This window comes from Cydia pomonella, chromosome 17 (genome assembly GCF_033807575.1).
Source record: "Cydia pomonella isolate Wapato2018A chromosome 17, ilCydPomo1, whole genome shotgun sequence".
NCBI classification, from domain to species: domain Eukaryota; kingdom Metazoa; phylum Arthropoda; class Insecta; order Lepidoptera; family Tortricidae; genus Cydia; species Cydia pomonella.
The window spans coordinates 18803369-19091726 of NC_084719.1; the positions used below are offsets into that span (position 1 = coordinate 18803369).

Genomic DNA, 288358 nt, shown 5'->3' on the forward strand with positions numbered 1-288358 from the left:
AAAAAACAATAAATTTTGGGGGTTCCCCATACTTAGCACTGAAACTCAAAAAATCTTTTTTCATCAAACTCATACGTGTGGGGTATCTATGGATAGGTCTTTAAAAATGATATTGAGGTTTCTAATATCATTTTTTTCTAAACTGAAAAGTTTGCGCGAGAGACACTTCCAAAGTGGTAAAAAGTGTGTCCCCCCCCCCCCGTAACTTCTAAAATAACAGAATGAAAAATCTAAAAAAAATATATGATATACATTGCCATGCAAACTTCCACCGAAAATTGGTTCGAACGAGATCTAGTAAGTAGTTTTTTTTTAATACGTCATAAAAATTTAAAAAAAAAATTTTTTTCATCAAACCCATACGTGTGGGGTATCTATGGATAGGTCTTCAAAAATGATATTTAGGTTTCTAATATCATTTTTTTCTAAACTGAATAGTTTGCGCGAGAGACACTTCCAAAGTGAAAAAATGTGTGTCCCCCCCCCTGTAACTTCTAAAATAACAGAATGAAAAATCTAAAAAAAATATATGATATACATTGCCATGCAAACTTCCACCGAAAATTGGTTCGAACGAGATCTAGTAAGTAGTTTTTTTTTTATACGTCATAAAAATTAAAAAAAAAAATTTTTTTCATCAAACCCATACGTGTGGGGTATCTATGGATAGGTCTTCAAAAATGATATTTAGGTTTCTAATATCATTTTTTTCTAAACTGAATAGTTTGCGCGAGAGACACTTCCAAAGTGAAAAAATGTGTGTCCCCCCCCCTGTAACTTCTAAAATAACAGAATGAAAAATCTAAAAAAAATATATGATATACATTACCATGCAAACTTCCACCGAAAATTGGTTTGAACGAGATCTAGTGAATAGTTTTTTTTAATACGTCAATAAATTAAAAAAAAATTTTTTTCATCAAACCCATACGTGTGGGGTATCTATGGATAGGTCTTCAAAAATGATATTTAGGTTCCTAACATCATTTTTTTCTAAACTGAATAGTTTGCGCGAGAGACAGTTCCAAAGTGGTAAAATGTGTGTCCAAAGTGGTAAAATGTTGAACAAGATCTAGCAAGTAGATTTTTTTTTAATACGTCTTAAATGGTACGGAACCCTTCATGCGCGAGTCCGACTCGCACTTGGCCGCTTTTTTTAACATTTGATTTACAATAACAATATATATATTATAATTAAATAAATTGGAGGTCGACGGTGCCAATGTGTCTACCCAGGTAGCATCCCACACTAACACCCGTCCCAAGCTTCAAGGAACTAAGAACACCCCATCAGGCCTCTTGCCTTCATCTCTGATGGCAATATCAACTTTTTAATTACTTTCTGGTTATTAAACATCTAGTTGCTTTTTACTTTGTCTATAAATTACTAAAATACGAAAACGCACAATACGAAGAGAAATGATATAAATAAACATGCTGGAGACGCGGTGTTATTTACTGCTCTGCTGCGGTATAATTAAGTGCTCCGATTGCAAATCTGCCTGTTAGGATAGTTAAAGAAACCTTGGCATAACAAAGTCGTTCAATTAAACTAAAAGAAATTAAACTAAGACTCTTATTGAACTTTTTCCCGAAGGTATTTTGTTACACATTCTTTTGTTAAATTATATGAAAAAACTTCAATTACACAATTATTTGGCCCTAATTTTCTGCTGGACACACAAAAACCTTTAGTGTAAGGGATATATGATTATTTTTACATATTCATTAAAATTGAGAAAGGTATGTTGAGACGGTTTAGACACGTAGAAAGAATGAGTGAAAGAAGGTTAACAAAGAGATTGTATAAGGGAGAAGTAGAAGAGGGAGCTGGAAGGGGTAGACCTCGGCGGACTTTCTCTGATCAAATCGGGGAAATCCTGAAGAAAGACCAGGTCAAGAGCACTTTAAACCGACGAGCGTGTATGAGGGATGTTATGAAAGTGAAGGAAGCGAAAGAGGTATGTCAGATTCGTAGCAAGTGGAAATCGGTGGTCTCTGCCTACCTCTCCGGAAATAGGCGTGATTATAATGTATGTATGTAATTAAAAGAACAGAAATCCGGAACAAAACTGTAATTATACTTACCTAACTTACCTATTTAGACCATTCGTACTTTACTCGTATTTTTTTTGTTTTAGTACGTGGCGTCAAATTGATATAACGTACCATGAAATAACTTAATATATTTATTTAGACAAAAGAAAAAGATCTTCATTAAAACTAAGAGAGAAATTCGAATGTACACTTAAAATCAAAATGATTGCGCGAATGATAACCAACTGATACCATTTAGATATTGTTTTGATGTCAAGTGTGCGTTTGATTGCATTCTCCTTTAAGTATTTGTGTGAAATCCATCCCCAAAAAAGGTTACTTACAAAAGTTTACACTGATCAAGTCTGTATAGAAAAAACTTAGTCGAAGTGTTCTGAAACGGTTTTATTTTATCCATTGCCATAATTTTACCTGCGGTCAAAAAAAAAGTATACTTACTTACGACCAACAAATTGACTACCTGTATTCTTAAAAAAAGTCTATATTACTTATTAATATTACTGTATACCTACCGCTATATATAGTCTGCCTATTGTACGTTATACTTGTACTTGTGCAATAAAGTTTCAAATACTCGTAAATTTTTCGTTAAATATTAGGTCTTACCTTATTTAAACCTGCATAGTTCAATATTAAATAGAATCAAATTACTTTCTATATTACTGGCAGTCAACAGGAAACAAGGAAACTTTACTGTGAACGCTCTGACAAACATTCTTGTCCCTATGGGAAATCAAAGATGGCCGTGCTAAGTTGTAAGGTTATTTTCTGAATTCCATTATTTGCGCTGCAGTGGAGCTTGAATTAGTATGTGATGACCTAGATTGTACAATAGTGTTTTCTATATGTATGTAATACCCATTTATATTTCTGTTAAAGCAATCATCCTTCCAAAATACCAGGTTATAATATAGCTTAACATTTTATTGTTGATAATTTTAACAAACGTTTTCATTTGTGTATCAAAGCTAAATGAGTATGTTTTGATAATAATAGATTTTGTTTGAAGTAAATAACAATAGACTCAATTTTTAATCATATTTTGTATTTTAGAAAATTATTCTTAAAATTCTTTGGCAAAGTTTTTTTGGGCGGTACCGTTTTAGGCTTAGAATGCACTGCGATTAATTTCCTGCGGTTTCAGTTTCGCAAAGCTTATGAAACATTCGGTACGTTACACTCTTTGCGGTTCTGAAACCGCAAAAAATTAATCGCAGTGCGTTCTAAACCTTTTGTCAAATCAAACCGAGATATGCATGGTACAACCCACAATAATAATCGTTACATTAGGATGCGAATGAAGCAAGATTGCTTTTGCATCGCTAAGGATTCAGGCTGCACCGGCGTTATTGATGCAGTATCACAGATAGCGGAAAAGGCATCAATATTGATGCCTGAAACATTATATATATTTCAAATTGTGACTTCAAGATTGTTACGGAATGTATTATTATTCCTCCTTTTTGCTTCTTATCCAAAATATATTATGTTTTTCATCACTTGTATTTCGTTGTGCCAAATAAAAATAAGTTAAAAGAATATAATCCCGGAGTCCCTGACGGATGATTGTTGCAACGCTGTATCAAGAGCGGTTAAGACGGCCAATGCATTTCCGCTTATGGCTATACAACGCTGCACGGCAGCAGCACTTCTTGTCGCATAAGCCATATAGGTAATCCCAATGAAGCTAATATTAATTCCCAATAAAAGTTCTTCTAGTACTTAACTAAGTATACTTACAATTAAGAGTTATTTTATGGTCGCTGTTTTTGTCGCGGCCGGGTTTCAGAGTTCTTTCGTATCCCAGAGCATTTTTCTCCTTACGAATTTAAGGCTTAAGGCCCGGCCGTAGTTCCGTTTTATATCTCGTGAAATCACCAACATGCTCCATAAACACAACGTGAATTTCCACGCCAGCCTTTGTCTCGGCCTTCATGTTTCAATTTACTTAACTTATTGAGCATTAAGGCCTTACGGATCGTAAATTACACATTCTGCGTATATAAAATGCCAATTTCTTTTTTCTTAGCTATATTGAAATTCTCTAGGACGTTTATTCCTGACACTGACATGGTTAACAGCACATTTGATTAAAAATTCTCTATCACAAGAATTCAGAATCCATAATACATTCAAATAAGACTCGTCTTTTATTTTTCTCACAGTAACTATTTAGATACCCTAGTTCACACTCGTACTAATTATGCGAAACCTTTTGTTATAATGTAATCCTTTTTTATTTGTGCATTGTGGTACTTATTGCAACACAATTTTTAGCGTAATTAGCACGAATGGGAACTAGGGTATCAATTTATGAGGCGCAATAGGTAAATAAACCTCGATCATGTGGAATACTGACTGTTCTGCTTATACCAAGGAAAGAAAGCCGATGAAGCTATTAAAACTGGATAGTTTCGCTAAACCACAGCGTTGAGAATATGATCTTGAATGACATCACACTCATTTTGCATCCTTTTCTGCGGAGTAAATTGCTTGAAAGTATCTCAAAAATCTGCTTTCATCCCAACGTTACAGCCACTTTCAAGAGAACGGCAATTCCATTTCGATGTCATTCAAGGCCGCATGTCATGCCTCAACAAAACGGGAAGGAATATCCAGCTCAAAGAAAAGGTGTCCTTGGTTTTCAATAAATTCCAAATAATTTTTTTTTTCATTTTTTAAATAATGTGCTTCAATCATTCTGGAAGACTTCTGTATGATTTTCGTTTGAATTAATTAGAAAGACCTTTATTACAGAAACTGTTATAGGACATAATTCCTATAACAGTTTCTGTACTACACATCTAATTCTTTATCCACATAAATTATTAAATTCTAAGTAGCAAAAGAAAAAAAACACAATTAAACGCCATATAAAATATAAAAGGACCGCAAAGACTCAGTACGGCCGTGACAGTATTACCACTGCATACTTGGTATTAATTTTATTAGGTAAACCCTTCACATTGACAGATGGACCCCTAGGGTGCCTCTGTCTAGTCAGCAGCAATAAGCAGAAAAAAACTCTTCTGTGACTTCTCACGAAAATATAATTCCAAATAAAGATAAGAATTGACAATGTTATAGAGTAACTTACTTTTGTCTATGAATTTGTCTGATGAATGATAATTTTCGTAATAAAAACTATGCTATATCCTTTTCGTAGGACGAAAACTATCTCCACACAAAATATCTTAATCTTTTTAGCAGTTTTGGTCTAAGATGCGTTATAAGAAATATATCCCCTCATCTGTAATTTATTCGTGATTAGAAATAAATTATAGATAATATTTGTATTATCTATAATTAAGCGGTGGTGGCCGAGTGGATATGCTGTCCGACTTGCAATCCGGAAGTCGCGGGTTCAAATCCTGACCCGTACCAATGAGTTTTTCGGAATTTATGTACGAAGTATCATTTGATATTTATCACTAGCTTTTCGGTGAAGGAAAACATCGTGAGGAAACCTGCATACATCTGCGAAGAAATTAAAAGGTATACGTGAAGTCCCCAATCCACATTGGGCCAGCGTGGGGACTATAGCTCAAACCCTGTCGCGCATGAGAGGTCTGTGCCCAGCTGTGGGACGTTATATAGGCTGAATTATTATTATTTTTATTATATTCATATTGACACATTGCAAATAGGTTGCCTAGTTAAATTGCGTACGTAGAGTATTGTTTTTAACTTTTTTTGTTATTTGAGTTAAATGAAAGCTTATATTATGTATAATCTTACTTTAAAAGGTTGCCTTATTATTAACCGTCTTTTATACATTAAATGTCGGCAACCATGGCCTGGACCAACTTTCTAATAAGGCAACCAGTTAGATTATAATTATATAAAATAAGCTTACATTTGATATAATAAGCGGTAGGCTTAAACAGATACCTAAACAACAGACGCACAGTGTTTTTCTTTTAATTTGTAATATAATTATAGGTACGGACTAACTAAATTACTACAAGCAAATTTGAAAGAAAATTGAGTTATTCCAATTAGTGACATATATCACTCATTCAAAGCGCTGAAAATGACGCGGTAATACCTCTGTGGCAGATTATTTTTGTTAATAATGATAGCGACTTAAAAAATGTACATATTTTAGCATTCTGAAAATTGTGACTTTCGTGGTACATAAACAAATAATAAGTGCATTAAAATAACCAGGCATTTGCAGTACCTAAATCTTTCGGAATCTTAAACGCTTTACACAAAATATTTATGGATACATTATGGATTTTCTAGCATAAAAGCATCGGCTAATGAAACGCCTTATCACAAGCATCTTTTTAATGTTAAATTGAGGGGAATTTTGCTAAAGGCCGTTCGTCTTACGCGCTGAACATAAACACACAGAGCAAAGCGGAGACGCGGAACGCGGCGTTGGCTGATTGTGCGTTAACAGGAGCAGAGTTCAGAATATTTTCACAAAGTACATATTGAATGTCTTTCCAGACGTTGATAATAGATACATAGATAAAACGGTTATGTAGTCATAGTATGTGGTGGCGCCGGCTTTTATGGATACCTTGGAAAGCTATGCGTACTAACAAGTCCATATTGGTAGAGCTACGCATGAAACGCCGGTTGGCAACAATATGCCAGGACCTAACTCTCATATACTTCGGACATCTCTCACGCCGCTCCCTGGATAGCCGACTTATTATGACGGGCAAAGTTGAAGGCACCAGACCTCAGGGCCCTCCCCTACTAGATGGTGTGCTCAAATCACTGCACCTATGCAATTAAAACTGCACGAGGCCATGCGCTTGGCGAGGAATAGAAGCCTATGGAGGAATCGATATAGGTATCGAAAGCAAATAAACTACTTGAATACTTGAATCTGGTCTTCAACAGAAGGACATGATGTCACGATCCTCAGCATTGAGGGACCGACTGAAGAAGAAGTCATTGCAATATTACACAATAGAAAATAACAATTAGATACTTAATGTTAATTTCACTTTTAATAGACATCTGAAGATAATGTCCACACTATGGTAAGGAGGAGACCAGCTTGCACTTACTAGCAGAACGTATTATATTATGCGGCACGCGATATAATACATTTGGTACTGATACATTAAAGGAGGGAGAATTGAACATGTCTAACTTAAAGATGTCCTTCTATTCTGCAGAAAAACGAGAAGATTTGAGGAGAATAGAATGGGAATGCCGCCGGGACAGTAACCTGCAGCTCCAACTCCAAGAAATTGGGCTGAACGATCGCAATGTGCGATCAACAGCCCGCCTGCTTCCGGCCGGGCATTCCTGCACTACATCTACATCTAATTTAATAATGATAAGTACCTACCTATATGGAAAAACAAAAGTATGGGAATATTATTTATTAGCTAGAGTAAAGCTGTAAGTCTAGTGCGTTACATTAAGGGGCTCCATGGCGCCAATGATCTTCGATCTGAATCCCTTGGTTTTCTAATGTTTTGTGTAGCTTATCATATTAACATAAACGGCTTTAAGTAATTCACTTAAAAATTCATTATCTACGAGATAAAACTGGTTTTCTATATAAATTCACGGAATAATTTGTTTTTAGGGCACACTACTCCCGTGCCCTGTCCGGAATCTGTTTTTGAATATAATGAAAATTCCTACAAAAGAACTGTACATTAGTATCGCTTATTCAATGTTAAATACTTAAGCTAGATGATATTTAATATCACTGAGCATATAAAACAATTCTGTGGTAAATAACTCGTGATCTATGTTTAAATTTTGTCAGAGAACGAGAATAAGTTTTTATCAAAAATTTCAAAACCAATCACCGTCACACGTGAAGCCTTGACTCGTACTGCACTTCCCTTTTCATTCTGTGATATGTCTTCTAAAAGATAATATACTAAAGGTTAGACTTTGACAAGTCACTGAAGTTTCTAGAAATTTACGACAGTTCCTCATTTCCTAGGCACAGGAATTTGAAATCATCATTTATTTTATTAATTACACGCTATTACTATAGATGTTATGTCTTTCAAGGTTATTTAGATCATATAATTATTATATCATGGAACAATTACAACTGGACCATATATTATACGAATTTTAATTAATACATAGTAAATATCACTTTTTATTAGTTCGCTGCAAATCCATGAATGCTAACAAGTTATATCGTTAAAGCTTACGATTCTAATACTAAGACTCATTACAATTGCAAAACAATATAAATCATTCATAAGTATCAGTAATAGACTACTTATAAACAAACCACCATAAAGGCTGTCCAAATATTCATACGATATGCTATTATATAAAATGAAAATCAACTACGTCGATGTTTTTTTTTTAAATTCATAATGGCTTTTAATGATTAATAATAATCAAACAAATAAATTATTTTTTTTCTTATTTCATTCATAAAGATCCTTAATTTCATTTGGTAAGTTTTTGAATCACCAATTTTATTTGTATGATAGTTTAAAAACATGCAATTAGATCTCAAATGTGAAATAGGTCCTTAATAATCCTTTAAGTTTATTATTTTACTATCGATTAATGATGAAACACAGTTTAAATAAGAATAATTCTTAGAAAACCAATCCCCGTGCCTACAAAATCCAATTCCCAGGGACAAAAACTTCCCGTGCACGGATCGAATTTACAAACTGAAATATATTCCAAAATTTATGTGTACCCTGAAAGTTATATTGGGTTTATTTTATTTTTCTTCATATTATAACATTACATTTTATTATATTAAATCAATATTTCAATATTCCGGTTCGGTAAAATTGACACAGAAGCTAAATTCCGGTAAATATATCCGTGTATTCTGCACTCACCAACGGTAAATTATTAGGAGGGCAACCATCTTGGCTCGCCACCCGTGTAATTGCGTAAAGTGACTTATTCATTTACTTATAACGTAATACTTCACAAAAAGCGGATTTCCATCGTTCCGTTTGATCGCTCAGGATTCTTATTAGAGGCTATAAAATGGGTTTGTAGTCCTTAAAAGATAAGTCATTTTAATCCGGAGAATTCATTTTGTCCAGATTATATTACCTAAAATTTTCAAGATAGAAATGAGATAGATATTAAAATAACAAGAAAGAGTGGACTAAAAGAAGCCATTAGCTTAAATATATGCTTTTCCTCTCTCAAAATCATGTTATTATCTTTACAGTACATATGGGGCTACTTTATAGCACTAGTGCGAGAAGTAGCATATTATGTTACTGTGTCGAACATTTAAAGGGCCATATGTACTGTAAAACGTTGTACGATACATGTGCGAATAGGTAATTCGCAACTCGTGTCGATTTAAAACACTCCCTTCGGTCGTGTTTTAATTTATCGCCACTCGTTTCGAATTTCCTATTTTTCGCACTTGTATCGTAATGTACTATTATGTGGCTGTAGTGCAGAGCAACGAATGATTGTACGAGTATCAATCTCTATAACTCTACAATAACCTAAATCATTTAAGTTGACCTAAGAAAGATAATAATAATTTATGATTTTACCTACTTATTATTTAAATCTTTTTTTTTTGTTATTATCTCACTATTACTGCTAGAAAAATCATCTTAAGTAAAGAATAAAATTGGATGATTTATTTATATTTTAAGGTTTGCAAAATTACACTTTAGTAGTGTTAACTTTCAGTACGTAGGTACCTATTGTGAAAGTGAACTCCCTCGAACCTGTATTCACAAAGGTTTCATTACAAAGCTCGAACACTAGGCCTAAGCAAAATACACATACTTCAATATATGTATCTTACTCAGCAAAAGACTAAAAACATCTCGCGCCTTTGTGAAGATGAGTTTTTCCATTCTCTTTGATATTTTAATATAATTATTAGTGTTTGTTACAGTAAGAAAGAATTCCTGAATACATACCCACATTTTTAAGAAGTTTATTGCTATGGTTACTTACTGATAACTGATAACAAGGAGTGCTTTTTCTACTCTCAATATGAGTATCCTGGGGTTAATGTCACCAAGGGTGGGATCGAAAGCTCCTCGCATCAAGTAATAAAAACCTGAGCTACTTGGAGAATAATATATAACATAGAGAGATTAAGACATATGGAATTAGAGAAATAGCACGTTTATATCGTTATTTCCAACCATGGGGTTGTGACATTTAAACATTTATCCTGGTTAACTGGTCACGAATAACTTGTCATGTAATTATTCATCTATACTTTTTATCCGATTTCGTTTAGCAAGGTACGCTCAATGCTGATGGCACGTACAGGGAAACGACATATAGAACACTGGCTAAACCAGACTGGATGCAGAATAGCCAAACAAGCCACGCCTGGCATTAACGGAAAGCTTACAAGGGCGCTCCTTCAACTAGGGAAGGTCCGACTGACTATGGTAATCAGGTCATGGACTATTTAACAAACATTTTTTTATAACAGGTGTCACAGCCCCGAGGAGGGATGGAGACAGAAGAAACAGCCTCTCACGTGATGCTGGAATGCAGCGGAGTGGCTCCATGCAGGGCCAAGCATCTCGGATTCCCGAGAGAACTCAACATCAAAGGTTTGATAGGATTCCTCGAAGAGTTGGGCACGCAAGACAAGCCCCCTTCCCCCCACCCTATCACGCAAAATAGGCGCCAGTCGTAGAGTTGCGGAAAATCCCCCGAATTACAATATAATACAACACACTTTTCACTAAAGTGCTACTTGATAGTCTATAAATGACTTATAGATATCACCGGTTGAAAACCGGACATCATGATTGTTGCGTGTCGACCAAGTGATAACTGGCCGAGTTCAAATAATCAATGCGCAAAACGTTCAACTGATATAAATAAGACCAAGTGCGGGTAGTTCCCTAAAACTCGCGCAACTAGAAGATGTTGATGTCAACTTTAGCCTTTCTTCGGGAACATAAAACAATGTCTTCAAAACCCGCGATTATGTCCTGTTACGAAAAGCTGTATGTACAGCCATACACAACGGGACATAATCTATCCTCATAAGTATAAGGCATTAAAATGCATAATAATGTGTATGAATCGTGAAAGTTTATATATCAGCTCATTCTTTACATGCAGCTCATGTTCGCGCACATAGCGCCTTAAACTTGCAAATTAATATTAATTTGTACGCAATGAGGATGGTTATTAAGACTTACTTCTACTTAATTAACCCCGCGTTACGCAAATTACTCATTACATGTCGTTAATAAGTTAATGTAGTTAATATATACATTTAGTAAAAGTAAGATTTTCCGACGAGTTTTGAGATAGGCATAATTTGTTTACATATAGTTGATGAATTTAATTTTCAGTGAACAATTGAATTAGACTTATTTTGTATTAGACTTAAGTATGTTGCGTAATTTCATAGAAAGTACAAATAAAAGTTAATTATTTAATATTTTGGTACTTATAGTACCAAACAAGTTTAGCTTTGGGAATACATTACCTATTTGGAAAGTGATGGTTTGGCTGTGGAATTGTCACTTAGTAAAGTAGGTATTAGTAGTTCATGTGACTGCTATATAAGTAATGCATGTCATTAATATACCTACGAGTGTGGGTTTATAAACCGTGCGAAGCGAGTTTCATTATAAGATCATACGAGTGTTTTAATGCCTAATTATGTACAATTATATACACTGCTTTATCTACTTACATTATTATTATAAGTTTTCTACTATTATGTGTTCAGGAACCAGTTACAATCGCACATTTTGGTAGGTATTGATTGCAAGTGATATCTATTTCATATGGAATAAAACATCATCTCGACTGATATTAGAATTGAGGTCAAATCAAATTCCTTTGTTTTCCAGAGTTGTTCAAATGTTGAGGAGAAATTATACTATTTATATTTTATTTTATACAGAAATTAATTTAAAAATAAGCCATTTACAAAATACAGATGAAAAATAATTAATATCACAATATAATATCACGTTTCATAATCAATTAAAATAATGTATAAAATTAATTCAAGCGTATCTCACAAGCTTCCTTAAAATTACACAAAAGTACACAAAAGGACAAAGGAAAAGCAAGGAAGGATGTATTTACATAAAAGGAGCGAAATAAGTTCTTAGCACTCATAAAACCCCTACCAATACCACGGTAGCAAAAACGCTGCAACATAAAATAAAGAGTCTCGGGCCAATCTGATAATTTAAAATCGGGAACACGTTTTTCCTTCCACGGCTCCCGACGTGTTAGTCCCTAGACGTTTTAATTAAAGCTTCAGAATCTCGAGAACAAATAGCTCTTGATTCCACTCCTCGAAAATTAAGTGTTTCATAATGATAACGATAAGATAACAGCTGTTTGCTTAGGTTGTAAAATTGTGTATTAATCAGTTCGGGATTAAGTAAAAGTTTGAATGAAAAACATGTGAAAACACAATGTATAGGCTTCTTTCCGTGACTTTGTCTGAGTTTAATTGGATATTGTTTAATATTCAAAAACATTGTAACTACAGCGTTCGCCAATACATTACAATTTTAATAAACCCCATTATTACTTAACCTAATTCAATCCAATGATGTTTTTCGGGACAAAATTTTTAAATTCTTCCCCTAGACTAAAATTGTGTTCATACTAAATTAGTTCAGCGGTTAAAGCGTGAAGAGGCAACAGACTGCTGTCTGTCTGTATAGACAAAATTACCTTTGCATTTTTAGATGAATGAGTAGTGGAATACCTCATATTAGTAGGATAGTATCACATCAAATAATTTCCTTTTAAGATACCTATTATAAATCATGTGCTTTAAGCTATGCTGTTGGAACATTCACGGTGTAAAATAAACGTCACTTTTTGATACCGTTCGATGAAAAGAGTCCAAAGCGTAATTATCACTTCAATAACTATGCCCATGTCAAGTCAAGAGTATTCGTTAACTAGGTAAAGTAAACGTCACTTTTTGACACAGTTCGATAGAAAGAGGCGGAAAGCGTAATTATCACTTCAATAACTATGCCCATATCAAGTCAAGAGTATTAGTTAACTAGGTAAAGTAAACGTCACTTTTTGACACAGTTCGATAGAAAGAGACGGAAAGCGTGATTATCACTTCGATAACCATGCCCATCCTACGCTCGCAGGAGTAATAACTCTTGACTCTTGACTCTCGTCATAGCCCTCACTTTAACCGCCTTTTCTGTCAATTGTTTCCGCGTAAAGACAAAGACTAATCCTCTAGAGACTATGTTTCTCGTTGTTGTGATTATTGGAAAATTGCGTAGGTATTGGCTGATGTAATTTACTCATATTCGCTCCACAACACCGCTAGGGCTTTCGTGCAAATTGCCACATAAGTTCCTAGCTTAGCTTTGATCTCGCTAAACATTTAATCTCATTTCATATGCAAAAGCTTATTAGATTAAATAGGTATGCCTGTATTTAATAAGTTTACGCTAAACTTTGTACAACATTTTCAATATAATGAAGTAATTTAACAAAGTGTTCATAATTTAACAAAGTATTATTTACCTTTAAAAATATATTTAAAACCGGATCTATTGTGAGCATATTTTGTTACCTTTATTTCCGACGTTTCTACGCAGGTTTTACTGTTCGTGGTCCTGTCCGGTTTTAAATATGTTTTAAAATGTGAAAGTTTTAAATGTTAAAGTTACCTATCATTAACTATTTGAAGTGATTCTATTTGTTTGTGTCTAGATATTATTATATTGTAGAATACAGCTTCTGAAAATTGTACTATGTCATTAAGGTACGATATGTATATACTTACATATCGATAACCCTAAAAATATTTTAGTTACTTAACTCTAGTCTTCCGAAATTTATCCGGACTCACGTCCTGACCTATCACTTTCGTTAAGTCACCTATTATTTTCTTCTTCCTCCTCGCGCTGTCCCGCTATTTTCCCACGGCTCATGGGAGCCTGGGGTCCGCTTGGCAACTAATCCCCAGAATTGGCGTAGGCACTAGTTTTTACGAAAACGACTGCCATCTGACCTTACTAATAATTCCCTATTATAATGGTAGCTAACATTTACAAATGCCAAACACTGATTTAAACTTTCACGATTTTTACACATTATTAACTAACACAAACTTTACGGGGCTTAATCGCGTAGTAAGTTTTAAATTTCCCTCCGACGTTTCGAGGACGACGTTGTCCCCGTGGTCTCGGAGAAGACTGGCTAAAGTTGACATCAACATTTTCTTTTTTGTCAATAAACAAGATCAAGTGCGGGTAGTTCGAAAAACTCGCGCGGCTAGAAGATGTTGATGTCAACTTTAGCCAGTCTTCTCCGAGACCACGGGGACAACGCCGTCCTCGAAACGTCGGAGGGAAATTTAAAACTTACTACGCGATTAAGTCCCGTTTGTGTTAGTTAATAATTTACAAATGCCGTTCGTTAAATCGATAGACATTTCGAAGATTGCTGAACACTCAGGTCCTACAGGTGTTGTTAGCTCAGAACACGGACCAGTGGCGTCGGTACCTAAAGAAAGCCCTATGCTCAGCAAGTGACCAGGAAAATATTGAAATTATAATGATTATGACTACTTATAAGTACTCATCGGTTTCTTTTTCTACAAATGCCCAACAATTGCAATTCGTATTGCCATTTTTTTAATTTGAAAACAGTAGGAGAATTCAAAAAGAAAAGAAAACAAGTACTTTTTGTTTTCTTTGTTTAACGTTGATTATTTTCTTGAGGCCGTCGACTCGAAGATAACGAGCCCTCTTTCAAGACGCTGCCTCATTTGCCAATAGGTTTCTTTATTTTTAATTTTTGGCGCCGACTCCATTTTAAACGCATCTAATGACGTTACCAACTGGGGATTAATACTCGTATTGTGGCAAAAATGTTTCGGGTAATATTATCAATATTATACTGGTGGTTGATATATACTCGTACCAATTCTGCGATATCGCGGAATGGTTACGAAATAAGGTTTATTTTTGATAAAGATGTATGTATTTGCTTCTGTGCGCGAATTTCTCTGCATACAATTAGTATTTCCATGGTAAATTTCCCCTTAAGATATAATTTTCACGATAAAAACAATTCTGTCCTTTCTTGTGACTCAAACTAATCTCCCTGAAAAAATCATTCAAATCAAGCGTGAAAATGTCAAAGACCAACAGAGTGACTGTTGAGAATGCGAAAGTATTTGTAATATTAGTAGAGACTAGATTATGACTAACTTTACACCAACTTTACCGAACAAGAGTAGTGTCACTATATATTAAAAGTGGACGTTTACGGTAGCACTCTACACTTTATCAGTGCAAGAACATAGTATATTTTGTATCCCGGAATTAGGACTAAGTAAATAAAGTCAAAGTCATTATATCCTTTATTCAAATAAGCCCAGCAACAAGCACTTTTAACTCGTCAAGTTTAACAAATATCATCTTAATCTAAATATCAGAGCAATTTATTAATGCAGTTATTATTGTTCTTAAAAAACATTGAATTATTACAGATATGTCAAACTTAATGATAAGAAATTCTCAAAAGGATCGTCAAACACCAAAATTGTATAAAAATGCAAGTCTAGAAACTTTCTAGAATAAAATCTTAATGTCAAAAGATACGGATTACCATTAGGTATATTAATATACATTGAGTTTTCAATTTCATCATATGGTATTTCATCATTCATGTAGTTTTGTGTGCTATAATTATAAGGCTTTTGAGATAAGCATACGTTTTACATAATTTATATATTTACTAACAGAAAATTTACGTTAAACTAACGTGGAAGAAGTCGCGGGCAGTAGCCAGTTTCTAAATAAATGTGCAAGATATAAGAAAAATGTATATCTTAAACGGATTTTTTTAACCCGCAGCCTACACAATCCCCAGAGAATAAGAAAACAGAGATAGCTTCTAACAACAATGTAGGTTCTAGCTCTGAGCTCAACACAACATCCTGGAATGTTAATGGTCTGACACATTCAAGCCATTTTGCGGCCATAGCCTGAATTAAACAATAGGACACTATTAATCATTTTTTGAGGTCACCGTTATAAGCAACAGAATGGTGATACTGGAATCGTTTTGGCCATATTTTACTATGAGAACCATTATTTAAAAAAAGTAATAATTCCCATAGGTCAGGACTTGTTACACAGGCGTACTTTTTACTTTGCCATTTAATTACTTATTTAAAAATCAGCGAGATATTGTTACCGCATATAAAAAATACAGATAAATAAATATGAATTTTCCATAACAGAATATAAAGAACAGATTTTATTCTGTGTAACGGTTAAAATATATACGTACAACTGTGGAGCTAAAATACAAAGAATTTTTTAGCGTATTTTTTTTTTTTTATCATAAAAAAACTCTTATTGGAATTTTACTCACAGATTATAACATAATTTTGCAGAATGTAAAATGATCATTCGAAGCAATGTCGGATTAGTTAACCATTTATAACTTGCTGAGTTGCAAAAAAGCGAATAAAATATCAGAAAAAAACTAAATGAATAATGTTGAAGAAAACAATTTTTAAATAAACAAATAAATGGTCATTGAAATCACCCTTATTGACTCCGCCACTTGAGCTATTGCATTAATTGCTTCATGGCGGAATACCAAAATTACGGCATAATTTTATTGTTAAGTACAAAATGTATCATTGTTGTTACTGTTCGTTATGTATAGTATTCAGTAGCATTCTCAAAATTAAGTGCTATAAACCTAAACATATTTAGCGTATTACTAACGTAACTATGATCGAGCAAAATTCGAATAAAATACGTGACCGATTCGTTCTCATAAATAACCACGCGGGAGTCACCAACATATTTGCTATATGTTTTATCGCTTTCCCACCAACGTATGAGTCAAAATAATAGATTAAGACAAACGATTAAGTAATAAGTAATTGAGGCTTGCAGCGCGTTTATGTATAACGCTATGATACGAGTATTATTTTGCCCAACATTCGTCTCAAGCTCTCAAGTTATCTCATTTCACGGTAACCTTTTTAATGACTGTAAGTGCAGCCGTCGGGGTCAATCCAGACTGGAAATTTGTAATTCGTAAACTTAAATCTGCACCATACATTATAACTGGAAGAGCTATTGCAGGTAAAGGCCAGGCGATCTTATCGCTAAAAAGCGATCTCTTACAGAAAAGTTTTTCCACCTTTTTAAATGATTACTTCATAGAGCGTCTAGTGGTCCCTGTATTACTTTACCTACCCTGGCAGAGCACGGCACAAAACCGCGTAAAAGGGCGCGCGTGATGCGATGGACTGAGCAGATCAAATCTACCATTGAAGGGGTTCTTTAACCAAGTTGCCAGAATGACCTCCGACCGCGGAAAATGGCGAGAAATTGTACGGCAAGCAATATCTGTGCCTGATGTTAATAGTTGGCCACGGCACTTTGCAAAGAGTATGTTTCAGATGGAATGAAATCAATATGACTACTTTTTGGTTAAATTATATTCCACACAATAATGCAGAAAATAAATAAATAAATAAAATAAATAAATATTATACGACATTATTACACAAATTGACTAAGTCCCACAGTAAGCTCAATAAGGCTTCTGTTGAGGGTACTTAGACAACGATATATATAATATATAAATATTTATAAATACTTAAATACATAGAAAACACCCATGACTCAGGAACAAATATCCATGCTCATCACACGAATAAATGCCCTGACCAGGATTTGAACCCGGGACCATCAGCTTCGTAGGCAGGGTCACTACCCACTAGGCCAAACCGGTCGTCAAAACAAAAAAAGCTTCATATAATACTGAAAGTAAAGACTCACATATTATCAGCGAAGCGTTTATTCGTAAAACTCTAAAATTTTAGGAGAGCGTATTCCAAAGCTCTTTGCTGCAAAATTTTATAATATTAGACGTAATTTTCATGAAAAGGTCCAACCATTCAGTGAAGGTACTAGTGAAATTTCAATGGATATGATAGTTTATAATAATAAACGAAGAAAATTTCCATAGTACCTTACAGATCGTGTCATTCACGACGACGCGCGCCTTGATTCGTAATGTCTAGTTATTAAAGGTTAGATTTGATAAATCTGCGCGTCATCGTGGATGACACGAATTATACTATAATATTTTTCTCATAGATTGGTTACGGTGACAGCTGGCATCTCAATACAATTTTGCAGTTAAAGGGTATAAATTATGGGGATAGTTGTCAATTGTCACCATACTTGAGCAAGCTTAAATTAATAATAATATTTACCCTGAGGAAACCGAGGTGCAAAAAAAATAAACCAGTAAACCAATAGTAAGGTTGCCAGAGCTCAACAAGGGTGGGAGGGGGTTAGGGTCGGCAACGCGTATGTAACTCCTTTGGAGTTGCAGGCGTACATAGGCTACGGATACTGCTTACCATCAGGCAGGCCGTATGCTTGTTTGCCACCGACGTAGTATAAAAAAAAATGTTTTTTTTTTAGTTAAATGGACCAATTTATGAATTTGGTTTAGTGTTTGAGTGCAGCGATCAGGATGCGGGTTTTATTTTAAGTAATGCCGGTAAAACAAACAAAACAAAAAATATGTCATCACGCGTCGATCACGAATAACCTTGTTTACCTTTGATTATGACGTCTTGACATGGGTTTTACCGGCCATGCTGATAAATAACCGCTGCGAAATTAAAAGTAAATAAAGTCATTCGTATTCAAACCCGGATATTATTTGAAGCGAAAGTATAAAGACCAGCCCAGCCCATATAGCCCAGCCCATTATAGCCATTATAGCCCAGTTTTTCGGGGGCAAAAATGTACCAGTGCTAGTTATAAATTAATATCGACCCAAGTGTTATCGATATCGATAGCAAGCGATTTTTAAATCATTACACCAAATGTGACTAATTCTTAACTAGCTAAACATTATTAAATGAGTCCATCATTTTGGATGTAAGCGTGTAAGTATGAGTATGATCTAAATTAGAGATACACATATATATACAGTACAGCTACAGTAGCTCTTCGTTATAATATAAATAAATAAAATATTTGGGGACAATCTTACACAGATCGACCTAGCCCCAAACTAAGCAAATCTTGTACTATGGGCACGTACAAACTTACCTATATAGATAAATACATACTTATATAAATAGAAAACACCCATGACTCAGGAAAAAATATCTGTGTTCATCACACAAATAAATGCCCTTACCGGTATTCTAACTCGGGAGGATCCAATATATGAGTGAGTTACATTACAAACTAGCAAATCTAATCGCTCACCACAATGTACCGAATTGCTGGCAGCGATCGATTCCGCCCGAACTCAATAAGGAGGATAGTGTTATCAGCAATATATCATTTTGACATGTGATTTTTGTTACGTTATAAGGGAAATGATAACACGCACACGATACAATATATCATAAAAACCGTCAAGAACACGCCGGGCAGGTTCAGTGAAAAATTCCGTAGATACTTCTAAACAACTGTATTTTGTATTTTTGTGGGGTACCTACTTAGGTATGCAGAATTTTTCAAAGTAAAATGCAGAATTTTCAAAAAAAAAACACACATTATACCTTAACTGCATTAACGCGAGGCACTGGGTACAATTTATGAAAGGATTTTATGTAGGTAAAACCATAAGCAAGTTAATACTAGTGACTCTAATATACTTAATATTACGAATGCTTGTTGTCCCGGGCCCCGTAAAATCCCCCCCCCCCCTCCCTCCCGGTAAATTAACTCCATTACGTTCTAAATAAACCCAAAAATATTGGTTAAATTGTTAAATATAATATTGAAAATAAGAATAATAATAGAAATTAATAGTAATCATAATTATAAAAAACCCTAAACCTACACTAAAATAAAAATTCACCCGTTGCGATTGCCGAGGCAAGGTGCCATAAATGCTGGCAGCATTACCCCGCTGGATATTAATTTCCATTATTGTAATTAGATTAGTTTATAAATTATGATACTATATTTATATTTATTTGTTTCTTAATATTTCAGTTCAATAAATTTATACATAAAAACATGTTTGAAATGTAGGTAAAGTTATATTCTGCTCTGTAAGTATATTATTTTTAGATTCAAGTGAGTTCAATGTTTTTTTTTTGCATGGAGAAGAAAATCTTAAATAATTTATGCTTTACGTGACACGGTTTCGCATAACGTGGTACCGAGCAACATGAGAATCCCATTCCAACTTTAGCCGCGGAGAGCAGCACTCTGACTTCATACCTACTTTTCAGATTTAAAATTATGTATAAACAATTTTTGTAATTTGAGTATACATTGAAACCAGGCCACTTGAGGCTGATTCTAATTTTAACAGTTTTTACTGTTTTGATATTTTCTTAATACGACCTTAAATATTCACCCTGACTAGTTCATACGAAATGCAATGAAAGTCGTGCGTCACCTGCGAATAGTACCGTCAAAGTTGTCTCAAAACCAAAACACGTCTCACAATCCTCTCTCAATATTTTCTTTAAACCCAAATCTTTTCGCATTTTACTAGTTAAAAGATTCCGTTCGCTAAAGGATACCAATAAAGAAAACAAGCTCGTTGGCTCAAGCCGCTAAAACTGATACATAATAAGCAACCTCAATCTCGGCGAGCCGAGAATAATACGGCAAACCAATATATCAAGGGATCTTCAAAGGTTTTCACAAAATATAACGTTATCCTAAATTGCGCTCGTAACTTTTAAGGTTTCTTTAAAACGGTGCTCGTTTGGTCGAAATGTATTCATGACGTTGTACTTTCAGAGCAATGTATAATCATTATAGGATTAAGTAGTGACATGGTAATTGTATTTACGGTTTTTAGGTTAAATACGGTTTTTAGGTTAAATGTGTTTTTCTAAAGCTGGTGCAAGTGGGACGGAACAAACTTAAGACTTCAAATATTTCACAACACTAACCATTTGAATCACATGCCGATGTTAGTATGATGGCTACTTTTCATCATTTATTACATGAAGCAAGTTAGGGAGATAAACAGATAAGGTGACATTTTGATGTCAACTACAGTAACATTACTGTTGCGACATTACTGCTGCGCCATCAACGCCACCTTTGTATCATCTTTAGAGTAACGACATGTTTTACAAATTACACCGAGATCAGTCGCTAGCCTAGGACGCGTCTTTGTTTTTACGAGTATTCAATGAATTTAGCAAACACAATATTTGGATATAAAGAATATGATAAGTTAACTAATACCTTATTTTTGAATCCCCATGATAACTCCGATCTTGAGTAATGATTTTTTATTTCAAACAATCTGGGTGCGGAACACTCCCATCGAACATGATTTTTTGCATTTGATATTTTTTCTAATATAAATTAATAGTTTGATAGTTTCCCAGACCGAATATAGGCTGAAGATTAATTCAGATTTATAAAAAAAGTAAATAGAAAGTAAACCAAAGTAAGTAGTTGGTAGTTAAGTAACAGTAAAGTAAGTAGTTAAGTAACAGTAAATTCAACCAATCTTTGCCTTGGACATGTAAAAATGCCCTTCCGGAGAAATTCCCTTAAGCAAGATCTGTCGAAAATGAAAATGGTAGCGACCCGTAAAGATTAAACCAGGCGAAGCGGCTATTATTATACAAATGTGTGTGATCCCGGGGAAACGAAGGGGATCAGAAAGCCATACCGATATTGCACAGAGCCCGCACTGCTACGTGAGTAAGCGGCCCTATGATGAAAATAAATGACGTCATTTGAACACGTATAAAATTGCAAACAAAATTCGTCTTAATTTTTTTGAAAAATAATTTAGCAAACTGTTAAGTAACGTTTGGATATCAACTGCAGCTGGATTACTGTTGCGGCGTCATTACTGCCGCCGTTGTATCTATTTCCTTGATGGAATGAGTCACGTTGACTTTCGCATTACTGCCACTCTCTCTGTCAATTTCGGATTGTATGACGGATTGACAGTAGTTTTTTTTTTTTGGGAATTGACAGATACAGCGGCAGTAATGTCACAACAGTAATGCAGCTGCAGTTGACATCCTTACGTCACCGTTAACAGTTTGCAAAAATATTTTTCAAAATGTTTCCTCATTATTTCACTTCAAGGCTGCCGGGAAAGTTTTAACTGCAAATCGTATACGCCGCAGTAATGTCACAACAGTAATGCAGCTGCAGTCGACATCCTTACGTCACCGTTAACAGTTTGCAAAAATATTTTTCAAAATGTTTCCTCATTATTTCACTTCAAGGCTGCCGGGAAAGTTTTAACTGCAAATCGTATACGTTACAGAAAGTGTTCCTGATAGAATTATTTGTGAAAGTTTTGAAACCGACATCGATCATTTGTACGCACACGTGTCCAACTTTATTAAGAAATCCACTTGGGTACCTACTGTGTTCCTTCACTGAAAGCAAAAACTTGTAACTGAATTTGTACTTTAATATTGTGTTGCGTGTAGTTGATTTCGTTGAGATTAATTTCCATTGCTGTTGAAGGCGCTCAATGTCGTTTAAAAACCTCTTATATTAAAAAAAATCTACTTAGGTGATGTTACGAGTATATAAATAAGTATTTCGGGACAATTTTACACAGCCACAAATTAAGCAACGCTTGTACTATGGGTCCTAAGCGATGACATACATACGAATATAGATAAATACATACTTATGTGTTAGATAGAACACACCCATGACTCGGGATCAAATATCTGTGTTCATCACACAAAAAAATGCCTTTACCGTGATTCGTGGGCGTATCATACTAGAGGCAGCACTTTAGAACCTTCGATCGTAGTTCTTCTTCTTCTTCCTCGCGTTGTCCCGGCATTTGCCACGGCTCATGGGAGCCTGGGGTCCGCTTGACAACTAATCCCAAGATTTGGCGTAGGCACTAGTTTTTACGAAAGCGACTGCCATCAGACCTTCCAACCCAGAGGATAAACTAGGCCTTGTTGGGATTAGTCCGGTTTCCTCACGATGTTTTTCTTCACCGAAAAGCGACTGTTAAATATCAAATGATATTTCGTACATAAGTTCCGAAAAACTCATTGGTACGAGCCGGGGTTTGAACCCGCGACCTCTGGATTGCAAGTCGCACGCTCTTACCGCTAGGCCACCAGCGCTTACCTTACCTTCGATCGTAGTTGAGGAGGGCTTTCAACAAAATACGATATTAAACTCACAGCCTTTATTGGACAAGACTGATTACAAATCACAGCACATGTTACATTTCTTATTTCATCATTTTGAGCAAATTAGTGGGTTCTTTCCAGGGACCGCCACCAACGTCATCTTGTCCTGTTCATTTAAATGTGGCATATTTTACCCCTTGTCTTACATATAAATATTTAGATTTGTTTCATCCACCCTTTTTATATTCTATTGCACGAATATAGTTTTTCTTCAATAAATACCACAGCACATTGGTCATATTTGTTATTGCTCATATTGACGAGCTAAAGTAAAACACGAACGCCATTAAAAAGCCAAGCTTTTATCATAACCGGTAGCTGTATAGGTACTATATAGATAATGCCGCCGGAAAGGTATATCATAGCTACTGTATGTAAAACAACCTATTACCTGTACTAAACGTATTTACACCTGTCATGACGAAATAACAAATGACTGATTGCCATATAGCTGATAATCCCAAAATAGCTAATTGGTCGCCATTTTTTTTAGCTAAACCCAAAGCTTTCATACTTAGTGAAGGGCATGCTTCAAAGCAAAACATTTCAATCTAGTAAAACCTGTCTCCGCTATGGTTCAAAAGCTATTGCTAAGTTATAACTAGACGTGCTTACCAACTTTGATGAATTTACTTTAAGCAACTTGGTACACCCGCATCGCATGCAACTTCAAACTCCCCACTTTACCGACCTTCTGTCGTGTATTGATCACAGTTGTTAATCAGCATAGTTGACCGTGACATGAATGATAAAGCGAAACGCCCAATCTGTATTTCAAGCGAGTCAAATGCTTATGCTTAGGGCAACTAGTGTAACCTTAACTATTAAGTGACTGTGACTATCAAGATGGCGCTCGAACCGGAAATCCCCGAGTTTTAGTTAGTCAATCTCTTTCCGATATGATACTGACCTGTTAGTGTCAAAAATGACGTTTGTAGTTGAAGAAATGTCACTTTTGACACTGACAGATCGATATCATATCGGAAACAAATCGAATAACTAAACTAAAACCCGAACTGGCCTGTGACTTTGCAGAGTGGTAACTCTGTCGTAAGTATACGACATTGATATCCTTGCTATAACGCTGAACGTAACAAAATAAAATTAGGAGCACATTTCATTTGTCTCTGAAAAATTTAGGAGCTTCACTGACCGTTAGAAGTCCGCGTTATTGATATTTTTTTCATATTTTTTAATTCATTACGTTAATCAAAGGTGTTTTTGCGCAGCGCACCTACGTTAATGGTTGGTCCTTCAGGCATAACACGAAAAACCTGTTTCCTAAATTATTAGTCAGCAGCGGGTTAAATATTTATATTTTTGTTGGTACAAGCATTTATTAATCGAGCTTACCAGTACACAATTTAATGTAAAATGTTCATAATAATTAACTTATAAAATGTGATGATTTGTATTTTTTATTGTTTATTAAAGACGTATTACTGTAAAAAAATATATATTGGCCCGGAAATTACTGCCGGTAACTATGGGAAAATTCCCAGGAAGAATGGGAATTTTCTCGGTAGTGTAGGTAGGTAATTTCCTTTGGCAGATAGGATACGGTTTTTAATGTTTTTGAAAGAGTTCAAGTTCAAGAATTTTTGTTAATAAAATAGTATGTATGTCACTTAATTGTCATGTCACGTTAACATAAAGCAGACAAAAAAACTAAAAAAAAACGATATGTACAAAGGCGAACTTATCCCTAATAGTATTTCTATGAACAGTTCCAAAATTCCCGATAATATTCCCGGGAACGGCACATCACCTCCCCCCTCCTAACTTTTGAACTAGGGGTCCAAAAATAAGAAAAAAATCAAAAAACAAAAGCATAATAAATACTTTCAATGAAAACTATAGCGATCATGATTGGTCCAGCCGTTCCCGAGTTGCAAAAAGTCTTCTCTTCTTAGTAAAAAGACGTATGTACAAAGCGCTGCGAAGATACTCCTTTATGCTTGTAATATTTCGGAAACAAGTTGCGCTGGCCTTAGCTTACTAATAATTACAAAATGTTTTGTGTATATCTGAACAGACGGAGTGTTTACCATTTACCATCCATGCACCACTAATCACCTTGTTTTGTTAAAGTGTATCAGCAGATTTTATTTTACTGTATGTCTAAATACCCTCTATGCTTTTAGTTTTTTCGCTAATTTCATGCAAAATAAATGTATTTGTTTAGCTTTAAATTCTCATGTAAGTGAATTGTCAAATTTTTAGTGAGAATAAAGAATCTCAAACCTAATATACTTACCAGTGTTGGCCAAACTTTAATTGCAATTGACCAATAACTATTACAAATTGAACCATAAACCGGAACGGACGGTTCCAATTTACGGCTCAATTAGTAATGGGTTAATGTCAATTGCATTTAGCCTATTCTGACAGAATGGTAACACAAAACCCTACACTGAGCATGGCCCGACATGCTCTTGGCCGATTTTAATATGTGAGTCAGCTTGAAATGTGGTGAGTAATACCATATCATATATATTTTTGTAGTTGATACCTAATCTGGAAGATAACAGATAGGTAGGTACGCGCGTCTTCTTCTGCCTGTGAAGACGCAGTTAACACTTAAACATTCGCCTATCGCAGATCGGTCGATAAGGATTAGATAGACAGAAAAAACACTGCATATTTATTTTGAAATAGTAATAACGTGACAATAATAACGTTATGGGTATTTTTTGTGCTATAAACTTGTGTACACCAGCCGACGGAAGGTACATATATAAACCAGGAAGCATCATATCCGGAGCCATAAGATATTGTCTGGATGAAGAATACGAGTTTACTTCGATATCCATATCTTTGAAAGGTCTTGGACACCTCTACTTAGAAGATATAGAAAAGAAGAAAAGTGAGGAAAAGTACCATACTAACGACGAAATATACGTTGACTTAAAAAAAGTTATATACTCGAACGAAAAGGGAGAAGCACATTCAATAGGACAGTACGAGACTCGGTTCAGTTTCCAACTGCCTTATAATATTCCAGGTTCTATAGATTACAAAAAGAATACGGACAGTTATAACGTTGTTGCCTACGTTAAATATTTCATTCGTATAAAATTTAAGAGACCAATGTTTTTCAGACTAAACAAACAGTATAAAAAGGATATTATCGTGATGTCAGTACAAACGCCACGGCTGACAACGAAGCCTTTAGTATACGGGGATAAGAAAACCTTGCTTCAATTAAAGTCATTATTTGCAAGCAATAAAGGTTTTGTCAACATAAAGGCTGTTATTGCCAACTCGGTCCGTTCACCCGGAGAGTTCGTCAAAGTTGATTATGAAATCACTAACAATACAAATAAAGCAATCAAAGATATTGAACTAAAAATCTCCGAAGTTGATCAGTACACTTCTGTGCAAGATCTTGTGATAAAAGTTCATACAGACGTAGAAGGTGCAAAATGTTTATATTATGAAGGCATAGCCGGCGGCGATACAGGTAAATTTACTGTTGAAATCATGATTCCCCAACATTGTGCTTCTATTGATCACTGTAAATTTTTGTCTCGAGATTATTCATTAATAACTCTTGTTAGATTACCTGATCCACATCTAAATCTGCCTCTAGAAATTCCATTCCAAGTTATTGAAACTTTATCTGGCAGCTTCGAAGAGAATGCTTTCTTTTCAAACGATACCTTACCCGTCGATGATCCGCCCACTTATTGGGAAGCGATGGCCGAAGATACAAAGGATATACCAGAAAATAAAGAAGTTGAAAACGATACTTTAGAAAGTACAGAAGTTGAGGAGTATGAAAAACAAAAATAAAATAAATACAAGAGTCGAGTTAGTTTTATACACTCACTTCGTTACTTATTGTATAAGTGCATTAGTCCAGTTCAGTTCAAATATACTTTATTCATGTAGGCCTACCAACAAGCACTTATGAATAGTAAGACAGTATTACATATAATTCTCAGAGCAGAATCTTAAGCTAATTATCAGAGCAATTAATTGATTTTAATATTATTCTATAATACTATTGAATTATTATTAGAGATCAAATTTAATACTAATAATAAATTCTAAATGTCAAACAAATAAAAACACAACAAGGGAAGGACATATATTGGAATATCCATTTGATCATCATTATTCAAATTAAATAATTAATAATTTCGAATCACAATTAATCCCACGTTGTTTTATCATTCATGTAGTCTTGTATGGTATAATAATCTTTAGAAATAAGTTTACGCTTTACATAATTCTTAAATTTATTAATTGATAGTTCAGTAATATCGTTTGGAAGTTTATAATTAAATCTTACACCAATACCCATAAATGATTTTTTTAATTTTATGGAGCCGAGTGGCGGGCACTGCGGGCTTATGTTTATTGCTACTATTAAAATATGAATGTCACATTTTTTTTCTAAAATTGAAAGTATTATAATGTACATACAGAATGTTTTCATAAATTAATTAATATTCATAAATCAGAACGGTTTAAATAAATAAATAATAAGCCCGCAGGGTAGCTTGTGGCGAGCTGCTGGGGAGTAACTCCTGAGAGTCAGCCAGGATCTCCATCTCGACTCATCGGAGTAGGACCCCAAGGGAACCCGCAGGACTCTGAGTTCTGGCTAGCCTTCATTGGCCGTCCAGAGAGGAGTCGTTAGAGCTATAATTATGCTACAGGGGTAGAAGTGAAAGATGCATATAAGACGCAAGTTGGCACAGTGGCTGTTAACAGCCACTGAGTAAAAAGCAACGCACACCAGACCTCTCTACACCCTTGAGCCACTCACATCGGTGTTGCTCCTGGTCATTAGGTTTTAACTGTTTAGTTGAAATTAGGTAAATTATTTTTACACAAAACTCTGCCCTATCCACATGTTGCTGTCAGCCAGAATTCTGATACCTATTCTGAAAGATAACAAATACTTGAATCTTTATCTGCCTGTGATGATGTAGTTATATACCTAAACATCCGACTATCGCCCATTACCTTTAATCGATAAGGATTGCTTAGTAAAACACCCCATGTTTGTTGTGAAATAGTGTTGCAAGCAAAGTACTTTTGAATTCTATTAAAAAAATATGGGTATTTTTTGTTTTTGTGTTTTGTGCACACCAGCCGACGGAAGATATATATAAAACCAGGAAGCATCATATCCGGAGTAATTACATATTGTCTTTTTATTTTATTTTTTATTTCATTCATTCAAATTACAATTTGCACCTTACAGCTATTGCCATAGTGGCACAAACTGGAACATATTAAACAATTTTAAGACACAATTATGATACAGTACTTTCAGGCATCTCTCTTTCTAATACTCTCTTGCACTCCATCATCAATCGCCCTATCGCACTTACAAACAGATCACACGCCGGCTGTGCCTCTAGCACGGAGTTGAGCAGCGCCAACAGCGGGTGCCGCCGCGTGCGGGTGTACTGGTTTGGTACGAACAGACGTACACAAGATTCTACGAGTTTTACGTTGTCGATTCTATTTCTCATCTTCTGTCTGTCTGAAATGTTCTGTCTTGATGAAGAATACGAGTTAACCTCGATGATTGCCTCTAATTAGAAGATTTATATAAGAAGAGCGGGAACAGAATGTACACAAACACACTAACGGCGAAATAAACATTTATTTGAAAAACGTTATATCCGCCAACGAAAAATAAAAACCTCATTCGAAAGAACTATATGACACTCAGTTTAGTTTCTAGCTGCCATATAATATGCCAGCTTCTATAGTTTACAAAAAGCCTACAGCTAGTTACTACGTGTTTCCTTTCGTTAAATATTTCATACGTATAAAATTCGAGAAACCCGGGCTTTTCATAACTGAGCAAACTATACAAAAAGGAGATTACCGTGATTCCGGGACAAATGCCACGTCTGACAAAGGAGCCTTTAGTATACGGTAATAAAAAAAAATGTTCCAATTGAAGCATTGTTTTCAAGCAATAAACGTTTTGTCAACTTAAAGGCTGTTATCGCGAACTCAGTCCATTGACCCGGAGAATTGGTCAAAGTTGATTATGTAATTACGAACAACATAAATAAAACAATCAAAGATGTTGAAGTGTTGTCGATACGACCTTCAAACCTTCAAGAAAAGGGCGTACTCCCATCTTAAAGTCCGGCAACGCACTGGGTAGGTAATAATTATTGGAACCTGTACGAAATTGTTTTTTAACAAAGCAGGGCTTAGTAAGTACCTAAAGTTTAAATCAGTGTTCCGTAAAAAAATGTCAATAACCTTAAATAAAACATAGAAGATACTCAGTTAAGAAGATAGGAAAAGTTAATCCAACTAAAATATTTGATCTGTGCGAAGCAAACACGCGGCCCGGCCCTCTTGTATTGTATTTATTGAGAGAAATTGCATCAGTTCAGTTGCCGTTGCTATCTCAATCAAGGATGGAGGTCAAATTACGATTAAGATTTTTCCCATCTAGATTTTTACTTTTTTATTTGTTCGTATAAAAATTATATCCCGTTAATTTGTTTGAATGACATTAAAGCAGGTTAGAAGAATTTGGGACGAGTACCGCTGTGGTCGGGTGGTCTAGTGGTCCGTGCGTAAGCCACGTAAGCTGAAGATGCCGGCTTGTTTCCTGCCTTAGCCACCGGAGGACTAGCACTTTTTTCTTCAGTATATATATGACATCCATTTCAGTTTGTAGGTTACCTTCAACTACTCATGGGCGCAACAAAATCTCATCAACTAATGGGCGCTTTACATTATTTTCCATCACACCATGAGATGTAATGAGCTATATTATGGCCACGGGCGTAATACATTTTTATTTAATTAAATTATGCCTATGGACATATTACACATAATGTATTTTTCAAGTGGTATACATATGACTATTACTTTTAAAATACTGAAGTTTATAATTTTTTTTTGTGTTTGTTTATAAATATTTAATTCGATGAATTTAATAGCCGTTTAAAATATTTTTATAGTATTTTTCAATCGTGGCTGAATGCCGGATGAGTCTGTGCGTTGGATGGCTAACATGTAAAAAAATTACAATATGGCGGATGAATGTTTGAAATGTCAGCGTATTTAAGAATTATTTTGCTTAAAATTTAGTTTTTTCTTCGCAAGTGTAATGAAAAATGATGTAACTCCGGGGGTAAGAATATTGCAAACTTGGGCCTTTAATTCCATATTATCACCCTCGTTTCCAATATCTCACTTACCCACCTCGTTGCATAATGTAATATTACCATGGATTTATGAAACATCCTCGCAAAATACGTTTTATCGTCACGATAAAACACGTATGCAGTTGCTTTTAAATGACTATCTACGCTTACTTCCATGATATTCCATTACACGTAGCAAAAAAACTAATGTATCCAATCTCATAAATTTGTATTTGCGAACTGACACGTTTCATCTAAAGCGTGCCCTTGCCGTACACGAACACGGTAAAGTATTAAGAGGGAAGTATATCACGTGATCGACAATACAAAAAAAGATAAGTTTTTGGCAAAAAAATCATTTTTGGTACAAGCTTTTATCGCTGACTGTACTTTTTTTCCACAGGCAACTAATACTCACTGACACAATTCTAAAAACCCCAAACACAATAAGGTTGAGTTATTTTATCACAGAGTTCCTATGGCTACCTCCGGTCTCCATTATCAGATTAGCTTGATGGTATGGTAGGTCAAATTTAACTTGCAAGATTTGTTCCATATATACTAACAGGGCAAGTTAAATAAAATTGTAAAAACGTTTTTCCACTTCTAATGACAATGTTATTGACACAATGTAAACGTAGGGTTAAACGTTTTTTTTTTTTTTGATAATCGAAACCTATCAACCTAGAATATATTATATTATGCTGAAACGATCGACATCAAAATCAAAGTGATTTGTCTAGATTTAGTTAGTGGAAAAGTTTTCTCCCGAAATGGAATTTCATAGAAAAAGTACCGTTATTTCGCTAGGATCGCAAAAGCTATTCTTCCCTCTTAAAACGCTCATTGCTTAGTCGTAAGTACTAAGTACCAATTTATAAAGTTAAAACATGTTTCAATAATTAAAATCATTGTATTAGACTCTTTGGTGTTTTCCAAGACTCATAAACGAAATATTTAAAGAGTGATTTGTTAGCGAAGCGCGGATTGAAAAACCAACTGATTTGTAGTCAAAGACAAAAATCTTTAGAACTAAGTATACTATTTGCAGCTGCGCTATGTCATACTTATTTTGATATTATAGAAAAACAATATGACGACCTAACATTGTATAAATTGTCGGAACGTATTTATTTTAGATCAAACGAAATAATGCTTTTATAACACCGGTAACACTGATAACAATAATAGGTACTCTTGCAGTACAATGAATCTACTTATAACCTATTGAATTTTATTCTAATTAAAATCGTGTTTTATCAGTACTATCTGAAGCCTCGTAACGCGGTACAAGAAGCCAAATAAACCTGCGAGCATCGTCATTTACGCCCCAATAACCTTCGGCAATCGCTTCGGGACCTTTCGATCTATCCTAAAAGCTAAGCTCATTATTAACTAATCTGTAGAAACTGTTGGACAGGTAGTTTGTTTAGAACTTTTAAACATAAATATATGGGGGAACTGTGTATAATCAAACTACATAAAGGAAATACTTATAGTTTTCTTCGTTACTTGAAACTTCTTGACAATTTGTTAACTTTTCTGAGTTTCAGATTGGTTTAGATTCGCTTTTTTATTGTATGTTTTTTTTAATACTACGTCGGTGGTGGTAAACAAGCATACGGCCCGCCTGATGGTAAGCAGTCTCCGTAGCTATGTACGCCTGCAACTCCAGAGGAGTTACATGCGCGTTGCCGACCTAACACCCCTCCCTCCACTCGTTGAGCTCTGGCTACCTTACTCACCGGCAGGAACACAACACTATGAGTAGGGTCTAGTGTTATTTGGCTGCGGTTTTCTGTAAGGTGGAGGTACTTCCCCAGTTGGGCTCTGCTCTAGATCTGGAGTGACATCCGCTGTGCTGTGCCCTACCACACAAAGCGAGATGACATTCACAATACCCATACCTCTCTTGTGGACGTAGTTTAAGGACATACGCGGGTCCTAAAATAAATAAATGGGTCCTAAATGTTTTTGAGTTGTTGTATGGGATTTGCTGATATGAATTAAAAAAACGTAATTACAATTGTGTTGAGTAATATTTTCATGTATTATATTCCTTTTATCATATTCTACGTTGGGCTCAATAATTAAAAAATATTTTTTTTTTAAATATTACTATTAAGATCACAAAAACCTATCAAAGAAAAATTACAATAATTTTATTTTGTCATCTTCGCCCTCGGACATTAAGTAAACAATATCAAAAGAGCCACTTATGCGCTGCCAAACATTAAGAAGTTTGAATATTCGCTTCTTGAAGAACTCCATTAACGCAAAGGAATCACCTTAGAAGCAGAGAGTATATTAATATTTCATATAAAATGGCCACAGTCCACTCCACCCCGAAAGGGATTACCTCACTTTGCGAGCGCACATTGAGTGAGAACTGATAGAATCTTAGTTAAGTACGAACATAAGTATACAGATATCGTACATACATATACAATAAAAAGATTTCGGTATGTACGAGTACCTACTACCGTACCGTAGTTTATTCCCTAATGCCCGTTGAAAATGAATTTTTAATCGGTCTCCTGGGGAAAACAAGCGAGCTGCCAGATTATTTTTGGGGTACAATGCCTATCTAAGAAGTGAGGAAGAGTTTTGTCCGTTTCGATGAAACTTATATAACGATTAATATAAAAGTACTCATTAGCGAACACAGAAAATAGAAACAGCACATGATAAATGCGTGAAGTGATAATTATAATATATCAACTTCAACATAATAACGGAGAAAACAGAGGAAGCTGAAATTTTGAATATGACAACATCGTACGCTAATTATTCATCAAGTAAATTTAACGATGAAAGATGTTTCTTAAAAGACACATTTGTTTAGATTGTTAGAATATTGTACCTTATACATACATATAAATTACGAAATGAAAGATTAAATTCAAATAAAAAAATCGTTTAAAATATCACCATAAAAAATATTACTGGTGAAAGAGCTGACAAGAATAAGTTGGGAAAATGTCCATTACGGAGGTTTCCGTTGCCGCTATTTAAGGTTCTGTCTTGAGAGAGAAAGAGTAAAAAACAACTGAACCAAAACACAAATATAATGTAGCTTAAGTTTCAAAAATCAAATTGAGTCGCAACTTCAGCTAAGCGAGTGCTCACTTGATAAGACAATACATAAATTTAGACATAAACTCCAAAGTGCCACATCCAACCAAATGGTTTGATTTAACCGTAAGGAAAATAAACTCGAGATTTCTCATTTGGCACTCCAAAATATTCGACACTTAGCAAAAAGTTACCAGCCTGCGTAATGAACGAACTTGAGTCACTGAAAGGGTTAAAACTGTTAAACTCTCAACTTTCTTATGGGGAAAATTGGTAATTCATTACATAAATTGAGCTTACTTTACTGGGTTAATGTTCTGAGTGGAAATTAGAAGTTAAAAGCTAATAAATATATTATTTAATTTGTTCGCGACCCGAATTGTTACTAAAACCATGAATTTTGAGAGTAGGCAAATCTTTAGTAATCTGACAAAGAGCTTGCTATAATGAAGTTACCAAGAGTTATTGGAGCAGACTGTGACTCATTTTAAATCATATTGTTCAGTACTTGAATATAGATGTAAGTAGGGATTTTTTAGGAGTTCAATCGAATTTCGATTGTCAAAATAATATTTTAAATTCAGCTACGTAATTGTTGTTAGCATAAAACTCTGTATCCAGGGGAACGATTATGAGAGTTTATTTTTTATTTTGTTTCTATGGTTATTATTTAAATATTCTTATCCTCAATTCAAGCCTCATTGCCAATCTAATTATGTACAAGATCATAGCCCTAAAAATTATGTACAAAGCCTAAAATACAAAAAGATGATCTTATATGGTGTTGTTTTTTGAGATCGTTGCCATATAAAAGGTTAAATCAAGCTAGTTAATATTTAGTTCCTAGAAATGGTTTTGTCATAAAACAACAAGTGGGTAAAAGTCTGATTCAAGTTTTAGTTTGCATCATCACTCACAAATATGCAAGCAAGCCAAGAAAGTTTGCAAAAATTGATTAAAAAGTAGTTCACAAGACCAGTTTTTAATGTCATAGCTACTCGGAAGTTTCTAAGCAGTTTCAAAGTATCAAATATACACATATTAGTTCTAAAATTCTAGGAAGTAAGTTTTTTCTACGTTGAAGTTGATTTATTAGTAAAATACAGTCAGCATCAGAAGTAGCGAATCAGACGACGCGTGGAAAGTATCGACTATTATGTAAGACTTACCTTATAGAGATATAGTAGAATCTGCATATAGTAACATCGAAGGGAAGTGACAAACACGTCATTACTAAGCGGATGTCATATAAAGCATAGTTGAATAACTTATAATTTTTGTTAAGTTTTTCAAATTAATCTCACATTCCTTTGTGAGAGATGAGTTTTATAGCGACCGTGCGCGTTGGAGGGTCTGCCATTTTGCGGCCGAAGCGGAATCATAAACATGTACTTTTAGACGTCACGTGTTATCTTATGCATAGTATGTTCCGCCATCTTGTGGGCTACGTCCAAAAATCTGACGGCTCCCGTGCCTCTTACTACAAGTTCATGCACGCTCCCTATTCACCTTGTATCAATTATAAACTTTTTTCATGACACTGATAGTCAAAATTAAATGAACTTACACGCCATGCATGCACCTAACATGGGGACGGCAAAAAAAACCAGCGAATGTGTCAGTATAACCGATCATAATTTCGTGAAATTTAAGATTTATAGGTCATAATAAGTGATTTGTCACTATAACCGTGTCAGTATAACCGATCGTAATTTCGTGAAATTTAGGATTTATAGTAGTATTATCATAACGAACGCAAACGCTATACTCCGCCCTGATTGGAATTACCTCAATCCACGGCACTGCCTAGGCTGGCTGTCTATTAACGAATCTCAATTCGGTTAGCGACGCGATGTCAGAAAGTTCAAAATGCCGCTGTATTATGCCAAGTGCCTAAGAGTTGTTTTTCAATATTAATAAAAAAAAACATATCTACCGTCTGGGGTTCTTCAAAAGAGGAATGTTCAGGTTATCAAAGGGACGGCAACGCGCAGGCGTCCATATGCTACGGTGACTGATTACCATCAGGGAGACCGTTAGCTTGGTTGCCACCACGTGGTATAAAAAATATACTACACAATATATTTTCAACTGACTGCCCTAAGGAGCTGACACACACATTGATGATGCGTTTACAGACATGACGTCCTCGCACAGATACTCCAACAATTTCCATAGTATGGTATATCCATCCAGTGTTTAAGTCTCCTTGACAATCAATTCAATCATGCTGATTAAAAAAAAAACTTTCGTGACAGACAGACAGAGATATTTAATATATTAAAATGCGTGACTCACGTATTTTAAGTCGCAGATTGCTCGGTATATTTTGCTCCATAACGAGGAATTTCACCGGGAGCAGTTGGTGGACCGTCGCATACTGCGGGCTGCAGCTCTCCGCGACCGACTGCTCCGCACGGGCGGTGGCGGCGGTAGGGGCGCTGAGAAATCTTTGTTTTCGTCACTATGGTCAAATGATGGGTTTCACACAACGCATGGAACGCATTTGCTGAAATATATATTTAAACATCAAAAAATAACCCGATTACCGCGTAGAGTTAGGGGTGTCTAGAACAATAATTGTTTGATTCAGGCTACTGGCCTCGCAGCGTCACACGAACCATTAAACCGTTCGCATCAGTGCGCATTGGCTTATCCAAACCCACGAGTACGTAGTTATTGCCGGCCCGGGACATGTTATAAAATAAGGAATATGACAAAAGTTAATGTAAATGCCTAGTATTCGATTTGCAGATTCATTAATGTTAAACATTATAAGCACAAACATTACTAAAAACTTGTTAATTCTTAATGTGATAAGTATGATATTAATTTTATTAAATCTTTGATTAAGTATATTAAAGTTTTGTTAAATATACTGTCATAGTACTAGTATCAAAAAAACTTTGTTGTTTAAGTCAAATGGCGTTCTAAAAGTTTTAATCATGTCTCGAAAGATGGCAGTAAATTTACTGTGACTACCAAGTTTTTTTGACAATCCACCTCTCTCTCAAATTTTTTGTTCAAACGTACACGATTATGTCACATGGACCGTTTACATTCACAAGTTATGGGCTTACTTACATGTCAAGTCAAAGCCTAGATTCTTCTCAGAGACAAAATAACATCGCTCTAATCCATTTAAACATGATAAAGTGAAGGCCTTAGATTAACATATGGATAAACTTAAAAGGGACTGAGAAATAAGTTACATGGGGACTTGCAAATTAAGGATCGAAAGAGATTTTCTCTTTTTTGGCAAACGAGGCTTAAATATTGTGTTTGGACAACGCATACAATTAAATTAAAATACATTTTGATCGTTGGTCACTTTGTTTAATAAAAGCAGTATTAGGTTCATTAAATAATGTATGTTTTACGTGAGTAAGCCCTTGATTTTGCTTGACAATAAACCAGTGTTGGTTGTATTGAAATTTTTGAAGGTCACGAAGTTGGAATCTCGACATAATGCGAATTTTTCACCAAGGAGAAGTTTTGGCCGAAGGGTGTCAAGTTCCGGCGGTTTCGCAACCGGCTGTGCACTGCGGGGTTAACGAAATGCATCGCAGATGCATGTGCCTTAAAAATAATCTTCAAACATTATAGTTTTAACTATTTTCCATAGTACGTATGCTAGTTTGAAATGCTAGTTACCTGAAAAAAAATTGTTCATATTTTATATCAAACGTAATCATTGGTAAACATCTTTCCCAGTATTCAAAATTCAAGTTCAAAGTTTTTATACTATTTAAGCATCAGGTTATAATTTAATAATATTGTACCTACCTTCTAATTTGTTACTTTAAATAGTACTTAGTAAGTATCTAGAAGTTTCACATTTCCGTAATTGCTTTTATGTCTAGCCGCTCCTTATCCGTCTTCATTCGATCGTTAGTTTCTACTGTACTTTTTATACGGTTCGTTCTATTACACAATAATACGATTAGTTGTATATTTAATTAAAAAATGCTTTTTGTAAAAAAACATTACTTTGATACAAGCTTTTATTGCCGACCTTTTATTTTCTGCTCCCAAAGCAAAATCTATGTATACTTGTAAGTTCAGGAAGGCCATAGGCTGCGGTGCACGGTGGCGGCTTAACATCAGGCGCACACTTGTTTGCCATATATTTATATATTGAAAGGGGGCGTAAAGCCAGGAAATTAGAATAAAACAAACGGCATGGCGCGCCACGCGAATCTTGGGACGGAAGATTGGCGCTGGTTTTTACCTTTTATCTCAATATATATAGTTTAATTTTTGTTTGTTTTGTTTTATTTTCAGCATACATAAGCATTACAGTATTGTACCAAAGTGCTTACATACTAGTCATTTAAGTAAACACACATTCAGTAAACTATTTAACACCCGAAATTAATTCAATAGCAATTCCATAATAATTTCTTATAATAAATAAAAATATAAAAATGTAATTAATATAATTAGCAATGTAAGTTCAAAATAATTAATAATATCTATAAATTACGGATAGCATAATTGTTTGTAAGTGACCTCTGTGAACTCAGTAAGAGAACAGCTAAACAAATCTATTTCAGTCGAGATCTTATTTAAAATATTGATTGCGGTGACCAACGGTGCTCTAGCGAGTAAGTTAGTTCGCACGGTGGGGCGCGCCAGCAGGCGCGGCGCGCGGCGGCACGGCCCGCGCGGCACCACCAGCCCCAATTTTTTTTAGTTTGTATAGTTTTATATTAGTTTTTGTATTTGTGTCTTTCTGTTTGTTTAGTTTTACTTCTATTTAGTTTATAGTCCATTTTAATGTTTTTTTAGAGTAATTAAGAATGTAATAATTTTTATTAAATATAATATATTTATTGCATTGTTCTGAGAACAGTTTATTAAATATAACAGAAAGCGCGCGAGGATGAAATATTGCAATATTGCTAGCAATAAAAAGGAACTTAGGGTTTTAGAACTCCCATGAATCTATGTTTCTGGTTGCGCAAGGTGTTGACCATAATAAACATTTTATCTCAATTACTTTGAAAAATATACTTTTGTTTACATTGATTGCTCATGACGTCGCTCGGATGTATCACTAGATGTTTAATAGTAGTAACTGTAGTATTATGTAGGGTAATAATACTAATAATATAAAACTGCAAATAAATGAAAGTCAGACATATTTGTTTTTTTTTTTACTTTAACATGGTAAGGTTTTGGCTTGAATTGGCCCTTGCAAATATATAGCCGCCAGCTATTCGGTCATCAGCTACGCCAACCAGAGGCTACGCAATTTCTGCAAAAAACTTGTGCGCGCTGAGAACCCATGGACCCAGAATTTCAACGCCAAATGGTACAAAATGGTAAAAAACATCTATCGAGTTAAAAGTTCAAATCTCGTATAAATATGCAGTAGTCATATCGTAATACTACAGAAGTGCTCTTGCCATGAACGGAGACCGAATTCTGTTTACAAGACTCTTTGCTGCTCAGAGTTAACTTTGTATAATGTTTATGTTCGAGATTTAGGATTTCGGGGGTTAAAGGCAAACAACTTGTTTGCACTTTTCAGAGCGGCATTAACTTACGGAATATTGCTTGCGAAAAACTTTATCTGAGTTTACTTTTCATTTTTTGGGTTGCAAAATCAACTTGGACAAATTTGACTTAAAGTGAAGATCGGATGTCAACTGTATCTCATTATTCTTACGACTTCGTTGTTGCGGCCGCTGTATCTGCTTATTTTTTTGATAATAATCGCAACAGTAATGCGGGGGCGAATGTCACTCATTTTATCGAGGAAATTGACAGATACAGCCGCAGCAATAACAGAACTTCACCTTTATAGTGGATTATTTGCGAGTGTACCTATCTGTGTACAGAATGCAGAATTAGAATTTACATAACGTGAAGCTAAAAGCCGACACGTTGTTTGGTAATCGCTAATTGCAATCAGATACATGTTAAAACAAGATGAAAACCTTAACAAATTGATGAATCAGAATCAGCCTCCACGTGAGCAATCTTTTTTATGTTGTTATCCTGTCCCGTTGTCTAAGGGACATTATTGGCACAGTTTGTTCGAAGAGATATTGTATAACGATTTGCTAACATGGTCAGTGAAAATGAAATGGCATAAAACTACCACAAAAATGTATGTTTCAGGATTTCGAAAGTGGTTGTCCAAGGGACAAAAAATTCTAACCATACCAACTAGTGACACTAAAAAGTTGATCTACCCCATTGCATTTTGATATGAATATCTAGATTAAGGTGAGTTAAAATAAGGAGCTCGTGGGTGGACACAAAAGAAAGGTGTTTGTATTTGCAAGTGGCCATTAGTTTACAAAAAGTGCAACTATTTATTGAACAAATAATAAATAACCCTAACCAAATCAAAAAGCAAATTGAATTGTTGCTATATTGGATATAAATTGAACATCTATTTTTGTAAAATTTATAAACAATACGATTAATTTTTTTCTATAACAAACTACACCATAAACCAACATTTAATTCAAAAACCTCGCCTCTGAATACTGCTAACAAAAACTATTCATGATTTGTACGACATGCATTGACGTGATATATTACTAGTATACGCCGTATATCAACGCGGGCTATCTATAACATCGTTTTTATTATCGCGATAGTTTCAATATAGTGGGAAAAAATATGATCCATTTGGGAAGAGGACTTATTGAATGTTGGTAAACCAGCCTCAAGCAACGTTTGTATACGGGCGGTGCCTTTCACTTTTTATCCTTGTGATTTTGCGTTATTGGTATTAGGCAAACGATCTGAAAGACCGTTTTATCTATAGTTGAGATCTTTACAAAGAGGCTTTCCCTTGAGACTATTTCTTGGGCAGACTTTGAATTCGTACCGGCATAAATTTTGTATAAGTATAGATTATTATCAAAAAAAATTTGGGGTTGAACGGTATACGTATTTTTTTTTCTTGTATTTGTTAGGTATCATATCGCAACTTCGATTTGACCGAACGTGTTTTGTCTGCAAAAATGGTTAACTTTTCTTAACTTTCAAGAAGGCCTTGAAAGAACATTTCAATTAGGTAACTCTTCTAAATATTTCACGTTTTAAAAAAGGCGTTGAGTCAAATGAAAATTTGGATCGGATAAAGTAATGGCTAGTTATTTGTGCGATGTTTCGTTTGCCAAATATTCATTTGATCGAATGCGAACACGTTAAAATTGCGAAGTAACCTTGTGTACTTAAACTACAATCGTCAAAATAAATACCTATCACCGTGATTTGAACCTATTTTTAAAAGACATAGCTTAAATTTTACTATTTTGGTGGCAGTCTCTTTCTTTATAAGCGGCTAAGTGGAAGATATAGGTATTTCAAAACTGTTATCTTAGCACTTCTGCATACATATTTGTACGCAGGGGTACCTACTAAGCTAATAGTTTTGCGTGTCTTCGTCAACACAGTGTGTTATCAGTTATCACGTAGTATAATTCTGAAGCTGACTTGCGAATAATAAGTAAACCACTCTGGCGGACCTATTTTAATGTAAGAGGAGGCAAACGATCAGATGAATTGCCTGATGGTAAGCGATTACCGTCGCCTATAGACACCCGCAACAACAGAGGAGTTGTATGTGCATTACCGGCGTTTAAAGTGCGCTCTTTTTTTGAAAGTTTGAAGGCTACAGAGACAAATAGGATCTTACATTTTTTTTTCTATTAAATTATTCGGTGTATCCAAATTATGGCATATTCAAATTATGGCATATTCAACTTCATCTGCAAAATACATAAGTTGTCGATAGGTAAAAGTCTAAGCGACACCTAAAAGCAATAAAAGCGAGTTACTTGGTATCAGAACTGAAATACCTAAAGGTTACACAATTTTATATAACTGAAGATCATATTTAAATAGATCCAACCACATTCGTCAACCACATGCTAAAGATAAACCTTTGAAACAGACTGTTAGAGAGATCAAACCCCAGGTGTTTACATGCTGAGATCTGACTCTTAACGTCTAATCCCCTCATATGAAGCCTATCCCCTCCTTGTCTCTGTAACCACTATTAGAAAAGAGATGAGCAAGCCTACCTTCATGAATAATACATTTGCGGATTGCCACTCGTACGTACTCTTGACGAATGGCGCCCGTGAATCAATAAAGGCTCGTAACTAAACCATCAGAGACAGTAAGAATACACTTCTATTTCTACTATAACGTGATTTTACTGAATAAAATACACAGTTTTAAACAAATAACATTTTGAATTTTAATTTTTTTTTTCTACTTTGATAGTTTTTGAATGGAAAACCCATTTTGTATTAAAACCAACGTGGCTTAAGTTAATAATTCTTCTAAACTTGACCAACAACGACCAAAAATGAAAAGATTCCCAAGCTGTAAATATGTACTTTTTACCCTACATATGATTTATATAAAATTACACCAGCATTTTTAAACTGACCAGTTAAAATTAAAGTTAGTATCTATAAATGCAAACCTATAGTGTTCCAATAGTTCTTATTAAATAGAGTATCATGTTTCTATTGACTAGGACAAGGATAGTTTTATAGTTGTATTTTCATGCTCTTTTTATTACCTTAACACATCTCGCGCCTCCTTCTACCGTATTACTGCCCTTTCCTGGTTAGGTGCTCCCAATGCAACGGATTGGAAAATCCTAGAATAATGAAATAACGCTTCAATAAAAAAATAGCTTCAAATAAATTAATATTTGCCATTGCCTTATTTATACTAACCAAGGAAACCCATTGTCCAAACAGTTGTTTAGTACGTCCTAATCCATAATGATATACATTATGTAGATAGCACTAATGATGCGGATGAACGTTTATCTTGTAAATGTAATACATAGAGACTCAAATATTTTATGTATGTATGTATGTATGTCACTTTATTGCACATAAACAGGTTAGCATGAAACAGACAAAACAAACAAAAAAATGTTATGTACAACGGCGAACTTATCCCTAAATGGGATCTCTTCCAGCTAACCTTTTAGAAAATGAGAAAAGATCAAACACTAACAGGTGAAAGACAAATCAATATTAACAGTAGCAATATGAGAATATAAAAGTACACATAAAACTAGGACGAGAGCAATCAATAATAATAAAATAAAATAAAATGTAGAAAACCCATAGTATGAATACGCAAATTATAACATATACGTAAACCTAAATACACCTATAATATTCCTTCAATACCAAAATAAAAAAACTTGCATTTGATTGTTTATTTTAAGGCAAGAAATTTTAATTAACTATTATTATAATATTTTGAAAATCCCCATTCTTTCCGCAGCGCAACTATAACAAATTGTTGTGTTCATTTTTAGTACTCACACATTAATCCTAAAATGCTTTCTACCTACAGGTTATAAAATTACCACACCATAATTAATGTTTATCATATTTGCTCCAAGCCATTTTTGTTGACTAAACTGTTTCTCAATACTTTTACACACTTAGCTTGCACAATTTGCACATGTTGTAAAGGCCTGTTTACACCTTCATTAGTGTTAAGTGCGTGTTCATGCTTTTTCTACTTGCGTTTGGTGGCAAATCTATAAACTCGAACTAAACACAATAATCAATGTGTAAAAAATATCGAATGTTCGACCTTTCCCTTATGCGTTGGTTCTTTCTACTGGCACTACTATATCTAAACATATTTTTATACAAAGCTATACATTTTTTACATTTTTCAGCTCCCATTTACAATCCAACCAAGCGACTGCGCAAGGTAAAAATTAAACTGCAAGATATCGAAAACAAAGTGTCTTTGACTTTTTGCCAGAATTACCAGTAGTTAAATGAGACGATTTCTTCCAATTATGAAGACGATCTCGACAACATTTACTGAAGAGCGCTTAAAACTTTGAGAAGCCCTCCCGTTGTCGCTTCGAGGCATTCCCCCTTGTTTCTCGGATTGCGGACGAGGCGCTAACCACCTTGGAGATTTATGAAAGTGCCTTGTCTTTTTAAGGCACTCTGGGGCAAAGGGGAGTTATTATCTATGTTCAATGTCGCCTTAATTTTGTTTCACCTTTTTTAGACTGTTGCCATTAAATTTAACGGGGGTCAAAAAGTTTTCGCGTTAGCGGTCTTTGGTTTATATTAAGCGTTGTAAATCTAAGGGTGGTGTTGTGAGGATTTGTGAATTTCTGACTGTAAAGTGCGTTAAAGGTTTAGGTGGTTAGGCTCTATGGATATTGCTGACGTGTTTGTATTCATTTAAATCGTGCAGGACGTACAAACATGTATGAGTGATCCATGACTTTATATATATCTAGGGACCTATAGGGACTGTCTATTTGGATGACATCTAGCTATAAATACGTTAAATAGCAGGATGTCTATAATATAAAATACAATTATTGTAATTTCAAGTTCAAAGTTCTACTCTTTTATACGACCTTTCTTTCATCTTTTTTTTTTGACGACCGGTATGGCCTAGTGGGTAGGGCCTACGAAACCGATGGTCCCAGGTTCAAATCCTGGTAAGCGGTAAGTGTTTGGCATTTGCCCCCACAGTTTTTTTTTCTTTTTTTTTTCCTTATTAGAATACGATAGCGAATATGCCACACTTTTTACACCTTGTATTGGCTTGTATATGTAGAGTAATCAGACTTTCAAAATATATGATAACTAACCTAACCTAACAAAACCATGTTACACATCTTAGAATTCAAAATGCTTCTCCAGTGTTTTACCAGCCTAAAGTTTGAGGTGAATAGAGTCACTGAAATAATTCGATCGGCTACGGAAACACCTCGATAGCGCCTATTACCTCGTTCGGCACAAGGCAAAATTATACATCAACCAGAGTTCAGTCTTATCAGACATTAATTCAAACTTCATGCTTCTCATGAATATCAATTAGTTCAATGTAGTCGTCATTTAAATGAGGAGAGTGATGAGCTGGAGTTGACAGAAAGTTTGATGTTTTTGCGTTTGAATTTCGTACTTATGTACATAATTTTATTTAGATAAGCAGTATCAGTTTCGTCAATATTAGTTACTTACTGCCGTGGCGCTACGACCCAAAGTTTATCTTGGCCTCTGACACCAAAGACCATGCCCTTCTCTCCAAAGCCATTTCTGCCCAATCGATAGCTGTACTTAGGACATCCAGAAGATCTTCGGCCATTTGGTACGCCAGAGTATGACCACCAGGATGCACTGTCAATATTGGTCGTATAAAACTACTGGTGTTTTCGTTTTGTGAGTGGTTGAGAATCGAAATCAGATAGTTCTAGATTTCATCTTTAATTTTTATAAACCTCTGTCCTGAATTTTTTTTGGAAAAATTAAGGCCTTTTTGACAAATATGTTTAATATAATTATATCAGTCACCGTAAAATTACAGGCAGTTTACAATCTTGCTAGTTGCTGCCCGATAAAAAAATTAAGATATGTCAAAAATTTGCTAAAAATACAATATGGATCGGATATGTCAGTGTAAAAAGTGGCGTTTCTTCAAACAAAAATCGATCGATATCGTATCTTTAGCAAAATTTTGACTTATCTCAAAATTCGAATCAGGCCGTGATAGTAGGAAGATTACATACAAACCAGGTTAGGTTACCTACGTTAGATAGTAAAGGAACGGTTTCACAATCTTACTACTACTTTAAAATTTTAGGTAAAAAAAATCCATTATTCACGAAAATTTTGCCCCATATCCTCAGAGCAGAGGAAAGAGTTTTGAAATATTGGTTGCGATCAATCCGCGTATGAACTTCACAAGTCAAGCAATGTGAGGTGTTCAGTCATCCGCTCATGCGGGCGAGCCTCTAAGTGCACGAACAAACTTATTCATTACTCACTCCCTTGTGTCTTGTAATATTTCGTCCCTTCGTAAATCAGAGTGAATTTCGGCATTAAGTTTGCGGGAATGGAATATAATTAATTTATTTTTTTACCGCAAACCCGGGTTGCTTTACTTTAGCCACCTGAAAAATATTTATTCTTACTCATAAAATAAATGAATTGAATCCTTATAAAAAATATCGTTAAACAATTTAAATACATATATAATTTACAAAAAAAAGTTTGTTTTGTTGTTGCACGAGATTTGATACGCTTTCATTTTAAATATTTGAATTATTATGTGTTGAACTATAAAAGAAATAGTAGGAAAACTATTGTTTTTCACCGAGAGCTCTACTGCGGCCTTGGACTCAAGCCAATATTTAAACGCGGTCGCAAAAACCTATTGTTTTGGTCAAACTATGTAAATATATAGGGTGTATCGCAAACTTTTAGACTTCATCATAATAATATCCCTTTAACCACTTTACGAGTGATTGTGCGGGAGGAAGTGACTGATACAATTTGTTCCTGGCTCTGGGTCTTCCGCGGTCATCACACTTTTTAAAAACTAGTTTTTACTAATTATAAAAAATAATTTCATTTACAACTAGTTTTGATAAGGAAAAACTGGTTTTCACTTTCAACAGGTAAAAAAAAACACAATAAAAAAATACAAACAACAGACAAATACAAAAAAATCTTTAGAGATGTAAAGGTTCTCCAAGACTTAAATTCCAATAGCAGTATTCCTATTAAGCCAAACAGCGCTATCTCAATAGAAAATTGCCAAAATATAATTTATTTTATATAGCTGATAATTCCATTTTTAAAATCATTTTAATATTGAGATAACCTTATTGGGGTTAATAGGGCAGTATATTGGCATTTAAGTCTTAGAGACCCTTTAAATCTCTAAAGAATTTTGGATGTTTTGATATTTGTCTGTTAGTATAGGTAATCAAAAGACAAGAAATGAAATCAGCTATATGTTTATTTCGCCATTAAGTTATAGGGACTAAATTGATCGTTTGGAGCAGACCTTATACATCGTTCAGAATACTACTGCTTCATTTGTATTCAAGAGGTATATTGATTGTAAATATTCTACTGACTTTCTCAATAATTGCGATGAGGGTGGTCTTGACGTCTGGTTAAGAAAATACTAGAATCTATAGATTTCCTTTGTAATAAATAACTAGACCTAAGCAAATATACTCGAAAGCTACAAAAGCAATATTGATTTTAAGCCGAAGCCATTCTTCAAGTCTTAAGTAGTATCTACTCCCAATTTCGCATCTGTATAATCTGTCAACGACAAGAATTGATGATTGTCTTCGACTGTTGTAAGGCGAAATTATGTTATCTGATACATCGTATTACTACAACAAGTTATATATTAAGAATATTTACATTGATGTGACTGAGTTGCAAAGACGAGATCAAAAAAATACATAATTACTTATACACACAAAATCTGTTCTGACTGTTTTAATTAGGAATCCGGCTTCGATAATATTTTTTACCAGAATTGTAACCAAAAAGCACTTTATAGATAAATTAGTTTAATAATAATAATAATAATTCAGCCTATATACGTCCCACTGCTGGGCACAGGCCTCCTCTCATGCGCGAGAGGGCTCGGGCTATAGTCCCCACGCTAGCCCAATGCGGATTGGGGACTTCACATACACCTTTGAATTTCTTCGCAGATGTATGCAGGTTTCCTCACGATGTTTTCCTTCACCAAAAAGCTAGTGGTAAATATCAAATGATATTTCGTACATAAGTTCCGAAAAACTCATTGGTACGAGCCAGGATTTGAACCCACGACCTCCGGATTGAAAGTCGGACGTCATATCCACTCGGCCACCACCGCTTATGTCATATGTACCGCTTATGTGTATGTGTATGTTAGTCGATTAGTTTACATCCATTTAAACTAATCGACTGTATTTAGTGCATTTCAAAGCTAGCTAATACAAATTTACATCCATACTGTGATGTGAATAAAGCAATTGTCCACATTAGAGCAAATGCACCGGATAATTGTATTATGCACAGCCTGCGACCGCAGGTAAGCGCCTTCCGTGGCAGCCCCCTTGACCCAAAACCCTTTGTTAAACGAGTATTCTCCCGCACTAGTTCAAACTGTAGTCATAATTTGCACGAGCAATTTGTTGGGCCTGTTTTGTTTATGTTTAGTATAACCCTAAACTTATGGATAAAGTGCTTATTGTTTGCTATGCGAATATAGGTGATTTCGGTTTTGAAAATGTATGCATTGTTGCATAATAGTTAAAACATAGGTACAATTCGTTGTGTGTGTGTGCGGGCGTGTGCATGCGTGCGTGCGTGCATGCGAGCGCGCGCGCGTGTGTGTATGTGTGTTCTTAATGCAATAAAAATAAATAAATAAAATCTCTAGGGAGATTTATTTTGATTTCAGTAATAATTTCAAGGTGGCAGATACTTTTAGCGCATTGTTTCATCCGCTACTATTGATGCTGACTGTGCGGCAAGTAAAATGATCAAAGGTATTTTATTGTTTTCAATTCAATTCAAATATACTTTATTCGTGTAGGCCTAGCAACAAGCACTTATGAATAGTAAGACAGTATTACATATAATTATCTTAAGCTAATTATCAGAGCAATTTATTGATGTTGTAAATATTATTCCATATGTAATACTAATGAATATAATCAAATTTAATACTAAAAATTTCACAAAATATAGTCATACAAAAAAAATGTATAAAAAATACTAGTCTAGATTGTTTCTAGAATAAATTCTAAATGTCAAACAAATATAATAAAAACAACAAAGGAAATACATGCATGTGTTTTTTTTTTCAACCAAATTTCTGTCGTGCAATGCCGAGTATTAGCTATAGGTAGGCAAGAGTATATTTCAGTTATAATAAAAAACACATTTTTCTTGGTTCGTATTGTATAATTTATTTGTCTAGCTCCTAGTCATTCGCAGTATGTATGCGGGCGAGCAAAGTAGGTCAAGCCCAAGATGACTTGGATAGGATCGGTTGCGGAGTTTTCCTTCGATTGGAAATATTTTACTAGAACGCCAAGCAAGCCATCTAAGTTTCCTGAATTTTCTGTAATATTAGACGACTTTATTTGACGACCGGCTTGGCCTAGTGGGTAGCAGTGGCGGCGCGTCACAAACATTCGTAGGGAACCCGGAGCATTACTTTCCTTTTCTCCATGAACCGATCGTGAAAGTACTCAACGGGCTGAAGTTTAGACAAGCCGGTGGGAATCGAGTTCTTTGAACGATCCGCCACTGGTGGGTAGTGTCCCTGCCTACGAAGCTGATGGTCCCGGGTTCAAATCCTGGTAAGGGCATTTATTCGTGTGATGAGCATGGATATTTGTTCCCGAGTCATGGGTGTTTTCTATGTATTTAAGTATTTATAAATATTTATATATTATATATATCGTTGTCTAAGTACCCTCAACACAAGCCTCATTGAGCTTACTGTGGGACTTCAATATCAATTTGTGTGATAATGTGCTATAATATTTATTTATTAGTAAGATCGAAGATTAAATTTTTTACATAAGTTTTATTTCAAGACATTTTCGTTTCACATTTTCAGGACAGCATTAAAACTCTAGAGAATATCAGGAACTACTAACTAATTATAATTACTATCGTTCAAACAGAGTATTTAGAAATAAACGTAAAATATGGGTTTAATTTTGATTTAATGATAAAATGAATTAAGCAGAAAGAAAAACTTGACTAAACAAAGGTAAAAAAACTGTCAAGTAATACGTTTAACGCCCTTACAGAAGCAAAGGTCCATCGCCCATCACGCTCTCCGAGTCTCTGCATCAAGAATGACACGGAACGGCATTACCTCCCTCTCTTTAGTTGAGTGGTAATACTTACTGTAATTTACAAAAAAAAAATATTATAAAGATCTTAGACCTTAGATTAACGTACAATTGTTTTAAGTGACTTGCCCTTTTGGTTCTAACGAAAACTTCATGCAGATTTGAAGCATATCTTAGCGGCTTAGAATGTGTAGGCTGAATATTCCGATGCAAACAGATTTTGTGTTACATGTGTTCTTTGACAGGCTTGTCTTTGCTCCTGCGATAACGACGTATCCTAATAAACGATAATTAAGTTTTTTTTTTTAATTTTCTGATTGCAAGCTACGAGTTTTTTGCTTTTAAGGTTAAATTGGTAGATAATAAGGTAAAACAAAAGCTACAAAAGGTATCACAAGCGAAAAGACCGAGTTTGAATGAGATTAAGAGCTTATTATTTCATTTCAAAGTATTGTTATGAATTTCTAAACACTTCCGAAAAGGTTCCAGAGGTTGCGAAGGCTTAGCCATATTAATGAACGCTCATCCCTCCGCATTTAGTATAAAAAATAAAGCAGCCTAGAGGAATCTTTATTATTTTGCCTAATAAAGTAATTTCAGGAAAAATAATGCTCTCACTTTACTTTCTAATCCCGGTAGAGCACAATTTATGGCTAAAGCGGTTACTAAATTTTTCTTAACCAAAAGAAAAATGATATTTCCGTTGATATTTTGACCAGCTTTAGCCACCTTAAGTATAAGGAATAATAAGTATTTTATTGTTGCCAGTAATTGTTTATTTCGTACTGCTTTTTAAGTATAATGTTATGTTTTGAAAATTAAAATATGTTAATGTATTCTTTTGATTTTGTGACTAAGAAAAGACGAACAAAGTATATTTAGAAATTCGTATAAAATTTATTGTTAAGATTCTCAGACGAAAACACTTTAAGTTTGAGGTTAAATAACAATAGGTAATAAATTTAGGTACAGACTTGTTTATGTGGACTTAACGTACAATAACCAAGAAAAACAAATTTGAATCAATTATATAATATGTAATTTACATTATTTAAGTTATACAACTTATTTATAAATATACTAAAAACTAAACTACAAAACTTAAAATCTAGATCTAAAAATAAATAAAAATCAATAGTTTTATAAAATAAACTTTGATTTGAATTAATATTTTACTAAAAATAGATCTGTTTGTTTTAAAATCGAACGGAACAATACAAAAGCAATTCTGATCTATTTAATAATGATTTAAATGTTATTGTAGGTAATTAGTACTATTATATTAAGATCGTGGGATGTTAAAGCATAAATCCGTGTTATTTAGAACACTCAGAGTAATTAATTATATTAAAAGATGAGTATAAAATCAGTGTATATTAAATGGTAATTCCATGTGGTATGCAAATGAACGAGGTAATTTGTGTGTCTTAACCATGTGGTTTGCATATTCATACGGTGCTATTCACCGTAGTGAGGCTTATGCGCTTGCTTGTTTTATTTAATTGCCTTGTGTTCATGATTTACAACGAAATAATTATCACTTGATGAGATTCATTCCACCAAAATATGTGTAGCGTATTTAGGTATACCGCGGTAATATTATGAATAAGAAATTTTGTAGGTATGTTTGAATGATTTTCCTCTTTCACGCAAAGAAGCAAAACAGTGGATCCTTAGGGGATGACATTGGACACCCAGCTTGTAATGTTCAGTAAGTCGAAAGTTACATTTTGATGTCAAAATGTAAATGTACTGAACAAGTACGAGCGAAATGCTCGTACGAATGATAACAAAATAAAACAATTTAAATAATATATAATTTCAACATCGAAATGTAAGTTTTGAATTAGCCTCCTGATCTCTTAAAATTTGGAATTTAATGTTAATTACCTACTTAAACTGGTTATACTTGCTGCCTACCCAATCATAAAATAATTATTGTCTTCCTGAAATAAAGAAACATTTATAATTTAATGAATATAACATTTTACAGAGTCTCGTCAAGTTTGAGTCAGACTCACGTCACAATCAGCCACATAAATCGGTACATATATTCTCAGCTACTACCGTCTTTCATGAATTGAAAATCTTCTTCTTAAAAAATTTGGATGTGAGAAAATAAATATGTCCCTAATTCATTTAACTTTAACGATGCTGAGGGCTAATAAACTCATTGTCAAATAGGTCAATAGGTACTGGGCTTAATGTAACTAACTAGAATAGAATGCTAGGGTTTTTTTTTCAAATTAAATAGCTTATAGCCGTCGAAATTTGACTATCCAACTGTGGTCACGTCTGAGTTTTATTTGAGTTTTGCGAGTAAAATGGTAATTCAGGGTCCACTTTACAGCATTAGTGACCACTAAGCATTACAAATTAGAAAATTTAACGTTTCACTTCATTGTGCTTCTGAGCTTATTAAAAGCCTCCAGTTATTTTGGGTCGTCGTAAAAAATTACGACCCGGTTTATACGACTAACAGCATTTACTGGGGTTAAAGGTCTTGTCACATTTATATTTAAATGAACTTTATTGTGAGTTTGGAATACAAATTTGTGATCTCGACTTCACGCCACGCCAATTCAAACTTAAATTTTGACATCAAAATTATATCTAAACCATGTCAGTCGCCCGTGCGTCTCGTTTTGCTAATACATGTACGGCCAAATATGAGCGAAATGAATGCGCGAATGACATCATTTAGATGTCACGATGTTGAAGTTGGAATCGGCCTCACTGGCTCTGTAGCTTCAAATTTTAGGATTCTGCCCCTTGGTAATTACCGGGTGTACCGCCTGACGCTCAGAACCTCGACCCAAGTTTGATTTCGTGTTTTGTTTTCTTGGCAGCCAAAGTTATGATTAATTTGTTGCAGAATTTACGTTAAATAGTGTTTTAAATGTTAATTAATAAGAACTCAGAAGTTTTTGAATGCTAATGGCATGGTTGGGAAGCGTGGGCGTTGTGTCTTAAAATACTTACATATTTTAAGTTTAATTTGAAGATAATGTTTTTACACATTAATTAGTATCAAAACTAAGTTTCATAGCAAAACTTATGTGGCACTCGTTTCTAGGGATCCGTTCCCGAAGGGTAACAAAAGTGTGGACTAAAGGAACAAACAAGAGATAGAACGGGCCCCTTGATGATGTGTCTAGCGGATACGACTGTAAATGTCTGGTGTGATATCTCCGGGAAACATATTTGGGGGCCTACCGCGAAAACCGAAATTCGAAAATTGCGGGATCTTTCTCTTTTACCCTCACTGAGACGTAAATAGAGTGACAGAGAAAAATGCCCGTAATTGACGAACTTCGATTTTGCCCTGTGCCTAATTCTCGTTATAGACCAAGCCGTAGCGAAAAGTGCTTTCGTATGTACGGATGGTCTCCTCTACAGGTCGCAAATCTCAACCGATTCTCGTGAAATTTTGTGAGCAGGTTCGATTTATGATTTTGAATAAAGCCATGGTAGAAAATTAACGCTTCTGATATCCTTTTTTCTTTTGAGATATGTTTAAAAAGTGATTGGCAAAAAAATTCAAAAAGTTTGGAATCTTGGGTTAGGCAGTATTTACTTATATACGGGCATTATAATGACTAAGATCTTACTCGAGTTTTTTTTTCAGCCTGTTAGAGTTTCCCACTGACCGGCAAAGGCTTCCCCTCTTTCTCGCCATTTGGTCCTATCCAATGCACACTCCCGCCACTCTTTACAAAATGCATCAAGGTCGTCCCGCCATCTCCGGTTTGGTCTTCCACTGCCCCGAAATCCATCCTGTGGGACCCAGGCTGTGGCTAGTTTGGTCCAGCGCTCGGGGTGCATTCGGCATCGAGAATAAGTTTCCGAATTTCACCAACATAGCTAAGTTAGTATCCATCTGCCAGTGCCAAACATAATTATTTGCCTATCTATACGTATATCCCTAGCTAATTAACTTCATGAAGTTAATATTTTCGTTTAGTCATCCCAAAATATCTAAGATGAGGGAAGCTACAAAAAAAAAAAACACTCATTTACCGAAACAGTGCCTAAGAGATAGTACAAAATCGATACAAAGTTAATTAGGTCCGTTTATATTTGCGAGCGTGCTCAGCGCAATCGGGTCGTGTGTTATCATTGCTTGAGCGCAAGTAACGTATAGGGAAACCAATGTTACAATAACCCTGATACGGAATAAGTAAGTCGAAACCGGAGATCATTTATACTGATATGTCACCGAATACGTAATATAGGATTCTAATTATTCTACGTCACTTTCAGCAAATTGTATTCATTCTATTGTTACCGCAGCCAAGGAATACTGATGAAAATATAATTTCATATTGCTGTACAACATATTATCATAGATTGTTAGTGAAAAGTTATGATGTTATAGTGCTCTTGACTGTTTAACTAAGAGAAACTGATTGGTTTTTATATTTTATTAAAAATTATGTCGCCATTTTGGTACGTCAGAAAATTATCATGATTTCGGAATAAATAAATTCGGTTGGTTTTTTCATAAGTTAGATTGTCCTGATTTTAATGCAAATTTAGTCTGCTTAAATCCTAAGTGACTTTGGTAATATTATAACATTTCTTTTCAGTTTCTTGCCGGTTCCATATTGGGATACCCTCCTCCAATTTGGGAGGATTTAAATCTTCTCGTGTCAGAGGAGTAGGGTTAGAGCCGGCGTAGCTTTATTTGACGTTCATAAGCGCATTGTTATATGCCTACTTAGTAAATAAATAATAAATAAATAAATATTATAGGACATTATTACACAAATTGACTAATTCCCAAAGTAAGCTCAATAAGGCTTGTGTTGAGGGTACTAAGACAACGATACATATGATATATAAATATATTTATAAATACTTAAATACATAGAAAACACCCATGACTCAGGAACAAATATCCATGCTCATCACACGAATAAATGCCCTTACCAGGATTTGAACCCGGGGCCATCAGCTTCGTAGGCAGGGTCACTACCCACTAGGCCAAACCGGTCGTCGGTTCTTTTATCTTTAACATTGAGTCTTTAGTAAGGAAATTTGTAAAAATTCAAATAAAATACGATTTTTTTATGGTTTTTGACAATGACCCAGTGGACTTGAAGAGAAGAATTGGCCACCACACCAGATGATTGTTGCAGCGTCGGGTAAAATCAGGTGTTGCGGGGAGGTTGATTGCAACGTCTGCGATGACTGAAGAGTCCAATACCAGAGCGGCATCTTCTGCCACAGCAATCACAAACATGACGAGTCCAAGGGAGGAGGTCTAGCAGCGCGGAGTCTTTTCTGCCTAAGGTTCTCTAACCAGTCCTTGTCATGCTTGTCTACACCCGCTTTGAGATCTCGATGCCACTCTGGCCTCATTTTAGCCTGAGATTCCCAATTGTGAGGATGAATATCGAAGCAAATCACGAGGACAAAAACATGAATTTAACACGAGCATTTTTGTCACTATCACTATTATAAAAAACCAGCCGACCCTTATTTGATGCAATGGTGCCTTGCAGCTGTGTCCTCTTATTTGGAATGCTTTCAAAATGGGGTATACAATTTTTTTTATTGCTGCCAGTTTATTCTTTCTAACTCTGGATTTCAGTATTGATAGTATTTATTTCCTAAGTCAAATAAAAAATATTAAAACATTTTAATATTGATATTTTCAGACATATAAGGACTTAGTATTTGCCTAAGCAATTTAAGGCCTTTTGTATTTGTATTGTATTTTATATTTGTAGATACGTTAACAGACTGGCATAGATCCAACAATATACTAAGAAGATAATCTAAAAAGGAAATGCATGAAGCGTTGTTATAGCGGATGTCTTAATGGTGTTAACGTTGCAAAATTTATGTGCAGTAACAAGACATTGTGACAAAAGCATTAGCAGTAAATTGCACACTGCGTTATAAGACCGCTGTTCACAGGAAATAATCGATGGCGTGAGTTTTACGTAGTTTTATGTGACATTTACCAAATAAATTAGCCGAACTTCCTTGTTTTGAAGTCCATAGGTACTAGAAAACTTTTAATTGATCATGTTTGTTGTTTAACGTAGTGAAAAGTTTTGTTTTCACGTCAGCTGCTCGAACAAGGGTAATTTGCTGCTTAGTGCCTGGGTAGGTACAGCCTAACAGGATATTTTATTGAGCTTATAAACACGTCCCCGTATTTTGAATACTATATGTATAATTAAATGGAAGGGAAAAAGCATTTATTTAAATAACACGTGCTATAAAGTGTAATAATCAAGTCGACGATCTTTTACAGGATACATTTCGGAGAGTGTGCCGAGGAACTGCACAACCTCATTCCTCCGTCCCCATTTCACCATCGGACTACCAGACAATCGGCACTCCGGCATCGCTTCATGGTAGGTGTTCCACAAATACGCACGAAGCCTTTTGCTTCAACATTCCTTATGCGAACTGCCAAGGAGTGGAATGCCCTGCCCGAGTCTGTGTTTCCGCATGAGTACAATCTGGATCTCTTCAAGGCTAGGGTAAATAGGTATCTCATAGGTAAGCGTGCTCCACCGTAGACCGCATCATCACTTACCATCAGGTGAGATCGTGGTCAAACGCCTGCCTATCTTTATATATATAAAAAAAATAAGTTTAGAAACATAAATTTCAAGAAGTGGAAATGGTCAACGTCCCTAAATAAGTTGGAACTATTTTAATTGATACAAACGTCTGAAACTAGGAGTGCATCCACGTGAAGATTGCATAAGCCAATGCAAGTATGCTACCGACTGTAAATTGAAGGAATATCGCTTACCTTTTCGTTTGCAATTGGGCGTGAAATCGAGTTAACTTCTGGGAAATGTCCCAATTCCGGAAACGGAACTTTTACCATTCAAATTCATGTTTCAGTGTCGCTTCTTTGACTCTTCGAGCGGGTAAATTCTGTTTTTATTCCTACAATCCTTTATAAGAATAATTTTACGTGACTTGACTTGATAGGCGATAAAATATTTGACTTAAATGACCATACAAATGAAAAAATATCTACTGATTTAAGTCAATGTCCTGAAAAAACTAGACAAATACTGGAGGTCATGAAAGCTGATAAGTAGGTAAAAGATATACCGGGTATTTCCTGTAATACAAGCAAATAATTAAAGCATATATTGTACTCCTAAAACGATTTACCTTTTGATTAACAACTTTTAAAAATTATGAAATGATTCGATCGAGCATCAATCGTGGAGACCCTTGGACACATGGAATGATATTGTGTATGGTTGTGTTAAAAAAACTGCCTGAGTGTATGAATAAATTATATATGTATGTGCGCGCATAAAAAATAAATTTCCTTGTATCCTGAGCAAATTAAAAAATAATTATTGTAAGTGTAAGGTCGGCCGACCACGTATGTAAAAGCGTTGCGTATCCTTGACCATTGATGTTAGTGAAGCATATAAGATGCCACTATAAATTTATAAATAAATAAAAAACAAAGAAAATATATTTAAATAAGTGATATTTAAAATAATAATGTGAAACGATGAAATGATATTATAAGTTACCAATGACGAGTAACAAAGAAGTTACATATGTAATATTTACCTAATGTAACGCTTGAAAGGACAAAGAAAAGTATTGTATTGACGAATACACTACGACATTGGAAATAATTGGTATACCTACCCATTCTTGTTTCTTTAGAATTTATTTACATATGAAGTTTTATATATTCTTTTTTCGTTTTTGTGTGTAGTTTAAGAAATACCTACTGTACGTAATTGTAATTGTATTGCAATACATTACGAAAAGGTTTTTTTTAGGTTCCGTAGCCAAATAGCATAAAACGGAACCCTTATAGTTTCGCCATGTCCGTCTGTCTGTCTGTCTGTCTGTCTGTCTGTCTGTCTGTCTGTCTATCCGAGGCTTTGCTCCGTGGTCGTTAGTGCTAGAAAGCTGAAATTTGGCATGGATATATAAATCAATAAAGCCGACAAAGTCGTACAATAAAATCTAAAAATTTAATTTTTTTAGTGTTACGATACCCCACACTCTAGGGCTTCAACCCTAGAGTGTGGGGTATCGATGGAAAGGTCTTTCAAAACTAATAGGGGTTTTCAGGAAACATTTTTTGATAAAGTGAATATATTCGGAGATAATCGCTCCGAATATATTCACAAAAAAATGTGTCCCCCCCCCCCTCTAACTTTTGAACCATAGGTCCAAAAAATATGATAAAAATCGTGGAAGAAGAGCTTAAGAAAGACATTAAATGAAAACTATAGCAGACAGTCATGATCAGTTTAGCTGTTTTTGAGTTATCGCAAAAAGTTTTCCCTTCATAGTAAAAAGACTTACTTTAATTAGGTACTGATTATGCAAATTTGCCTATTTGTTTAACTCGGGTGAAAGGTACCGTTTCATCCCTTGGTTAACAATTTACTATACTTTAAGCTCCAGTTTAGCTTATTGTGACGGAAGAGTAACTACGGAACCCTACACTGAGCGTGGCCCGACATGCTCTTGGCCGGTTATTTTCATGTACTTTTTAAGTTAGGAAATATATCTTGTGCTTTTCTATTGGATTTGTATTTTTGTTAACTGTTAGTTTACTTGTGCAAAAGTGTTACACACACCTTCACATAATCTCTCTATATGTATTCTGTAGATTAACGATCATAATTATATAATTATTAAACTATACTTCCAAATCGCAGCCAAATAACACTAGACCCTACTCATAGTGTTGTGTTCCTGCCGGTGAGTAAGGTTGCCAGAGCTCAACGAGGGTGGGAGGGGGTTAGGGTCGGCAACGCGCATGTAACTCCTCTGGAATTGCAGGCGTACATAGGCTACGGATACTGCTTACCATCAGGCAGGCCGTATGCTTGTTTGCCACCGACGTAGTATAAAAAAAAAAAAACCAACAAGTTGTCTCAATTGACGTCACTCCTCACACTACTACGCTACTTTTGATACCGACTCTCGGCCTGATTCGAACTTTAAGATACGTCAAATATTAGGTCTTTATACGATATGGGTCTGATATGTCAATGACGAAATTGATGTTTCTTCAAACAAAAACATCACTTTTGACACTGGCATATCCAACCCGTGTATGTAAGTTATGTGCTAAAATCAATGAAAATTTGCCTTTGGTAGTCATTTGAGCCAAGGCGTTTTAGGCGCTTAAGTCTTAAATATCTCATCAATCTGAAATCTATGATCTTGTACGTTATATATACTTGTACGTCCAATACGTTGAAATGCCAAAGAATCCCAAACACCAACACAGATTTTGGGTAGCGGCACCCTTTCCAACATATGCACAATATTCATTCAAAGCATCTGAAACAGACGTATACAGACGAATAGACTGATGGGATTCCGTAAATGTTTCATTTCATAATAGCACTTGGCCAAGAAGAGACGGTTTCTGTCAGATGATGTTACTATATGGCAATAAACAATTCTTAAAATACAATATTTAACGAAAACATACCGAATCGAAGTATAAAAAAATCAGATAGATACATAGGTTCTCAGTATACTTACAGTATCATATTGGAAACAGATCTGATAACTAAAACTAGAATTGGTCTCCTATTTGGCTACAAATCTTTAAGCGATTTGACCCTTTGAAAGTAAGTAGACAACTCTTGAACAATCTTTTGTTTTGATTTAACTAAGAAATTAAATGTTACTTTAAACAAACCGTGTTTCTTGTTTAGTGTCTGATGGAATTGGGAAGTTGAAGCAGCTTTAAAGTTACTTAATTAGTTAAATTAAACTTTACCATGATGCTAATTGAAAGTCAAGAAAACAAACCGGTATCAAAATTTATGATGGATAATGGATTGATAATAAATAATTTTGGCCGTTAAATAAATAATCCCTATTTAGGTAAGTTATTATTTGGCTGAATCAACTTTTTGTCAGCAAAATTTGACCTACTTTGACTTAAATTGTTAAAAAAATCGGATTTAATATATTTTTTATATCTTCTTCTTCCTCGCGTTGTCTCGGCAATTTGCCACGGCTCACGGGAGCCTGGGGTCTGCTTGACAACTAATCTCCAGAATTGGCGTAGACACTAGTTTTTACGAAAGCGACTGCCACCTGACCTTCCAACCCAGAGGGTAAACAAGGCCTTATTGGGATTAGTCCGGTTTCCTCGTTTGTATGAAAAAAAGTGTTCGTCCACTGTGTCCCCAATTTTTTAATAAAAATTTGACGTACCATTTTTATGTCTGCCGGATCTGGCATATATATATGGAGGATTTTGTTTCATTTTCATCATGTTAAAACTTACACAAGTTGAACTAATAATGATTAAGGGCAATTCTTGCAAAAGGCAAGAAAAAGTTGATTCATCCATTTAGGCCTCGGTGCTAAAAATTAAAATATTTACTATATATTTAATGTGACCAAGATACATTACACAAATTAATCAAGAAGACTTTATTAAACTAGTAGGCCAATTCGAAAGTATCACTGATTTCAGAATGACATTTAATTGATTTTGCCATTGAAATAGCAGCGCTCCACATATTTTGTATCACGTCCAATTTGAGGCACCTAAATTTAAAACCATTTAGGAATGAATTTCTTTATATGGTTGCCAAATGGCTGCCAAAAAAAAGTGTAAGATTTTTCCGTCACGGCCCACTTTTGTTTAATTTCTTTCTCGAGAATAACTAGCCTAATTTATACGTACCTATATTCTATAGTGCAAGTGGCGCACTTGGCAAACAGCGGCTCAGAAACAGGAGGCCTACCGCGAAAATATACTTATTAGTTTGTCAGAAATACGTGGTTAAAAATTTTCGGGTTCCTCGTGATACACCGTGTATAAGTAGGTATATTCGATTCTGTGTTTTATTATTGTAAGTGAAGTATTACTTTGTGTAGATATACTCACAACGAAATTTAGAGATGTATATCCATAAGTTAGGTACCTACTAAAACATAAATACGAGAGTCAACCATATCACCAAATTATTCGCTATGTGTAGGAATGAATAATGATGCTTTCAGACATTGGGCAGCGGGTTGGCGGGAAGCTAGCCTAATGTGTGTATGGTTGATTTGTGGTATAAAGGGTGACTCACGCTACATCGAGCCCAATCTGCTTTTGCAAAATGTAACCTGCCAAGTAAACTCTAAAGCCATAGCCCACAGCTACTCATAAATTTAAATCGTCGTGCCTTCTAACTAATATATAAATAAATACTCGTAATAACTAGCCTGGTCAATCAATAACAGTAGGGCTAATATGGTCGGCTCTTTATTATTTGTCAGCATGCCTGCCACGTTCTAACAAGTTTGTAAGCGTGAAAGTGACGGGCATAGTGACAAGTGATAAAAATGGAACCATGCTGCCACCACTGGGCATGGTAACGATAAATGATTGTGTAAATATTATTATATTTTTCCTATATCGTATGTAAGGATTGTGTCGCTTATATAAAATCCAACATCTTTAATATCTCTGTTATTTTATTAAATTCATACTGGAGTATTCTTTAGTATGGATTTTTTTTATAGATAATCAATCTAGGAAGTAAAAATAAAAGTAAATAAAGTAAATTTGGTACAGATACAGATATGGATGGATATATTTAGAACTCGAATGCATAAAAGAGTTAACATTTAGGTACGTATTTGCAGTAAGTTGATTGATTTGTGCACATAAGCTACATATACTTATTACTAAGTAATTGCGAAAACGGTAGATAATTATTTGCATGATATTGAAGGAACATACGTTGAAAACTTTTTAGTCAATCTGACAGTCGGCTCATGTGCTTGCTATTTACTTATTATTTTCAAAATTCCTAAGTATGCTTGTTATAATTGTTAATCGTGCTCGTGTATTATCTTATTTACTGAATTCAACTTTAAATTAAAAATACCCAATTATTGTACTTTTTTTCGGAGCAAAGGAATTTTGTATTAGCTATAAGTGGAAACTGTTTTAGCTTATGTTAGAACTTTATCTTGTACCTTATTGTATTATTATATGCTGTATGTTTCCCAAATAAATAAAATTAAAATTAATGTCCTTGTTTTTGGTATGACGGACAAAACACTTGAATCAAAATTTTACTAGCATTACATGATTGATATATTGCTGTATGCGTTCCTTATATCTGACGTGTGTCTGCTTATTAGCAGCCTCTATTTTGATATTAACTAAAAACAAGTTTTTTACTATATCCGTAACCATAATTACGATGTTGCAAAAACTATGGTCGAGATCCTGAACAATTTGCACGACCAGGATACCCTCGTCAACGTAGTGCAAACACCTGATAATCTTAATGACGGCTTATAGCAAAGCGAAACGGACTGTTACCGGTTACCTATTATTTATCTTACCAGCCTTATTTTAACGCGTCTGGCGTGAGTTGCTAAAGCCAATGTGGCATTTTATATATTTTTTTAGCAATATTAACATTGCTAATCGTATCTATAGTGTCGATAGGCATAACAATATTACTAAATGGTTTGGTACATAATTTACTTAGGTATAAAGTTTACTTGAAGAAAATCAAGTCGACTACTTACCACAAAAAGGTTTTGGTAGTTTAGCTTTGAAATAAGTTTAATAAGGAACCTTGAAGTAACGATTTATTTGATAAAAAAGATTTAACAATTTTAATAGATACACTACACGTTAGTGACCAAACTAGGCTAAGCCTGTATCTTGGTCATCTGTGAGTACGGTTTACAATTAAGGCGCAGTAGGGTACGAAAATGGAGTTTTTAAGAAGTCGTAGCGCTTTTTTTACAATACGGCTACCATAAATTTAATTAGCAATCTTGAGGCCTTTCTCGAGGCACTGTATTGATTCGAATCCTGAGTTTTTGTCTTTCGCTCGATAGATAAACATTTTGAACACATCGTAATTCTAATATGAACTTTAAAATTTTGTAACAAATTATGCACAAAAGTTTAAAATATGACAATTGCTTCTAGATAAAAATCGGCAGTATCATGTTTGACGGAAGGTATTGATTCCTTTTTTTATTTAAACGTACAACAAAACAAAAATTAAAAACACGATATCTGCGCTCCCGGGCATGCCCTTCCATCTCGCTCACGTTTACGCTCAATGAGAGTGAGATGAGAACATGAAGTTACTGGGCCTTAACAGTACTAAATATTTAACAGAAAAAGAAACAGTCGATAGAAGTATAGTAGAAGTGTAGTAGTAGTAGTAAGTATAAGTTTAGTAACGAGCGTGTAGTAAGTCAATCTGTGTAAAATTGTCCTATTATATTTTTTTATAACAAAACCTCCACGCACTCAAATACACAAGTAACACGAAGGCGCTCTTCATATTAAACTTTTCTTTGAGTCCTAGCCGTAACCTATAATTTTTCAATATTTTCATTCAAAGAGAAATATAAAAACTTAGATCGTAGAATATTTGAGATAATATGGCGAATTATAGTCACTACTTTCTGACAGCGCGCGTTAGTAAGAGATGAATGCTATGTTAGATGTCGCTTATATTATAACTATACTAACTAATATATGTATGTAATATTTAAATTGAATTGAATATCCCCGAATAACCCGATATCGAAAGCCCATTTAAGAACTTTGAAATAAGATGAATTACCGCACTCAAGAGGCGTCCGAGCGAAACAGTTTTCTCTATACCATAAATTTGACCAATTACGGGCAAGGGAAGCGACCATTTGTCACAGAACACAAAAACGACGCCGTCCCACGACCCGTCAGTCCATCTGTCCACGGTGAACCTCCGTCAAAACGGCGCCGACAGACAGATCGTATTTATAACCCCAACCGAAATTGCGTGGAATGTAAGAAAATCTTACACCTCTTTTAATTCAAGAAAAACAGTTCTGGCAGATAGATGTGCCTTTTCAACTCACTGCCACATTTAAGATTCTTTGGATAGAATTTATTTTACTCTTTTTTTATATATTTTTTATGAATGTATGGATTAAGAAAGGTTAGTTACTTAGGTACTCCGTAGGAATATGTCTGATATTGTATTCCTGATGCTGAGAGACGTTGTCTGCTTAGTTAAACCCGTGTCATTACAGTAAATCCTTGTTTAATTATCTATCTTATTATACCTTACACCACATTTTAAAGACGTTTATGGCCCACTTACCGTCATTTGATAGAAGTTGGTCATACCTCTGTTTACCATGGCCGTACGGGCATAAGGAAGCGTATCAAAAGGTTGGCTCACGGGTAGACTGACTATCAGTAATTCGTGTGTCGTTTGTCTTCTTTAATATTGCGCGCAGTTAGCTACAAAGAGGTATGTTGAGGTTCACTGGTGTTGAATTGTTGATATCAGATCGGTATTGTTTCCTGGTTTCGAAAAGTTCCAATGTAAGCATATCACATTAAAAATTAACTGCAACGGATAAGTAATACTGCAATGAATCGGTATTTTCGTGTAATTTTATCTGTCAATGCAAATTTAATGACGACGATAAAATATTGGCTCAGCTCCATACCGGATTAATGAAAGTACACAAATGTTTAATTAACGCGTGTTTTCAGTGAATAATACCGCAACATTCAAAGGAAAAGTAATTTAAAACGTGATATTGACTGCACCTTCATATGGCGTTATAAAATCAGAATCGGTTGTCAACTTGTCACTGTCACTTGACATGGATTTATGGATAAAAAAGATTTATAGATGGATAAAGTGAATTATATTTTTTGTCACGATGAAAAAGCGATCGTTTAGCGGTAACCAGCAGTGTGCTATTAATTTTCAATTTATCAACCTGTATTTATGATAAAACATAAAATTACACATCACCTGCCCCATCACCAATATACCACCATATCCATTGGAAAATCAGCTTGAATGTACTATTTATACCACTAGACACACGTGTGCTGTAGGACTCGATTCATGACGGCCAAAGAATTTGGAATTTCCTGGATTCAACGGGAACAAATGAAAAGCTACGGGGTTAATATAGGTCATACTGCAAATTCTACTACGGGACCAATACCAGAATTGCGAAAAAAAATTTACTCTCCCACACAAAATACCAAGTATACCAAAATGAGACCAGCTAAAATGTATGAAACAGCTACTGTTTTTCGCGATTTCGGGGTTGATCCGATAGTAAAAGTTGCTCAGTATGACCTATATACACACTCCGTAAATTATTACAGGTGACTAAAAAACATGCTGTAGTAGGTTAGTTTCAAAATTATTATTAACCTTAAAAAAACTAAATAATTCTAAAGCTAAATATTAGAGTACAACCCTTAAAAAATAAAAAAAAAGCACAACCACGGATCTAATAAAGCTACCTACAAAGCAGCTAGTAGTAAAACATCCAACAGAAACAGTAATTTATTTCATGATGGCACGTATACGCAAGTTGAGTAGCAAAATAAAGCTCTAGTTTCACAACCTCTTCTTTTGTTGTCCTTGTTTAAACTTTATCTTACAGTGATACGGAAGCTTTTGCAATGATGAAATAAGGTAGAATACGATGTTGGGAAAGTGATTTGTTGATGTTTGAGTTATACCTACGCGAATCTCGTTCAAGAGGGTGATTCAATTTTAATAAGCCCCTTCAAAGAGCCAACTTACATTATCATGTCTCATTCCAACGGCGAGACGACGATTCTGATTGTTTTCATTATGTTGCTGCCGTTCTATTTAAGGACATAACTTTAGAATCTTTGTATTAAATTCTTCCAGTTAAGAAGAGTTTTACGAAAATTCTGCGTTCCTTTGTATTTTATCAAAAGAAATACGAATACGTTTTTAAAATAGCAGCTAGCATATTAAAGATTCATCTGATGATTAAAACAAAAGTAAGCAACAGGATCTAAAATCTACAAAATGTTTTTACACTACGACAGATTGACGTGTATTTGTATGTTGTATTATACACGTAAATTTGAACAATTCGTATTTAATCCCGTCTTCCTTATATAACGTTCTATTGTCTGATACGGACACTTGAGCAAGTTCTTTTATATATACAGGCAGTGAAAATAACTGTATAAACAAAAATTAATTATTTTTCAAAGCCCCGGGCTACTAGAAAAATATTGCTCAATCTATTACCGCAAGTCTCGCTAAACCGACAGCGACAGGTGTAAAAAACTATCTCATTTTTATAAGCTTGACGGAATTGCCGTAAAATTTTATGCGAATTTGAGTGTAATTTGCACGCCTTTACACGTATGAGGGCGTCCTGCCATATGAATATATTTGAATAATTCACGTAGGCATCCAAACGAACCGCTTTGCGGGTTTTTGAATTTTATAATTAACAATGTTTTGTTCAATCCTTTTATCGAACCTCAATGCAAGCTCAAAATGAGAAATTCTGTAAAGGATAGGTAATAGCTTTTTTGATCGTATTTTCTAGCATTTCTTATAAAGCACGCTGCATTGAAAACGTCGGCTATTCCACTCCGTGTTCTAAATGAATCATTCCTTTCCTCTTATTTGCTGCACGATGCAATATCTTATTTCACGTTAACTTGTGTAAATCTTTCTTTTCTTTAATAAACTTTTTCTTACAACAGTTTAACTTCGTTAATTTAAGTAAGTACTAGTTATTTGAATCTAAGTACAGTAATAACATTAGCATTTTATGACAGATCTTTAAAGCGATCAAAAACTACTTATATTAACGGTCTCTGTAATAATCACAGTACAGCATGAAAATAATTCTACGGATTACACTCACGGATTCTTAGTCCCTAATTTCAATCGAGACAGCGGCTGGGCTGTGCCGCCAGCATGGAAGCCTGTGATCCTTAAATAGAAAGCCAGTGAGTGTGGTGACAGTATAGTGGACATAGTGAGTTCGTGTTGTTTGTCGCTACAAGTGTTAGGTGACCCAAACACCACACCACTATCCCGCCTACTACGACAGCGCAAGATCTCCCCCAACCGGTTTTCTCAGCGCGCGCGTAGCGTGCGACGCAGCACGGAGCAGTACGCAATTCACAGCAGTTGTGAACGCTGCTCGCACTGTTAGTTCTTGAGAAAGGAGACCTAAGCTCTCCGAAACATGTCGCGCGAGTGACTAAAAATGTTAGTATGTCTCACGACGGTTTAAATTCGACTAGTACAGATTTTTGGCAGATGAAATATGAGAGTTGACGGAGTAAAAAGGGTCTGCGCGATGCCTAAGCGCTACAATTAACAACAGTTTGCCCTGACGTACCACAAAATTTGAATTTGGTTTGGCTTGACCTCTTAAAGCGACATTTATTTATGAATTATACGAACCCCCACAAATTAGATTGTCGCGTCAATATTGTGTTTCGACCTAAATGGGATGCTACAATGCTTCGCTTGAAATAGTGACCGCAAATTGAATTGCTTTTGGTGATATAATAGCAAACAGACGTAACATAACATTTTCATACATAAACAGTAATGTGAGGAAACCGGACAAATCCCAACAAGGCCTAGTTTACCCTCTGGGTTGGAAGGTCAGATGGCAGTCGCTTTCTTAAAAACTAGTGCCTACTCCAAATCTTGGGATTAGTTGTCAAGCGGACTCCAGGCTTCCATGAGCCGTGGCAAAATGCCGGGACAACGCGAGGAAGAAGAAGAAACAGTAAAATGTAATATTACTCCAATAATTGACTGTAAATAAAGTAAATAAACTTGTATGTACATAAACTTGTATCTAACCAAACAACAAACAAAAAAACAAATATTTTACGTAGGTATAGTACTTTTGGGTTACTTCTCAATCAAAACACGTTTCCTAAAGATAAAGTATTGATTTTATTCTTTATGTAACAAGCGTGCGGTCTACTTGCGAGTAAGCGTACCTGTAACTAGCATTTGAACGCATAAAAACTCCAGCCAGACAGACGTATTGAAACTCCATACGAGTTATGATGATGATGATGCTCTCCCAGAGGTATCCGTCGACGGCGACACCCGGACAAATCAGGTATTTCGTAAATTCTGACATCCATGGGCTCGAACGTGACTTGCGAAACCGGGTTTTGTTTTAAACTTCCGGCCGCAAGTCGTTCAGTGAAGCTCGTATTTGAGTCGTAAGTATTAGGAGGGCTTGGGCCGAGATTTTTGAAGCTGGCGTTTAGATATATAGTTTATACGTATGGAAGGATTATTGTTGACCGATTAAAGGCACAAAGGAGAGACGCTTGCAAATGCTGTTTTATGAACTTTAAATATTACAAATTAAAACGGGTTGGCTAGTGTTACCCAGCTTACGGCATTGATGCATAAATAAATAAAATATTATAGGACAATTATTATTTGACACAGATCGACCGAGTTCCACAGTCAGCTCAATAAGGCGTGCGTTGTGGTGTGTATTAAGTTTAATATATACTTACCTATATACCTCAACATCCATAACTTAGGAACAAATCTTTGTGATAAAGGCATAAATATACGAGTACATCTGCTTCTTTCTCCACGTGTACATGTATCTGTGTAGCCCGGTGGACTGATAGATAATGCCATTAGGCATTATTCATATTCCTTTATTGATAAAATTACAAATTGTATGTCATTAAGTCCGCCTTTTTCATTTCGTTTCATTTCATTTTTTCGTTGCAACTAAGAGGAGTGACATCTCTTATGGTAGAACTGTTGCAAAAGTGTCCAGCTGTCAGCTATAAATAATAGTTCCAAATCTCTCCAGAGTAGCGCTAGAGTAGCTAAGAACCTAGGCGCTATTGACGGAGTGAAGTGCCCTGTCTATAATTTGATTTTTTTGTCCAAGTATTCTAGGTATTGTAGCGCCACCTATTTAAGGTTTTTTGATGACACTTTTTGGTACATGGAGATTTATTTCCTTACCTCCACCTTCCGTAGTTGCAACCATGGTATTACAGATGTTCTTAAAATAAAGTGAGTACAATCATGGACCCTACTAGGGCGTAGCAACATTTTTATGTCTACTTATTTCTAAGGCACTTATATTTTTTATATATGAGGGATGTGGTTATAAATTCGAATGAACATTGAGTAAGGAGCCTTTACTGAACATTTGGAGGTCAGCTTGCACAAGTTTATTCCGATTCTGTAAGTTATGTAGTTGTGGTTTCGGGTTTTGAATTTTAAACAAGTCTTCGTATTTTCACACAAAACAAGTTTCCAAGATGTATAAGGATGTGGGGATGAGTATATTTAATTTCGCGAAATGTGTTCTGCAACTCTCATCAGTTGTTATCTTAGTTAGGACTCGTACACTTTTGTACATTATTTTTGTTTTTTGTACATAAAGTTTAAATAAATAAATAAGGTTAGTCAAAACTGGAAGAAAAGGAAAGTTAAAATTGCCCATCTCTCTTCCGATTTGCAAGATCTAGTTGTTACTTAGAGCGTATACAAATCCGTATATATGCTCTTTAACTTATGCAAGTAGCTTAACAAGCGCTGTGAGCTGGAACAAGTTTTGCGTCGAGCAGAAAACATTATTTATCTTCTAAGACAACAGACTAGGAAAATAAAAGTGTACTGAATTACGAGTACCTATTTGTACGAAGTTAAAGTAGTTAAACTATATGAATATTATAGTTCGTTTCATCCATGATGGCGCGCAGATTTGTCAAATCTAACCTTTAACTACATGGCAATACGAGTCAAGGCACGCGTTGTCGTGAATAACAGTCTATATTATGGTATTTGTGACCAAGGTATAAAAAAGTGTTAATATTACTAGCTATTAAATTATTAATTATTCATAGCATTATTTTCGATCAAAAAGTGGCGCTATCTTATCTAAAGGTTATGGCGCTGTCGCTCGAAACGATGTCGCTATGCAATTGCCCTTTGATCTATTAGATGGCGCCACTTTTTGACATTTAATAAATTGGACATATGTCATTAAATAATAAGGATCAAAGTCAAATGGCGTAATAAAAGTTTTAATCATGTTTCGAAAGATGGCAGTAAATTTGCTCTGGCTACAAAGTTTTCTTTGACATTCCACCTCAATTTAAAATTATATTTGATATTATTTAACAAAACCATTTAAAATACAGTATAATAAATCAGCTGTAACTGCCGCGTCTGCAATACACACTTTAATAGTAAAGTAAAACTTACGGGAGCAAACGACTTTCAAACATTTAAATCGAGAACAAAAACGTTAAAGCGCAAAATCCCAAAGCATTAGATACCATTTCCTTACATTTGTCAGAATTTAAAGCAGATATTTTCTTACAAAAGTCCAGCTTGCGCACGAGAAATGTCACAAGAATGACAGACCACGGCTCTTAGTAGCATGATGGATGGATCTTCACAACATTAATTTTCAAAAGTTACCCAAATATCTAGTTGGAAATTCGATGACTGGAATATTTGTTAGAAAGTTCTTAGTAACGAGATCCAAAAAGCCGTAAGTTATATTAGGTAACTATTAATACAATTATTAGCCTATTGGTAAAGTTTTGTCTTCACTCAGTTACGTGTAACTTTTAGTGATAAATCATTATTATAAGATGAACAAATGATCAACGTTAATACAATTTATTACATGAGAGAGAAAAGTAACTGTACATGACCTAAGTTCGTATTTATTTACCAAACAAGCAAAAATAACACGCAAGGAAGTAGTAGTGGTATTTTTTAAGAAATTAACACTTATTTAGTACAAAATTACTTAATACCCCGTATGTATATTACATTAAATTAGACATATAAGGTAGGTGGCCTAGCGGTATGGGCTCGCCATTTTGAATCCAGAAGTCGCGGTTTTGAATCCCAGCTCATACTTTTGAGTTTTGGACATTATATCACTTGATATTTATCAGTCGTTTATCGGTGAAGGAAAACAAGCGAGGAAGCCGGACTAAGCCAAATAATAGGGTTAGTTATACCAGCTTGAGGCGCTCGAGTCAGTTGAGAGGAGAGCCAAGAGAATCATTAATGATGACGATCTGACGAATGCTCGACTCCAAAGTCTGGAGCATCGTCGCAAGGTTGCCAGCCTAACGATCTTTTACAGGATACATTTCGGAGAGTGTGCCGAGGAATTGCACAACCTTATTCCTCCATCCCCATTTCACCATTGGACTACCAGACAATCGGCACTCCGGCATCGCTTCATGGTAGGTATTCCACAAATACGCACGAAGCGTTTTGCTTCAACATTTCTTATGCGAACTGCCAAGGAGTGGAATGCCCTGCCCGAGTCTGTGTTTCCGCATGAGTGCAATCTGGGTCTCTTCAAGGCTAGGGTAAATAGGTATCTCATAGGTAAGTGTGCTCCACCGTAGACCGCATCATCCTTACCATCAGATGAGATCGTGGTCAAACTCCTGCCTATCGTTATATATTTAAAAAAAAAGTTTTCCCCTCTGGGTTAGAAGGTCAGATAGCAGTTGTTCTTCAAACTAGTGCTGACGCCAATTCTTGGGACTAGTTGGCAAGCGGACCACAGGCCTCCATGATCCGGTAAAATGCCATGAAGATGATATTAACCTACTATACTAATATTAAGATCTTGCCTGACAAAGTTTATGTAAATACGATTATCTTCATCTTAAACTTTGCCACATATTTAGTAGTTATTATATTGGCTTTTCTTTCAAACATCCCCAGAGCGCGTATACTCAAAAAATTCGTGCCAAATCTCGACATCTAAGAATACGACAAATGGTTGCACCCGAAGCCGCTTGAGCCAAAAATGGGATTTGTTAGACCTGTACCCCAAAAGCATAAAATTGTTGTAGTAATTCACCGAATCGCATTTCACCTCGATCTCATATTTAATTTTCGCATTGTGTCTCAATAGTATTTTTTTTCTAGTGGCTATAAGTTTTAGTCGCATTTCACCTCGACCGTACATTTAAACATCGCGTTGTGACTCAATCGTTTATTACTTTAGTCGCATTTCACCTCGATATTGTATTGGCGACGTGATTCAACGCAACGTCAACGTCACATACATAAAATTTTAATGAGTTTGATAGCACTTGAGGCTTAATCCTACAAGTACAAAACGTGTTAAAAAAAAAACACTTAATTTTAGTGCAAGCATCAAATTAACGTATCAAGTTAAATAGAGTCCCAAACAAACGTCGATCGCGGCGAAATGCCTCTTCGGTAACATACTACACGAAAAATTAAATACTACAAATTAATTATACTAATGTCAAAGGCTACGGGAAAAAGTGCGTCAAGTAAAAAAATCCAGTGATATCTTTTTCATTCAAGGTGAAATGCGATTCGGTGAATTACTACAACAATTTTATGCTTTTGGGGTACAGGTCTAACAAATCAAAAATGGAGGCTGTCTACTTTATTCTAGACCTCAATATTGTACGTGTTTTGAAACGTAATATAATAATGCTAAGGAAACGAGAATTTCACCATTAAATATACGATAACACAAAAAGTTCGAGCCTGATTATAATAATATACGCAGTACGAAAATAAATATTTATTTCCAATAGGGAGCGTGCATGAACTGTAGGAGGCAGCACAGGAGCCGTCAGATTTTTGGCGCGAGGCGTAAATGTGATTTTTATTGTTCCGATGTAGCCCAAAAGATGGCAGAACTAACTATACACAAGAAAACACGTGACGTGTAAATGTACATGTTTATGGTTCCGATTCAGGCCACAATATGGCAGACCCTCCAACGCGCACGGTCCCTATCTCGAGGTTCTCATCCAATCACCGAAGTTAAGCAACGTCGAGCGGGGTCAGCATTTGGATGGGTGACCGTTTTTGTAGATAATGGTACGGAACCCTTCCTGTGCGAGTCCGACTCGCACTTGGCCGATGTTTGTTTTTAATTTGTACGGGATGAAATCTTTTAATTTCATGCGCGCAAGTTAATAGTTTTTATATCAAAATAATTGCTAATATCTGTATCCAATTTCATCACAGGTATGTACTTCCACACTAATAACAAATCATCGTATAACAATCGTAATGACACTCAAAAACTCAATCAATTGATAATAGTTCGACGACCGTCCTGGCCTAGTGGGTAGTGACCCTGCCTATGAAGCCGATGGTCCCGGGTTCGAATACGGTAAGGGCATTTATTCGTGTGATGAACACAGATATTTGTTGCTGAGTCATGGGTGTTTTCTATGTATTTATTTCCGTACATATGTATAATTATCGTCGCCTAGTACCCGTAGTACAAACTTTGCTTAGTTTGGGGCTAGGTCGACTTGTAAGATTGTCCCTATATATTTATTTATTATTTATTTATAGTAGGGTAATTGAGGGAGTTATATTATATACGATATATGAATTTTTATAATTAATAAATACAAAATTTTGTGCTTCAAAACTCAAAGACTATATTGAAAAAATATTTTTGCAACTTCAGATAATTATTTAATTTATTATTAATCATTAAAAAGTACCAGGTTGTCATGAGCAAGCAAATTGTATCAATTTGTCGGTTAGCACATGAAAAGAGCAGATCTTGAAAGGTGTTTTTATAATGATTAAATGCTTAAATTTGGATATTTATTATCAGATAACATTATTTTGTTGTTAAAAATGAAAGAAAAATAGAATTTTGATTATTTTTACGCTTAACTCGGAACCTAACTATTACTGCGTCAGTACAGTAATAGTTAGGTACCGATTTTTCTAGAGTGTATGTATTACTGCGGTGTTATCACCGAACCACAGTAATAGAAACATAGGCTTTTTACATGTGTTTGTTCCTATTACTGCGGTTGAAATGTACGGTACTTATAAGCTATAAAACGAGTATACCCAGTGTCATAGTAAATTTAATACTCGTATATAAATCACTTGTTAATGATAAAAAATAAATTAAAACAAAAAATACAATAAAATAACCTATTGTAAATAATTGAAATAAACTATAATAAAATTATTAGTAAAACTGCAACTGAAACTTGATGATAAACAGTCAAAGGAGGAATCAACTTCAAAAAACATTGTTATTTTAAATAAAATAATCCTTGATAAATATCCTTGCATAACAATATCGATTATATCAATTAAAAAAAAAAAACAATTTATTTAAACTTATAAATAATTGTTATTTAATAGTTTGTAGTAATAATTTAATTGAGTATTTTATAAAATAATAAAATCCGCAGTAATAGGCACGCAGTAACTGGATCATTCGCAGTAATTGACACACCGTAATAGGAGCAAACAAAAAAAAAATTCAAAATTTAATCTGTTTATTTCAGTTTTTGTTGAGGTACAGTCTGCACTCAGTTATAATCTCTATATTTGGAAACTATTTTTTACTTGCAGTAATACATGCATGTAGGCTTTTCTTTAAAATGTTTATTAATTAAAGAAGACATTAATTTGTCACGCTGTTTTAAGTTCAAAATAAGTAAAACTTTGATATAAAACAAAAAAAATATCGATATCTTGAAATAGAATAAAAAAAAATATTTCCAAAGTAAGGCCTTACACAAAAACCGCAGTAATACCCACACTTACCCTATTGCCTTGGAAGTGATTCCAAATTCAAACTGTTTTTCTAATCGATTGTTATATTTTTATACGTGGTAGGGCAGAATAGCGGCAGCTTATCTACAAACTTACCTAATACTAAAAGAAGTATTATTACGGGTTATTATCGGAAGACGAGAATATTCCGCAAAGTGGTACAAAAAGACCTTTTTCATGCAAGTAGGATTAATCTGTCGGCAGCCGTGCAACGGATCGCCGATTTAACACGCGATAAAGTCGGAAACTAATTTTTCTTCTTTTTCCTGCCGAATCCTGTTTGCTTCGTATTCGTGCGAACAACGGAAATTTACGGAAATGGTTCTTTGTCAATATGCTATACAAACGCTTAATTTAGTGTTCTGGTGTTTTAGGATTTTCTTAGCAATACTGTATCATTTAATTGTTTGATATTTAACACATTTCGATGAAGGAAAACACCGTGATGAAACCTGCATACAACCACGCCAGGAATTCAAAGATGTATGTGAAGTCTCCAACCCTAGCGTGGGGACTATAGCCCAAACCCTCTCGCGCATGGAAGGAGACCTGTGCCCAGCAGTGGGACGTATATAGGCTGTATTATTATTATATTATTTATTTACTACAGGTTAAATTAAGGCTTTAGCATTGTACATTGTAAATAAGCCATACTATAGGTACAATGTTAATTTTTGTATCTTTTTTTAGAAACAAAGAGTCTTATATTGTTATACAATATTGTTATACAATAAATACAATAGTAGTTACTTATGTTGTAGACTTACAGATTTAATAACGATAATTTTTCTGTTTTTTTTTTCAATGTTTTTTTAACCTTTTAAGATCACCATTAAAAATATATTACCTTGTATAGTAAATTGTACGTTGGGTTTGAATACGTTTTTTGGAGAAACGAATGAAACAATAGAAATGCTACATTATTTGGTTCATGTAAGGTTCTAATTAGATTTAATCAAAATGACAATTTTAATGCACCTTGGGCCTTACCAGGTTATATAAATCTTTTGTAATTCTTGTTTAGACGTGTGTTTTCATGTTATTAAAGAATCTGAAATTTAAATTTCATTAATGGAGATGAGGATTCCAGATAAATTAAAGCTATTTATGAACGTTTTCACATAAGCTTTTAAACAGATCTTTGAAGAAGGCAAATTTGAATGAACATGATGTTATAAGTTCGCCAATTCAAGTTTTAGAGTAGGTACATTTATTCGTCGTCGTACTAAGGCAAACCCTGAAAATAAAGACTCCAGACACTCATTTTTCTGCCAACACAAACACAGTGATTTGAGTAGAATGAGCTCATTAAATTTATAGTGCAATCACACTGGGTCAATCGCAGCATGAATACAACGTCGGTTGCGGCAACCGCATTAGGTGAATGACCTGGTGTAATTGCACCCTCTAAGTTAGGTACCCACTCGATTCTTCTTATAATAACTGTATTTAAGATCAAGTTGTACCTACTTAGAAAGTTTAGAAGTAGTGTACATCAACGAATGTACATTGAAGTACATTTATTTTCTTCGGGTGAGGCTAGTGTTGGAACAAACTCAAGTCTTTTGAGTCTAATTTAAATAACTGGTCTCGTTTTTATGAGAATCTCTTATTACTTTTTTAATGTTTTTAAACTTAAACTTGTGAAATTTGCTAATGGTAACTTTTTTTTTCTCTAATTGAATTCATTAGTGATTCATTTTAAGCTTGAAACAAGAAATATTATTGAATGTCTTTCCCATGATAGAACAATGGTGTTGCAGACCTTTGGGAGACGTGCCCAAAGCCAAAGCCAACACGTAGTGTCCCTTTTGACACTTGAATAAAATGTAAGGGGTACACGGGCACATGGGATGCACGCAGAGGCAGCACCCGCCAGGGTGTAAGGACTATTCAGAGTTGATCGAATCTAAAATGAACTAGGTTTAGGATCAAAGCGACGAACTAAGTACCGGACACCTGTCGTATAAAACGGTATACAATTTTATTTCCGGCAGACTGTGACTCGCCCTCACAAGATGGCTCCCACAAAAAGCGACATCTAAGATGGCTCAAGGGCAACACTAGCGTGAGCGGCTTAGGGGTCTCAAGAGATGTGCGATAAATGTGAATATTATTACATTTAGTGATTAGTTATTAACTATATATATATTATACTTAATGTGTGTGTGAAATTTCAAGCATGTAGCTGTAATACTTTAAAAGTAACAAGCAAGTGAAATTATGTCAAACCCCTCTAATACATGCCCGTATTGGGCAGTTACTGGGTGTTCAAACGAGTTTGATTCCTTTATTGAGTTAAGCGCAACTCAAACAGAACTGTAGCCTCTAAATAAAGACTCCGTCAACAATTTTATCAAAATACTACTAATAGTAAAGAATAAGTTTTTAGCAAAATTTATATTTTTTGGTACAATATTTGATCTCTGACTGTATTTTTCTTTCTACGGACAACTCACCGAGACAACACAAGACAAGATTTGACCTAAATACTCGTACTAATAGGAGAAGTTAAATAAGGCTTGTAAAATGAGCCCGACCCAAGAATGATACATGAAAACAATGTATTTTAATTTTTTTGTAACAAAAATGAGAAATCTCTGAAAATTACCCAAGTCTCTATAACAGACTAGGATATAACAAGTTGAAAAGAACTCGAGTTCCGATTTAATTATTTAAGTCTAAAAATCGCAGTCGAGTCTTACAGCAGATGACTCGAGTCTTAACCAACCAACCAACACTAGGTGAGGCATGTACCTACTGATGCACTACAGATGCCCTCAAGTACACGCCGCACTCCAGCCAAGTTTACGACGTGATCGAACTTCTCCAGTGCCGTAGCTCACTTGAACGCTGTTTAAAGGTTAACATTCACGTGTGAACTCGGCGCCCATTGTCGTCGCGTGAATCCGAACGTTGCGTATTCTTTAAAGTGTAGTTTAGATATATACTTGCGATGCATCCGATTGCACTGGAAAATCGCTATCATCTCGCAGTGTAGTTACATCTAGTGATATTGAGTTTACTGGTTATGATATAAAGTTTTCAAACACAAAAATTATGTACTTACAAAATACCATTTGATATTTACCAGTAGCTCTTGGACTACGAAAACATTGTGAGGAAAGTTAATTACCTATCTAATTTTAACAAGGTATCGTATCCCCTCTAGGGCAAAAAGAAACGATTTCATAAAAAATTGTGCCTGCATAATTCTTGAGATTAATTTTCTAAATGGATTCTAATCTCTTTTAGGATTCTACTGGAAAAGCAATGAGGGCCTATTTCATAATGTCCAAGTATCTAAAGTATTGGATAGCTAATTAACAAATAATTTACTGTCATATAAACTTCCTGCAAAACTTAGCACTTTATCTAACAGTTATGCTTCTTTGAAGAGTGTAAAACGCTAACGATGACTTTATTCGTCAGATAAGTGGCAAGTAGCTTATTTAGGACTTTACTAGTACATTGTGAAACAGGCCCTAAGTATGAAAAGAAATTTTACTCCACTAGGAAGAATTTTAAATTACAATGGATGTCAAATTAAATTAAATTAAATAAACATTTATTTCAGAATTAAATCTCCTTATTATATTATATTATATTATATTAGTAACTTATTACCTAATATACTAAACCTATATTAATAACTATTTTATTTTATAATGTAGTACACTAGATTGATTATTATGGGCATGTAGGCTACTCCAGTACTGCCAGAAAGCGCCATCTACCCTGTCCGCGACTGTGGCAAGGAGACTGTTGGTGTTGACTGTCTATCAGTATCGTCAGATAAGTGGCAAGTAGCTTATTTAGGACTTTACTAGTACATTGTGAAACAGGCCCTAAGTATGAAAAGAAATTTTACTCCACTAGGAAGAATTTTAAATTACAATGGATGTCAAATTAAATTAAATTAAATAAACATTTATTTCAGAATTAAATCTCCTTATTATATTATATTATATTAGTAACTTATTACCTAATATACTAAACCTATATTAATAACTATTTTATTTTATAATGTAGTACACTAGATTGATTATTATGGGCATGTAGGCTACTCCAGTACTGCCAGAAAGCGCCATCTACCCTGTCCGCGACTGTGGCAAGGACACTGTTGGTGTTGACTGTCTATCGTAAGCCATACTTAAATATAACTCGACACAAGTGACTAAAAACACATGAGTCAACCCGTAAAGATTGTTTTATATTAATGATAGTCATTTAATAAAGTCTTTAGCTTATCAACTTCATTTGTACGGTCACAGACTTTACTTGTTGACCCATCTACGGTTCAAGTTAATTTGGTTATGGCTATGACATCTCCAATGTAAAGTAAACCCTAAATGGCTTACCTCCTTATTCATAAACGTCTACTAAAGTTAACAAGCCGCTAATGATCGTTTGTTCCTTTCCATCATACCAATACGTTGGAAAGGGACAAACGATTATTAGCGACTTATTCACTTTAGTAGACGTTTATGAATAAGGGGGTTAATTATTAAAGCCCGTGACTGTACCTGTCACTCGCAGTTTTTTCGGACCGATACGACCTTCAAACCTTCAAGAAAATAATATACAGGCCGAGGATTGAGTTTGAAACTCATCTGGTTTTAAAAATAAAAATCATTTATTTCAGACATTGGTCCATACAGTGTTATATTTACTTAGTCAAAAAAATATATTATTATTAAAATAAATTTAGCTTAAAATTAAATATTTTAAGGTTTAAACTGGAGCCAGGTACATACTCATGTGAGTCATGTGTATGTAGCTACCACTGAGTGTACCCTGGTCCAGAGTGCACAAGAAGCTGACTGTCAAGCCTGTCAGCTATAACTGCCAGGAGACTGTTGCGGCTGTCCCGCAGATTTTGCAGTTGTCCATGAGCGACGGTATTTGCTTACCATCAGGCAATTCGTCAGCTCGTTTGCCATCTTTATCATAAAAAAAATCAAAATAACCCCATTAGCTGACGCATAATAGAAACTTTCATAACAAAACTCTGTTGCAGCTCAATAACGGGAAGCAATTGCTGTAAAACTAGGCAAAGTCATAAAAATAAACAGCAAGTTGCATTTTTATCTCCACGAGAGCAAACTATGCAAACGACTTCACACTGAGAACCAAGTCTTATCAGAGGCAGATGTTTCAGCTGAACCGGGCCTCTATTTGGTTTACAATTTAGTATGCAAATTGTGGACTTCGCATTTGTAAGTGCTCGAAAGCGAATTAAAGGCTTTCCGCTTCATAAAATCTTTGAAGTTGGCGTATATTGCATTAGGAGGCAATATTTAAGTCCCGCTCCGCGCCTACCATGAGTCCAATTCGAATGTACATTTTGATATCTAAACGATGTTATTTAGTTATCATCGCTCGCACTTGTTCTAACAATTGGCGCAAACGAGACACACTGCCGAATGATAACAATCACTGGAATGGAATCACTGGAGAATGATGATGAATGATCGTTCGCATACGTTTCTGCTTGATACAAAATTAAGTTATAGAATTTCCAATAAATAGATTTTGAATTTCTTGGAACTCCGATAGCCGTTTAAGAAGTATAACACTCTTACGGTAGATACGCTAGGGCCTTCCTAAGGCTCAGTATGGTGGAAAAATTTGCTGTATTTGATAAGGTCTTGGTAGCTCAGATTTTTATTTTATTTAATGCAATTATATTTACACGACATTACAGCATAAATATACCAATACGCCGAGAAACTCCTATATTTCATTTCAAGAAAAACATAACACGAAAGTATAGGTAGGTACTAGATACATGGAAGAGCACCAGGCTAGCGAACCGGTGGTCGTGGGTTCAAATCCCACCCAAGACAGTAAATTATCCACATTTAATTTGTTTCTAAGCTGAATGTTAACAAAATGACATCTATTTGATGTCAAAAGGGAAGTTTGAATTGACTTCCATGTCGCCGCGAATTAAATTTCTACGAATATTCAAATGAGTTTTAGGATTAACGCGAGCGGAGTTTAGTGTTGTTAGTAGGTTAGGAGCTTGTGAATTGTTGCTCAAGGTGAAGTTTTATGTACTTGCTTCCGTTTCATGAATCTGAAATTATTTCATTTAGAAATGAAGGTTGGGAGTTTTCCTTGTAGGAGTTTACATTTATGTTAGCTGATTGTGTACTTTTGTACTAGTTTATATTTAAAGTTTAATTTTTTTCATCACACTTGCTCGTAAATGGTGTTACTGTATGCCAGCATATTGTGGTGGAATGAGCCATATCATGCCCACATTCATACGTAACAAATAAATATAAATGAGTTTTATTTTTAAAATATTGACGTTTATAATTTAATATTTTTGTTTTTGTAAAAATATTTTTACGCAAATTTTCAATCGTGGCTGAACGCCGAATTGATCTGTGGCTTCGATGACTAACCTGTCAAAAATGACAATATGGCGGACGAATGTTTGAAATGTCGCCTTTAAGAGTTATTTCTCATAAAATTTAGTTTTTTACTCACAAGTGTAATGAAAAATATTGTGTGTGTCCCGGGCGGTACAATAATTATGAACTCGTGTTAATTCTTGTTTACTGCTCTTAATACACAATATACTATAAGATCACTATTTGATTGATTTCATGTTCTTATTATACTGAAGAATGGACACTAAATCTGGTAATGCATGATTTAGATTTAGATATTTATTCTCAAAATATAAAATTACACTATAAATTATGCTAAAGTAATCTACATGAATTTATATAATGATCGTCATTAATAAAACTTAATATTTATATTATATGGTTAATTTATTAAATAAATGTGCAAAATTAACCCTGGAAGTCGCCGATGAAATTGATGAAGTCGAACATCATGCTGAGATGAGAATCATTTCGTGGCATTTTCATCTTCCAGTTTTTTATTTTTTTCTATAATTTTCTCTTCCTTGTTTTTGTTTACGCAAAAATATTTCAATTTTAATATTTAAGTAAAAAAGTTTACATATTAACCCTGAAATGCATAGTGTAGAATGTAGCCTCCATAAAAAAAAACATCTTATTTTATTTTATACATAATGAGACAAACTCTATTTGTTCCGATATATTATTTCAATAATAAAGCTTATCCATTTTTCGATGCTTAAATTTACGTAGTATTTTTATTTATAAAAATTACATTTGTTTTACAAAAACAAAAATCCAAATACGTTTATTTTATTACTTTTTACAGCAGTTAGGTTTTAGCAGTTTAAGACAAAATGTCAGTAAATTTGTAAAACCCAGAAGTTGTTGATATTTAGTATGTGATTATTGGCGTTTTTTGTTCGGTGTTATTTTATATTTAAAAGCTTTATTATAGGTATATCACAAATAGTGTACCTTTCTGATGGCAGTAAGATAATTCATATATCTCGTACTGAAAATTATATATTTAAATAAATATGATTTAGCCTATGCAACTTCTGATTTCGTAGTAAAAATCGATGTTATAATCTTTTTACTATTTTTCCCATAATTAGCAAACAAATTGACACATATATTACTTCAGGGGTAAAAATAATAAAATCATGCATTTTCTCGTACTTATTTTAACAGTACGTACTTTAGACACTCAAACGGAAAGTAGAATATTTATTTTTGTGAGTATGTTAACGTTAACCCTTTCAATATATATGATGAGATTTGCTACAAGAAGTGGCATAAGAGCTTTCTAAATTGATCTGAATTAGATTTCATGTTGATATGTAGACGTTAAATGCTACCACGCTCGTTACGTCGAATGGTGTACAAACATAAGGGTCTCCCCAAACCAGTCGACGCGGAGTCGGCTTTCGCCGAGTGTTTTACACCACACTATTCGCATTTAGCCGATCGACCGTCTCCGCGGTTGGACACCTGCGTTTAGCAGTCTCATCCTCCTTGCGGCCGTAGAGACGCCCGATCGCCTGCGACTTGCTATCGCAACAGTTGTAAAGCGACGGTCGGCTCTCCCGTGCTCCGTCCTGCCGTCGAGACGTCAGACAGCACACGTACAGCCGTTGAGTCCGACGAACAGATGTAGGACAGCGGGTGATCGGCAATCGTAAATCTCATTTTTGGAGACTGGTTGTTAGTAACAACCTGAGTTTGAAATTGAACAGACCTGTAAGATTATTTTTCTTGGTAATTGTTACATATTATATAATAACCTGTGATGATGGATATTTTACGTAGACGGGCATAGAAAAAAAGGCTTACCAGCATTTTTATCGTAGCCTACTTGTTGGAAGAGCTAGAACAGCAGCAAAAGCGGAGGCGACCGTGAGTTGATTCTTTGTGGCAATATAGATCCTTAGAGTTTTGTGATACTTAGAGTCAGACACGGCATATAAACACTTATATTTACCGACTAATATTATTAAATGTTCCTCCGTCATTATTACTTCCGTGTTGTCAGATCTATTGTAGATTTTAATGTGGGTAATAATTCAAATGAACAAATACAAACGCATCAGTAGCTACTTCGGCCGTCATCGGCTCTGTTCGGCCGTCGTCAGCTATGTTCGGCCGTCGAAGACGCTGAACGGCTTCCGCCAGCTCTGACCGGTCCTTATCGTAGGTACTCGGCCGTAATCGGAGCCGTTCAACTCTTTCCGGCACCGTACGGCGGTATAAGGAGATTTATGAATGCGAACGTGTGCGGTAGGCTGCAAACAGCGTCGTACGAATGCGAACAGCTTTACGGCAAAACGCCGTTTTCCCCGTCGAAAGACGTCGTTTCGCGTGGGCCGAGCCGATTTACGACTTATTCGCTCTTATTGCGTTGACATAAAGCTTTTTCCGTACGCGATTTGCCGAAACGGCGTCGACTAGTTTGGGGAGACCCTAACTCGTAACGGCCCGATTCGAAGAATGAGATACGATAACGATAAGTTCTGGTTTAGATAAGTTCTCATTTAGATATCGTTTGTATGTCGTATAATTGACAAAAGCTGCTCGATTCGGGCAACCAATGTCACTTTGACGTTAGAAATATCGTTGATAGATCTTATTGGGATCACAGCGTAATCGCAATAAACGTCAATTTTGTCATGTTGTTTAGTTATCGATCTTTCCAAGATCTTAAACGTCTCTTAATCATTCTTCGAATCGGGCCGTGACTAAATACGCTACAGGTACGACGTAGCGCTACATAATACAAAAGCGCAGCGACTGTACAGGTCAACTCGAACGTACACTGACATCAGAATGATATCTGAACGATATCATTTAGTTATCGTCTGTCTCGTCCATGCCAGTCCAAGTACCAAGCAAAATCTATGATAAGTGAATTACATCGTTTAGATTTTATTCCGATGTTAGTATATTTTTGAATTGGCTTGATCATCGGTTTTTCATTGAGGTGTTTTCAAATAGTCATTTGCTTTTAATAAGGATATTTTAATCTGTCAGCTGTCAAAAGTGACATTGAAGAATCCCTTGTTATACCTTGTAATAAGCTCATAGGTATATTAGCATAAAAGAGAGGCCTCTGTGACGTATCAAATCAATATCGAACCAAAATCATGTTCTTAAAATCAAAATGATGCTTCTGTCTTTTATAGGTTGCAGAGTAAACTTGCAAGAATACGGTAAAGTTTTACACGTGCTGTAGGCAGAACCCAAGGTTCCGGTACCACTAAGTTTGCCTAGTAAATCTTCCGGTTTGACTAGCGATATTGGTTCAGCCAAAACTCGAAACTAATAATGTGTTTCGGCCTTTGACCAGCCAGTCCTAGGATTCAGCTAGAAACAATTACATGGGAGTATGAAGTCAAATAGTCAGTTAATGTATCTTACTATTACAAATGCCAATTATATAGAGCGTTTGATACTTTCTGCCCGATTCGAAGAATGATTAAGACACGTTTAAGATCATAGAAAGATCTGCAAGCGATCGATAGCTAAACGACATGTCAAAATTGACGTTTATTTCGATCTCAGTAAGATCTATCTACGATATTTCTAACGTCAAAGTGACATTGGTTGCCCGAATCGAGCTACTTCTGTCAATTATTCGACATACAAACGATATCTAAATGAGAACTTATCTAAACCAGCCGTTTGAAGGTGCCATCCGTATACAGATTGCATCAACGTTACTGCTACAGAATTGCCTCGTGAAAACGCCACCTACCGCTTTCCTGTGTGGCTATACATCTCGCTCGTACTCGCATATAAGTGCGAGCGAGATATATAGAAAGTAAATTACGTTCTCGATAGCGTAAATGACAGTTTTGACACTGTCAGTGACTCATGGTAAGGTAAACGTACTAGTGCTCGACGCTGCACTAGTCACCGACATGGGCACTTTATGTCATAGAAATATAGGTTAAATTTGAACAACGAAGAATTTTCTGTATTCGCACTTAATCCTTGTCACTTTGACATAAAGTGCCCATGTCGAGTGCTAGTGCAGCGTCGAGCACTAGTACTTCTACCTTACGGGTACTGTTGCAATTCTCTAAAATCCGGGCGTTAAGGTATGGCATTTGCGGCAGCAATGCCGTCGATAGTAATGTTGTCTTTTTGCCAATATGGTCATTCGTTCGTTCGTTCGTTCATTCATTCATTCATTAATTTATTCCTTCATTCATTTATTTAATTATTTATTTATTTAATATTTTGATTCAGGCAACAGGGCCCACAATAAAGATTCCTTTGAATTATTTATTTATTTAATTGTCTCGATTAAACGACCTTTTTGACGTTTCGTGCAGTCGTAGAGCAGCCGTCGCTGGCGCAGTCTGAATCCGAATATTACCTTAAATCGGCCATCAATCCTCTTGGGGTAAAGTTAAGTGCGTCCGCAGATAAATTCGCACAGCTAAGGGTTATGCCTTACCTTGGCAAAAAAGGTAATAAAACCCTAACCCCAGCATTTCAAATGTAAATCTGTGCCCAGACGCTTAAACATTTATTTACTCGATCTCTGAACGGATGAAGAAAACGGGTAAGTGGCTTAAGGAACAAATATTTTATGCCATTGTTTTTATGACATTTTGAGAATAATTTACTATGGAGATTTGAATGGGCTTTGCCACTTAGGTAGACTGAAACTTTAACAGGCGTATTATGGTTAGCTCCCCGTAATAGAATTGGTGTTACTTTTTTAACACATTACAGTACCTAGGCACTTGAAGGCCGACTATGATTTAAAAATAATGTTATTGATGTTATTTAGGCATCCCACACGCAATACAGGTGTGAGCGAGATGCCTAATGACACGGCTCTTGCTGCCTTTAGCACAAAAATCAGCAGCATTGTCAAGCAATAGCAAGAATAACCTATAAATGTGACCGCAGCCGGCAAAACGTCCCACTTTGTCGCTTGCCATAAGGACGAGATTTGTTTGTATTTTTATACGAATAACCTGACAAGGCATCCTTACGGCAAGCGAAAAAGTGGGAAGTTTTTCCGGCCGCGGTCACAAATGTCTTATCAAAGTTTAAAAATGACCTCACGGAAATTGTATTGCGAGCGACTCAATTGTACAGAACGCATGATGTACAGTCGCCATCAGATATATCGGAGCGGCCGAGGTACTCATATATTTCTGAGCAGCAATAAATTTCAATAAATTCTTTACAGTAAATGAGGTCAATAACATCTGAACATCCAATTCCCCATAAATATATGAGCAGTGGTTTTTCAATTAAATCTGACCACACAACGAGACAATAATATCTGCACAGACAGGGTGATCATAAATATCTGAACATTTAGGGAAAATATACCTTAAATCACTTAGCATACAGTTTAAATGTAATCGTACAGATGTAGTGAATATTCCTTTTACAAAATAAGTAGGCATACAAAATATAAATCTGCGAAAAGCAACTTCACGGTCTTGTTACAAGAGACACATTTGAATAAAATATTTTGGCAATTCACGAAAACGGTAACATACTGTCATTGCATATGTGTGTCTCACGTTTTGATCTGTCACTACGTCATTAATTCCGTGCAAGTATCAAATGTATATATATGTAATATTGAAGCTGCCAAATTAAAATAGGTACGAATGCTTTTCAATATTTCATCTACTATTGCGTCGGTCACCATGGCCTAGCGGTTTAGTTATAAGAAATCATAATTATATACCGTTGCGTCAGGGTTCAAATCCTCAATTGTGCTTATTTTTTGTATTTTGTTAAGAATTCATGTTCTTATTTTTATTTTTATTTTAGTATTTTTATTTATTAAAAACTAAACAATCTTAACATCAAAATTTATAGAAACTCGTTACTTTTCAAAACTACAAAAAAAAACATAGTGAGTTCAAGCCTCCGTACCGCTCAATTTTTATGATGAGAATAGAAAAAAAATACAAAAAGGGTCTTGCATGTTGTATTAACGGCCATACATTGCTACTTTAAAGGGTAAAAACTCAGAGCTTTTATAACAGGAGAAGGCTTATCTGTCATTTCCCGTACAAAAATAGTCTGCCGTTTTTTGCGGGGGAGGGGTATGTCAAATGTATGGTGATTCGTACGTAACGTATCAAGCTACGTCAGATAAACGTTACTTCATACAAAAATCTTGATAAATTTTCAGGATTTTCGGCAGAGGGGTAAGCTATGAAAGGCGGCTCCCGTTATGAATGCTCTAAGGGTAAAAATGTATTGATCATAGATGGCAAGTAATAAACACTTCATTATACACGTGCAAACTCTTTTGAAGAGCTTCACACTTCAACTAATACTAGATAATACTCGTACTTTTTTCGACGTTGACAACTATCTAGCAATTGTTATCGTCTTCATGTATCAATTGGATCGCATTGGATGTAAATTGCTATATCTACCTATTAAGTGTTAAAAAATCTTTTAAGATGATTCCCTATCGCATTGATAGTGAAATAAAAAGAAAAATCATACAACTAAAGAACGATGGTGTGCCCGTTACAGAGATCGCAAATGAAGTCGGTGTAGCGGTGAGTATATTTTATGACATTCGAAGCGGGAAAAGGAGAATGTTGATGAGTTAGTATTTTTGAATTTAACGCAATTAAAATTAAAAATAAGTTTTTTATTTCAGAGAAACACTGTATATTTATGGCTGGAAAGATGGCAGGGAGAAGGAAACGTAAATAACCATGTTTCGTATGGACGTCCGCGCTGTACTGCAAGAGGGCAAGACGTCGCAATTGTGAATCAAGCTCGCGATGACAGATTTATTAACACAACACAATTTGCAAATATACACCAAGTGTCCAGCAGCACAATACGAAGACGTTTAAAAGAAGCTGGCTTGCGAAATAGAGTGCCGGCAAGGAAGCCGGCTCTCACTGCCCGACACAAAGCTGAGCGGTTACAATTCGCTGCGACTTATTTAAACTACAATTTTGACAACGTCATATTTATGGACGAAAAGGTTTTCTGTTCATCTGATAACGGCAGAGTGAGTCTATGGAGACCAGATAATACACGGTATCTCGAGCCAAATGTGGTGCCTAATCGTCAGAGCGGGCGTATCACGATTGGTTTCTGGGGCTGGATGTGTAAGAATGGTCCGGGGAAGTTGGCAGAGATAACAGGACGAATGAATGCAAACGATTACAAAGATATACTGGAAAACTCATTTCTACCAACTGCCAACGTTGTTTATTCGAATGAACACATTACATTCATGCAAGATAATAGCTCCGTGCATAATGCTAGGTTAGTACAAGCATGGATTCATGAAAACAGAGATGTGTTGACTAGAATCAAAATGCCGGCTAAGAGCCCCGACCTCAATCCCATCGAGAACTTGTGGGGAAAAATGGTCCAAGAATGGGACGAAAGCCGCTGTCGCACAAAGGAAAACTTAAGACTTCATGCTTACAACGTGTGGGAGTCGTGTATAGGCCGCACTACCTGCGAGAATCTAGTCGATTCGATGAGAAGAAGGCTGCAAGCGGTACTTAATGCAGAAGGAGGTTACACCTGTAAGGTTCTATTATATTTAGAAAATAAACTAAACCGAAATTAGTAACTGCATTGACTATTCTGGTGGCGTCATGCCCGATGGCGGAAAAAAAAACGGGAGTGAGGTGACTTGGCGCGCAGGGGCATTCTTGACCGGGCGACGGAACCGAACGGACGTCTGTGATTAAAATAGTTGGAAATACAAAAAGTGTTGATTTGTTTTTTGAGGTTGTTTACAAGTGGTAGCTTGAAATATAATTTATCTTCATCACAACAAGTGTTCATTATTTCCGAGGTTGTTTACACACCCAATACTAACTTTTGTTACCCATGTAGTAGTGTTTATGATTTTATTATTATATTTCAAACTAAGGTATATTTTCGTTTTATTAGGTACTCTCTTTTATTTTCACTACTCTTAATATTCCTAATGATATCATTCTATGAAAATAAATAGGATCATGGACTTATTTGCCGTACATTTAGCCCTTAACCATATTTTATTAGTTTACGAACTGAAAATGAGAAGGCACTTGTCCCACCGCACACGGTTAGCGAGAAGCGAGCAGCGAGCAGCGTAAAGCTAATGTGTTCTGATAGCATTTTCGATTTGCCTATAAGAGGGTGTTCGATTGCGGCGGGCGTACATTCGCTTCACGACCAAGGTTGCGGCCCTGCACAAATCCGCACGCAAGACGCATGTGTTCAGCGGTATTAAAAGGAATTAAAATTATCATTGTTATGTAAACTAGATCCCAACAAAAACATAAATGTGTACAAAAAGGCCATATCTGAAAGAGTCACTGAGTCCGGGCGACTCATGCATGCCGCACGTTTCGCACAATAAGAGTAAGATAAGGACGCCATTAGTATCACGATGACGTCACGCTCTACCTCAGGCAGTGTATGTATACACCCTACATCCAGCAATCTCTTTTTAGTTTTGACATTGACAAAACCGAAAGTGGTTGTGTTGAAAATGTATTCGAGCGTAGTAGTACCTACGTTAAAGAATTTTAAATCATATGCCAAGTGACTTAAGGTATATTTTCCCTAAATGTTCAGATATTTATGATCACCCTGTCTGTGCAGATAACTTTGACGAGTTGTGTGTTCAGATATTATTGTCTCGTTGTGTGGTCAGATTTAATTGAAAAACCACTGCTCATATATTTATGGCGAATTGGATGTTCAGATGTTATTGACCTCATTTACTGTAAAGAATTTATTGAAATTTATTGCTGCTCAGAAATATTTGAGTACCTCGGCCGCTCCAATATATCTGATGGCGACTGTACGAGGGTTGCTACGAGTAACGTCATATGTGGCGCAGCAGGTTTGACATCTAGAATTTGATTTCAGCCAATATACTCTTATTAACCAATCACGCCTTTTTTTTAAAGCGGGAATTTGTATTTTGGGTAATATTCATACCGCATCCTGCCGGGTATATTTATGGAGAAGCGACACAGTGATATACATAATTATATTGGATAAGTGTGAGTTAAAAATGTACCGAGAGAGCTTTGTCTATATGTTGTATTCCGTCCTTGTTATTAAGATTGTATAAAAACATCAAAGTATTAACAAATTGGAATAAAATTGTATATTGAGGCCCTTTTCGTTTGAAAAGGTATTTAATAGGGACCGTGTACTTAGTCGAAATTATTCAATTTAAAAGAGTTGTTTCCTTATCCATGCCTTTAAAATTAAAATTTGCGATAAGGTTTTATAATAAGGAAAATGAACGTTACCTTAGTACAAATTTAAAATAATACGAGTATTAGACTTTTTGTTTTTTTTTTAACACAAAAATAAATAAAAAAGTTTGCATTTTATGTAGTTAAATGTATGATTTATGTAGTCAAGTTTAATTTAATAGATATTTGTTGTTATTCTAGTAATTTAAGCATACATTATAAATTATAACTAGGAAAACATGGGTAACACAATTTGAACTTGGATTTAATGCGCACTAGTTCGCGATTAGGTTGCAGGCAAGTTTTTATATTATTCCTAACAACAAGACTACAATTCGGCGATTGAGTGAAATACATTCCATACCTATTAGTTACTTTAATTTCAAAAAAGAATAGGTCGTTAATAATAAAGCCAATAAGATTATTTAGACCCTTCGTTCCCAATAAGCCGAAATGTACTCAAAATTAACTTCTCCCGATCAGCGGGTAAGCAATAAATAAGAAACTTAGGTTTCCTTGGGAGTTTCGTTTTTATTAGCCCATAATTGCATTTAGCAACTTACTACTGAGACGAAAAGAAATGCGAAACAACGTCAAAAACAATTTGCAACTCCCATTAGCGGAGAAGTTTGTCGATATTTTCATATTTAATTTTATACCTTTGATATAATAAGGACGGACTGTGCCTAAGATATCCTGGGCCCATACGACGTTATTCCACTCAAGCTATATTCTGTTAGACAGTGATTCGTTCCCACCTATTATCTCAAAGTGAATAGGTTTATTGTCACAAGAGATCACTGCTTGGTCGACGTGGCATTCAAAAGGCCCGCAACGCAATAATAATATGTTTATTTAACATTATTAAGATTTATTATAATTTGAGTTGTGTTATGTTTGTATTTCTCTTATACGAAATACTGATGTTTCAGGCAAGAGGTATCGGTCGAGAAATATTTTATCCAAACAATTTTTGTTCTAGGTTTTTGGTATATAAAATAATATTTTCAAGTTTCACGAAAATATTTGCTTTAATATAAAAACAGATGAATTTTCATACAACTTTAACTTTATTTTCGCATTGTTTATTTTATTAAAAAAATCTTTAAATATAAAAAAAATTAAATAGTTATTAAGGATGACTCATGTTAGACCGGGCCGGGGCCGAGTCGGAGCTTCCGGCGCTTCGTTTTCTATGGAAAGCACCACGTAATCACCGATCAGTCGTCATAGAAAATGAAGTGTCGGACGCCTCGGCCCGGGCACTAGCGTGATTTATTTTTAAATTGCGGTCGTTATGCATTATTGGACCGAATTCGTGAGTGACACCACTGAGCTAGCGCCATTCTTAGTGACCGTAAGGCTCGTCCTTAGATATATGTCAATGCACCGCACACAGAAATAGCATCCGTTAAGAACACCATAGACTACCTAAGTATTAAAAGTTAACGAAGACTAAAATGTACTAAATTAGGCGAATGAAATAATTATTAGCATTTTCGAGCAGTACCTATTGAGTTTCAAAACTTATTGCAAAACGCTAGTATAACTTTTGTAACGTGAATCTTAATCATAAGTAGGTAACTAAATTAAAAAAAGCGTTATTGCGCACGATATACAAACAACTACAAACTAACTTTGGGTACCTCAAGTACGATTTTTTTCTCGACTCCCCACAGAGTCTGTATATTTTCAACATTCTCAGAGCCTAAGTAAGATATCGCCGTAAGTTAAAGACTTACGGAATTCCCCCAATTCCAAGGGAATAGAGGGGCGGGTATACAGACAAATATTCCAACAGATAATGTTACAATTGAGATGTACGCTAATCTCACAAAAGTTTGAGTAAATGGGACTTGAATAACGCTCTTTATATTTATAGTTAGTTAGTTTTTTATATTCGGATAGTTTTTTTTTACTTTTAGATACATGTGTGAAGTGCCTCCCCTAAAAATATATTTTTATATATGTTAACTTCTTAACTAACTGAAACATTAAGAAACAAATATAAATATTGTATCAAAACAGATAAACTAAACTAAATTTTAATAATACTAAGAAAAAACTCTAAACCTAAACTAAAACAAAAATTCACCCCTAGACAAGGTGCCGTACTCGTAGATCCTGTCAGCATTACCCAGCTGAATTGCAACACTAATGCACCGTGCAAGGAAACTGCCAGCCCTACGGTCCCCAGTCGCATCCACCAGCCTCTTTGACTAAGCCCCAAATAATTTCAAGGCACCGGGAGCCCACGGGCCGTGTGTTTCCACACCAAAGGGGTATATTCTTGTCCGTTTCGGCTAAACTTAGGTGCGGCTTAGCTTTTTAAATTTGACTTGTCACGAAATAGTCTACCGTTGTTCCGCAAACGCGTATTTTCTGTAAATGGACAAAAATATGAAATGTTACTTTTTCGGTAATAAAGGATCAAAAACTTGCTTGTAAAAAACTAATATCACAGAATAAAATACGTTTATACACTTCGTATGGAGGAGGCCGTAGAAAACGTTCTACGACCCGTTCCATACGAAGTGTCCAAACGCATTTTATTAAGTTAATATGGATCGCCATAATGGGTTAGTTTATCTCTTGGCCCAAAAAAGTATTGAATACTTACCTGTTTTTTTTATATGTATATCTTCCGGATAATCGGATCGGATTTTTAAAAATATTGTTTTAAATGTTTTACCGTGATTCGAGGTATGTGTTTCATACGTAGATCGCATGTATTTGCACAATGACTAATCTCAAGATTTCGAAAAAAAAAGTATTACTAACGAAATAATTATTTCTAAAATAAAATCTGCAAAATGGCTTGAGTCATTCAGGACCAGGAAAGGACATTTAAACATTTTAAACTAGGTAAGCCACAATTTGAACTAGTTACTGGATTAAACCAACTAATCTAACGAACCATATCGGATGTTGACATACGTTTATTCCGAGCGTAGATAGTAAGACTGATTCATTGGCAAATATTAAATATTATCTTCAGTTACGGGAGTGCGGTACTTCGTATTGTACTTAGGTATCCATGATACCGACACTGTTAGTGGTTATGTAATGTATGTTCTGTATTTGTGTCGTTAACTAAATCAAATTTGAGTAGGTACCTATACTATTTTATTAATCTAGTAAGAATCAGAATAGTTAATTGCCATTTAAGTATAAGATATACATAAAAGTTACATTTTAAATGGAAGCAGAAATGTTAATTAAAGCGGAAAAATGAATTATGATAAAATAAAGCACTTATGATATTTTACGCAAAGCATAATCTCCACCCCACCCAGAATAGAATTACCTCACTTACTCGTATTGGCGATAGAATATCTAGGTACTCGTATACGATGCAATGTATCTGCATTGACAGAATTTCAGTTGAATAAAAAATATATATAGAAGAAATGTATAAAAGTATTGCCTCATAATAATATATATTATTATATACATGGGATAATATACAAGCGCGTATGTTATTTATAATAAGTTCTAGCATTTAAGAGGAATTCCTAGTTGCGATTTTTCCATACAAACGCTCTCGACTGATTCCTCCCTGGATTTTTAACCTAGAGCAGTGATTTTTTCAAATAAGATCAATATCATCAATATCTGTGCCGCTATGTTTTGCTTTTTTGGATTATTTTATTTTGAAGAAAGATACAGCGCCTCGAAAATCGCAAAAACGGCTAAATTGAATTGGCTGTACAAAAAAGGCACAGTATACAAATATGACAAAAAATATCCAAAAAATCAAAACATAGCGGCATAGATTATTTCTTCCTCTTGCAATTTCCAAAATTTCATAATGATTAGTTGCGTTTTGGAGGAGGAAACAGTCGAGAGCGAAACCTCGATTTTTGAGTTTTTTGCGAGTGAATTTCGGTCCGAGCTGCAGTTGTCCCTATCGCACGAATTGGAGGTGGAGACAGTTTCTAAATATACGTACACAGAAAGAATAGTGATGGGCATAACATCCTTATAGGGATTGCAGAACCGGTACTGTTTTAAAGAACCGGGATTTCCCGGTACTATCGGAACTGGTCTAATTATTTCATTATTTTAAATAAAACGACAGCATTTTGCGATTTGACCACCTTTCGTATTATAATTTAATATTCACATTTTCTTTTATTACGTAGTAGGCATTTTTTTTTTGAAATATAGTATTTTACATTGCTCACACTTGTGCGTCACAAGTAAAAGATAACTACTTTGATGTTTGCCACTAGATAGCAAATTTAATGAAATTACATTGACGAGGGGATTTATATATAAGTATCGCAGTCGTATTGTATAATCCGCCGTATTACATTACGGCTAGCCGATATCAAAATAAGGGCCATTTTGAAATGCGGCGGTTCAACGATTAAGGTATGTTGGGTAAATACCGGATGCGGGTAAAGAACGTAGGATATTCATTTCCCCCTAATTTTGCTTTATTTTTTAATGTTGGCAACATTGTGTAAGACGCCATTTCATTGCGCCTCGACTGTCAGTGTCCCCGCGTCGCTCAGGGAGTCGGGCTTATGCTATGTGCAATCACAGAGAGCAAGGTAAATTTCGCGAATTCTTCCTTCTATCCGATCTTCGCTCTGTAATTTATTTTGCGTATTGTGATGAAACTGTGTTTGTTTTTGTAATTGTGTTAACAGACCTAGCACTGCTGTAGACCGATATCCGATCTTGACCCTTCCAGGTAAAGATCGGACCAGAAACAATCAGATCTTTACCTATTTAAAAAACAGCAGTGATTTCATCAAATTTTCTTCAATTTACCTACTGACCTTAATTATCACATTTATTGTTTTCTTGATCACACTTTCGTACCATTATTTCTTTTATCCAGTACCACTACCAGCGCGACGGTTACTGACAATGTAATTTTTTTAATTTCCGCAACCCAAAGGTTGCCTTTTAGCGATAAGACCGCATGTTGTTTACCTGTGCTTATGTGTATGTTTTCTTTTGTATTGTTTTCTTTTATTGAGGTGTGCAATAAAGAGTATTTATATTGTATAGGGATGATGATACATGTTGAAATTTATAACAAAATCGAGTAAAATAGATAGCAAATGAGCAATTTTTCGCAATAAAGTACCTACACATACGGATGCATACATACATTGCTAGTTTCGGATACAAAATAGAGATAGGGCTTCGAAATTAGTTTCCTTAAAATGCTTCAAGAGGGCTCTCTTTTCCTATATATTTACTTTACTCTTTACATACGATCCTTACATTTTATCAAAAAAAAAAGATTGTATATCAAATATATATATATATAATTGCAAAATTAAACCAACAAAATCGCAATTTTAATTATTTTCGATACTTCAAGATGGGCTCTCAGTGACCTTGACCTTGTTAAAGAAATACTTAGTCTTTTTGATTTCTAAGTTTGATTCTTATTTTTTTTGCGACCTTCATTAAAAATGACTGGGCACGATTATTTTTTATTATGATTTTTGTCCCTCCTACTTAAGTACTTAATATCTTCCAGTACATTCCATTCAATAAACAATACATTTACACTTTCCCTAAACCTGTACAGTTCACGAAATCTTAAATTGTCAAAACTTCGCAACGTATCTATTATTTTAGTGGTTTTTTTTTATTACTTCGGGTAAACCTTACAATAAGAGGTTTCTTAGCACATTGTTTACTTATCAAATTGCCTTATGACATAGGTATCAAAGTTTGAGAGCCACAATTTTACTAATTTTTGTATCAGGGATAAGATCGGATACAAAAGGGTAGACACCGGACCTATTTCTTTGTGATACCTTATTCTCTTTCCATTAGAAGCAACTTTTTTTCACCATCCAATGTTCTCCCTTGATGGCAAAACACTCGTTACCCTAAAAAAAAGTATGTCTCATCTTTACACAGGTACAAAACTAAAACCGTTCTATATTGAAGATTACCAAAATTCAGGCCGAATCTACGGTTATTATTTAACGATTCGCTACATACTTCAAGAATCTGTCACGTGTTGAGATCTCGAAAAAACATTTTTTCACGAGTTCTCTCAATTGGTCCCAAAATTGTCCGGCATTATTTTATTTAATCATTTATTTCGGATAACAAGACCCATACATTACTTATTACACAATATAATAATAAAAACAGAAACATTTAAAAATTAATAATAAAAAAAAAAAACATACTATCCCAACATACTTTACCCAGATTGTCATTGCGATATGTTCTTCAATAAGGCGGCCCAAGTTTAGCCCCATCGTACTACAAGTTAAATAGATTGTAGTTTAACCATAGTACATTAATTATACCTACTTACAAAATTTCAGAACACACCATGATCACTCCCAACTTACTGATACGGATAGGTACAGTCAAGTGTAAAAATATAGGTGTACACATCTTACTCAAAAATATGTCCCATAGCATCTTATTCCAGTGTAATAAGAGCGTAGTACCATATTTATGAGACGATTCTTTCGATACATATTTTTGCACTTGACTGTACGACGACAACCGAAGCTGAGACATCATTCTTTTTTGCAGTTTTTACCTATATGGTAATTAATATCAATCAATCAATCAATCATTTATTATTTCGTCATCATAGGTGTAAAATACATTTAGTACAGGTGATAGGGTGTTTGGTATTAGGGTGTAATAGGTACAGTATAATATAAAAATGAAAAACAATATTACGTGGTAACAACAAAAACAACTTGCGTCGGGCAGCGCAGAATAAATTCCGTCTGGCTCGCGGGCGATGTCGACGGAACGGCGCGCAATGAGCGAGCGCACGAGTCTCGCGTCTGTGTGCGCGCACTCACACTTAGATAGCTCCGGCTCCCGCCCACCGCAACGCGACAGAAACATAGCTTCAAAAATTCGAGATTTGAAAAGTTGCTCAGCTAGGAATTGCTCTTAAGAGTCTCCGGTAAGCTCGGCCGAATTTCACCTTTCCATACAAACTGAGTTTCGTTCTCATTTTAAAACTACGTGTTGGATTGTAATGAAATTGTACATACAATGACATGAGATATATCTAGTCTTGTAATTAGTTTCTATAGCTCCAGTTTGTAAAACAAACGAAATAGAGCGAAAACAAGTTTTGTATAAAAAATAAATTCACTGTATTCTTTTAACTATGTTATCTAAAGCTACATAAACTCATTACAGGACTAGATATACCTTATCCTATTGTAAGCACAATGTTTTAGAGCAATCTAGCTAGTCGTTTTAAAATGAGAGCGTGACTACGTTTGTATGGAGAACCGAGATTGCCTAATTAACGCACATCCTAAAAATATACAACATTACAACAAACATCAATTTTCGATAGTCAGCAAGGGATCTATAGGTAGACCGTTTAAATGAGTCTTCGCCCGCGCGGTACAGAGGCGCGGGGGTAAGGCGACAAAGGGGATCGAGAGAGGAGCGGGTGGCAGGCGCGCCTAGTGTGATACACAAGAGGTGAAATGCGCACTGGACAGGTTTTGAGATATGTGACGTTATAGCGGTTAATAGTTGGTGTTTTTTTAATGGGAAAGAATATGACGTTAATTTTATTGAAAGTTTATAAAACAACAAACTTAATTAACTTTTGTACTTTTATTCAATGCAAATTATGAATATAATAATTTATAATAATATGTAAGTACGATACTGATGATGACGACTCGAAAGTGATTTATAAATTATAAATCAATCACTTATGTCCATATCAATATCACTTGAACTTGATTTTTCACTTTCGGAGTTATCGTCATCATCAGAATCGTCCTGCAGATTTATAATCAATTGTTGATACTCAATAGAATTCGGGTCCAATTTCTTCTTTCTAAAATATGTGTACACATTAAAAGCCATTTGCTTGGTTTGACTATTAAGTTTCTGTCCAAAGATAAGTCGAGGCATCTTGAGAATGTAATCTCATGTGTATATTTCACCAAGCGCCCGGAACTTATAAACACGAGTGACTGCTAACCGCGTGGCTAGCAAACTGAGCTACGGCAAAAATGCGCCTGCCGCCCGCATCTCTCTCGATCCCCTTTGTCGTCTTACCCCCGCGCCCCTGTACCGCGCGGGCGAAGACTCATTTAAGCGGTCTACCTATATTTGTATATCATTCCTCGGAAGGTTTCAATCTTCAAATCCCATTTCAACTACGAAAGCGATACTCAGTCGAAAACACAGACAATATGTTTGAATTCTGAGTACAATCTGGCTAAGCTAGATGGTCTCGGCCACAAAACCTCAGAAATCGAACAGTGCGATACGCTACAGCTATAAGTTCACCAAAGCTTTGTCATCCGAAGCAACATAGCACCCTATAGTTAGTAAGTACCTCTGGGCATTTTCCGCAAATCGACAAATTGTGCCTATTTTGCGTGAGCGCTACTCTAACCACCCCAACTCCTCCACGAAGCCTAGCAACGTTTTCAGGTTGCTAACTGCCTCGATTAGTGTGCACGGAGTCCCTAGGTATTTTCTCTTGTATACTTCCACCTGTTTGCAGTCTAGGAGAATGTGTTTTACTGTTTTCTCTTCTTCCATGTACGCTCTGCACATGGAGCTGTCAGTTTTACCCATATTGTGTAGGTGATTGTTTAGTGTGTTATGTTCTGTAATTAATTATACTGTTTTAAGTAGCTGGTGTCTAGGTGTTTTCAGTAGTATTTTGGTGTTCCGGTAAAATATCTGTGGCCTGCTTGCGTGTGTCCATTTCATTCACAGCACTGTATATTGTGCAAACAATTTTTATTTATTTATTTTAAACTTTATTGCACAAAGTACTTAATGGTTACTGGCATTTTCTACCAATCAACCATCGGCCTAAATAATAGAAACATGTAAAAAAAGTGCAAGAAGATATGTTAGAGAAATTTTATATATACAGACCAATGCGAACGTAGACTGATATCAGAATGCCTAAATGATGTCATTCTGTTATCGTGCATTTCGCTTTTTTTTATACTACGTCGGTAGCAAACAAGCATACGGCCCACCTGATGGTAAACAGTCTCCGTAGTCTATGTACGCCTGCAACTCCAGAGGAGTTACATGCGCGTTGTCGACCCTAACACTCCGCTCCCTCGTTAAGCTCTGGCAACCTTACTTACCGGCAGGAACACAACACTATGAGTAGCGTCTAGTATTATTTGGCTGCGGTTTTCTGTAAGGTGGAGTTACTTCCCCAGTTGGGTTCTGCTCTGGATCTGAAATGACATCCGCTGTGGTGTGCCCTACCACACAAAGAAAGATGACATTCACAATGGCCATACCTCTCTTTTGGGCGTAGTTTAAGGACGTACCCGGGTCCGGGTCGCTCTTACTTATCCTTACATGTATTGACGCGAGCGAGACTCACGATAACTAAATGACATTATTCAGATATCATTCTGAAATTCTGATATTTGGCCTATTAGGATGATGAATACCGGAATTTTTTCATTTGGGAATATTTCCAATAAATTTCAAATATTGCCAAAATATAGTTAGATACTAACTAAATCAATGATTTTTATGAGATTTGATGATTCTTTTTTTATTGCGTTAAGTAAAACATATTCATTAGGGATGTGCCGACTAGCTTATTCGCCGAGCAGTCGGGGAAGCCAAATATCATCTGACGCACTGTGGGCCGAAAGTTTGCTCTCATACTGATACTACATGCCTATGTAGGTATCTTGCTCGTATTAACAATATTGGTGCCAGTGAGATGAGCTGCAAGTAATAATACATCAATAACATATTTTTAAAGTCTGCATACCGCTTCAAGCAGGAACTGTACTAACAAATTTCCGGTAAGTACAGGAAGTTTGAACAACATCTACAAATCGAGGCACCTTCAGGTTCAAACGATAAAGTAAACACTAACATTGTTATTTTAACAACAGAATACTTTGTACGATAACTTCGACAACAATATTTTAGTTTGTTCGTGGCTACCGATAATAATTTATGAACTAGGTTGCCGTTATGATTTTAGTTTACACATTTAGATAAGAAAACCGTCATTAAGGGTTTCACTCATGGTACGATTCATCTTTACAATCGGTCGTTACCATTGACATATATCTAAGGATGGGCCTTACGGGTGTCACGCACACGAATTCGAGCTAATCGTGCAGTCTAATGCCACAACGCGATTGGTTGATGAGTTCGCATCACGTGGGCGATTGTTCGTTAGACTGCACGATTAGCTTGAACCCGTGAGTGACACCACTGAACTAGCACCATTAGGCCCGTCCTGAGATATATATCAATGGTCGTTACAGACCGACCAAAACCACGAATTTATAGTGTATGTTAATATTGTTAACGACACCGCACGCGCTGGATCCCTCGATCGCGTATAGATCGTAGCGACCTATAATTGCACCGTGTATGAGCGCTACATCCTTCGAACGTGCATCGATCGTAACAAACTTTTCTCCGTGTATTGACTGGCATTTTCGAAGCTAATAATAGTCACGATTTTTGTCAGATTGGTCGAAGCGATTAACCGTACCATGAGTGAACCTCTTTAGATCAATCTAAATGTATGGCTGCAAATATTGGACACTGACTCTGAGGGAACAAAACAAGCTACTTCTCGCTGAAAGGAAAGCGTGTCGGAAAATCTTGGGGCCAACAGAGCGAGAACACCGACGGATCTTGAAAAACCAGGAGCTTTTTGGCTACCACCAGTTTTGACATTGATATATTCGCTCAGGTCTACGTAACTACTTTTTATGCATATCGCTCGTACTGGCATATTAGTGCAAACGAGATATAGATATACCAGGTATCGTAACAAAATAGTGGGAAGCCCTTTATGGGCATATTCGGTATCGTGATCTGATTAGGAAAAGGGAGAAGAAAAAAAAAATTTGACGCGAAAATTGATCCCCACTATTTTTTGTTACACCTTGTAGAAAGTAAGTTACGTAGACGTGAGCGAATCATCATCATCATCATTTATTCAATAACCATATTAAATTGTGTTTCAAAAATCTTATATTTAGGCATATGCATACAAAAAATATATCAAAAATAAACATCAAACATAAAAATAAACATTAAAACTAACTCAAATAAATCGCACCGCCGCAAATAGATAGTCTAAAATAAGTAAAAAAACATGAAGAGAATTAAAAAAACTGTCAAAAAAAAAATTACGAGAAAAAAAAAGAAAAATGTTAAGAAGTAAAAAGAAAAAATTATAAAATGATATCATTTAAAATTGAAACAAAATTCGAACAGTGTCAGAATAAGAAAATGAATTATAAATTAAGAGAAAAATGCCAACTAGTAAAAAGAGAAACTAATAAAATAATATAATAGGTACCTATGTCAATTGCAATACTTGTGGTAGCCGTATTTGAAGACCTAGTATCCGAGCCGAACATTATCGAACAGATCAAGTCAAGACTCCGCTGGCTTAGTCATGTCGAGAAGACGCTATCAGGTAGGACAGCAAAATGCGAAAAACAAATCCACAAAATACCTAGGAAACAATTGTTATGGTACTATAATTAAAAAAAGAAGACAACTTTTAAAAAATAAATCGATTCGAATGTTCAAAGAAATGTGTCCCTCGTCACCCCTGTAACTTTTGAACCGGGCGTAATTTTTTTTAAGGTATAAAAATATAGCTTAATAAATACTTTCCACGAAAAAAGTTTTGAACATTGGTTTCAACCATTAATGAGATAAAAAAAACTTATCTTTTAATTAAGAGGACGCAAGTGCCCCTAAGGTATGCATTTTAGCTTATATGACTTTTTCAAATCGTATTAAGGTAAAGCACCCTCTATTACGTGTGATTTGACACGCACTTGGTCGGTTTTTTGGTATCAAAATATTTACCTATCTAAGAATAATGTTGGTCTTTTTCTATTTTTAATTTGATAATAAGACCGTAGAATCGAATGGAATCAAAGCGGGTCATATTCGTATATTTTATGGCATGAAAATCCTCACGTTCCCAAGAAAATATCTAGGTATTCCACCTCAACCCGTGCGGCTTTTGAAAAATAGCAACCCGGCCTGCCATCTGTTTGAACAGGCTCGCTGTAAAAACGTTATATTTTTGGAAAGCGGTGAACCCAAACTAGTTGAAATATTGATAAACGCTGTATGTAGGTAGGTAAGTTAGTGGAGCTTAGGATAAGGCTACTTAACATTAGCCTTGTTAACATAACACGGCGTTGAACATGTTTTAATGTGCATTCCTAACTCTCGTCTCGCAACAATGTGCCGAAAATAGGAGGCCGCTTTTGATTCAACATTTTGTTATAGTTTTCATCATGTTTTGATACGACTTTGAGTCGTGATATTTGGTTTACCCCATTTCATTTACCATAGCAGGATTCCACTCAAAACGGTAACGCGCGCACGCTGGCTTTGAAGCGCAGAGCTACTAAAGCAATTGTTAAACAATACATCAACATTACGGTTCTCTTTGTGCAGTTTCAAGTGGAATCCCGCCATGGTAGATGAAATGGGGTATTCAGCAAAAGAAAATGTACACTTTATATAATTGTGAAAACAGAATGGGTCTCTAGGATGAAATATTACGCAAACAAGCATTACATAAACCAGCTGGTATGTATTTTATAATTTGTAATTAAAAATACACATAAAATATATTAAAACTAACTAATTTAAAACTAAACTTACATTTACTTACAAATCGTAAGTAAATGTATTTCACAAAGTTCACAAACTGTATATTTCTTGCATCCTTGTTACGAAACATTAAATAGGTCGACATTTAATCTCGTTAAGTACTTGAAAACACTGTGTATAAATTGACAGGCCAATTCTAGTTTCACTTACTAGATCTGTTTCCAATATGATATTGATATGATGCTGATTTCCTGATGTCAAAAGTGACATTTTTGGTTGACAAAATGAGTACTGAGGCTGACAGATAAGTATCATATTGGAAACAGATCTCAAAAAATAATAATAATTATTGGGGGCTACCACGCTTTTGTAGCGCATCAGATATGTTCGCAAGGCACACGTGGACAGCTTTATCTCAATAATACGCAAGAGAACCGCCTCCCTGATGCGCCGCGTGCGGGAGAGCACCAACAGTCTCATGAATCTGATGCCACAGTGCCCGGCTAGTGCCGTCTGGAGGCACTGAATTCCATTCACATGGAGTCAAGAGGCATTGTATATAACGTATTTTAAGTAGTCTGTACGTTGCTAACGTATAACATAAAACATATTAATGTTTTGTTTGTTAATATGCAAATAAATTGAATTTAATCGAATAAATAAAAGTAGAATTGGCCTGTTAGTTAAGCTTCGGTAACATACGACTCAAACCAGTATTGTAGTAGTGTGAGTAAGCGACGTTACAAACAAGGTCCGATTTATACGTATCGATTCGGTCTCCAAGGAGCAAGTTTCCTAACTTCGGTGATATATTGCTGCAAATAAATAATTTATCCGTAAATTGGAGCGACATGTTCCGTATGGTTCAGCTTTTAATAATACAAATGAACGCGTAGCATTGGAGCCAAGTTTCAGTTGTGGCCAACTTTGGCTGAGTTCGCTTAGTATGCAGCTCGCTTCGAAGTAAGAGACAACTTACACACAAGAGGTTAGCGCCAGAAGCGAGAAATCATAGCGGAAACGCATTAATATGAAGAGGTAACGTTAAAAACATGAAAATAACATTATTGAAGTGAAAACTTCTTTAGCGGCCCTGTGCACTTTTTGTGATGGGGAAAAATACGGAAGGTGGAGGTAAGGAAATAAATCTCCATGTACCAAAAAGTGTCATCAAAAAACCTTAAATAGGTGGCGCTACAATACCTAGAATACTTGAACAAAAAAATCAAATCATAGACAGCGCAATTCACTCCGTCAATAACGCCTAGGTTCTTAGCTACTCTAGACTCTAGCGCTACTCTGGAGAGATTTGGAACTATTATTTATAGCTGACAGCTGGGCACTTTTGCAACATCTTTTTTCATTCTTTTGGAACATTTATAAATTTCTAATCACTAAGGTCATTTTTGCAAAATGAAGTCGAGCGGACCAGCTTAAATTAAAATCTCATTTTTTAAGTTTTTGTGGGTTGACACATAATTGCTTATCAGCATCCAATGTACTGTAAAATGTTGTACGATACATGTGCGAATAGGCAATTCACAACTCGTTTCGATTTAAAAAAACTCCCTTCGGTTGTGTTTGAATTTCGTTGCGAATTTCCTATTTTTCGCACTTGTGAGGTATTCCTTTCATTACTATTTTACACTGATTTTTTTCTATAAAAAACGCAAAGCAACAGTACATACACAAAACTTACGAAACTTAAGCAAAAAAATAACTAAATATAATGGCTAGGTTACCTAGGTGTGACCTTGGAAAATTGTTTTCACAAGGCTGGCTGGCGATCCGACGGGCGAGGAATGAGCTAGCCCTACGGCCCTTGGAGACCTTAATTAGGTTTTTGTTAGCTTTCTAACTAGCGCGTTTTGTAACATATGTTATAAAAAGTAGTTGGGTGCAAACAATAGCTATTTGTTTTATACGGGAGCAAAGTTGTTGTGTAACCCTTCGTGCTAATATTGATATCACTTTCGCGCGAGCACCCCACTTCACCAATAGTACTTGGAGTGCACAGTATTTTCCCATACAAAATAAACCAACGTTAATATACGTACTGCTTTTAACTTGTGAAACGATCTTTTGAAACGTGACACAAACGTTCAATGACGTCTACGGCTACAAACGTTCAGCCATATGTCACCAATTTCTGCTTATAAACAAGGAAACAACGTCTGATCACGTCAACGTCTATTAACGTTCCGCCTTATGCCATCGATGTATGTTCATATATAAGTACTCAACGTTGTATGACGTTAACGTTTATAAACGTTGCGTCGTATAAGAGCATGTCTACGTTTATATTTGTATGACCAACGTGTAACGTCGTTAACGTTTAAAAACGTTCCGTCACATGTTACTAACGTATTTGTTTGCACAGGGTTACAACGTCTTATGACTTAGACGTTTACGTTCCTGCCCATCATATTCATGTTTCAAAAATATATTCAACAACAACGATACGGTAATTATAACGAAGACATTTGACGACTGTAGCCCTCTGCAGACATCTAAATATTCGTAGGAAAAAAAGGAAATAATCAACATTACTCTTGTGTTATTTTTAATATTTATTGTAGTAAATCAAAGTCCGATAACATTTTTTGCCACATACAAACATCAGTCGCATGACAATTTTTTCAGTCTTTTTCCCTTTTTCTACTTCTTCATCACTTCCTGTATACATGAAAATATTACGTATGAAACCATCAGAAGTAGTCAACTCGTAGAATTTTATCCCATAACGCGCCTTCTTAGACTTGATATACTGCCAAAATGATAAACGCCTGTGAAACAAAAGTAACGATTCATCCAAAAAGAGTTCTTTAGTAGGCTTGTAGTAATCACAGAATTTCTTAGCAATAGCATCTCTGAACCTTACGATTTTTTCTTTTCTTGGTGCGTTTAACTCAGATACACACAGGCATCGCAATATTTGTTCGAATCTGCGCCCAGACGTGATGGTAATTGATATACCCAAAAATCAGATGATAATAACGGGGAACACTGTAGGTGAAAAGTTTTCGTTTTTGAGGGACATCAATATGTCCCATACAAAGACATAAACCCAAAAAAATCTGTATTTCTTTGCAGTCGGTACTACGATCCAGTCGATGAGCAACATAACATTAGCGATAGTTCCGTAAGTGTTTTTGCTGAAACAATACAACCACTGAGACACAATTCAAGCGTAGATATGGATACTGCTGATACGATCTCAATAGTTTCGATCCATAATTACATATTGGACACACTTGAGACATCGCCACTTCCCGACCCCGTGGCTATGGAGGACAATCCTCAAGCCTCGTCGCAACCCGGTCCTGAAATAGAGGCTAACGCCGTCCAGCACGCGACGCTGTCTCCTAATCCTCTGGAAATGGAGGACAACTTACCGCCGCACGCTTCGCCGCCTCCTATAGCGATAAACGCTAATGTCCACCAGCGATGCCACCTCCAGACCCCGTGAAGTTGGAGAGAGACTCATCACCGCACGAATTACAACCTCTTGATTTAGTTGAGATGCATGCTCCGCCCTCTCCGGTCACCCAAACGCCGCACTCCCTCGAGTGCTCGAGCGTATAGAGGGCAATTTGCCGCCGAACGCCTCACCAGCTCCCGATCCCTAGGAAATAGAGGCGTCTATCACCGACCCTCTCACCACCTCCCAGTCCCTCGCAGATAGAGATTAACTCGTCCTCTATCGCAATCTCCACGCGCTCAGGAGTTGGCGGTCCGTAAGATGAAATATAACCATTTATTCCTTCAAGATTAAGAGGAAGCGATGCGATAGAGGACGGGTTAATCTCTATCTCCGAGGGACTGGGAGGTGGTGAGAGGGTCGGTGATAGACGCCTCTCTATTTCCTAGGGATCGGGAGCTGGTGAGGCGTTCGGCGGCAAATTGCCCTCTATATGCTCGAGCACTTGAGGGAGTGCGGCGTTTGGGTGACCGGAGAGGGCGGAGCATGCATCTCAACTAAATCAAGAGGTTGTAATTCGTGCGGTGATGAGTTTCTCTCCAACTTCACGGGGTCTGGAGGTGGCATCGCTGGTGGACATTAGCGTTTATCGCTATAGGAGGCGGCGAAGCGTGCGGCGGTAAGTTGTCCTCCATTTCCAGAGGATTAGGAGACAGCGTCGCGTGCTGGACGGCGTTAGCCTCTATTTCAGGACCGGGTTGCGGCGAGGCTTGAGGATTGTCCTCCATAGCCACGGGGTCGGGAAGTGGCGATGTCTCAAGTGTGTCCAATATGTAATTATGGATCGAAACTATTGAGATCGTATCAGCAGTATCCATATCTACGCTTGAATTGTGTCTCAGTGGTTGTATTGTTTCAGCAAAAACACTTACGGAGCTATCGCTACTGTTATGTTGCTCATCGACTGGATCGTAGTCCTTATCAGACCAAAACTCTCCATCGTCCTCATATGGGTCTGCTGATGACTCCCGTGACGAAGATCATTCAAACATCTGCATAAATTTCTTGTGGTTTGTCTTATCCATCTACGTATAAGACGATTAAATTACTTTGATATACGTAGAAGATAACACTTACTGCCCATAACATAACTATTGATTACAAACTTACACTCAAAATCGATAAAAAATGTACTTACATTGACAATTTGACACAGAACGGCCGTTGCGAATATAAAATCTCGGCCGCTACATAACCGCATGCCCGTTACCCTTTTCGCGTGCGCAGGCAAACCGAATGTACCGCGCATATAGGAACGGACGACGTCCATTGACGTTGTATGTGTGTGTGGAAACACTTGCATATGTGTGAGTAAGCCCTACAGAAAATAAAAAAATTATCGACTTTGCGTGGCGCTAGAGATTTAAAATTGAGCCGTGTTGTGACGCAATGACGTAGCTATAGGAGTAAAGTAAGGCCAGCCGACGTTGACAAACGTTGTACCCTTAAAATGCATTGTTGTAAAGACGTGTTTAGACGTTGTGTCTCGATACATTGGTCAATTTTTGACGTCAAATGACGGTGCTCGCGCGAAAGTGTTCGAGCAAACGAATGATACCTATACAGCAAAGCAGGAGCGTAGCGAGTCGTTAAAAAAATGAAATCTCCAGCGTTGTGTGGGATTCAAGGTAGTTTTTAAAAAACTTTGCCGTCGAGTGAAACACAAAAAATTTCACTACACCAACGCGAGGAAAATTCTAGCTGTAAAATGTTATAAATCGAACACAACTGAATGTTATTTCAAATAATGTTTTCTATAGGTCTACTCTAAAACAGAGGCGTTTGATAATCAGTTATTTTTGTCAACTATTGACTGGTTCAAGGCTTCCTGCATGAAGTAAAACGTAAATACATTTTGATACACCACAAAAAAAAGCAGATTTACAATGTAAATAACGGTAGTAAGAGGCGGTCTTATCGCTGTAAGTAATCTCTTCTAGACAACCTTAAGGTAACAGGATATAAAGAACAAAATACTTTAGAAACAGGTAGTGCACCAATAAATTACAAGAATAAGAAAATTAGGTACACATAACAATTAACTAAATACGTACCTACCAATAGGTACAACCAAATAGTTAGCATATCAGATAAATATATAAAAACATATAAATACATACATACTACAGTATGCTGCTGTGTATATATTATGAATCATACATGCAAGTGCTTGTATAAAAAAAAAAAAATTATTTTCATATTATGTAAAGTAAAAATATAAAAAGCTAGTTTTATTCCCAAAACTTAGCTACTTTCCACTAGAAAACGCATAAGTAGAAGACCTAATAGCTGCTGCAGGTATACATTATGAGACAAAATTCTTCAATTTATTAAACATCAAAAACGCTGAGCGCTTGTACCAAAGACTAACAGATGAGACACTAACTTGCGTACAAGTCTTCAAGTCGAGCAACTTATGCGCGTGTCGGTGAAACAACGCCGCTTATTTTAATTCGCAGTGCAGTTACACTTGACTAACTCTGCATTGTTCCCGAGCGCAACCAACCGCGCTAGCCACTTTGAAATACGCAAGGTACTACTTCTCCAACCTATAGTGTACGAGGTGAATAATACTTCGCATTTCACATACAATTTCAGTTAGCAATAATAACAAGTTTGGAAGCATAGAACGATCTTAATCCATTTGCTCGGAAGTTGGACATCGAGGGACAGAACTTTTTGTGTGAATGTACTTTATCTGTGTTGAGATCTCGGGGGAAATCTACACGTACACTTCACCGCGATATTCATAAGTTGAAATTTGTGTTTATCCAGTGCATTTTTGGAATAAAATCTAGGGTTAACCGAATAGAATGGTTTTCTGAAACTGAGATAGTTTCGTGGAAAGCTTTTGCAAATGATGTCCGGAGTTTACGTAAAATTTTAAATTCAAACAACATGTTCAAAATATAGTGCAGAGATACGTTGAAATGAAATAGAAATAAAAGGAAGAAACCGACAACGAAAAATCACTGAGAAAAAACCATTTAAAACAATTGAGATGGCATTAACGTTTAAGTAATGTTTGAAACAGTTTCATATGATCATATCTAATTAAACAATAAATGTTACTGTTCCGAAAAGACAATAAATATACTGTTTTGAGTAGCTAAAATGTAGTGATTATTCGTTTATTTTTATCGTTTTTTCAATTCTTAAAAATGTTCAAACAGTAAACGTTACTGTTTTATATTTTACTTTTTTTTAAACATTAGTTGATATTGTATAAAGCAGTTAATCCTAATAAAAAACACTTTAATGTGCGCTCGATTGATCATATTTTTTTCAATGTAAATTAAAAAAATTGTTTTCAAGACATTACATTTTAAAAGTCCTATCCAATGGATAGACAGACAAACAGATCGAGTGACATAGCAAAACTATAAGGACTTACAATTAATTGACAATAGAACTAAAAATATTTAAAAAAATAGTCGCTTGAATTTCAAAATTATTCGAATAGATATAAACACCGGTAGAATTTTCTGAACCACTAAATACTACTACTACTACTTACTAAATTTCAAGCAATATAATTATTATGCTTTTAATTTATTGAATATTTTTAATTAATAACGTTACATTGCAAGCGTAAGCACCTAATAGTTCCTGTTTAAACAGAAATTGCTTTGCCTATACGGCGCTGAGTGATTGGATATCAGTAATTATTGTATAAAGATTGAAAGAAGATATAATATATGTTAGTGTTAATATTTTATATGATGTCTCACTGCTGAGCTCCCCCTCGATCCCCATCCGTCTCAGTTTGAGCAATCTCCGGCCAACAGCTGTTGAGTTATACGTCCAGGTCTTCTCGTCATCTCCGCCTGGGCTTGGCAGCTGCTCGCCTACCTGACGGCGTACACACCGTGGCTATTTTGGCCCACTTTTTCATGCTGCAGACATGCCTGGCTTAATTAACATAAGTTTTACCAAATGGAAAGACCAGTCCAAGGAGTTACTGAACACTCTTTGACTAACAATAAAAAAAAACGTAAGTGTTTTAGATTTGCCTGATTGCACTAATGTAGCGATTGCCAATAATTACAGAACCTTATTAATAGCTGCTGCAACCGATGTCTGAATATAATTTCATGTCAGCATTCTTGCAGCAAGCTCGTGTAAATAAGACCGAAATTTCATCTGAAATCGAGTTTATCTCTCTCTGCTACCAGTAGTGTTGGTTAATAAAGTACCTAGGGTATTATTGAATTTGAGCTAATATTAGTACCGTTCGTATTCAGACAACACCAGAATTAATAAAGCTGCCGATTGCATTACTGCCTTAATTGACAAATTTAATATACCTTAATCTCTCGATACAATGTTTGACCGAACACAGAATAGAACAAAACCATCGGTTTTATAGTAACGGTCACTACTCGTACCCGCTAGACCATTTTGGCCTATTGGGTAGTGACCATACCTATGAAGCCGATGGTTCTGTTCGGTTCTGTGCATGGATATTTGTTCCTGAGTCTTCTTTATTTATTTTTATCTATGTATCCACAACAACAAGCCTAAAGCTTATTGTGGGGCTTAGTCAATTTGTGTGATAATATTCTATAAGTCTCAATCCGGCCAACTCAATCAAAGCCAACCTCTCACTTTTAAACAACACAAGAAATTTACTCAGGTTTTCCGGCCATAAGTAGGTATAGGTAAAAAACTTAAGTAAGTCACCTGTTGTATGTAGTTGTGACGTGTTCGAATAGACAATACATGTTTAAAAGACACACATAAACAAAACAAATGTCTATTCGAACACGTCACAACTACATACAACAGGTGACTTACTTAAGTTTTTTACCTATAAGTAATTGAAGTTTCGAATCAGGGCGCCCATTCTGTTTTGATAATTGTATATGGTTTTCGGCTTACAACCTTGAATCAGCGTGACGCTTGCGTGACGCTAATTGGTCCTCGAAAAATGCAATAGTGTCGTCTCAAAAGACATCTCCCTCGCACTTAAATATGTGCGGGTGAGATGCTTGCCTTGTGGGGTGCAGGTCCTAACTCAAATAAATTAATGAAATTAGGAAAAATTCGTTTGGTTTTGTAAATTGTTCCCCTGATTGCCCATATTCGGCTTAATTTGACGTGGCTATCGTATCAAAATAAGATTGCTACATAATGAAAGGCATTAAGATACGAGCATGGGTTTAAGAAACAAATGAAGGGAGTTTCTTAAAAGGACTACACGAGTGTTTTAATGCCCTATTTTATCTACATACACATTATAAATTTTCTATGATTTTTAGTAACTCAAATTACAGCCATTAAAGATACCTATGTGCTGGCGTCTGCGAAATAAGAAGATAAGTCATAAAGACATTTAAACGAAACTTTTGCTATAGTTACTATAAAAACAACAAAACGAATTCATTGTATTCCTACTTAAAACTAATTAAAAGACAAAATGTACATCAAATGGCGTAAATGAAAACTTTGTTCACGCATGTCACGCGTTCGTAGTTTGTTTTATTCAGAGACAAAGTTGAATCGGGGACCTATTTCTGTATCGTTCGATACAAACTAACATGCGAGATTTGTCAAAATTGTATGCAATTGACATTTCATTTCGAACAAAAAGGCATCTCGACTGTTATAAGAATGGAGGTCAAATCGAATTGCTTTTTTTTCAGAGATATTCGAAATTTGAATGTCATTACCAAATCGATTTTGATGAAGCAATTACAACATTTTCACAGATAAAAAAATTATTGTAACAAAATAATTTATCTTAATGCTAGCCATTATGGTACGGACAGTTTATGATACGTGTGTAGATAAAAAATGTTAAAACTGAATCGGCCTTCGGACTCAGACGTCTAGCCCTCTGCCCTGAAATGAGAAGATAAATTTGATTACGGCACAATGGGCATTATATAGGAAGATGTTCATTTTGTAAGTTGGCAGCTTATGTATTTACTTTCCAAGTTACATGCGTCTCTGAGGATCGAAGTTCGGATGTGATGTTTGTCTTAACAAAGTCCTCAAGCTACAGTAGTACGAAATTTCTTTATATATATTTTAGGTAGATACTTCCCGACGTAATTTTTATTAAACAAGGCATTGGAATCTTGTGAATTAATAGAAATATTTGAAGTTGTAACAACTTTATTATAACATGTTTAAAAACGAATAATTGTGCCTACAAATTCGTACCACGTGAGTACTGTACATTTATAGCATATATTATAGTTCGTGTATACCACGACGAAGCGCAGATTTATCAAGTCTAACCTTTAATCGCATGACAATATGAGTCATGGCACGCATTGTCTTGAATGACACGATTAATAGTATAAAAGTGCGACCAGACCGCAGCTTAAAAAACGGTCACGATACGGAATCGCAGTGACGCGTCGTATGCGTACCGTTTTTGACGCATGCTCCCCACACCGCTGCTTAAAATACGCTGACGCACCGTAAATTGATCTGCGTAAAAATCGCAAAAAATATTACACGGAGATCTTATGGCAGACACCACACCGGTGACGTAAAAGACGCAACTGTTTTGCGAACAAAAAAGATTTGCGTGAAGCACGTCACTGCGATTCCGTACCGTCACCGTTTTTTAAGCAGCGGTGTGGGGAGCATGCGTCAAAAACGGTACGCATACGACGCGTCACTGCGATTCCGTATCGTGACCGTTTTTTAAGCTGCGGTCTGGTCGCACCTTCATACTATAAAGAAGTTTCTTTCATTAAAACAATGTTAATAGCAAAAAAAATTTTTGCTAACAATGTTTATGAGAAGGCTGTTTATTTTAAGATAGGTTCTTAGATACATAAATATTCAACCTCGCCAATACCTAAGTAAAAATAAGCTCTTATAACAATGGCCACAAAAAACCTTCTTACATTTTAGTTTCATAATAATCATGAGATTATGTTTCATTTTCCCTAACACTGTATTCAGAAATAACAAAGGAAAAAGTGAATTCTAACAAAGGAGCGACATGGAAATCTGGTACTTTTTAAATGACGGCTCGACAGAAACACGCAATAACATCTGTAACGCGACGCCATATAAAATGATATTTACATGACTACACGCAAGCGAGATACAATCCTATTTCACATTCGTATAAAAAGATTCATTGGGGTGACTGTATGTGGTGCGACTTTATCCCGCCTAACCCAAGATCATATGATCAAACACAGAAACATGCTTAGAACTCATAATTGCCGTGTCACACGCAAGTCCGTTAAGTAAGATAAATAAATAATAAATAAATATTAGGACATTCTTACACAGATTCACTAAGTCTCACGGTAAGCTCAAGAAGGCTTGTGTTGTGGGTACTCAGACAACGATATATGTAATATACAAATACTTAAATACATAGAAAACGCCCATGACTCAGGAACAAATACCTGTGCTCATCACACAAATAAATGCCCTTACCGAGATTTGAAGCCTGGACCATCGGCTTCATAGGCAGGGTCACTACCCACTAGGCCAGACCGGTTGTCAGATGAGTTACGGGTAACCAGTCTAAATAATATTAACAACCGTTAAATATATATGTACTACAAAAAAGTTTTGAAAGTCTTTACTATTTATATGAACTGAGAAAAATCATTATGACTGAGTCATGTATAATTCATTTCCTACCGATGGTATCAAGCACAACTTATTTAACCTGAGTTGCATGATATATGCATGATATGACTGGCACAACCAAAATACCGCCATTGTTTTTTAAGATAACGGAGTTTCTCATGACTGGCGGATGAATCATGTACAATAGTTTTTCAAGTGCATAGAAAATAAGTCACTTGTAACTTTTTGGTAAAGTAACAACGCGCTACGTCTGATCACGCGTATGTCATGTAACTTGCATAACGTCGTGTGACCAATATAGTATCGAAGATTTGGTCTTGCGAAACTACTCTTATTTTAACTTGAATAAAAAGGAAAACTATTAAGTCATGCGAAAAAAATTCAAGGTACGAATTATATGACCGTACTTCCTTCATTGTAAAAATAATTAAGAAACCGTCAAAGATTACAGCATTTGAATAATTAAACTTTTAAACGTAATTATCTCGAAACTCATATCTTAAAGTTACACACAACTGCGCGTGACTCTGTTAAAGTGTATTAGACAACGTAAAACATGACCGAAAATGTACGGAAAATAATATACTGGCAAAATAAGTAAAGAAAAAATTCGCATCCGCGTATCTCATTTGTCTCGAAAAAATCTTCGGGCTTATCTAAGCTGAAAATAAAATGGAGATGAAACGGAAGGATATCCGAGCCCGACTCGCACAGTTTGAAATATATAACAGGATCCGAGGAATCCTTTCAAAGGTTTACTTTCCCGGCGCCTGATACTAAATAGGAACTTGCTTAGTTCTATTAGACTCTCTACGAGTATTCTATGATAATCTTAATGGGAGCAAAGATAATTTAGTATACTCGTAGACGCGTGTTGTCAAAGTAAAATTTTTTGGTCTCCAAAATTTACTGCCATCTTTCGACACAGGGCTAAAACTTTTAGAATGACATGTGGCTATTTGACCCATGTTCTTTCACTTATAATTATGTGTTAAATATCAAATGGTGTCGCCTTTTGCACAAGTATAGGCCAAAGGTATCACCATCTATTTGAGCATAGATTTTTCGAGGCACGTTGTTTTCATAGACTTTATCTTATACGGAGTTATACATATCTTTTAAATGAGGATCAAAAGTTTCTATAAAAAAATTATAAATGGTCTACAACGTTCAGAAAAACGGACTCTTCTGGATAATATAATAGTAACGATTTTACTAAGGCTCTCAGCTCATCGTATAAGCTGTATACATAGATATGAATCAGAAGGTTTGAATATACCAATAATCCAGTGAGAAAAATATGCTTTAACCCTTTTATTTTATGATGTCTACAGGAAAGACGCTTTAAAACTTAACTTTTACTTAAACATTATTTTTATAACAAACAAAAACGTCTGCGAGCGAGGCTATTAAAAATAGAATAAATTTAAAAGTGGAAAACTTACTGCCTTGGGTGAGACTTGAACTCACGGCCACTCGATCGATACTCCAGCGCTCTGCCAACACTTAAACAGTAATTGACCCTAAAGTCTATAAAAAATGCTACGAAATACTTATTTGGCAGCTGGTAACGTAAATGACATTCCCACAAAAAGTTAATTGCTAAAACTGGTACCCAATAGTGCCAATCATTGAGTAGTTTAACCTACTAATGACACTGTTTTTTTTCCTTTTTCTTCGGCTCTCCGTAATTACAACTTTCTGCTATGGTATATAAGTACCTACCTAGAAATCGCGAAGCTTATAATGTATAAGAAAAGGGTTGTTTCCTGTTTTATAAGCAAATTAAATTATTAATTCGCAGTAAAGTTATGAAATCTTTATAATGGAAAAACACAAAAAAGGTCCCCTGTTGGTGGCCCTTTCAATTATTCAAAATCAACAAAATTAAAATGGGGTTTCATTCTTGCAAGACCATCTGCGTTTCACACAGTACGGCGCTTAGAACTCTGGATCCGACTCGAACGCTATTTGCGTATTATAAGCGACATCCCGCTGGATGTGCGAATCCAATCCAGTGTGCTAAGCGCTTAACGCAAGCTTCAGAAGTGCATGGACCCATTATGAAAGGAATTAATTCATAAAGTGGCCACGCACTTTTACAACTGGGTGTACATTTTGACAGCGATCTCAGTAGCGTTCTGGACCCGGGTATGTCCTTAAACTACGTCCAAAAGAGAGGTATGGGCAATGTGAATGTCATCTCGCCTTATGTGTGGTAGGGCACAGCACAGCAGATGTCATTCCAGATCTAGAGCAGAGCCCAACTGGGGAAGTACCTCCACCTCACAGAAAACCGCAGCCAAATAACACTTGACCCTACTCATAGTGTTGTGTTCCTGCCGGTGAGTAAGGTTGCCAGAGCTCAACGAGGGGGGTGGGGTTAGGGTCGGCAACGCGCATGTAACCCCTCTGGAGTTGCAGGTGTACATAGGCTACGGAGACTGCTTACCATCAGGCAGGCCGTATGCTTGTTTGCCACCGACGTAGTATAAATAAATAAAAAAAGCGTTACTGCTGCAACTTTACTGGAGCGTTAACGCATCCAATGCATGTCATTGTCAATTTCTTTGATAAATTACCTTGAAATTATGTTGACGGCTACCAAATAATAGGTCAGCGTACGTTGTAATAGGCGTCAGAAAAATGTGTATGTTGCATATTGTGTATGTTGTATTCTTTCCATTGGAACTTTGTTCGTTCGGCTAGCAAGTCATAGCATAGCCATGGCCCATGAGCGTTTTTTTTACAGCAACACTATTGGTAAAACACAAGCCTTATTGAGCTTATTGTGGGATCAACTAAACCAACTAAGATGGTCGGCTCTTTATCATTTGTCACCATGCCTGTCACGTTCTAACAAGCGAAAGTGACGCATGACAGGTGATAAAAATGCAACAATGAATTACCGCTGCTAACTTAATTGTTTAACACCCTACCATAATTTATTACTTAAAAGGTTTTATTTCTCTTTTGAAATTATGGAACGAGCTCAGGAAATAGGAACCGCGCAATAATGAAATGTGTAACGAAATATTTTAATTATGGAAGCATATAGTGGAAAATGACGACGGAAACGGTAATACAATATTTTAATAATATATTTTGAGCCACTTAATTGAATTAACAGAATGTAACATGTTATGAATGTAAGGCGCATTGCACACTGCATCTGATTTGCACGTCGCTTCGAAGTTTGAGCGAGACAACGCTATGCGCGTATTATAAACTTCCTGCCTCACAGCTAAACGGTGGAATGAACTATCGCCTACGGTATTTCCGGACCGATACGACCTTCAAACCTTCAAGAAAAGAGAGTACTCCCATCTTAAATCCGGCAATGCACTTACAACCACTCTGATGTTGCAGATGTCCATGGGCGGCGGTAATCGCTTACCATCAGGTGATCCGTCTGCTCGTTAGCTTCCTGTATCATAAAAAAATATTAAAGCGACATCCCGCTCGCAAGGACGTTGGAGGGACGTGCGTATCGGATGCAGTGTGCAATGCGCCTTACATTCATAACATGTTTCATACTGTTAATTCAATTAAGTGGCCCAAAATACGACGAGCGAGTGGGATTTATTTAGTGTATCATGCGCTTAAATACAAGCAGGTAAAAATATTAAAGACTCAGTACTTTGTACGATGCCACAGCAACATATTTTGCCATTTATGTAAATCTATCATTACAGCGGCTGTAGCACCGCCACATTTTTATCACTTGTTTTGTATGCTTGTCATTTTCGCACTTTCATACTTGTTAGAACGTGACAGATATAGTGACAGATGATAAAATGCGACTATGCTACGGCTGCATGTTTTGCCTAATGCGATAGACAAGCGACAAACCAAATAATCAGAGGTATTGACAATATAATTATAAACTTAACCTAATATTAACATTGTGGTCTTTGCAAGAACGTGGTCATGTGTGAACTAAACTCATGTTCAAGAAAGCAAAATAACAATTCAACTGGCCAATGTATTAGGTACTCAGTCATTCTGTTTTTGTACCAAAATTGTAATAAAATAAAATGTTTATTTCAGGCAACATATTATTAAAAATATATTTTAAAACTAAACATTACAAAACGCATAATTGCGATATATTACGCAACCCCGCAGATTCAGGGAGCCGGCCGCGGAACCGCCGTATCTTGACACCCTTCGGCCAAAACTTCTCCTTGTTGAAGGTCACTAATCGAAAAGGAACTAGAGTCAGATCAAGATAAGTTGGCAGCAATTTTGACAGCCTAGACAGTGTAGGTGTTATTCTAAACGTCAAACTTCCATCAGATTATGACGTCTACTTAACACTTGCACAGGCTGGGCTATCAAAATCGCTGCCAAATTAGCTTGGTCTGACTATCGTTTAAGTTTTGGAGATACAACAACAAGAATTGTTTTTAGTTCACAATTTGTAATTATTGCGCATTGCCTAAATGCATCTGCAATCAAAGTCAAAGTTAAGTCAACATTAATATTTTTATATTCAATTCAAAAGGCCTATAGGGCTAGTAATGAGCACTTTGAAATCGTCACTAGTCTAAAAATATTTTTAATTAGTATTGTTCTCAGAAAACATTGAATCATTCAGTCTACACCCGTTTCGGTGAAAACAAAATATTAATTAATGAAGTTTGCATTTAGAATTTTTATTATTGCTCAATATTATGTTATTATGGATATCCGCGCCGCTGCGCACAACGTCATCAGACGAGCGTGGGGGTGAGGAACCCCGCCAAGCCGTCGCCAGCCACCGGCGCAGCCGACGCTCTTTCTATTTCGCCACAGGTCGCCGGACCGAATACACGCGGCCGCGATCCTTATTTTCTATACAATTTTTATACTATGTAATACATAGTTATTAAAGGCTAAGTCCTAAACTAAAGGCTTCTTTTCTTCATTTATTAACCTTATGTGCGCTCGCACAATGGATGAGGAATAAAAAAATTAAAAAACGCTAAGAGCATATCGGGCTATGCTTATACTTGTATCTTTAGGTGTTTAAATAAAAGTAAACAAAATCTACCCTCAAAGGCTCCTTAAGCCAGTTGAGGGTAGATGAAAATATTACACGATCAAATAATGTAGGTTAAAGTCAGGTCATGTCAGGTCGTCCAGACGATTTTGTATTTGGTAGGTTAACCAATAAATGTTATAACTACGCAAATATGTGCAGATTGTTTGATTACTTTTATTTTAATACCTAAAGATACAGAAACTGTGTAGAATTCCGTATTAACACGTCCGTCACAATAGGCTGCCTTGAACGGCGGCTATTAGTAGATAAGTAGCATGTACAGTCAGCTGCAGAGAAAATGTACCCTCTTGCATAGAAACTTTGTTGTTAAAAAGCGACCTTAAATAAATAAATAAAAAAAAGTTTGTATGCCAAGGTGCTAAGCTAATAGTATTTCTGACCGTACATAACAAGTAAAAGAGTGCACCTTCGCAGAGTTTTGTACGTTTTTTTTTACTAAGGAAGGACGACTTCTTGCTATAACTTACAAACGGTTTAACTGAACATGTTCGCTAAAGCTTTTCTTGGAAAATTTATTAAGCTTTCATGTTTTTATTATATTTTTTTGGATGCATGGTTCAAAAGTTCGAGGAAAAACAGATTTTGTCTTTCGGAGTGAATATTAAAAAAAAGCAACCATACTTTTTAGCACAGAGCAAAGCCGCGGACGGACAGACGGACAGACAAACGGACACGGTGAAACTATTAGGGTTCCTCGGACTATGAAACGTTAAAACTATAAATGTAAGCATTTATATGTTTCAGGTCCAACAGGGAAACTAATTATAAAAAATAATTATATTTAGTAATAAATATTCACTCTCCAGCACGATAGTAAAAAATAACACACAATGAAACGGATGGAGAATCAAGACCATCATTCCATGATGTGCATGGTCTGTTGTGTGTCAAGTATAAATTCGATGATATGCAAATATAGGAGTTTCTTTTAATCATCATCATTATTTTTTTCATCGGCTTAAAAAAACTATTTTGGTTCAGTGATCCAAAAAAAAAATTTGGCCTCCAAAACGAGAGCGTACCTGTCCCGATCCTGCGCAACTTCCTGCCAGTTACTGACGCGAAGCTGAAGCAGATCCGGCGCCACACACTGTCTTCCCAGCGATACCTGGGCCGACCCACCGGACAAAGTGTTACTGGAAGAACCCAATATCATCGCGAAACGATCGGCTTTAAATGCTGAAAAAAAAATATACACAATATAAAGGCGTTTGTACAAGACAGCCTGTGGAATGCTTATCAGGTCATAGTAATTAGAAACAAATCAAACAGGGCTGATTCGTGACGGGCATCTAAATGAGTGTCAACTCCATGCCTCTCCATACCAATGCATGTCAATCTGAATTTCCATTTATACGCTTAATGCATTAATTTGCCTAATCTAATTCTGCATTAGCTAAATATAATATCGTATAATATGCGATTAATAATTATTACATGAAATTAATGAGGATGCTTTAATTCGTTTTCGTTTAAGTAAAGGTATCGTTTGGATTCAGACTACAATATCATTACTGCAGGAAATGTCAGACTTAGTATAAATATGATGATAAAATGACGGCTGCAGTCAGAAACATTACTGCTGCCGTGGAAGTCAAAATTGATGTTGATATCCGGATTTTTGACATTTGCGGCAGCAATGCAATCGACAGTAATGTCGTTTTGCAACACTGCCGCAGTAATGATAGTATAGTCTGAATCCGGATGGAACCTTAAGGATACTCAACTCACCCTTAAACGGTGCAAGTAACAGCTTGAACATACTTAATAGACTTCAATAAGTACGAGTAAGTATCGTAACGTATACGTGTTTAATGCGATTAACATGGGTCACACTACATGTACGGTGTTTCTCAAAGATATGTTTACATGTTTTGTCTTATTGCAATAAACATACCTATCTTTGACATCGACGTATACGAGTCTGAAAGCATTTTCATTTTTACAAGCTTTTATTTACTTTCACCTGACCGTTGTCTGTTTGTAATCAAATCTTGCAAGTTAAATTTGACCCGCTTCCCGGTTTCCGATGAAGCTGAAAATTTGCATACATATGTAAGTCGGGTGACAATGCAATATTATGGTACCATGGAGATGATCTGATGATGGAGTCAGGAGGTGGCCATAGGAACTCTGTGATAAAACAACGTAACCTAATTGTGTTTGGGGTTTTTAGAATTGTCTCAATGAGTATTAGTTACTTGTGGAAAGAAAAGTACAGTCAGCGATAAAAGCTTGTACCAAAAATGAAATTTTTACCAAAAACTTATTATAATTTGAAGTTTAACCATGTACTTACTTGTTTTCCAAGATCCGCTAGTCCCGTGGGCATATAATAGACTGATATTGTTGTAGTCGTTGTAGTCTTTAGGCACCCCAGAGGTGCGAAGGGCCTTTACAAGTTCGCGCCACGCCACTCCTATCTTCAGCGAATAGACTGATGAGCCAAAAGCCGTTCTTCACCACCGGCGTAGGTAGTCGCAAAGTACTTTATTGCTTTACACGAGTTATGAAGGACGCTTGAAGAGAAGATAACAAAACACCCCTATCCGGAAGTAAATACCAAATCTACTCTCAGCAGAAACCCTTTCATTCATTGACTCTTCGGTTTCAAACTTTGTTGTTTACAACTATAATATTACAGTACGTTCGGGAGCTTAATTGTGTCTTAATGAATGGCAGAATATGAACACTTAATCCAGTAGTAATGTACCATATTTTAATTAAACTTCAAAAGATGTCGACGCCTATATAGTAGATCCAGGCGAATCCGATCACAGGGCGAATCGGGTCAGACAAAAAAATATTATGACTGGCGTCGCAGGCTAACAGAAAACATTTAGAGCACTGTTTTAGTGAACTTATGCAATATTTCAAATATCAAAGGATTTCACATCACGATCCGTTTCACCCTGTGATCCGATTTGCCTCGGTCTTCCTTATTCAAAGGTTTTTTGACCACAAGGCTAGATTTTTCTTTCGGCTGAGTTCTATATGAATAGAAAAATGCGAGAATAGTTCGATCTTTTTTTTTATAATTTTTGTAATATTAAGTACGAATGTATGAAATAAATACGTAATAGAATGGGATCAAATTCTTTTGACTTTAGTAAAAAAAGAATAGGGGGGTAACCCCCTGTTCAGTAGGATCATTAATTAATGCAGGTTTTGATATTGAACCATAACACGACTCCGTGTTTCTCAACCGGTGTATCTAGATGTTATCGATAAAGTTAATATAAGTTTTTGTTTTTACCCAAAGCCATATTTTGCGAGGTGAATACCTATAATATGTTTATCCATATTATACTAAGCAACTTTTACTATGGACTAACGACGCGAAAAATATCGATGTATTCTATGGGTAAGCAAAACTTGTTTCGCGATTTCGGGCTCTATCTTATTGTAAAAGTTGGTCAGTATAAATGCTATGAGATTTAATGTGTAACGTATTCTTTTCCGTTTTGGACATGCAAAACCGTATGACATTTAAAATCCATCTCAAATTTTCATTAAAAAATGTCCAGGCACATGTTTTTGCGAAATCGTAAAAAAATATCGTTAGCGCTTTTTCACAGATAAAAACAATATTTCTTACAACGTGGAACGTCAATCTACTTGTCAAAGCCCCTTCGTCCCCCTCGGCGTAATCCAGCCATCTTCGGCGCGTCAGCTTTAGTTGGTTAGTCTTTAATAGTGACAGGTTCGCATTGGCAGGGACTGAAGGTGTCGAGATGAAGATTTATTTGTAGAAGTGCTATTTAAAGTTCACAACGTCTTATGTTTATCGTAATCAAGGTTCGGACTTCTAGTGCCGGTGACGTTTACCCACACTTAGGTTATTTTCTAATAGTATTTTCGTAAACAATTACTACTTATCAACTTCTTTAATTAATCGATATTGCCACTTGGAATGAGTAGTATATAACGTCTTTGAATAACATTGTCATTCAATAATTTTACTTTTAATATGGTTACAAAGACAGTGTACTTATTAAATAAAACACAAATTTTTAAGTATTAAATAATCGTACCTAACAGTAACAAAGTTTCTTTAATTTCTTGCTGCGATCAAAATAACACGTAACACTAAAGACTTATGTTATTTACGTCATCGCCCTATGTGCAAAACGTTTTAATTTTATAATCATCTCCACTATTAGTTCGAGTTTATACGTTATGTGAATATTGATCGAAAGGTAACTCAAAAACATATTTTGAACAATATTATTAGAATTTGGTTAGATAGGATTTGGCCGTTGTGGTATGAAATATATACTTTCTGTATTCAGAAGGTACAGTACCATTTTTCAATTTAAATAATTTTATTGCATATATAAATTAAAAAGCTTAGTTTATTTAGAATTGGTTGGCACTGATGAGGTAGTATCCAATTTTTTTTTTACTTAGAGGTACGAATCCGCCCCAAACTTTATTGCTATACGGAACGAAATTTGCTATTTACTCTGAACCTTTTTTATAAAGAATACCAACTGGAAAACGGTTACATCAGACAATCAAAAGGCATTCGTTAAGCCTCCCAGTTTCTTGTTAAAACAAAAGCAAATAACCTGAGGAAAGGGCCCAGAGTATTTACGAGCGGCATATTGCGTTATAAAAAATGATAGCGGTTTTCTCGGAGCTGCCTCGTTTGCCGCTTATCCCCCCACTGACTGATAATGCAGACCGTAAAAGGAACCGACTTGACGAGATATATACTTAGCCTTATCTATTATTGACGAACTACACAGAAAAAATGCCTCTAAGGATGGCTTCCTTGCTAAGCTTAAATTACGAAAAAGTGGGAATTTTCGAGGTATAGGTATTAACGGAGGTTTAGCGGTGGTGGCCGAGTGGATATGACGTCCGACTTTCAATCCGGCGGTCGCGGGTTCAAATCCTGGCTCGTACCAATGAGTTTTTAGGAACTTATGTACGAAATGTCATTTGATATTTACCACTAGCTTTTCGGTGAAGGAAAACATCGTGAGGAAACCTGCATACATTTGCGAAGAAATTCAAAGGTGTATGTGAAGTCCCCAATCCGCATTGGGCTAGCGTGGGGACTATAGCCCAGCAGTGGGACGTATATAGGCTGAATAATTATTATTATTATAGGTATTAAGCTTATCTCGCGTTCACGGGCTGTCTCATACTCATCTTTTAAGGTGTAGAGAGGCATAGATATTTTCTGTTCACGTAGGAGATAATTAGATCTCTTTTATTATTGAACTGAGTAAAACAGTTAAAAAGTCACTTACTTAAGTAATTTATAAAGAGTAGTGGCCAATAAAAAGCTTATAATGTACCTAAATAGGTTTCTCAATTCTTTTACTACATTATGTTTATTTGAGTGCCCTAAAGAACTTACCCACGATTGACGAATATAAAGACACGTTGTGTGTATGAAATTTTGCTCAATAATATTGATATGATTCCAATGTGATTCAAATATTGGTTTGATGTCAGGTGTACTTCGAATTGGCTTGAACGTAGAAATAGCCTAATAATTAGTAGTCCAAAATTGGTAACACATTTGCCGCCTACGGCGAACGTAATAGGTTCTGTAAAGCATAATTAATCCGGCGGTCGGGGTTTTAACAATGTAACTATGATACGTAATTTACTAAAACTACATGTTTTTTTTTCTGAAGTAAGGGTGTGTTATTTTAAAAAATGTAGAACTACCTTTTTTTTTCTTCCTAGCGTTGTTCCGGCATATTGCCACGGCTCAAGGGAGCCTGGGGTCCGCTTTGACAACTAAAGTAGAACTACCTAAGAAAAATAAATGTGTATGAAAGTAGGCAACATTTTCACAACACCTCTTTTTGAATAAATTCTTTGTATTCGTTTCCGAAATGTTGTCTGAAAGAGATCGCCCTTTGGCGATAAGTTCGCCTGTTGTTTGCCTTAACCTTTTTTTGTATAAATAAATAAATATTACAGGACATTATTACACAAAGTGACTAAGCCCCACAGCTCAAGAATGCTTGTGTTGTGGGTACTCAGATAACATATACGTAATATACATAGAAAACACCCAAGACTCAAGAACAAATATCCGTGCTCATCACACAAATAAATGCCCTTACCGGGATTTAAACCCAGAACCATTGGCTTCATAGGCGGGTCACTACCCAGTCCCACTAGGCGTCAAAATTTAATCGATTGTTATTTCTTCAGCTGTATATTTTACTGAGGTCTGTCAATAAAGGATAACTCACACTAGACCGGGCCGGGGCCGGGCCGGAGCTTCCGGCGCGTCGTTTTCTATGGAAAGCACCACGTGATCACCGATCAGCTGTCATAAAAAATGACGTGTCGGACGCCTCGGCACGGCCCGGTCTAGCGTAAGTCATTAAAAGGATTGCCATTAAAAAAATATGCATTAAATAGTTAATTTAAAAAGTTCTTAACAAAATTTCAGAATTTGCTAACCATTGTAACGTTTGTAGAACATGCAAAAAGTCCTGCTTAGCAGTGCCGTCATATAGCGGCTGTTTCCATACAAAATACTGCTCCATCCATATTTATCGGTATTATTATGTATGAGACGGCCGCTATATGATGATACCGCTATCTTAGGAAACCAGAGGGCCTACCGTGAACCTTCGACGTGTTGCCTCCCTGTCACACTTACGTACGAATTTACAAGCGCGACAGAGAAGCAACACGTCGAACATGGTTCGTTATCTTCTCCACCAGGCATACTATCGCCGTATTTTAACTCGTTCAATAATTATATTATGTCGTATTATGCAAATTTTATTATTAAACCTAATAGCAAAGCACCTATAGAGATTTAAAGTAAATATTTTGTGTAAAAGGTAATTCTTAGAAAGCCCTACTTGGTGAACACCATAAAATTATACAATTTTATAATTATTCCAAACAATATAAATATTCTCTATCATTCTCTGTGTTAAACTCTCACTAAATCTTGGAACATTATAAAAATAATAATTATTCAGCCTATATACGTCCCACTGCTGGGCACAGGCTCATGTTCGAGAGGGCTTGGGCTATAGTCTCCACGCTGGCCCAATGCGGGTTGGGACTTCACATACACCTTTTAATAGTTTGAATTTCTTAGCGGATGTATTTTTACGCGGGAGTCCTCCCGATGTTTTCCTTCACAGAATAGCTCGTAATGAATATCAAATGATATTCCATACATAAGTTCCGAAAAACTCATTGGTGCCAGGATTTTAACCCGCTACCTCCGGATTGAAAGTCGGACGTCATATGCCCTAGGCCACCATCGCTTATCAATAATAATCATATTATGTAATTTATAATATAGAAAATCAATCAATCACAATCTAAAATCCACCCGAATATATCGGAAAAACAACGCACGAGATTATTATCCGAACAGATGTTCCTTATTTTGTCTCATTTCAATCGGTCAAACTATCAAAGAGACTTTCGCATTTGTCACATCAGTGAATAGCGACCCAGAATGCCCATCGAATTGAGTGGGAAACGATAAAGTAAATAGCTTTCTAACAAACAATAATAAACAACTCCTTTTGGTTGTAATGGAGCTATTCCGTATTAACTGGATTATTTTCTCATTTTCACTGAATTATTCGGACGCGATCAATCTTCTAGACGTTTCGATTTGACTTTACCTCTTAGTTTTAAGACCGATATCGTTTAAGAGTTTTGTGTACGTGCTTTTAGGATTAAATGGCTTCGTCACTTTGGAAGACTTGCGAAGAATAAGGGAAAAGTTGGTCTCAGCGATAAAGCTAAAAAAATTTAATGAATCGATATCGACTACTCATTCAGACTGCATCACGTTTTTTTATCGAAGTTGGAAAACTTATACAAAAAATAAGACTCGTTCCAGCGTCAGCATGGTAGCCTCTTTATCGCCTGTTACCATATCTGTCTCGTTCTAACAAGCGGGTAAGTGAGAAAGTGACGCATGATAAGACAGGCAATAAAAAGGCGTCCATGCTAACATCAAGTTTTGTATTTTCATCGAATGAAAGCGATTTAAATTCAAATATAAAATAGATTGTTACCATAAAACTGCACTGAATGCATTTGGTCGTAAAAACGAAACGTATCAGTGATCGAAAACTCTACTACAAATAGTGACTATTTTTCCCCCGCCTCTATGTAAATGAAACACAGTTCGATACTCTTGAATATGTATGAAATACTGAAATAGTAAACAAGTAGGCAATAGACAGTTCAGATAGATTAATACATTCGGCCCGATTCGAAGAATAAGTTACTGTAACGATAAGTTCTGCTTTAGATAAGTTCTCATTTAGATATCGTTTGTATCTCGTATAATTGACAGAAGCAGCTCGATTCGGGCAACCAATGTCACTTTGACGTTAGAAATATCGTAGATAGATCTTATTGGGATCACAGCGGAATCGAAATAAACGTCAATTTTGACATGTCGTTTAGTTATAGATCTTTCCAAGATCTTAAACGTGTCTTAATCATTCTTCGAATCGGCCCGTACGTCAATAGCACTTTAACCCTAAAACCATTTCGCTGAGTAATTATGAATCTTATTGTAAGATCACCAACGCACTTTGTGAAAACTAGTTTTGACTTAAAAAATGTTGTTTTAACTAGTATAAACCAAGAAACTAGTTTTTTTTAGAAGCTCGAATTTAACTTGCTCTGTTAGTTTGTAGGTATGTATGTATGTATATTAGTGTGGATTACATTTTGGAAGCTAAATTTGACCGTCTGCCCGATTTTCGTTTAAGCTGAAAATTTTCATACATAGGTATGTAAGTCGGGTGACAATGCAATATTATGACACCATCAAGCTGATGGAGATGGACACATGAGGTGGCTATAGGAACCCTGTGATAAAACAACGCAACCTAATGATATTTGGGGTTTTTAGAATTGTCTTGATGAGTAATTACTTGCCGAGAGCTTTTATTGCTTATTGTACTTTTCTTTCAACAAGCTATACTAATACTCATGGAGACAATTCTAACAACCCCAAACAAAGTTAGGTTGTTATGATAAAACAACAAAGAGTTCCTATCGCTAACTCCTGTGTCCGCCATCAGAAAAGCTCGATGATACCATAATATTGCATTGTCACCCAACTTACGTTATGTATGTGAAGTTGCAGCTCAATCGAATAATGGAAAGTGGGTCTAAGGATTCCTGTAAACACGACATGAATGGTTAGTCAAAAACCTCACCAAATATTACCAAGGGGGAAAGGGGGATCAAAAAGTAGATCGAAAAAACATCGCGTGATTTCTGCACAAGCCCTTAGTTGCCGCAACTGTCATCTGCAAAGATGCTGTGGCCAATGATGATGATGCATCTGAGCCGCAAACTTACTTTAAATAAACTGCAATAATAATTTCTGTAGCTAAAGTACACATAAACCGCAATTCATCGCAAATCCACATTAAATAAAGTTGTCTTTGCTTTTATTTGCTAGCAGTTATTCACATGAACTCGGAGGCCAATTCAAACTTGAATTTTTATGAATATCTAAATGATCTCACTTTGTTATCATTCGTGAATGCGTCTCGCTCGCGCCAATACATGTCCGAACAAGTACAAGCGAACGCACGCGCGAATAATTTAATTTTGACATTAAAATTTAAGTCTGAATTAGCCTCTCGGTAGACCGCCGCTTTTAATGCTGTAACCATTATTTTACTAGAGTTAAATAATGGTTACAACGTTAAAAGGCAAAAGCACAGTATGGTTCCTGACATATCAGGTGTTTATGCAACCAGTAAAATATAAAATAAATTACGGAAGAAACTCTTTTACGGTCCAAACACTAGTAGTTTCTCGTGTGTTGGAACGTCAGGTGGCAGTCGTTTCTATGAAAACTACCTACGGCCCGATTCGAAGATACGATAACGATAAGTTCTGGTTTAGATAAGTTCTCATTTAGATATCGTTTATATATCGTATAATTGACAGAAGTAGCTCAATTCGGGCAGCCAATGTCACCTTGACTTTAGGAATGTCGTAGATAGATCTTATTGGGATCACAATCGAAACGTCAATTTTGACATATCGTTTAGTTATCGATCTTTTAAAGATCTTTCCAAGATCTTAAATGTGTCTTAATCATTTTTCGAATCGGGCCGCTGTACTGCACCGATTTATGGGCTTAGGTTGCGAAATCAGACCCTGGTCTTCTTCAGGATGTAACAGACAATGCGCTTAGATGGAGGGTGAGGCAACATGTCAGACTGCTTTACTGCTACAAATGACAAGAATGCGGCAGCAAAATCGGTTATGACATTTGCGGCAGCAATGCAGTCGGCAGTAATGTAAATATAATAAAATGTATTAAACACACCGCAAAGATCATTTTATCGAGATCTCTGGGGAAAGTGCATAAGATACTGGCAGCATTTCCTCACTGAATCGCAACTCTTATTCGTTGAGCGAGGATGCTAGCTCTTTTGTCCCCAGTAACATCAACCAGCCACTTGGCCAAAGAAATTTTCTAAATCCATTAATTTATATTTCTTTATTTTATTTCCAATAACCCAAGAGCCTGCCCGTTATACCTAACGGTTACAGTCATACTCGTATCAATGGTATGTACGCGTATTCACCGAAAAAGTAATAAATTACCTATTCTTATTATCATTAACAGAAACAATTCTACGTTTATTAATGTACTAGTACAATAACACGAATTAGAAATTTTATTTACATTAGCTACATTTGTTTCTCATCCACATCTTTGCAAAAAACAACCCGGACCTACTTCCCAAAGTAACGAAGATTACATTTTATCTCTGCAGCCCCTGCGTACAACTCCTAAGGCGGTTTGAATGCCAAGTTAAATATCTTCTACATTATCTTCCTTAAAACTAATTTCAGTTACCCAATAAACTTTAGCTGCCCGTGGGGCCAATTCTGTTTCAATAATTTAATAAGATTTTCATCTTATTTTGATAAGTTATGTAATCAGGTATCTTCCGCGCAGCAATAAGTGCGAGCGAGATAACCTATGAGACAAACCCTGATTGATTACATTTAAACATGAGCATATGACAGTGGTATTGCAGCTCGATATTTACTGCAGCTACTGGTGTAGTCTGCATACGAACGGTATATTTACGTCGATTGGTGTTGCTGCGTAGGACACTCGTTCATACCTTGGCCACGGAACGCACGCTCAGAGCATCACTAGCGTACAGCTGCTATGTTACGGCAAAACAGCGATATCAAGAATTGCATATTTCCTAATTAAATACGATATTTTGCCGTAACAGGTCGAAACGCAACTCACTGTCGCACTTATATGGAAGAGTGATAGAGAGCGATAGAGATTATTACCTTGGCTAGGTCGGCTGGGCAGAGCTGGGGCCCATTTGTCCAACGGTATTAGTCTAATATTATTAGTGTGTTGCCATGGTAACCCACACGACTTGACAGTTCGTGGACTAATAATATTAGTCTAATACCGTACGAGAAATGGGCCTCTGCTGTACCCTCGCCGACCGACATATTTGTGACGTCCGAGTCAAGCTTAAGCGTGCACGCTCGAAACGTTCTTAGTGTGCGCTTCTTGGCTCTCGAGTCCAAGTTGTCAAAATAAGATGAAAACTATATCGAATTCGTAAAACATAATCAGCATACATCTCAAGTTACAGATTACAATGGAACTGCTAATTGACTGTTACGGTTTTCGAACTGAGTGTCCGCACTCTATATTGGTTTACCAAGTTACGGTCTCCTGACGAATTTGCTGTTAGGTGTATATGCAAGTAGCAATTCTGTAGTAGTTAGATGGCCATTAAGTTTTAATACGTTTATTGCCAGCGACCCGTTACGTGGGTTCTCCGTTCGTAGGCGCTTTTCGCTATAAAGCGGAAGAATATGTTATCAGATTCAAGGCTAGCCTAGCGTAAAGCTCATGGTAGCTGTGAGTGAGTGTGTTTATACACTTAACTTAAGTGGCAAAATATAACGTTTTAGCTTAAGTGCCAAAAGAGTAGAGTAGAGTTAGAAGCTTGGCTCTACAAGAGATCTGATAACTTTTTGACGTGCGAGCCTTATGGTCTCATCTTAGCTACATTTTACATGAAAATGTTTTTTATCGGATTAATCAAATTCAAGGTAACAAATTGAGGGATTAGGTAAGATCCAGCAACTATTGTAACCGAGATAAAATATAATATTCTAATTCTAACCATCTAATTCGTAGACGTACTTTAATTAACTTTTGCAAATTAGTATTATTCCTTGTTCGTCTAAAAGTTCAAAGCGTTCAGAGAAAAAACTAACTTTCATTAGCCTAAAATCGATAGAACTAAATGGAATTAAAACCAGCCTGGATCGCAAAGGGACCCATTACTTACCCCGCTTTAAAACTCTGCCTCCGACATGATTTATACAGCAACCGTAGATTGTTTTTCACTCTTTTACTCGCCCGTCTATTTTGAAATGTTGCTCGCATTCCGTTTGACCGTGAAAACGTACATTAAAAATAGCCGTTGGAAGTTGGTCCGGATATTTTCGGCAACATTTTTATATGGCACAAAAATGCGAGGACTTGTTTTAATTTGACGTCGAACCTGGATTGCGGATTGATGCGACTTGTTTTTAGTCGGTTGGTGTTTTTGTTGCTATTGTGGAATATGATTCGATGATTCAAAAACAAGTGGGTAGGGTTTTTGTTTCAATACAACAAACCAGTTAGTAAATGGTATAAATATTAATTTTGTAGATATGTCTGCATCAATATTTTGGTTATTAATTTAAAAATCATGAAGAGTTTTTTTTTTTGTGGTATGAAATGAGCAAGAATACTTCGGCTACTTATTCCGCAAAAAAATATAATTTTCTTGTAGTTTTTTTAACTTTTGTATATTTTTATACATAATAAGTACCTGTTCTTTGAAAATTTATGGATTAATATGAATTGGTATTTTTTTTTTCTAAAAACTAATCTTTTCAGTGTTCCTTGTCACTTTGATGTATGTCAATAAGAACATCTAGACTAAGTCCCATAGCGGCGACATCGCCATCAAAAAGGCGTTATGCACTGAAACACAATAAACAATAAAAAGAACTATTTTTTAAAAATGTTATTAACTCTGAAACTAAGCAAATAAAAATAAAAAGTTAAGTATATGATATTTTTGTCTCTAAATACGATCCGGAATATAGGTACTATCAAAATCTTTCCGTTTCCTCACGTGGAACGTGTATAGTATTAAAACCCTGTTTTAGCTAAAATAAAGCATTTTGTAAGTAGTTAATAGGCCATTTTGGCATGAAAAGATTAAGGGCTGATTTAGACGGTGCGAGAACTCGCATTCGAGTTCCATTACATTGCGGTATTTGATCGGTCGGCCGAATTGGTTGTAACCTCAATAGTCCGCAATGTAACTAAAATCGCACGCGAGTTCGCGTGCCGTCTAAATCAGCCCTTAAATAGAAATCGTCCTATTGATACTCGTAACTGACAATGCGGTTTCATTACTCTAAAAAACTCACATAATATATTCATCATGGTCGTCGTCCCTACAAAGACGGGAATCAACATTGATATGAAGATCAAACACAAAGGAAACTTTACTTGTCGAACTCGGTCGGAATTAAGACGAAAATGGAGGACCTGCGTGAAATTGCCTTATCAAACAAACATAGTCCTCATTTTCCTCTCTGTATATTCACATTATTCAAAATAATTTGGCACAATTTGTTGTATATCGACCACAGCTATGCCCCTATGTTTAATTTTTTCGAATTTTTAAATATTATAAGAGTAAGCAGCATTAAAAAATTTGTATGAAAACTGTTTTTCGCTCCTAATTTTTACAATATTCAAAAAATGTAAAAAAGTCAAGCGTCAAGGCATAGCTATTGTTATTTAATATACATGAAATTGTTAGAAACATTTTGTTGAATGTCAATATCCAGAAAGGAAAAGGGGGCGAAGTTTGTATGGAGAAGCAGCTGTCCCCTTTTCTCTTAATATGGTAAAGAAAGCCGATTTTCAAAAGTAAATCCTAACATTTTTGTACGAGTACATAGGTATATTTTATTTTTTAGGAGCATCAACAGCAATACAAAAAGTAATACATAATATAGTGAACGTAAAACATATCCAATAACGGATGTCCACAAAAATACAACTAACATGCAATAAATAAATGGAAATAAGAGATAAGAAAAAAAAGAAAGAAGAAAAACAAAGCATTTTATACGAAGTAGATACCTACCATACGGCTTGAATGACCTGTGTGTGTTTGCGTGTGAGTGTTCGTATGTGTGTGCATGTGTATGTGTCTGTGATTTAATGTACGTTTGTGAGACGGATAAGATGTATGATTTATTTACCTAGTCAGATTATGTTACTTCTCGCTATTTTTATTAACATTTTCTGCATTATTATAATATAATAAGTTGATAAAGTATTTAATATGTTCAACAAAGATTTTATAATCTGCACAAGGTAAATTTGGATTACTGTCGCAGCAACGTTACTGCTGGTGCATCATACGTCACTATCAATTTCCATGACGAATTTCGTTGCTGTCGTTGCCGGCTTGTTGTCGATTCGTCAACCATTTTATTAAAACGATTCGTCAACCATTTTATCGAGGAGATTATCAGTGATGTTGCTAGTTTCCCGCTGCTGCAGTATTGCTCCATCAGCAATGTTTCTGCCGTCGCAATTAAAAAATACTCGTTATCTTGGCTGGCGTTATGGTTGAGTACCTGTATTTATATACTCATCATCATCATTCGCTTGCCCTTATCCCATTCATTTGGGGTCGCCGCAGCATGTCTTTTTCTTCCATGCCTCTCTCTCGCTCTTATCATTCACTCGCGTTCGTTTCATGTCACTTCTCACACAACCATCCACCTCTCCCGTTCCTTCCCTCCACATTGATGATGATTGATTCATATTCATGATATATAAATTTTAATATATTATGAGATCACAAATTAAAATTAACTTCTTGAAGTCGGTTAAACAATATAGGGCGCAAAATCTATATAAATAACATTTATTTACAATAACAACATATATAATGGATATATACAGAGGATTACTATAACTAGCTTTAATCTAAAATATGCCTTTGAGGTATATTGTTTGTAGTTTATTTATTTAACAAATTCTAACTAATCATTTAAACAAAACTATTACTTTTTAATAAAATTAGTAAATACTAATAATAGAAAAATATTTTAGTACCTACTATAAGTAGTTCAGTTGTATAATAAGCCATACATTAAAATTAACAAACGTAAAATAAAACATGTATAGTTAACATCCGATAAACAAGACGTCAAAAACGAAAATCGTATCGTAAATCACCACTATGTAATGTCATCTTTTGTTTCGAAAGCCTTTGTGGAAATATGGTGAAAATAATGAAATTTTTATCGCCCGAACCTATGAAAAATCCGTTGTTTGTCGACGTCAACCGATGCGGGCCGTCGTGTCGTTTGTTTTGTTAATCCGCAGTTGTTGAACTTGCGATTGCGGAATTCTTTAGTCTTCATAATAATTAGAAATGAAAAAAAGCGCTGCTGACCTAGCGGTAAGAGCGTACGACTTGCAGTCCGGAGGTCGGGTTCAAACTCCGGCTCGTACCAATGAGTTTTCGGAACTTATGTACGAAATATCATTTTTGCCAGTCACTTTTCGGTGAAGGAAAACATCGTGAGGAAACCGGACTAATCTCAATAACGCCTAATTTACCCTCTGGGTTGAAAAGTCAAATGTCAGTCGCTTTCGTAAAAACTAGTGCCTTCGCCAATTCTCGGGATTAGTTGCCAAGTGGACCCTAGGCTTCCATAAGCCGTGGTAAAGATGCCGTGACAAATCAAAGAAAAAGAATAATTATAAATTCAAAAAAAATTACGTCATTAATTTTAGCTACTTATTTGCAGTGCTGTGTTCCTGGTGGAAATTTTCAACACACTTGCTCATAATGTGTAACTTATTGAACCGTTAGGCTCATAATCCTAGATATTAAACCCGCGTGCTTTTTGGATGGCCCCAGATAGAGCAGAATGGAGTGCACTGATAAAGAGTCCACAGTCGTCAGGTCCCTCAGCCTTGAGGATACGACAAGGAAGAGAGAGATTTCTTTTAACAATGAGGTATGTCCACTTTAACATTTTGTCACATTTTGCTACATAGATAACAACGTAGGGCATGTTTCATTTAGCTACCTGACTAATACATTTACGCTTATAACGAAACACAAACAGTATGAAAAATGTCGATACTGAGCTGTATGTCATACGTAAGATTTATATCCGGGCCGGGTTTTTTATTGAAAACGGCATTTCATAATACGTTCAGAGTACGAAATGGGCTTGAGTAGTTGTATTCGGAATAACGTTTGGGTAAATGGCGCTGAGTAAGGCTCTTTGTTTCGTACGTTAGTTGCTTACGTTACGAGTAGGTATGTTAAGAGTAATCTAACTCTGTAGAATTGTACTGAATAGTATAACATTTTTTTGGCCTTTTTTTTTATTTTAATCATAATATTAACATGTGTTTATATGTTTTATTGACAATATTGTTTATAAAAGTGACTTAAGCTACGACAGAATATTTTAAAAGAAACTAAAAAATACCCGTTAAGCTGAACTAAAGTATAAAAATAGTACATTGTGTATTAGGTTCGAGGGCTTAATTAACACGAGTTTGTAATTCTTGTACCGCCCGTGGCACACACAATGTTTTTCATCACACTTATGAGGAAAAAACTAAGTTTTAAGCGAAATAATTCTTGAATACGGTGACATTTCAAACATTTGTCCGCCATATTGTCATTTTTTACAGGTTGGGCATCGAAGGGTAGGCGGATAGGTCTGTACCTATCCGGCATACAACCACGATTGAAAATTGTGTAAAAATATTTTAAACGGCTATTCAATTAATTCGTATTAATTATTTCGTGCACTATTTTTTCTAAAAACTTACCGTTCTTTATATCCTGCTACCTTAAGCTTGTCATGTCTGGAAGAGATCACTTACAGCGATAAGACCGCCTGTTGCTACCTTGCTTTACATTGTAAATATGTTTATAAATTTGTTTTCTTTGTGGTGCAATAAAGAATATTTACTTACTTAAATTAAATAATTATAAACATACACAAAAAATGATTTATAAACGTCAATATTTTAAAAGTAAAACTCATTTATACCATCTTGAAAAAAAAACCTTATGCCCATGGGCGTAATTAAATATATAAAAAATCTATTACGCGCGTGGGCATAATATTGCTCATTCCATCTCAGTATGCTGGCATACAATAACATTTTTTACGAGCAAGTGTGATGAAAAGATACATACATATTTTAAATGAATCCGTAATGGTATTTTTGTCTGAGTATGATAATGTTTCCTAAATCAAACTTACTTGAAGTAATCCTACTGCATCATATTGATTTTAGTCAAATACAGCCAGAAAATACTTAACTACTGAAATACAAACACGGAAAGGTGGATTCAAATACCTACCTACTTAGAAAATTATTCCGCTTCAAAGAATAATCTAATTACAAATTACCTTTGCAAATTAACGTTACAAGCAAGCTTTATATAATCCTAGCTAAAGCAAATTAAATTGAACAACCTCCAGGTTATAAGCTTTAATCAGAGGCGGCAGTTAAGGTACCGTTTCGTATTCATGGCTTAGTCAGAAGAACCATTCTTATAATGAAATTCCCCCCTAACAGTCCGCGGAATGGAGACCCGGTGAAACTGCGAAATCTTCGCTAATGGCGCGAAACCGCGTAACCTAATGTTACGTGGCGAACGTACGTAGTCTGCAGGCATAACATGTACCTACAGTACGTTGACTTCATAAGTTCTTATTATGGACGATAGAGAAAGAACGATCTCTTAAAGCAGAACTGTTGCCAAAGTGACCAGTTTTTATCTTTAAACAATAATTCCTAATCCCCAGGTATAAAAATATAGAGATGAAATGTGGGAGGGGCAACAAATAACCCGACCAAATTACGTAGGTTGTTTTTGGTATGTTGTCGAGAATGTTAAAACATGTTTTTAATTAGGTCGTATTACGTAGGTTCTGTCCCTCACGGGCGCACGCGTATAAAATACTAGGTCTATGACATTTAATTTTGGTGTATTGTGGCGCCAGCTATTTAATGTTTTTTGCTGGATACATAGAGATTTTGCTCTTTTTCTACACATCATAGTTCCTATGATAGCTTTGGCAGATCGACACGGCGTTTCAAGTTCAACGGTTTGCTCGACGGGTGTCTCGAACGCTTTCATCGGTAGGCTTTTTTCCCTAATATATTTTTCCATGGTCGTGTTTTGTCACAAGCGCTTTATATTTTATATGGGTAATTTACCTATCAGCGTGATTACTTACTTGCACTTTGCCCTAAGGTATATTTGACAGCTGCTCTGTTACAGGTTTTGTCTGTCATACGGTTTGTCAGATATATTCATCAGGTGTAATTTATTATTTAATAGATTGAGCCAGCACGAAAGGTACACTTTTAGCTTCTTTTTTTATGATAGGAGGCAAACGAGCAGACGCAACACCTGATGGTAAGCGATTGCCGCCACCCATGGACACCCGCAACACCAGAGGGGTTGTAAGTGCGTTGCCGGAATTGAAGATGGGAGTACGCTCTTTTCTTGAAGGTATGAAGGTCGTAACGGTCCGGAAATATCTGTGCGAGGCAGAACGTTTCTGGAGAAACGCACAGTTGAGGACTGCCAACCATCTATGTGGTGAAGATGAAAATGTTGTCGCGTAGGGCGATAGCGAAATGAAGCGGAAGTCAAGCCGATCCGAAATACGCTGGCAGTCGACAATTCGAGTCGCTCATCGTTAGATGCGGTCTAGAGAGAGAGGCTGGTACTAACTGGTGTGCCTCTTTCCATAGATGAGAACAGTATTCCATGTGTGGGCGCACCTGCGCCTTAAAAAGCTGCAGGTGTTATTTTTTTGATAAGATGAGTGACCAATGGAATGTTGTAATCGTTGAAAAAGTATAACATTTAGTTTAGTTTATTTCGAATATTGTCATATAACTTCGAATAACGTTAGAAATACGATACACTTCATAGTTAAATTACTGCACAATGTGATGTTATAGAGTTTCTTCCCACAGGCTATACGCTACGCACACTTTCACAATTAAATTTCTCGGAAATACGCGAATTACGCGGTAGACTCGCGATAAGTGCTACTTCGAATCTAAAAGAAATAAAACAAAATGGGGAACGATTAGTTAGTCGGTGTTTCGGATTTATTCTTTTGTTTTGTGGAAAATTATTTATTTATCGTTTTCAAATAACTTAGAGTCAAAGATAAGTTGGCACCGATTTTCATAGCCCTGACGGTGCAACTGTCAAGTAAACGTCATTATTTCATAGAATTTTGACGTTAAAAACGATTGAAAAATAAAATTATATGAATCAATTTTTTTTCGTGAGTGTACATTGACATGTTTTTGACGACTTTTAGTGTTAGTTAGTTTCATGGTTATTTCATTTTATATTAGATCTTCCAACCTTGTCGATAGTGATCCTGCTTAATAAGCTGGAGGTCTCCACTACAAATCCCGGTAGGGACATTTATTTGTGTTTATCACAAATATGCATGTGTTCCGTAGAGATGGACATGTTAATGTTATCTAATCGTATTTAAGTGTATATTTCTTACATTATGTGTATCGTCACCTCGAGCTGGGAGAAGGGGGGTGGAGTTGCTCCATCTATCTGTGTAAGATTGGTTGTGGGAAGGATCGTAATGTGTTCTTAAGTCGGGGTCTTTATTCGGAGTGGTTAAGATTATACAAACATGGGTGCAAAAAATATAATTTGAAATATAAGTGAAACTTAACCGACTAAACTAATAAATATAATTATAGAGTAATTCAATAGACAACATTCTCATATATCTAATAGACAATTGCATCCCGTAATGTACACACGAGACAATAGCGAGCACTTAACGTCTAATAAATCAACAAGCAAGATTAATAGCAATTCCCATTATTATGTTTGTGTAATGATTCAATTGTCATTAGAATTATAGCTGCGCAATGCGGACGGAGTGCCTTCCGTGAAAAACGAAAATCGAAATTTCGTTACCTGCCTCTCTATAGCTCTTGCATATTGCCTATTAAGGGCGGTAAACAAGAACTTACGGACACGTGTTAATATGAAGGCTGAAGCTAAAGGCGAGGGCTAAATTAACACGACTTCGTAATTTTTGTACAGCCTGTGGCACACAATGTTTTTCATCACACTTAATTCGCAATAATTTTTAAATACGGTGACTTTTCGAATATTCGTCCGCCATATTGTCATTTTCATCGAAGGCACAGATGAAATGAAATACTTATTTATAAACATACGCAAAAGAAAATTATAAACGTCAATATTTTAAAAGTAAAACTCATTTATACATTCTTAAAACAAACATTATGCTTCATATGTCCAACTATTACGCCCGTGGGGATAACATAGGACCCATCCAACGAAAGCGCACACGATTGGGTCAAAGCGAAATGCAGTAACGAACGATACTTATTTTAAAAAGAAAAATGACAGCGACAGCTCCCGCACAAACCCCGCAAAGTAATGTTGCAACAGTAATGCTCTTGCATTTGTCAACAGATATCAAATTAAAGACCAGCAACACATTGCTCTTCATGCCGTGACCGGCAACGGCGACCCTAGCTAATTACGAACCTGAGCTCTAACATGGCTTGCAAAACCGAACCCACTTTTAAGAACTCTATTGCAGGTGGGGCAGTAAAGTTGGCCAACCATATTAAATGTATAATTATTGGAGGCGTCTTCATTGACCGGGATTGGGTCAATAAGACCAGCGTCTTCAAAGTTCTTTACGCTCGTTTTGATACAACAACGCCATTCTGGCCACAGAGAAGCATACTCCTCCCATTTGTCAGGTGGTATACCGCAGGTGGCGCTTAAGCACGTCCTTGTAACGTAGGTGCTGCCCACCTTGCTTCGGTTTTCCAGCTGATAGCTTCGAATAGAGAAAGGCTTTCGGTAGTCTGCAATCACTCATACGCCAAACATCCCCACACCACTTTAACTGACCCTTCAACAAGAGTGCCTCCATAACTGGCATCTTACAGCGACGAAGTACTTCAGTGTTGGGGACGCGATTTTAGCATCATAAACGCTGAATAGAACGTAGACAGCGTAAGCGGATCACATCATATTATGATTCTGGCCTCGAATATCCGATTCTCTAAATGTCCAGTCTCTGTATGCGCCTGGCTGGAAAATCAGGAAAACGACATACATACAACGATTTAACTATCCTGTTGTTTGCAACATGTAGAATTATTTTTAAATGGAAGCAAATAGAAGTGTCACGATTTCAGGATAAGTACAGTTTTCGCGATTTGAAACATATTATATTTAAATACTTCATTTGCGTTACCGAAGACTTTCCATCTGAAATATGTATTTAAATTAGTTTTTACATATAAATGGAAAATAAACTTTCAAGTGTAAATATTGGGGCTTTACCAACAGTTCCCACTTTTGCGTTTCCCCGTTTTTACCAACAGAAATCAAGGGATTCTTTTGACTCCGCTTTCTGCATATTCATGCTTTTACTTAAATAAAGCGGGTGGAATAAGAGGAATTAGCATTAAAAGAGTCCACTCCCCGTGTTCTTTGTTAGACTTGAATGCTTTTCGACTTTGAGCTTCCGAATGTAACGCTTCATTCTGCAATGTTTGAAAAAAAGGGAAAATAGGAAAATTCACTGCTTCAAGACTGGAACTCGCGACTCTGGGACTAGCCCGCCGACTTACCAACTGAGCCATCGAAACATGTGTTGTTCGCGGCAGCAAATATTTGCACCATATGTTTCATAACCTAGGATGATACTCTTTTTTTTGCTTCATCATGTGTCAGTTAAAGTATCAGTACCTGGGCGACCGAGCTTTGCTCGGTTATAACTATTTATTGTAATATGGTGGTCTATAGGTGATAATCTTAACTAAATTTTTTTTCTAAATTAAACTTGTCTAAAACAATAAAAATTAAAAAATTATATATAAACTTGAACATATAAAACAAAAACAAAGGTTAGTCACCGGGCGAGATTCGAACCCGTAACACTCGTTTAGCAGTCCGCGTCTTAACCCGCTGGACCAGACGGACAGTGGCCGGCAACACGAAATTAGCGACCATATTATGCGTCGAAAGAAAAACGCATGAAAAATCGAAAACACGCGTTTTCCCAAACATAAGACTAATCTAGATAGATTGTATACCCCCAAAAACCCCCATATACCAAATTTCAGCGAAATCATTAGAGCCGTTTCCGAGATCACAGAAATATATATACATATGTATATACAAGAATTGCTCGTTTAAAGGTATAAGATTCTGACGACTGGGTATCAAAATTCACCAGTTTAAATGTAACTCTGCCAGTAATATTATTGTCTTCGGTTACCGCGATACGAGTATCGATACAAGTGTCGCAAAAATACTTATTTAAATATGTATAGAAATTAATTAATAATAATAATTCCTCTACGGAATATATGTATGAATTTGTCATTTATGTATTTGTAAAAAAGGGATAAATTTAAGTAGGCTTGTAAAGTTTTATAAGGGGATTTGTGTAGGACACTGATGAGTTTGATACTGACATATTCGCTAGCGACTGCGTAAAATTTCTCACAATTCATCTCCCTCCCTGAGTCAACTCAACGCAGGCGCTAGCGTTTAAGGCCGCGTAAAATTCATGGTGAGGGTATTGGAGGGTACGGTAGGGTGTTATGGTTTTGATTACAGTTCAACTATCACACTCCTGCTCGCTTCGCTTTTCGTCGCACCTTTATAGGTTCTATCGAATATAGTGGGATATTCCATTTAGCGGACGACTAATTTATTTTACTCATCCGCTTAGCGGACGACTATACGCTTCGGTCTTTATATTATTGTCTAAGAAAGTTACTTACTACGCAGTATGCAGGTCGCTTAACTCATGTCTAGAACTAAGGACACGACAGATTCTTTAGTCTGATTTGTTAATCGAACCAACGGGAAATCAAAAGTTCACGTGGTCCGATCGGTGGGACCACGAGGACTAAGAAAATGAAAGTTTCATTGATCCGATTCGTTAATTGGACCAATCGGAAAAATGTTCAAATGGTCCAATCGGTAGGATAAAAGCAGTAGGATCACGTGGTCAAAGGGACATAAATCAACAATACAAAAATAATCAGTACATAAAGAAATGGTTGATATCTATAATCATTTGTAAGGTAACAATAAGAAAGAAAATAGTGATAAAAGTGACAAGTACACATACAAGAATTTACTATTAGATAGCCAGGAGTAGCCACTACCGTAAACTCTTAAAACCAGGCTTCCACTAACAATAAACTTTGAAATATGATTCACTTACCACAGTCCTGTAATGTGCCCCATAAAACTGACGCATTAATGACGTACTCGTAATACCTTTAGACACGTAACCAGGGATCCTATGCTTCGGGATTATAATGTAGAATAGAATAGAATTATATTTATTCATACACAAACGAGGCAAATTATATAGTATAACAAAAACATAGAAAGTATAAAGTTCCACGAAATGGCCGCATATCAGCGTGTTGCTGGTGGCTTCTAGCGCTGATCTTCCGATGAAACCATCAAGTGAAAAGAATCACGGAAGATAGCAAACAAGAAGAAGAAACACATACAATTATATAGAGTGAACAAATTGTGAAAAAGGAAAAAGTTACACAGCAAGAAGATATCTACAACATAACGACTAAATTAAATAAGGAATATATAAATCAAGCATCGTACCAGATATAAAACTTAATTACACTAACTCTAAGACCTTAATTTAAGCCTCCAAATGACAGAATGGGATGAATCTGTATAAAGACTAATGACCCCGGAAAATACTGCTTTGTGGTGACGCTTTAAGAAAGTCAAAAGAAAAAAGTCGAGTCATAATGAGAAGTGGATACTTGAAAGCTTCTGAACGTATTATGCAGTAATTATTTATTTACTTATTTTGCATTTACACAATACTAATGCGACTGGGGTGAAAACCATAAAGAGTTGATTATTATATTATATTATATTATAACGAGCCCATTTTGTCCCACTGCTGGGCAAAGGCCTCCCCCCTCTTCTTCCACTCATCCCGGTTTTGAGCTACGACCGACCAGTCCCTCAAAAATCAAAATTGATACAATACTTTTACAAAAATACATTTAAAATTTAGATAAATTATGAATCAAAACAGAAAATTTTGCTTCATGTGTATTTTTTATTGAGTGAGTACATACATGAGTATTTAAATTGGTGTCATCCAGGACGCTTATATTTATGAAACTAAGCTTTTATTGCCCTATTGAAAAAAAAGAGCTTTAATAGATGTTTGTATATTATATTTCCTTTTCAAAACACGACATTACAAATAAGGCTTAAAGTAAAAGAGAATTTGTATCAGGTAAAAAAAAGAAAAGCCTTTTAGAAAAATAATTCAAAGTCTTTTTTATTACAATTGAATGAAAATGTTTTCTGCCTACTAATACCCATGCTTTAAGTCAGACTGTAAATCCTTTTGCACGAGTTTTGATTTTTTTCATCTTGAAATGTTTCTATTCAAACTAAATTCGATTTGGTTGTGTTTTCGTTACAAGTTCTTAAGCCCACCTGCCGATTTCAAGCGCCATCTCATTATGAAGGAACAAGGATCCGGTTGGCACTCTAGTCAGGAAGGCATTATTGAAAAAACCAAGAGAAATTATGGAATCGAAATAAACATAAGTCCCGAGTGAAGTTATAAGTGTGAAGAATCAAAGTCCTTGGTGCAAACAATTACTTTTATTTTACTCCAAGTTCTTACTTCAACACTCTTAAACAATCTTAACGTAACAAACAGTAGCCTTCGTACTAAGTTTTACTGGTTCAAGCGCTATAGCGAGAATGCCTCTTCTACCCCATGGTGCGTTATATTTATACTTTCTCATGATTAGAATTGGCGGGTACAAAGGAAGAGTCATTTTCGCGAGTACCGACAGACTAATTAACAAATATTCGGGTAAACATAATCACATTTGTTATCACTACTCACTGAATGCCATTAGTTTAACATATCTCAACACTAAATAATTATAATTTATTCCCGAAATCATATGAAATATCACATAAGTGCCTAGTTTATACCTAAACTAACCAAACCCGCTCGAACCTGCACTTTGAAATTTATACCGTAAATTACCAGTACAGTCGCCAATATCGCCATCAGATATATCGGATCGGCCGAGGTACTCAAAAGTATCTGAACACGCACTCTAACGCCTTGACAATAGAGGCGTGTTCAGATATTTGTGAGCACCTTGGCCGCTCCGATCTATCTGATGGCAACTGTACATCAACTTGCATGTTAATGTTAAAGTATAATTTATACAGGGAAACAAAGTTACGAGGATAGTTTTAAAATGACAGCACCGCGAAGTTCCTTGCTGAGCGTGCAACAACTTTTAATTTGATTAGGTCCTGTCTTATGTAACTGTAACAAGCTTTAGTTAGAACTTCTTCTAACTAACACTTTTGTTTCTCTGAACTAGTTGGCGTTAACTTGTTTGCACCCGACATTGCGCAGCTGCGGGTAATTTTTCTATGTCGGTTTAGAATTACTTTTCTTGGCGACATTCGGAGCGGAGGTTTTAATGACTCATTATTTTTGTGTTTTTAATTTATACATTACCGAAGTTTTGACTTTAATTTCCTTTTTTAACATGAGACTACAATGTCATTGGTAACACAATGTGTACTAATAATGTTACCATTTAATGTTCTTTAACCTGAGTTATTAACAGTGAAAATTGTTAGGTATGTATACCTGCCTGTAGCCTGTAGGCTGAAATTGTTATGTTTGACCATACGCTTAGGGGTCGATATTTAGTTTATTAATAAAATAAAATAAAATAAAATAAAATAAAATAAAATAAAATAAAATAAAATAAAATAAAATAAAATAAAATAAAATAAAATAAAATAAAATAAAATAAAATAAAATAGTTATTAATATAGGTTTAGTATATTAGGTAATAAGTTACTAATATAATATAATATAATATGGAAATTTAATTCTGAAATAAATGTTTATTTAATTTAATTTAATTTAATTTAGGCCATAAAATCTGCCGTCTCATACATTTTAGCGAATCACATGTCAATATTTTTTATGCAACAGCTGATTTTTTCCGCGATTTCATGGTTGACTCATAGTAAAAGTCGTTCAGTATGACCCACATACACACCCATCAGCGTATGGTCAAATATAACAATTTCACCCTGTATATATTTTCTATTCTAGGTAACTGTCGTTTTTGAGAAATTTTTATTTCTGTTTTATTTAGGTAGTCAACAAATATACATAAAATAAAACTATATACAAGATTACTGTTCGCTGTGCGTTCTGTGCCCTATGTTTTGTAACACAACTATTAAAAACATACTAACATATTTTTTCGTAATATACAGGATTTTGTATTAAGTATATATAAAGTGAAATTAATTTTCTTTAATTCTAGTAAAGTCTTTCTAAGTAATTTCCAACTTTTTGCACAGTCAGCATCAAAAATAGCGGATCAAATAACGCTTAATAAGTATCTACCATTCTGTAACAGCTTAACAAAAAGTAATGTCTTTAATATAGAACAACTAAGACTGTAAAAGATATATTTCTGAACGCGAATTTTAGGAAATTATCAACATTTGGAAAAGTTGTACGGAATATCAGATACTTTTGGCGCGTTGTTTCATCCGCTACTTTTGATGCTGACTGTAGCCGATACAAACTTTCAATTCCTTTATCATCCTATTGGGGGATGAATTTTCAAAAAAGTTTAAATAACTTTTCTTGTTTACTAATATTATGTCTTGTTAAGAAGTTTCAAAGTATTTATACTCGATACAAACTTTCAACTGTTTATAACTCTCTTAAGGGATGAACTTTCAAAAACACTGATCGAAACTGAAACTTTTCTTGTATTCTAATAACATGCGTCTTTACGAAGTTTCTAGTTCCTAGTTAATTTTTTTTATCCCCATACAAATTTTCATCTCCTATTCACCCCTTGGGGGTTGAATTTCTCAAAATCGCTTTTTATTTCTTGTATCCAATAAAGAACGTTCGAAGAAATTCGTTCAGCAATAGATAGCTTATATTTTGTAGTTTTAGGAATTTCCCAAAAATGACTCAATTACTTTAATCTAATAATAAAGGATAAAAATAATTAATCTAATAATTGTTTATTATGATCCAAGGCTCTTTATGTACAATATTAAATATCCCGGGTACCTAATGATCCTATATTCGGCATAACCGATAATTTCCAGTCGATATCCTAATTCTGATGCTGGATAACTCCGGACGGATCGGTATCTCGATATTCCAAACGGAAGCACGTTACACGCCAATTGGGTTAACCCAAACGCGATGCAGTTTCATATCGCCTGGAAAAGCCAGTAGATTGTTTTACTTTTTTTTAAAGCGGATAAGAGGAATATTGTTTCTCTGTGTGTCCTTGGTGTAAACTAAGCAGCTGATCACGTAGCTGATCTAATGTTTGAGCTGGTTTATTCTATGTGCGATTGATGTTAAAAAATTATTATTACTTTTTTTTTTATCTGTTTATTTCAGTGTTTTGTTTTTGTTGAGGTACAGTATGCACTCAGTTATAATCTCTATATTTGGAGATTGTGTTAACTAAGTTTAGCCTTAACTAAGTATATAATTAGTCCTGTTGGCAGTTAGTGTTTACATGTTATTATAATACTATTTGTAACAAAATTAATTCATTTTAATCAAAAGTAGATTTTAGTAGTTTAAACATTGTCCATATACTTGTATTTAGTATGTACTATAACTTACGGGAAAATTTACGGAGCTGTAAGACAAAGTTTACGTTTTTCTTATTCTTCAAACATAAGCTAATATTATGGCTTAAGTAACTCACGTATTGTGTGATGTCGCGCGAGATACAAAAACACGTGAGTTAAGCCGTAAAATAAGCTTTTTAATTAGATCTCTAAACATATTTATAATATAGGCATTTACTCAAATACAATAAAAAAGGGTTGAAACTTTAGGTCCATGGGTTCCCAGCGCGCACAAGTTTTTTGCAAATATCGCGAAGCGTCTGGTTGACGTAACTGGTGACTAACGGCTTCCTCGCACAACGTGTCAGCATTGCGATACAGCGAGGAAATGCCGCCAGCATCCCTGGTACAATGCCTCAAGGGTCTATTTTAGATTTAAGCTAGTTATATAGTAATACCTCTTTATATATCCATTATGTATATTGTTATTGAAAAATAAATAAAAAAGGGGAGTACACTTGAATTTCAATTGTCACAACTAGTTGTATGCTTTTAGGGATATCATCTTACGAGTAAATTTTACGAAAAAACTGGAGTTCATCTTCGGTAGTCAGGAAATCTCTCCAATCTAACCTCTGACAGAGGTTTTTCTATGGGAGACAAATTTCTATAAAAATCGGAAATAGGTACACAATAATGGAAATTCCATGTAACTATCTCAAAGTGAAGTTACATTAAAAAAAAGTGCAATATCGAACATAAGACAATTTATACCTCTGGAGTTGCAGGTGTACATAGGCTACGGAGACCTTACTTACCATCAGGCAGGCCGTATGCTTGTTTGCCACCGACGTAGTATAAAAAAAAATTAATAATCTATTAAGTAGCTTACCAAACTTAAAGAAAAACGGTTTATGAGATACCTCATAAATTATCTCAGAAGTCGCTGATCAAAAAGTCTTAGGAGACATGTAATATAAAAGGCGAACACTTCAATTCACCTTTTTATTTTAAATACGATTGTATTTTATTGTATAGAATAGTATGTATATACGGATTACTACAAAAATGGGCTACTTAAAAATCCACATAATGTGCTGCAATTTTTTTTTAACCACTCCTTACAGTGTCATTGTTGTTTTACTAACAAACATTAAATAGTTTTGCACATTTATAATTTCATCATAGGTATTATATAATAGGTTAAGAAATAAATAGATGGAAAAAATAATAAAACACACCTTCAAAAATACAAATGTATTCATTCATAAGCAACTCGCAGTAATTTCGCTTAACCAGCACGACGGACTGCCTAGTGACGTATAACCGGTTTTAACTGGTTTTATTTTAGCTGCAAATACCGAGACCAGAATCGTCAGTGTATCTTAATATATTTATATTTTGGTAAAATTGTTCACAATACTATGTATCAATGTTTACAACATAAAGTATACAGATTGCGTCAAAAGTATTAATTCTCTAATAACTTTACAAATAATAATACCGGTGACCGCTGGGATTCTGCGTAGATGCATCGATGAACGCAGCTCCATATCTCGCGCTCCACGTAGGTAGTTTATTAGTTGTTATTGTATAAATTGATTTATGATTCAGATATTTTATTAATACGATTTTAAAAATTCTAACAGTAGCTTATAAATATCTTGATTATTTTGTTACTAACCATGCTATGGAATCTAAAAATTCTGATATAAATACATTGAATTGAATAATTTGAACGCAAACTGTAAACATATTATATTTGTAATTATAAGACTATTCAAGGTATTCAATAGTTAGTTCAAATTATATTTTGCAAATTATAAATTAATAAACTTCCATTAAATACGTTTTTACTGAAATTTAACAGTTTAATTGGTGCCACATTGGTACCAAAGCTTAAAACTAAAGCCAAATGAAAGGTACAAGTTGGAGTATCACGACTGCAGACGACACGTAGCGGCGACTGGTGTCTGAGTATATTTCTATGTTAGATTATTCCAAGTCATTGCGTGTCACCCGGCCGCAGATCCATGGATCGTAAACGGTTTTTTGCAAAAACTTCGAAATAACCATATATTTCGATTATTTTATACTCCAAATGTAGGACTCGGTTGTGTTTTTATATAACTATTTACGTTTTATATTGCCTTTCTTATTCTCCCTCGTAACTAACTGATGATGCTGCCTTTCTACAGTCTGGGTCGGAATTTGTCGTTTTCAGTCGCGGCACGTTGCCAGGTTCCAACTTGGTACTTTTTGGTACTTGACTTCAAAAATCCGGTTTCGGCATAGTCACTTCTCTACGCAGTTTTATTTGCTCTGCAATTGGTATTCGCCGCTGCACACCCAAAAGGTTACATGGTTGGGATTTGCGGCATGACATCACACCAGCCATTTCCTTAGCGAAGGGAAATTGGCTTCCTTCGGCTTTCGCCAGGCGTTTTTTGTTTGATTTACACGGACCCGTGCCCGGTATTAGTGCCGAGCCAGCATAAAAATATGTACAAAAGTATACTTTATTGAAATTCTTATACACCTCTTTGAAAATTGTGCGGCAGTGTGTAGGGTAAAGGGACTGGGTTTTATCTTGGAACAATTCACTTTTTCTGGCTAAAAAACAATGTGGTATTTAAAATTGTATTGTATAAAATTAAATCCCATAAAAAATATTACAGTGTAAAAAAAAAAGAAACAGTGTTTTGTGATGTGCTTACGACATGGATGGTAACTGATGAACGAGTGTTAGAAACACGTATTAATTTATGTTTTGAACTGAAGGCCGATTCGAACTTAGGTACATTTTGGTGTCAAAATGACATCATTTTGATATAAAAATATAAGTTCAATTTGGTCTCTTGATTTAACGATTTTTTTATACTATGTATTTTAGTGTCGTCCTTGCCCAAACTAACCAAAGCTTGTACTATGGGTGCTAGGCGACGATATGCATACGTATATAGATAAATACATACTTGTATACATAGAAAACACCCATGACTCAGGAAAAAATATCTATGTTCATCACACAAATAAATGCCCTTACCGGGATTCGACCTGGGACCACGGGCTTCATAGACTGATAGCCAGACTGGTCGTCGCGTATATTATAGGTATATGACGACCGGTTTGGCCTAGTGGGTAGTGACCCTGCCTACGAAGCTGATGGTCCCGGGATCAAATCCTGGTAAGGGCATTTATTCGTGTGATGAGCATGAATATTTGTTCCTGAGTCATAGGTGTTTTCTATGTATTTAAGTATTTATAAATATTTATATATTATATATATCGTTCTCTAAGTACCCTCAACACAAGCCTTATTGAGCTTACTGTGGGACTTAGTCAATTTGTGTAATAAATGTCCTATATTATTATTATTATAGGTATATATTGTAAATATTAAATTAATCGCATTAAGACATCTCGAACAATTGAATATAATTTAATGAAAATTTACGTCACTGAAACTAATTGTTTTTAAGGGCTAACGGGCGAAGCGAATTCTCATAATACAATTTCGTATGTTCCTTTTGCGAAAGTCTCGAAACATGTACGGGTAAATTCATGCTTCGCTCGCTACAAATTTCCAGAATTCTTTGAGACATCCCGCCACATTTGACATATGACGAGAAATGAGACGTAGAACCGGTGGGCTGTAAAATTCATTTCAATAATGTCTCATACTAGAGCGAGAGAATACACTTGTTTAGGATAGCAAACTGATCATAAAATAGTACATTACGATACAAGTGCGAAAAATAGGAAATTCGAAACGAGTGGCGATAAATTAAAACACGACCGAAGGGAGTGTTTTAAATCGACACGAGTTGCGAATTACCTATTCGCACATGTATCGTACAACGTTTTACAGTACATATGGCCCTTTAAATGTACGACACAGTAACGTAATATGCTCGTTTTCGCACTAGTGCTATAAAGTAGCACCATATGTACTGTAAAAGAGCTTTTAAATTGTGTTTTTGGAGGCGACCATACAACACCTGAGTCTTCAAAATCTGGCCACTATAATTTGGCAAGTCGACTAAGCTTTACATCAGGAACGGTATTAGACTAATATTATTAGTCCACGAACTGTCTAGTCGTATGGGTCCTCTGGAGTTGCAGGTGTACATAGGCTACGGAGACTGCTTACCAGGCAGCTTTGCTTTGCAGGCCGTATGCTTGTTTGCCACCGACGTAGTATAATAATAATAAAAAAATATTATAGGACATTATTACACAAATTGACTAAGTCCCACAGTAAGCACAATAAGGCTTGTGTTGAGGGTACTTAGACAACGATATATATAATATATAAATATTTATAAATACTTCAATACATAGAAAACACCCATGACTCAGGAATAAATATCCATGCTCATCACACGAATAAATGCCCTTACCAGGATTTGAACTTGAACCCGAGACCATCAGCTTCGTAGGCAGGGAAATGGAAAATGAATGATAGAATGAAGGAATGGGGAATGGGTAGAGAAATGGTCCCCTTGACAACTTATTTTAAGGCACAAAAAATGCAAGGTCGCCTCTTCTAACAACATTTAATCACACTTATTTATTAATCCACCTGTAAGTCAGCTATCATAATATATAAGAACAACAGAACTGTTGATTTGTTTGTCATTCGAACTTTAAGATAAGTCAACCATTTGCTAAAGATACTATATAGATTAGATTAGATAGAAAGTGACGTTTCTTCGAACAAAAATGTCACTTTTGACACTAATATATCAGTACCTGGGCGACCGAGCTTTGCTCGGTTATAACTATTTATTGTAATATGGTGGTCAATAGGTGATAATCTTAACTACATTTTTTTACTAAATTAAACTTGTCTAAAACAATAAAAATTAAAAAATTATATATAAACTTGGACATGTAAAAAAAAAACAAAAGTCAGTCACCGGGCGAGATTCGAACCCGTAACACTCGTTTAGCAGTCCGCGTCTTAACCCGCTGGACCAGACGGACAGTGGCCGGCAACACGAAATTAGCGACCATATTCTGCGTCGAAAGAAAAACGCATGAAAACTCGAAAACACGCGTTTTCCCAAACATGAGACTAATCTAGATAGATTGTATACCCCCAAAAACCCCCATATACCAAATTTCAGCGAAATCGTTAGAGCCGTTTCCGAGATCACAGAAATATATATATTTATATATATACAAGAATTGCTCGTTTAAAGGTATAAGATAAGTTCGAATCGGGTCAATAATGCGATTGCGTTGCGGTTATGTGGCGTCGCTTGGTCACGTGAGAGATGGAGGGTTTATTTATACTATATAGTAATGAAGAAGAGACAAGTAGTCGATCTGTCTCACGTGTGGCATAATACCGCAGCTTACTCGTGCTTGGTGTGAAAACTTCTGTCAGACATCGGAATATATCTGAAATAATATACATTCCTGAAAAATTACGTGCTAATTCCCCGCCGCATCACTGCCGCGATCATGACGTTCATTCCGTCACTCATTTCATCAAAGAAATGGATAAATATAACGGCCGCATCAACGACACCGCAATAAGTGTAAGTGTAAGGCCTGAGTGGACGATCGAGTTGGGCGTGCAGCGGGGCGGGGCGTGCGGCGTGCAAGTTAAACCAATGCAAACGCATAGGAGCGGCCTTAGTGCACGCTGCTCACATCACTTGTGAGCCCGACGCCACGCTGCACGCTCCGCCGAACGCTCCGCTTCAAGCGTCCACTCAGGCCTTGCACAAAGGTAGAGTCTGGCTAGCCAAATATTATTGACAGATTTTTGCTTGTTGTATCACCAATTGTCAATTGAAGTGTGACCAGCCCAAGTTTTTTTTTTTAATTTCCCGCCAAAAATTTGTTTAATATGTCGGTAGCCAGACTCTACTAATACATATTCTGCAATTGACATCCAAACTTGTGGCCTATTTGCTGAATAAATGTTGAAGTTGAAAGTGTAGTTTCCTCGTTGTATTGCAATACTGATACGTTGTGCGAGGAAACCGCCAGCTCTTCGATCACCAGTTACGTCAACCAGACGCTTACTAATTTGTGCAAAAAGCTTGTGTAAGCTTCAGCGCTAAATGGTACAAAATGGTACTCTACCGAGGCTCTTATTAGGGTTCCGTACATCAAAAGGAAAAAAACGGAACCCTTATAGGAACACCCGTTTGTCACAGCCTATTTGCTGCTAAACTACCGGACTAATTAAGTTTAAATTTTGTACACATGTGTAACTCTGTGACCCAAAGACGGGCATATAACGTCAACAAATAAATTTTAAGCTTAGGTGCCACTTTAGGGGGTTAATATTGGCGGTTCCATCGATTTTGACATTTCCGGCAGTAATTCCGCGCTGCAATACTGCAGCAGTAATACTGGTGCTAACTCTGCAACATCAACGCTCCCGTCTTACAAATGTAACCCAAACACTTTCGTCTACTTAAGCTCCATAACTAACATCCAAACACCGCGCATGCTAGATTATCATTTTGTTAACTAATTCAGTTTCAAATCGATTAACCCAGGGGTTCCCAAAGTGTGCGCCGCGGCGCCCTGGTGCGCCGTAGAAAGTAAAGAGGGGCGCCGTGAGTTCTATCATTATCCGAAACTACAAATATTCGCGGGTACCTATTTGAGCGCTCGCATCGGTAAATAATATAGCGTCGTGTCACTCTTTTTCGACCGTGATTTTAAATTTACAAGGGCGCCGTTGCAAACTACTAAACTTGTAACTGCGCCGCATGTTGAAAAAGATTGGGAACCCCTGGATTAACCTGATTCTTAGAAAGTTTGGAGCACTCCAATTAAAGTACCTTGAAAGTTCCTTCGAGTACGTGTAGTATCTGCAGAATGTTTACAAAAGTATTTTACTGAAATTATCCAGAGATACTGTTTAATTTAACTAACGGGGACAAAAATACTGTGCGCGGTGAAGTTTAAAAGCAACGTTCCTCGCATTTTTTAAATTTCGTTAAGTTTTTCCAGAACATATTTATGACTGTACGTTTGGAGGTTGTGGTTCAATCTAACCTAAGGACCTAGACATCAGAAATAACAATTTCGATAGCTGTCTCTATATTGAAATTACAATTTTAATTGTTCGCGGTGTCCACTGATTCTTTACAATGAGTTTTTCTGAACTTATTTACCATAAACCATGATTCAGAAAATATATAAAAAGGAAACTGCAACCTCAAATGCAGATACGCTCCTAGATATAAAAGTGAAGTGGTCCGTTTTACACTTCAATATCATCTAGTTCCCAGCGTTAGTTTCAACTTTATTAAGCAATCAAGTCTATCGAGTCGTGTACACACTACACACCGTCACTTCTGCTACGCTAATACTAAGTGCAATACATTCTTTATAACCCTTACACAAATTTACGCCTTGTTTACAGGCAATAGAGCACACGATCGCATGAATTTTCAAATGTAGTCTGTGCGCAGATTTGCGTTGCTCGTACGTCTTCATTAACTATCGTCTGTGTGCAGGCGGTGCTCCTGTGTGTAAATTAAGATTGAAACATAAATTTATTCACTTATCTTTTCTTTCGATGAAATGTGGTTTGAATAAAAGTTCGGGAAATAAATGGGTCTTTTATTCACTCTAGTTATTTCCCCTCAGCGCTTGGTATGTAAAATATTACTGTATCTTCTTTCTTCCAAAAATATGATATTTATTATTGCCGTGTATATTTATTTTTGTTTTTTTTTTTTTATTATGACATTGTTTTTTGGCTTCGTCATTGATTAACGCAAGCAAAATATTTACACAACCTTTTCCCCCACTTTTTTGGTATCTGTTCGTAACCAAAGCATTCAATTTATTTTGTTTCACTTCGCGTATTCACATACTTCAACATATCTACGATACTTTGGTATAAACCTATAATAAAGTAACATTATTTTGATGACAATAAAACTGTAATAATATCGACCCAACCTTATCCAATATGGGCCAGTTAAAATTCTTAACGATGACCTTAACTATACAAAAAGTGTGTTATAAAATTTCGTTACTTGGTTTATCAAAAGATTGAAAGATTGATTGAATTATATAGTTTTATTTCTTTCGTAACTATCTCAAGCTATCCGAAGCCCGACCGCAAGTAATTAGGAGAAAGTCTCGTAAAAGTTAATACACGATAAAATTAAGAAAAGTTAAAGCATTATCACCAATTAAGTAAGCTAGATTTCTAATTCGTCTTGCCACAGCTTAGTGTGTCGTGTCTTGACAAACTGTCCGTTATTAGAGAATGGTTAATAAATAGAAACAAGATGAATGAAGGTTAACCTTGTCAGGCTTAGTTAATTTCATCTGGAGACTGTCGCCGCAGCTCGCAGGCGTGGTTTAGCAGTAGGCGAACATGTCAGGCTGTATTTTTTGACCCTTAGCAATATTTTGCGATGTAAACATTTAGGTTTTATTGAGCAACTTTTACTATGGGACCTACCCCAAAATCGCGAAAAATAAATTTGCTCTCCCATGAAAACGACATCTTTGCCAAAATGTAAATGGCCAATTTTTTGTCTTTTTTTCGGAGTTAGCCCCATAGTAAATGATCTCGCTAAATATCGCCAAAAACATATTATGTATTATATCCAAGAAGAAGAAAACCTTTTTGCTTCTTTGTGTGCATAAACTGTGATGAAAAATTAAAGTATGTATGGTATGGCCCTTCTAACTGTAAGAGGATAGATTTTATCAAGTAGTAGGATAATCTACTGTCACATAAATTTTTGTTATTCTGTCGCTGGTGGCTAGGTAAGTTATCCGTGGTCGCGGGCACTCGCAACGCTGTCAAACGACAGAAATGGAGAAACATCGCAAGGGAAAGTTTGAAGTTCAACAACAAAACAAGAAATGAAGACCTGCCGTGTGCGTCATTCAAAACAGCCATGACCACTCTGACAAAAGTACGACTGAGAAGAACCTCACAGGATATTTTGTTTTGAAGTACTCTCGGCTTTACCAGGGATAGTCCTAATTTCACCTTTCTTGTTCAATCATCAGAAGTCCAGAAATGAGAAACGAATGACTATAGGTAAGATGTCGATATACCATTTACTTTTTTGTTAATACTAACTACCAAATTGTGGAGCTCTTATCATTATAGAACTCGTAAAGTCTTTATTATAGGACTTGGGCTCATTTTTATCACATAAAACTAGCGTCCTAACTATTTAAAGAACTAAATGTATACTTAACGTGCCATTAACATGAATTGAATTAATCAGTTATACTATATTTATCTATTTTTTTAACAAACAATTTTAAAATTTCCCGTGTCTAATAGTTACCTTTTTAACTACTACTCGTAGTAGTAGTAGAAGTACAACATTTTTGTACAAAACAAGTGCACAACAAAGAGAGAAAATAATAAATGTGTACAAAGGCGAACTTATCCTTTAAGGCATCTCTTCCAGTTAACCTTTAAGCAACTGATAGATATCAATAGGAAATGGTACTGAAAGATTTGTACATGATGGGGATATTTAAAAAAAGTAGCTGACCCTAGAAAAATAACTAACCTCCTCCAACGTTTGCTTGCTATTCATAGTTTATACCGATGTGTCTACTGTTTGTTTGTGAATTGCGCCATGTCGCCACAGTGCCCCGTCCCTCGTCCGTTTGATAAATTGACGTCCCAAGACTGTGACGTATTAATATTAACCTAAACATCCTGTTAGCTCGAGCTATCTGATACTACCAATAAAGACTTTTTTGTTTGACAGATCGTTGAGCGTTCGTTCGTTTCGATCGTTCTTACTTATTTCGCTAAATGGCAGGATTAGGTGACAATATCTCTGTCGAGTCCTTTTAAAAAGTAAATATAATAAATGCAAAAATAAAACTACCTTTGCATACAATGTATGCTTTAAAATCGCCTCAATACTTTGGATGCCAAACACCAACAACGCAAAGAGAGACCGAAGTCCTCCTACGCGTATACGTACAATGTATTGTAATGCCCGCAAAAGGGTATTTAAAACCAAGTTCAGCCTGGCCAGCCATATTAGAGCCCATAACGGGTCAAAATCCATAATTTGCTAGAGCATTGTCATCGGAATCGATGAGGAGGACTATATATATGCATAAAATAAACAGAATATAAAATAAATAGGGTTCCAATCGCTACTAGTTAAAATAAAAAGGATTTCAATCACGGTTTACAATTTCCTTTAAGTCGTCGAGTCAGTCGAATGATTCTAATTTAGACTAATGTTCGTTAACTACGTATACCTACGGCCCGATTCAAAGAATGAAATACAATAACGATAAGTTCTCATTTAAATAGGTATCGTTTGTACGTCGTTTAATTAATTGACAGAAGCAGCTCAATTCGGGCAACCAATGTCACTTTGACGTTAGAAATATCGTAGATAGATCTTATTGAGATCACAAAGGACTCGAAATAAACGTCAACTTTGACATGTCGTTTAGTTATCGATCTTTTAATGATCTTTCCAAGATCTTACACGTGTCTTAATCATTCTTCGTATCGGGCCGCAAGTGCGAAACATATTAAGTAACAAGATCACTGTCTTGTCATATAATGTCAGTAAAATAGGTTACTTTCCGTGATGGGTGCCAAAGGAACTTAATTTTTAAGTTTTATTGATCCGTCTGCCTGCTAATGGGCTGACTGGAGCTCATGAACGTCAAAGGGTTGACAGTTAAAATTTAATTATGTATATGGTCTTGCCATCAGTGGGTACATGCACGTATAATGTATGGGTATCGACATCAGTAAGGCTAAGATGGTTAGTTTTTTATCATCTGTCACCATGCCTGTCACGCTCTAACAAGTAAGTGCGAAAGTGACGTATAACGTGACAAGTGATAAAAATGCGGCCATGGTACCACTGCAGATACTGAGAGCGTAGATTCGGATCCTACCCTTACCCTTCGGGTGTCGTAGGTTCAGAGAGTGGAGTGTTGAAAAATCGTACCGCTTTTGCAGATAACGATACCGTTGCTAAAACTATTATTAACAATCTTGAGGATTTTTTCTAGGGACTTCACCAATTATACCCCGATTTTTTGAGTTTCGCTCAATAGAAAAGATCACGAACACAGGTCTAAAATGCACTTTCAAAATATGTAACGATTTATGAACGAAAGCTGAAAATACGAAAATTGCTTATAAAAATTATTTTTTTTATTTTTGAAGCAACTCTGAGATTACCTTTTTTTTTAAACTTACAACAAATTAAAATTTAAAAACATGATATACGCCGAGCACGCACATTCATCTTGCTCTCGCTTTCGCTTAGTGAAAGTGAGAGAAGAGCACGATCCTACAGGACCCTAAGGTACTTGTCGTTGCGAGTAACTATCAAACACGAGTTTCATATCAAGACTGAATATACATTTAAATATACATATACATTGTAAGATTTCGAAAACATGTTAAGAAAAGATTTCGAAACACAATTAAAATGGCAATTCATTTATTAACGTATCAACGACTTGACATTTGAGAACGAATGACGGCTTTGGTTGATTGGCTCGGAAGTTTGCGAGTCATTGCCAATTGGCGGAAAGTAAAAAAAAAGATAAAGACCTTAGCGGGTTGATGGTGGAACGAAATTTGGGCGAGAATTGAAAAAGACTTGGATGTTAAGTTTCGAAATTATAATTAAGAATAAATATGTTTATCCTGCAAGTTAACTGGGGTTTCACTAACTATTATATTACATATTATTTCGAACAACCTATATCATTGCGATGAGATTAATAAAATAATCAAATTAGATGCGATATATGACGACTCCATAAGAAAAGCGTGAGATATTCAAGATTATGGCTGGTTTCAGTACGATCATTTGTTTATACCACAATAGATATACGCCTATCTCGATATAGAAGCCAACAAAGCGACTATCGTACGCAACTAAATAGGTGCGATCATGGCTGATTAAACTCCATTACGCTTTCACAATCAAGTCAAGCATATTGATGCTAATCCTGTTCCATTTTGAAGCGAAACTGTAATGCCTTTGTGATCATGTTCACAAATCTATGTATCCTTCATATGATCCCGTCGCATTTTGATCGGTACTTTGTTGAAACAAATCGGGAATTTAAGTCGTAAACATGAACCAAATTTAGAGTGGTATTTTAAATCAATGGGCAAGGCTTAGGGTTCCGATTTCACCCGTCCCACCTTTAGATACGGAACCCTTCAAAAAGTTTTTCTGATAAGCTCTTTATTTACCAGATTATCTCTGATTGCTTAATATTGTATATAAAATTATTAGAAATCACACTTATAAAAGGTGATTCGGAAAACGTGCCTTGAATACGACCAATAACAGTAGTTAATTAATCGTTCACCGTCGTATTTATGTGGATTTTTTTAAAAGTAAGAATATACTCCTCTTAAAACTTGATCACATCTAATGAAAAAAGATAGAACCTTTTCAGCTGTTATTACAACAGTTTCATTAAGATGAAAGTACATTTATTGTAACACATGAGTATGATACGACGTTTCAATAGTTTTCAATACCTAATGACATTCAATTTGACACGTATCTATCACAGGTATTGTATATTCGGTACTCTGGTCTCGAAAGGGAAAGCTCAAAATTAAACAACTCGTTTAATTATAAACAGTAGTTTGTTTATTTGGCTGTACTTAAACTCCACACAAATCACACAAAATACAAAACAAAATAATTACCTTATTAAATCCACGGTAGACAAGCGTTCGTTAGTTGTAAAAACAAAAAGTGCCATCTACCGGGAAATTGAGTAAGCTGTTTATACATACCGCCTACCAAGGACAACATGTCCTTCATCATGACCGCCCACCTTTGAGTAACAATGAGAACAAATTTGAACTGAATACAAAACAAATTACGTGGGTGCGGTTTTCCTAAATACAATTAAATTAAAACATAACATAAAATCTTAATCTTCTCAATACAACATAAAACTCTTTAAATATAATCAAGCACATACTTAGTAATAAAACAATTGTTTATTCAGTTACTGGCAATATAATGACCTTTGAAGTCGACCGTTTCATTAATGTATTTTTACATTTTATAGTTACAACTCTTGTTAATGAATCTGTGCCGGGGTGTTTTTGTATAATTCCACCAAAAAGCCACTTAGAAGGGGGAAGATCGTCTTCTTTCACCAAAACGATATTTCCAATTGCAGGTTCGGGAACCTGATGTGACCACTTATAACGATGTAAATAATGGGTCAAATATTCGTTGGACCACCGGCGCCAAAAGTTTTGCAACATATGCTGCGTCAATTGCCATCGCTTTAAACTGACAGTGTTTGAACCTTCAAAATTCCTTTCCGGTACTGTAACTAAAGGCTCTCCTATTAAAAAGTGACCAGGTGTCAAAGGAATAGGCTCATTTGGGTCACTATTCATAACTGAAATAGGACGTGAATTTAAGCAGGCTTCAATTTGGCTAAGCAGCGTTGACATTTCTTCGTATGTGAGTGTCGAATCACCAATAACTCTTTTAATATGGTATTTAGTGGACTTAATTCCAGCTTCCCATAATCCGCCAAAGTTTGGACTTTTAGGCGGTATAAAATGCCACGTAGTACCGTCTGAAGCTAAACTTTCTGCTATTTCCTGAATCATAGTCGATTTCTCAGCATTAAATAATTCTTTTAATTCTTTCGCGGCTCCGACAAAATTTGTCCCGTTGTCACTATGAATTTCTAAACACCTACCGCGTCTGGATATAAAACGCTTGAAAGCTTCCAGAAATCCACGCGATGTCAACTCACTTACGACTTCTAGATGTATAGCCTTCGTGACCATACATATAAATAAACAGATGTATCCTTTATACGAACGATGCCCTCGGCCTTTTGATGTCCTCAGATTGATGGGTCCTGCGTAATCAACACCACTGCGAATAAATGCCCTGTCTGGAGTGACTCTTGCTGTAGGTAAGTTTCCCATCATCTGTGTTTGCATTTTGGCTTTATAACGAATGCAACGAACACATTTACGAATGTGTTGTTTCACCAAATCTTTTACCCTTATTATCCAATAAGCTGACCTCAAATAGTTCAACATGATTCTTTGCTCTCCATGAAGGGTGCGTACATGTGCGTCCGCAACAATCAATTTTGTCAGATGTGAATCGTATGGTAAGATCATCGGATGCTTTGTTTCTTCGGAATCTAACGCATTCTCTAATCGACCACCAACTCGTAAAACACCGTTTTCGAGAAAGGGTGACAAAGAACGAATTTTGGAAGTCTTCGAAGATATATAACCATTTTTATTGATCTCTGCTATATCATTTTTAAATTCTTCGTTTTGACACAATTTCACACAGTTTGTGAAAGCTTCGTCTAATTCCCATTTCTGGAGATGTTTAGTGTGTTCTCGGTTTCCGCATAAATTGCGCTTAATAATAAAACGTCTACAATATGCGACAATACGAATAAGCTTATTCAACGATGAATATTTAGCCCAAATAGGTTCTTCTACAACTCCTAAATGAACCTTCGCAGATTTTTCCAGATTCGTTTCGTTGTTTTTGGGTTTCGAATAATTGATGACCTCATTGCATAAAAACTTAGGACCGAATTTCCACAAGTTATGCTCATTTAGCTCTGCTGGTCGGATCCCACGAGACGCGCAATCTGCGGGATTGTTTTTTGTTGAAACATGCGACCATTGAGATGAGTCCATAGTAGTAAGTATTTCCGATACTCTATTGGTTACAAAAGTTTTCCAATTACTTGGATGTTTGTTCAGCCAAGCAAGAACTACCGTAGAATCTGTCCACGCTCTTACATTATGTTTGGGTATGTTCATAACCATAGCAACTTCCTTCAGCAGTTTAGCTACGAGTACTGCGCCGCAGAGTTCCAGTCTTGGTATACTGACCTGTTTGACAGGAGATACTCTGGTTTTAGCCGCTATCAAAGCAACCTGAATTTCACCTGAAGCTTTTACTACCCGAAGATATACAACAGCTGCGTATGCAGCAGTAGCGGCATCACTAAAGCCATGTAACTCCACTAATGTGTCATTAACATTCATGTTAAGCCATCTTGGGATCCGGAAGTCTTCAAGGTAAGTTAATTGTTCACGGTAGGTTATCCAATCTTTTAATATATCAGTTGGTGGTTCCTCGTCCCATCCGATTCCTGCTATCCACAATCGCTGTATAAAAATCTTTGCTACTATGACACATGGAGCTAACCACCCTAACGGGTCAAATAGACAAGAAACATCGGATATGATTTTTCTTTTTGTTGCAGGTGGTGAAAGCGGGGGCAGATTAACTGAATACTGAAATACATCTTCATTTCTATTCCAGGTAAGTCCTAACATTTTTGTTACATTGTCTGTTTTTAATTCCAGGTTGTTCTTTTCTTCTTCGTTTGCAATATGTTCGTTTTCTCTTTTATTTATCAGATCTAACAATTCCAGTTTATTACTAGCCCACTTCTGTAACAAAAATCCTCCTTCGTTCAATAGTCCTTTCATTTCCTTATATAGATGTAACCCTTCTTCTATTGTTTCACTACCAGTCATCAAATCATCCATGTAAAACTCTTTGTGAACTCTAGGTGCAGCCATGGGATATTTGTCCATATGATCATAAACTACTTGATTCAATGCTTTCACCGCTAAATATGGAGCTGAGGCGGTGCCAAATGTTACTGTCAGTAACTTGTAATCTTTGATCTTGTTTCTAGAGTCATCTCGCCACACTATGCGTTGGAAGTCGGCATCATCTTCATCCACCCGCACCATGCGGTACATTTTGACAATGTCCGCAACTAAACATACGGGATACTGTCTCCAACACATAACTAGGTGACGCAAATCTGGCTGCAAGGTAGGCCCTATCATAAGTAAGTCGTTCAGCGAAATCCCTTTGTCGTCTTTGCAGGATGCGTCAAATACAACTCTAACCTTAGTTGTGGTTCGATTTTCACGAATGACAGCATGATGAGGCAAGTATATAGCATCTTTCAGTTTGTGGTCAGGTTCAGTCACAGGTATCATGTGGCCTAGTTGCTCATACTCCTTGATTACTTCCGTATATCTTGTTTTAAGTGTTTTATCTTTTTCAAATTTCCTCTCCAAACTGTGTAGTCTTTTAACTGCAATCTCCCTTGAATTGCCCTTGCAGGTATGATCGTCGCGAAACGGCAATTTCACGACATACCTGCCGTCTTCGTCTCTCACTGTAGTAGATGCAAAGAAATCTTCGCACCTTTGTTCTTCTGGTGTAAACAGTTTCGAGTGAACTTTCGGTTCTGCCTCCATTTCCCAGAATTTTTTCAACATATCATCTTCATTCACCTGTGTATGTAAAACTGTCACATTTTCAGTTCCACTCGTTGAACCGTCTGTGCCAGATAAAATCCACCCGAGAGTAGTGCACTGTAATAGAGGAGACCCTTTTGGACCTTTGAGTATTCCATCTGCAATTATCTTGCAGTAGACTTCGCCTCCCAACAGTACATCGATTTTACTGGGTATATTATAAGTCGGATCGGCCAACGTAAGCTGTTTCCGTTTCAACCATTCTGGAAATGTTACTTGTTTACCGGGAAGGTAATTGGTGATTTTGTTTAAAACATATGTCTTTACTACAATATTAAATGTTGGGTCAGCTAGCGATTGAATTTTTAAGTCTACTGTGTATTTAGGCACAGCAGAAGTCGGTTCGCCACCTAACCCCGTAATCGAACTTTTGATGGGAACTTTCTTTAACCCTAAGGCTTGCACCACAGCTTCAGTGACAAATGAAGACTGTGCACCTTGGTCTATGAATGCACGAATCACCTGATACTCGCCTGTTCTGGACTCAGCCTTTACAAGGGCTGTGGCTAATAATACTTCATCTTTCACTATCTCTGTCGCAAAACAGTTGACTATCGGTGTGGTCTCATTTTGTGTGTTCTCTGTCGCGATATGTGTGGCTTCTTTCGAGACATCTTCCACTGCCTGAACTACTTTCTTTGGATTGACAGTTGAAGATGAGAAATCCTTTTGGTGAAGTAGAGAATGATGCTTCCTTCCACAAACTCTACAACTAGTGGCCTTTTGACAAAACCTCACAGCATGGTTACTACCTAAACAGTTATAGCACAGTCGATTGTTGGTTACAAATTCATGCCTTTTGTCAAAATCTTCGTTTGCAAATTTTTTACAAAAACATAGTTTGTGTGTTTCAGAACAAAATTCACAAGCTAAAGCCGATGCGTTGGCAACGTGAAGTGCATTTGGCTTGTTTGAATTACTATTGCCAGGTTTTACGTAAGCATTGGGAGTCTTATTAACGTTTCTCGGCTCGATGAATTCTAAGGCCCTGTATCGGCTCGTCAAAAAATCTTTGAATTGCTCAAAGGTAGGCAGAGCATCCGAAGCTGAGTTGGTTGCTACATTAAGCTCCCATTGCTTGCGTGATTCTTGATCTAATTTTAGCGTCAACAAATGTATCACTATGATGTCCCATGTGGACACATCAATGCCTAAGTTAGACAGTGCACTTAAACAGTCTGTTGACGTGTCTAAAAGATCCTTTAAAAAGGCAGGAGATTCAGAAGTTGCGTTTCTTTGACTTAGTAGACGTTTCAAAATGCAGTGCGAGAGATATTTTTTATTATCATACCGCTGCTCTAATTGACTCCAACACCGAGCATAATTTGAATCAGAAACCGGAATATTGCGTAGCAACTGTTCTGCCTCTCCCGTGAGATAACTCTTTAGGTATTGTAATTTTTGTACGCTATCTAATGCAGTATTGTTATGAATCATAGACACAAATAAATCTTTAAATGTCATCCACTCTTCGTACTTGCCCGAAAATTTAGAAATGCTTAATTTTGGAAGCTTTATTGGATTTATCCTAGCAGGTACACTATCCTCGTTGGTGGCCTTTGATTGACATGAATGAAAGCTTACAAATTCAGCTAAACCATCTTTAAGTTCACATCGATAATCCGTATATTCATCTTCTGTTTGGTCGTAAATGTCCTCAACAATATAAGTTTTTGTTTTTAAAAGTGCTAAATCGTAGGTACGCATTAACTCTTTGTGACCTTGTCTGAATTCCGACCAAAACTGTTCTAGTGTTTCTAGCCTACTCTCTATATAATGCTCAGTTATACGAGACTTAGGAGATTTTTTAAAATTAACACGCGCCTTGAAAATACGACTGGATAAGTCATTTTGATAATTGAGCAATGTATCCATGTTGTTAGCAAATTGATGTGAATCTTTTGACAAAACAGAGTTGAATTGAATGACAACCTAAAGTTTGTATATTAAAAATACTAATAAAATAAAAATAAGTAATAATATTTTTGAAAATTTTACAAGTCTTTGAATTTTGATACACCGAGTAAAATTGGGCATGGATTTCCCGTTCCAACAGGATTTTGCGAATTATTCTAAGTTACTAATCTACTAAATTATTCTAAGTTAATATTCTATACAAATTATGTCTAAAGAAATTCTATGTCCATTTAAGTATTCAATTTCTTCAAAGTAAATAGCTTCTTGAAAACAAGTTTCAAAATTCCATAGCAAAATAAATCGATATCACAAAGTAAATTATTGTCCACAAGGTTGAAAATAACTTTAAAAGTACTCACGGTTCACACTTGACACACTCACTCAACATTTGACACTGACGTCACACTCCGCTGATCTCCTTTTCCAGTTGCTGGTACTAGATGGCGCCACTTGACCTCTCTAAACTGCTGCAACTCGTATCCGCTTCCGTTTTTAGCTTCGGCTACTCGTCGCTAGATGGCGCTAGTAATCCCAACTAGCTGGAACTCTACCCCGCCTTTTCAGAAGCGAACCTCTGCTAAGCACGGGACGAAGTGCACTGAACTTGCAAAAAGCCACGGACTTATCCGATTCGAGGGACCATGTATATTCGGTACTCTGGTCTCGAAAGGGAAAGCTCAAAATTAAACAACTCGTTTAATTATAAACAGTAGTTTGTTTATTTGGCTGTACTTAAACTCCACACAAATCACACAAAATACAAAACAAAATAATTACCTTATTAAATCCACGGTAGACAAGCGTTCGTTAGTTGTAAAAACAAAAAGTGCCATCTACCGGGAAATTGAGTAAGCTGTTTATACAGGTATTGTACAGCGGGGAGTATCTGTATTTGACGGAAGTATTCTAACAGTTTTGAATGATTCACGGTTAGTTTCACCAGACCTAAATCGACCGAGATATACACTGTGATTACCTTTTATATTGTTTCTGAGCTCCCGATATTTCGACGCAGTTACATGCATCGGTTTATATCCCGGTCGATTTAAGTCTAGTGGAAGTATTCTAAGTGCAGAGTGACCATGCTTGTATACTGAATCCTTGGGGTTGATCCCGGTCACGTCTTCTGAATTAATCTGTACAAGTTTCTTATTACATACCTATCAGATTCCTCTAAGTCAGAGTTTCAAATGTTAGTCCACGGAATTTCATAAACTAGATGGCTTTCAATGGTGCCAAGAATTTGTGTCCCTGATGAATTGTTAGCCAAAGTTTCAAACACAACAGTTGCTCTGAGCCTCCAGTGGAAGGCCTAGTACTTCACAATCGAATATATTGCTAATCGATTTCCACCCACGCTTTTGTATCCGATAGTTATGGCACGCTTGTGAAGTTATCAAAGCCAACATAAAGTATAAAAAGCTTTTTTACATAGGTACAGTCAACCAATTTGATTCCTAGGCCACTATAGAACCATGCCATAATGAATTCTACGACAGTGCTTATTGAGTGATGCCTGTCAAGTATCTAGTAGTTAAAGCGACAAAGTTCTATAGTGGCCTAGGATTCAAATTGGTTGACTGTACCTACCTATTTACGTATAAGCGCTGGTGGCCTAGCTGTAAGAGCATGCCACTTGCAATCCAGAGGTCGCGGTGCCATAGTCTGTGTTTTAGTTTTTAAGATATATTTTATGATATGTACTTATGCTAGTTTTGAGGTATTTATCTATGGGCCCATAGTTGCCTGAAAATAAATATTTTCATTCATTCATTCAAACCCGGTTCGTAGTAGTAGTTTCTCCGAGAGGAGCGTGCGGTGTGAAGGCGAACAGAAACACGTAGTTTAACAGAAGGCAGTATATTATGCAGTCGGCGCTAATACTAAATACAGGAAACTATGCTATCTAAACTAATTAATAGCCTAAGGCCGAAAAGCGACCTAACAGGACAACTTCCAAGCGCAAATGAGAGGTGAACTAATATTATCAAGATGGTCCGGAAAGGTCCCAGTCGGTACACAAATTAAATCCTAGCTATTTCACAACATTTACAATAAATATAAATAAATAAATATTTGGGGATAATCTCACACAGACCGACCAAGCCCCAAACTAGGCAAAGTTTATACTATGGGTACAAGGCGACGATATAGTAATTAATAATACATACTTATATTAAATAAATAAATAAATAAATATAAATATATAAATATTATAGGACATTATTACACAAATTGACTAAGTCCCACAGTAAGCTCAATAAGGCTTGTGTTGAGGGTACTTAGACAACGATATATATAATATATAAATATTTATAAATACTTAAATACATAGAAAACACCCATGACTCAGGAACAAATATCCATGCTCATCACACGAATAAAAGCCCTTACCAGGATTTGAACCCGGGACCATCAGCTTCGTAGGCAGGGTCACTACCCACTAGGCCAAACCGGTCGTCGAAATATTACTTATATACATAGAAAATACCCATAACTTAGGAACAAATATGATGTGTTCATCCAGTTTCATCACACAACAAATAAATGCTCTTACCGGGATTCGAATAATGATCGGCTCATAGGGTCCTTATGCTAAGAAAAATCTCAACACCGCCATGTAGGATTGTTATGCGCACTATACAGTGACATCTAGCGAGATATTTGGTAAACTCTTTAGTAGTCCTAACAGAAACTTTAATAATATACTATTTACTTAAAAGTCTTACACCTCAGGCTGTTCTGTTAAATCCGTTTCCTATCACGTATTTTTAAAAACTTGCAAAATGAATACTGCAATATGAAAATCCAGTTTCAATTGAACATCCTATATAAATGACGTCGCATTTTCTGTCGGATGTTCATTTGGCGTCCTAGATTTTGAATGCGGTCGCCAATTTCAAGATGGTCGCTATTTCAATCTCGCCAAGCTACTCCGAACTCGAATTGCAATCTCATCATGTGACTTTATAGTTGTAATGTAATAATCTGGTACAATGTCATAATATTATACGGACATTCTTACAAAAATTGATTAAGTCCCACGGTAAGCCAAGAATTAAGGCTTGTGCTGTGGGTACTCAGACAACGATATTCATAATAATTATAATACAAATACATAGATACATAGAAAACATCGCTTTGTGTGGTAGGCCACAGCGCTGCAGATGTTATTCCAGATCTAGAGCAGAGCCCAACTGGGGAAGTACCTCCACCTTACAGAAAACCGCAGCCAAATAACACTAGACCCTACTCATAGTGTTGTGTTCCTGCCGGTGAGTAAGGTTGCCAGAGCTCGACGAGGGGGAGGGGGGTTTAGGGTCGGCAATGCGCATGTAACTCCTCTGGATTTGCAGGCGTACATTGGCTACGGAAACTGCTTACCATCAGGCGGGCCGTATGCTTGTTTGCCACCGACGTAGTATAAAATCCATGACTCTGGAACAAAAATATTCGTGCTTATCACAAAAATAAATGCCCTTACCGGGATTCGAACCCAAGACTATCAGCTTCATACCCACTAGGCCAGACCGCGGTCTGATGTGACGACCGGACCGGTCGTCATGGTACTTATTCAAAAATATATTTAAGGTCAGAGAACGTAGTTTTTGGAAAGTCGTAACGCTTTTTTAGATCACAATGACTCCGGTTGCCAAAATTTTTATTAGCAATCTTGAGGTCATTCTATAGGGACTTCAGGGATTCTAATCCGAGTTATAATGTCCTATAATATGTATTTATTTATTAAACAGTTAAAAAACATATATTTGCAGCACGCCGCAGTCCTAGTAAGAGTAGTATACCTAATGGTATGTAAATTTTTCTACGATCAAGTATGCCATACTAAATGCATGGCGAATTTGATCTTAGAAAACGGACAGGATATACTTAGTAATAGTAATTTCTCTTTAAAGGACACTAAACTACTTCAGCAGCTTCAATATATAAGCCTTACTCTGAAACTGTACACTCGATATCATGCTAATAATATTTGCAGCACAATACCTCGAGTATAAGCGTCGCTGTGATATGTAAATACACTAATTCACCCAGCACCCACCACGTACCTAAGGCTTCGACACACCATATGCTTTTACGACACATTGTGGTAAATACTTTGGATGGGCACAAGAAGACGATAAACAGACTAGATTTTTATCTCAAGCAAATTTATGGAAACAATTTTTTGAATGAAAACTCTTTGAGTACTTATGTAGTACTTGATCACCTATTTTGGACCTAAATACGAAGAATAGGATGGCTTTATAGCACGCAATTTATGGATTCCAAATTTTACTGTTCCTATTGGCATAATGATATTCCTAGAGTAAATAGTTCCTTAAAAATTAATTAGAAGCTCTGTTTCCTAAGTAAGTAAGGGTATTAAATAGTATTTTTGTCAGTCAATAATATCTATGGATGGTCGTTATAATGAATGCATCTGAAATTTTAGAGCCGCGACATAAAATATATTCATGATTAATTGATGACGAAGGGTTTAGCAAGTACAGTGGACTTATAATATAAACAAAGCAACTTTACGACAAGTAAAATTTGATTACTTTCAGAATCTGCTAATTAAGTAGGTAAATAAGTAAACACTTTATTGTACGAGAAAAAAAGAAATATTGATAGCATCAGATACAACATTATTGTGTACAAAGGCTAATTAAAGTCTGTTGTTTAATTAAAATATGCATTTTGGTCATACTATAAAGTATTTCTTTAAAATAAAACTTTATGCGTTTTCATCTTGCATTGGTGTGCGAGTATCTTTATATGTAAGACGTTAATCGGGGACTTAGCCCTATTTGCCGGGGCACTAATACCGGAATATTATATAATCCTACTTCTACCATGCACAAGGTTACGTAATTTTGTCGTATTACTGATATTTCAGGCGTGACAGGGGAAATATTTCTGTCTCAGAGTATTCTACAACATGCCTTAATATAGTAACTTATAGTACTACCTACAGACCCACCATATGGCTCCTCTACACGATGGACCAGCGCTGAATTAGCGAGATGGTCATGCGATGGTTGAGAGCATGCACTATGGAATGGGCCGTGCGTAGATGCGTACCATCGCTGGTCTACTTACCTTTGGTGTGCGGACGAAAACCCAACACCGTGGCCATCCCATTGCCATCCCGCCCCGCCATAAGCCATCCGAAACCACTACCTTAGCGGGCCAGTATGATGGTCCATCGTGTAGAGCTAACCATGTACCTATAGACCAGTAATAATCCATCCATCTCTTCCTGTCCAGTGGCACACTGCTGCTGAGTTAAGACTTTTGAGTAACTCTTTAATGACTGCGCTCAACTATTATTTTAATACTAGTATCCAGACATGGAGAAAATAGGCTGTCATTTCCAGGCGTTATGTTGTTTGTTGGCAGGTGAACTAAAATGTTAACGGGAAAGATGAGGTAGCCGCTTTTTGGATGAAACGAGCGTCTGGCGTCCATTTGCTCGTTGGTTCAACGCATTCGGAAGATTGCGGGTTACTTCTGGATGAGATTAGCTCAAGTAGGTACTCGAAAAAATGCCTATGCTCAATAGTGGGCGATAAAAAGTCTAAAATGACTAGTCAAATACGTTCTAATATAATCCTGAAATGTAAAGCTCACGTATATTTTTCTAGGAATCCGGTGACATATGCCATTGGATCGCTCAATAAAATGAAAATGAAATCGGTAAAAACAGACGCCCCGGGACACCATTGTTCCGTAAACGGGAAAAAATGACTAAGGGACGTAGCATACATTACGCATTCCTTCCCATTCGGGACGAAACGCGAACATTCAGACGGTGTGTACCGTGAAAAATAACATAAATTACCGGGTAGAATGTACAGGTACAAATTACGATACTGACTTGCGCCATTTATTTATTTCATCATGTTCATAATTTGGTACATTCTCTATCGTTCATAGCGTATTCAATTGAGTGTTCACGTAATAAGGTATATTATAGCATCAACGATGTCTACCTTTCGTAAAATGCATACATAGCGTGATGAAAATAGGTCCAATCTTCTTCAAGAAATCAGAAATGCAATATTAATGCGCACACCTCTGGAGTTGCAGGCGTTTATAGGCTACGGTAGTCACCGCTTACCATCAGGCGAGCCGTATGCTTGTTTGCCACCATCGTGGTATAAAAAAATTAGAAAGATTAGTGAAGTAAACACCATCATCTTTTTAAATTCGGCTAAAAACAACTGTGCATGTGCACATAAAGAGAATATATTTTGTATTAGAAATAATATCTAAAATTAAGGTATGAAAACTTACATTACTATAAGTGGTTCGTAAAATAATTGGATTATAGAAATGTATTCACAAAAACTGGCGTAGATTTTATCTGACTATTTCGACAGTTTAGTACTTACGAAAACGAGGAAGAAGAAGTATCCTTATTAGTACAAATTAACATAAGTTAAACTAACTAAAAAAAAAACGAGTGCGCTAAAATGGTCCTCATTTAGCTTGATGTCTGGAATTGAGGCACATGGCGTGTCATGACCATCGAACTATTATTACTACGTTTAGTACCGGCACAGAAAACTAGTATTTTGCACCATGACATGTTGTCAGCTGACAACAAGTATGGAGGCGGGGTGTCTCGCCGCGACCAAAACGTCGTAAGTCCCGTTAAATTTGTGACGTTTCGCCTAAAATTGCGTTTGCGATACTTGCATTGCTTAGTATGGCTACTCCATATGAAATAATAATAGCTGGTCATGACGTTGATTTTCAGTCAGACCCAGTAGATGGGCTATATGGACACAATTTACGAAAGTGGGAATTATAAAAATAAATAGCTTATATGTCTTCTGAATGTTTGTATGTAGATATGTGTTTACGTATACAGTAAATCGAAGTCTTTATCCGAACTAATTTTAACCGAGACTATTTCGGTTAATCAGAAGTTGGGATAATCGAAACGTGGGTTTTTGGACTGAAATCAAACAAAACAGTACCCCTAGTGTAACTTTGATCGACATCATAACGTGACGGACGCGTTTGCGTGCGTATAGGATTTTGAGGTTCCAAAACGTCCCGCTTGGCGCGCTCTTTCGAAATCCAATACAAAATGAGACTAAACGCAAACGCGTACGTCACGTTTGGAAATCGAATTTATTTACACTAGGGGTACAGTACAGTATATTACAATTTGGCGTACGTATTAACTTTTAAATATTAACAGCTGAAAATTTGAATGCGTTTTTAAATATTTTCTATTTTATCTTTATTTCTATAAAATCGATGTTTGCATATTCGGGGTTCTACTGTAATAATAATAATAAATAAATATTATAGGAAATTATTACACAAATTGACTAAGTCCCACAGTAAGCTCAATAAGGCTTGTGTTGAGGGTACTTAGACAACGATATATATATAATATATAAATATTTATAAATACTTAAATACATAGAAAACACCCATGACTCAGGAACAAATATCCATGCTCATCACACGAATAAATGCCCTTACCAGGATTTGAACCCGGGACCATCAGCTTCGTAGGCAGGGTCACTAGTGTCACTACCCACTAGGCCAAACCGGGCGTCAATGGCGTGTACTCTAATAAATTGAGTTTAATTACTGATTAATATCAACCATGGCGTTTACTTAGTCACATACCCGTTTGGATTTCAGTACCCCTAGTGTAAATAAATTCGATTTCGAAACGTGACGTACGCGTTTGCGTTAAGTCTCATTTTGTATGGGTTTTTGAACAGCGCGCCAAGCGGGACGTTTTGGAAAGTCAAAAATCTCATACAAAATGACACTTAACGCAAACGCGTACGTCACGTTTCGCTGTCGAAAATATTTACACTAGGGTTACAGAACTGTCATAGAGAAATAAGTAAGCATAGAGTGCTCACTCCATGTTTCAGTTTTCTTACCAAAACGCTTATTATTTTCGTAGTCGACATCTAGTGTTAAGTATCGGATATTCGCTACTTGACAATAAACGTCGCGACGAACGAAAAATCTAATGCTCAACAATTTTCAAATAATTTACCGGATTAACCAGAACTCGTATCTTCAACTCCTTCTGCTTGAAATATTAGGCGTAAATTGTTAAGCAATACACTTTTCGTCAGTCGCGTCACTGGTGACATCTAGTGGCAAGTAGCGGTACTGATAAATCCGCCACGACCAAAAAGTTTCTTTATGGTATTTGGCTCACATAAGTCACACTAGTCAAAGTCTACCTCTACCTAGTCGCTCACTGCCTCTAGCTTATAATATAAGTAGAATTATTGTTACAGGTATCGTGTTACATGCCGCTGCGCGGTGGAGTGCACATTTTGTCCGAACTCCCGCGCAACCCGCGCCGAAAAATTTTTTTTTTTTAATTTATTTAGAAAACAAACAGCCTTTTACAAATATATTTAAAATAAATGAACTAAAAATAGGCCTAAAGTTTCCTACATTACTAAGAAAACTATTACATAGAAATGTAAATTACACAATTATAAATTACCGGTTTAGTTGTGTACTACATGCAAGTAAGGTAAGAAAACATACAAAAGTATGAAAAATATGACTGGAACCAAATTGATCAATTTCTAGAAAACAAAATTTGCCGAACTTTGTTCTTGAACACGGACAAACTATGAACAAAAATATCTATATCGTTAAGAGATTCATTATACAAATAACAAGTGCGCCTAAAGAAAGAGTTTTTAGCATACAAAATGAACCTATGTACCTATACCCTTAACCACAAATCTATTTAAACCACTTCCTGAAACTAGATAGCCGTCATTACCTGTTTATTTTCCAAATTTTTAATACGGTCGCAGAAATTAATTCTTTAGCAGTTAAAGGTTCACTTTGCATGGGATCGTCTTAATAAAGTATTATACAACCAAATTTCCTTGAACCGCAAATTGATAAAGAATCAATTTCCTCGACTGTACATATATTACACAATATTCAGTTTAGATAATCCTCTGAATATAATACGATTATTTACAATACCTACCTACGGGACAAAGCAAGCAAATAGGATTCGTCAGGGATCGGAAACCGGTATTTTTTGTATGGGAACGAAAACGGTATTTTTTCGTTCTTTGTTAATTATTTCATTTCTAATTGGGCAATCTCATAATAATACGAAGTCGTTATCTAAAAACACAACCGAGCCCTATATTTGGAGTATAAAATAAACCGAAATATATGTTTATTTCATAGTTTTTCCAAAAAACCGGTTCCGATCCCTGGGATTCGTACATCGCCCTCTCAAGGTCAGCAAATAAAATCAATCCCTTTCGAACTTGGTAAGTAAATAATGTCGCCAGACAGTCAAATAGGTTTGGTACACATTGTAGAGTGTTATTGATAAAGATGCTTGTTTTGGTTTTTTTTTTTGTTATGACCACACTAACCTAAAGGCGCGTCCAGATTATTTTAGGTACGTGAAAGTGGTACAATCAGTTTGTGCAAACCTGCGCCTCTTCTGCGTGCTTAAGCTGTACGTGTACAGTTTTGCGTTCTCATATCGGACAGCTAGACCGGGCATGTGGTACTGGTGAAATGCGAGATGAGAACTGCGCTAATTATAGACATACGGCCCGATAAGTTTAAGATACGTTAAACATTTGCTATAGATATGATATGGATTAGATATGTCAATGACGAAAGTAACATTTCTTCAAACAAAAACGTCACTTTTGTCATTGACATGTCCAATCCACATCGTATTTTTAGGAAATTTTTGACGTATCTTAAAGTTTGAATCGAGCCGATAGTCACTGTTACTGTTTCGCATTGTCGCTTTATGAATAAAAGAGGTCGAGGCAGAACTTTTTTTTCGACAATCTTTAATCGACAAACGCCAATTGAAAAGTAAAAAACAAAACATGTTTCAAGTCGGCGACAAGCCTAATAATCAAATAATAAACGGTTGAATTGATAACCTCCAACTTTTTTTTAATTCGATTGAAAATGAAACAAGTTGACAGAAGCAACGAAAGTTACGTCATTATTATCAAACATTTGTCACTTTGCTAGGGCCTTGTTTTGCATTGGTCCCCGATTGTAGCTAATTTTTTCAACTAATTTAATGATTAAATATTACATTATGAAATGTATAATATTTTACACTTCATGGTTTGGCAGTAAAATATTTGAGTCTTTTAGAACGCTCTCAAAATTCCCGCCGGTTACCAAGAAGACAAGTCTGAAAATATATGAGGTTAAGTTAGAACAAAGTGGAAGCCATTTTGCTAATGGAATCTAATGTTTTTGTAGCCCTTTGCAATTTTGTTTTAGATGGTTAATTGAAAAGTTTTTACTTACAAGTACTTTTTGCACTCTAATCACTATAATTAAGTTTTCGCGTGTCAAGTTTTGATTCTTTTGTACCACTTTTAAGAAACATAATATTCGTGTATAAACACTTTTTATACCTATACTTAATACAATTTGTAATATTGGGTAAGAGAAGAACCAAGTATATTAAACTTATTTTATTAAAATTTTACTTTCTGCTCATTCATAGATGAGAAATACCAGAAAATATCAGCATAGAAATCATTCATGTGACTATTTCGTGTGTCTATTTATTGAAATTGCTTTGTGCATTGGCACGATATTCCTTAGAACATATTTTATTGATATTGTCAAAAGAATACCTACGAAACTGGCACTGCAATGAAAACGGGAAAGTTTGCAAGACAACTGCATAGTAACTGTATTTTTATTTATATCTTTCCTCAAATACTGTCCACATCGCAAAATATAAGACTCTGAAGCTTCTATGTACAGCCTTATACGTACACATCAATAGTTATTTTGTAGCACCTATGAAAAAATTCAGGATACAACTCACAGAGGCGGCGGAGAAAGCCAAGGCCAAGGAAAATATAGGGGTCTCGGCACCGAGTTTTTTTTTTCGATTCTGTGGCGAAATCCTTGGTCCGTGGGGCCCTGGCGCTCTCAGTCTCTTCAAAGACCTGTCAAAGAGATCTAACGATCCAGCGAGAAAATCCTGCCAGCGTCTTCGGTACTATGCGTAAGGGGCCATTTTTAGATTTAATTTAGTCATATTTTAGTTTTAGTTTACTTATAGTTTTTATTATTCTTTTCTAATCATTGTAACTGTTACCTAATCTATAATTTAATAATTTTAATATAATATAAAACTAATAATTTATACTTACAAACAAATCAGTCCTTGCCTTTGCCGGCGCGAAGGTAGTCCATGATGCCCATCACAAACTATGTAGGCATTGTGCCGTGTATTTTCCCGCGCTACGCAAACATTTGCTCGATATGCCCTAATATCAATGAAAGCCTGCAAATATTCATTTTTCTTCGACATCGGCTGCTGAAATTGTATTTTTCCCACGGAATTCGCTTTCGATACGTTAACCCTTCATGACAAACAACTTATGTGCAGAGCTAACAGGTATTTGCAGGGTTTTTACTTAGAAAACGAATTTAGTAACATGTTTTATCATAAAAAACCGTTAGGCCCTTTCTAAGCCTTATATTAGGTAGAATTGAATCAAATTTATTGAATAAGTCCTGAAGCTAAGTCAGTATTACAAAATTTAGTTTAATATAATATTTATATATTTTAATCCTTAACGCTCCTTTGTGTTTAAATGAAATATTAAAGTTTAAAAAAGTTTGGACCCGGGTATGTCCTTAAACTACGTCCACAAGAGAGGTATGGGCATTGTGAATGTCATCTCGCTCTGTGTGGTAGGGCACAGCACAGCGGATGTCATTCCAGATCTAGAGCAGAGCCCAACTGGGGAAGTACCTCCACCTTACAGAAAATCGCAGCCAAATAACACTAGACCCTACTCATAGTGTTGTGTTCCTGCCGGTGAGTAAGGTTGCCAGAGCTCAACGAGGGTGGGAGGGGGTTAGGGTCGGCAACGCGCATGTAACTCCTCTGGAGTTGCAGGCGTACATAGGCTACGGATACTGCTTACCATCAGGCAGGCCGTATGCTTGTGTATAAAAATAATAATAATTTATAATGTGCGTTGCTATGGGTAGTCATTTATATACAATTACAGAAAAAATATTGCGCCTGCATAATTGAATTATGCATAAGACCTAAATAGGTATATTAACAATTGGTGAAGAAAATAATACAACAAAATGTCTAGTATATAGAATCTGGCTCATAATCATAATTTTGACAACAAAAAAATACAAAGTTGGGTAGTTACAATTCCTAATTAACTTAAATATTTAAGAGCGAAACGTAACTTTGTGCGGACCTTAAATTCCACAATCTCGACGTGAAATAATTTAAGCAAAGAACAAATTGTTCCATCATTCATTCTCTTGAGTCCACTCCCATAAGTGTCATCTAATTGAAAAGTTTGGGGCCCTTCAAACTTTTTATGTCTTAATAAGTATCGTGAAAGGGCTGAATAATATAACTTTTATGAAAGAAACGGTGGGAAAGAAAGTTTTAAAAGAATCTGTATTATACAAGTTCAACAACGAGTAGAAAATAATGTTAGCCTTGAATTGTCGTTTTAGTATTTAAAGAAGGATTAAGAAACGAAGTGGTATTCAAGCTGTAAAAGTGTCGTTCTTGATATTACATTAACTTGATTTTACTTCCATTTTGGGGACTTATTATCATACTTTCAAAATAGAAGATATAATAAATGAATATTAAAGAAATATTATAAGTACAGTCTTACACAAATTAACTAAGCCCCACAGTAAGCTCAAGAAGGCTTGTGTTGAGGGTCCTCAGACAACGATATATATAATACACAAATTACTTAAATACATAAAAAACACCCACATAAAGTTATACAAATTAAAGAAGATAGCTTAGTACTATTTCGTGGTAGATATTTTCTTAAACCCACGACCCAAGAACTCAGTGATGCTTCCATACGGTGTGGCCTGGAAATGAATCTAGACAAGACAAAAGTTATGACCAATACGGAAGTCAAGGCGAATATCACAGTTGACAATACCGCCATCGAAACTGTCGATAAATACGTATATTTGGGACAAGAGATAGTGACCGGGAAGAGGAACCAAACCAATGAGATCAACAGACGCGTACGACTAACCTGGGCAGCCTATTCGAATTTAGAGTTTGCCTTCAAAATGAAATTTAAAGCCGAACAAAAAGCCCGCATATTTGACCAATGTATCCTGCCAGTTCTCACTTATGGAGCCGAAACCTGGGTCTTCACCATGGACATACTACATAAGTTAAGCGTTGTCCAACGGGCGCTAGAGAGAAAACTAGTTGGGATCACATTGAGAGACCGTAAAACGAATGAGTGGCTGAGACAGAAGAGCAAGGTCACCGATGTTGTAAAACGCGTAGCCAGACTGAAGTGGGAATGGGCCGGTCATATAGCACGAAAAACCGATTCGTGGAGCAAACGTCTACTGGAGTGGCGACCATGGGGGGAGGAACGTCCTCAAAGTAGACCCCAGATGCGTTGGGACGACGACATCAAAAGGACTGCGGGGAAGAAGTGGCTCCAGGTCGCACAGAACCGTGACGATTGGTATAGGCCTACACCCAAAGGGTAGAGAAGGGCTAAAGAAGAAGAAGAAGAAGATTTTCTTAAACAATGTTTGTTATTCTCTACAGAGTTGAGGTATCTAAATATCGATAAAATTTGTCGATATTTACTTTTATCAATCTGTAGATTCTGTTAGATAAAGGATAAAGGTCTAGATATAACGGTATAAGTACGTCATACACTGTTACTGAATCAAGTAGAATTTGCTATGTCATATTCTAAATACCTTAAACGAAAGTTAATTCTATAGAAGCAATAGGAATATCTACGTCAGGAACTACAAGCGAGTCATTAAGTCTCACCATTTCTGAGTCTCATATTCGAAACGGCTACACTTTTGGTAACTAGTCAGTACGTTACTCCGTTATTGAAACAGGGAATTAGATACAAACTTGGATACCTAACGAAGCCTGTCTGACTTGGACTTAGAGTTAGACGACACGATATCGCGTAAGTAGTCATATTCTCGCTTGAACAGTTCTAAATGCATCCGTATGCAGGCATGATATATGTATATTAATATGGAAGCTAATAACAAATTAGTAGACTTGATAAAACTTAACAATATATGTCAAAAACAGGAAGAAATTACGCTTTTAACATTGAAAACGGGGTCATATAGGTGCGTCCAAAATGAAATTTCAGATAAAGGTATGGTTTTCCTTCGTAACATTTTTACTCTATTTTGTTTACTTTTTGGATAGAACATAACTAGGTTTTTCAAAACGTTATGAAAAAACAACTTACGGTTGTTTCACGAAAGCAAGCGCAGATTTTATATGAGAATTTTGACACTACAAATTTTGCACCAGTACTTATGAATCAACCTGTTCAAACGATTTGCGTATACTTGAGATTTTATTTCGTGGCATAAGTACTTCACAAATCAAACAATTTGCAATTTAAATTAAATTATGTTAGACGTCAATACTTAAAATTCGGTTTAAGAAGGGTTTAAAAGAACCAATTCAAGTACAACTCCGCTGGATAACTTGCAAGAGCACTAAAAGTTCCAATCGGTTTTACGTGACCAAGTTTCAGTAGATGCATGACCACATTGCACGTTCAAATAGTTCCGAGTGTTGCTAGTTGCTACCGAGATCTCAGAACTATTGTCACGTAAGCTGGAAATCGGTGTGACAGCCCGATTGGAACTTTAACACATTCAGTGCAAGCATGTGCTACGCACTACGAGCCTAGCCGATAACATGCAAACTCCCGTATATAAATTAAAACAGCGACTATGAACAGAGCACCCGCCTAGCGAGTTGCTGGCAGTGAACGTGAAAGGTACGTCAAATATTAGGTCTATAAACTATATGGATAGGATATATCAGTGTCAAAAGTGACGTTTCATCAAACAAAAACGGCAATTTTGACACTGACTTATCTGAACCATATCGTATCTATGTAGACCGAATATTTGACGTATCTTAAGGTGGTTCGATTTTCATACTAAAAACAATCGCTATTTATTAATTCATTACACAATATTATTACATAAATATTTGCGCATCTATCTACTTTCGAATATTCATTTGCGCTAAATTAATAGAAAAACTTTGTTTCATACAGAAATCATGCAATAATCAACGTTATATTTTTATAAATTTTACTCATGTGTGTGTGACAAATGTCGTGTACAAATAAATTGCGGCGTTGCCACTCCATGCCTCGGACGGCCATCGGCGCGACGTTGCGTTGTTTGACGCGTTTTTACGTTTTTAGCTGACTCTGTCGACACTGACACTCAGTGTGACCAGGCGTACGATAATTGTCGTAATGTTCCAAAGAGCATTATCGTACACTAAAGTACTACAATTTCAGCCCCTGGATGATGCCACCTTAAAAGTATAGTAGTTTGAAGCAAAATATGACACTTTCTCTCAGAAATAGGCTAAAATTAGTAGCTTATGGGTGATCGGCTCCTTGGTGTAAGTTTAAAGTTTAAAATGTCTCAATTACCTGTATACCGTTTGAGTCTATCCCAAAAATATACAAACATAAACAGATTTTTTGCGCAATTTAGACGAAAATTGTCTTTTTTTTATTATTAATTGGAAATTTAAGCTTATTTTGCTAGACATTTTTAGGGGCTGCCTTTTTGATTGGCGTACGATATTTTTTTCAACGGTACAATAATATTGACACTCAAGTACGATAATTCTCTTCCGCTCACCTGGCAACACTGCTGAAACTTGACAGGACCTTGGCTTGGACCAGGCTTGAGGTACTTGATAGAAAACAACGCATGTTCTGAATTATGATTTTATGTGTTTTTGGATTGAAAATGATAGCAACGTCTAAATCAAGTTACAAAAATCATCGATATTCTGGTCCGCGAAAATCCAAGAAAAGAGCTCGCGCTCAATTGAAGCGCAATAATGATGGTGAAGTGTCGTAAGTTACAGTTTCACTCCTTCATTGTAGTTAGTGCTTTTGCATCATCTTTCTTCCTATAATATATGAGATTTTGTCTTATCATGACATTATTTTTCTTTCAGGTACAGGGACAGCTACGTATAACAAATATGAAAAAATGTTGTTTCGTTTGTTATGTGAATCCATCTACACTAACTGTAATTGAAGTCTACAAAAATGACCAATTCATAGAAAATATGATCCAGAAACTAGTTCACTTTTATAAAAACTCAATTTTGCCCGAGATTGTACTTAGGCGAATACCTAAGGGAGCTACGTGTATTGATCTTGAATTTGAATTTTTTGAATTTTTTTTTTTTTTGTACAATCGCCCTCGAATAGGGAAATTGTTTTAGACAATGATAAATTTAACAATCTATGCCAGTGAAAGCAAATAGCTCGAAAGCCAACTCACCCGGTCTCTGCACGACGAATCGCTTTGTCGGTACCGACACTCTTCATTGGCGAGCTGATGCTGTAGTGGCTCCAGTGAGGGTTTCGAGCACACAAATCGACAGTTTTAGGTGTTTCTTATTTTTCACGACGCACGAGCTTGCGTATACGGCCATGAGCAGCCATCGAAATCTATCTACCTTCCACTGGCTTTTTATAAACGTCAAAAAATATTCGAAAAGTACCCTACCTACTGTCGCTAATTAATGTGTTCCATTTTACGATATAGAAATGAAATGTCTCAAAAAAATAACAAATAAACTAAACTAGATATGGTGTCCGGACCGATCATTCCGCCCACCAAATACAAAGTATTTTAAGAATAAACTAGTCTATAGGTAAAGGACACAACTTTACCAGAGGTCTTTGTATTAGACCTGATTGTGACCGAACCGTAGCTACACGGGAGATCCCATCTTTGCCCGGATGCAAAGATACTATACGACCAAGAGACCAATGAAGTGGCTTCAGTTGTTCATCTTTAATCAATACTAATGTGCCCACCTTGGGTTCGTCAATATCCGAGTGCCATTTCGCGCGTTGATTTAATGTATGCAAATACTCCAAATGCCATCGCTTCCAGAAATCACGATGAAGTTTCTGCACAAGCTGCCAACGATTCGAAATAGAAATGTTTATGTCGCTAGTTGACGTATCTACAAGTGATGTTAAGGGCTCTAAGGTGAGAAAATGTCCGGGTGTTAACACTGACATGTCGTTTGGATCGGAACTCATCTCACAGAGTGGCCGTGAGTTAAGGGCCGATTCAATTTGTGCGGCCACTGTAAGAAATTCCTCATAAGTTAGGATTTGATTCCCTACAACGCGAGCAAGATGCGTTTTAAACGATTTGATGTTGGCTTCCCACAAGCCGCCGAAGTGGGGTGCGGCTGGTGGATTGAAAGAGAATTCGATACTCTCACGAGAAGCTGCGTCTTGCATGAGAGGTAGCAATGCGTTATAAGCGCCTACGAAATTCGTACCTCGGTCACAATGTATGCGTTGGCAACGGCCACGGCGAGCGATAAATCGACGCAAAGCAGCGAGAAAGGCTTCGGTGGTCAGTCCTATAACAAGCTCGACATGAGAAGCCTTGGTCGCAAAACATATAAATAAACACACGTGTGTTTTAAAAGGCCTAGCTCCACGATAGCGTTTAATGTATGTGGGAAAAGGACCCGCAAAATCGACACCGATACACGAGAAAGGTTTTACTTGTGAAATACGAGTTTTTGGGAGGTCTGCCATACGGGGCACCAAAGGTTTTGGATTAGAGCGGAAGCACTTTATACATTTCGATAGGCGAGAACTAATTACGCGCTTAGAAGCCAGTATCCAAAAGTTTTGTGCAATCAAGAAATTTAGCGTGCGTAATCCCGGATGCTGACTATCGTTATGTACTTGGTCGATGACGAGCTGTGTCATGCGATCCTGACTGGGCAGCAGTAAAGGGTGCTTGCAATCATAATCAAGTTCAGAGTGAACCAGCCTACCGCCCACCCTCAACAAACCGGAATTATCGATAAAAACACTGAGTTTTCTGAATTGTTTAGGCAATTTTTTACCTTCCTTTAGAGATATTATCTCATTCGAAAATGACTTGTCTTGAGTTAACTTAACTAAATTAGTAAGGGCACCATCGAGTTCCGATTGAACAAGTGGGCCGAAGCGTCTTTTGTCAGGGTTACGACAGTTATGTACGAAACGATGAACGTAAGCGACAATGCGTTTAGCCTTATTGAGACTCGAATGTCTGGATAAGAAGTCATCAAGTTGGTTGACGGCAGTAAACAACACGGTCTGCTTGGGGACCCTTTGTTCTTCCAACAAGTCCGATTGCGGTTCGATAGACGACGGTAACTTTGGCCAAGAGCTACTGTCAAGTGCCAACCAAGCCGGGCCTGTCCACCATAGAGGATGATTTACAAGTTCTCGAACAGTCACTCCGCGAGAGGCACAATCAGCTGGATTGGTTTCTGACGTGACATGGCGCCAATGACCAGCGGGTATTCTTTCTTGTATGTGACTTACGCGGTTACTGACGTAAGTTTTCCAGCGTTGCGATGGCGAACGTAACCAGGAGAGTGTCACAGTGGAATCAGACCAACAGAAAATATCCTCAAATTGGACGTCTCCGTTGTAAATTTCCTTTACGTGTTTAACGAGGTCTGTCAGCAAAACTGCAGCGCACAGTTCCAAACGGGGGGTAGAAGTACGTTGCAAAGGAGAGACCTTACAGCGTGACATTATCAAATGTATAGTGATGCTACCATCACTATGTCGAATGCGAAAGTAAATGACAGCCGAGTATCCTGCCTCGGAAGCGTCACAGAAGCCATGCAGCTGAACACTGCAGGACTTCGTCGATGGAATGAATCGAGGTATTTCGAGAGACGACAACAAGTCGAGATCTAAACGATAACGAAACCAGTTTTGACTGATATTGGGGGTGCTACCACATCCCAATCCAAACCGAGAGTCCAAAGTTCTTGAATTATGCGCTTGAACGAGAGTGTCAAGGGTGTAAGAAACCCAAGAGGATCAAATATGCGCGCCAATTCCGAAAGAATATTTCGTTTTGTGCACTTTTCATGAAGCGCATTGACCGTGAAAGTGAACGCGTCACTGGACGGGTTCCACTCCATACCGAGCACCTTAACAGGAGATGTCGGTTCCGAATCAAAAGAGAGCGTCTTATTATGACAATGGGTTGGGTCGAGATTGTCGAGCAGACGGGGACAGTTGCTCGACCACTTGCGAAGTTCGAAACATCCTTTCTCTAGGATCTGAACCACCTGAGACTGAAGGTCGAGAGCTGATTCGACAGACTCAGCGCCTGTCACCACGTCATCGACGTAAATGTCTCGTTTGAGGACGTCAACCGCACGAGGATACTTTTTGCCTTCATCAATAGCTAATTGAATCAGGGCTCGAATGGCTAGGAAACTGGACGAAGACATGCCGTAGGTCACGGTGTTTAAACGAAATTCTTGTATAGGTTCATCGAGGGAGAACCTGAACAAAATGCGTTGGAAATCTCGATCGGTAAGAGAGACTAAAATTTGTCGATACATTTGACGTATGTCGGCTGTGAAAACAACCGCATGCAAACGAAAGCGAAGTAATATCGAAACGAGATCAGATTGTAGTTTCGGTCCAACGAGCAACTGGTCATTCAACGAGGGGCCTCCAGTAGGCTGAGCAGTAGCATCAAAGACCGCTCTCAATTTGGTGGTGGTGCTGCTGGGTTTGAGCACGCAGAAATGTGCTAAGTAATAAGCACGCCCGTCTGACTGGGGTGCTACTGGTTCCATGTGACCAGCATCGAGATAATCACGCATAAAATTATTGTATTCTGTCCGGAGTTCCGGTTCACGAGAGAGTCTCTTTTCGAGAGAGAGCAGGCGGGCGCTCGGCAAGAGCGCGCGAGTCACCTAAACGAGGATCGACGGTTCGAAACGGCAAGTGTACGATATATCTCCCGTTCGAGTCACGTGCGTGAGTCGAGGGCGAATATTTTCTCGCACATGACTTCATCGTCAGTTAAGGGCGAAGAGTTAGGGAGACTTTCAATTTCCCAAAATTTTCGAATTTGGGTATCGAGCGATTCGATCGAGCAAAACAATGAAGTCTGGGAATGGGAAGTTGCGCAAGGGGCCTTTCCCATGATAACCCAGCCAAGCTTGGTCTCAAAGATTGTGGGTCCATCGTCACAGTTGTGGCGGTTACCCAAAAATATTTGACAAAAAACATCCACTCCCAATAAGGCGTCAATGCATCCAGGTTTATCAAAATTAGAGTCGGCGAGTTCAAATGCTTTGACGCATGACAACTGGTCCATGTCAATTTTTACTGCAGGCTGATCGCTGCAGATTTTGGGTGTAACAAAGGCTTCGACACACATTTCAAAATCAGATTTCATGCTGCGAATGTTAAGAGTGGTATAAGAAGTTGACAACGTTGACACCTCACATACACCCTCAATAGAGGTATTTTTTTGTCGTATCGGAAGTCCAAGCCGCTGCGCGCAACGTCGCGTAATAAGGTTTGGCTGACTGCAATTGTCTATGACAATACGAATTTTTTGATAACTACCGAACTTATCTAGTACCTCCACGCATGCAGTAGCAAAAAGAGATATTCGACCCACAGGTGTTGGATCGGATGCGAGCATGGCCACTTGTTTGTCAGGTACGTGCATTGGGGTGTCGAGGGGCGAGGACGACGAGCAAGTCGCGGCGCCAGCGTTGGTCGAGGCCGAAGAAGCGACGCTGACTTTGGAATTACCGCTATCGACATCGAAATGAATAGTAGTGTGATGGGCAACATTACACTTTAGACAACGAGACTTTGAGGGGCAAGTTTTAACTACGTGTCCAGAACGTAAGCAGTTGACGCAGAGCCGATTGTCCTTGACAACAGAAAAGCGCTCGTGAGGCGTCTTGTTCCGATATTCAACACATTTAGCAAGGTCATGATTTGACTTGCATAACACGCAATACGATTCGATCGAGGTGGCGCTAGTGGTGACTAGCGTTTTATAGGCTGCTCCCGCAGGAGCACGATCCTGCGCCGGGCGCCAGGCAGCGGTGCGCGGCGCGGCGTGAGCGCGCGCGGTACGCCCGGGTGCCGTGGGTGCGCGTGCCGCAGGGGCGGCGGCGCACTCGGTGAGGTCGGCGAGCTCTAACGCTTGACCGGCCTTACTCACGTATTCTAACAACGACTCGAATGACGGTACATCTTTGTTGTCGTTTTGCAGTTCAAAACGACGACGGGTATCCTGGTCCAATTTATTGATCAATAAATAAAACAATGGAAAATCCCAATCGTTGACGGGAAATCTCAGATTTTTCAAAACCGCGATATTTTCTCTAAAAGTGTCTACAAGTCGACGTAACTCGCTAGGCGAATTAGATTTCAACGAAGCGTTCTGAATTTCTTCCCAATGACGAAAAGCCAATTTTCGTTTGTTATTATATCTATCAATCAAAGCCGCGTAAGCATCTAAATAATTGCTATCCGATAAAGGAAACCCTTTTAATAATTGCAATGGTTCACCCGAAAGGAGTGAAATTAAAATTGAGAACCGCTCAATATTTGACAATCGTTTGTTTTGATGTACCATTGTATTGAACATATCATAAAATGTTCCCCACGATTTAATGTTGCCATCGAAATGTACGAGATTTAAACGAGGCAACTTAACGGACAAATCGGTTCTATTTGTCTCGCCCTCGATAGTAGTCGCGGTCGACAACGAAGTGTGAATTTCGATTATTTGAAAATATTTGTCGTCAAATTCTTGACGTACAACATCCTCCTGGTCTAATTCGTTCACATCTGTTATTTCCGAAATGAGTTTCAAATGGTGGGTTTCAAAACTAGAACAATAGCCGTCTATTTTGCTAAATCTAGACATAAACAATGGTAATCGCGAGGAATCCACTTTAGCCTGCAACCCAGCCGCCAAACATTCATCGATTCGTTTGATCGATATTTCGCGTTTCAATTGCAAATTACGACGAGCAAGTGCCTTAGACATGATTAGTTTGAATATGAAGCAACCGCGTTAATTAAATGTAAAAGAAACTTCTTCGATAAACAAAACAACTTGTAGAACAAACAAATTTCAACCTTATGTACTATGCTATAAGGTCCACCCGCCACGATACTACCGAATACACAACTCGACTTAAAAATGCTAAATAATATTTGCGAAGAATAATTTATCTCGCTACAATAGGTGCGAAAGGAATTCTTATTAGAATTATTATGTTAATAGACGGTCAAAACGATTAGAAGCCAGACTTGCAATTCAATTATATTTCGAATGTTTCCGAATGGAGGAGACGAAGCGAGAATCACTTATTAAATGTGAGATACTTAAATAAATTATTTGACTACAATTTATCTACAATAACAAAACAGTTCGCACCGTGCTGTGCTGCCGTTGGAAAATAGACCTTAATGGATTGTAGATAAGCTCGCGAATACTTTGTGCCGATTATGAGTACGTAACGTAAGTATTTAAAGTTAATATTTAGCAGAAGTAGCAAGTTATTGATAAGGATTAACTATGCGATCTATGTGAATATTAATGGACATCTATCTGTGAACATTATTCAATAATAATGCACGATATTTGTATGGACTAAATACGCGGGTAAAATATTACTAATTTATCTTATATGTACTTGTACTATTGTGTAAATTATATTCGTCTAGGCATTATATTCACTTTACAAAATAACAATATCTAATTATCGCTATTCTTAAAGTCCCCAAATCAACACTGTAGTATATAGGTTATTATATTACGTAATCAGAAATGGCACGCGGTGCAAATATTATCCGACTAATTTTAGAAGTGTTCTATTCCCAACGGTGTCAATACCAAATTCAATGACTACTTAATTTGGCCGTATAATATGATTGCATCATCAATTCGATCGGTTAAAATTCGATATTTTAATATAATGTGATAAAATAACTGTATTTCTATAGGATTATAGGCAACGACAACGAAACGAAATTAGCGACAGTTTTAACGAAACGAAAGAGGTTCAAACGTCACTCCTGGCCCCGAGACAGGTTAGCTGTTCTCAGTTTGAGGAGGATCCGCGGTCGAAGGAACAAATGTACAATCGCCCTCGAATAGGGAAATTGTTTTAGACAATGATAAATTTAACAATCTATGCCAGTGAAAGCAAATAGCTCGAAAGCCAACTCACCCGGTCTCTGCACGACGAATCGCTTTGTCGGTACCGACACTCTTCATTGGCGAGCTGATGCTGTAGTGGCTCCAGTGAGGGTTTCGAGCACACAAATCGACAGTTTTAGGTGTTTCTTATTTTTCACGACGCACGAGCTTGCGTATACGGCCATGAGCAGCCATCGAAATCTATCTACCTTCCACTGGCTTTTTATAAACGTCAAAAAATATTCGAAAAGTACCCTACCTACTGTCGCTAATTAATGTGTTCCATTTTACGATATAGAAATGAAATGTCTCAAAAAAATAACAAATAAACTAAACTAGATATGGTGTCCGGACCGATCAAATTAGTTGGCCGATATATGACTCCAACATGATATGGACATTTACATCATAACTATTATACCTAGTTGGTTACTAAGTTCTGTTACTCGATTTCTTTCTTCCTAGTGTTGTCCCGGCATATTGCCACGGCTCAAGGGAGCCTGGGGTCTGCTTTGACAACTAATCCCAAGATTTGGCGTAGGCACTAGTTTTTACGAAAGCGACTGCCATCTGACCTTCCAACCCAGAGGGTAAATTGTTTTAATAGTACAATATTTATTTAAAGAGTGCGCTAATCATACTTTACAGTATAGAAATACCAAGACTACTCCACAAAAAAAATTAAACTCAAAATTTGCAATTGTGGCGCCATCTAGTGAGGTTTAAGCTTTGGGTAACCTAGTCGAAGCACCTTAAAGTTCGAATCGGACTTTGATTTCTTAAGAGTCACAAATACGCCACCAATAAACCACTCCCATGCAACAGAGATGGGCATTAATCGATTAACTTTTTAATCGACTAATTAATCGATTAAAAAAGTTAATCGTCAAAATGAATCTTCGATTAATATAATCGCGATTAATTTAATTGCCCTAAAAAACGATTGAAATTGAATTAATCAGAATATTAATCGATTAACTCTCGATTGAAAGTCGACAGACGGTCATTTTTTGTACGTAACAAAAATTCAAGATGTCTTGCGACCACATTACTTAACTTATTTATGTGTATAAGTACTTGGCGCTGCATCTCTATAAGGTAATTGTGTAAGTTTTAGGTGAGGGTTTGGTGAGCCTTGTAGCGCAGGTATAAATAAATATTAAAAAGAGAACGATATACGAGTATGAAAGAGTAACTACCTTTTGCCCGCGACTTCACCTGCGTGGAACTAGTAATTTGGGATATTGCCTATTGGTAGGTGCCGACTATCCGTAGACGTCGACTATTGGTAGGTGTCGAATATTAGCAAATAGCAAGATTGTTGATAAGTGTCGAGTATTGGCAAGTACCAATTATTGTTAGGTGCCGACTATTGGTAGGTGTCGACTATTAGTAGGTGCCGACTATTGGTAGTTGTCGACTATTGGTAGAGGCCAACTATTAGTAGGTGTCGACTTTTGGTAGGTGTCGACTTTTGGTAGGTGCCAACTATAGGTAGGTATCAACTGTTGGTAGGTGTCGACTATTGCCAGGTGTCGGATATTGGTGCGTACCAATTAGTGGTATTATATTAGTATGGATTCATCAATTATATTAGTATGGATACTTTCTAATTTTAGTATTTAATAAGTATTTATTGACGACAATGGGACCAACTCTAAAACATACCTTATTTAACAAAAACAAAATTGGAGGTCGGTATCCGAGTGTAGAGCCACTAATATTTTACAGGTATGTAATATAAAAATACTAGTAGCTCTGTGAGCTGTAAACCTCACGTTAAGCTTAAAAAATCAAAAATACTTGCTCCGTTGATTCATTACCACAGCGAACTCACATTGGTCTTAAGTGCCAGAGACGTCTGAGACGACTGGCGCTTAAGTCCTTTATGCCAATTTCCACCATTTAGAACTTCTCCTATAAACGGAACGACAGATAAATTATTTTTAACTACCGAACCTAATCAGAAAATTTCACGAGATTTGGTTGAGAATTGCGACCTGTCTAGAAGAACATCCGGACATACGAAAGCATATTGCCCAAGTTAAAAACGGAAACCTTCGTCGTTCGCTAACGATCGATCAACAATAAACGATTCCGATGAATTTAGATCCTCCTTCTTTTTTGAAGTCGGTTATAAAGATCAAATTTGGTTCTGAAATTAATCGACTAATTAATCGATTGAAAAACTTAATCGCTGGTAATTAATCGACGATTAATTTAATCGCGACTAATGTTAATCGCAACTCTTCGACTAAAACTAATTAATCGTCACTCGCGATTAAATTTTGCCCATCTCTGCCATGCAATTAACTTCGACGTTCTCATTTTAAAACGACATGATTAAATTACAAAATTGTTAAGTAACGAAAATTGGGCGAGTAGAAGTTTTATTTTTAAATCTTAAGTTATAAATGTTATCCCTGCCTATAAAGCCGATGATCCTGGGTTCAAATCCTGATAAGGGCATTTATTCGTGTAGTGAGCATGGATATTTGTTCCTGAGTCATGGGTTTTTTCTATATATTTAAGTATTTATAAATATTTATGTATTATATATATATATCGTTGATTAAGTAAGTACCCACAACACAAGCCTTATTGAGCTTAATGTGGGACTTTAGTCAATTTGTGTAACAATGTCCTATATAATATTTATTTATTAAGTATATTTAATTAAACGCTATATTTACTAAAGACAGCTAGGGCAATTGCAACTATGGGGAAAATGCGACAATTATAAAAATACAGGAAATATCCAAGTTTCATGACACACTTTTGCTGGTCATAAAATAATTGGTGTACGTGGTTCTATCTCTGACTTGCGTCTTGTACTTTTAGAATAGTTGATTTTGCCTTATAGTTGAAATTGCCCTGAGTGGGGAGGGGGGGGGGGGGGGGTGCCCTTTTTTAAAACAATTTAACTACTAATTACGACAAAGTAATACAAAATAGTACTCGTAGTAGTAGTAGTAAATACTTCATTGAACAAAACAAGTACATAATATAGCGAGAATACGGACAAAGACGAACTTATCCCCTTAAGGGTTGAAGTTAACAGTTGCTCTAGCAAATTTCAACAATAATTCATAACATCGACAATTCGACATTGATTTTGGCATTTCCTGCAGCAATGGCGTGCTAAAATGTTGCAAATCATTGTTGCCGACTGCTCACATTTTGTCAAGGAAATTGATTGAGTTTGAGATAAGTTGACTTTCGGATGGCAACTTCAGCTGCATTTACTGTGGCGACATTACTGCTGCGGCTTGACGAGAGCGCTGTCACTGTCAAATGCCTAGATAAATGATCCAGAAAAATGAATGGTTTGACCTCGAAATCAGGGGAAGATAAGCTGGAAACTCGTATGTTACAATTTCATGGTGCCGTTCTAAAGGTTCTTTTAAAAATCTAAGCATGGATCGTGTGCCCGTTAGAGGTTATTCAAGGTCAAAGAGTAAAAATAAAAACAGTTTTTCGCAATTATTTAAGTTGCTTTAGATCCAATGTTGTTAGGGTTCCGTACCCAAAGGGTCAAACGGGACCCTATTACTGAGACTTCGCTGTCCGTCCGTCCGTCCGTCTATCACCAGGCTGTATCTCATGAATCGTGATAGTTAGACAATTGAAATTTCTACAGATTGTCTATTTCTGTTGCCGCTATAACAATAAATACTAAAAATAAAATAAAATAAATATTTCTTTCCAATCTCGGTTTCTCATCCAATCACCGAAGTTAAGCAGCGTCGGGCGGGGTCAGTACTTGGATGGGTGACCGTTTTTATAGATATCTACGATAAGCTAAGCTAAACTAAAATAGGGGTTCTGTACGCTGAAAACTTCGCGAACCCTCATGGCTCTGGCATTTTGAAAGGAATCCAAAAACTGAATCGACAAAAATAATTAGGTCATAAAATTTCACCATGATCGGATGAGAACAGCGGAATAGTCTGACATACGAAAGTATTTATACCCAAGCTAAAATACCTTGCTCGCACTTATCGGTAACTCGGTCAATTATGCGCCGAAGGAAAGTAATCCACCAAATCAGCCAAATAATTTAAAAGGAAAGTAATCCATCAAAATGTTGGTTTTCCGATTGTTTTATCAAGGCAAGAAGAATTTATGAAATCTATTACAGGATCAACAAACTTCTTTTAACGAAATCCATCCAAGTTTTTAAAGTTCAAAGAGAACTTTTATCAATTTCCTTGAAGACAGTTTAGTGTATCATTTGATAAGGAGATATTTTTTGTAGATGCTAAAAATTATTTATACAATTCACATACAATAATAATGAGGCCGGAAAATTTGGGATGGCAAATTTATAAGTGGCTCGTACTGTGAAGTGCAGACATTGACACACGACGTGTATCTAATGTGACGACGTGTAGCTAGGGCCCATTTAGGTGGGTAATATTGTATGAGAATCCATTATCGGCGTGTTGCATGTATTGCAGTCTATTACCCTTATCACGTATATAATGACAATATTTCATCACATTCTTTAGAAGTTTAGATTTAATGATAAAATTATTATAACACATAAAAATATATTATAACTTTAAGCATAATAATTATTATCTATAGTATAAAACTGAAAGCCCAAATTAGTTCATAAATATGTATACCTTTTTAGGGTTCCATACCCAAGGGGTAAAACGGGACTCTGCTATCCGGCCCTCTGTCACCAGGCTGTATCTCATGAACCGTGATAGCTACAGTTGAAATTTTCACAGATGATGTTGATCTGTTGCCGCTATAACAACAAATACTAAAAAGTACGGAACCCTCGGTAGGCGAGTCCAACTCGCAGTTGTTCGGTTTTTATTATTGCAATGGAATAAGTTGAAGAAATGTATTTATATTTATAAACTCGATTGTACCTAGTTAACTCGGTTAAGTTCGGTAACTGTAGATTAGGCGGCGACTTTTTTCTGTAATATTGCATGTGAATGTGTGTTATTGGAAATAGCATAGTTTAATTTTAAATCTATGTAACCATCTGTTTTTTTACAAGTTTTTCTTAGTTTCGCCTGTCGCATTGTCCGTCTATCTGTAATCAAATCTTACAAGTTAAATTTGACCCACTTCCCAGTTTCCGATAAAGAAGAAAATTTGCTTAAATGTGTAAATTGGATGACAATACAATATTATGTTGTTGATGATGGAGATAGGAGGTGGCCATAGAAACTCTGTGATATAACAATGCAAGTTAATTGTGTTCGGGTTTGTTAGAATTGTCTTAATTAATACTAGTTACCTGTTGAAAGAAGAGTACGCTCAGCGATAAAAGCTAAAAATGAAATATTTCACGATAAACTTATTATTGATTGTCATATTTGCTGCATTATGGATTTAAATAAATCTGTCTATCTGCGAATAGGTATAGAATTTTTTTTAATGGTTTATCTTCGTTCATAGGTACCTGTAACATTTTCGGGTAAAGAAATCCACCCATTGTCGTAGGCATTCTTCGCCATAATTACATCGAACAACGAAAATGTCTATACGAAGATGTTTTCCAATTTGTCTTCGGCATTGTTGATTGTGACGGGCCAATTTCTTTCCTAGTTAGACGTGATCTGCTTTGTCATATTTTCGTCGCAGTCGTGGCTTTATTAGCTGACTGATAGAATATTAACTGGCTACAGCGGTGATAGGGATCACTTTAGTCATGCGGAAAATGTGTCACTGCAAAAAAATATTGAAATGCACCTTTCGTACACTGTGAAGTACTTCACTATTTTACTAGTTTAGTTCAGTAGCTCAACAGATTTATTTTTATCAACATTATTGGTTTCATTTCTCTCATTGGTTGATTTAAAGTTAAATGAAGATTTGATAGATAATTTCATTAAATATGAGTCATGTAAAAAAAAAAGTTGAATCGAAGGTTTAAGCTTCGTGTCCTGCACACCTAGCACGGTCGCATTTTTATCACTTGTTACTATGCCTTGCACGTTCTAACAAGTTTGTAAGTGCGAAAGTGACAGGCATAGTGACAAGTGATAAAAATGCGACCGTGCTACAGCCGCTGGACACTCTCTGAGTGAATGAGCAAGTAAATGAAAATACAGTTAAACTGAACTGCTGACCTAATGGAAAAATATAATTAAAGTTGTTACTAGGCTATTTTCGACTAGACTTACGGTTCGAAAGTTATACAGAGGGGGAACACTATTTTTTGGACTAAGAAGCTATTATTTCCGAAAATATTAACTGGATTTCTCTAGACCCCTATTCATGAAAAAATACTCACACTACTACAAGCAAGCGAAAAAAACAGCTTACTTTTTCCAATACGGTTTTCCATGTCTTCTAAGTTGTAATTTTCTCTAAGGAAGGTTTTGCTCGGCACTAGATTGTGTAATGGCTATAGTATAGACTGGTGTTTATAATAATAATCTCAAAGTTTATTTAGAAGGCAAACTTGAACTTGAATTTTTAAAGTGCTCTTGGGAATATTTTAATGACATTTTTATCGCAGTTCATAAAAAGTTTTTTGTGACTTACGTAGGTCCCGAAGAAATAAAAGGGTCATTATTGTAATAAGTTTTTTATGATTAAATCAAATAAAACATCGTTGCATAGTAGAGGGCCAGACATTTCAATTATAATGTAGATCGAGAATAACCTTTTATTTTTAAATATCGTTCATTTACTGCGCTTTGACACTGGCAGCCATCAAAACCGTGTTGTCAACTTGTCAGGCGGTGTCGAAATAGTTTGACCGAAGTAATGCAAGTGCGGAAACATGTAAAGAAACATTTTCGCGGTTATAACGTGGATAATATTTTGTTTATTATGTTGCGGGTGCTGTAGTGGGACGCGCCGGAAATGGATTTTCTCACAACATTAACGGCCTAGCAGCACGTCACGTCACCTCACATGTATAGCACAAGAGCCTGAAGAAAACCACGCCGTACTTTAAAATTTTAGTTTTTAACGTACAAAATGGACCCTTATGGTGCGACTCTGTCCGTCCGTTCGTCTGTCACATTGCTAAATATCTCGAGAACTACTTAATCTTACGATTTGAAATTTTGAATATTTATAGAAAACGCTAACCCAGACACATGGAAAATGTATTCTTTTATTTTTATGGAAAATACACAATATGAAATACACACAGGTCTTGCAAATAAGTTAGCCTTTTGTGTTTATTTATTTATTTTGTGTCGAATTTTCACGCAGTTCTTATAAGAATAGCACCATAAAAATCTCGTTTGATTCGGCCGTATGCGTATAACTACTTGGCGGGCAATTTCATAGCCCAGTTACGATGTTCTATTATTTAAAAAAAAAAAAACTTTTTTTTGTAGGCATATATTTATCAACAAATCAGATGAAACGCCGGAAATCTATAGCTGATAATTAATGCACCTATTACATTCATAATAATTATTTTTTATTGGACTCACTGAACAGTGAATATTAGAATGCTTTATTACAATTAAAAATGTTGTTGAGGATGCGAGCTTGCGGTGGTTGTTAAAAGTCCAGAAAATATGCCAGAATGTTTATTACACTGTTATGTTACATGAATTATGTTAAGTACAAATGTTACAATGTTAATGTTTAAAATTGTTAGGAATGCATCCGGTCGCGACGGTTCCGAAAAGTGCATTACTTAAGTGCTGTTATGTAACATTTGTACTTAACATAATTCATGTAACATAACAGTGTAATAAACATTCTGGCATATTTTCTGGACTTTTAACAACCACCGCAAGCTCGCATCCTCAACAAATGTTGAATGATTAAGTAGCGAAAATCCTGTCATACCCATCGTTCACCGTGGAATTGTAACTTTTACATTGTTTCTACATTCACACTATTTAGAGTCGATTACTTATATTATTGTATGAGAGTACTATAAATTCAATAATTTTTTCAATTCGAGTTTTAGTTTATCATCATCATCCTTTTTAAATGATGGCTTTAAATACGACTAAAATTGTACGGTTAGTACAAGACAGTGTACGGTGATAGCTGGACTTTACAGTGTGCTTTTTTATACTACGTTGGTGGCAAGCAAGCAGCCCGCCTGATGGTAAGTAGTATAGTGGTAGCCTATTGACGCCTGCAACTCCAGAGGTATTACCTATACATACACGTTGCCGACCCTAAGTTCTACGTCAAGTATGGTGCATCTATGGAATAATATTATAATAGAAAATTATAGTAATGTAATAAATTTATTTGGATTAAATAATGCAAATAAGTAGGTTATTTGTGTGATCTATATTTGCTACCATTGGCTTAACATGTAATACTGCTTATATTTACTGATTATGTCAACTTCAATTTCCCATGTTTAAGCAAATAAATCATTATGTTATCTTATATATATATGGCTTATGTATGCATTGACACTGCCAAGTTTGTACTTCAATGATTTCTTGGCATGATGTTATAAAGACACATAATAAAACGACACTTGTAGTAAAAAACACAAATGAAACAGGAATTCAATACGTTGTAGCCAGGTATTTACCCTCGTAATTAAGAAATTAAGTACTAAGCAGATTTTAGAATTTTGTTACAGTCGGTCAATTATTGACCGAGCGTTATTAGTGAAGGTCCTAGTTTCAGCTTGGATAATAATGCTTTCGTAAGTCTAGAAATTCTCGTCTAGAGGTCACATTTCTCCACCGATTCTCGTGAAATTTTGTAAGCAGGTTCAAGAATTAAATAGATTGTATACGTCGATTCTACTTTCGGTGTTTTTTCAAAATGGCGATGACATGGAGGTTTGCGAGATCTACAGATAATAGAACTACTAGTTACCGTACGTTAGTGAAGGTATCCGTTTCATCTGTGAGAAATATGCTTTCGTATGTGCGGATGTTCTCGTCTACATTATATGCCGCATTTCTCAACCGTAGGCCAAACAATGAGAAGGTATAGAGGGAAATGCTTTTTAACACAATCTTTGACTCCGTAACTTTGCTCCGTAGCTGTAGCCCTTGAGCCGGGGGGCCATGTCGCTAAGACGCATAGTTTCAATCGAAAAACCGAAAAATAGAACCTTCCCCCCTCTCTCCCCCGGCTCAAGAACGGGGATTTTGATATGTTCACCTTCTTCCATTTTACTCTTATTTTGAGGATTTGTTGGCTGTCCTACCGATTCTCGTGAGATTTTGTGAGTAGGTTCAGTAATGATATATAATATTTTAGTCAATTCAGTTTTCGGAAATTTTTGTTTTATGGGGATTAGCAAGTTCTACAGCGTGCAGAGACACTAGTTATTTAGTTACTTAGCACAAAATCCGGTACAACTTAACTCAATGACCAATTTAAAAATACACCTTTCCTCCTGTTTTTTTTTTGTTAGTACAGGCAGTGCACAATGAATTTTGAAAAGAACACTCGTACACGAATTCCATTGTCATTTTAAGCAGGATATTTACCCACAAATGTAAAAAATAAAATGAGATTTCTGAGCATTCGCGGAATGCTCCCAAGCTTTGTCTCACCTCGGTCCATACATCACAGTGTTAGTTATCTGTTCCCGCGACGTTGATGGATGCTCGCCTAAACAAACCAACTGAAAAGCCGTTTGTTTCAAAACTCGGAGTATTTGCTAAATTAACACGTTTTTGGATACAAAAACAGGGAAATTACGTTACATTGTTTTGGCGAGTTTCGCTTGTTTCTTTAACGACTTGTTAAGATTTTATTTGAATAGTAGAGAGTCAGAAACTCGTGCATCGTGCAAATTAATTTTCTGTTATTCTTCTTCTTCTACCTAGCGTTATCCCGGCCTTCGCCTTTACTTACTATTTGCTTTCCTCCACTTTGCGCGATCCTGGGCGTCCTCTCGTGTGAGCCCGTTAATGCTCATGATCTGCTTTTACAACATCAACCCATGGTTTTTTTGGTCTGCCGTGGGGTCGGGGCCGTCAAGGGCTAGGTGAAGGCATAATTATGTTTACTATGTAGTCAGCTGGCCTACAAATTAATTTTCTGTTATTGTTCTTATAAAAAATATTGAATTACTTATTATTTCCTTTCAATGACAACGTTTTCTACTGCTATATATCAATTCCTATTGAACATAAGACTAACGCAATGTGAAATTAATTTTTAACAAGCAGAAACGTCTGCGGACGATGCTATGAAGCTTAGAATAAATTTAAAAGTGGAAAAATACTGTCTTGGGTGAGACTTGAACTCACGGCCTCTGGATGGATACTCCAGAGGAGGATCAAGTCTCACCCAAGACAGTATTATTCCACTTTTAAATTTATTCTAAGCGTAACGCAATGTGTATAGTAATGTACAAAAAAAGTGAAAAAATGTAACACAATAATGAGAAAATAATTGAACATTCTAAAATTTTTGTCATGTACGAAGAAATTTTTTTTGATAACTACCGTTATTAATTGTATTTTTATGATATAACTTTGACAAGATTCGAAGTGGATTTAGCGCGCACCAATCAGCTTGAGTGATATATCATATAAGAGTAGATATCGTAGGTATCTTAGCAAAATCTTAGCAGATTTTTAGAACCAAGCATTATTTTCTTGAAGTTATCGGAACACAACAGGAGCTCCCTGTATAACTAATTGGATATTAATTTGAGCTCTTGCGGAGGTTGCGGCATCTCCTGACGTGACCGTGATTGATCGCCCATGTGTAGCCCAGGAAAGCCTAAAAATATGTATATGAAGGATGCATTACATTTGTACATATTGTAGTTTAACATACCGTTATTTGGAATAAATTAATGAATTGCACTCTTTTATATTAAGCCCTTTAATATTATAATACAATAGGATTTTTTATATAATATATTTGTAGACTTAGAACTAGGTCTGCACAATTCACTATATTAGGGCTAATTAATATTAAATTATCATATATATATTTTTAAAGAATTTTAATGTCTTAACATCTAAAGTTTAACTTATATAATAAATTACAAATAAACTACGGTTAGGTTAGAACTACGACTCCCGGAGAATCGAATATCTAACAAAAGGTAGATTAGGTCCTCAGCACCTAACCTATTAGAACTGCAGCCCCCACAAAACCTAATATTTGACAAAAAGATCCCAGAATCGAACATCTAACAAAAAGTAGGTTGGGTTAGAACTGCGACCCCTACAGAATCGAATATTTAACATAAAGTAGGTAAGGTTAGGTTAGGTAACTGCGACTCCCGTAGATTTAGTATACGAACAAGACGACAAAACGTATCATACACTATGTATTTATTTTATACTCGTACTTACAAACTTGTATAAAGTATTACGTTATATAAATGTAATAATTTAATAAAACTATCGGCATTAAACAATGTGTTATTACTTATTATTCTAGACAGGTATGTATTGGATTGGATTCTAGATAGGATTTTTGAAGTGAAACTTCTTATGCGATATGCAACAAGGTGGTGTTAAACTTTTAACGCTGTAATCGGTAACATAAAGCACTAAATAAAAACAGTCTTTATTTATTCATAAAGTAAAATTTTGCAGATGTTAATGTTAATGTTAATGCCAATATTAATGTCAATTTTTTTTTATCGAGTAATATTTATCTATTTTTATAACAATAACATATACCTACATAAACTTTTATGTAAATGTAAATGTAAATTTCAATGTCAATGCCAATGCCAATGTCAATGTCAATGTCAATGTCAATGTCAATGTCAATGTCAATGTCAATGTCAATGTCAATGTCAATGTCAATGTCAATGTCAATGTCAATGTCAATGTCAATGTCAATGTCAATGTCCATGTTAATGTTAATGTTATTTGAAGTGAAGTTTCACTTCTTCCGCGCGGAGGGACTCCACGCACAATTTTTTTTTAATACTTATAGTGGTGGCGGTAAGTATTCGAAGTATTGAAAGCCATGTCCTTGGCAGCGAATTTTAACAAATGCGTTCTAAAAACAATTTGCATTTATTGGCATATGGTGACAGAATTGCACAGGAGTATAATTCCACGTGGTTATAAGCGAACATAAATTAAATCTTTCAGTTTTAACACGACAAACTGTAGTTGTATTTAATGTGTAAGGTAGTGTTGAAGCACGGACTTAGCCCATACTCTATTTTAATAAAATAATAGCTATTTATACGACGAAAACTTCAACGTTAATGTTTTTGTATATTCGTAATGTTTTACTTCTAGTCGGGCCTAGGTGCATTGTTAGCGATTTTACAGCCCAGACAGTGCAAGTCTTATTTTAAACCTCAAACTTGTTTAAAATTATAATCCCATCAAAAACATTTTCATGTAAAATGTAGCCAAAACAAGACCATAAGGCTCGCACTGTCAAAAAGTTATCAGGTCTCTTGTAGGGCCAAGCTTCTAACTCTACAAGCCCTAACTCCACAAACTACTCCTTAGTCAACATATATGGCTTGCCCGTTTCGCTACCGTCACATGGGCGTAAGGTGAAAAATGTATCCCCTATTCATTATTTTTTATTATACAATACTTCTTGTAGTAACGAAACGGCCAAGCCACATATTTTGACTCATACAAACTTCAACCAATTTTCCCCTAACGCCCTTTCCCACTCCCTTTTCACCCTTACGGGGTGATTTTGGGGTTGGAATCTATTCTACATCCTTCTCCTTAACAAAAACTATCTACATACCAAATTTCAACTAAATTGGTTCAGCGGTTAGATTGATTCCCCATACAAAATTCCACCCCCCTTTCCAGACATCCAGGAGGGTGTCCTTGGGGCAAAAAAATTCAAGTTTTTGAATTTTGTTGTTGTTTGTGTACTAATAATATCCGATATATCAAATTTCAACTTCGTAGGTCTGCAGGAAGTACCCTAAGGGTTTTGATGATCATCAATGAGTGACTGACTAGTGACGAAATCGGGGTTTTAATTTAAAGTGTGAAAGCTATGTAATTGAAATTTTTTATTCTTTATAAGTCTGCTATTGACATTATATCTCGATAATTTTGTTTATCTGGTATAATCCAAATCCAAGTTTTGAGGGTTCAAAAAAATGACGAAACACTTCGAGAAAATGTAAGTACCTAGTGCCCTTGCGCTTCGCTTTGCTCGTCTTGGCGGGGCCACTACCGTGCCCTCAGACGCATACTTAACACTTGCACAGGCTGGGCTATAAAAATCGCTGCCAACTTAGCTTGGTCTGACTCTATATACCAATTGTTCGAACCTTGTAGCTAAAATATAACAAGGTCCCAGAGGAAGAAAAAAGATAATTCAAATCTGTTTATCAACAGTGTTGGATTTTTAGTTTCGAAGCAAGAACATCATACTTAAATGAGACAAAATCGTAAGTAATTCAAACGCAAATTTAAATTTAGCCCGTCAAGTACCTAATCCTTCACAATAAGTGGGTGGTAATGGGAAAGTTCTGCCATTAAATCGTAACTTTCATCTCACTTCATAGAACGCACGTGAGCATGAATAATATTTTAGGTAGGCAATATTATAAAGTGTTAAATACCCTAGCCACGAGTTTTAGGTATTTCAGGTTTGGATGAAATTATAAACTAAACTTACCTTTTTACACATATACAATTATCGACGTGATAACAACATAGAGACTTTTACTGCACGAATATTGTAAATTCTACCTGTTTTTTTTTATTGTACTTGAAATTCATTGTTTTGTGCTGGTAAATAAATATCTTTTAGTTACATAATTTCAATGTAGTTATAATCAAGTCAAAAATTATTACGCTATATTGTTGGATGGTTTAGGCATTTATTTTCTACATTTGTTATTTGAGAAGAACTTTATACAGTTGATCTGTATAATCATCTTTAACGAATGTCGTTATTTTAACTTTCTGCGTAGAGTGAGTAGTATGACCTACTACAAAACTTCAAGCGATCATTGTGGCAACTTCACAAATTAGGGACGAAGTAACATGTTCAGCCTAGATTGAATGAAAAATAGTGCAATTTGTTACATACATTTTCACAAATTCCTATGATATATTTAAATTCTAAGTTGCGACGTTTAAATGACAAAATAAAAAACAACATATGAAACACTATAATACGTTATCCAAATGTAAATGCCCTTTATATTTGTATGAAACGTGGAACTCTCATCAATCATTGTTCGCTGAAAAATGAACCGAGTCACGAATTTACGAGTGAAGAATTATTCCACGCCACTCATACTAAAAGCGTCGTATATTACAGAAAATTACCGTTACTTACGATCTTTTGAAACGGGGCATATATGCTTGGCGTAAACACCATTAACATTACCCAAACACTGCACCCGTGCTTGGCGCAATCATACTGTGTTTGAACAATTTTGATATTTAAAGATTTTTAATCGGAAAAGAGCAGTGAACCACATTTTCACTTTAGCAGTTGATTTCCGTGGACTAAATTAATTAAGAAAATAATGAAAAAAAAACTTGTAAAATAGTCAATGGTAACTAAGAGGTAAGACTAGAAATAAATGCTTCGAAAGTTGTAGGTACAGTCGACGACAAAGATACATTAAGTTGCAAAAGTGTAGGTAATTATATCTCTAACTTCGACTGTACAAATCTCCATTTCAGTTTGCCACAATTTTTTTATGCTGACGGTACTTGGTTACAGTTTTAGTAAAATTTTGGCTTATTTTTTTTCCATTGAGGTAAAAAACTTTTCTAATCTTGCAAATTGATTATTTTATTTATGAAGCCTAGCAGTAGAAGACGAGGAATAAGTGCAAAATGCATTTACTTCATATGAGAAAAAAAAATGTCTCGCCAGAGGCGGTCAAATTTAGTGCCTAAGCTATAAAAACAAAATACGCTTCGACTTTGCCAAACTAAATTATAGATACGCGTAAAGCGGTCACTACAACTCTTATGTAAGTGCAAGAAATGGGCAGACTGTTATGTTTCGAAACTAATGATAGTATAAACACAGAAACTTCGGCGCTGATACGCCTTATTGTCTTGGTACGAAGTTGCAGCGCCGAGAAAGAAATAGCGATGAGGGCATGAAACCTAAAATGTTGATTCAACATTTTTCTTCTGAACAGTTTTTGTATTGTCTCTTGTTTTTTCATCATAATGGAACGACTGGTGTGAAATTCTGCTAATGGTCTACTACAAACAGGGCGATGCCGGCGTGACTTGGACCACTTCCAGTTAGCTTTGGACACTGGCCAATTGAATCCTCTTGTTTTAATCCATATGCAATGACGATTGGGAATGGCTTGATTTAGTTCAATCATAATATTCAGCAATGAACGGGTATAATTAACGGGGTTACATCGCAGAGTTTTTTTATTTGTAGGTATCGATATTTTGTTTTGTTATTTCTCAGTTTTCATACAGTTTATAGCTAAATAGCGTAACCTACAGATTATACTCGTATTTGGGTTACATTTAATAATTTATCTCAACTAAATCTTTAATTACATTGATATCAAACATGTTAAACATTTTGAAGTAAATAATTTTAACATTTTTTTTTGTTTAAGATAAAAGATTACAAGATATAAGATTACAGTTTATTAACCCAATAGGTGGCTATTCATTGTATGCCAGTCTAATATTTGTTGAAAGATCTTAAAGAGAAGAAATTCTTATACAATCTGACCCATTTTAATTGCTCTTTAACACATTCATTTAATTCATTTGATACATGTTGTTTTAGGATATTAAAATAAATTTATAATTTTTTATTTGACTCTGCGATACTAGGATTAGAACGTGTCAATACCCTACTATATCATAATTTTATTATGATTTTTCAAATTTTATCAGTATTTTGAAGTATAAGTTTAGATGACTGCATTAAAATAAAATACTTGGCAAATTGAGCAAATTATGCATGACAAGGAAAGCCTTTTAAAGCTGGCGAAGTGAATATATTTTCGAACATCAGGTGTGTGTTAGAAAATAGCATAGTTAATTAAATAACAGCATACAGTTTCAGCGCAAAAGTAGCTAAAACTGTATTAAACCTACAGCAATATTAACGACGCTGTAAAACAAAGCAATTAAAATAATCTATGTGACGACCCAGACGTTAATTTGTAAAGTTTGTTCGTCAATAAGTTTGTTGAGTTAGACCAAGACAAGTCTGCAACAATTTTAACACCAGTCGCAGTGCAAGTGTTATTGTTAAATATGAAATTTTTATGAAATAATGACGTATAAATAACACTGGCACTGCTTTCTTGGTCTAACTCTAACATTTCTGAATTAAAAAAAAAAAACATTTTGCTTGGTAAAAATAGCGAACGTATTACTTTTAATAAATAAAAAGAACATTTTTTGAATTTGGTACCCTACCATTTTTAAGATCGAGGCAAATTAGATCGATTTTTGACCATTGAAAAATAAAATTTAAAGTAAATTCTGAGTTCAAAAATACCACTCAATACTGAAACTTGAAATAAAACACAAGTTTCATTATTTTACAGATTAATAGATGGACAATTTATTGGCCCTACTTTGGAGGCAAATTCATCAAAGAAAAAGTCTGTTAGAAAATCATATTTATTCAATATTTTAATTAGTTAAATATATAAAGTAGACTACAATCAGTAAGGTACACAAAAAGATCCAATTTCATCTTGTCGTTAGAAATGTTTTATTTAATTACATTTGTGCGATATGTTGTATCTCATTGACCGTGCGTTAGTGAAGGTCTTCGAATCAGCTTTGGCATAAATGCTTTCGTATGTGCAGGTGGCATTTCTTAACCGATTTTCGTGAGATTATTGTGAGCAGATTTGATAGTTATATTTTATAGAGTTTTTGTCTTTTCTTTCTTCTCGTTTCCAGTAAGGTAATTTAAGTCTATTGCGAGTCCGCTGAGTTAATGATTTAACATTTTTTTTTAAGTTTATTACGAGGTCTACAGTAAACTTGCAGGCAGCTATCATATTGATCTGTCACTGTCAAAAGTGACGTTTTTGGTTGAATAAATGTCACTTTTGACACAGACATATCAGTATCATATTGGAAACAGATCGAATAACTAAAACTCTAATTGTCCTTTTGTTTTTAATACAAATAGGAGTAAATTTCCAGTAATCTCAATCGCATCCAATTACCCTATTTTAAGGACGACACCACAACATCCTAAGTTTTAATTCGCCAGGCCATTAAAGAAGTACACGCTATGCAGTCTGATAGTTGACCCCGCTTCATATACTTGTAGGAGGGTCAACTATATCTGCAGCTGATTGTACATGTTGATACCTCTTAAATACAGTCACTTATTTTTTGTTAAGTATGTTGTAAAAAGAAATTTCTTCAAATTCTTAAACAAAGTTATCTTTAACAACCAACAAAAACATTTCATTAAACGCAAAGTTAACAAAGCTGCAACAGAACAATTAAAACAAGTTTGGTAGTTTCCAGGTTCCGTTATTCCATTACATTTGCGCTTACCCATCTATGAGACAAAAGCAGCAGTTAATTGGTTTAGCATTCCAGAGGTTTCTAGAAATATGGATAGTTGCTAAAGGAATTAACGAACTGATGGAAGTGTACTCGCATTTTCAAATTATGGAATTTGATTTGATACCTAACTATTCCGGACCATATCTGAATCGTACCGATACGTGACAACGATCTTCGTGATATATCGAACGCACTATTTCAGATAAGGAATTCATTTTTTTATTTATTGAACACAATGCAAGCTTACAGTTTCAGACCAATTCACTTACATGCTAGGAAAACATCAATTATTAAGAATAATAAAAATACACGCTAACGAATCAAAGATTAACATAACAAAAATACCAAAAAAATTATAATGGGATGCTAGGACAGGTACCTATTTTTCACTTACAACCGTGGCGCCCAACGTGGGGCCTGAATCGCGGTCCATCTAGTTCGCACACAAATACTTAAGATCGAAATAAGTTAAATATCAATTCAATGTCATGTTTATGGAATGTGAATATGCTTCTGCCGCGGGTCACGTTTGGGATTGTTCCGTTGGTTCTTTGGCAACGGTTAACTAACAGGGATTGTAATTAGTATTCCGCTTTGTAATATAATACATAATAAATACTCGCAAAAAATAATAATCTAAGTAAATTGAGCAATACTTTTTAAGGGTTAATATTAAAGCAATGAAGCCAATTTGTATTATGTTTGTATTGTGAGTAGTATGTATATATTTAAATAGATATTTATAAAATGCATTAATTAATGGTTAATATAGTAATAAAACTTACGGCGCCGGTGTAAATTGAATCTTATATCATATCATTCCAAAATTAAATAGTTCTAATTATAAAAATTTTAAACAAAAAACGATTAGAAAGAATAAAGGCTTACAATTAGGCTTGTGTAACGTGCCAAGTTTTTTTTTTTGTTAATTCGCCGATAATCGAAATAAAACTCCATAAGAAAACAGAAGTTTTACTCAGCTGTACACACACGTGTACATTTTGCCCTTTCAATTTATTTAGTTCGTATCAACCGGCACTAACAATCGTTAAACACCGGAAAAATGCTCACAAATTACTTCCAGTCCCTCAAAGGAATCGGTTTGTCCCAGCGAACAGTGCACCGAGCCGAGGAAAGAATAAAGCTTGGCATTGCTGCCTTGATGCGCCACAAACGCAAGTTTAAGGCCGCCCTCCGATTTTCTTTATGGCCCCGTAGGTTCGTGGTTTTCTCTTTCTCACTGAGCGTACTATGTGCGTTCTCGGGACCGCAAATATCATGTTTTTGAATTAAATTTGTTGTAATTTTGTAAGAAGAAAGAATAATCTTTTCTTCTTACAGTTACATTTTTAGAAGCGATTTTTGTATTTTTAGTATAATTTTTACAAATTTTAAGTGCGTTTGAGACCTATGTTCATGATTTTTTTCTATAGAGCGATAATAAAAAAAATCATGATTTGAATCGCTGAATTTTCTATAAAAAATTCTCAATATTGCTAATTAAATTTTTGCCAACCGTATTTTTATCTAAATAAGCAATACGATTTTCCAAAAACTCCGCTTTTCCAACCTACGCCACCTTATTGTTGTGGCATTGTTGTTGCAGGTGCGGTCTGTCATACCTGCATTGCTGAATTTAGCCACGGTTAGAGCGTTTACAAGAATTAGGAAGTGGTGAATTAAGAAAGGTATGTTGAGATGGTTTGGACATGTGGAAAGAATGAGTGAAGGAGAGCTAACAAAGAAAGTGTATAAGGAAGAAGTAGATGAGGAAGCTGGAAGAGGTAGACCTCGGCGGGCTTTCTCTGAAGAAAGGCCAGGCCAAGAGCACCCTAAAATAGCGAGCGTGTATAAGGAATTTTATGAAAGTGAAGGAACCGAAAGAGGTATGTCAGGATCGTAGCAAGTAGAAATCAGTGGTCTCTGCCTACCCCTCCGGGAAAAAGGAGGTATTATAATATAATACACATTATGTATGTATGTATGTACATACATACAAACTGACAATGACAGCGCCCGCATTAGCACCGAAGTTGCAAATACCATCCGACTGTTATACACATAAACACGTTTATTGAGACCGTGCGAAGTGCATGGTAGGGGTAAGTAAAGCAATCCCAGCGCGTAAGGTGGTAAAAATTATAACTAACTGCGGATAGCGTCTTTAAAATTTAGTACAAATTAGGTATATGGCTCGAAATGAAACTATAATTTACGATTGAACAGAGACATGTGATGCTATGCCGTTGAGGATTGTTTTTTTTTTTAATTATTCGAAATTTAAGGGAAAGCGTCTTGTTTTGATTAGGTAAGCATGTGTGAGTTTTTAGATACATCAGAACACCATTATTTGTAACTTGCATATGTTGCTTCATATTGTACGATTTAGGTAATTTAAGGTAAATTAGGGGGAAAAACTTGGATTTTATTACAGAGATATTTTTTTTTAATAGCCTATATTGTGTCCCACTGCTGGGCAAAGGCTTCCCCTCTCTTCCGCCACTCATCACGGTTTGAAGTTTGTGTGTGTGTATGTGTGTGAATACCTTAATTTCGATTTCGAACGAAGACGAATCTAGGAATTGCTGTTCCTGCCGAGGCATATTTACTCATAATTTAAGCACCTCATCCTAAACATCAAAAACGTCAAAAACAATTTCCCTCCTTAATTATTTTTTTAAAGTTAAAAGAACAACTATTCTGCCATTCAGCACCATTCAATATTCGCTCATTCAATATAATCGTGCAATATAAGCTGTATTTGCACGCATGAGATCCATAAAAAAATATAAAAGTTATATAGTCTTCGAATTTATTAAGCAATATTCGCACGATCTTACACGACACGACTCTATCCTATAGCTTGAAATGACGCTGACCGGGTCGTGAAGACGCAACCCGCGGCTATATTAATTGGCTATTTGCGTTTGTCTGATTGTTTGTTTTTGTTTTGTGGTTTGAATTTTTTAATTTGAGTTTGACCATAATAAAGAACTTCCCGTACTATTTTTGCTACAATAAGGTGAACATTTTCGAGCATATTGGAGAAAAAACATGTATAATAATAATAATAATTTTGGTCTTTTACTCGTTAAGATACAAACGAGTTTGAAAAAACATTATTTTCAATTCAACCCCTTGAATGGAGGAAGTAATACAATATTCCTGATAGTACCGAATGGTGCTGTGGCGGTTTTAGCGGCCCCGAGGGAAAGTTGAGCGAGTACAGAACACAATGCTAAATTAAGCTTCTATTTGTGCATTACGTACGTTCGTTTTAGCTTCAGATATCTACTTTAGTTTAAAGTTGTAATTACTCTTTGTACGTTTTATATCAATTGTGTTTATTTGTACTTAACCGTAATATTATGCGTTTACAGAGTGACACAGATTACTTAGTGAATTCTATTTCGGCTTTCTTTTAGTTTTTCTTGTGTCAGCTCTTAGGCATTTTATTGCGATAACCTCCACTTTTCTGTACTTTAATTCACATTTAGCTCGCCATCTTTTGCGTGTTTTTCGTACAATAACCCAATTTCATTGATTTAAAGCGTATTAATTATATCTAATTCCGATTGTTCTATTTGCTATTTGAATTTAATTTTATTGAAATGGCCTTTATTCCTGACACATGCATTTTTACATTTTACTTTACAATAATACAAGTATCCATTTATTTATTTATGATTTTACTCTTTTTTCTGTTTATTTCTTTTTTGTCAAGCTGTCTTTGACATAAGCCTCCTTCAGGCAGTGCCAAACTTTGCGGTTTTTAGTCTTCTACAGTCTTCAGGAAAGTCATCTTCTCATCTTTTGTACGATTTAGATTGGGTTTTTATTTCCTCTTGAGTACTATTTTGTGACATCTTATGCCCATTTGTCCTTTTGTGAGCGCATCATGTTTGCTATTACATAATTTCTTTATTTCAACGCAATACTTCTTTATATGTTGTCCGTTAAACTCATTGGACATAGTATAAGAAACCTACAAATAGCGGTTAGTCCGCTAGCGGTTAGGCTTTAGAGAGTTATTTTCTAATGAATATTTGGTCCAAACATTTGTGATAGGTAAATAAAAGACGCTGAGACATTGAAGGTTATTTTATTTACACTGAATTTAGTTAATATTTTGTATTTTTTTATCTGTTTAGGAAAATCAACAAAAACTGCAAACTTTTATGTTTTCAGAAAACTTTTTTTTATGATATGGGTTCGGTAATGAACTTGGGTTCAAAATTTCGTGAAACCTTCGTCAATGTTTGTATTACACCGGATAGTAAAAGGACGCCAACAGCCCGAGTTGACAGATTAATTATAACTTTAATTAAATTCAACTGTATCCGACTTCCAACATGCTTAATAAATATTCCTCTTTTGTTTGAGTTCTTTCCTAAAGCGCGAAAAGGTTACGCAAACAAATCAAAATGTAGAATTTTTGGTCAATTCATTTTCCGCTAACGTTTCGTTTCACGGACGGACGTATAAAGCAATGATTGATGCGAAAAAACATGATACCGTCACCTTGCTCGTTGAGTTTTTTATGCGTAATACAAATACCTAAGTATTATGTACACTCACTTAATCTAATAACTCGGCACTCATATAAAAACGAAACTGTTGATTTGTTTCCGCATTTCTTTTTTCCACGTATGAGCCATGAGCGTGTTCATGGCCTTTTCAGGTTATTAGTATAACACCTCGTCCTTATGGCAAGCTACAAAGTGGAACGTTTTGCCGGCTGCGGTCACATATTGTACCAAAATTGTGAACATTTGTTTCACCAATGAACATAGTTTTGAAATACAGAAGACAATTTGAACCTAAATCCATATATGACCTAGCACACCCAACTTTTGTTTGTAGTAAATACTTAGTCTAAAATCCGCAGTCTAAATTTAAGAAATTCACAAAGCCAGCGGCTTCAAGAAGTAGGGCGAGAGTTATATTGCTCAGCGGTGCAATGATATGCCACCCGCAGAGATGCGGGTGGAATGCACGAGCTACGATGATGCCGCTCGGAATTTCTTCGCCTCCAGAAGATATTTTAGGTATAAAAATGTCTTTGCATCTCTTTAATTCTAGTATGCGCAATTTGTACGCTTGTTAGTGTTGAGAATTTAAAGTTGAAATAGAGTTATTTATGGAGCCTTGGATGATAAATGTACTGGAATTGTATTAAAAAGTGCTAGCTGTTTTTATTTAGCTACCATACCTACTTAGTTTAGTTAGTTTTATATTATTTTTTTACTAAAATTCAAATCATACCAATTTATAACCTAGGAACGGTATTCTAAGTTTAAAATCTGATTAAGATTGGGGATTTATTTCAAATTACTTGTTAATCACGCACGCACTTTAAAGTACTGAAAATATTTAAATAAGCGCGTAACATACATCACCAAAAAAAATCCAGCTACTATGTAGTATGTAATAAATATTACATACCTACTTTACGTCATTTCTATAATAAGGACTAAAATTTAATGATCAGAAAAACTATACTTAAAAACGATTGTTAGTACTAAAGAGGAATCTTAAAAGGGTGATGAGTTTAAAGTATTTAATAGTTTTAGCACTCTACTTTCTTAAAGTAAACATTAAAAGTAACTTAGATCCCCTTAAAACCTTTGTGGTCTATTAATAAGCAGCCGGTAGAGTTTTTGTTATAACAACCATTGAAAGCTCCAGAATTTGTAATGGAATCTCAAGATACTTAGAGATTAATATTCAATTTAGTTGACTACGTTCAACCTTCGATATTAATTGAAATTGAAAGTTTGAAACGAACACGAAAATGTTATTAAGTGCTTACAGGCTTACAGACTTAAAAATAAAGAAATTGTTTGATTTTTAATTAGCCAGTAGCCACAACAAGAAATAATATCAATGGTACGCGAATGTTTTTTTTTTTTCATTTAGGTATGTAATGAAAAATTGGCCAAGTGGAAATCAAACCAACGACTACGTGTCACACATTTTTTTACCTTTAAGTATAAGGCATAGAAAATATATTGCCTACAATTTAATTCAGCGTAATTTCTGACACCTGTATGCCCGTCAAAGAGTTAAGATTACTTATTTTTTTACTAAGAATGATTTCTCGTATGATCAGTATTATTTTGTTATTTTAAATATTTTTGACTATGCCAATAAAGTATGTTTTCTCTATCAGAACCAATTTTTAATTCAAATTTAATTTAGTAATTAAAATATACAATTTTGGGACATTTTTCACTTTCTATTGCGGTTCGCAGACGAACAGTTAAACAGAAAGGCACATATCAGTTTAAATCCTAATATTATTCTCAAGTTAAAAAAAATATTATTGCTTGAAACAAATTAAACAAATGTTAACAGCGAAGGAAAAAGTTCTCATAGCTCAGAACGGAAGCCATATAGCGGCCCACAAAGCAATGAACGTGGTTATAATTTGTGACGTAACCAGTGGCGATTTCCAGAGAACGCATTTTGCTAGTTTTACAACACAAAGGACTAAATAATCCGATCAACCAGGCTTTTTAGTTCAAACAACAGCGAAAAAATATTTACGTCAATATATTGAATATTTTAACGTTACGTGTCTTTTACAATTAAACCATGCTTTAAACTTTCCGTAAGTGTGTAATACAGTTATTCGACGAAGCCGTCTAGACAGGGCAATCGTGCGGGGTGCGAGGGGCGAGGGGAAGGTTGCACGCACCCGAGCTGCATACATCGCCATTGTTAGTAGGTCGGTACTACTTCCAGGGCTGCCCATGTTGTTATATCTACAAAGGACAGCCATCCTTTTGAGCAGTTGTGTAAAAGTCTGCGACAACCCTACTGTGTGCTTGTGCGGTGTCGGCTTTTACGCAAACATCAAAGGCGTCGGTCCACTGTTACTTTTTACACTGTGCTTTAGTCACTTCAGTAGTTAAGTAGCTGTCAACTGCAATTATTTTCTCTACAAGTGCTTCCATTTGTTAACTCGTAAACACACTATGGATCGATGGAACACACTATGTCGTGAAAAACATATCCACCGACATACTCGTAATGTACATATCAATATAGGTTTCTAAAATCATTAATAATTCTTGATTTTTTGTCTGTTTGTATTTTTTTAGAGACTTTATACATCTCTAAGTAATAATAATACTTTAGTATGCATTAATGTTTTCAGTTAATTGTATTTAATAATTGTTGATGTGCTTCTTTTTGCTTGTATGTAAATTCCATGTTCTTTTGTAAAAGTGCCCTTGTGGCCTATTTGCTAAATAAATGTTGAAGATACACTCTGAAAGACTATTCTGGGATCGGGTAAAAAGTCTTCAACGACTAAGGTTCCTCACTAGTTTTCCGACACAAAAGCACTGAATTGCTTCGGGCAACAGACATTTACCATTGTGCTGCAGGCGGCACACTAAAACCCTTTAATCAAACTCGATCGACAATAAACGAATAGCGAAATATCTTACACCACTATTAATCTATTTGTACCTTGAATTTTTCAAAAGACACATTGATATTAAAATCTTCTTCAGTCTCTCGTATATAATCTACTAAGTTATCTTTTCTGTACAAGGGACAATAATGGTTTTTTGAACCTTTAAAAGGCACTCGCGGAGCCGAAGCTAACACGGAGAGATGCCTTCTGCCCGTGGCATGGGACAGACGCACAGTCGACACTTGCCAGAATGTAAGCCATTCAGGACCAGTCCCGCGTCTCCCGAGCGTCGGCGTCTAGTCAATTATATGGCTGCTGCTCGACGCAACGTTAACGCAACTGCACAACAACGCCATTTTCCGTAGCGCCGACTAGACCGACGCTCATAAGACGTTAGTATGGGGTGGCGTTTAATGGACTAAAGCGTTATAAATAATTGAGTAAAAAACCAGACACCTTTCACACACAACTGTAGGTACATAATTTAAATTACGGCAGACGGTAGCTCGCCCTATGTAAAATTGGTAGAGGCCCCAAAATAAATGATATAAATGACGGATTAAGGGTAACACATGTAAAAGACTGGGAATAAGGATGTGTTATTGGACTTTAACCCTTAATTTTTACCTAACGTAGTAACTCGCAATTTATTTTTTAGATCGGATGTGTTATTAAATTTAAACCTTTAATTTTTACCTAAAAACCCCAAAAACAATTAAGTCGCGTTGTTTTATCACAGAGTTCCTATGTCCACCTCTTGTCTCCATTATCAGATTAGCTCGATGGTACCATAATATTGCATGGTCACCCGACTTACATATGTATGCAAATTTTCAGCTCAATCGGAAACCGGGAAGTGGATCAAATTTAACTTGCAAGATTTGATTACATACCGACAGACAACGGGGCAGGTGAAACTAAATAAAAGCTTGTAAAAAAAGTACCGTTATTTTGCTAGGATTGCAAAGCTATTCTTCTCTCTTAATAATTTAATAGAAAAAGGTAGCTGCGTAACAAATATTAACTTTTTCCGAATGTTCAATGAGACCAAGCTAAGACGTTAATGTCTTTTCTTTTAAAACAAAAGTTGTGTCGAACTAAGGTACTTATTACATAAAATTTCTTAACTTTAGCTTTAGGCACGGATATCGGCAACCAAATCATCTAATTACTCGCAAAAGCAAAATGAGGATTTGAATTAGGTAGATGGCTGACTTTCGAATGAATTTGGTCGATTATTGGAAATCGCTCCCAGTTGAGTGTTCTGCCGATTTGTTTGCAAAGTTTTTAATTCCTCGTGGAGCGATGAATTACTGTCTGTGCGACGTCGTATAATTATATTATGATAGCAACATCTCATGTAATAATTTATAATAAATAATACTTAGAAGACGATACCTATGTAGTCATTAGTTTTCTTATTAACACAAACAGTAATACTCGTAATTTCACATTCATAAACTTTAGGTACTTTAAATTCTATGACCCTAAATGTATAATGACTAACAAATACTTAACTGACAAAGCAGTTCTTTAAAAATATTTCTATTATAATCGTAAATAACTCAACAACCTTTAAATGAACTTTCTAAATTAACTAAAACTTTTATTTTATTTGCTCCTCCTCCTCCTGGCTCGTACTAATGAGTTTTTTGGAACTAATGTACGAAATATCATTTTATATTTACCACTAGCTTCTCGGTGAAGGAAAACATCGTGAGGAAACCTGCATACATCTGCGAAGACATTCAAAGGTGTATGTGAAGTCCCCAATCCGCATTGAGCTAGCGTGGGGGCTCGAGCCCTCTCGCACAAAAGAGGAGGCCTGTGTCCAGCAGTGGGACGTATATTATGTTTTATTTACTTTTATAATGTTATTATTATTCGATTTTTATATACACGAGACATATGTCTCATATGTATCATAATATTATGATGAAATGTTTTAATAGGTATTAGATATTTAGTTAAATTTAATATTGTGTGCCCTAACAGGCTGTCATGAATTTACTAAATTAATTGTAACACCTTATTATGTAACTATGTTCATGACTGCAATAAATAAATGAAATGAAATGAAATTATATACGAGGCTGAATTATTATTATTTTATTTTATTTTAATCAAAAGTTAAACGAAGAATGTACCAATATGGTACAAAAAAAAAAACAATTTACGCAGTGAATATAATAGGTCATAATCTAAATATTCACTGCGTAAATTGTTTTTTCTTATTATTTTATTGGTAGAGATAAAAATTTAGTTTTTCCTCAATAGGTATTACGAAGATGAGGCCGAGAGTTTTTGGGTCACAAAACGAAAATAAACTCGCCAAGTAATCTATTGTAGGTGTCGAACCATTTATATATACTAGGAGTTTCTTATTAGGTACTTATAAATTTAATGAAAGTTCTCCCTCTGGGACAAAGAAAACTAATTAATAATAAACAACACTTACATTTATTTTGTTGATTTTCCGATATTTCGGTACAGTTGCGCATGCTACGAGTATCTTCACGAAGCCATGGTGCTATGCTATGTGAGTAGATCGCAATGCGCCAATGATTCCGTAAAGATGCACTGCCGAAATACAGAGATAGGGAAATATACACTGTAAATAATCTTGTTACTTACTTACTGCCTACTGCTAGCCTTTCTCCGCAGACGTTATGTCTGGTTGCCCTTGGCAAAGGCTTCTCCCATATTGCTCCACGCGTCTCTGTCCAGAGCCTGTCTTCTCCATAAGGCTCCGGCTCCCTGTCTGAACTCGTCATCCCATCTCATTTTTTGCCCACTATCATTCCTTTTCCTTTCTCCTGAGTACCATGGTGTGACGTCTTTTGACCATTTCTTTCTTTTGTCTAGGAGCATGTGGCCGGTCCACATCTACTTCAGTCTTTTCATAGTGTGGTGTACATCGATCATTTTTGTTTTCTTTCTTATCGACGGCGACCACCGGTTTGGCCTTATGGGTACGAAGCTGATGGTCCCGGGTTCAAATCCTGCTAAGGGCATTTATTCGTGTGATGAGCATGGATATTTGTTCTTGAGTCATGGGTGTTTTCTATGTATTTAAGTATTTATAAATATTTATATATTATATATATCGTTGTCTAGGTATGTACCTTCAACACAAGCCTTATTGAGCTTACTGTGGGACATAGTCAATTTGTGTAATAATGTCCTATAATATTTTATTTATTTATTTCTTATATCCTTCAATTATATTTTATCTTTAGTAATCATGTTAGCTTGAAATGACTATTAATAACTTTTAATTATCTTCATTTCATTTAGTATTGTGTTAAGCAGTCGTTTAACTTGAAAGCATTCATTAATATTAATTGCTACGAGCGAGACTGTTAATATTTACCCAACCGTTTCAATCTGCAACTACGAACAACTATAAAATCGAATCACCGACGAAGCTATACAGAAGAAAGGATGCTCAAGGAACGGTTTTAATTAAAGAAAACTTGATTCGAAATCGAGTTTTTGTTTCTTTCTGTTACAGGAAATTTGACGGGCTAATTACTAAACTGCTTTATTAAAATCTACGTCAGGTTGTACAGAATAACTGAGTTGAAGTGAGGTGTTGTTGGGAGACTTAATCACAGATCAGAAGGGTTTTATTACGCCCTCAATTTCATACCTCTCCCGCTTAAAATGTAGCGTTAGTTGAATGCTTCCTCTGCTATTTACAAATTTAATTTATTTATTGGTTTAGTTTAATTTATCATTCGTCGTAATGGAATAAAATCGGTCAGAAAATCTGTACTTTATCCTCTTAAGAGTCAAAGTACCTGGTTTAATGTATATTTAGTTAATCCTGTACTTTCGTGAGTAGAATAAAGCGAGATAGTGACCTAGCTGTAAAAGCGTGTGACTTTCAATCAGGAGGTCGTTGGTTCAAATCCCGGCTCTTTTCAATGAGTTTTTAGAAACTTATGTATGAAAAATAATTTGATATTTAAAAGTCGGTTTTCGGTGAAAAAAAATGACGAGAGGAATACAGACTAATCCCAATAAGGCATAGTTTTCCCTCTGAGCATCTGACTTTCCAACTCTTAAACTGGATTGGAAGGTCAGATGGGCAGTCGCTTTCGTAAAAACTACTTAGTGCCTACGCCAATTCTTGGGATTATTTGCCAAATGGACCCCAGGCTCCCATGAGCCGTTGCAAAATTTCGGGATAACGCCAGGAAATGACGATAATTTTGTGAGTAGAATAGAATTTTAAATAATAAACGTTTAGAAGAATTAGGTATAAGTTTATATTTTCCTCACGGTATAAAGGAAAAAAGTTTTATGTTTCGCTTGGCAGGAAAGTTTGTCTGCCGCTCTCATGCCTCGAAATCTTCGTATATGTATAAAATCTATCAATATTCCTCTTTTAGGCGTAGTACATTTTAAAAACTTTCCCATGCTAAGGTCTCCATACTTAGAAGAAATAGAAAACAACAACCCTTGCATACGTTTTGATATTTAACAAATTTAAGACATATCAGTGAAATAATAAGGACCGAAGTAAAATGGCGTTCTAAAAGTTTTAATCAGTTTTTAAGTGCAAAAGTGACACATGACAGGTGATAAAAATGCGACCATGATACCGCTGCTGATGTCCGAACGTACGTTCGAATTGGGCTGTAAGTTTCTGCCAAAAGAAAAAATATTCAAGCACATTTTTTTACCGTACTTAAGAGGAATTCCTAGTTGCGATTTTTCCATACAAACGCTCTCCACTGTTTCCTCCCTGGGTTGTTAACCTAGAACAATGATTTTTTTCTGTCTCAAATCAATATTTCTGCCGCTATGTTTTTCTTTTGTTGGATTATTTTATTTTGAAGAAACTTACAGCGCCTCGAAAATCGCAAACCCGGCAATTGAATTGGCTGCAAAAAAAGACGCAGTATATAAATATGACAACAAATATCCAAAAAAAAACAAAACAAAGAGGCTTAGATTATTTCTTCCTCTTACAGTTTCTAAAATTTGATAATGATTGGTTGCGTTTTGGAGGAGGAAACAGTAGAGAGTGAAACCTCAATTTTTGAGTTTTTTGCGTGCGAATTTCAGTCCAAGCTGCAGTTGTTGTCCTTATCGCACGCACGCACTCCCGCCCACCGCAGTGCGACAGAAACATAGCTTCAACAATTCAAGATTTGAAAAGTTGCTCAGCTAGGAATTGTTCTTAATGCCCCCAATACTTTCTACTTTCCAGCTTCTAACTACATCATCAGATCAGCACAATTGTACCAAATTATTGTATTTATTATATGTAAAATTTCAAATCAATACGGCTGTTATAGTAGCTGTTAAAATCTGATAAAATAAGATATTGAGGAAGTTGATATAAATTCACAAAAACGTTCACAGTAAAAGCAATTTTACGTCACGTACGCATAATTGTCACAATAGCAAAACAAACAACCCAAAAGCGTTTAGCTCCAATACGAGGTCGATAGGTCGTCCGTCAAACACGTTTGCTCTTGACATGAGTTCCACATTCCCTTAATGGTTTATTCATGGGCCCGTAGGCCACTCGGGTTGAGGGTCGATGGATCGTTCTGGAAAATACAATAATGTAACCTCACCTAGGCAACAAAAGTATACCTGCTAAGTTAAAACCATCAAACTATATTCCAGCACTACCAACCTTCTTATTGGTGTTGTCTGAGTTTTTCTCACTTTTATATCCAGTGTGTAAACTCAATACGAGTAAATTTTTAAACGTTGGTTAGCATACACAAGTAAGGAGCCTTTTATAGTAACTGTCGACGCTTATAGTAACTGTCGACGCTTGTTGATAGTTACAATAAAAAGCACGTATCTCGTTATGTCATGTCATATTATGTCTTGTAATATTACTTGCACTACGTTGCTGCTCAGTACATTTTCAAAAAATTACTACCGGATCATAATTAAGTATAACTGTAAATAACTTCTTAATTCATGATTACACGGGTAAATTCTTAGTCTGGTTGAATTTATTGCCCGTATTGGATTTACACACTGTAGATATATTCTCGTATTATGCCTCTAACTTTCAAATACCTCTTACCTCTCAACGAAGATATTCAAGTAGAAGAGATAATTAAACGGCTTGCAGGAAAAAACTATTAGACGCAGTTTTATTTGCACTTTGTCGATCTCTGTTTGCTTAATGTTGGCAGATACAAATTTTTTATTGATGTGATATTATCGATATTTTCTTTGGTCTTTAGACATGTAAAGTCGGTGCCCTAACATAAGTATCCAATTTCCTATAGAGCGAGTATGGTGACGTGGGTACTTAAGTTGGAGCTACTTCCTGTACAAAGCATAACTGAATTATTTCTAATTATTTTTTAGTATCCATTTTCTTATTCAAAATTGGTTGGGCAAACACTGTTAACATTAAAACACCTTTTTTTACTTTGATAGTCTTAAAAAAAGAGAAACGAAATGAATAAAAGTCTAACCTAACAGGCCTATTCGAAAGTACACTGACATCAGAATTATATTTGAATGTCATTCAGTTATCGTACATTTTGCTCGTACGTGTCCGTACCTGTATTGGCATGAGCGAGACGCACGATAGCTAAATGACATCATTGAAATATCATTCTGATGTCAGTATGCGTTCGAATAGGCCTGTAACTCCGTAATCACGAAAAACTCTATTTTAGATATGATAAAATCTAGCCGATTTCTACGCCAGAAGCCTACAACACAAGCATTCTTGGCTTATCGTGGGATTCAGTCAATTTGTATATCTCTATAATATATATTTATTTTATTTTAAAGACCCACGACATTTAATTGCCTAAATATGTGTATTTGATGAACCGCAACTACCGCACGGTTTATAAAGCTTCGTCGTATCCCAGTCTGTATGGGTACTTAATTATGCTGGATACGATACAAACCTCTGCTGATATCATTAGCGTCTATTCCATTTGTACCAAGCCGATTTGTCGATGTCCGGCCAACGGTCATAAAATACTATAGTGCAAACAGCTTCTATTGGCTGAGCGAACTCTGTTGTACGTATTGTTAATGATTTCGAACATTTCAGTCTGATATTTTTATGTAGGTTTATATAATTATTAGTTTTTTACTGCGCGAATGTATAGTGAGATAAAAAATAACGAGGAGTGGATTCTTAAGAGTATAAATAATCCTTTATCCTAAATTTGTTTAATAAAATTGTACTTACATTCAAATAACTCAAGATAAACCAATGAAAATATTAAAAAAATAACTGTCCTGAATTTGACTAATGGTTTTGACATGTGGAAAGAATGAATGAAAGAAGGCTAACAAAGAGAGTGTCTAAGGAAGAAGTAGAAGAGAGAGCTGAAAAGGGTAGATCTCGGCGGACTTTCTCTGATCAAATCCTAGGACATATAACAATGAAAAATCGGGAAAATCTTGAAGAAAGGCCCTGGCCTGACCTGTCAAGAGCACCCAAAACCAACGATCGTGTATTAGAAATGTTATGAAAGTGAAGCAAGCGAAAGAGTTATGTCAAAATCGTAGCAAGTGGAAATCCGTGGTCTCTGATTACTCCCCTGGAAAATAGGCGTGATTATATGTATGTATTAGTTGACAAAAACAGGATGGCTTTATGCTCCAACAATAAAAACAAAATGGATTCAAATTAATATTTATTTCCTAACATAGGTTACTTATCAACACACACCTGTATATTGTTAACAGTAAGCTGTAGCAGTTTTGGATAGGACAATAAATATTGGAAGAAACCAAAGCCAATTCGAACGTACTTACATTTTGATATCAAGCTTGATATTTATCATTCGCCCGGACACCTCGCTCGCGCGTGCGAAAGATAAGTGACATAATTTAGGTATATATAGTTCGTGTCATTCATGATGACGCGCATTTTTTTCAAATCTAACCTTTAAAGTCATGACAATAAGAGTCAAGGCACGCGTCGTCGTGGATGACACGATCTATACCAAAATTTTCCTCCAAGAGTGTGTAGATAATAAGAATGTGGTAGATACCACATTCTTATTATTTTGCAAATTACAGCAGGTCTCTAGATATGTGTAAAACTCTATTATGACTTCAAGACATATTCGGTATATGTAATTAGGAATAGTTTACTTCAACACCTTCGCAGTCCGTTTCTATTTCCTTAAAATGATTCTCTCTTAACATTTTGTATTTAATTTGTAGTAAATTATAAAACTGCATCAATGTAAATAGTGCTCGTTTACCGATATTGCCTCGGGCGTCGCACAATAGAGCTGTCAAGTAGCCTTATTGTGTTCTTCGGCTACCAGTATCTGCAAAATCCCTTTTCCACGTTGTTCTATGTTTTCAGGAACTGCCAATACTTATTGGTTCAGGAAAGGAAATGGATAGCTGAAAAAAGATATTTACATCTGAAAACATTATTTTTATAGGTTTTTATACATTTTAATATGTTTTCATAAAGCTTAAAGTTAATTGAGTTCAATCAATATATTGTTGCATATAAAAAAGTATAGGACATTATTACATAAATTTACTAAATACCACAGTAAGGTCAATAAGAAATAGCTGAAATGGGTACATTAAAAGTAAATAAACCATGAAAAATATAAAATATATATATTGTTATTGTAGGCCTGAAAAACGCCTTCCAGATGGCCGACCGGAGAGCTGCAGAGGTAAAAGCAGGCCCAAGCTCAAATGGTTGGACAGCGTATACCAAGATATTAGGACCTTTTTTTTTCTGTTTTTTATTACTCTGCCTCCAACTTTAACTCTCCTTCTCTAAGTCCGGCTAAGACCCACCCGCGGCTATAATGCCCCAGATGATGATAATTGAGGTATAACCAGTTAAATTATATAGATTTAAGGTTTTCTTAAATTTCCGTATTCAAGAATATTATCGGGTTTTCCAATTGACAACTATACCTTTTTTTGATACTGGTTACTGTCAACATACTCAACTTCAATAAATAAATATTATTCAATGGAACATGTTAAAACTTACAGAATCGCTAATTAATTAATAAATTGACAGATGTTACAAATATACGAATGTATGTAGTACTATTATTTCAGCCATCCATACACTATGTTATCGTATTACGTTACACTGTTAAACCCATTTACTGTGCTTTCATTTATAATAATTGACGGCTACCTACCAAGTGCAATGAATAGCGGTATTGAATACAGGTATTTCATAATGTAAAGTGTGTACAATATAGCGATAAAGACAAAAGCGGAATTACAACAATACCACTAATTCGAGTAAATATTACATTTACACCGCTATTCGTTTGACAGATTACGAGTACATAATCGTACATGTATTTATTAAAACTGGTTGGGCTGATAATTGCCCCGAGTTCCCTACATTTCTTTTTCTACTCTAGCACTATTATTCGTCAATTAAATGACTGCTAGTGAGGTCGAAATCAACTTAATAAGAAGCACGGCGCGCCGGGCCCCGGGGTCCTTGTATGTAGGATCCTAAAGGCAGTGTTTTTAGAAACTAAAATATTTTTTATAAATACTTAAATATATAGAAAACACACATGACTCAGGAACCAACATTTGTGTCATCACAAAAATAAATGCCCTTACCAGGATTTGAACCCGGAACCATCGGCTTCATAGGTAGGGTCACTACCCACTAGACCAGACAGGTCGTCAAATATAACTACTACAACAACACACACATTATACAACTGTTGTTTTTTCTTTATTATGACTAGGCAAAGATTATATCGATTTTATTTATAATTTTGGATGTTTGCTGTCTTAGAAAATATATTGGGTGCAACAATACATAATTAGGTTCAAAGTTCCCGGGCCTGTCCTTACAAAACTCAACTTCGTTACGTTATGTAACTTCGTCCCTTGAATTTAAGAACCCTTTTTATGTACCTCATCAAATACTATTATAAATACGTTGTTAAAACGTTATTATGCACGCAATCAAATTTACCACAGAATGTAGTCATAAATAAACAAAGATTGCACTTAGCTCGCGCTAATCCACAAATTTGCTTCGGCATGTCGAGGAAATTGGCTAAACCTTCAACACGACGCTTATGCTAAACGGCTAAACATGGCTGCTAATTTGGAGTTGCAACGCGGAGTTCCGAAAATGCAAGTGGAGTTTAACCCTTAAATTTACACTACTTACGTTGCAACTAGCGTGTTGTAAGACGTAAAGAGGCGGAATTCAACATGACAAAAAGGATGAAAAGTAATTAAATTTATACGTTTTTACTATGAAAATAAGTGAGTAATTTTGATGTATAAGGGGCCTCATATCTATTTCCACATACGACGGTCCCAAGTAACACTGTCGGATCTGCAAAATGACTACTTTCCAGCAGAGCCAATCAAAGTTTTGCAAACAGGTTTTTACGCTATAAAATTGTCAAATTATGATATTGACTTATAAAATTTGGGAATAATTACTATTTTTAGATACTCTTAAAATGTGCATAAGTAAAAATAAGAAAATACTTGAGGAAACCTCAGAAATAGTACAACCGACAATTTTGCCTGGAGATTCTTAAACGATTTTGTCGGATGTGTCACATAATAATTTTTTGTTTGGACATGGTTCATATAAAATGGTCGTATGTGTCACTAACGCCTTTTTTTATTGGACAATAGATAATAATATGGGTCGCATGTGTCATTTACGACTAAATTACCTGTGTTGTGCATTTCTTCTAGTGGTGAGATACGACAGTTAAATGTTGTGTTATGTGTTTAAAATAAAACATTTTAATTATGATATATGATTTATTCCAAAATATGTGAAATATATTGATTTAGAAAAAACAAAACAATATATATATATTACATAATCAACATTAAATCACAAATTACTATTAAACAAATAGTCAACAAAATATGTCATTAATTAGCAAAAAGGACTGCACGTTAAAGACCTTCAAGAAACGCGACCTTTAATCAGTATCACTATCAGTATACGAATCATCTGGCACGTTTCTTTTTTTCTTTTGGCCTTTCTCCTGGTGAGGGAGATCCTTATAAAATTGATGGTATTTTTCCGGGATTATACCACTATTGCACAAATCGACTAAATCTTTGTGCTTAGCATAGGTCAAGGGAAGTGGTCCATCATAAGCATTCATGAGTTGAAATTCTTTTGCTAATCGCTGTGTATTGTTGCGAGTTGGACACTTAACAACCACAATTGTTTTTGGCAATTGGCCAATTTGATATTTATATTCAAGCCTGTCGAATTCTGTTTTATTCACCTTCACTTCCCTAAGACGACTCCATTGCACTTTTTCATTAGATGTGTTCTTTGCCCAATATTTAGTTTTTAACAACTTTTTGATATTATAAAAATCACTCGTGCCCATTTCATGAACAACATATGGCTCACCTTCTGACTTCGCCCAACGAACTAAGCAGTACCATTCCTCAGGAACATAGATCATTTTACGCACACTAGCTCTTTCTATCACGGAGTGGACGCTATCACCCTCGTTTTGAGTATGACCTTTTTCTAAAAATCGGTGAGTGATAGTAACATTAAATTCTCTGGCTGCCAGCATATACAATGTAAAAACAATGCGATTTCGGTTTTGACCGCCACAGTTGTCAGACCAAAAGCGAAATTCCTCGACACCTTTTTGAGCATGTTCTTTTATAAAATTGTACAGACAACTAGACACTTCATTAGATCCACGTTTTGCAATGCCTTCGTGCCACATATAGCAGTTCGCTGTTTTATCACCGCAATTATAGACAGTAAAATTAAGAGTAGGTAATTTACGTTTATAGTACAAAATACTAACCTCTCCATGCGGAGTAGTCAAAATTTTTTGGAAGTCAAATGTGGCAACTACTAGTTTCTGGTTTTCTAACGCCTCTTTTTTGTCTTCCATTTTTTGTAAACGAGCAGTCTCTTTATGTTGTAAGTGTACCTCCTGTTTTTTTATTTCAATATCAGTAGGGGTTTTCTTGCCCATAAAAGAATGGCACACGTCACACACATCTTTTTTTGGACGATGAATCGCTAAATTAAACTTTTCGTTGACAATATCTCGGTACTGCCTTTTAGTCGATGCTCTGTTAGAATAATTTTTAAGATCACCCCACTCACAATATAACTTAAACATTCGGGAAACACTGTCGATTCCGTCCAAATATTTTTTTTTAGAATCTTTTCGAATGCGATGAGATTCTACCAAAGGAAAAGAATTTACATGATCGCAGACGCTCCTGATCATCTCCTCATCTATTACTGTTTTTTTGTGATGGTATTTACCACGGTTATCTGGTTCAATTATATCATATCCCCGATCTTTTTTCCACGCAGTGCTGACAATCCTTTCGCCTGAAGATATTGTATTTAAAAACATAGTTTTACACACTTTTACTTTTTCCTTTTCCTCAGATGGCAGATAGTAAGAGTAGGTAAATTGACGATTGTGTTTTGTCTCTTTTATAGTGTGACGAGCTTTTTTGACTTTCTCTGTGTATTTGAGAACATATTTCCATTGGAGGGTGCGATCACCAATTGACCAAAATTTTTTGAAAATCTTTAATCGTTGTTCTTTGGAAAAATTTTCAAAGCATTTCATACGACATTTTAAAGTACAAGGATCTTTTATAGCCTTTTCATCTACTAGCTTACCTTTCGCAGTCGTAAAACTTTTACCCTCATTTTTATTTTTTTTTCTTTGCGTCGATTGCCAATTTTCTTTATGGACTTTTCTTTTTTTGCTCTCGTCAGTTTTATAAGTTTTTTTACGTGGCTTGCTTGTAGAAGGCGTGTAAGGGCTGCCAATAGATGCAACCGTTGATGGCGTTGGAGCATCAAAATCTGGATATGTAGAATCATTCTGAATAGGCGAACAATTCGAGCAGAATTGGCTATTGCAATTATGATGAGATGAGTGAATAGGAGAAGGAACTGGTGTATCAGACGCATTTTGTGGATTATTTTCTGAATCTAAAACAGTAGTATCTATCACACGAGATGATGTAAGGGTAATATTATGCATTCCTGGAAATTTATCCTGCGGTATATTCTCAGATTCTACCTCTATAATACCTGATAAGACACGAGGAGATCTGCTCGTCAGGTTATCTATTTCTGTAGGCGTTTCAGGGAAGTTTTCTAACTTTACATCAAGATTTCCAATTACAGCAACGTTAACTGCACTTGAACTAGCAATATTTGGTCTTAAAGTAGAACTTTCATATTTTTCTAAATCTGCTGATGATGGTGGTATAATTTCTTCTTCATCTGGAATCGGTAAAACATCCTCGTCATTTATTAATTTGTCACAATTGCTATTTTCATTTTCGTCATTAAAAACATCTCCGAGTAAATCTTGCAACTGGATTAAATCATCTTCATTATGCTCTGGAATCGGCGACTCTGGTGCACCTTAAAAACACGAAAATTATTAGTTTTCACTGATGTGATTATAAAACGTAATAAACTAAACGGTAGCTCACTCTAAGGCGTATGTGGCTAAAGCGTTACGCACTTATACAAGTGCAAGGGCAAGTGCTCAATACTACTAATTCATTACAAATGATAAGTTTAGTTAAGTGTGAAACATTTAGCAGGTATAAATAATACAAAGTCTCTTTAAAGTAGTCAGTTATGCCACTTAAAACTAGAAATAATCTGATAAAATCCATACAAAATTGTCGGATGTGTAACTTACGACCTAAAAAGTATTTAATTTTCCATAAATAATGAAGGTAGTGTAACATAGAACATAAGCAGTAATTCTATATCCATGAAATAACGTCGGATATGCTATTTACGACATAAGTTATAATTTTGTTCCATGTAACAATGTCGGAAGTACCACATACAACACAATAAATAGTCATAATCCAATGAATATTGTCGCAACTACCACAACCAACATTATAGTATGGGCACACTATCCTAGTAAAAAAAAATCTAAATAAACCACAAGAAACACTACGTATGGTATTTTTAAACAATAAACAAATATCGTAATATTTATACTTTAGTGACAATGTACTTACCCATATTATCTTCAGAAAAAAGGATGTGACTTGAATTCACGGCATTTTGTTTCTTCTTTTTTCGTGGAATATTATCACTGCCTGCAGCCAAAACTGATTGTAACATCCGTTTGGACCGATTACTTGCCATAATGATTTAAAACATCAAAAAATCTTGGCTTTTTTTAAATATGTGCCGAGGAGCTCGCGAAGTCGGCGCTTATCCATACAATATTGTGGGTACTGGCACAAACGACCGCGTCGCCCTACCCGCGCACCCGCTAACATTGTTACAACGCGACATCCGACATTGTAAACCGGACGCCGTGTAAGATTCGACATTCTTGTGACATATTATTTCGGAAAATAGAGAGAAATGTAAAATTCTGAAAATGTCATATTATAAATTTGGATGTTTTAAGATCATTAATGCAATAAAACGAAAATGACGATTTTGTAGATCCGACAGTGTTACTTGGGACCGTCGATATTATGTTTTTGTATTTTCAATAATTTTAATATCCAGAGAGGAAAATGAGGACTACGGTAGGTAATTCACTCCACAAATATTCGCCATGTGCAACATATTGCCATGACCCTCGACGAAAAACAGTGCATTTAAATTCGCTATGTGCCAAATACCACATAGCTACTTTTTTCTTCCTAACTTTGTTCTGCGAGCACATAGCGGAATTAGTTATTTTTTAAACTAATAAAGATATCAAAAAAAGTGTTTAATGGGTCGACGGGGAATTAAAAAAGGAATTAAAATATGAAATAATCAAAAAATCATAAATAAACACATAGCGATTTTTTTATTCGCACCGACGATAAACGATTGTGCCAGTTGATTGTACTTCATATATAGCTTATTTATGATTTTAAAAAAATATTATAGATGTCACTTAAAAAATGGCACGCTGGAGATTGGCTAAATATTTTCAATTATAATTATATAGGTACGTTTAAAACTACTAAATAGATAGTCGATCACCAGGCACCTTTAGCCAAACCATAACTTTTAACTTATATAGACGTAACTCTCGAATTAAACAATACCTCGCAAACTGATGAATCTATACTGGATTTTCTAAGACGATACAACAGATAAAATAAAACTAAATTTATCGCTTTTTTTTTAAAACTGAAAACGTTTATTGCAATTATATAACTCATATGTATATAAATAATATTACACATTTGTGTAATAGCAGTTATATACACAAATGTGTTATGGTATATATTTTAGACCCTGTAAGAAATACATTACATACACCTCATTATACACATATCTTAGTCATATAGGTAGCTACATATAATTAATTACAGCATTAAATCTATCACAAATTTCCTAGAAAGTACCTATTTATTTCAAGACATAACAGGCATCATAAAACTCCTGCAAAAAATAAAAGCTCTTACCTAATATATATTTTTTTACAGGAGATTTTTAATAATATAGGATTTTCTTTCTTGTTTATTTCTGATGGTATTTTATTATACAATTTCAGGCAAGAGAATTCCACTGTAAATGCAAAGAGAATTAGCTTGGTTTAATGACAATAATATCTGGATTGTATCTGTGCACGGCTCCCCTAAGGGCATACGTGCAAATTTTAAGAAATACTTTCCACACCTCGCGCCAGTCGGGACACGTCTTGTAACAACGCCCGAGGTAACTGTTTCAACCTAGCACGTAAGCTACTTACTAAAAAGTGTAAGAACATTTTTGCGTTTATGCAGGCTGTTCCAAGAACTTTGAAGAAAATGAAAGTACCTAGCTTCTGTTTATAAGTAATTCAGGTACGTTTAAGCAGTATCCGATACACAAAGGTAGCATTTGGATTCAGACTGCAGTAGCGTCACTGCGGCAGTAACGGCAGCAAATATCAAGAATCCAGGTATCAAAACTGATTTTCCCATTTTCTGCAACTATGCAACCGGAAGCAATGCACAGTAATACGGCATACTTAGCTGCTGCAGGAAACAAAAAAAAAGGTAATTTTATCAAAACTTTAATTTTCAATTTGACATTTCCACAATTTACATTTGTCAATTCAGGCGACAACAATCTGTTAATAAGTCAGAAGTAGCGCTGATGCAGCCTAACTGCAATCATAAGTAAGATAGGGCCCATTTCTCGAACCATATATATTTGACAACCGGTTTGGCCTGGTGGGTAGGGGCCCTGCCTATGAAGCCGAAAATCCTGGGTTCAAGATGAACACAAATATTTGATTCTGACTCTTGGGTGTTTTCTATGTATTTATGTATACCTATAATATAATTATATCGTTGTCTGATTACGCTACGTTGTAAGCTAACAGAGTGGGACTTCTGTCAATTTGTGTAAGAATGTCCCATAATTTTCATTTATTTATATTAGGTATATATTATTAGTGTGTTGTCATGGAAACCCATACAATTTGACAGTTTGTGAGCTAATAATCTTAGTCTGATACCGTTCGATAAATGGGCCCAGTTGGGGTAAAAGAAACATAATTTATTTTGCTCGGGGCTCGGGCAATATAAACCTTATGAGGAAAGTACTTCTACGTAAGTATTTTCAAGTGAGTTTTATGTATATGTTGCGACTGCAACTTAATATTATATAAAAATCAATGCAGTAGCTAAACGCAGCCGTCGGGCTCGGCTATTATTCGGAGGCTTTTTAAAAGCACCAATAGGAGCGCTCCGCATAATCTGTATTGCGGCCAATTGGAAGCATTTAAATCTAAACCTTTTGTACTGATCAAGTCAAATATTGCAAATCACTCTTGCATCATCCTCCATACTTTCAACACCTATTTTCTACATTGAACCGTTTTGACAAGAACCCTTGTAAACCAGTACCCTTTGGAAGAATATACTTCACTTCATTATAAATCGAAGTTTTATTTAAGTCGTCGAGATCCTGACCTGCACGGCGGCTACAGTATGGATTAGTTTTATTTTTAGTTTTTTTAGTTTCATCATTTAATTTCGTTTTTAATATTTCTATGTATCTCTGTTTACATTCTCTAGACTAGTATTATTATTGTAGTCTCCAAGAAGTGTTTTTTTTCCCTATCGATTCTCATACCTAACCTAACCTTAGTTATTGAAAATGTTACATTGTTAGTCCTGTATACAGATATCATGGTCGTATTATTCTACAGAACAGGGTAATAATGACAATACTTGTCTCTTTCAATCGCGAGTTGTTAAAAAATGATACTTATTAGAGTGAAAAACGCCATCTATAATACGCTTGCAGTTAACTAAACGACCCATAAAATACATTCTCGAGTGCCCATTGAACACTAAAATCAAATTAACTGATTCCCTTTGACGCCACCACGTTTGCACAACTCCTCAGCTAGACTACGAAACTGTGGTTCTAATTGTTGTATGCATGGAGGCGGATTCTGTTTTCACAAGTTGATATAGTTTTCAGCTTGTTTTGATAAGACCTTAAGAGGAAAGGGTCGACTGCTTCTCCATAGAAACATTATCCCCATTTTACTTTCTGGATATTGACATTATTGAAAATATTTTTACATATTTAGGTAGGTATCACAGCTATGCCCGTTTGACTTATATCGATTATTTGATTATTATAAGAATTAGAACCAAAAAACAAATTCTATCCAATTTATTTAATGCTTCTAACTCGTATGATAATTAAAAAACTGGACAAATGCGAGTCGGACCCGTCCACCGAGGATTCCGAACTAATTTAACTTATTTTATTTTAATTTTTATTATTTTTACAAATCTTTAGTTTTCACATTTTTCCCTGTGCTTGTAGTGCAAGATAATATGCAAGTAATACCGTCTTATACTTCAAGCTTTAAGGGTCTGTAGGTTGGAGTATAAGGTTTTAATTTCAACTCGATACCTCCACGCGTTCTCGAGATAAAGGGTCTTGACAGACAAACAAACGGACGAACAACAACGTGATCTTATAATAGTTCCGTTTATTCCTTTTAAGATACGGAAGCCTAAAAAATTTTTTCAAATTATGTTAATATCCAGAGAGGAAAATGGGACTACGTTTATAGGTATGGAAAGGCGATTTCGCACGGGACCTCTACTTTCGTCTTAAAACATCGTGCGCCGCTGCATTAATCGCAGTGCCAGCCACTATCGCTGAAGTTCTCACGAAATGCAATCAGGAGTCGTCTCATAATTCATCTCTCTCGCATTTATTGATGCGCGTGACATGTCTACTGAATGAAAATGAGAGTGAAGATAAATAAGATCAAAAATTTATCACATTCTAAAAGCAGAATTGGTACCTATTCTGCGTAGGCTTTGTGCAAACTTTCAGCTACTAATTCGTGATTCCTAAAATAAATTCCAGAATTAACTGGCACAATACGAGCAAAAGTACGGAAGCCCCAAATTGGCGTATGTTTTGGGAATTAAATAGGACGAAGTTTCTTGTTCATGGAGTTTTCGGCGTATTGGTATAAGACGAAGAAGATGTAGAATAAATTATTTAAGGTTACTATTTGAACAAATTAAAGTATTTTTGAAAGTATTTTATTTTGTGTTATTTCAAGTAGCAATACTACTATATAACATTTGAATGATTTAATGCTTTTATGGGACGTATTTAATGATTAAGGCCTTGATCACTTATTCTATCTCGGTTTATCATTTAAGGTTGTTGGAAATCTGAATTCTTACATAGGTAGTTTCAAGAGTTATTTAAAAAAAAATGATTTATAAATATATTCATACAAATGCTCTTTCAGAAAACATCGAATTCTTACAAAAAGAAATGAAAATAAAATAATTAAAAGAAATAAGAATATGAATGAACTTACACCTTGCGGTGCTAAAAGATAATCATTTGATACTGTACGCCTCAAAAGCTAGGGGTTTTCTTTGTATGCTATGCTCTGTGAGTCAGCGAGACATTATCACTATGCAGTATCCGCAACACTCTCGAAAATAATACACCCCCCGCCCCCGCGTCTCCCTCGCATTTTGCGTTCAATTATTATTTGAATTTGAAATCGGCAATCTGTCACTAAACAGCCTGTATAATTCTTGATTCTCGGTTATTGTACCTACATTTTCTCAAGGCACTAAGTCAGTTAAGAAACATCCCACAAGCTTCATATTAAACTTATGATCATCTATAGATAACGTTTTTTTCTACTCGTCGACGGTAATGGTTGAATTAAGATTTCGTATACCAAACTATAATTGCGTATTTTTCATGAATGGGCTCGCAACTCAACTATAAGATTCATTTCGATACGCTGTAGTCAACTGTAAAAAAGTGATATAATCAAGCTTTTCAATCTCGTTCCTTACTTAGGCAACTCAGCAAGCTTCGTTGTCTAAACACGGTACTCGACGGAAAAGTTCTCTATTATATCACGATCGTATAAAATACTATTTGGTATATTTGTTAGAAAAGAATAAAACATTATTATCTCGGACGTAAAATATTAATATCCCACTTTCTCTATTTCAAACATTAAATAAGACGGAAGATCTATCTCGCAGGTAAGATAGATACCGTAGCGGCGTATATTCTTACTAGGGTATATTCTAAATCACGAAAATGTTATATGCCAAATCTATTACATTCATTCGTTCATGTTCACTGTTCGCGAATCAGCTAATATTAAGCGCAAATAATGCAAATCAATTTAACTCTGCGTTTGCTTCAAAGCCATATGGAGAATATACAAGAGTATAACTGTTCATATGTAACTGAGGGTTGCGCGGCATAAAGTTCAAGTTTTTGATTAGTATTTTATTTAGATATGGATAATGTTAGTCAACTAGGTACTTGCTGGTACGAAAGAAGTATTTACATGTATCGTAAAAATAAAAACTCGTCTATTTAGAGGCTGTAATAATGTAAAATAAAAAATTCAGTATGTAAATAAGTTGTGCTACTGCATGGAAGAAAAGAGTCAACATCAAGTACTAAGGAGCCATAGCTGTATCACATTCGATGTAGGTACTCGTAGTGTAAGCATAACATAACAATACAATAAATATTAATAAAATTTCGCAGGATTGGACCTTGAGGACGTAACCGATGTATAAATATAATGTTTTTTTATTAGATTCGTGGGAAGTGTTAGGTCATATTTAATTTATGTCTGGCTAAAATAAATACCCAATAAATTTTGCGTGACCATATATATAATAGAAGGTAATTATTAAGACACAACTAATATATCAAAAAAAGTATTAAAAAGAATACTTATTTTATTTTATGCCAAACAAAATTTTTGCAAGTATCCTTAAAAAATCCACCTTTCCATCTCCGCCAAGAGGTATCTTTCCTCTAACCAAGTACTACAAATTACTAAGTTTGAAGAACTTTTGCTGCAAGACACTAAATTAAGATGAGAAGTTTCCTGCTATCTGAAAGTTGCTCTTATATTTCAGGAAGTTACTGTTGCTTAGAAAACTTTTTGATTTTAAAAATTAGGATCACAGACACTTTTTTGTTCTTGCTGTTTTAATTTGTTTTAAAACTGAAAAAACTAGTAGTAATTAATTTTAACTTGTAGTGTTGTTTTGTTTTGTATAAACTTGGTTGCAACTAAGTGATAGGCATATAAACATTAATTAGGGCAGGCGAACCCATAAAACTTTGTATCAAATTTGTATACGACATCTCAATTTATCAATAAAGAAAAACATAAAATATGAAGTTTCCAAATAAATCACAACGCTAACAAATTGATAAGAACATTTATATCTACTCATTAACTAATATAACCGTCCCAGGCTCAAATACTATACAATTCCTACATCTAAAAAAACCTATTACATATATTAAGTTTATCCCTAAGTGAATTACGTCAAATTAATCGCAAATTGAATCCAATATACGCGGGGACATGTAATTTAATTTCATAAACTGTATTAACTATCATCGTATTAAACTTATTTGGGCGTGACGAGGGCAAGTTCAGGACAACTTTGATAGATACATAAATCTCGTTGATTCACGGGCTACTCTCGCGATCCCGCATCTTGTGTTATAGGGGAATCTTGATAATGATTAATTCATATCCTTATATATAATCATTTCTAGCATTTGCCTGCAACTGTGTCCCTCTAGAAGTTGTTCAACTGACGCGATAGTTTAATATTATACTATCGAATAGGCGAATCAACTTTTTAGTGTCAGAAGTTAGTTGTCCGGGAGACACTCGACGTTTTACATTCCGATTTTTATTTATTTATTTATTTAAACTTCATTGCACAAAATATACACAACAATGTAAAAATGGCGGACTTAATGCCAAATGGTATTATCTACCAGTCAACCATTCTCTACCATTTTTGTGGTTGATATTTACCAAGCATGCGTTTTTCTAGTAGGTACAAACCATTTCTGTAGTAATAACACAATAAAAGTTAATCCAATAGCTATAATAGGTCTCACATCTTATCCTAACACCACCAATATATTTACGCAAATCGCAGCCACAAAGCTCAGTGCATTTTTAACAGAATTTATATTCAATGAAAGGCAAAGTTGCAGTTTGCATAAGGCCATACATATGCATGAGGTGCCATGACAGGCACGGCGGGAGCATGTAAATTCAATGGCCGAATTGCCTAACAAAAATAACTGGATAAAGCATAGTGACAAATTTGTTTCATACTTGTATCCACAGTATCATGACTGATTCATCTCTTCCTGAAGTGCGTAAGCAGTGAAAATAAAAGCACATTGTATAATTTCCTCATTAACAGCGATTTATGAGCGTGAATTGTGCTTGAGGATCCCATTTAATTGCAAAATAAGGTTTGGTAATGACTATAATAAGGGAATTCAATTAATGTGTTTTAAAATAACAAATAGGTGGGATATTTATGCCGGCAATTAAGGCGTTTTGCCATTTAAGAATTAGCGCGCTTTTTTCTTATAAAGCAAGTCGGTGACCGAAATCTTTAATTAGTTTATATAAAAAGTACACAGTTGGCTTACTTTTCTTGAACTAAAAACGATACCTATCATTAAAGTAAATGCAACACATGTATATACCTACAACAAAGCAAAATAATTAGATAATATTTCTTCTAAATCCTGATATTATTCAAATTTAATACTGATGCAATTTTGAATCCGGTACGAATTCTTGTATTCCGTATGGAAATATAAACATCTTTCGTTTCCGTAGGTATGCTACTTTCCTGCAACATTTTAGACTATTTCAAATAGTATTATTACATATGTGCATATTTATTTATATACTAGCTGTGCCCGCGGCTCCGCCCGCGTGGTATTCGGTCTCTGTCAGTAACCGGCTCATTCACCGCTAATTTCTCTGCCTCTCCCCTGGAGGTGGAACTTGAAGTAAAGTTGACAGACGGATACGCTAGAGGACTGTAGTCTAGATAAAATATTTTACAATTAGGTACCACTTAATAAAACTACACTCCAAAATCAATTGTTATTTTTTTCAAATTCGTCCTTATTCAAATTGTTGACGTGATTTAAACGACATAGAGTAGTAGATGTATATCGGACAATGCAGTTCCACTTTTGTATTTTTTTACGTCCTCGACTGTACCTATCCAAATCATGTCCATGGAAAATATCATCCAAATCGGTGCTCCAGACCAATCAGCCTAAGCATGAAAAGGTAAGAAATATACCCATAGAAATCCACACTTCCGAACACTATCGAATTTAGGTGTAATACCTATTAGTTAGAAGTAGGATTAGAGGAAAGGAGAATACTCGTAGATATCAAAAACTTGAGGCCGAGTATTTACATTTTGTTTACAGTTATGTTTATGTATGCACAACTAAATGTATACATATAATTATATCTACAGTTACATACTATTAATTAGTATATTTACATAACATTGACATTTTACAATATTTATTTGTACACCACATTGCGAGTCTCCCCGGCGGGCATCAGCACGAATAGCTCCGTGCAGCTGGTAACGCGCGAGCACGCCACGTAGAGCTGCCCGTGCGAGAAGCAGCCCGTGCACAGGTCCACGCCAGCGGCGCGCAGCGTCTGCTTCTGCGACTTGTTGATGTTCATGGCGAAGCAGACGCTCACGGAGAACTGTAGGCGCTTGAAATGGAACGGGAAATTGCTCAGGATGAGGGGGATGCGCGGGATGAACACGACTTCTGCGGCGCTGCACCCCGTCAGGATCTGCACCTCAATGAGGTTACGCTGCTGCTGCACTACTTTTAGCTGGGTTCCGTTGCATAACTTCGGAGGCGACAAATTCCGAAGAAGCATGATTGGAACTCCAACTTTCAGGGTTAATGTGTGTGTTGGGAGTCCTGAAGCACTCAATGAGCTAAGGAACTAAGGAACTCTATCACCCGGTAGAGTTCCTTAGTTATGTTGTGACATTGCCTTCATCCAAGACAGTGTTAATGGAATTATATACTGCATGTTCACCTTCGATTTCCGCCTGCTCATTTTTCTGCGTGAGCATGGACCGTTCCTCTATGGGCGTGAGTATGGATCTCTCACAAACCCAAGAATGGCTCAGGTCTCCGTACACGCTACGAATGAGGTTTTCAACGGATGGAACGATCCTGCATAACGTCTCTGGTAGTTGGGGCTACGCCTAAAATCACGATCGTCGCTATAGTTTCGTAACGTCAATGCGTTGTGAGACTTTCGTGAAAGGTTCGCTTTTTTCGGGAAGGCATTTTCAGTTTTTAGTTCTTATGGCATTTTAACGCGTATAAAATGCGAGTCCCAAATCGTTTGACATTTACACCGCAAACATCAGAGAATTTTTTTTTTTCATAGTACCCACCTTCGTAGCCATTATGCTTAAAAGAGGCGATACGTATGAATACGGATACGATAAAATTACGATTAGGTATAATTCATGACGGAGAAAATATTTTTTTAAATAATTATGCAGTTATACGCGTGTTGATATGTGTGTTGATTTTGCCACTGCTGATATGTGTGCTGATTGTGCCACTACTTAGCTATGTAAGTAAACTCATTTTTAACCGACTTCAAGATTTCAAAAGGAGGAGAATCGAGGGAACTCTTCAAATATGAAAGTCATACATATTTTTGTATTTTCTTTAACAAATCTAGCATTTACATTTAAAAAAGTGACATTTGATGAAGTGGAACTGCTGATGATGATCAGAATGGAACTCTTCAACGATACACAGTACACGTTTGGCGATTTGTCCTCTTCGCTGTGTTTGTTAAGTAAATTAGATTTTCAAGACAAATTTTTGTCAAGTTCGAGTTCTGACGATGGGGTCCATGAGGAATCGAGGGAACTCTTCAAATGTGAAACGCATACATATAGTGATTTTTGTATTTTCATCAACAAATCAAGTATTTACATTTGTAGAAGTGACATTTGATGAAGTGGAACTGTTCATGATGAACAGAAGGGAACTCTTCAACGATGCATAGTTCACGTTTGGCAATTTGTTCTCTGTGCATCTTTGTCAAGTAGTTAGATTTTCAAGACACATTTTTATATTTCTATCCTATTTAGTTTTTTTAATAATTATCTAGTGCTTTATTTCATGCATGGTGTGAAATAATTTATCTTAAATACAGTCGAATACCCTATTGCGGGTATCTTACCAGTCAACCATAGAGCAAATCTGAAATTTCTCAAGGTGGGTGCAGTGGCAAAAAATAACATGTTACCTCCTTTTCTACATAATTAGGCGTAGGACGCTGTTTTTTTAATTTAATTATATGAAATCAAAAATCAACAATAATCGTTCTTTCACCGGTCTCCCTCATTATTGTCGGTTTTTTTTTCTTAAAAATTATTAGTTTACTTGATTACTAAATGTTTACTCAATTCCCCAAAATATGGCACTGTGCAATGTATGGCAATTAATTTATTGTCGTTTAATTTCGTTGTATTATTACATCAACACAATTGAAATTGAATTGATATCCGTACCCCACCTCTTCTAACTTTAGAGTTATTTTGGCAAAATCCTTCCTCGGTCGCTTAATTTCAGCACCATATCTGTTAGTTTAGCAGGGTACTCGATACTCGTAGCACAAAAGTTTGCACCTCCTTCCTAAGTAGCGCCATAAGATTCAGGTGCAAACTTAACTCAATCGAGTGTAGTGGCTACCCCCCATTCTAGGGGTTGAATTTTTATAGCCTATAACTTGGCCGGGCATTTTCTCGACAGATTAGTAAAGTTTGCATCAAAATCCGTTCAGCCGTTTTCTCGTGATGCGAGGTCAAATAAACAGACAAACAGAAAAACAGACAAACAGACAAAAATTCTAAAAACTGTTGGAACGTGTTCTGTTAACGATTCTTAGTATCCCCAGCCTACTTTTTTTCGAATATCTTCCATGTACAGACTTTCGACCCCCTTCAGCTTTATTATATGTATAGATATTGAAATTGTATATATTTGAAATGTATATTTGTGTAAGTTTAGAAGCGCTGGTGGCCTAGCGGTAAGAGCGTGCAACTTGCAATACAGAGGTCGCGGGTTCAAACCCCGGCTTATACCAATATGTACGAAATCTCATTTGATATTCACCAGTCACTTTTCAGTGAAGGTAAACATCGTGAGGAAACCGGACTAATCCCAATAAGGCCTAGTTTACCCTCTGGGTTGAAAGGTCAGATAGCAGTCGCTTTCGTAAAATCTAGTGCCTACGCCGATTCTTGGGATAGGTGCCAAGCGTACCAGGATTTGAACCCCCGACCATCGGCTTCATAGGCAGGGTCACTACCCACTCGGCCAGACAGGGCGTCAATAAAGTTTAAATAAATAAATAAATATCTACCAAGTCCATTATTTATATTTAAAATTCTCTACAACAAGTACTGGGGTTCTCCGATCTGGAGATCTTGAATTTCATACATATACTTCTTAATAATAAATACTTTTTCCCAGAATTTCTTGCCGCCATGCGTAACTTATTATTAAAAGTTCTTCGAACTACGTTAGGAATTGATTAAATAAGATTGTTTTCTTCTTCTTAAGGATAGAAGACGAAAAAGAAACTTATTTAAATTATTCGTGTCAAGAGGAAAGAGGAGCTTCAGGTACGCAGTTTAAAGGACTGTTACGAGCAGGGCCCGTACTTTTCATGCCGTTGACGCAAAAATGACGTAATTTAACATAAAGGGAGTTACTACAAATGAGATAACTTACTTATTGATGGGTATCATAATACATACTTGTTACGTGAATAAAAGCTTGTTACGCTGTTAAAAACCAAAAGTATGTATTATTTCATAAATTAAAAATCTATTATTTATTTGTGTGACAATAAAATGAAAGTCAGTTAGACGTAGTTTCTATACTGATTGTCAAGTATATGTATCAGTTATCTAAAGAGGTTGACAAATAATTAATTATTATGAAAATACTCATTGGAATCATACTCTATGTAGCGTGACGTCATTTTTCTGTCAACGGCATGAAATGTACGGGCTCTGGCTTACGAGTATAAGGACTTTAACCTTTTGAACGCCGCTTAGGATGTCATCGGACGTGCCCGTGTCGCCGCCTATACTAAGTAATAACAAACTGTGTAGTGCTTGCTACATAACTTACGATAAAATATTTTATTGTTTATAGTTTACAGTGATTAACTTCATTTTTTACCACATTATCATTAAAAAAAATATTATAATAATTAAATCACGTTTACCAATGTCTTTTTTATGGTTTCGTCCCTTTATTAATGGATTGAATCTGTGAATTTTACCAGCTATGCAAATTTATTGATGGACTTTGCTACATCACTATTATTTTTTATTTCGTATCTGTGACGTCATGAGCGGTCTACTATTTCAGACATTGGCGAAGGCTTCATTGTATTTTCGTTGATAAGTTGACACTAGTAGGGAGAGGATTGATCACATTAGAAACGTATCGAATCTGAAAATTTCAACGTTGTTTGGCATAATAAATCATAAAATTTTACACAGTAACACAATTCTTTTGATAAATAAATATTGTAAACTCAATATTATTATAGTATTCAAAGTTTTAAAACTACTAAACAGTACCTTCTTATATATTTTGTTGACCTAACATAACTTTGAAATATCGAGCAATGTACACCACTATAATTTTATCTTTTTACTATAAGTTATATCTTTGACGTCACATGCGGTCTCATTTTTAAGACGACGGCGTAGTCTGTATTGATTATTATTGCGGAATATAATAACTTAGTAGGGATTACCGATGAACCACGATAACAGAGTCTCGCCTTATTTATCGATTCAAATATCTATCATCGATGAAAAAAACCGACGAAACCCTGGAAGGTAGGCACTAGTACAATTCAAATATATTTATTTCACAAACGTTAGCAAAATATGAAGTCCGGCTAAGCCACGGAAAATCAATGAAATTTGATTTACTTGTACCTTGAACCCATAGAAGGTAGTAGGGACCGTGAAGGTAGGGAAGACAAAGTAGTAGGGACCGTGAGTAGCGATGAAAGACTTCCACTCCGATGGAGTCGTTGGTAGCAGTTAGGTTACATTTTTTCCGTGGGAATAAAAATCAGAGTTTAGTTTGCAATACCTCAATAGTTTATACACTTCTTTTTCTTATAAATTCAACTTCTTAAACCGTACCTGTTGCTCAAATTGTATGTCGTCATCCGACTCGAAATCTTCATTTTCGTCCGCTCCTTCTAAAATTCTAATTAATTCTTCAGCGGACGACATTGTAGAATAATAGACAACTTACGTCATAATTTTATAAGAACATATCGAAGTGATAAAATAGGTTAGCTAAGTAAGGTCAGTCGCATGCATAAATCTTACGTCGTAAATCTAAACATCGAATGAGAAAGTCGATGTAGATATTTCAATACCAATCATCGTCACATCACTGGTGTCTTTTAAATAGGACTTTGGCTACGAGACTTGGGGTAAAATCATACATAATCTAATGGTATAATTAAAGTTTATTTTCATCTAGAAAATATAATAAAATCAACAGATCAGTCTCACTGTTACTTAATTAACAATTACTGCGACTTACTTATGCAAAGAACCAAAGTAAACTTTATTAAAGTAAAGAATGTCTTGAGAAAAACATGAAAAAAATTGTCTTATTTATCAGACTGCGGCGACACGAGCTGGGTATTGATTGTCTGATATATCAGACTACGGCGGTCAAAAGGTTAATATGAGTAAGTTGGTCATCGTGAGTAGAATTATTAGTTTCTGGTGCAGAATGTGAAATACCTAGGTAACTTAATCAAGTATGTGCCTATATCATGTTAAGTTACTGTCATAAGATCTGTATCGAATAATATATACGGTGCTCACGAGGAACCCAAAAGATTTTAACCACGCATTTCTGAGGCAACACACAATTGCACAATTTTTTTTTTAATAGCAAGTTGGTGGCAAACAAGCATACGGTCCGCCCGATGGTAAGCAGTCACCGTAGCTTATGGTCGCCTGCAACACCAGAGATATTACATGTGCATTGCCGACACTTTAAAAAACCTGTACACTCACTTTTTTAAGAACCCCATGCTTTAGCCCCTCGGGAAAACCTCGGCAGGGAGCTCATTCCACAGCCGAAGCGTTCGTGGGAGGAAATTCCTCTTAAACCGCACAGTACGCGACTAACAAAAGAAACAATAAAAAGTGTTTTTTTTAACTGGTATTAACTCTGAAACTAGGCGAATCCTAGGAAAGTTTAAAGGTTATTTTAGTCTGTTAATATAATCACAAATATACTGTTAAAATCTTTCGGGTTTCTCGTGAACGGAAGAGTCATTCACGTGCCACCGTATTAGAAAAAAAATAAGCAATTCACTTATATCTACGAATATATGACTAAAGACAATATCTCAATTCAACAATCAAATTATATTCAAGTGAAACAAAACGCCCAAATAACGAGGTACATTGGGACTTATAAATAATACAATACAGTAACGTATGTAAAACGAAATTGATATTCTAAGGGCATGCATCCCAATAAATAAAATAAGGATGTAAATGACGAGAGTAGGTAAATATACGACGTTTGTACATTGTTTTTTCATTTCGGCCGGGAACTATCCCATGCAAATCTCGTTGGGTACGAATAGAGTTTTCGCTTTTAGTTCAAACGAATGGCTCATTCAATTCATCGGTAAGTTTATGGACTTTAGGATGAATTTAGCAGTTTTCGAAACTTAGTGTTGAATGTTTTTCTGTAGTAAGGTGGATTCAACACCAAGTTCTTAGAACTGTTAAATTGATTAACATGTATTTATGCCAGAATATTATACATTTTTAGTAAGTACTCATTGTATTTTATCTAAATTGTACTTGTTACTGGTTGCCATAATTAAATATATTGGGCTAGGTACTCTTTGAAATAAAAATAAATTTTCCTCATATCATGTTCATAAAGCGAGACAAGCGTTTATAAATAACGCAATAAACCTATTTCCTTGATAGCAGATGTTTTCTCCAACCACTGTTTAGCGTCGCGTTGTTGTTTGTTAATTTTTTCCATCTTCAGATGTTTATCGTCTAAGTTTCGGGTCTGAAGATTTTGTTAGTGAATACCTTTTTCGTCCGAAATGTTCACAATTTCCTTATCTTTTGAGTAGAACGTTATTTATTAAATAGGTGTAAGTAATATCATTGAGAAATAAGTAAGCATAGTAGAGTGCTCACTCCATACATGAGTTTTCTTACTTATGTAACTTATCGCTATCGTATCGCTAATAAAATTAAAACACGCTTCAAACTAAATAGTAACCTTAAATCTTATTATAAATATTTTGAGGTCCAGTAAGAGAGCCATTGCCAGGGCTAAATACGATTTCGTCGGCAGAATTGGTGAGAAACTAGCGGGCTACCCCACTGGGAGTCGCGCGTTCTGGTCGCTTGCCAAAGCTGCCGAGGGAAATTTTTGTCGGTCGTCCTTACCACCACTGCGGAAAGCTGATGGTGATCTGGCCCATAGTGCAAAGGAGAAAGCCGATCTTCTTGGTACTCTCTTTGCCTCAAACTCGACCCTGAGCGACGACGGTAGCGCCGTGCCGCCCACCATCCCGCGGTGCGTATACTCCATGCCAGAGATCTCATTCACGCAGAGGGATATTCGGCGGGATTTGCTATCGCTGGACGTTCATAAGTCGAGCGGGCCAGACGGCATACCAGCGATTGTACTTAAGCAGTGTGCTCCTGAGTTGTGTCCCGTGTTGGCGCGCCTTTTCACACTCTCTAGCAAGAAACGGCATGTTCCATCTTCGTGGAAGACGGCCCTTGTGCACCCTGTGCCTAAAAAGGGCGACAGATCGGACCCATCGAATTACAGGCCTATCGCTATTACCTCTCTTCTCTCAAAGGTCATGGAGCGTATAATTAACGCAAAGCTCCTGAGATACCTAGAAGAACACGACCTGATCAGCGACCGCCAGTATGGTTTCCGCCACGGTCGCTCGACTGGTGATCTTCTAATGTATCTCACACACCGCTGGGCTTCGGCCATTGAGAGTCAAGGTGAGGCATTGGCAGTTAGCCTAGATATAGCGAAGGCGTTCGATCGGGTCTGGCATAGGGGTCTCCTATCGAAGTTACCATCTTATGGACTGCCGGAGGGACTATGCAAATGGATCGCTAGCTTTTTGTCCGGCAGACGCATACGAGCCGTAGTAGACGGAAGCTGCTCCGATAGCATGGACATTAACGCTGGCGTTCCGCAAGGTTCTGTGCTATCCCCAACGCTGTTTTTGCTGCACATCAATGACATGTTGTCTAACGACGACATTCATTGCTATGCGGACGACAGTACTGGGGATGCCTATTACACAGGCCGTGCCAATATCCCTCGTTCTGTGGTGCTGGAGAGTCGTGAAAAGCTTGTGTCGGACATTGAGAGCACTCTATCCAGAGTTTCGGTGTGGGGTCGGCACAATCTAGTCCGATTCAACCCCACCAAGACACAAGTTTGCGCGTTTACCGCTAAGAAAACCCCATTTACTGTGGTCCCACAGTTCCAAGGCTCAGTCCTTACCATATCAGGGAGTATTGGGATCCTCGGTGTCGACATTTCCAGTGACGTCCAATTCCGTAGCCACCTGGAAGGAAAGGCTGCGCTGGCATCCAAAAAACTGGGTGTGCTCAATAAAGCGAGGCGATACTTTACTCCGGGGCAAAGACTGCTGCTTTATAAATCGCAAGTCAGACCCCATATGGAGTATTGCTGTCACCTTTGGGCAGGAGCACCTGCATGCCAGCTTGGACCATTCGACTCAGTCCAAAGGCGCGCTGTACGAATCGTCGACGATCCCAAACTCACAAGCGGTATTGAACCTTTAAGTCTAAGGAGAGACTTTGCCTCCTTGTGTGTGTTCTACCGCTTGTACAATGGGCTGTGCTCTGAAGAATTGTTTGACATGATGCCAACGGCCGCTTTCTATCACCGCACCGCTCGCCGTCGGCAGGGTGTTCATCCTCACACCCTAGAACCTAAATGGTCGCGTACTGTGCGGTTTAAGAGGAATTTCCTCCCGCGAACGCTTCGGCTGTGGAATGAGCTTCCTGCCGAGGTTTTCCCGAGGGGCTACAGTATGGGGTTCTTCAAAAAAGGAGTGTACAGGTTTTTAAAGGGTCGGCAACGCGCATGTAATGCCTCTGGTGTTGCAGGCGTCCATAGGCTACGGTGACTGCTTACCATCAGGCGGGCCGTATGCTTGTTTGCCACCGTCGTGGTATAAAAAAAAAAATATATAAATTAGTTTTTGCAAAGTTCGGTTAAAACTTCTTATAAATAGGTTTTTATCTTTGTATGAAGTAAGCACTCTATGCGTACTTCTTTTTTAGGGTTCCGTAGTCAACTAGGAACCCTTATAGTTTCGCCATGTCCGTCTGTCTGTCTGTCTGTCCGAGGCTTTGCTCCGTGGTCGTTAGTGCTAGAAAGCTGAAATTCGGCATGGATATATAAATCAATAACGCCGACAAAGTCGTACAATAAAATATAAAAAAATAATTTTTTTGAGGGTACCTCCCCTACACGTAAAGTGGGGGTGATTTTTTTTTATGGTAATATATACAATAAGGCACAGATTTTCCTCATAGTATATATTATACTAAGCGCAAATTTCACTTTGCATCTGTTATTCTGATGGTTTTGTTATTTGCTTTAATGTTACAGCAGAAATCAAACCTTGAAATTAAATTTTGTACTAAAAACATTTGAACAAGTTCGTTTGTAGTTACATACCTACAAATTTCAGTTATATGCCAATTTAATATGTCAATCTTTTGTATAGAAACAACACCAAGTTGTAAAAATGTCCTTTATATTTTTGGGAAATCATGTTGCTATGGATAGCGGAAGTATGCTTCAGATAAATAATTTAGAGCGAAATAACGTTATGATAACGTAATTTATTTGACGGACACATTTATAGATTCATAGCTTTTAGGCAAATTAACGATTTTTCTATATAATTTATATTCCAAATAATGCAAATACCTACGCCACAATGCGCGGCAAAGCTACAAAGTAAAATCACTTTGACAAAATTGTCAATAGTTACCTACATTAAAGGAAAGAGAGGGTAGAGTTTCAAAGGATTTCCGAATCTGCAAATATTAGCCATGTTACATAAAACTAGGTACTCACCTTTCCCGTAATAGAAAACGTAATTTAATCCAAATCGGTTTGGGTCTCGGGTACAGGGTTCTGAGAGTTCGAATTGAGAAATGCGTTGTTTGTTTTGTACACTGTACACTTGTACCGTTATGTCACCTCCTGCATTGTTGATTTTGCGTTGAAATTCTATTGAGCTCCATCTGAAATAGTCGTTTACCATCTACAATGACGCTTAAGGTAACATTCGGATGTCAACTGCGGCAGCTTGGATGCTAATTGTCATTTGATGACAATTTCTTTGATAGTAAGAGTAAAATAAAAGTAAAGTTCGCCGCCGCATTACTGCCACGATTATGATGTTCAATCCGTTACTCATTTTATCAAGGACGTTATAAAATAAAATAACTAAAATATTTTACGAGTAAGTTAGATTTATTTCAATAATAGTAAGTTAAACTAACACTGTATGGACCAAGGTATGAAATATATATTTTTTTATTTTCGGTCTGGTTTCCTAGAATAGCGGTGCCGTTGTATAGCGGCCGTAATACAGCGGTTGAATGACGTCACTAGAACGTTGTTATGTAAACAAAATGGCGCGGTTTTTTAGAGGGCGGTGATTGAAGGAACATTGTTTTTGCGTCCGTAATATTACGGCCGCTATGTGACGGCACTGCTATCCTAGGAAACCAGAGCTTAACAGATACAGAGGTGGCGTCAAGGCTGCAGTAGTAATGTCGCAACAGTTATGCAGCTGTCATCAAAATGTTTTTAAGTTTATGCTTAAAGATATGGAATAATGTGCAAAAAGGAAGGAGGCAGAGTATAAATGAAAAAACGTGACCACTTTTGAGCTTCACAACGGCCAGCGGCTGCTAGAATGTATCAAAACGTAAGTTTAGTGGACTGGCAAACACGAAAAGCCGTATTCCTGAGATACGGTGGGTGGTAATATCCTGCAATAATATATAATTATTACAAAAAAAAAAACAATACTTCCTGACACTGGACATTATTTCGATTTTGGTCGCGCCTTTGATATTGACAGGCAATATTGGACATTTTAGATTTAGAAAGTTTTCGATAATATCCTGTGACCTGAGGGCCTGCCGTGAATATCGAAGTTCCCAAATTGCGGGCATCTATCTCTGTCACTCTACGGGCATCTTTCTTTTTTAGGTACTTACCCTTACACAAGGTTTTTCATCACACTTGCGAAGAAGACAGAAAGCTTGCAGTAAAGGCGCTTACCTCCGGCGGTACGAATACTGCAAACTCGTGCCTTCAATTCCGTCCAGCCTGCAGTTGTCAGAAATTATCACCCTCGTTTACAATATCTCACTTACCCCCCTCGTTGCACAATGTACTATTATGAAGTCATGCGTACGAATGTAAATGACGTAACAAGCCAACCTGCTACATTAGCCTGTTGACAAATGAACGCGCCTCTGGTCCAGACAGCGCTGCGGTTGGGAACAGTTTCCCTTAAATTATGTATCAAACCCCGGCATAAGAGAATGCGGTATAGTTCGTCTAATACAATTCTTTTCTATTCCAGACTGAGTAATACAATGTACAACCCGCAGAGAGCCGACGCCTCTCAGGAAATTCTATACTTCAAATAAACCAAAAGGGGTTACTATAAAAGGTAGGAACTCCTAAGTGAGTTAAATAGTTTGTTGTTAAGGCTGATTGCTCGTAGAGCTAGTCTATTAAATTTAAACTTGGAGGCTTTGACAATTGTTTTCTGTCAACTGTTACTAATTTTCTTTATCGAGGTAAACATAATTATATATGTAAATAACTCACAAGCGGTATTGAACCTTTAAGTCTAAGGAGAGACTTTGCCTCCTTGTGTGTGTTCTACCGCTTGTACAATGGGCTGCGCTCTGAAGAATTGTTTGACATGATGCCAACGGCCGCGTTCTATCACCGCACCGCTCGCCGTCGGCATGGTGTTCATCCTCACACCTGGCCTCAAGCCTTTGGGGAGTCTCCGTTCATACTGTCAAATCCTTAATAGAAGTTGTAGCGCCTGACCTGGTAGTTATATTTAATAACAGTGTTGACTGCGGTGAGTTTCCTGATCTAATGAAACATAGTAAAGTCACTCCTTTATTTAAATCAGGTAGCACATCCGACCCCACTAACTTTAGACCGATATCAGTGTTACCAACATTCAGCAAAATTTTTGAAAAAATAGTTTTGAGTCAGTTATTGAAACATTTTAACATTAATAATCTAATGCACAACAAACAATTTGGTTTTACACGGGGTCGCTCAACAACCGACGCTGGTGTTGAGCTAATTGAACAGATCTTCGATGCCTGGGAGGAGTCACAGGATGCTTTAGGTATCTTCTGTGACTTATCTAAGGCCTTCGATTGCGTCTGTCATGAAACATTGATCAGGAAACTGCACTATTATGGAGTAAGAGGCTCGGCACTGAATTTAATAAAGTCTTACTTACACGGTAGAATACAAAGGGTTGATGTGAGTGGACAGCGATCACCGGGGTCATTGGTCTCTATGGGTGTACCGCAGGGATCAATATTGGGGCCGTTCCTGTTCCTTATCTACATTAATGACCTGCCTTACCTTGTAAAGACCCACCATGACATAGTATTGTTTGCAGACGATACCTCACTTATTTTCAAAGTCAAACGACAGCAACAAGCTTGCAGTGATGTAAACAATGCTATTTCTAAAGTAGTAAATTGGTTTAATGTTAATAATTTATTGTTAAATGAGAAAAAGACTAAGTGCATTAAGTTTGTTACAAGTCACATAAGGAATGAGCAAACAGGTGTCATTGTCAAGTATGAGGAATTGGAACTAGTAGATAGCACAGTTTTTTCTTGGTATAACTTTAGATTCTAAACTACAATGGGGTCCCCATATTGCTAATCTCTCGAATAGACTGAGTTCTGCAGCTTTTGCAGTGAGCAAGATCCGTCAGTTAACAGACGTGAAAACAGCTCGATTAGTTTACTTTAGTTACTTTCATAGCATTATGTCATATGGTATTTTACTATGGGGTAGTGCTTCAGAGATAAATACCATTTTTGTTCTGCAGAAGAGGGCTATTCGTGCAATATATAAAATGTACCATAGAGACACACTTAGAGATAAGTTTAAGGACATTAACATAATGACAGTGCACTGTCAATATATTTATGAGAATATTCTGTATGTACATAAAAACATTGCCAGTTTTAAGAAAAACTGTGAAATACATAATATTAATACTAGAAATAAGCATAAGCTCGCAGTGCCCTTCACTAGGCTCCATAAAATTAAGAAATCATTCATGGGTAATTGTGTAAGATTTTACAATAAACTTCCTAATATTATAACTGAATTGTCTGTTAGTAAATTTAAAAATTATGTAAAACGTAAGCTTATCTCTAAAGCCTATTATAGCACACAAGACTACATGAATGATGAAACACCGTGGGATTAAGTGTGATTGTAAAGAATGAATTATTTATTGTTATGTTATTAATGATGAAATTGATAATTCAATGTATATATATACCGTATTTTTTGACATTTAGATTTTATTCTAGAAAGGTTCTAGACTAGTATTTTTATACAATTTTGATGATTGACGATCTTTTTGTGAAATTCTTATTATTAAGTTTACCATATCTATAATAGTTCAATGTTTTTTTTAGAACAATAATAACTGCATCAATAAATTGCTCTGATATTTAGATTAAGATGATATTTGTAAAATTTGACGATTTAAAAGTGCTTGTTGCTAGGCCTATTTGAATAAAGAATATTTTGACTTTGACTTTGACACCCTAGAACCTAAATGGTCGCGTACTGTGCGGTTTAAGAGGAATTTCCTCCAGCGAACGTTTCGACTGTGGAATGAGCTTCCTGCCGAGGTTTTCCCGAGGGGCTACAGTATGGGGTTCATCAAAAAAGGAATGTACAGGTTTTTAAAGGGTCGGCAACACGCATGTAATGCCTCTGGTGTTGCAGGCGTCCATAGGCTACGGTGACTGCTTACCATCAGGCGGGTCGTATACTTGTTTGCCCGCCTGATGGTAAGCAGTCTCCGTAGCCTATGTACGCCTGCAACTCCAGAGGAGTTACATTGCGCGTTGCCGACCCTAAACCCGCACCCCCCCCCCCCCCTCTAATACAAACATTGTAAATAGTTCATCTAGATTTAAGTAAAATTACATTGTACGCCTGACAGGCAAATTATAGCGACACTACCAAAATATCTATTATAACCTGTACACCTATAATTATGCAATAAATGATATCTTATCTTATCTTATCTCGTTGAGCTCTGGCAACCTTACTCACTGGCAGGAACATAACACTATGAGTAGGGTCTAGTGTTATTTGGCTGCTGTTTTCTGTAAGGTGGCAGTATTTCCCCAGTTGGGCTCTGCTCTAGATCTGGAATGACATCCACTGGCTGTGCCCTACCACACAAAGCGAGATGACATTCACAATGCCCATACCTCTCTTGTATTTAAGGACGTGCCCGGGTCCAAAACGTGTATTATAATGGGTATTAGAACGTGATACAATAACAGACAACAGTTTGTTTAACTGTGGTACTAGTGCCTCCTGATGGGAATTACAACAAGAAATAGTTTTGTTTGACCCAGATACTAATTTCGACTTGTAAAAAAATCCATTTATGGCCTCCAATTAGGAGTTTAAAAAGTAGAAAACCAGAGCTGATTAAAAGCAGCGCTGTAAATCCGACGTAATTGCTGCCTAGTTTCGAGTAACCCAATTACTTGGCAGATTATAACGCTGAAAGTGTTCTGTACAGCAGTATTTTAAAAAGACGTCGAGTCGAGGAGCGAGTGCCAGCACGTTTCGCGCGACTAAACAAAGAAAATAAAGCCTCCGGCTGCTCATATCACAACTTGAATAAAAACAGAAGATTTTTCTTACGGCCTTTTTCACAATGTCCAAGTAAAGTCCTGAATAAGCAACTTGTAATTTATCTGACGAATAAAGTCATCATTCGCCTTTCACCATAGTTGAATTAAGCTTAACAGTCAAATAAAGTGCAAAGCTTTGCAGGAAGTATTATCTGGCAGTTAATTTATTTGTTAATTACCTATCCTATACACACTTTACTTGGACATTGTGAAACAGGCCCTCAATAATGTTTATCTAAGCTTGATATCTACAAATGAAGATAATGTAAATGTTTTATCACCATGTGAAAGAGACTTGATGTCTCCTAACAGAATAAAGGATGACTCAAGTTACAATGGCCCAGATCCGAGGCGGGGCATACATACATACATACATATAATCACGCCTATTTCCCAAAGGGGTAGGCAGAGACCACGGATTTCCACTTGCTACGATCCTGACATACCTCTTTCGCTTCCTTCACTTTCATGACATTCCTCATACACGCTCGTCGGTTTAGGGTGCTCTTGACCTGGTCTTTCTTCAGGATTTCCCCGATTTGATCAGAGAAAGTCCGCCGAGGTCCAGCTCCCTCTTCTACTTCTCCCTTATACACTCTCTTTGTTAACCTTCTTTCACTCATTCTTTCCACGTGTCCAAACCATCTCAACATACCTTTCTCAATTTTTGTCACTACATCTTCGTTCAGTCCACACTTTTTCCTTACATACGCATACGTCACTTCATTTTTTTTTTAAAAGCATCACTCATCATCATCAATGATCTCCGGTCACCTGTCATTAAAAATGAAGTGTCGGTTGCCTCGGCCCGAACCTACGCCGTTCTAGCGTGAGTCATCCTTTAATGTTAAAATTTTCGAACTACTATGTAATTTATGTTTTTTTATATCAACATTCTGCTATTGATGTAATATAAACTCCCTTTTTCCCATTTCAGCAAATATCCCGCATATATTCTCAGCTTTAGCTGCAGAGTCCATGATCCGTATAATATTAACCTTTAAACATGCAAGATTGAAAAAAAATACCAATTCAAGCACCATAGCCAATCCTACATAGTCCTAATAGTTCTAATCAAGACATACAAAAAGATGATGATACGTTAAAAAGTGTATGTTAAAGGCATTTCCTCTAGACCGTTGCCTTAAGGGATAACAGTTGTGGAATCCGCCAGCAGTAAGTACTATTACAGGCCACCGTATCGTTCTGCATTTATTTAAAGAATATGAATACAACTACTGCGCTGCATGTCGTTATTTTGTGTACGCTATGAAATACATAATCCTTAAAAATAGCCACAACCGAATACAGAAACTCTTCCATATATATTTATATATTTCGGGGATCTTGGAAACGACTCTAATGATTTCAATTAAATTTTAGGGTAAAAACCCTATATTTTCAATACCCTATATGCTTAATATAGGGTTTTTCGGGGGCGAAAAATCGATTTAGCTAGGTCTTTTTTTTTTTTTTTTTTAATAGCCTATCTTGTGTCCCACTGCTGGGCAAAGGCCTCCCCTTTTTTCCGCCACTCATCACGGTTTGAAGTATGTTCCCGCCAGTCTCTGCAAAAAGCGTCGAGGTCATCCCGCCATCTCTTAGCTAGGTCTTATCTCTGGGAAAACGCGCATTTCTCAGTTTTCATTTGTTTTCCGAGCAAAAGTCGGTCTTCCAGATATTATAATATTAAGCTCGTGAGCTCAAAATTTGTACGTACCTAATATAACTACAGACTTTTCTTAGTTTAATACTAGTTACGCTACTCTAGACTTTGCAACAACAACGGCGTAATGGGTAAAAGGCTTCATTAAAAACATAAACCAGGAGAGAGCATGCTACTTACTTAGTGTTATTAATTTAAAACCGGGCTAAATAGGGACTAATAGAGTGGATACCAGAGTTATCCCGCAAGAGGGCAATACTCGCACCTTTTAGGTACATTATTAAACATCTAAATTTTAGACCCGTAGAAATATATTTCGATACATATTTACATTGCAAGTTAAATAAACGCTTATCATCATATTCCTCTCGTTGTACCGTTATTTTCGCCACGGCTCATGGGAGCCTGGGGTCCGCTTGGCAACTAATCCCGTATTAGCGTAGGCACTAGTTTTTACGAAAGTGGCGCCATCTAACGCAGCGGCTTACGTGAGCGAATAACTCGCGAACGCGAAGCGGCGCGGCGGCCCACGGCATTCGCAATCGCAACGAGATCGCCCATGTAGGACAATTCCATAGGTATCAAAGGTTTGATTCATCCGCGCCGCGCCGCTTCGCGTTCGCGTGTTATTCGCTCACGTAAGCCGCTGCGTAATAGATCAAAGGGCAAAGGTATTTAGCCGATACCCGGTAAGATGGCGCCACTTTTTGATATTTAACAAAAACACATATCAGTGAAAGAATAAGGATCAAAGTCGAATGGCGTTCTAAAAGTTTTAATCGTTGCGAAATATGGCAGTAAATTCTGTTGTTTAACATGTTGCCAACGGCCACTTTCTATCACCGCACCATTCGCCGTCGGTAGGGTGTTCATCCTCACACCCTAGAACCTACACTTGATCGCGTATTTTTTATTTTATTTAACAATTTAATTCATAAACAAACTTGTACAAAAGAATTCTTAAAAAAACTAATTTCATAAGCAAAAACTTGTACAAAAGGATTCTTAAAAGTAAACCAGAAGGTCTGTTTCCTAAGTAGGCGAACCTGTGATTTAGGATAAACAGTGCCCCTCCCCTTAAATATAATTATTAATTACAATAACAAGGTAAGAGATTCATGATCAAAGATAATGAGGTTATGTTATAACAAAGTAAAACAGCATACAATTTAGAAAAAGGAACAACAATAGATATTTCAAGAATAAGATAAAGTTTAAATCAAGCTATTAAATTAAGTTAGCATGCTGACAAAGCTTACAGCTTTGATTGTGTGTGTGTGTGTGTGTGCGTGTATGTGTGCGTGTGTGAGTGTGCGTGTGTGTGTGTGTGTGTCCGAGTTGTGTCATGTTATTATGTTGAGAATATTCTCTGTCTCTTCGTAATTTTTTGTTAAAAGCCAGTCTGTTACAGTATGCTTGCATTGCCTTTTAGTCATATGATAAACGTTTAATTCCGTATTGACTTTATTGTACACATATGAACCATTGAATGTAAAGAATTTTCTACTGAAAGAAGTATAAAACTTTGTGGTCCTTATTCCGACTACATATGGTCTCCGGGTACTTGATAGGTGTTGATTGTTATAAGTTAGAGTCGAATGATATTTTAGGACTGAATGTAATATAAAGAGTTGTCTAACCGTCAGGACTTTTGCCGTAGAGTATACATTTATAGTGGGGGTCAAGAATGGTAAGAAGTGCATGACTTTTAACACTGCTCGCTGAGCCCTTTCTAGATTTATAAGACTAGACTTAGACGCGCCTCCCCAAGATGATATGCAATATGTGAGAAGTGACTGACAGAGGGCCTGGTAAACACGTTTAATCAAAGAACTGTCCGCAACATGTCTTAATTTTTTAAAAACATAAATTAGTTTTCGAACCCGACCACTGAGTTGCGATATGTGAGCTCTAAAATTTAAGTTAGAGTCAATAACAACTCCCAGGTATCTTATGGTAGTAGTTTTCGTAAGAGCTTGACAAGGACAAAGCATCGTACCAGGCGTTTGACATTGATGAGCCACTAGTTGTAATACTTCTGGTGGTTGGGTAGAACTTCTTATGGAATGGGTTATGAATTTGGTCTTATCGACATTAAGGGTAAGACAATTTTGATCTAGCCACAATTTCACCTTATCGAAACTCTCCTGAGCTGTAGCAAAAGCATCTTTCCAGGATTTTTCAGCAAATAAAAGTACAGTGTCGTCTGCATATGTTAATATTTTTGTTTTTTGTAAGTCTAGCTTGCAGAGATCATTTATAAAGATGAGAAATAAAGTAGGACCCAAGATACTTCCTTGAGGTACTCCATAAGTAACGGGTAGATCGGCACTAACCACATCACCTAAAGCAACACATTGTTGACGCTCGGTAAGATAGTCTTTGAATATGCTTAAAGCTAAGCCACGTATACCAATCAATTCCATTTTGTCCAAGAGCAATGATATATGTACAGAATCAAAAGCCTTGGCTAAGTCCATGTATAATGACAAGCATCTTTTGCCTTTGTCTAGATTGTCCGAAATAAAGCGTGTGAGTTCTAGAACAGCGTCGTCAGTCGACTTTCCTTGTCGGAAACCATATTGGTTAGCTGCTAAGATATTAAAGTCCTCTAAGAATTTGACAAGTCTTTTATTGAGTATTCGTTCAAGTATTTTAGAGATGGAAGGTAAAATCGAGATAGGGCGATAGTTGCTACAAAGCTTTTTGTCACCGCTTTTATATATGGGTATCACCAGGGCTTTCTTTAGATTTTTTGGAAATATACCTTTATTTAAACACATGTTAAAAATGTGGACTAAAATGGGAATGAAGATAATTTTGTATTCTTTTAGGATATTGTTAGGTATACGATCCCAGCCCGCAGAGCATTTGTTTTTGAGGTTCATAATTAGACATTCTATTTCTTTTTCGTCCGTATCGATCATCGCCATTGAGTTCAAGGTGGGAGTCAAGTTTGCAGTCACCTTGGCGGACGTATTGTTATTCTCCTGTTTGGACAAAATGTTCTCTGCTAAATTTTTACCAACATTAGCGAAGTAGATATTTAGATTGTCAACCGCGGCTTGAGGCGCTAAATCGGTATCGAGTATTGCTTCATTTTTGGGTTTAGGTTTTTTTGTTCCAGTGATATTCTTGATATTATCCCATAAAAGCTTATTATTATGTCCTGATTTAATAATTTCATGTTTTTCATATTCATTTTTAACTTTTTTTAGGATATTGGAGCAAAAGTTCCTGTATCTCCGGTAGGTTATTTTAAGGGTTTCATTATTTGGAGATTTTTTCTGTTTAGCATATAGCCTATCCCTATTTTTAATACATTTTAAGAGACCAGGGGTGATCCAGGGCTTTATGATCATTTTACTTTTAGGTATTTTATTTACAACTGAGTTTTTGAGGATTAAATTTTGCAATAAGTCTGTAAACCTGTTGAGGGCAGTCTCCGGGTCAGCCAGCTTTAAAATTTCCGTAAAATCAGTTTGTTTCAAGTCCGACGAAAAAGCAGCATTATTAAATTTGGTACGTGTTGAGTCTTTAATTACTTCCGACTTTTTTTTAAGAAGGCATAATAATACAGCTCTATGGTCAGTTATTGTTGACTGCATTACTATAGTAGAGGCTGGTGTGCTGGTCTTCAACATGGCATGGTCCAAACAAGTTCCACTATCTGGTCTAGTGATCAAGTTATGGCACGGAAGAAGTCCATGGGATGCTAGCATGTCCAAGTACTGGCCCGCACGGGAATCGAATGCATCATCTAAAATATTGATATTGATGTCCCCTATCACAGCAATATTTTGGCAACTCGTTAAAGTATGTAGGACATCATCCAATGAGTTAAGAAAAGGCTGTATGTTGTTATAAGAAGGAGATCGATATATTGCAATTATTGTATAATTTGAATTAATCTTTAAAACAAGACAATTTCCCTCATTGAAAGTAGGCTCGACCATCTCAATTTTAAGATAAGATTTAGCAAAAATTACTATCCCTTCATTCTTATTTAAATTGTTAGTATTTTTGAAATAGTTATATCCAGGTAGTTCAGGTATTATACTAGCGCAAGAAAGCCAGCATTCTGTAAGAATTATTATGTCACAGTCAAAATCCAAACGTGCCAGCAATACACAAAGTTCACTATAGTTCTTATTTATACTTCGTATATTTTGTGTCAAGATTTTCATACTATAAGGCGGAATTTGCATCTTACAATCTTCAACTTCACTGAAAGTCGAACTTGATATGGATATGTCATCGATGTCATTAATTATAGTTTTTAGTTCATTGAATGTAAAAATAATCATCAAAAGGTCCTGAGAATAAAATTGCAATAAAGGAGAATTGTACTATCATTTGATTGACAGAGAACAAAAATATCGAAAATGTTATGTGATAATGTAGTGTGTAGGTAATAAGATTTTTTAAGTAAAGCGTGTAAGATTGTGTTTGAATTGTGTTTGTTTCATGCACACAAGCTAAAGTGTAACTAATATTAGAGATGCACAAAAGTATTGATTTAAAGAGTAGTCACATTGTCGTCACAAGCTTTGTTAAATCCTCTTCATTATTTATTCTTATAGGCTTCTGTTTTTCAGTTTGACGTACATATATTGCACCACGATAAGACCAGGCACTGACAAGTCCATAACTTTTAACGTGTTGTCTAGCCATATATAATAATCTTTGACCTTTACGCGAGAGAGCTTCAGCAACAAAGATCGGCGTCGACGAGTCTTTTAGTTTTAAATGTTCACCCTTCAGCTTTTCCGTGTGTTTTTTACCTTTGTTGAATTGTAGTACTGCATCTATCACTTGTTCTTTTTTTATAACAGAGGTAAATTCAGCAAAAATCATTTTTTTGTCGTCGGTTTTAGATTTAATCGCATAGATGTCCTTTATGTCTTCGTCTTTTATGTCTATATTAATGGTCTCGGCCAAATTTTTTACAACCTCACATAGTTTCTCCTTCGACTCACGTTCATCGTTATTTGTTAAAATCAAAGGCAGGTTGCGGATTTCGATTGCCGGCCCCTTCATTTTGCGTTCTAGGGCTTCAAGTCGATCTTCTAGTTCCTGAATATGTTTCTTGTCTTTCTTTTTGCTCTCTTCTAGTTCTTTTACGCTTTTTAGGATTTGATCATATTTTTGTGACAGGAATTCTACGTTTTGCGATATTTCTACATTTTGTTTTTCAATGTTGGACACTGTAATTTGGAGGTCCTTGAAACGATCTGCTTGTTCTTTCGAGAAGGTAGCAAACATGTTCCTCATACGCTCCAACATTGTATCCATGATGGGAGAGTTGTTGTCACCATCGCGCTTTCTTTTATTACGCGGTTTTTTTCTGTCTTGCGTTTTTTCACTGTCACTGCTGTTCAGATCTGTAGAGTCATGTTTGTGCTGCAGGGCCGAGGACCTTACGCGTTGTTCCGCTGTCAGGGGGGTTCTCATTGGTCTTTTTATTGCGCCTGTGTCTGAAGCCGACGACATGTCGTTTTTATTCTGCGGCGGCGTAGGTGTCATGAGCGATAAATGTCTTATATCGGCTGCCTCAAACTACCAGGAGAGCAGGGTGGTGAAGGAGGTTAACTCTTGCCAGATAACAGTGTAGAGGTCAGGGTAAACCGGGCGCGGTCGACGATTACGTACAGAAGTTCTTTCCGTCTAACGTAAGTAGGCCTCTGGGTCAAGTTATATTGGTAGCGATCGACGATTTAATAGAAAAATCCTTTCCGTCCAGAGTAACCTGAGCTCTCGCAGATTCCCGCGTGAATATGCAGTCTATGTTAACACACGTAAGATCGAGTCTTTATTTTACATTCAGCACTCACTTGCTTCGTCCTTGGATCGGTGCAACTGCATGGCGACTTATGCGCTCCTATTATTTTTGAACGATTTATTTTAGCCAAAATTACATTTTAATTAATTTAGAAAGAAAACTCGCAACAATTTAAACGTCTATACTCAATAGAGATCGGGGGGAGAAGGAAGGTTATGCGGTTTAAGAGGAGTTTCCTCCTGCGGGCGCTGCGGCTGTAGAATGAGCTGCCTTCCGATGTTTTCCCGAGAGTCTACAGTGAGGTTTTTCAAAGAGGAAGTATACAGGGTCGACAACGCGCATGTAACACCTTCTGCAGTTGCTGGCGTCCATAGGCTGCGGTGACTGCTTGCCATCAGGCGGGCCGTATGCTTATTCCATAATAAATATGCCACAGTTATTGTATAAAAAAATTACACAGTTACATATGGACAATAAATGACCCAAACCAGAGTAACCAATTTGTTGGCGCGCCGCGCTCAAGTTTCACTTACTCGTAATATATAGTCCTCCTCGCCGTATCCGACGACGGCGACTCCTTCAACTGTTTTTATTCGGAAACATGGAAAGCTCTAATATGGCTTACAAAGCCAAATTTGGTTTTGAAAATGCGATCGCATGGTGCGCAATGAAGCTGACCAGCTGGGTTGTAGGTATAGGTATACGCGCACACTATTTCCCTAAACTCGGTCCGTTTGTGCAAACGAGTTTCTTCACTATTCTTACTTCCTTTAAGCTTTATTTATAGAGCTATTAACAGCACTTAACACTATTAAATGAACTTTTGTTTTATCTGTTTCAGACTGTAATTTATGTTGTACATTTAGGACATAATTTCTTGGATCCAATGGTTTTTAATATATCAATAAAGTGATTAATAAACGTTAATGAACATAGTTTTTAATAACTTTCAACATACTATTCACAGCAGCAAATATTATTTAAAACAAAGTTATAATATATATTAATATATTCATTTTTTGTATACATTTTCAGAAACTGGTAGGTCCGGGTTTTTATCGCAATATTTATCTTTAAATTAATAACCGCCATATTTTTCGGTTCTCAATTTTCACAGTGTTGTTTTTATAGTTACGTTTTTCTTTACTTGTGAGTTTTCCTTTTTTTCGAATCTACCAACACATAATTTGTACCACAGACTGATAAAGGTAGTTGTATTTTCCTTAAACTTTCCTCTCTAAATAAGGTATATTAGGCACTGTTTCATTCATTGTTGATCTTTAATTCATTGTTCAAACTACGTATTTTTGGTAAAGTTTACTTTTAATACGTCCTTTGTGAAACAGCAACAACAAAGAACCTATAATTGTATTTTTTTTTTGGTTTTACTTTCTACCTATTATTTAATCCTTGAGGACCTCGCTTTAATATACTCCTGTGATTTAATTACACCCCGCTATGGTAATTAATCAAATGATCACACCGACGTAATAGTCATCACGCCTCGTTAAATTGTGTGCCGCGTTGTGAGCAAATCGGTAACCTATTTCTTTAACGTCACAATCATTCTGGTGCAATTATTTGCGAAATGAACTTTATTCGAAATGGACAAGGTTCCTTTTTAATTTAAGTTATTGGATGTGATAGGAGATTTTTGAATTATTAGTTCAAATTAAATCTCTCGCCTATGCCGCTAAACTCGAGCTGTTAATTTATTCATTCTTCAAATCGATAGCGATGGTAGTTAGGGAATTAAGCAATACGCTTGAAATGAATTTTGACTGATGACTAACTGCGAAACGGAAACACGAGCAAAATTTTCTGCTCAATTGGTAATATCAAGCCGCGTCGCATGACAAATTTTCGGCTAAATTAGGTACTTACCTATTTGAAATTTCGTTACCAATTTAATCCAGTTAATAATTGTTTGTATTTTTTTTTGTTGGACTACAATAAGAATAAAAGTTTTCCCTTTTATTAGAGTGGCAGAGTCACAACAAATCTCGCTTGATCTGCAACACTCCCCTTAACGACCTCATTAGGCCCTCGAACAAATAGCTGCTTTCTCACATGAACTTGTTTTTAGCAAAGGAAAACTTCACAAAAGATCCGCTATACTACGTCAAATAGGGTGTAACAAAGGAAGAAATTTTCTTTCCTCACGGATACGAATAGACGAAATTTTATAAAGTAGTGTTTGCGATACCTATTGCATTTCCCACTTATTGATTTGCACCTGCCGTGCCGTACGGATGCGGTGGGATATTTGATACTTATTTCTTTCGCTTTTGGAATTTGTGTAGTGGCTGTGAAACGGGTGTCATATTTTACTGATTGGCGGCTTTTACGTTATTAAATTTTGCTATCACTTTGTCATCACATATAACTGGGGATTTGTTTAATTTATTCACTAACTAGTAATTGAAATTGCTACGCTGGTGAGCGCGCTCTTCTGCGCAGAGTTGTCAGTACTTACAATAAAAAATTAGTCACGAAGACATTATTAGCTGTACTTTAAAAAACGCATTATTAATGTTTTAATACGCTTTATAAACTAAGCACTTCTTCTAGTTTCTTGTACTGTATTTCATGTACCAATTCCATAACCAACCATTATAAGTTTTCGTTGACACCGGGAGTTCTTAAGACTGACGGAGTTTACCATGGCTCCGAATTAATATCATTCATACTAATTAGTGGTAAGCGCTGTGGGCTACACATGTTGTAGACAATACAGTAAGTAATTAGTATTGTAAGTATTACTTGTAGTGGCTGTTTGTTTTCCAAAAAAAAAAAAAAATTGAATGGATTTGTGGCTATATAAATAGTTTTTTAAATGTGCTTTTAAATAAAATCATCATTTATCATCATTTATTGAATGCCAACCATGGTATTACAAGGTGTTCACATATACCTAATAATAACATTATGGAGTACAGCATGGACCCTGCTAGGGCGAAACAAATCTTAAAAATATAACTAAATCTCTCAGAGCATGGAACAAAAGAAGAAGCTCTAAAATAATTAATTCTGTTTATTCAAAATAATAACGGATACCGAAGGGTTCAAAGTTGCGGCATCAGATCGGCTTTAAAGTTTAAAGGCCACTAATCAAGTCAAGTATTAACCAAAATGTTTGACCGCAGACGCCGAACTTTGCCAGGAAGCGGAATTGTCCTGATCGAAATCTTGAAATATCACTTGCAGGATTGGAGGAATTATTAAATTCCCTGAGGCGTGGAGGCCCGAAGTGAACCGGAACAAAAAGCGGGCTTCGGCCGGTAAAATATTGCGATCAAAGTCGGCCCGCGGTCGAGGAACAAAGGTAAAGGTTAGCCCTCAGTTTTGATGATATTGTGACGATGAAAACTTGTAATTGCTTGTTCTTATGCCGATTCACGTTTTGTTTGGTTATTGGGTTGGATCTTGGTAGGTTTGGAAATAGTTATAAGCTTTAGTCATTAGAATACGAGTATGTATGATTTTGGAGTGTTACCTCGAAGTAGGCTGTTTCCTTTAAGCTTACGGGATAATATTGCTAGGGTATTTGCGCGGTGTTACTTTAGAACACAGTCTTACTGAAGTAAATAGGTTTTTTTATACTACGTCGGTGGCAAACAAGCATACGGCCCTCCTGATGGTAAGCAGTCTCCGTAGCCTATGTACGCCTGATATTCCAGAGGAACTGCGTTGCGTTGTTATTTTAATATTTAACATGATGTAACGAGAATAACTCACCAACTATCTAATTTAAGTGGTACATAATAATAAAAGAAAATAAAACCTATATAAAAGAATAATATTATGTACAAAGAATTTCACATTGTTTTAACATTTAATTTATGAAACGATAACCAAAAAGCCGAATGTTTGCTCCAGCGAGATGTTTTTTTTTTTTTTTTTTTTTCAAATACGAATGATTCGAAATCGCTCATACTCATACGTCAATATACCTCAAACGCAAGTTAACAAAAGGTGCAAATTTATTTGATTTATATATTTATAAAACGCTTTTTCTATCAGCAGTTACATTATTGTTGCCATCTTTAGAAATATCTGCGAAATTTATATTAACATCGTACGATCAAGATTTATTTCAGTAATCTAAGATTATTTCCATGATCTATGAGCGGTATAAGTCCCCTGTACAGAACGATTTCTCTCGTCCCGAGTGAGTGAGTACGGCGGCGGCGGTTCATGAGTGAGCGTTTGAAACGGGAGTAGCGCCCACGGCTAAAATACCTTTATCACTTATTTACGTTGCCTATAACAGCAGTCATGTAAGTTCAATTTTATGTTTCGAAGTTAGAAATATCAATTAGATGCCAGGTTTAATAGGTACGCAAGCTAATGTACCTAAACAATACATTTATTTATTTATTTATTTAATCTTTATTGCACATAAGAAAACACACTGTACAATAGGCGAACTTAATGCCGTAAGGCATTCTCTACCAGTCAACCTTTAGGCAAAGCAGATTAGTTGTAGGCGGTGCAAAAACATAGGTATAGGTGATACAATTGATACATGTACGAACACAATACATTCATAAAAAATACACATACATAAACATACATATATATATATATATATATATGAAATCAGTACATATACATACATATATATATACATTTGATTTTGAATAGCCTAATCTTCAATAATGACGAGGCCCAAGGCGTTGTGTTTGGAATTAGGACTATCCATCAATTTACTTCCCTCTATTTAAAAACACGTACCTAAGTCTCGACGCGTACTTCATCATATAAAAAAAAACTTTCATTTTCAGGCGTACAAGTAGATAGTTGAATTTATTGGATCAAAACTAATGGCCAATTTCGTGGTATCACGGCCATGTTAACAATATTTTCAGCTGTCAAGAAACAAAACCTTACACCCTCGAAATATGAAGGAAGCAATTCAACAATGTTATTTGGGATACGTAGCGCGAAGGGCACTCGCGGCCGGCCGCCGTCCAAATGTGATTGATTTCGTTTCCCAATCCCAAACTAACTCGTACGAGATACAGTGAGAGTTATTTCTCAGACCAATCGTTGTCAAGGAAATACCGAGGAAATTAACTACTTTTGTTCTGTTAACTTAATCAGGGCAAATCGTTTATGAATTAGGTTTTGTATATGGGAGACTTTTGTTTGTTTTCAACACCTAAATGAGAGCTGTAATACCTACATACGACCAAGGAGGCAGGTGAATTATCATAAGCTGATTGGTAGAAAAAAAAAAACAGTTATTTTTTTTACAAACACAGTTGTAGAACCTTTGTCTAAAAGAGTCAATAATTAACAAAGATACACAGATACACTTGTAGAGGTAATTTTTAAACAACCAACATTCGATTGTTTTTGTTTGTTTTTCCCTATGTATTTTCTATTTGTAAAGAATAAATAAAATAAACTTGGATTTCAGTTTCTGCTCTAGCAGCAAAAGCAGCAAAACTAATATTATTTATTATTAGTTCCTCGAATACGACAATAAGAAGCCACTGAGCATTTCTTAAGTGAAAATGCGGCTTTATGCGCTAGTGCACTTTGGAGGAAGCGTAAAGTGGTCTTAAGACTCTTAAGGCCGCCATCTTCTTCAATCTTCCGCTTAGTAGGTTACGCGTCGTGATAGACGTCAGAAACATTGTTAATTAAAAACGCAATGTATGTTGTTGAAAATGTATGTGGTCGGTTTACTTTATAGTATTCATTAAGGTCATTAAAATGGGGTATTTACCATGTATATTTTTTTTGGTTCTCGATATATCGGCACAAATATGGATCCTCCACACAATGGGCCATCATACTGGCCCACTAAGATGGGCTAGCGTGTAGAGGCTAGTGGTGTCGGATGGCTTATGGCGCGGCAAGATCGCAATGGGAAGGCCAAGGTGTCGGTTATTCGTCCGCACATCAAAAGTAGTGGGCCAGCGATGGTGCGTACGCATCTACACGTGGCTCATTCCATAGTGCGTACTCTCAACCATCGCATGGCCATCTCGCTGGTCCAGCGCAGCGCTGGGCCCACATTTTTTTAGTTGTTAAATCAACATTTACTGGTCATGACAGATATTGGCTGTAGTCAATTTTAATAAAATAAGTAATATTTAAAAAAACGCATTCTGCACAAATACTTGTTTATTTAATATATAAAAACAAAAAAATGCTGTGGCAAAGAAAATAGACGTGTTATGACAGGTATAAGGCTGTTAAACTGTTCTTCACCAATAAACGTGTATTTTAGGCTTTTCCTGTCAGATTAACAAAGCCACCCACCTACATTTTTTATGATAATTTATGCATAATTCGTTGGGGTCTTTAAATAGGTACATTATCAGTCCCCGTTTCACAAACGGTTTATACTCATACATTTTTATGTGCAATTAACCTTTATTTAACGTAATTTGGCGGGAATTAGGTACTTTAAAGCTCATGACGACCGGTTTGGCCTAGTGGGTAGTGACCCTGCCTACGAAGCTGATGGTCCCGGGTTCAAATCCTGGTAAAGGCATTTATTCGTGTGATGAGCATGGATATTTGTTCGTAAGTCATGGGTGTTTTCTATGTATTTATGTATTTATAAATATTTATATATTATATAATAATATATCGTTGTCTAAGTACCCTCAACACAAGCATTATTGAGCTTACTGTGGGACTTAGTCAATTTGTGTAATAATGTACTATAATATTTAAGTACCTAATAATAATATTTAAAGTTCTCAACGCCCAAACAGAAGTGCTGAAGCGGCGCTTTGGCATTCATTTCGTAATATTTGAATTTATATACAATTTTAATCTAAATTCCACACTAAATTCTCATGGTAAAATTATAACAGCTTATTGAACAACCATAAATGTTGTGCTTATTACAAACATTTAACCGTAACTAAATTGGTAGATTCATTTTGGAGATACCTTTATTCCATTATTGCATTTTGCACCCTCACAAATATTTGAATTGATTGACACCAATACAAACAGGCTAATTTAAGTTTAGTTAATCGATCTATTTCCAATATGTACATATAATATGTCGTTGATTTAATAAAAAATTGTTTATGTAATTTCCAATATGATGCCGATCTGTCAGCCTCAAAAGTGACATGTCTTCAACCTACAACGTCACTGGATTGAAGCCATTTAATTAAAAAAAATGAACTGAACCGCGGTGCGTTCTTGCGCTTAATGTTTCGATTAGGACAAGCGCATAAGCAAAAGCACCGTTCCACGCCGTGTGGCAGGGCCTGAAATAAGGCATTTTAATATAGTATCTACCGTACCGAACGGGATGGTCTTATAAAACTTTCGGTAGGAGTAGCAGAGAAAGCGCTATTATTGTTTGTGTCATAGTCTCACTTTTCTTTTCTACCTACTTCTAAACAGTACCTAAGTGACGCAGACGTATTTTATTGCCCACCGTTTCTATGCTTGGTAACAATGAATCCAACCAAATTAGGTAGGTGGTTTTGGTATGTTGTGAGGAATATTAAAACGTGTTTTTAATTTCGTCGCCTTGCGTATGCTCTGTCCCTCACGGGCGCACGCAAATACTAACTTAGTATTTTCTAAATCATATCCGCAATCATAGACTTAGTATTACTAAGTCTATGATTGCGGGTATATGGGTCGGCAGGGGTAGATCGGATAATCAAAATTAACCGAATGACCGCGAAACGAAAAGCACAAATGAAGCTGAATAATAAGACTTTTGCTTTATCAGCTGGTAACCGATGGATGGAAATGGAATGATGAGTATCGGATTTTTTTTATCTTGAACAGCTTGCCAATCACTTTCAAAAGTTAGCATTAAAGTTCGTTTTGCCGTAAAATGAAATTTAATTTTTTGTATATGAAATAATGCGGAATTTCGAATTAAAAAAAGATGATTTTGATTAGACATTAGATACATCACGCTTACCTTACTCCAAGTTACTTATTAAAAATGAATCGTTACAATTTTCTATTTCTATTTTTACTTTACGTACCTGATTATCAGCTTGGACACTCGAAAAATTGTTCCTAAAAAAATTTAGAAAAATTCCGGTACCAAAGAGCCAAAGACGTATGTCAAAAAATGGTAATCAATTTTTTTTTATACTGGTAAGCAGTCTCCGTAGCCTATGTACGCCTGCAACTCCAAGGGAGTTACATGCGCGTTGCTGACCCCCCCCCCCCCCCTTCGTTGAGCTTTGGTACCCTTACTCACCGGCAGGAACACAACACTGTGAGTAGTGTCTAAGTGTTATTTGGCTGCGGTTTTCTGTAACGTTGTGACAACGTGGTTCGAAAATTTGGAGACGTTAAAAACGAGTTACGACGTCAAACTACGTTGAAGGCAAGGCGTCAACATGTCTCGGGTTAATACCCCTTGATATGTGGGTGTGTGAGATAAGGGTGTGTGATTCTCTTATCACAGGTTCAGGAGTTAGAGACGTGGTGGAGTCATACGTACTGCTTAAGACGAAGGAAGCGTCTACCAAGTTGTAAGTTGTGCTAAAAGATGACATCCCTGTTTCACAACGACCCCGAAGACTGGCTCCAGCGGAACAAGAGGAAGTTGACCGACAAGTGAATAAGTGGCTAGAAAACGGCGTGGTAAGGGTAAGCTACTCCTTTGGTTCTTGTACATGACGACCGGTTTGGCCTAGTGGGTAATGACCCTGCCTACGAAGCTAATGGTCCCGGGTTCAAATCCTGGTATGGGCATGTATTTGTGTCATGAGCATGGATATTTGTTCCTGAGTCATGGGTGTTTTCTATGTATTTAAGTATTTATAAATATTTATATATTATATATATCTTTGTCTATGTACCCTCAACACAAGCCTTATTGAGCTTACTGTGGGACTTAGTCAATTTGTGTAATAATGTCCTAAAATATTTAATATTATTATTTATTTATTTGTACAGAAAAAAGATAAGGGTATGTATGCATTAGGGTATGTATTGATTACAGACGACTTAATTATTATAGTCGCAAAATTTATACTAAAACTTCACAAAATTTTACTTAAATTAACTCTTAATAAGGCTGTTCTCGTTTACAGTAAATATTATTTAATGTACAAACGTATAACACTTAATTTGTCGGGAAATTTATACGTTGGTAATTTAAAGTAAGGCAAACATTTCAACTGGGAATATGTTATTAATATTTGATTAATGTTTTGAAACTTAACGCGAAGTTTAATTAGAGGAATCTTTAACGAGGAAAACGCTCTGTTTTCACTCGAAAAGGAAATTAAATTAAATCTCACATGAAAATTGTTAACATTATTTTCAACATTTCCTTAGTTACGTTCAATAATCACTAATCAACTCCTTATATAGAAAATAGGTAACTTGGAAATAATTTGTTACGAGTAACACTATTTTTCTAATCAAATCTAATTTTCAGTTATATACTACGTCTCGGGCAAACAAGCATACGGCCCGCCTGATGGTAAGCAGTCTCCGCAGCCTATGTACGCCTGCAACTCCAGAGGAGTTACATGCGCGTTGCCGACCCTAAACCCGCTAAGCTGATCTAATGCCCTAGCCACGTGACTAACTCTTGGCTTGGCTTAAACCTAAAAAGGAGGAGGGAAAAACGGCTCCATAGGTCCAGTTTGCGCTCTGTTTGTACCACGTTTCTATCTAGACTCATCTATCAGGTCATGTTTAGTATCTGATTCGTTGATTAATGATGCGATATTACTATGGCAGCATTGTTGTCGACGCGGCATCTGACAATATTCGCATTTTTACTGTGATTATGACGTTCAATCCGTAACTCATTTTATCAAGAAAATTAACAGATACAGCGGTAGCAACGCAGTTGTTTTCATGTAGCTTTAATTGGAATAATTTATGCTAGAGGACATTAGAAGTACCAAAATTAACCAATACGGTACAGTTTAGATAACATAACGTAATAGGTATAAGGTATTATTAATATCTAGTGATAAATCTAAGGATATACATCACCTAGGTAAACAGCTTCAGTTATATGACCACAACCGGCACCACCAGATGTCACCAGATATCAGAAATCACCATGACATATTACAGTTTAAGCTTACGTTTAATTCTAAACTCACCCGTCTAGTTTTTATAACGAGTAATTTCTCAACCGCCGTACTTGATTAAAAGATATAAAGAGCTAAAGTATCAGGAAAAGTTGCACGCCATTTTTGTTTGTGGAAAGATAAGTTTCGCAAGCATATCCTGGGATTGTGAAGATAAAGTAGCGGCTATCGCTAGCGAACAGGCGGCGGGCCGAAATGAAGTATATCCTTACCAGAAAAAGTTTATTCGCGCGGCTACTAGTTATCTTCTTAGGGTCTGTTGTAGTTGAGGGAAAACGTTGCACATTTTCTTGTTTTCATAGTCAAAAGAATATTTATTTATTTTATTATAATGTAGAAACTCAAAAGTAGTTATATAATCTGTTTTGTTATTTCTTTACTGCGTAAGGTTTAATAAGTTTAAAGGTTTATTTATTATCTAGGTATTTATTTATTATATGTATTTATTAAGTAGGGAAGGACAAGTAGCCCAAAAGTATTTGTAAGTAGTTTCATGTCATTGTTTTTTTTTTAATGAAATTTTCGCATTTTATTTTCTTTTTGTTTGCTAACCTTTAGGCTTGTAAGATAAGTTTACTAACACAGCTATACTATTCAACAACTGGTTATAGTTATGATACTCTTTAACCCTGACGATCTCTAAAAATTGTAACACAAAGAAAATAGAGCGATTAGAAGTTTTTCTTACAAAATCTGTATAGGTAATTTTTGTCAGCAAAAGCCAATACCAGCGCTGATACGAGTATGATGGTCGTTATTGTCTACGTGACAGTGATAAAATGGTGTCCGTCACTTTCAATCTTGCGGTGTTAAAAGTGACGGTTATTTTATCAGGTCAAAACCATCAATAATACGCCTGCAGACATGAATAAACCTATATATTTTCAGGTTCATGCCATGTTTAATGTTATTCTAACGTGACGTTTTAAAATGCCAGCGTAACTTCGCTTGCTAAGAATGCTAAGTAAGATCTAGTGACTCACAATTTTTTCAATAAGAATCGGCCTCTAGTGCAGGACGAAATTGGATTCCACGTAGAACAGAGTTTCTAACGGCTCTGGTGATATGTAACTCCATTCTAGTAGCTCTCGTCACCTTGCGGTTGCAACAGAACCCTCTTTTAAATAAAAAAAACTTTCGTAAACTTTTTCTTTAAAACAAACCTCAACGCCTCGCTATCGCCCCGAGCTCTTGTAGATACGACATGGTTTAAATTTTTGCGGAACAGTGCTATTTTTCGTTGAGATTTTATTATTCTTAATCTCTGCGTTTATGATCTCTCCTTCCACACAAGTATTGTAACGTAGTACGTTTTTGTAAACCTTGAAATAGATATTATTTGTTTAATTATAAATTTAAAATATAACACCTCATTTCGATAGTTTGAAGTTTGTTCCGATTCCGAACGAATATCTGTATTGGGGTTGTCACGTAATAAATATAAACCAAATTGTGGGTATTCTTTTGACATTTGAGAAGTTTTTAAGTATTTATTTTAGACAAATAATAAGTGAAATATTACACAAGTATACTCTAAAGAAAGGTGTTCTGAATCGGCATAGCTTGACTACTTACAATTAGTCTACTTGGTTAGAAGGTATTTCATTTGATCAGAATGACAGACAGGGAATAACAGGAATAAATCATTTTTAATTAATTAGGGAATGGAATGTATTATTATTGGTTTGCCACGTTGCTATTATTTTGAAGTCCTCTTTACCCTCCATTTGGTGGCTGAATCATGCTTAGGGTTCGGAGAGCGCTCTGCTGAGATAAATATAGGAAGCTTCAAGTCTGTGGTGAGCTCGCTTTCCACACTTGTTTTAATATATCACAGTAGTCTGTAAGGTCACTCAACTTATACCGGGTGTTTCTTGTAATAAGAGCAAATTTTAACAGGGAGTCGGAAAGAAAGATAAAGTTTAAGAACTTTCACTTTAGTGAACATAATTTTACTACGGGTTCTGTCTCACACATTTGCAACTGCCAGCTCCAAGCATTACATCATAACTCACACCTTTGGGAACAACGTGGAGTAAGAACGTGTCGACTTGCTGCTGGACAGCATCGACATTTATCGGTCAAAGCAAGCTTGCAGCCCAGCAGCCCCAAAGGAAGGTCTTCTGTCGCGAGTAATTTAAATGGCATCTATGCCTAGCTGCAAATAAATAAATAAAAGTAAATTTTGAGCAACAATAATTTTAGTTTAAAGTTTTGAAGAAGAAAGTTCTGTTATTAACTTATTTAGCTTTGAACTTCTTGTGTGAATCTTTGTATTATACTAAACCTTTTATGACGGCCCAATTTTACTACTGAGCAATTTTTGTAGCTTAATGGTATCGAATTTTAAATACTTTGAAGATATAGTCCTCCTCATCGTTTTCGATGACGGCGACCCCAAATAAACACATTATGGACGTTGTCTAGCATGAGCCCTAATGTGGCTGGCCAGGCCGAACTTGCTCTTAAATACTCTATTGCACCCGTGACAATAAAGTTGGCCAGCTGCGTTGAACGTGTACACGTAGGAGGGCTTAGGTCTCTCTTTCCGTAACTGGCGTTTTATGTCTAGGCTAGTGAGGCGGTTATCTTCGAATGTTTTGACACCGTTATGGATGGTAGAACGCCAAGAAGACCTCCTTCCAGCAAGCTCCTCCCAACGCTCAGGGTCGATGGCGCAAGCGCTCAGATGCCGTTTGAACACGTCCTTGTAGCGCAGGTGCTGACCACCGTGCTTCCGCTTACCCACCGCCAAATCAGAGAAGAGCACAGCTTTAGGCAAGCGGTGGTCATCCATTCGAAGGACGTGCCCGCACCATCTGAGCTGCCGCTGCATTAGTAAGGCCTCCATGCCATACATTCCAGAACGAGAGACATGGTGCCTCTACAAAACAGACATAAAGAAACTAGACACTTACCACCTGAGGTGTCTGCGGTCTATACTCAGGATCAAGTGGCAGGACCATGTTCCTTTCTTTTCTTTGTCTTTCAAGGGAAATAGTTCTAATTTGAGAGTCTGAAGTCAAGCAATCTAATGCATTGCATAACAGACATGAGGTGATTCTGAAACTTATCTGGGACACCTTGTATGTATTAAAACAACAAAATATCATGTCACCAGTCGATCACATTCATACAATTTTCTTCGTTCAATGTAGTCTTAGTTCTATGTATATTATTATCTTGTTCCTGAGTGTTCCTAAATAAAAGTGGACAAGTGAGGAATTAATAATGCTGAACATTATAATCGTAACTGTACGACATAATTGGATAAAAACGAAAAAATACTGTTTAAAAGCGAATGCAACAGCGCTCAACGAAGTGAGGTTATGATCCTCGTTCTGGATCATTTCTAATACACATGCTGTCTATCACAATTCAGCGTGGCAACGCAGCGAGCGTGCCGGGCACCTTGATGTTTTACTAGGTTTTTTGTGACTTCATGTAGTTTGTTTTAATTTTGAAAAAAACAACTGTCTGAATGTTACGTATAGAAGTGAAGTTTTAACGATAACTTCATCATAATCTCCACGCGCCTCATCGGATTAGGCAGCCCCTAATTTATAATCCTTAATAGCTTTTATATTTCATGGAAAATTTTACCTGTAACGCAGTAATAAGAGCATGCCTTTATCGCAAACTTTGGTTTTTCAATTAAACTTTCGGTAATCACTGTTTGCATAATAGAACGGTCCAGTGACTTTGTGAAAATTGCCAAGTTTCGTCAATCTAATCAGATTCCACTCTTAGAGAGCACCGTTGAATCTTATGGTCGAGATAAGTACCAAGTTGTTTGACAACGCTGAACTGTTGCGTTGATACAGTCAATCAGATAAGGTTTAAAAATATACAATGCACATAAACATTGAACCATATTCTCTGGAAGTAGGACTCAAATTTGGAAGACTTGATTTTAGCGCGGAACGATTCAGTTTGCGTACGATTTAACTTTAAACGATTTTAGAGAATTGCGTTCGTAAGTAATCATTCTTTTTTTATGTAGGGTAGGAAAACAATTATAAAAATCATGAGTTATGTTTTCAAATAGGTTAGACCAGAGCAGACGAATGGGTTCAAGTTTTCATCGAAATTAATTAAATGCAACTTTTGAAGCAGACACATTTTACTGGATATATTTGTTATTAAATTGGAAGCTACCATTGAAACATAATTGATTTTTTGCAATTGGAAATTGGGAATTGGAAAATATTTTTAATAATGTAAGTTCATATGAGTTAAATTGTGGAAGCTAAGTGATTTCTAGAATTATTTCTAGAAGATAACATGCTTACATTCATAAAGTGATTACATTTAAATACGTGGAACATCGCTATTAAATTCAAGTATGCTATAATGTTACTAACAATTAAGTTTGTGGAATAAACTATCAAATTTATACATTAACAATTTATATATTTTATTAAATCAATTATTGTATTTTAGTGGCATAGCCAATGGATACCAAAGAGTAATAAGGGCTAAGTACTTAAATTTAGTTGAGAAAATAGTGTCATAGTTGAGAAAGATATCACAATGATCTAGATATGCTAAGAAAAAGTTTCATCTAAGTTTCTTTGAATTTAAGTATGTTAATGGCACTTTCATGAAGAAGGATAAGGAAATGAAGAGTTCCTTTTAGCCTTTTCTTCGGAATACTTTCGCATTGTATTCATTGTATTCAAATTCAGAATTCGGATCACTGATCCAACCTCTTTAATGATTAAAACGAATACTTGTACCAATATTTTAACTTTATTCATTTGTTACAAACATAATAACAACCAATTTACAATAAGTATTCCAAGACGTCTTCACTATAACTTGTCGTACTCAAACTGCCCGCATGTCAACGTTTACCCGTCTTTTTATAACAATTCGAAACGGCGGGAACCAGTGACAAGTAAGAGTCAATTGATACTCTAATATAAGCTCGTCATAAATAAAAGTAAGAATAGTCAAAATATTAATACAATTACATAATAATCCCCATTTCCTTTACATTATTAACCTAAAAATTATTTGTTAAAGTTAGGATTATTTCAAAGTACTAACGAAGTAATAAAGTTGTTAATTAATGTTGTCAATTTAGCGGAGTTTGGTTGTAATAAGAAATAAACTCGGTTTTTAAATGTTTTTTTTTTTCTATGTTTATGTACTTACTATTGAAGTAAAACCCGACAAGAAATCAAAGAAATTTATTGAGAGCTCCACTAAGTGTAAACAGGTAAAAGACGATAAAAACATCCACGCAATTATCTCCTTCTCCCGTATAAGTGTGTAACGTAATAACGTTTGTTGTTGGACATTTGACGTGTTCTGTGGCAATAACATAACTAATAACATAATAATAACTGATAATTTCAAGTTACCTCAAAACCAAAACACTACATATTTTATCAATGACTGGCGAGGTGCAAAATCGCATGGACACAATTATGAATAGAATTCATTCAAAAAGTGGCCATGCTTTGGCTTGGCCTTGCAGCTGGTATATCGATTCCTTGATTTATCAATATATTATGAGTGAATCAACTGTTCAACTGTTTTGGCACTGCACTCGTCGCTTTGATTACGGTCAGGGTCACCAATTTTGATTTTTTTATAAATAACCAAACATACAATTTTTAAAGCAGTTAAATATAAGCGCTTTCTATAATATATCAGATACTTGTCATATTACTAGAATGTAGTATAACATTGTTCAACAAACTATCGGGTCATAATAACGACAAATAACTTTATCCACCTATATAATATTCAAGTTTAAATACTCGTACTAAAGAGTTTAAATACGTAGAATACAAAAAGGAGACTTCTAACTCGTCCTGATTTTTTTAAATAGCTCCTGTCTGTTCGTACGTCAATTTATTAAACGATTCGATCGAGAAAAGAAATATATTTCAAATTCAACATTCAAGCGTGTCCTTGCATTGGCAGAAATAAAATCTGCTCCTTAAACATTCAGAAGGGACAGAGGGAGTCAACAAATTCAATTTATATTTGCGCCCCCACCAAAGGTTTGCAAAGAAATTAAATCATTCCAATACTAATACTTATGTACGAAATATCATTTGATATTTACCACTAGCTTTTCGGTGAAGGAAAACATCGTGAGGAAACCTGCATACATCTGCGAAGAAATTCAAAGGTGTATGTGAAGTCCCCAATCCGCATTGGGCTAGCGTGGGGACTATAGCCCGAGCCCTCTCGCACATGAGAGGAGGCCTGTGCCCAGCAGTGGGACGTATATAGGCTGAATTATTATTATTATTAATACTAATTCGTGTTCACCTTGAACTTGAAAAATACGTTGTTATAAAGTTGCGAAATTGAATTCTACCGGATAGTTATTTCTATGGTTTTTATTTGAAGTATCAAGATATATATAATAATCTCGCTAGCGCTTAAGACCTCAAGGTAATAAATATACGAGTAGGTAATATGAACATTTTTGTAGAAGCGAATGGGATACACAATAAAATCAAACTAATTTTGCGTACTAATTTTGGTTCTTACTAAATTAGCATAACGTCATCATATACCTAAGCTATTAAATAAATAGGCACTGTTTTTGTTAAGAGAAAATCATCTAATTAAATAAATAAGTTTTTGGCAAAAAAATTATTTTTGGTTGTACCACTTTTATCGCTGACTGTACTTTTATTTCCACAGGCAACTAATACTCATCGAGCAAATTCTATAAACCCCAAACACCATTAGGTTGCGTTGTTTTATCACAGAGTTGCATGCATGCCATACGATTAAATAAATAAATCACAGAGTTCCTATGTCCACCTCTTATCTCCATCATCAGATCAGCTCGATGGTACCATAATATTGCATTGTCACCCGACTTACATATGTATGCAAATTTACAGCTCAGTCGAAAACCGAGAAGTGGATCAAAAACTTGCAAGATTTAATTACAAACAGACAACGGTCAGGTGAAAGTAAAGTAAAAGCTTGTAATAACTTCACTCAAACTTCTAACACTGCAATAAACTTTACTACCTATAGAGTTGTCATTTTTTTCGTGCGGGATTCAAACTTGCGACCTTTTGAATCACCGGTCCAACTGCTTTAAACCATCTGAGTTACCGAAGTCTGAAAACCTCGACACGGTCGATCGATGTGCCAAAAATATCTATACACAACTATACGGCCCATATTATTAAGATATTGTATATTTTTGGCACTTTTTCCGTATCGATATTTTCCGACGTGAAAGTACTAGAAGCGTGCGAATTTTTTCAATCATTCCTTTTTATTACACGCCTTAGGGAGGCGCTTAGCGACATCTACCGAATGAATGTTCTATCTTAACGGGACTGGTCTCAAGTTATATTGAAAATTCACCAGTAACAATGTTCTAACCCATACACATTTTCTATATGGTAGGTGTCGAAGTAGGATATCACAATAATTTTTCAACGGTCTGCATAAAAGATTATTTAGAATTAATTACCTAAGCCCCGATATTAATTTAACAAACCATAAACTGAACTAATTACGCACATTCAGCATTTCCACCACACTGTTGGGGTCTTTGTTAATGAGATCATAAAAAGTTCCCTTTTGTGAATTATTCCCCTGAATTTGCATTTTTATGGGAAAGAAAACCCTAAAATGTCTGCACAACATTTTGTCTTAGAGGTACATGTCCATTAAATATTATCAGGAAGTCGAAATATTTTAAATAATATCAAATTGAAAGGGACAGACACGAAAAAAAATTGTTTGAATTTGTGTTACCAATTTTGATCTTTCGTAACTTGATGCTTTAGGTTTTAAACGTATGATATGAAACTGCTCTAGCATTTTATTTATTACATAAACCTTTACCTACTTTTTTTTATTCTACGTCGGTGGCAAACTAGTAGACGGCCCGCCTGATGGTAAGCAGTCTTCGTAGCCTATGTACTCCTGCAACTCCCTCCCCCTCACTGAGCTCTGGCAACCTTACTCACCGACAGGAACACAATACTATGAGTAGGGTCTAGTGTTATTTGGCTGCGATTTTCTGTAAGGTGGAGGGACTTCCTCAGTTGGGCTCTGCTCTAGACCTGGAATGACATCCGCTGTGCTGTGCCCTACCACACAAAGCGAGATGACATTCACAATGCCCATACCTCTCTTTTTTGAACGTAGCTTAATGACGTACCCGGGTAAACATACAGCAGCAGGATAAATACTAAACAGCAATATTCATAAAATAGTTAACTATTACACTCCTTGTTCCTATTATACATACCTTCATACGTTATAATAAAAATACTAGGATCCAACTCGTAAGAGTATCATATATTATGGATGCAATATGTTAGCAAAGCAAAATAAAATATATAGTTAATAAGAAAGGCAGCGTAGCAATACTTCGCATAATATAAACAATAAGGCACAAACAATGTACATAACTAAGTACCTACTTTAATATTAAATTGTACTCTTTATAAGTAAAATTTGATATTACATAATGTCTGCGAATTTCACAGATGCTTGTGTTAGTAATATTAACTTTAATAAAACCATATTATTTCATATCTTAATACATTTTGCAATTATCATAATCATCGTTTATTGCACCATGGTAAAAAATGAAAAAGTTTTTACAAAATAATACAGTCTCTCATGGACCCTACAAACAACATTTCCTTAAACTAAGTATTATTAAAATAACTTTATATGGAATATACTTATTAAACTATAATTTTTTGAGATCAGCAATGCACTGTTCTAAGGCATGGAAGTAAAATTGGCGAAATGCAAGTCATAACATACATAAATGTGTGCAAACCTAATAAACAGAATTATTCTTGCATTTAAGATTTTTGCGTGGTCTAGTGATGTCTTTGAAATGTTTTATAAGTGACGCTCGCTGTTTTTAATAAACTTTGCTCCTTTGGGACTTCAAGTATTTTTTTACTGCCATTTATAACTATAAATAAAAACAATTCTCATATGCAGAAAGCTAAGTTGCTATAAATAGCAGTAAGATAACCGTTTCCATATGCAAACATAATAAAAATAATAAATAGCTCCCTCTAAGAGAATGATATAAAACACTACGTTGTATGGATGATAGGTGTACAGTCAGTGTCAAAAGAATACGAACAGCACAGAAATGTACCACACAATTTTTAGACAATAAATATGATAAAGGTACCTGATTTATTGAAATCCAGTGACTTACCGTCGATTAGAAAAAACACTATTTAATCATTTTTAATTTATCATGCTCTGAAAGTGGGTCATTGTTATTCTATGTAGTGTGCCGAAAGTGATACGTTTCTGCTCTAGAGCATTTAAATTTCCATGTACCGTTTTTTTTTTTAATACGATGAGCGATTAAAATTTGGTTGTAAATGGATTTTTTGTACGATTTCCATTCTGATATTTAACTCTTCATTCTATAAATAATGATACTTTTACCTAATTTGTTAATTGATAGTACCCTCATGAAATACTATAAAAGTTTATACTTAGTTACGTTTTTCTAAATAAACATGTAGTTTACTTTCCTCATATTCGAAATGAAAAGTAGAGTGTTTAACTAGGGTGAAAGGCACCATTTCATCCTTCGGTTAAGAATCTTCTATTGTTTAACCTTCTATATTACTTTCTTTGTTTGTTGCGTCTGGAGTAGTATTTTATCTCCCTACGAATGTAACTATGACTAGCTCATAAATTTTAAGGGGTGAATACGTACCTCAGGTCTTTATACCTACGTTGAAAATGTTTTTATATACATAAATCTTCTTGTGCAGGTACCATATCCTCTACGGATGTCGGCTACCACAGTCCGAAACTCTTCTCTATTCGCAGTCTTTCTGCCAAGCGTAGCAGCATCCATTCTCGTCCAACTCCTAAGGTTATCCATCCATGTAGTTTTTCTTTTCCCTCTTCCCCTTTTTCATTCGATTTTTTCCCCTATTATCCCTTTAACAATATTAATATTTCCCATGTCTGTATACATGTCCAAAGTAAGCGGTTTTTATTTTCATTTTTCATTCTTTTTAGTACAGCTTGATTGGTGACTTTGTCTCGCCAAGATATGTTAAGCATGCATCTGTATATCCACATCGCAAAAGCATCAATTTTATCAAGCATTTTTTTTTCACACATAAACATAAATAAGTTAACATAAGGAAGTAAACATTCCATTCTGGTTTTGTTGTAATGAAAACGAAAACATGTACACAGTATTTTACCGAAGGTTTATTTATGATACAGGAGGTAAACGAGCAGACGGTGTTCCATCTAATCAAGCAGAAATCGCTTACCATCAGGTGATCCTGATGGTACGTGATTACCGCCGCCCATGGACACCTGGAACACCTGGTGTCTTATGTCGTCGTTCTGTAAAATATGAGAAAGAAAGGACTTTCTGTGGTATCAATTTTCAGATTTCCCGTGTCGAGCCCGACGTAAATCAGCTTGAATATGCGACCCTTTACGAATTTGGTCCGGCAGAAAGTGTATCGTAATTTTTCACGATTAAACTCCCTTGGGGGATGAATTGTCATAAACGCTGAAATTAGTTATCTTCTATTTTAATAAAATACCTTTTTACAAAGTTTCAAGTTCCTAGCTCAAAATAAAACTTGAACCCCATACAAACCTTCATCCTCTTTTTAATCCCCCTTAGGGGTTTTATTTTCAATAACGCTGAAATTACTTTTCTTGTGTTTTAATAATATGCTTACGTGCAAAGTTTCAAATCCCGCACTCAAAAAAATATTTGATCTCCATACAATCGTTCAACCTCTTTTTCACCACCATTGGGGGATGAATTTTCAAAAACGCTGAAATTAGTTTTCTTCTATCGATTGTTAACAAGCAAAAAAATTTCACCCGCTGATTCTACATTGTAGAAAACAGCTAACTCCCCTTAGCTTATAATGCTATTAGAGCCGCCGTGTACAGACGCGCCGACTTTATTTTCACCACATTTCGTTGTGTCGGTTAGCTATTGTCATTTATTCTATTACGACAGAACAATATCTTCAAATAGAATATGGTACACTTAGATGGAGGCTCTCCGGGGATCACACTAGACAGATTGTGATCAGCTTTCTACGACGTTCGATTCAACGTTGTAGTTTGGGTATGGGCTATTGAATTACATTGATAAGATCTTATAGAATTTTATACTAGGAGTAACGCTTCAAGGATTACTGTATTGTTAGACTTTGATGTAAGATATTCCTTGGAAAATATATTTGCACATTGAAATTGAAGTTCAGTTACTATGAGTAAAAATCAAATATATTTGACGACCGGTCTGCCCTAGTGGGTAGTGACCCTGCCTATGAAGCCGATGGTCCTGGGTTCGAATCCCGATAAGGGCATTTATTCGTGTAATGAGTACGGATATTTGTTTCTGGGTCATGGATGTTTTCTATGTATTTAAGTACTATATTTATCGTTGTCTGAGTACCCACAACACAAGCCTTCTTAAGCTTACTATGGGGATTAGTCAATTTGTGTAAGAATGTCCAATATTTATTTATTCGATAGTAGATACCTAACTTTATACCTTCATAGACCTCTTATTCTTAGGTGGACCAGATCACCATCATCAGATTAGCAAATCAGATTAAAGGCTGTCTGGAAGAAATCGCTTTTTATGGATGAGGCCGCCTGTTGTTTACCTCTTCTTAATGTGTTTTATTCTTTGTATTGTTTCTGTATTAAGGTATGCAATAAATAGTATTTGTATTGTAATGTAATGTATTGTATTATTCATTTATTTTATTTAAAATTTGATTCAGGCAACAAGGCCCATATTACAAATACCTTACAGACTAACATACATATACATTTTATAAAATTACAACTAAACACTATTTAGGCGACAAAACGGCGTGGCTCCGTTGAATCGGCTGCTCTTGTGTCGGATTCGGCAGTTTGCCCCGGAACCTCCGAAACATGACACCCTTCGGCCAGAAGTCGGCGCATTCGATAGTCCCCTGCAACGGTCGCGGCACGCGCACAACAAAATGCACGTAGTGGCGCGATCGAAACTGGAATACCCTCAGCGTGTACCCGGTCTTCTGGTGTACATACTCCACCACTTCAGCAGCCGTGGCGGTGTGATGCAAGCGCGATACGTACAGCGCCTTACTCGGTGTATTAGCTCTATAGTGCCATAATATTGCATTGTTATCCTACTTTCATATTTAAGTCAAGTTTCAGCTCAATCCAATAATGGGAAGTGGGTCTAATTTAGCTTGCAAGATTTGACCCAAACATACCACATTGCAAGTTAAATAAAAGCTTGTTAAAAATCTCATAAAAAGCCCACTGGTCATCATCTGCCTACTGCGATAGTATTCTATAGCGATGTTCATGTGGGTAGATATATATATATATCTATGTTCGCGCACTGAATACAGTATCAGAGAAGCAAAGTCTCACGTAGCATGAGAATGGAAATGACGTTTTATTTCAGGGGTTTTATCACGTATGGGAAGATACTTTTTGCGTGAAAAATATCCATTAGGATTGGCGAACAATAGGGAACCCTTTTTATTTTAAGGGCCGTTAATGTCTTGATAATAGAGATACTCAAACACGAGTACAATGTGGTTTTAGCGGAAAAATTTACACGTTGTTCTCGGCCGATTGGGGTCAGCAATAGAATAATTTGAGTACAGAATACCACACTACGTTGATGGAAGGGTTTTTCCTCATGTAAAATATTTCCTTTACATAACAGTGGCGTTTTAACGGCCTCCTAGACTAGTAAGTATAAGTAGTGACTCTGCCTGCGAAGCAAGAGGCCTCGGCCTTAAATCCTGGTAACGGCATTTTTTTTTGTGTTATGTAATGATGAATGTTTCTACGTATAGTTCGTTTTAGTATCAGAAAAAAGGTAAACAATCTTGACATGTATTTTTATTGAAAAACGCTTTTTGAAAATCAGTAACTCTTTTCTTTTAAAAGCAAAATAATGTAAAAGATCGTATATGATTTATAATTGGTATATATTTGCAGTGGCTTATTTTTCAAAAGTGTTTTTCAATAAAAAGACACGCCTAACTTGATTACATTATTTCTAATGCTAGAAAAACGGAATATAATTATTAAAGCATTTATCTATATCTAATCCATTATAATTATATGTATCTTATTGCGGGACTAGGTCGATTTGTGTAAAATTGCCCAAACTGCTACCAAGGCTCCATCTAGTGCCAGGTAGAACAAACAAAGCGGCATTTTACAATTAATTAACGAAAAAACTAGTTTTATTACCGCCCCTCCAAGCATTTGAGTGCAAGTATATATATATATATATTAAAATACCTTATAAAATGCCTTTTAAATGCTATATATGGCTTGAGTATACAAGCATGTTTCAGTGTTTAATAGCAGTTTTTTTTAATTCAAGCATATGTTTTATCAATTAATTCCAACCCTGTACGTACTTAAACGTAAGTAGTGGTAAACAGAAATCTATAATTTCTCGTATTCGTTCATATAAAACACCTAACAACCGGGTACATAACAAGTATTTTGTTAAACAACAGTTTATATGCGCCACTCTTTTTTTTAAATTGCTCAATCCCTGCACGTTATCCAAAGTTGGTGTCATACAATAAAATAATGCTAAGAGTAAACCCTTTCAAACGAGATATGGCTCAACAGTATACATCCATGGGACAAATTGTCCATTATCCTTTTTCCCATAACATTTAATTATTTATTTATTTGCTCTTATTTACTTGTCATTGCATGCTAAGGGCATTAGACGAGCGCCTCGAATGTCCGGTCTAGATACTGGACAGCAGTTGTCTTTGGTAGATCTAAGTAGATAAAGTTTACTAATGTAGTGGCAAGTTTAAAATGTTACTAACAAAATATGGATTAATGCTGGTCTGAAAAAAAAAACTGTGATTACATAGATAATAGGTAGGTAAGTTAAATATCAATCAATCAAAATATTTATTTCAGGCAAAAATACCCATAATTAAATACATCAAATAACAATTTAACGTTAAAACTAAAAAATATATGTCAATATTCTAAAAATCGAAATACAAGTTAATTACAAAAAAATCAGAATAAAATTTCATGTCTAAAAGTGAAATAATAATAATAATGAAAACAGATCAAATAACAACACAATAAAATTTCAATTATATTAAAATAAATTAAAATTACAATACATTAAAACAAACAATTACATTAAAATTAAATTGAAATAACAATTAACAATTAATAACGATTAGGTAGATACTTGCGCAACAAAGAATCGAATTACATTATAAATGATCGAGATGACTTTGGATCTTTTCCAGAATTCTAGCCAAGAATGACCAGTTAGCGACTTTTTCCTAATAAACGAGCCGGGTTTACTGTTTCTTTATCTTTATGTTCACTTCCGCTGCGGGATGGCGGAAGTTTTTATAGAAACATAAATATTTATGGTTGTCGGATTAAGAAAGAATAGTCGATAGCGTTGGGGATGATGACACGTATATTGCTTACATCCACACTGACTTTACTAGGTACAGTCCCGTCTGAAAACATCGACACGATCAAAGTGCCGAAAATATGTATACATTGGCGTAGTGTATACATATTTTTGGCACTTTGTCCGCATCGATATTTGAGTGACCGTACTTAACGCAGTATTGCTTTTTGATACTGAATATCGCAAATCTTGTGATGAAGCCGCGTCATTTGAAAGAATACCGTAGATTTCCCGGTTGCTACGAGTATAAGCTATATTTAAACCTTGATAATACACCTGTCGAAAAATTTACTCGTACGCTGTCGGTCAACGAAATTGAATTTTGGGCCAGTTTTAACACTGCCACATAGAAACAGGTATTACAGAAGCATATACTATGTATCTTTAGGTATTTAAATAAAAGTAAACGAAATCTACCCTCAAATGGCTCCTTTACCTTTTTTTTTTCAAGATACAGAGTATACATAAGGTAACCAAATAAATAAACAAAGCAAAGAGTAGGTTTGTGTCTCATCAAATATATTGGAATTTAATCGGAAACGTATTGGGTAGTTCTTGAACCAGCAACATCTGCAATCCGTGCATTGCTCTTAGCAAATTGAGCTACGAAAGCCTATCAGAATCTAACTAATACCTATACACTCCTTTGGGGTGACGTAAAACGACATCTACCGAAAGCCGATTACATCTCTTAACGACACCGGAGTCTCAAGTTGTATTGAGAATTCACCAGTAACAATATGATAACCCATACTAAACCAAAAAAAATCCTTTAATATACAAATTTGTAGTATCGCGGGCAAATGTATCTGCTTGTTATAATATGGTATAGGGTAGTGTGCTTGTTACGTCGCCTACACACCAAACCCACGAACCTGAAGGATATTCTGCGTTTGCCTTTGCTAGTTGACCTTCGAGGCTACATCAACAAACCAACCGAAGAAACGCCAGTGTGATGTGACAGAGTTCGTGGCCAACGTGTCAATCGTATACGTCCTGGCAGGGTCGCCATGTGGAGCGGGAAGTAGGACTGCAAGTAAATAACACGAGTACTGCGTAAATACTGTCATTTATTCAGAAAAGCGTTACTTATTTATACTTACACTATGTAAAAATATGCACAAAATATAACTCCGCAAAGCTATGTAGTGAAGAAAACGCAACTGTCACTGTTGCACTAGTATGGAAGAGTGATAGAAAGACAAAGCGTTTCGTTATCGTAGCGCAAGCGATTCTCACCTTAGCTATAAATCCTGGTCTTTTAGTTGGTTTTTTGGTAAGTGTCCATAATTACCGAACTGGTGCACTCAAGGACAAGGTTAAACTACCCTATCATAGGCATATTCAGTACAAATGATTAGGCAGTACGGCTAAAAGCTGTTCAGTTTCAGTACTAAACGATAAAAACCTAACCGTGGCTCGTATTGTAAGCGGCCAGTTAGGAAAAAATGTTTACTAACATTCTTACATAGTTAGCGGTTCACAGAGGCCCAGGCGAGCAAAACGATTCTGCCATAAATAGTGGTCCATGCGAGGAAAATGCTTCACTATCCTCAGCACGTAGGCGCTTGTCAGTTTTTATCCTCGCCGGCTGCTATGTGGCATGAACATTTTAAGGATGTGGCCGAAATACCAAGTGTGGACGTTTCAGTTTTCAAATGGATTAAAATTTGTAACAGATATGGCGTCATTACACCTACTTTTATTTAGGTACTCGTACCTAGGAGATAGTTTGAGTTCCGGGAAAGGACCTAAGGTTGTTTTTGTCTCGGAAATCATCTCTCAAAGATGTAAAAAGGAGGGAGGAATTTACTATGGAAATTATTTCACGCAAACCACATGGCTGGTAGAAGTTAGTTTGGTATATTTTAAAGCCGTGTTTGTGTATTCCGATTGTTTGTTTTTATTTTCGAATATCTATGAATAGAATGATATACCTATTTGAATTTAAAAATTCGTGTTTATTTAACTCTGCGTGTCGCTGTGTTTTGTCACTTCTGAATTCGGGTTTAGATTAAATACAGACAATCAAATTCAACTCGCAAAATATACAAATATAAAAGGATTTTTATTTTAGACTTGTTTTGAATAGCCGAAGGTATTGTGACGTGTGAGAGTATTTTTATTGGGGCGAAGCGATAAAAGCAAATTAACATCAAATGTATATCCATATTTCGTTTTGTATTAGGCAGAACGATTATAAAGAACTCTGTAGAAGTAAACATAATTGTGGTAAATGTGGTTCTATGGTAATGATATATTTCATGGTAACTTATACCGGTTGGCGAATTAAGTGATCCAAATTAAAATTAATTAATTGATGATGCCCAAAACCACGAATGTAATTTAAAGTCCAATCTTATTAATTGCTCTCTCTCTCTCTCAGAAATCTTATTAGTTGCTCACGCATGATAGAGAAATAGTAGATTGTTAACCAAGCGATAAAAGGCACACATTTCTATCGAGATAGTTTGGCACAGTGTGAGCGCTAATAGTCTAAGACTGAAATAGTGCCTTTCACCGGAGTTAATAACTATACTTTTCATTTCAAATACAAGTAAAGTATATAAATACATGTGTATAATAAAAAAATTACGAAGTTCATAATCTTATAGTATTAAATTTGTTAAGAGAACTTTCAATTAACAATGTTGGTAAAAGTATCGTTATTTATGGAATGGGGAGTTAAATATCAACAAATCCATTTAAAACCACATTTGGGTATCGTACAATTGAAAAAATATATATTTGAAATAGTGCACTACTTCGAGCAGAAACGAATCACTTTCTGCTCATTTCATAGAACAACAATGACCTACTTTCAGTGCATAAGAAATTAAAACTTTCGCTTCGCAGCAAATAATTAAAAATTTGTAACTTATATATAATTATAAATAACAAACCAATTCTAGACTAGAGTTTTTGTGTACTACATTCAAAGCGAAAAGGCGATTTCCTTTTTTAAATGAGACGTTCATAACGGCTTTTAACACGCTAGGACTTAAAGCGAACGAAAACGCTTTTTTACCTTCGAGAAGTCTACGTGCAACTAGGCTTAAGGATTTAGTAAGCAATTTATCGCATAAAGCCCATTCCTACGGAAGGAAAGAAAAGTATTTCACTGAATGGCCGTGGATTAAAAGCCCCTGAAATGAATCTGGGGTGACCTCTTCGTTAATAAAGATTACAAAGGGCCGGTGGCAATGTGGATACTAAGGTTGCGTTTAAGAAAATGTAAGACGCTATTAATTATAGAAGCGGGACTTCGTGTGGGAACACACTTGGATCGCGAATCCCACTACGTAGAAAAATTGTATCTGACGGGACGCGCGGGGGGTTAGCGTCCATGTATGTTCTCACAGGCCCCGCCATTTCTTAAATTTTATTATTGAGAACACGCTTAGTAAATATGTTATTAATAACAATCCGTATTTTCATGGGTCACCACCACAACCTAGTTCAATAGACCTTGAACGTGCGACGTTACGACTTTAAGTCGCACAATCGCGTATTCAGTTTTAAATTTACCTCCGATGTTTCGAGGACGGCGTTGTCCCCGTGGTCTCGGAGAAGACTGGCTAAAATTGACATCAACATCTTCTAGCCGCGCGAGTTTTTCGAACTACCCGCACTTGGTTTTTTTTATCAACTTGAATGTTTTGCGCACTAGGCATGTTACTTTGTCGACGCACAACATTACACTAACAATATTCGATTTTTGACTGTCCCCGTCTGCCGTTTCTATAACTTAATAATGTAAGACATTGGTATATTGTACTGTTGTATTGGTATACCAAAAGCTGGGGCTGCAGGTTTTATCAATAAATACATATATATATATATACAAAGTCATACTGAAAGTTCCTATTATTCCCAAAAGCTGTAAATATGCAACATTTTTACTCACGAATTTTTAGTTACCAGCGGACAAAAAAAAAACGTGTTTTAAAACGTGTTTTAAACCGAGGTTGTTTAATATATAATCACCTGTAATAGTTTACGGGTTAAATATATTGGTTGTATTCAGCAACTATTACTATGGGGCCAATCTCGAAATCGCCAAAAAAAAAAACGCTTCCGTAGAAAATTTCAAGTTCAGGCAGCCAAAATGTATGAAACAGCCAATATTTTTTTCGCAATTTCGGGGTTGGTCCCATACTAAAAGTTACTCAGTATAACTTATATATTCACACTGTAAATTATCGCAGGTGACTAAATAAACGACCTGTATTAATGTTAATATGACTCACGACAAATTAAATTCGATTAATGCAACATTTTGTTTTATTACCGCTTTTCTTAACTATTTCTCACATCATATTATTGTAACAGTGAAGAGGTGTAAGGCGCACTAGATGCGATTGGCACGTCACTCCGATGTGCAGGCGGGATGGCGCAATAGTACGCGCAAAGAGTTGTCTCGCTCAAACTTCTGAGCGACGTGCGAGTCGGGTCCAGTGTACCAAGCTCCTACAGTGGCATAGAAATTAAATTTCTTGATCGCACGTACTTATTAATTATTGTCTTTGATTATCGCGGTAGTCACATACCTACTCATGAAATAAAATTATTTTGACGAATTATATCGGGTATAATTAATTTAATATACATCCCGGTGATTCGAACCGTTATAGCATTCTTGGGCAACGGGCAACTGAAAAAAAAAATCGCCTCGGTCAAAATTATGATGTGCAAAACTAATGACCTTAAGACGAAATCCTCTTTTCATACAAAGGTAGTCCTCATTTTCCTCTCTGGATACTACGTCGGTGGCAAATAAGCATACGGCCCGCCTGATAGTAAGCAGTCTCCGTAGCCTATGTACGCCTGCAACTCCAGAAGAGTTACATGTGCGTCGCCGACCCCCCCGTTGAGCTCTGGCAACCTTACTAACCGGCAGAAACACGACACTGAGTAGGGTCAAAATATTTTCCATCTTGTCAATATCCGGGGAAGAAAATGAGGACTACGTTTGTATGGAGAATCGATCGTTCCCTTTCCTCTTAAGCTTTCAACATATTAAAACGTTATAGCTAGGTATCTACAAGTAGGCATGTATACCAGACGCTAAATAATTACTCGATAAATAAATAATCGAAACTATGAAAATATAAAAATATTCCTAATTTCCTATTGCAGAAAGATATTTAAAATATATTCCGTCGTTTAAATCAGAATACAATGAGCGCTTCAGAGCACGTGCCTCTATGCATGGAAAACCTTTGTGGCATCTTCAATAAAAACTACGCTTAAGAATACTGCGGGATCTTTTTCTAATTTAAATAATATATGAAAGGAAATACCACGGATATTTGAATACGGAACTATTCAACGAGTGTCCGCCTCAAAATAGAGCGTTACTACTTATACTGAGAACAAATGACGGCGAGACTCGATATGATTATATCTTACAAACACTTTAGCATCGAGATCTGTACCCCTAGTGTAATTTTAGTCGATAGCGAAACGTGACGTTTGCGTTAAGTCTCATTTTGTATGGGTTTTTGAACAGCGCGCCAAGCGGGACGTTTTGGAAAGTCAAAAATCTCATACAAAATGACACTTAACGCAAACGCGTACGTCACGTTTCGCTGTCGAAAATATTTACACTAGGGGTACTGGATAGATGTCGTTCTATACTTTCCTGAATAGTATGAGAGGCCGTTTCAGCATTTCGGCTGTTACGACTGTGGCGGGTCGCTCCCCACCAATGTCAGGTCAATCGCCGTTGTTTTGGGAACTGTAGGTTAGCAGCTGTAGATGGCCAGCTCTTCGCTACCGATCGCTAACGTACCCCATGATGATGATGGCCTGATGATACCGTTTGAACGTGGCCAGGTTTCGGGGCCGGGGTGAAGGTAAAGGCAACCGGCAGCGTGCCGTTCGGGTCTAAACAGCACATTCGGGCGCTGTGCTTGCTGGTGCTCTACTAGCATCGAAATCTATGTGACATAATCAGACTAAATACAGTGATCATTCTCATAGGAATTGTTACTGTATCAGATGTGCCACATTGTCGTATGTTTAGTTTCAGTTAGAACAATACCTTAGCCTTCTTAGTACATCACAAATGAATGGTGATAGAAAATCTTTTATGTTTTATATACAATTTTTGTAGCGGCACTATTACGACAAAAATAAAATAGAATATACATATTCTTTGTTGTTCTCCACAAATACTACAACAGTTAATAATCGTCATAAAGGACGTAAAAACTAAACAACATAAAGGGTCATAGATAGAAAGCAGTGTTGTTCAGACGACCTATGCGAGTAGACGGCCCGTTTTTGAAACTAAATAATTGAACCGTACGCCATTTGCCTACTTATATAACATATAACATGTATAGTTTTGGCATTTGTCTAGTTTCAATTTGTTTTTTACCGACCTACATTGTAATATAAGGTCAATGTAGAGAAAACTGTCTTTAAGGGAAATCATTTATCACTCTTTCATTACTTCTAGCTCTTGAGTCACACTGTAGAAAACCCACCCCCTTAACTTACCCCTTTAGTTAATTTCTGATAGTAAACCTAATATAAGAGTACAAAACACCAATAAAATTAATTAAAGTAAAGATAACCTAAAAACTTACCATCTTATACCTACTCCCAATGAGTCATTAGTTCCTTGCTTTGCAGTCTTACTTATAACTATGGCCTGGAGTAGATCGTAGTGGTATCGTTAGGATCCCTAAGTTGTGTTTATTAGTAACACCAAGTTCTTTAGGAAAGTAGGGATAGTCGCTAAAGCAAACAACAGAATAGGGTTTTAAAGCATTTATTTATCGGAAGATGATTTTATACTTATTTTAGTTATATTTAAGAGTTGAAGAGTATTATTTTATTAAGTTTGATTGGTTTTAGTCCCTAACATTACCTGCCTGTCGACTAACTAAGTGAAGGAGTCTACTGTGGCTTCGAAACTTACATACTGATAGGAAGAAAACCACAAGAAACCTATCAGATGCCTAACAACACGACACAACGAGAGAGATTTCTAATACTATGACTCTAATTGAAGCTAGTTATCTAACGCTCATGCTTACTATCTAAAA

The 288358-nt window shown here is 36.0% G+C and overlaps 1 protein-coding gene and 1 long non-coding RNA gene across 2 annotated transcripts; one reads left to right on the forward strand and one right to left on the reverse strand.

Moving 5' to 3' along the window:
• Positions 1–25142: 25142 nt before the first annotated feature.
• Positions 25143–27522, forward strand: LOC133527260 (uncharacterized). Its single transcript, XM_061864198.1, has one exon. The coding sequence runs from the start codon at positions 25850–25852 to the stop codon at positions 26960–26962; it is 1113 nt and encodes a 370-aa protein (XP_061720182.1). The 5' UTR covers positions 25143–25849; the 3' UTR covers positions 26963–27522.
• A 4383-nt stretch (positions 27523–31905) lies between these two features.
• LOC133527257 (uncharacterized) lies at positions 31906–34779 on the reverse strand. The gene is made up of 2 exons (XR_009800848.1): positions 32055–34779; positions 31906–32008 (listed from the first exon to the last, which is right to left on the reverse strand). It is a non-coding gene; the product is annotated as an uncharacterized LOC133527257 (long non-coding RNA).
• Positions 34780–288358: the final 253579 nt, after the last annotated feature.

What these genes read in the sequence shown, in the direction of transcription:
- LOC133527260 (XM_061864198.1), top strand. Translation starts at nt 25,850, where the DNA reads ATGGGTATTTTTTGTGCTATAAACTTGTGTACACCAGCCGACGGAAGG.